The 277471-nt window shown below is 46.6% G+C and overlaps 4 protein-coding genes across 4 annotated transcripts in view; 1 reads left to right on the plus strand and 3 right to left on the minus strand.

Annotated features, from left to right (window-relative positions):
• The window catches only part of LOC129333887 (telomerase reverse transcriptase-like), a 212199-nt gene extending 113078 nt beyond the window's left edge, over positions 1 to 99121 (minus strand). Inside the window, exons 1-2 of the mRNA XM_054985828.1 lie at positions 98909 to 99121; positions 90051 to 90233 (exon numbers count right to left, since the gene is read on the minus strand). Coding sequence (XP_054841803.1) covers positions 90051 to 90233; positions 98909 to 99121 — 396 coding nt within the window. The remainder of the gene's footprint in view (positions 1 to 90050; positions 90234 to 98908) is intronic.
• A 26830-nt stretch (positions 99122 to 125951) lies between these two features.
• Positions 125952 to 165270, plus strand: TERT (telomerase reverse transcriptase). Its single transcript, XM_054985829.1, has 16 exons — positions 125952 to 126314; positions 127740 to 129549; positions 130374 to 130572; positions 132849 to 133038; positions 139939 to 140121; positions 141243 to 141404; positions 142504 to 142599; positions 144241 to 144326; positions 147601 to 147714; positions 151236 to 151307; positions 154407 to 154595; positions 155654 to 155780; positions 156339 to 156400; positions 158710 to 158834; positions 160448 to 160585; positions 164643 to 165270. The coding sequence occupies exons 1-16, from the start codon at positions 125952 to 125954 to the stop codon at positions 164744 to 164746; spliced, it is 4020 nt and encodes a 1339-aa protein (XP_054841804.1). The 3' UTR covers positions 164747 to 165270.
• A 4731-nt stretch (positions 165271 to 170001) lies between these two features.
• SLC6A18 (solute carrier family 6 member 18) lies at positions 170002 to 205162 on the minus strand. The gene is made up of 12 exons (XM_054985830.1): positions 205003 to 205162; positions 197850 to 197990; positions 194519 to 194656; positions 193562 to 193743; positions 190058 to 190166; positions 188055 to 188169; positions 185943 to 186071; positions 184107 to 184263; positions 182039 to 182243; positions 181300 to 181459; positions 172364 to 172526; positions 170002 to 170254 (listed from the first exon to the last, which is right to left on the minus strand). The coding sequence occupies exons 1-12, from the start codon at positions 205160 to 205162 to the stop codon at positions 170075 to 170077; spliced, it is 1839 nt and encodes a 612-aa protein (XP_054841805.1). The 3' UTR covers positions 170002 to 170074.
• A 2699-nt stretch (positions 205163 to 207861) lies between these two features.
• Positions 207862 to 240525, minus strand: SLC6A19 (solute carrier family 6 member 19). The gene is made up of 12 exons (XM_054984962.1): positions 240234 to 240525; positions 230705 to 230845; positions 227791 to 227928; positions 224576 to 224757; positions 222406 to 222516; positions 220161 to 220273; positions 218336 to 218464; positions 216893 to 217049; positions 215989 to 216193; positions 213481 to 213640; positions 211336 to 211498; positions 207862 to 208568 (listed from the first exon to the last, which is right to left on the minus strand). Exons 1-12 carry the CDS (start codon positions 240439 to 240441, stop codon positions 208359 to 208361), a joined length of 1917 nt encoding a protein of 638 aa, XP_054840937.1. The 5' UTR covers positions 240442 to 240525; the 3' UTR covers positions 207862 to 208358.
• Between the last annotated feature and the right edge of the window lie 36946 nt (positions 240526 to 277471).

The raw sequence follows: 277471 nt of genomic DNA on the forward strand, positions 1-277471 counted from the left end.
ACCTGTAAAATGCCCCCCCCCAACCCCAACCCCACAGTCCCTCATCCCATACAGAAAATCTCACAAAGCAGGAAAAAAGTTTTTCCAGTTACAAAGTTACTTTTGCATATTCCCCATTTCTGGAGAATGCTCATGCAAAGAGAGTTGCACCTTCGTTTGCCAGGGAGCTGGGTGGTATGGCACGGACTGGAAGTCCAATAGAGCCACGTTGCTGGAAGATTCAGGATGACTCTGACAGGGAACTTCACAGAGCTCATTTGCAAGGCTAAGGGGGGCGCTGACAACAACAAAGATGACTTTCCTCTCTACCAACATTGTGTCAGCAGAATCTCACTCATCTCAATTGTGACTCAAGAACTCGGATTGGCTCCAGCAAATCACACAAGATCGGGGCAAGAGAACCTTAGATACAAAGAAGTTCCTAGCAATGTCCTCAGGCATGATCTATCCTCAATTTGTTCCTCATGGTAACTGGGATTGCAGCCTGTACCTGTGGACTGTTGGGCCCAAATGAAGTGGACCCTTCCTTCTCCACGTGGGGACCCTATTTCTAGCCCCCCTAGGCCGTTTCCAGACAGCTCCCCGCTGCTCGGAAGAAGCTGGAAGATCACGAAAAAAACGCGGAAGATCGCGTTTTCTCCCATGAGATTTGTGCAATGTCACGTGACGTCACGCAAATCTTGTGCAAGAAAACGCGATCTTCCACGTTTTTTTTGCTATCTTCCGGCTTCTTCTGAGCAGCGGGGAGCCGTCTGGAAACAGCCCTAGTTGCACTTGCCCCTACATTGCATTCTAGATTGCCCTGAGCTTTCTCTTGGGGCCAGATCTAGGAGACCTTCCCCGGTGTCCCTGCAATTCAGGGGCATCCCAACATTCTGTTCTGAGAGCCCTGCTGAGAAGTGTTGGGGTGGGGTGAGCCAGGAGGGAGGCAGGTCTCTTCAGAGCTTCCCCAAAGTGAGCAGGGTCCACCAGCAAGGAGGACAGGCACCAGTTGCTCACCAGCCCCGCTGAAAGGGCCTGCGGAGACCAGCTCTGCTGTGGGAGAAAAGGGGCTCCATGCAGGGGCTCCATGCAGGGATGAGCAAAGTTCCAGGCTGTGACTTAGACTGAGGCAAAACCCCAGGAACAGCTCTGCTTTAAATCCATCCTTTCTTTCTGTCCCCAACCCCAAACCATGTTTGCTTCCTCCATTTATTTTCCAGATCATTCCTGGAGTGAGGAGACGCTCAGGACACCTCCTGGGTTTTCAATTTCCAAGTGGTGCCTGGAGATCTCCTGGAATTACAACTGATCTCCCGGCCACAATGATCAGCACCCCTAGAGGAAAGAGCCGCTTTGGAGGGTGGGCACTGTGGCTTTATACTCTGCTGAGGTCCCTCCCCTCCCCTGTACTCCACCCCACTGTGGCTTTATACTCTGCTGAGGTCCCTCCCCTCCCCTTACTCCACCTTCCTCAGGCGCCACCTCCAAATCTCTGGGAATTTCCCAATATGGACTTGGCCACCCCACCCCACCCCACGGGCCAGGTTTCAGGGGAATTTGCCTCAGAGGGTCACTCACTTGCTCCTCCACGCCTGGAAAGTCACAGGAATAAGAGGATTTGTTTCCCTTCGGATATCTCTGACCCTTCCTGCACACTGTGGCTCAAGCCTTACGCAGAGAGTTCCCCAGCCTATAGCTTAGGCACCCTCCAAGACTGGGCCAGGGAGGTGGCCTGAGCGGCCACGATTGATCACGAACGATCAAGCCAAAAGAGAGTGGATTCACAGACAGATCTGCATGAACCCTCAGCGATCGCCTGTTTCCCTCTGGGACAGTTTCTAGCACTGTACTGTTGATTCAGTGCTTGGTAAGCCACCCTTATGCTGATTGGCTGGGTGACTGCATCATAAAGCTACTCCTGTGGATTGGCCCTCCCTCCTCAACAGCCTAGGGGCAGGGCCTGTAAGCGTGGCTGATGGGGAGACCCGGCCAGTAAGTCATGCTGTAGAGTGGGGTGGCTGGTAATGAGCACATCACAAGGGCTATGTGGTCAGAAGGAGCATAGAGATGTCTTGTTCCGGTTGCCAGCCTCCAGGTGGTGGCCGTAGAACTCCCAGGATTACAGCTGATATCACAGAGATCAGTTTCCCTGGAGAAAATAGTTGCTTTGGAAGGTGGACTCAATTGCATGCAGTTTGGTGTAGTGGTTAAGAGTGTGGGACTCTAATCTGGAGAGCCGGGTTTGATGCCCCACTCCTCCAATTGAAGCCAGCTGGGTGGCCCAACCCCACAAAGAGGCAGCAAACAGCTCTTGATTCACAGGGGGCAAACAGGAAGTGCCCCACACAGCGCCACAAAATGACTGCCGCCAATGTTCCCTCTAAGCGGTGCAGCGTTGTGAGCCAGAAATCCAATTTGTGAGCAGCAACTTGCAAGTTGTGAGCGCACCTTTTCCAAAACCAGAACCCATTAGATTAAAAGACTTTTGATTTAGGTTGTCTGAGGCATTGGTATTGGGTGCCATCAATATGCTGATGACACCCACTTAGTCGTGTGGTTCTCAAAAGCTTATGCCTCAATAAAGTGGGTTAGTCTTAAAGATGCTACTGGACTCTTTACTATTTTGCAACTACAGACTAACACAGCTAACTCCTCTGGATCTACAGAGAAGAAGAATTGTGCCTCATCCAGCCCCACAATGCACTCACTGCCTGGCTATTCCCTTCTATGTTTTGTATAAAAAGGTGTTGTGAAGCATGCCTGCGAACGGCTCAGGCACCATTTCTTTCCACAGGCATCAGTGGATCGCCAGAGTTTTCTTTGCATTTTGGGCAACATCAGGCAGATGAGCTTCAGTAAGGGCTCCTCTTTGCCCACAAGCAAATCCTAAGCAGAATGTGGTGTGCAGGCATCCCTCCCTCCACCTCTGCTCTGTCTATTGGCATTTCCTGTCTCTTCTGTGGCCAGGTCTGCAGAAAGAAGAAGGAAGCCGGCTGAAGTTGCAGGGGGAGCACCTATTTAGCTTCCAGCTGAGAGCTGCTCATTGGAACAGCCTAGAACTGGCCTTTAGTCACCCTAGAGGCTTCGTGGCTTTCAAACTCTTTCCTCTTCTCTTTGTGAGTTCTGGTCATGGAATCTTTGAAATGAAACCAAGTCATAAAGCATAAAGTCAGCATTGAAGCCCTGCCTTCTCCTGGCTTGCCAGTCTGTTCTATTACACTGTACTGGAATGACCTGTTCTCCCTTGAAGTTATAAGCAGAATGCCATTGAGGTACAAGAATCCGGGTAAAACTGAGGCCGCAGCTCCCCACTCCCCATGGAGTAATTTAACTAGAGGGCAGCCTGTCGTACCAGCCCATGTAAAATGTCCAGATTCAGACCCTAGCTCTGCCATGCAAGTCTTTGTGGCCTGGATGCCCACCGTGGCTCCTCTTCCACACCCGGCAAGGGCCAGGGAAAGGCTTTGCGGGTGCTCACCATGGCTTGTCTTCCAGAGCCTGGCGAGGGGCCATGGAAACGCCGTGCGGGCACCTGCCATGGTGCCTCCTCCAGAGCCCAGCAAGGGGCTGGGGAAAGGCCACGTGGGCACCTGCCACAGCTCCTCCTCCAGAGCCCTCCTGGGAAAGGCTGTGCAGCCGCCTGCTGCGGCTCCTCCTCCAGCACCTGGCTAGGGGCCTTGGAAAGGCCATGTGGCTGCCTGCCACAGCTCCTCCTCCAGAGTCCGGCGACGGGCTGGGGAAAGTCTGCACGGGCGCCTGTCATGGTGCCTCCTCCAGAGCCTGGCGAGGGGCCGGGGAAAGGCCTCGCGGGTGCCTGCCATGGCTCAGCTGAGGCCCTGAGGGGCCGGGGAAAGGCTGCACGGGTGCCCACCGTGGCTTGTCTCCCAGAGCTTGGTGAGGGTCTCAACAACCAGGAGATCTGGGAGAATGGTGGACTAATTTAACGAGCTAATGGGAAGTCAGACAAGAGAATTTAAACAAAGCCAAAGAGGACTACAGAGAGGAAAACATTCTGAACAGTGAATACTACAACCAGGAGACTTTGTATACTCATATGGAAATTTTTGGGACTTTTCCCAGTAAAGTGATAAATGAAGTAACTGTAGAAGTGGATTTACCAAGAACTTAAGACAAACCCACCCAGTATTCCACTTTAGTCTTCAGAAAAAGCCACCCCCCCCAACAAATGGCCCCCAGAACGAGAAGCTTCTTGCCCCATTTTGGTGAATGGACAAGTGCACCATGAAATAGAAGATATTTTGGACTCTTATACTGAAACAAAATAAGCTGTACTACCTTGTGCATTGGAAATATTTTGCTGAATCTCACAAGGAATGGATGGAAAGTTCCCATATGAATGCTCCAAGACTCACTGCTAAATTCCATAAACTCTAACCCAACAAACCGGACCTTTGTTGAGGGTGGGCTCTCTTGGGAGGGGCAGTTATGTCATGTGTGGCGGAATGGGCGCTGGCTCTCAGTCCGAGCAACTGAGCCGCCGTCAATGGCCTGCTAGCCCCGCTATCCGCCTCCCACCGTCCCTGGTGGGCGTGGCTCACCCTCTTTGTCGCTGCCACCGCTCACTGAATTGTACAACGCCTGACTGAGGGGCAGTGAGACCCCTCGGGCTGACTTTCCCTACTGGGAAGTGAATTCCCTAATCTTTGGGTGGTCCCTGGAGAATTGGCAACCCACCAAGGTCTGGCCTGATCAGTTCTCCTGGGCTCCCTCCCTTCCTGTAGCGTGCCAAGTGGGGGAGCATACGTAGTCAGAGCACCACTAGGTCCTTTATATTCCAAAAAAGTATGATTTATTAACTATATACAGAGCACTATATACAAGCAGGTAAAGGCACAACACGTAAGGGTAGACCCCCCTGTTCAGAACTCATAGGGCAGAAAATCAAACTGAAGAGAACCGCCGTCTGCTTTCCCTACCACACTGTTCCCTACTCTACCTTAAGGGGGTGGGGGTCTCGGGGAAGGTTCATCTTTTACTCCCTTTCTGCTGCCTCCCAGGCCCTCCACATTTAGGGCCTGGGCAACCGGGTTTCACCCAGCAGCAGGAGCCTCTCCTTCTTCAACCAAGAAGGTGACTCCCTTTTACTCCCTTTCTGCTGCCTCCCAGGCCCTCCACATTTAGGGCCTGGGCAACCGGGTTTCACCCAGCAGCAGGAGCCTCTCCTTCTTCAACCAAGGTGACTCCCTTTTACTCCCTTTCTGCTGCCTCCCAGGCCCTCCACATTTAGGGCCTGGGCAACCGGGTTTCACCCAGCAGCAGGAGCCTCTCCTTCTTCAACCAAGAAGGTGACTCCCTTTTACTCCCTTTCTGCTGCCTCCCAGGCCCTCCACATTTAGGGCCTGGGCAACCGGGTTTCACCCAGCAGCAGGAGCCTCTCCTTCTTCAACCAAGAAGGTGACTCCCTTTTACTCCCTTTCTGCTGCCTCCCAGGCCCTCCACATTTAGGGCCTGGGCAACCAGGTTTCACCCAGCAGCAGGAGCCTCTCCTTCTTCAACCAAGAAGGTGACTCCCTTTTACTCCCTTTCTGCTGCCTCCCAGGCCCTCCACACTTAGGGCCTAGGCAACCGGGTTTCACCCAGCAGCAGGAGCCTCTCCTTCTTCAACCAAGAAGGTGACTCCCTTTCACTCCCTTTCTGCTGCCTCCCAGGCCCTCCACATTTAGGGCATGGGAAACCGGGTTTCACCCAGCAGCAGGAGCCTCTCCTTCTTCAACCAAGAAGGTGACTCCCTTTTACTCCCTTTCTGCTGCCTCCCAGGCCCTCCACATTTAGGGCCTAGGCAACCCGGTTTCACCCAGCAGCAGGAGCCTCTCCTTCTTCAACCAAGAAGGTGACTCCCTTTTACTCCCTTTCTGCTGCCTCCCAGGCCCTCCACATTTAGGGCATGGGAAACCGGGTTTCACCCAGCAGCAGGAGCCTCTCCTTCTTCAACCAAGAAGGTGACTCCCTTTTACTCCCTTTCTGCTGCCTCCCAGGCCCTCCACATTTAGGGCCTGGGCAACCGGGTTTCACCCAGCAGCAGGAGCCTCTCCTTCTTCAACCAAGAAGGCGCCTAACTGACTCTTTCCCCCTCAGGATCGGCTGAGTCTATCTATTCAGCCCCCACCCCTTATTTTTCCCGCACTTTCTCGGCCCGGGGCAGCTGGGAGTTGTAGTCCAGGAAGAAGGGCATCCCACACCAAGTCTCCTGCAGGCCCCTCCCTGGCCCCACGGCCCATCCACCCTCAGGGGGAACATTTCCTCCCCTTTCTTTAAAGACAGCTTAACTGCAACCAGCACTCATCTCATCCCTGGTAACCATTTCGTTACATCATGTACGCTCAGCATCCATGGCATTGTTACGTTCTGCATATCATGTTCAGGGTGTTATACACCTTCACAATACCTTTGTTGTTGTGTTTTACATCATGCCCTCATATAGAAGTCATGCCGATATTAATCACGACCGTTTATGTATGCCTGTACTGTTAATGCTACAACTCAGGGAGGAAAAGTAGCCTTTATCTCTAAAGAAGCATGCACTTTCAGTTTTGTCTGGCCTCGGACTAGAGATGCAGCTGCAGGCTGAGATGTATCTGCTTCACAGGCGAGAATAATTCCACTCTGTGCTTATATCTAGACGAAACTATTAGTGCAATCCTAAGCAAAGTTGCACCAGTCTAAGCCAACTGATTTCAGTGGGCTTAGAACGGAGTAACTCTTCTTAGGATTGCACATGTAACTTCTTTCTCATGTAACATTTGGGGTTTTCGCACCAAAATGCAAACTGCCCCAAAGGGAGGGAAGATGTTCCTGTATCAGTAACCCTATCGTTTTGAACACTCACTTCTGCCACCTTATGCCTTGGAGCGTACACCCGAACTGAACAGATCTCTGAATAAAGTTCTTCAGCCAATGCACTGGTGTGCTTGATGTGAGGGGCTTCGGGATCTGCCTGTCAAGGACTGCCACCCTAGGACTGCCAGGCCCCAAGCCAGGGGATTTGTAGGGCCTCTTTTCTAAAGAGCCACCTAGGCCTGAGGCCAACTCCCCATGGCGTGGCACTCAACTCCAAGTTAATTATGCTGTGCTTTTAATTTGTGAAGAAGTGGACTGCAGTGGTAACAGAAGCGTCTGAAATTAAACCTTCTCTAGGCAGTCCTGCATCGGGAGATCGCACAAATTAACACTCTGCGTGAGCTGAAGGACGAAAGAGAGGCCGGTGATTCTGAGGGGAAAATAGAGCCCCCGTTCTTGGAGGAGGCCGAAGAACCATCAGAGCTCCAAGGGTGGGGTAAGTCTTCCCAGAAAGAAGGAAGCTGGGCATCTGCCAGAGGAACAGGCTGGTGTAAGGCTTAGCAGGAAGGAAGGAAGGAAGGAAGGAAGGAAGGAAGGAAGAAGTCAGTAAACCAACCCCCAGCACGAACCTCTCAGGTCCTAGAAATGGAAAGTGAGAAATCAGAAAGATATCAGGAAAACGTAAAAGTTGTCTTGGGTCAGCTGAAACCATAAACATGGAAGAAAACCAGGTACCATAGTGGAAATACTCCTTTTGGTACTTTTATTTGTGATTTTAAAAGAGTTGTATGTGGAAACAGCTTTCAGAAATTCAGAAAATCCCCAAGGGAAACCAGGGTGCATATTGTTACATAAAAATAAATTGAACCTTCTACAGTGAAATCCTAAGCAGAGTTACTCCAGTCTAAACCCTTTGAAATCAACAGCAATCAGGAAATTCTGCGGCCCCAAAGAACAGGAAGCCACGTGTGCAGCACCCGTCTGCTGAGAAATCTTGTGACAATCCTGCCTCCGCGCACAGCAGCATGTTAGATTCTCCAGCCACCCCACCCCACCCCTTCCAGAGCCAACTGTGGGTTGTTTTGTTTTGCAAATCCACATGTGGTAAAAAGTGCCTTCTGCTTCTTTACCCAACATGTCCCAATATATTTATATCCATTTTAAAAATATTTTTAGGGTGACATATAATTAGTAAAACATCTGATACTGATTTTCTCTTAATGTTTGACTTGCAGTGAATTTTATACCTTTCATCCATAAATTCTGGAATGTTCTCTCTTCTCTGAAATTCTGAATCCATTTCAACATACACATTTTCACTTGTTCTGTTTCTGTAGCATATTGGACTAAAAGTTGATAGATTTGCCCCAACACATCAGTTAAATCTCATACATAAGTACTCATAGATCTCACTGCCACAAGCTGTGATGATTAGGGGCTTACATGGCTTGGAAAGGTCAGGGGACTAGATAAATTCCAGCAAGAAGGTCCATCAAGGGCTAATAACCAGGGTAGCTAAATGGAGCCTCCATGTTCCCAGGCAGCATACCTCCAAATGCCGCTGAGGGGTATGACAGGGGAAAGCTTTGGCCTCGATGCCCCTCTCGTGGGCATGAGGAAAGAAAGGCCTTCGCCCTCAGGCAGGGCCACGGGCAAGGCCAAGCCTCCATTCCCAAAACCCATCCCCGTCTCCTGTTTCCTAATCCCAACCCTGTAGATCTCCTCTCAAGATGATTAAGTGTGACATTTTGCATAGCCTCGCAGTCATATTAGGGTGCCAGAATCCGGCTCACTGGCTCTTCAACAAATAGCCTAGATGCATGGCTTTTGAGCCATCATTCCACTGCAGGTTTATACACAGACCCTGCTTTCGAAACAGTACAAGAACCAAATAGACCTGAGCCCAGGAACTTCTCCCGTCTCCAGAAGAAGCTGCCTGTGCAAGGCGCACGTTAGCTGGCCCATGAGGACATCCCCCTGCCCCCCAGGCTGTGTAGAGTGCTGATTGGCTGGCCTGATGAAGAATCCACAAGCCACTCCCCCTCGTGCTCCCCCATCTGGCTGGCTCAAGTATCAAAAGCAGCTTTGCGAAGGAGTCCTCACTTCCTTGATAGAACTCCCAGAATTCCTTGGTGGGAAGCCATGAAAGTTAGAACAGGTTCATTGGGTGGCCTCTCGTTTTTCCTCAGATCCAACCGGTGGAGGAAGAAACCAACACGGAGAAGGCCGAGGGGTCCTGCACTTGCTGCCCCAAGATCAAATTAATCTCCTCGGTGAGGCGCCTGAGGAGGAATACGACAGGACCAATACCAGAGAAGGACTCAAAAATTGGTTCCAGGCCCTCACCTAGAACGAGGCAGGATCAATTGCAGACCTGCCCCATCAAATGGACCCCTCCAACGGGCCAGGGAAATGCCAAACTTAGGCTTCATAGGACCCTCAAGCTTTGGGATGAGTTCAGAGGTTCTGCACATGCCAACCCAGCTCAACTTCCTGGTTCAGTTCAACCTGCCCTACCATGTCCTGTGCACCATGGCCATGATTGAATCTAGGGCCTTGAGCAACTTTATAGAGCTCCACTTCACCTAGAAACAATGGGTGCCCAGTCAGCCCAAACCAGTCCCCCCTCCATGGAGACCTTTGATGGTAGGCCTCTGAAGTCCAGCCTGGTGGACAGGTTCATTGAGTGACCTCTTTTTTTCCTCAGATTCACCACGGAGGAGGCTGAGGCTCCATCCACTTGCTATACTTTTAAAGAAACTACTTCTGTTAAAGTAAAATGTCTATCTTTTTCTAAAAAAAGAAACCCTTCTATCTGAAAGGTATCCCCATGAGCAAACTGTTCTGTCATTGTACCAAGCATGCTTAAGTCTCTCTTTACACGTTACTAAGGACCTAAGGATGCTCAAGTGAACCTCATTTCATGCCCATCCAACTTTCCATCCAACAGATGTCATCAGTGTGCCACGCAAGGGCCCAGGGCTCATTTTGAGGGGAAATGGCCATTTTCAGCCATTTTTGGCCCATTTCGGGGCCAAAACGGCCTGGATTGGGGCTGAAACAGCCTGGATTGGTTCGGTGCTGGGCAGGAGGACCCTCCCCTGCCCGGCACCAACCCAGCCCCAGCGGTTTCGGCCCCAATCCTGGCCGAAACAGGTAAAAAAAAGGTTTTTTCTGGCCATTTTAGGCCCATTTCAGGGCCAAATCAGATGAGATTGGGGCCAAAACAGCTGAGATAGAGTCGGTGCCAGGGCATGGCACCGACTCTATCCCAGCTGTTTTGGCATCTAAACGGGTCAAAATGGCCATTTTCGGCTATTCGAGGCCTGTTTTGCAGTCAAAACGTCACGGATCAGGTCAGTGCCAGGCAGGGAAACTTCCCCCACTCAGCACCAACATGGTCCCAGCTGTTTTGGCCCCAATCCGGGCTGAAATGTGCCCAAAACGGCCACTGTTAGCCCTTTGGAGTTGTTTTGGCCTGGATTGGAAGCTTCCTCCTCCCAGCACACACATAGTCACAGACGTTTTGGCCCTCATGCTGGCCAAACTAGGCCAAAAGTGGTGATTTGGGGGTCATTTTGGGGCCAAACGGGTCTAGATTGGGTTGGTGCTGGCAGGGGAAGCGTCCCCTGCCCTGCACCATCCTAGTCCTAGCCTTTTAGGCCACGTTTTGGGCTCAAATGGGCCCAAAAGGCTGGTTTTGGCACTTTGGGGCCCCTTTGGGCCCACATCTGGGGCAAAACAGCCTTGACTGGGTCAGTCCTGGGCAGGGGAGGGTTCCCCTGCTTGGCTCCGATCAGATTTGGTCGTTTTTGGCCCCAATCCTGGCCCAAAAGAGCCACTTTTGGCCATTTGGGCCATTTTCTGCTGGGATTGGGACCAGAACTGCCGAGATCTGGTTAGTGCCAGGTGGGGGAAAGCCTCTCCTGCTCAGCATTGATCTGGTCCTGGCTGTTTCAGCAGTGATCCAGGTCCAAACGGTGCCCAAATTGCCGTTATTGGCCATTTGGGGCCCTTTTTAGCTGGGATCAGGACCCAAATGACCAGGACTGGGTCAGTGCCTGGTGGGGGATCCTTGCCTTGCCCGGCACCAACCCAATCTAGGCTGTTTTGGGCCTGATCCAGGCCAAAACGTGTCCAAAATGGCCATTTTGGGCCTTTTGGCCTGGATTGGGGCCAAAACAGTCCTGATCAAGCCACTGCCAGGTGGGGGAACACTCCTCCATTTGGCAGCAGCCGAATCCTTGCCATTTTGGCCCAATCAAGGGGTGTGGCTTATGTTAATGAGTTATGCTAGTGAGTTACTACAGTTCTTTTTCTACGAAATGACGCCTGGGGAGAGGTGTTATTGATCTCCCAGTATTAAAGCACTACATTGGCACAAATCGGAAGAAGCCTAGCATTAAAGAGTCACGTGCATTGTGCTGAGGTACTACCAGTTCCTTGGCTCTCTCAATTTATACATTAAAAATAATTTTTTTTTCCCCAAGTGATCTTGAGGTAGGGAAAGGAAAAGGATGTGAACTGTACAACTCAATCTAAAGAAAGAAATTTGCATAAATCTGCTCTTGGGAGATCCACTTGGATTTCTTAAAGCAACAAGCCTTTAGTGTACTTTATCTGAAGGCGGCCACTCTTCCACGCGTACACAGTCAATTCAAGCTAACATGGATAAGTATCTGCTTCCGGACAAACAGACTGGCCCAAGAGATAGCGTCACGAGGCCTCCTGGTAGGGCAGGAGATTTGCTGCTGGAAATCTCTTCTGGAGTGTGAGGTTTCAGCATTATTCACGTATTCATTCTATTCCATTCATTCCTTCCTTTGATTTTTTTGTCTGCTCTCCCCATGGTGGGCTCAGAGCGGAGTAACAACCAGGTTAAAACACATTAAAACATACATAAAACAATGATAAAAGTCAAAACTAGAAGTTTCCTTTTTGAAATACACGAATCTAGAGGCTCCAAGAAAGCTGTATTCTTGTGGAAGATGAAGAAGGCACTCCAGCAAAAACATTGTAAAAGCATAATGTATCATCATACTGCATTTTGGTTGGTTGCTGTCAAATTAGAGGCTGACCACAAGAGGACCAAACCAAGAGGGAACCGCTTTCTAGCCACCCTTGTGTTGCTGTATCCATGTCCAATGACTAACTGTCTCGTGAGAGTTTTAACATCAAATATGATCTGGAAGGTACTTCACTTCTGAACTCTAGAATTATTGCTCCTGCCAAAGCTCTTTAGTCACCATGATTATTGCATTATGTGCAATCTACACATTAAAAAATACATTCTTTGCCCAAGGAAAGGATGGGAACTGTACAAAACATGCCGAAGGAGCAAATGTGCGTAACTCTGGTCTTAAGAGCTGAGAGTTAAGGAGATCCACTAGGTGTTGAAGACCCATCTTTTCAACTGCTGGAAATCTCTTTTCTGGAATGTGAGGTTTCGGCATCATTCACATATTCTGCACATAATTTCACAATCATCAGGACTAGAAGTTTGATTTTCATGAATGAGAGACTCCTAAAAAGTTGTGTTCTTGTGGAAGAAGAAGGAACTCCAACAAGAATATCCTAAAAGGCTTCCACACCAACTCATAATCAAGTGACCAAGTTCCATGCAGCTGTTTCTTCATTTAGACCCAGTGTGCTGTAGAGATTCGAGTGCTGGACTGGGATTGAAGTTGCTTTGAGTTCCCACCGGGTGGAGAGGAGGTGGCGTACACATGAAGTCATGAAACAATTACATTTGGTTCCTGCCTTTTCATTAACATCACCTAGATTTTGCAGTCTCCTTGAGGAAAAACTATCCCACTCTTGGCACCAAAGTTGTACACTCCCGACTCTGAATGCTGAACGGCCACCCATGAGTACTGTCAAATGGTTTGGGGTCAGGAAGGGAAACAGAGATCGAGCTCTCCCTCTGTGGAGGCCATTGTGCCTTCCTGGGTGGCAAATGCTCCTGGGCATGTGTGTGCATGAGATTTCCAGCTGAGCTAGATGCAGGACAGCAGAGGGGCATAAAGGGCTCCTCTGATATCCCCATCAGTGGTTGTGGGAAAATGCAGGCAGAGGAGCTCTCATCCGGGGCTGAGATGGTACACACCATTTCAACACCCAGTATTCTCCCCTTCAACAGGCAGTGGCCCCAAACTGCCCTATTCCAGTGTTGTGGGTTACCAGAGCAACAGCCACAAAGGGCTAGACGTTTCACTAGTGAAAAGTTCCAGAACCCACTGTGATGTGAGCTCAGAACCTTGCCCGGCTTCTTAGTTGGGACCTGCTTCTGCATTGAACATTCCGTCAAAATGGAGCGAGAACGGCGGGTAAGAATGATTTAGTCTCTCTTTCTACGGGGGCAGGGGGGCGCTGTATAACATAGCCATCGGCAGAAATGGAAGGCCAGAGAAATTTGGGAGGCTATCACATACCAAGCTCTTCATGGCCTTAGCCCCTTCATATCTACGGAGCACCTCTCTCCCTATATTCCTCCATGGCAGCTTTGCTCGTCTGAACAGGGCCTTCTGCAGCTGCTCACGGGCAAAATGAACAAGTACCCATACATGTGCGTTCCCTGTGACAGCTCCTGCCTTATGGAACAGCCTACCGGAAAGGATCCATGAGCCCCCTGCCTGCTAAAAGGGGATTTATTTTAGAGTACTCTGCGTGTCAATTCAACCCAATACCCTCACACAGCATTAAGACACCCAAAACAGTGGTCTATAAAGAAATATGGGTTTATTGTGTATAGAGTAAGCCCATGACACACATCACCTCTTTCAAGGCTGAAAGGTGTAAAGACCTGTCACATGAGAGAATCTCATATACCCTTAATGCCAGAAGTTTATAGCAGAATTGCTAATTGTTTACAGGATGAAAGATCAAAAGGCTAGTATAAACACCCTGTCAGAATGATGCAAAACGACGCATTTCCCATAAAACATGGTATCTGACAAGCTTGATTGACAAATGAATTATACAAACGTTTGAAAAGCTGGAGCCATATTTATGTTATGGTCTTGGGAAGAAGCTCATTCAAGGTTAAGATGTTTATACTTTGCTCAGTGACTCTTCTTGCTTACCTGAGACCTAGCGGACCTGCAGGTTATCTCAGAAGTAAGGGAGGAAGAATTTGACATCAGAGCAAGGCTATCTGACGTATTGTGTGTGCTTCATATGCGTTCAGCTTGGATGTAAGCAGACGACAAGATTTTATGGAAAGGGGTCTAAAAATCCTTTAACACCCACCCAGCAATGGCTAGATGTGGTTGGTACAGCTTGGCAGGATATGGAGAACTAACTATTTAGAATATTCCTCTGTCGCCTTTCCACCCAGTTCCGGGTCCCCAGGGTGGCGACTATGAAGACATTACCATATGTCAACAATTCATAGACATCAGAAACCTGGCAACACTAATACATACCTCAACATTGAAACACACCAACACGGAGGAGGGCGAATAAGAGTTCAGGAGGGAACATCAATGAAAACAGAGGCAGCGCCAAGACCACTCATTCCTGTCGTCTTGTCTCCTCTGACTGGCCAAAGCTCGCCAGGGTCTGGGGCAGAGAAAGGCATTCCCCAACACCTGCAATGCTTTTTGCCGGTGAGGTTGGGATAGACTGAATCTTCTGCCTGCAAAGGATGCACTCCGCTACTGAACTAGGGGAACTTCCAGAAAATATGAAGCATCCTTTTGCAGAGTCTAAGCCTTGGTCCGCCTAGCTTAGCTGAACACCTCTCCAGTCCGAGAAAGGCCTTTCTCAAGCCCGTCTGCCTGAGATTTTGGAAGCTGAGATTGAATTGGGGGGCCTCTGCATGCAAATCACTGAGCGCTGCTCCCAGTCAACCATCTGCTGTGACACCAGATCAGCTTTTCTGGTTGCCATTATTCTCTGTTGGCTGTGCAGGTTCTGTTGCAGAGAATATCTCTGCCAGCACTAGGGATCCTTCTAAGCAGAGAGGCTGTGGACTGAAATGGGGACTGTCTGTGCGTGCTGTGCCACTGAGGTGCGGTCCTCCATCCTCTAAGCAGACGATGGGCCAAACCAGCCTTGACTGCACATGGGGTGGGGGCCACATATCCTGCCTAAAATGACCCCGTGAGTTAATAGTAGAGATGAAAAGAAGGGGGGATATCCCGATTTGTGCCAGCTCCTTCCAAGTAGGGAGACTTGCACAGAGGTAACGGAGACAGCTCATGCTATTTGCTACTTAACAATATCAACTGCTGTATAGTCTGAGGCTTTCCTTTGTTTCCTCTTTTCTTTCCAGATTGGAGGCAAAATGGTTTCTTTCGAAACAGAAAGTGAATCGAGCTCATCGATGGTATAGATTATTCCGCTGTCGTGTAGCACGTGTATTGCCTCCTTTTTATAATGTTCTGAAGCGATCTGTGTTACGCGGCTCCCCTGACCCCTTCAGTGTTCGAGATGATTTTAGCTGCCACCAAAAGTTCTCACTTTAGAGTAACTTGAAATCAAGGGTGGCTTAGCGTCTCTCTGCACGTTACTAAGTACCTATGGATGCTCCATGCCGGATTGTCTGTGCAATCCTCAGTTCACATACAGGCTGTTCTTGCTCAATGCACATGAATGCTGCTTTCATGGGAGCCTGTTGGCGTGGCTGTATCCACAAGTGCTACCGGAGGGCAGAGCACCAATCCTGCTCTGTTTTTACTGCGAGAACAAGGACTGCAGGTTCCTTTGACTTGCCAGTTTGCATGAAAGTGTCAAGATCTGCATTTCAATGAATGGATGTGGGGGAAACGGGGATACTTTTAGCAGCTGAGGAGGAACTGATAACAAACACGTGAAGTGTGACTGTCCAATTGAGTGCATGGAAAGTTGGAGGGGGAGGTACGGGAAATGAGGTTTACTTGAGCATCCCTAGATACTTAGTAATGCGTAGAGAGATTCTGAATCATGTTTGGTAGAATGACAGTCTGTCCATGGGGATGCCTTTGAGTTAGAGGGGCTTCCTTTTTTCTAAAAAAGATAGAACTTTTACTTAAAGAGAAATAGAGTTTCTTTAAACATTTATATGCTTAGTGGTTTCAGGGAGCAGAAGGGTTTTATTCTAGCATGCCAGTTGCGACATAAACACAATCTAATATTTCTCAAGAGACTTAATCACAAATCATTTCCCACTCAGGCTAATGCCATCAACACAAAAGAACACACACTTCTCTCCACTTCCAGCCCCTCACAACTGCCTTTTCTCCCTGAGAACCACTCTAAAAAAACAGCTCACAACGCCCCGTAGGGCACAACTACCATCCCATCACAACACACTTCACTCACCCATCCAGCCCCCTGCTATCTCTATTGCTATTGTGAGTGGTCAGAAAGAAAAAGTTGATGGAATATCTAGCATAGGTTATATAATTATTTATTGCAAGTGAGCACTTTGATTCTACTTATATATTATACAGTTTATTATATAATCACTAAATCTCAATTTACATTTCTGCTAATTATTGATCACTGGAAGGTTTATTACCTTTTGTGTGTAGCAGATTCTTCTCTTACAGGCCTGCATTTTAAAGCAGAGCACACGTATGTTCAAAACCTGACCTTAATTTGCAAGACTAAAACACAAAATACACTGACACAGCAAACCATTACATCCACCTAGAGAGTTAAGGAGAAAGGCAAAGAAGGGGGCAGCTTGCTTCGTAGCTTCCATGCCGGCTCCTTGCACATAGGGACTCTTACACGGAGGTAATGGAGGTTGCGGCAGCCAGTACTTCCTATCAGCTCTTGGTCAGCTTGTCCTTTGTTTTCTGCTTGCCTTCAAGATCGCCCATTTTGACTCAGAGGAATCCATGTTGCCTCTTAAGACTCCATCAAGGCCAGGATCACCGGTCAGCGGAATGGAAGAATCCAGTTCATCGATGGTATATATCAATCTGTTTCCCAAATTAGCAGCCTCCTAATCAGTTGGGGGAAATTAGCTTAAAGGAGACAAAGTAAGAAACAGTATCTGGGATTCTCCACCAATGCTCCCAGGGATTTTTCCCTAAGAGAACGGTCAAAACACACCAGCCAGATGTTTAGCCGAAAAGGTTTTCCTAAAAGGAGAAATACAAGGGCAAACATAGAAGCACACAAAGAAGAGATGTAAGGCTAACTAAGAGGGAAACAGGGAGGAGAGGGGAGAGAATGATTTCGGAGGAGGCTATAATTACCAGTCTTGAAGATGGAGGTCTGTGGATGCAGCAGCAAAATGACCAGCGTTTCACAGAGAGAAGGCCCAAATGGATTTGGGGATGGATGGAACGCACACACCTGCACTAGTGACTTGGGACTCCAGATATAGGGCAAACCACTCCCTGGGGCAAGCTGACATCTTCGCCCCCAAAACAAAGACATGCAGTGCAATCCTAAGCAGAGTTATTCCCGTCTAAACCCATTGACTTCAATGGGTTTAGACTGGAGTAACTGTCATGTCTGTGCCTCATTCTTGCCATGGTTCGTATTGTGTTATGCTCATACCATACCATGCTTACAGAGTCACACTGCACCATCATTCATGTATCATATTGCTCTGTGTATCCATTCCTTCTTACACTTGTTATCTATCCATTCCAGGGGGGGAAAGAGCCTCTCGTCTTATCTCTGAGAAATATGCAGATAGCCAAGCAGCTTGACCTAGATCAGGGGTGGGGAAATTGCGGCCCGCGGGCCACATGCGGCCCACTAAAGAGTTTTTTGTGGCCTGCCAAGACAGCCCACTCTCGCGCTTTGCTCCGCGGAGCACGTGTGAATTCTGCTGGCGCTCAGACCCAGGTGCGCAGGCAGGCCGGGCCGGTGGGCTGGCGGGGCAGCCAATGGGCGTGGGTGGCGAGGTGGGGCTGGGCGGGCCGGGATCATGGAGTGGCGCAGGCAGTGGCAGTGGCAGGCGCTGCTGAGGCGCTGCTACGCAGAGGTGCTGCCCCTGAGTGGCCTTGTGTGGCGCCTGCAAGGTGGGGCGTGGGGCCAGCCGGAGCCGCTGGTGCAGGACTAGGACCCCCCGTTCTACCGCCGCCTGGTCAGCCAGTGTGCGGTGGGGCTGCCAGTTGGCTGTAAAGCGCCTCCGGAGCCGCTCTCTTTCCAGCAGGTAGGGGGGCTCGGCAGGGAAGGGCTCTCTGGGCAGTGCCGTGCAGTGGTTAGGATACGGGGCTGCGAAGGAGACGCTAGCTCGGGTGGCCGCTCGCCATGAGGGTGAACTGGGCTATCCTAAGCAGAGTTACCCCAGTCTAAGCCCCTTCAAATCAATTCTTTTTTTTTTTAATTTTTATTGGATTAGAAATATTTTAATATCCATTACAATCAATTTCCTTTAAATATTCCAATTCTAACCCCCTCCCTTTCCCCCCCTTTTGATGACTTCCAACAGTTTTCCAACCCCTTATCTATTTTCCCCTACTCATTTCAAACTTATTTCACCTATTAAACATATACTTTCACTCTCTTCTAAGCTTATCTATTATATCACAGTGCTATCTCTATTTCCCTTCCCATTTGACTTAACAACTAAATAATACATTTCTGGCATATATTCTTCAATAATCATTTTAGTAGCCTGTACTCTATCTTACTCATTCTGGTCTCGTCTATATGGGACAAACAATTTGTCCCTCGTTATACATAGCTTTAAGTACATTATAAACATTGCATACCTTCAATATAAGTCAATCAGTTTAACTTCATACTGTTTTAATTATCTAATTTCTCCATTATGCAACTCTATCAGAAAGAGTCAGTCACTTTAACCCATATATACACATTCAGCATAAGTCAATCAATTTGACCCATATTCTGTATGCTACTGTATATTTTCCCCTCCTTTCTTATATTCATTCATTTTAATTATATAAATTCTCCATTATACCATTATCTGCCAGCGATGAAATTAATTAGTTTCTGTCCTTATAGATCTTATAATAACACCACTATTACTTAATACTATATATAGTAGTCAAATAGAATAATTGCTTAGAAATTTTCAATTAACTCTCCCCCCCCCCCGGTATAATTTTCATGTAATTTTCAAACTGCCACAGTTCTCCTCCCACCTCCCATTTTTTCACCAAGTACTGTTTCAACTTCTCCCAATCCGTGTTAAACTGTCCTGGATCAAGGTCTCTCAATTTTCTTGTCATTTTATCCATCTCCGCCATGTACAGCAATTTGTAAATCCAGTCCTCAATAGTTGGCACTTCTTGTACTTTCCACTTTTGCGCGTACAAAAGTCTGGCCGCTGCTGTCATGTAAAATAACAATGTCCTGTATTGTGCTGGAATATCCTCCATTCCCAAGTTCAGTAGCAGGAGTTCTGGGTTCTTATTAACTTGAAATTGTAAAATCTCACTTATTACTCTTATTATTTCCCCCCAGTACTGCCTAGCTACCTCACAAGTCCACCACATGTGATACAAAGATCCCTCATGCTTTTTACATTTCCAGCATTTGTTAGACGTATTCAAATTCCCTAGCGCAATTTTCTTTGGTGTCAAATACCAACGATAAATCATTTTATAGACATTCTCTTTAATATTGGTGCATGTCGTGGTCTTCAACGTATTTTTCCACAAGTATTCCCACGCCTCCATTGTTATTTCTTTATTAAAGTTTATAGCCCACTTCACCATTTGCACTTTAACTGTCTCATCTACAGTGTACCATTTTAGCAACACCTTGTAGACCTTAGAGATTTCCTTTTTGTTTTCTTGTAAAATTACTTCCTCTAATTCCGAGTTCTCCATTCTTATCCCTCCCTTTGCACAGTCCGAGTTGTAAAGATCTCTAATCTGTCTATATTGAAACCAGTCATAATTCGAAGACAACTCTTCTTGCGTCTTTATTCTTAATTTAGAAAGGTCTGTTCGTGTTATTTCCTTGTATGTTAAACATTGTTGTTCATTGTCAACAGTTCTCGGGTCTATTACTTCATAAGGAACCACCCAAGAGGGAGTTCCTTCCTGTTGGTAATTTCTATACTTCTTCCAAATTGTGAAGAGGCTTCTACGGATGTAATGGTGCAAAAACATAGAGTCTGCTTTTACTTTTTCATACCACAGATATGCATGCCATCCAAATATTTTTTTATATCCCTCTAAGGCCAGTAATTTGCGATTTTTCAAAGTCATCCAATCTTTCAACCACACCAAGCAGATTGCATCATGGTAAAGTCTTAGATTGGGCAGTTGCATTCCACCTCTCTCTCTTGCGTCCTGTAATACTTTCATTTTCACCCGAGGCTTCCTGCCTGCCCAAACAAAATCCGATATTTTCCTCTGCCATTTTTCAAACTGCTTAGAATCCCGGATGATTGGTATTGTCTGTAACAAAAACATCACTCTTGGCAACACATTCATCTTGACTACTGCAATTCTTCCCAACCATGACAAATTCAATCTATTCCATTTAATCAAATCTCTATTTGAGTCCACAATTTCTCATAGTTATTCTTGAATAGGTCTATATTTTTTGCAGTCAGTTCAATTCCCAAGTATTTCACCTTACTTGTTACTTCACAATCTGTTATTTCCGTTAATAACTGTTGTTTTTGTTTAGTCATATTTTTACATAGTATCTTAGACTTCTTTTTATTTACATAAAAACCTGCCAAATCTCCAAATTCTTTGATTTTTTCTATTACCTTTGGCATATTCTCAATCGGATCTTCCACAATTAACATTATATCACCTGCAAATGCTCTGACCTTATAGGAAAAGTCTTTTATTTTTATTCCACGGATCGCATTATCTTCTCGAATCTGTATCATCAAAATTTCCAAAAATAAAATGAACAACAATGGAGACAACGGGCAACCTTGTCTTGTACCTTTGCCAATAGTCAGTTTTTTGGTCAACTCTTCATTCACCACAATTGCTGCACTCTGGTCTCTGTAGATTTCTTTCACTGCTCTTATGAATCTTTCTCCCATTTGCAGCTGTTCCATAGTGGCAAACATAAAGTCCCAGTTCAAATTGTCAAATGCTTTTTCAGCATCCACAAAGAAGAAACCAACCTCCTTGTCACAGCGCCTGTCATACTATTCAATAGCATTTATAACTGTCCTTAAATTGTCTCTGATTTGTCTATTCGGTAAAAAAACCAGCTTGTTCTTCTCCAATAACTTCGGATAACCATCCCTTTACTCTTTCTGCCAAGATCTTCGCAAAGATCTTATAGTCATTATTAAGTAAGGAAATTGGTCTATAATTTTTAACATTAGTCAAGTCTTGTCCTTCTTTGGGGATCAATGATATATTAGCTTCACTCCAAGTATCTGGAATTCTTTGATCTCTCAAAATACCATTGATCACTTCTTTTAGGAATGGTACCAGTTCATTGACCATTACCTTATAAAATTTAGCTGTAAGTCCATCAGGTCCTGGCGCCTTTCCCAGGTTTGTTGACTGAATTGCCTTTCTTATCTCTTCCTCTGTTACTTCACTATTCAATTTGTCTCCCCAATCTTCCGAAATTGCTGGAAGCTTCATTTTCCCCAAATATGACGCTATTGAGTCTTTATTCACTTCTTTTTTATTGTACAGTTTAGCGTAAAATTTATAAAAAGCTCTGCTAATAGCAGTCTGTTCCAAATATACTTTATTGTCCTCACATATTTTATTTATTGTCTTCTTCTCCTTTCTCTTCTTCAATTGCCATGCCAGGTATTTCCCAGGTTTGTTTGCACCTTCAAACGACTTTTGATTCATTCTCTTAAGGTTCCATTCCAGTTCTTTGTTATTCATTGCCGTCAACTGCTCTTGAAGGATTTTAATATCCTGATAAATTTTCTTTTTCCCTGGTCTTTTCTTTAAATATATTTCTTTGGCTTTTATTTTTTCCATAATCTCCTGTCTCTTCTCCTCTCTTTTTTTCCTGGCTCTTCCATTTAAGTCCATTAATATGCCTCTAATTACTGCTTTGTAGGTGTCCCATACCTTATTGGTTGGTACTTCTCGATTCATGTTGTACTGTATGAAGAACTTAGTTTCCCTTCTCAACATCTCCAGATTTTCTCCTTCTTGTAACAAGTCCTCATTTATTCTCCATCCTTTCCTCTTAGTTCTTTTCCCGAACTTCCACATAATTGGATTATGATCTGAGCCTACCATAGGCATTATTTCCACATCCTTAGTCCAAAGCACTAAGTCCTTTGAGGCCCAGATCATGTCAATTCGTGATAAAGTGGAGTGTCTTGCGGAGAAAAATGTATATTGTCTGCCTTTGGGATTCTGTATTCTCCATACATCTTCCAAAGTTTCCTGTTGCATTAACGCAAAAAAAGTCTTTGGTAATAGTCCTCTTTGCTTTTGTGCAGATGTTGATTTTTTATCCTGCTCCAAATTTGTGACTCCATTGAAGTCTCCTGCAAGAATTATCTGGTCATAAGAAAGTTTGTCTAATTGCTTCTTCAAGTCCTCAAAGAAGCTCTCTTTTGCACCATTAGGTGCATAAATTCCAATCACCAACACTTTCTTTAAATTCCATGTACATTCCACTGCTAAAAATCTGGCTTCCACATCTCTAATCACTAACTTTGGCTGTAGCTCCTCTTTCAAATATAATACCACTCCCCTTCTTTTCTTTGTTGAGGCCGCTACAAAATCATTGCCCAGTTTGCTCAATTTAAGATATTTTACATCCTGTTTTCTAATATGAGTCTCTTGTAAACAAACAATATCACATTTCTGTTTTAATAGCCGGTGGAAAATACTTTTTCTCTTATTGGGTGAATTAAGTCCATTCACATTCCACGATAAAACTTTACATTCCATATTCATGGCCTTGTTGTTGGTAAGTCCTTTTCATTGTCCCTCAAAAACTTTTCCATTTCAAATTCAGATCTGATGCGCTTTTTCACTCCTCCAAACTCAAATGACAATCCTTCCGGCAATTCCCATCTGTACCTTATTTTCATGTCCTTCAAAATTTGGACTAAGGCTTTGTATTTTTTCCGGTCAAGCAACACCGATCTGGGTAACTCCTTCATAATAATAACCGTCTTGCCATTAACCTCCAATGGGTCTTGAAATTGCTTACTTACAATCATTTCTCTTATATTTCTAGTCGTAAATTGCACAATCACATCTCTTGGTAGTTTCCTCTGGGTCGCAAATCTTGAATTTATGCGATACACCACATCTAGGATAGCCACAATTTCCTCCTCCTCCTTCCCCAGGTATTCAGCTAACACCTCAACAATTTGTTCTTGGGCTGTCTTTCCCTCTACCTCCAGCAAGCCACGAAACCTCAGCTGCTTCTCCATATACCTGCTCTCCGCAACAGCCATTCTTCCCCTCATCACCCTCATCTCCGTTCGTTGCGTATCTGAGAGATTCTCCACCGCCTTCTCCACTACATTAACTTTTTGTTGTGCTGCTTGCAAATCATTTTGTATTGTTTCCATTCCCTTCTTCACTTCTGCCAGTTCATTTTTTACTGTCTCCTTAACCTCTTTAACCTCTTTCACCAACTCCTGTTTTGTCTCTTTCAGTTCCTTTAACATTTCCATAAATTTTTTGTCCAAATTCTCTATAGCCGTTTGCCACTCTTTCTTCGACATCGTGGGGCTTGACTTACCTCGCTCCCACGAGTCTGCTCGTTTCCTTAACTCCGTGGCGCCTGGCTTAGTGTCCTTTTAGTTTAATTTGAATGTCCCGGTTTCATAAAGGAAAAAAAACGTTTAAAGAGTCCAAAATGTCGGGCGTCTTTTCTCTATGGTTTTTCTGTAGTTTTTGTAATCCAATATGGCTTCTGCTGAAGTCGGGACCCTTCCCTTTTCAAAAATGGCGATTCCCTTCTTCCTGTCTTCGGGTAAGGGCCGTCTCTCTCCAGCAGCTCTATCCCTGTTACGCACTTCCTGTTTCCCGACTCCCCACAGCAGCTCTCGCGATGGTAGAAACTTTCTCACAGCCTGTTATCTCCTTGCAGCCACAGGTATGGAAAACAATAGTCCAATTTCTTTAATAACTTCGTTTAGCTTAGTCCTTTTTCTAATCTATTTCTTGCCGAGTCTTCCCCTACTTATAATCAATCTGTTGCAGTTTAAAAGTCCACTTTAATACTTCATTGCTTTAAGTAATTCATCCCGTTTCAAGAGATAGTGATCTTTACCTTTTCAAACATCTTTCTGGGTTGTAATCACTGTTTCAATCTCAGAATCTCCTTCACCTTCTTTCCCCCTGTTGAAGCTTGGGCATGTAGCTCTTATGCCAGCCGCACTGGCTCCGGGACTGCCGCAGAGATTTAAGCCGACCTGTCTTAGGGTGGGACCTCAAGGGTCGGGAGAGAGTCCGTTGCGCAGGACCCCCCCCCTCACCTGAAATCAACGCGCCCTGAGGTGCTTGAGCATTCTATGCCTGTTCTCCGCCTGAGAACAGTTGACCGCGAGCTTATTTACCCCGCCGGCCGCTGAAACGGCAGCACGGTCAGCTCTGTACTTAGAGCTGCGTTAGACCTCCATGGATTCCAAACCGGAAGTCCCTTCAAATCAATTCTACTTTGGGTTGCCAGCTCCAGGTTGTGAAATTCCTGGAGATTTGGAGCGTGGAGCGTGGAGAGGGCAGGGTTTGGGGAGGGGAGGGACCTTAACAGGATGTAGTGCTAAGTGATCACACCCCAAATCAGCCATTATCTCCAGGGGAACTGATTTCTGAGGCCTGGAGATCAGTTGTAATTCCGGGAGATCTCCAGCCATCACCTGCAGGCTGGCAAACCACCTTGGGCCGGCCAGGAATGAAGAGGACCCTTGCAGCACCTTAAAGATGACCAAACTTCTTATTACAAGGGAGGAGAGCCCACTTCTTCCCATGCAGTTCTCTTTCAGCCTAGCCTACCTCTCAGGGCTGTTGTGAGGACAACAATGAAGTAGGGAAGAGCTGCGTAAAGTGGGGTGGAATCAAAATGAAGTTAATCATTTTTAATGTAAGTTGGTTCACTAATGAATGCAATCATTTTAAAAGGTGCAGCCCTTCGCTAACCTCCCCTCCCACAAAGTGGCCCCCGAGCCAAAACAATTGCCCACCCCTGACCTAGATGTACCAGTTAGTTTCCATTGTCTTTTCCTAATGCTGAGAACTCTGATTGTCTATTAGTCAACTAGACACTTCTGCCAAAGCTCTCTATGATTGAAGGCAGCTTTTGCACTGGAGATCCCAGTAAAGCCTAATCTACTGAAACCCAGTGTGTGGCTACTGAGGATGGGTTTGAGGGACCTACCTGGCAGAGGGTGACATTTTGGCAGAAGTTCTGTGACTCTGTGGACCCAGCCTCTGGAGCTACTTACCGACACCATGTCATTATATATTATATATAATGGTATATTATATATCACTAAATCCCAATTTACATTTCTGCTGAATCTCGATTTTTGATCATAGGGAGGTTTATTACCTTTTGTGTGTAGCAGTTCCTTCTCTTAGAGGCCTCATTTTAAAGCACAGCAAACGTATGTTCAAAACCTGACCTTAATTTGCAAGACTAAAACACAAAATACACTGACACAGCAGACCATTACGGCCACCTAGCGAGATAAGGAGAAAGGCAAAGAAGGGGGCAGCCTGCTTCGTAGCTTCCATGCCGGCTCCTTGCACATAGGGACTCTTACACGGGGGTAACGGAGGTTGCGGCAGCTCATACTCTTTACTTCCTATCAGCTCTTGGTCAGCTTGTCCTTTGTTTTCTGCTTGTCTTCAAGATTGCCCATTTTGACTCAGAGGAATCCATGTTGCCTCTTAAGACTCCATCAAGGCCAGGATCACCGATCAGCGGAATGGAAGTATCCAGTTCATCGACGGTATATATCAATCTGTTTCCCAAATTAGCAGCCTCCTAATCAGTTGGGGGAAATTAGCTTAAAGGAGACAAAGTTAGAAACAGTAACTGGGATTCTCCACCAATGCTCCCAGGGATTTTTCCCTAAGAGAACGGTCTAAACAAACCAGCCAGATGTTTAGCCGAAAAGGTTTTTCTAAAAGGAGAAATACAAGGGCAAACATAGAAGCACACAAAGAAGAGATGTAAGGCTAACTAAGAGGGAAACAGGGAGAAGAGGGGAGAGAATGATTTCGGAGGAGGCTATAATTACCAGTCTTGAAGATGGAGGTCTGTGGATGCAGCAGCAAAATGACCAGCGTTTCACAGAGAGATGGCCCAAATGGATTTGGGGATGGATGGGACGCACACACCTGCACTAGTGACTTGGGACTCCAGATATAGGGCAAACCACTCCCTGGACCAAGCTGACATCTTCGCCCCCAAAACAAAGACATGCAATGCAATCCCAAGCAGAGTTATTCCCGTCTAAACCCATTGACTTCAATGGGTTTAGACTGGAGTAACTGTCATGTCTGTGCCTCATCCTTGCCATGGTTGGTATTGTGTTATGCTCATACCATACCATGCTTACAGAGTCACACTGCACCATCATTCATGTATCATATTGCTCTGTGTATCCATTCCTTCTTACACTTGTTATCTATGCATCCCAGGGGGGGAAAGAGCCTCTCGTCTTATCTCTGAGAAATATGTAGCGAGCCAAGCAGCTTGACCTAGATGTACCAGTTAGTTTCCATTGTCTTTTCCTAATGCCGAGAACTCTGATTGTGTATTAGTCAACTAGACACTTCTGCCAAAGCTCTCTATGATCGAAGGCAGCTTTTGCACTGGAGATCCCAGTAAAGCCTAATCTACTGAAACCCAGTGTGTGGTTACTGAGGATGGGTTTGAGGGACCTACCTGGCAGAGGGTGACATTTTGGCAGAAGTCCTGCGACTCTTTGGACCCAGCCTCTGGAGCTACTTACCGACACCATGTCATTATATATTATATATAATGGTATATTATATATCACTAAAACCCAATTTACATTTCTGCTGAATCTCGATTTTTGATCATAGGGAGGTTTATTACCTTTTGTGTGTAGCAGTTTCTTCTCTTAGAGGCCTCATTTTAAAGCAGAGCAAACGTATGTTCAAAACCTGACCTTAATTTGCAAGACTAAAACACAAAATACACTGACACAGCAGACCATTACGGCCACCTAGCGAGATAAGGAGAAAGGCAAAGAAGGGGGCAGCCTGCTTCGTAGCTTCCGTGCCGGCTCCTTGCACATAGAGGCTCTTACACGGAGGTCACAGAGGTTGCGGCAGCTCATACTCTTTACTTCCTAATCCTATCAGCTCTTGGTCAGCTTGTCCTTTGTTTTCTGCTTGCCTTCAAGATTCCCCCTTTTGACACAGAGGAATCCATGTTGCCTCTTAAAACTAGATCAAGGCCAGGATCACCGGTCAGCAGAATGGAAGAATCCAGTTCATCAATGGTATATATCAATCTGTTTCCCAAATTAGCAGCCTCCTAATCAGTTGGGGGAAATTAGCTTAAAGGAGACAAAGTAAGGAACAGTATCTGGGATTCTCCACCAATGCTCCCAGGGATTTTTCCCGAAGGGAACAGTCAAAACACACCAGCCAGATGTTTAGCCGAAAAGGTTTTCCTAAAAGGAGAAATACAAGGGCAAACATAGAAGCACACAAAGAAGAGATGTAAGGCTAACTAAGAGGGAAACAGGGAGGAGAGGGGAGAGAATGATTTCGGAGGAGGCTATAATTACCAGTCTTGAAGATGGAGGTCTGTGGATGCAGCAGCAAAATGACCAGCGTTTCACAGAGAGAAGGCCCAAATGGATTTGGGGATGGATGGAACACACACATCTGCACTAGTGACTTGGGACTCCAGATATAGGGCAAACCACTCCCTGGGGCAAGCTGACATCTTCGCCCCCAAAACAAAGACATGCAGTGCAATCCTAAGCAGAGTTATTCCCGTCTATACCCATTGACTTCAATGGGTGTAGACTGGAGTAACTGTCATGTCTGTGCCTCATTCTTGCCATGGTTCGTATTGTGTTATGCTCATACCATACCATGCTTACAGAGTCACACTGCACCATCATTCATGTATCATATTGTTCTGTGTATCCATTCCTTCTTACACTTGTTATCTATCCATTCCAGGGGGGGGAAGAACCTCTCGTCTTATCTCTGAGAAATATGCAGATAGCCAAGCAGCTTGACCTAGATGTACCAGTTAGTTTCCATTGTCTTTTCCTAATGCTGAGAACTCTGATTGTGTATTAGTCAACTAGACACTTCTGCCAAAGCTCTCTATGATCGAAGGCAGCTTTTGCACTGGAGATCCCAGTAAAGCCTAATCTACTGAAATCCAGTGTGTGGCTCCTGAGGATGGGTTTGAGGGACGTACCTGGCAGAGGGTGACATTTTGGCAGAAGTTCTGCGACTCTTTGGACCCAGCCTCTGGAGCTACTTACCGACACCATGTCATAATATATTATATATAATGGTATATTATATATCACTAAAACCCAATTTACATTTCTGCTGAATCTCGACTTTTGATCATAGGGAGGTTTATTACCTTTTGTGTGTAGCAGTTTCTTCTCTTAGAGGCCTCATTTTAAAGCAGAGCAAACGTATGTTCAAAACCTGACCTTAATTTGCAAGACTAAAACACAAAATACACTGACACAGCAGACCATTACGGCCACCTAGCGAGTTAAGGAGAAAGGCAAAGAAGGGGGCAGCCTGCTTCGTAGCTTCCGTGCCGGCTCCTTGCACATAGGGACTCTTACACGGAGGTCACAGAGGTTGCGGCAGCTCATACTCTTTACTTCCTAATCCTATCAGCTCTTGGTCAGCTTGTCCTTTGTTTTCTGCTTGCCTTCAAGATTCCCCCTTTTGACACAGAGGAATCCATGTTGCCTCTTAAAACTCGATCAAGGCCAGGATCACCGGTCAGCGGAATGGAAGAATCCAGTTCATCAATGGTATATATCAATCTGTTTCCCAAATTAGCAGCCTCCTAATCAGTTGGGGGAAATTAGCTTAAAGGAGACAAAGTAAGAAACAGTATCTGGGATTCTCCACCAATGCTCCCAGGGATTTTTCCCGAAGGGAACGGTCAAAACACACCAGCCAGATGTTTGGCCGAAAAGGTTTTCCTAAAAGGAGAAATACAAGGGCAAACATAGAAGCACACAAAGAAGAGATGTAAGGCTAACTAAGAGGGAAACAGGGAGGAGAGGGGAGAGAATGATTCCGGAGGAGGCTATAATTACCAGTCTTGAAGATGGAGGTCTGTGGATGCAGCAGCAAAATGACCAGCGTTTCACAGAGAGAAGGCCCAAATGGATTTGGGGATGGATGGAACACACACACCTGCACTAGTGACTTGGGACTCCAGATATAGGGCAAACCACTCCCTGGGGCAAGCTGACATCTTCGCCCCCAAAACAAAGACATGCAGTGCAATCCTAAGCAGAGTTATTCCCGTCTAAACCCATTGACTTCAATGGCTGTAGACTGGAGTAACTGTCATGTCTGTGCCTCATTCTTGCCATGGTTCGTATTGTGTTATGCTTATACCATACCATGCTTACAGAGTCACACTGCACCATCATTCATGTATCATATTGTTCTGTGTATCCATTCCTTCTTACACTTGTTATCTATCCATTCCAGGGGGGGAAAGAACCTCTCGTCTTATCTCTGAGAAATATGCAGATAGCCAAGCAGCTTGACCTAGATGTACCAGTTAGTTTCCATTGTCTTTTCCTAATGCTGAGAACTCTGATTGTGTATTAGTCAACTAGACACTTCTGCCAAAGCTCTCTATGATCGAAGGCAGCTTTTGCACTGGAGATCCCAGTAAAGCCTAATCTACTGAAACCCAGTGTGTGGCTCCTGAGGATGGGTTTGAGGGACCTACCTGGCAGAGGGTGACATTTTGGCAGAAGTTCTGCGACTCTTTGGACCCAGCCTCTGGAGCTACTTACCGACACCATGTCATTATATATTATATATAATGGTATATTATATATCACTAAATCCCAATTTACATTTCTGCTGAATCTCGACTTTTGATCATAGGGAGGTTTATTACCTTTTGTGTGTAGCAGTTTCTTCTCTTAGAGGCCTCATTTTAAAGCAGAGCAAACGTATGTTCAAAACCTGACCTTAATTTGCAAGACTAAAACACAAAATACACTGACACAGCAGACCATTACGGCCACCTAGCGAGATAAGGAGAAAGGCAAAGAAGGGGGCAGCCTGCTTCGTAGCTTCCGTGCCGGCTCCTTGCACATAGAGGCTCTTACACGGAGGTCACAGAGGTTGCGGCAGCTCATACTCTTTACTTCCTAATCCTATCAGCTCTTGGTCAGCTTGTCCTTTGTTTTCTGCTTGCCTTCAAGATTCCCCCTTTTGACACAGAGGAATCCATGTTGCCTCTTAAGACTCCATTAAGGCCAGGATCACCGGTCAGCGGAATGGAAGAATCCAGTTCATCAATGGTATATATCAATCTGTTTCCCAAATTAGCAGCCTCCTAATCAGTTGGGGGAAATTAGCTTAAAGGAGACAAAGTAAGAAACAGTAACTGGGATTCTCCACCAATGCTCCCAGGGATTTTTCCCGAAGGGAACGGTCAAAACACACCAGCCAGATGTTTAGCCGAAAAGGTTTTCCTAAAAGGAGAAATACAAGGGCAAACATAGAAGCACACAAAGAAGAGATGTAAGGCTAACTAAGAGGGAAACAGGGAGGAGAGGGGAGAGAATGATTTCGGAGGAGGCTATAATTACCAATCTTGAAGATGGAGGTCTGTGGATGCAGCAGCAAAATGACCAGCGTTTCACAGAGAGAAGGCCCAAATGGATTTGGGGATGGATGGAACGCACACACCTGCACTAGTGACTTGGGACTCCAGATATAGGGCAAACCACTCCCTGGGGCAAGCTGACATCTTCGCCCCCAAAACAAAGACATGCAGTGCAATCCTAAGCAGAGTTATTCCCGTCTAAACCCATTGACTTCAATGGCTGTAGACTGGAGTAACTGTCATGTCTGTGCCTCATTCTTGCCATGGTTCGTATTGTGTTATGCTCATACCATACCATGCTTACAGAGTCACACTGCACCATCATTCATGTATCATATTGCTCTGTGTATCCATTCCTTCTTACACTTGTTATCTATCCATTCCAGGGGGGGAAAGAACCTCTAGTCTTATCTCTGAGAAATATGTAGCTAGCCAAGCAGCTTGACCTAGATCAGGGGTGGGCAAATTGCGGCCCGCGGGCCACATGCGGCCCACTAAAGAGTTTTTTGTGGCCCGCCAAGACAGCCCACTCTTGCACTTTGCTGCGGCCTGAAGTCTGGCCTGCCGGCTCTCCCTGGGAAACGCGGGCGGCGAGAGGCTTCCTCCGCGGAGCCCGTGTGAATGCCGCCGGCGCTCAGACCTAGGTGCGCAGGCAGGCCGGGCCGGCGGGCCGGCGGGGCAGCCAATGGGCATGGGTGGTGAGGTGGGGCTGGGCGGGCCGGGATCATGGAGTGGCGCGGGCAGTGGCAGTGGCGGGCGCTGCTGAGTCGCTGCTACGCAGAGGTGTTGCCCCTGGGTGGCCTCGTGCGGCGCCTGCAAGGTGGGGCGTGGGGCCAGCCGGAGCTGCAGGTGCAGGACTAGGACCCCCATTCTACCGCCGCCTGGTCAGCCGGTGTGCGGTGGGGCTGCCGGCTGGCTACAAAGCGCCTCCGGAGCAGCTCTCTTTCCAGCAGGTTCACTAGTGACTTGGGACTCCAGATATAGGGCAAACCACTCCCTGGGGCAAGCTGACATCTTCACCCCCAAAACAAAGAAATGCAGTACAATCCCAAGCAGAGTTATTCTAGTCTAAACCCATTGACTTCAATGGGTATCGACTGGAGTAACTGTCATGTCTGTGCCTCATCCATGCCATGTTTTGTTTTTTAATAGAAAATTTATTGAATGGGTTAACATATTACATAATACACAATACATACTAATTTACCCTTATAATTACAGTATATGCCCTCATCCCTTCCCCCTCACCCTTTTCCCTTTTTGACTTCCAACAGCACTAAAAACCCTTAATTTCTTATTGTTATCTCTAATTACTATGTAGTCCCTATTATCTAAGGTAAAGTTCCTGTTCATTCTCGTGGCTCATATTACTTAATAACTATCTAAAGTCCACAGTTGTCCTCTCACATCCCATTTATTTTCCACATAGTCCTTAAGCTTCTTCCAGTCAGTTAAAAATTCATTCGGATTCTGCTCTCTCAATTTCCTTGTCAATTTGTCCATTTCCGCCATATGCAACAGCTTTTGGATCCATTCCTCAACTTCTGGTATGTCTTCTTGTTTCCAGTATTGTGCAAACAAAATTCTTGCAGCAACAGTCATATAATATAACAGAGTTCTGTCCCTCATGTTAACTTCTTCCGTATTCAATCCTAGCAACAGCATTTCCGGGCTCTTTAACAAAATACATTTCAAAGGAGAAATACAAGCGCAAACATAGAGCCAAGCTACAAGTGACGTCTTACACATCTTGGACACTTGTCAGCTTCCCTCAAGTTTTTATGGGAAATGTAGGCATCCTGGTATTGCAGCTGTAATGGAGAGCCAAGCTGTAAAACCAGGACGCCTACATTTCCCATCAGAACTTGAGGGAAGCTGACAAGTGTCCAACCTGTGTAAGACATCACTTGTAGCTTGGCTCATTGAAGCACACAAAGAAGAGATTTAAGGCTAACTAAGAGGAAAACAGGGAGGAGAGGGGAGAGAATGATTTCGGAGAAGGCTATAATTATCAGTCTTGAAGATGGAGGTCTGTGGATGCAGCAGCAAAATGACCAGTGTTTCACAGAGAAGGCCCAAATGGATTTGGGGATGGATGGAACACACACACGTTCACTAGTTACTAGGGACTCCAGAAATAGGGCAAACCACTCCCTGGGGCAAGCTGACATCTTCGCCCCCAAAACAAAGACATGCAGTGCAATCCTAAACAGAGTTATTCCAGTCTAAACCCATTGACTTCAATGAGTTTAGACTGGAGTAACTGTCATGTCTGTGCCTCATCCATGCCATGGTTGGTATTGTGTTATGCTCATACCATACCATGCATACAGAGTCACACTGCACCATCATTCATGTATCATATTGCTCTGTGTATTCATTCCTTCTTACACTTGTTATCTATGCATTCCAGGGGGGGAAAGAGCCACACGTCTTATCTCTAACAAATATGCAGATAGCCAAGCAACTTGACCTTGATGTACCAGTTAGTTTCCATTGTCTTTTCCTAATGCTGAGATCTCTGATTGTGTATTAGTCAACTAGACACTTCTGCCAAAGCTCTCTATGATTGAAGGGTTTAGACTGGAGTAACTCTCATGTCTGTGCCTCATTCTTGCCATGGTTGGTATTGTGTTATGCTCATACCATACCATGCTTACAGAGTCACACTGCACCGTCATTCATGTATCATATTGCTCTGTGTATCCATTCCTTCTTACACTTGTTATCTATCCATTCCAGGGGGGGGAAAGAGCCTCTCGTCTTATCTCTGAGAAATATGTAGCTAGCCAAGCAGCTTGACCTAGATGTATCAGTTAGTTTACATTGTCTTTTCCTAATGCTGAGAACTCTGATTGTGTATTAGTCACCTAGTCACTTCTGCCAAAGCTCTCTATGATCGAAGGCAGCTTTTGCACTGGAGATCCCAGTAAAGCCTAATCTACTGAAACCCAGTGTTTGGTTACTGAGGATGGGTTTGAGGGACCTACCTGGCAGAGGGTGACATTTTGGCAGAAGTCCTGCGACTCTTTGGACCCACACGTCTTATCTCTAACAAATATGCAGATAGCCAAGCAGCTTGACCTTGATGTACCAGTTAGTTTCCATTGTCTTTTCCTACTGCTGAGATCTCTGATTGTTTATTAGTCAACTAGACACTTCTGCCAAAGTTCTCTGTGATTGAAGGCAGCTTTTGCACTGGAGATCCCAGGAAAGCCAAATCTACCGAAACCCAGTGTGTGGCTTCTGAGGATGGGTTTGAGGGACCTACCTGGCAGAGGGTGACATTTTGGCAGAAGTCCTGCTACTCTTTGGACCCAACCTCTGGAGCTATCTCCCGACACCATGTCATTACATATTATATATAATGGCATATTATATATCACTAAATCCCAATTTATATTTCTGCTAATTGAATCTCGATTATTTGTAAAGAATTTTTATTAGGTGAGAATATTAATATACAACTTTCAAATAACATCTCATTATCCTTTTCCCCCACCCTTTCCCTCCCCCCTTTTTCCAGGACTTCCAACAGCTTTCCAACCCTATAGCCTAATCTATTCCCAATCTGTCCCCTTTTTCTATAACTCATTATCTCATATTTACTTACTCTTTTATTCAACTAAGCCCTATCTATTAACTCCAGAATTATTGTTATAAACTTGAAATCTATTACTTTATATTAGCTCCACATATATTTAGATTTAAACTGACAATCAGATAAAATATCTTCTTTAATAATTCTAACAATATCTCTTAATTCTAAATCCACTTACATTTGGGCTAACAGTTAGCTAATACTTCACTTCATATGGTAAAGACTCTATCTCTTCTAATAGAAAAACCATTCTAATAATTTTCAAATTGCCATAGTTCTCCCTTCACGTCCCACTTCTTTTCTGAATATGTTTCCAATCTTCCCCAGTCCGTAAAGAATTCTGCTGGATTCTGATCTCTCAGCTTTCTTGTCATTTTGTCCATTTCCGCCATGTACAGCAATTTATGCATCCAATCTTCAATAGTTGGTATTTCTTGCACCTTCCATTTTTGCGCATATAAAAGTCTTGCTGCCGTCGTCATATAAAATAGCAGTGTTCGGTATTGAGTAGGAACATCTTCCATACTTAAGTTCAATAGCAATAGCTCTGGGTTCTTCTTTATTTGAATCTGCAATATCTCATTTATTACTTCCATAATATCTCCCTAGAACTGTCTGGCTATTTCACACGTCCACCACATATGATACAATGATCCTTCATGTTTTTTACATTTCTAGCATTTATCTGACATATTAGCATTTCCAAGCGCAATCTTCTTTGGCGTTAAATACCATCTATAGATCATTTTATAAACATTCTCTTTGATACTGGTACAAGTTGAAATCTTCAGTGTAGTTTTCCATAAATGTTCCCATGATTCCATTGTTATTTCTTTATGGCAATTAATTGCCCACTTCACCATCTGTACTTTGACCGTCTCATCCTCTGTATACCACTTCAAGAGTATTTTATAAATTTTAGATATCTTCTTTTTGCTTTCTTGTAGTATAATCTCTTTCAACTCTGTGTTTTCCCATTTAATTCCTTCTTTTGAACAATCCGAATTATAAAGATCTCTGATCTGTCTATATTGGAACCATCCGTAACAGGAAGATAACTCTTCCTCCCATTTAATTCTTATCATTTTTGTTCCATAATCAATATCTCTTTGTATGGTAAACATTGTTCTTCATTGTAGATAGCTCTCGGATCAATCACTTCAAACGGTACCACCCAGGAGGGGATGCCTTCACCCAGATATTTTTTATATTTTTTCCAGATCGTGAAGAGGCTCCTTCTGATATAGTGATGCAAAAACATAGAATCAGCTTTTATTTTATCCTGCCACAAGTAGGCATGCCATCCAAACAACTTCTTATAACCTTCCAATGTTAAGAGCTTGCGATCTTTCAGTGACATCCACTCTTTTAACCAAACTAGACATATTGCTTCATGGTATAATCTAATATTCGGCAACTGCAGTCCACCTCTTTCTTTAGCGTCACACAAGACTTTCATTTTTACTCGTGGTTTCTTGCCTGCCCACACAAAGTCAGAGGTCTTCCTCTGCCATTTTTCAAATTGTTTAGTGTCTCTAATGATTGGAATTGTTTGTAATAAAAACATGATCCGTGGTAACACATTCATCTTAACTGCCGCTATTCTTCCCAGCCATGACAGATTTAATTTGTTCCATTTAATCATGTCTCTATCAATCTGTTGCCATAGCTTTTCATAATTATTCTTAAATAAATCAATATTCTTCGCAGTTAGCTCAATTCCAAGATATTTAACTTTATGTGTTACTTCACAATCGATAATTTCCATTAATTCTTGCGGCTTTTGTTTAGTCATATTCTTACATAATATCTTTGATTTCTTCTTATTAACATAAAATCCAGCCAGATCTCCGAACTCTTTTATCTTATCAAGCAACTTTGGCATATTTTGTATTGGATCTTCCACTATAACCATCACATCATCTGCAAAAGCTCTAACCTTGTAGGTAAATTCTTTAATCCTTATGCCTCTTATAGCCTCATCTTCTCGTATTTGAATCAATAACAGTTCCAAAATCAAAATGAACAACAATGGAGATAATGGGCACCCCTGTCTTGTACCTTTTCTTATTTACATTTTTTTTGTTAGCTCATCATTTACTACAATTGCCGCACATTGGTCTCTATATATTGCTTTTACTGCTTGAATAAAGTCTTTTCCCATTTGCAACCTTTCCATTGTGGCAAACATAAAATTCCAGTTCAAATTGTCAAAAGCTTTTTCTGCATCCACAAAGAAGAAACCAACTTCCCTTTCACAGTGTTTATCATAGTATTCTATAGCATTTACTACAGTTCTCAAATTGTCTCTGATTTGCCTGTTTGGAAGGAACCCTGCTTGCTCTTCTGCAATAATCTTCTGCAATAATCTCAACTAACCAGTCCTTTCCCATCTCTCCACCAAGATTTTTGCAAAAATTTTGTAATCATTATTTAACAATGAAATAGGTCGATAATTCTTGACATTACTTAAATCTTGATTTTCTTTTGGAATCAATGATATATTGGCCTCATTCCAAGACTCTGGTATCTTTTGTCCTTTTAAAATTCCATTCATTACCTCTTTCAGAAAAGGTGCCAGTTCATTTTCCAATGATTTGTAGAATCTAGCCGTAATTCCAGCTGGACCTGGTGCCTTTCCTAACTTAGTTGACCGAATAGCCTCTTTTATTTCCATCTCCGTTATTTCTGCATTTAATTTTTCCTTCCATTTTTCTGATAATATTGGTAAGTTGATCTTATTCAGATATTGGTCAATAGTATCCAAATCCACTTCTTTTCTTTGATGCAACTTTGCATAATACTTAAAAAAGGCTCTACTTATGGCCAGTTGGTCTATTAACGTCTTGCCATCCTCTTGAATCTTAGTTATTACTTTTTTCTCCCTTTTCTTTTTCAATTGCCACGCTAAATATTTCCCAGGTTTATTCGTGCCTTCAAATGATTTTTGATTCAATTTTTTCAATTCCCACTCTAATTCTTTATTGTTCATTACTCTCAACTGTTCTTGCAGAATTTTTATTTCTTGATACAACCTCTTCTTCCCTGGTCTTTTCTTTAATTGTAACTCCTTGGCCTTTATCTTTTCCATAATTTCTTGCCTTTTTTCTTCTTTTCTCCTCTTGTCTCCTGCATTTAAATCCATTAAAGTTCCTCTGATTACTGCTTTGTAGGTATCCCAAACTTTGTGGGTCGAAACACCTTTATTTAAATTGTATTGTATAAAGAATTTGGTCTCTCTTTGTAGTAGCATTATATTGTCTTCTAATTGCAGCAGATCTTCATTTATCCTCCATCCTCGTCTTTTGGTGCCTTTCCCAAATTTCCACATTACTGGATTATGATCTGAGCCTACCTTGGGCATTACTTCCACATCTTTAGTCCATACCACCAGATCTTTAGAGGCCCAGATCATATCAATTCTTGATAATGTCGAGTGCTTCGCTGAGTAAAACGTGTATTGTTTTGTTTTAGGATTACTTCTTCTCCAAACATCCTCCAAATTTTCCTGATCTTTAATTCCAAAAAAGGATTTTGGCAAAAGTCTTCTTTTTTTATGAGCGCCTTTCGTTTTTTTATCATCGTCCAAATTTGTTACTCCATTAAAATCACCTGCCAGAATTATTTGAGCATATGTCAGTCCATCCAGTTGATTCTGTAGATCTTTAAAAAAGTTCTCTTTAGCGCCATTCGGTACATAAATCCCAATCAAAAGTATTTTCTTTGTATTCCAAATTATTTTCACTGCTATATATCTAGCTTCTGGATCATTTAAAATCACTTTCGGTTGCAGCTCATCTTTAATATATAAAACAACTCTTTTTTTCTGCTTTGTCGCTGCTACAAATTCTTTCCCCAATTTAGCAAATTTTAAATATTTCACATCCTGGTTCCTAATATGTGTCTCCTGCAAACAAATTATATTACAGTTTTGTTTAGATAGCCAGTGGAAAGTAGTTTTACGTTTCGAAGGTGAATTTAGTCCGTTTACGTTCCAAGATATAATTTTGCACTCCATAATCAAATTTTAGATCTTTTGGGTAAGTCTTTTTCATAGTCCTTTATGAACATTTCCATCTCCTGTCCAGATCTGAGTATTCTTCTAGTCTCACGAAACTCAAAGCTCAATCCTTCTGGTATTTCCCATCTATGTCTGATGTTCAATTCTTTCAGCATTTGTACTAGTTCTCTGTATTTCTTCCTCGCCAACAAAACCCCCCTAGGAAGCTCCTTCATTATTCTCACTCTTTTTCCATCTATTTCCAGAGGGTTTTGAAATTGCTTACTCACAATCTCTTCTCTTGTTCTTTTCGTTGTAAATTGGACTATTATATCCCTTGGTAGGTCTTTTTGTGCTGCATATTTTGAGTTGATTCTGTATGTCACATCCAGAAAGGCTGCCACTTCCTCCGGTTCCTTATTCAAAAATTCTGCTAGTACTTCTGAAATCTGCTCTTAGGTTGATTTCCCTTCCACTTCTGGGACTCCGCGAAATCTAAGTTGTTTTTCCATATGTTTACATTCCGCCACGGCCATTCTCTCTTTCAAACCCTTGGTTTCTATCTTGTGTGATACAGCCAACTTATCAGTTTCATCTTCCACTATTTTAACTTTCTGCTGTGTCGATTGTAGTTCTTTCTTGACCTCATCGATATTTTTAACCAGCTCCACCATCTCTGATTTAAAAGTCTCTTTGAGCTCCTTAATATCCTTCACAATCTCTTCACATGTGGTAAAAAGTGCCTTTTTTCCTTTATGCTGAGAACATGTCCCTATATATTTCATATCCATTTTTTCAATATCTTTTTGGGTTATATAACATCGGTGAAACTTCTTATACCAATTTTCTCTCAATGTTTGACTTGCAGTAAATTTTATACCTTTCATCCATAAATTCTGAAAGGTTATCTCTTCTCTGAAATTCTGAATCCATTTCATAGAATCATAGAGTTGGAAGGGGCCATACAGACCTTCTAGTCCAACCCCCTACCCATACACATTTCAACGTACACATTTTCACTGGTTCTGTTTCTGTAGCATATTGGAGTAAAAGTTTATAGATTTGCCCCAACATATAATCTTCCCATCAGTTAAATCTCATACATATGTACTCATAGGTCTCACAAGCTGTGATGGTCAGCAGCTTACATGGCTTGGAAAGGTCAGGGGACTAGATAAATTCCGGCAGGACGGTCCCATCAAGGGACCGATGTTCAGAGGCAGTTTACCTCCAAATGCAGCTGAGGAGAATGACAGAGGAAAGCTTTAGCCTCCATGTCCCTCTTGTGGGAGGCTCCTAGTTGGCCTTGTGGGAACATCTGGTTGGTCGTTGTGGGTAGAAGTTGCTGGACTACATAGTGTGATCTTCTGAGGTTCTTGGTTTCATTCAGTGGGCTTACTCCCAAGTACGTATGTGTAGGACCAATACTATAGGTCACTGGTAAGTGTCCCAGACATACAAACAACTTTTTCATACGGTGATGATAACAGTTTCCTCTGCAAGAGCTGTATTCTGTGCAACACCCAGTGAGAAAGAGGATTAGGTAACAATTTAAATAAATATCCCTTGTAAACTACTCAATATTTGGGATGGCGGAGGCCCATGGAGAACAGTATCCCTATTTCCATATTGTCTCCATCCCTTTTTCATGTACAGCTGCATCCTGTATGCAGTTGCTTGGTCAAGCTGCAGTGTAATTAAATGGTTGTTAAGAACAGCTCACAGCCAGGAATTTAAGCACGAGCCCCACCCAACACTCAGCATCTTGATGGTATTATGGTGGTATTACGGCTCACTGGCTCTTCAACAAATAGCATAGATGCATGGCTCTTGAGCCACGATTCTCCCATCTCCAGAAGAAGCTGCCTGTGCAAGGCGCACGTTAGCTGGCCCGTGAGGACATCCCCCTGCCCCCCAGGCTGTGTAGAGTGCTGATTGGCTGGCCTGATGCGGAATCCACAAGCCATTCCCCCTCGTGCTCCCCCATCTGGCTGGTTCAAGTATCAAAGGCAGCTTTGGGAAAGAGGCCACATTTCCTTGATAGAACTCCCAGAATTCCTTGGTGGGAAGCCATGAAAGTTAGAACAGGTTCATTGGGTGGCCTCTCTTTTTTCCTCAGATCCAACCGGTGGAGGAAGAGGCCGAGGATTCCTGCATGTGTTGCGCCAACATCAACTTCATCTCCTGGGTGCGGCGCCTGAGAAGGAACAAGACAGGACCGCTACCAGAGAAGGAGTCGATTCCTTCTCTGCGCCAGCGGTTTCTGCGATGGTTCCAGGCCCGCACCCAGAATAAAATCCAGCCCAGTGACCCAAGATAGCAGAACCCCCAAGAAAAGCTGTCCTTCTGCCTGTCCTTCAGCCACAAATTTCCAGTCGTGTGGGGAATACTTTGCTGCATAAACCTACAATCTCTGGAGCCAACAGTGAGGGGTGTTGCTGTCACCATAATGTCCAGCTCAGTAGGGTAAGTCAAATACTGTCTCAAAAAATCCTGAACTCCAGATAGTTTCTCTTTGGGCCTTGACATATCTCCTTAGGGCTGTGACAGGGCACAAATCCAAGATAGTGCATGGGCCAAGTATCACATCCGCCTCTTTTTGCTGTTTGTCCATTTTGGAGCGCTTGATCCGTAAAACCACCTGTTTCCCTTGGAATTTAACATTGGCTGCCATAAGGGCTAGGCCAGAGTAATCCTTAAGGGACGAAGGAACAAGTTCAGTGACTCTAAGAGCACCAAAAAATGCAATCAAAGAAGCCACGTGGAACAGTAGCTCCTCAAAAGGCGACTTACACACCGTGGGCCACATTGCCTTCAGACCCTGGAGAATGCCTGGGGAAATGGGCTGTCTCACAACCTTGGGGGTAGATGACTCACGAGACCAACCCTCCAGCATCTTCCGAATGCGGAAGTCCCCAGTGGCATCCACCAGACCACAGGCTTTGGAGGCAAAAGCCAAGGCAGCCAGTTGGCCCTGATATACCTGACACCATGTCCCTTACCTTTCTGGGCAACACGGAAACGCATCAAGTGCTCCACAGGGATGGGCCACAATTGGCGGAGACCTACCTCCAGCCTGAAACCAGCAAATTGTCACACTGCCCAATCATACACCCTTCTGGTACTAGGGGCAAGGGCTAACTAGATGGCCCTGAAGGCTTCAGATTCCCAATCCTCCACAGGTCTTGGGGCATCATGGTTGGCACCAAATCGGCCTCAAGGGCAAGCTGCCGAAACCGTTCCATCTGCAGACGAGACAGGGCATCTGCCACCTCATTGTTTACCCCAGGGACATGCCTGGCAGAAAACAATATATTAAGGTGCAAGCACCTCAATGTAAAGGCGCGGACCAGCTTCATCACCCTGGGCGATTTCGATGCGAGGGAGTTCACCATCTGAACCACTGCAAGTTATCGCACCAAAAGTGCACTGAGTGGTCGGCCAGCTCCCGCCCCCACAAGTAAACAGCCACTAGGATAGGGAAAAATTCAAGGAAAGTTAGGTCTCTGTTTAGACCTGCCTCCATCCAATTGGTGGGCCAGCGGGCAGCACACCAGCGCCCCCTGAAATAAACCCCAAATCCTGTGGAACCAGAAGCATCAGAGGAAACTTGCAGATCCCCTTCCAACAGCAGCTCCTGCCTCCAAAAGGAGACACCATTAAAACCACCCAGAAACTGGTGCCAAACCTCCAGATCTTCCCTCATACCAGCATATAGATACGTATCCTATGATGGGGAAGACGGAGGGATCCCATTGTTTCACAAAGGCGCCATAAAAAGGCTCTGTGCGGCGCTACCACCCTGCATGCAAAATTAAGGTGGCCAACAACCTGTTGCAGCTCCAATAGAGACACCTTATGACTCCCTACAAGGGTCTGCAAACGAGCCCTCAAGCCTTGGAGCTTTTCAGGTGGCAACCCGGAGGTTTGCCGTTCTGTGTCCAACTCTATACCTAGGAAGGGTCAGGACTGTCGCTGGGCCCTCTGTCTTTTCGTATGCAAGGGAGACCCCCAGCTCGTCTGCTAGGCGGATAAAATCCTCCAAACAATGAGCACATTGACCAGTCTGTGGGAGCCCAACCAGGAGAAAATAATCTAAATAGTGGGCGGTATCATGGCAGCACTGCCTCCGACGCAAAGCCCATTCTAAGAACGTACTAAAATGCTCAAAAACTGCACATGAGATGGAACACCCCATTGGGAGGGCCCTGTCCATTGACCCTCAAAGGCGAACCCCAGAATTTCAAATTTGTCTGGGTGAACTGGGAGACGAAATGCCAACTTAATGTCGCATTTAGCCATCTCCGCTCCCCGGTCACAATGCCTTACCACTTTGACCGCCTGGTCAAAGGACGTATAATGCACTGAACACAAATGCTCAGGTATCAGTCATTAACTGAACCACCCCTAGGATAAGACAAATGGTGAATAAGCCTGAATTCACCAGCTGCCTTCTTCGGTACCACCTCCAAGGGGGAAACCCTCAAGTGAGGAACGGGAGGGAAGGGGAAAGGACCCCAAACCCTACCCTCAGCACATTCCTTGGCTATCTTGGCCCTAACAACATCCTCCATACCCACTACTGATCATAGGTTGGGTGACATTAAAGCATTTCTTGGACCCTGAAATGGGATCCGAAAACCAAACAAAAAACCTTGTAATAAGAACTGGGCATCTGCCCGAACTAGGGTAATCAGCCAACATGGCTTCAAGTACCCTCACTTTTATTGGGCTGGGGCCCTTTCCCAGGGCCCTGTTGCCCACCTGGGCCTCCCCCTTGCTTTCCAAACGATTTTTGTCGCTTGCAGGCAGTAAAGGGATGGGGACCTCTGCAGCTTGGGCACTCATGGCCAAACCAGCAGTTCTTCCGGCTGCAGACACCTCGTGAGGTGAACTCAAAACAAAGCAGCCGGGGCTGAACCGACTGCCCCGCAGAGGTGCGGGAGCCAGAGGCACCTGCAAAGGAGCCATAAGTGCCTGAAGAGGATCGCTGCACAATGCGCCCGCTATCTGATCTGTCTCCAGTGTTGGATTTTGCTGGGGTCATAAGCTGTAGCCATAAGTGGTAATGTACCTGGTCCCACGGCAAAGCTGGACTGAGGGCAGCCCACATCCTGAATTCCTTGTCGTATTGCAGCCAAGCTGCACCGGCAAAGTCAGTATAGCCCCTGTCTATGATATCCATATACTGGAACAGGGGTGCTGCCCTCCAGTATTGGGCATGCACAATTACACCCACATAAATAAGGAATCCCAGTAGCCAATTGGCCCCGGTCCTATCAATCTTGCGGCGCTTAAGGCGCTCCTTGTCCCTCTCATCCAAATCCTCTTTATCCTTCTTCTCCAGATCCCTGAAAAGAAGGGTAAAGACGTCCACGTACTCTCCCCACAAGATTTTCTCCCTTGTCGTGGGGGTAAGGAGGGTTGAGCATGTTGAGGAACTCCATGGGGTAGTGGACCGCATCATCCATTTGCACTACTGAGTCCACAGATCTGTACTCCATTTCTGCCCTTCGAGGGACTTAAGTTGTGTTTCATTAATGACGGCAGCCTTGTCATTCTTGGGGGTCAGAATGGTACACTTGCACAGCCAGTCCATGGACTTCTTTGTGATAGTGGTGATATCAGGGTATATCGTGGCTGTTAGGTCTGCTGGGGTCGTCACTACTGGGCCCAGGCCTGCAGGGATGGGCACCTTTCCCTTGGACTCGGGATACTCTCCGTGTCCTATTTTTAGTAGGAGTTCAGAGAATTCCCAGGCAGACATCTTGCCTCTCAAGTGGGCCCTCATGTTCTTTCTTAGTGAGAGTTTCCTGATGAGGAGCCACAGATACGACGCCTTGACACACGCTGTAACCTCGTCAGCTTGAGTTCCCCTTGGGACTACTGGCAGAGTCTGCCAGAAGTCCCCAGCCAGCAGCACGGTGACTCTCTCACTGCCCCTGACATCTTTGAGGGTTATGCTCAGTGCCTCAAAACACCCCTTGTGTGCCATGGTGCTCTCATCCCAAACAATGAGCTTACAGTTCCGCAGCACTTGGGCCATGTTGCTTTGTTTTGAGATGCTGAACAGGGGTGTTTCTGCATGGATGAGGTTAAGAGGCAGCTCGAGGGTAGCGTAGGATTGTATGCCATGCCTGAGTGAGCCTTGACCTTCCATGGAAGTGAGCGCCTCTCTACTCATCTTCCAGGATTGCTTTGCTCATAGAGAGTCTCTGCCGCTCTCTGCACCTCGGGGTAATCTTGCTGGTACTTGGCCACTGCTACTTGGTGCACCGCAGGACTAGGATGTGCATATTTCTTTGCAGAATCTCCAAGTTGCTTCCTCCTTTTAGTGTTTGCATATTTTGCTTGATGCCTGCCAGGAGGCTTCTTGGGGGCAGTAAGAAGTGTGAGGTGGAGTTGGACTGAGGGAGAGGTGGGGTGCTGGGCACTTCGGCAGGTTCATGTGAGAAGTTCGCATTGAAACGGCCCCTAGAAAGGTCATGCACTGTCTCCTCATGAACATTTAAAAACGCAGTTGCCATACTGACTTTTATATAAAATCCCTATTCAGGAGTCTTGTACTGTCTTTCTTCAATTGTCTGCAGTTTCCTTGGCCTGATTTTTACCTCAGAAAATAAGAGTTCCATAGTTGACCAATCAGGGAGGGAGGGGTTGAGCAGGCAGGAGCTGTTTGGTGCCTAATTGTCAGGGTGATGGGGGGACTTCCAGATTTTTATGATAGGCCCACACCTCGAATGGCACCTTTGCCCTTCCTAACCAGTGTCATCAGGTGGTGAGCACCACTTTGATGGCAGCTGCCTCTTTGTCCCAACTGACCAGTGCCTCTCTGCCTCCAAAAATTTCTGGGAGACATAAGCACAAGGGTGCAGTTTTCCCTTCAAGCCCTCTTGCAAGCAAAATGCACCCAATGTCCCGGGAACCTGCTCCTACCTCTCCTCACACACCCCCAAATTTCAGAGACTGCACTTTTTTTGGGGGGGGGCATGTTATGGCCTCCCAAAGAAGGTGCCCCCATCCTCCTCCACTTTCACTATTCCCTATGGGGAAAAACAAAGGAGCTTTCTATATGGCTCGGGGTGGCATTTTACAGCCAAAATGCACCCTATGTTCCGGGGACCTGCTCCTACCTGTCCTACCATGCCCTTCCCAGGTTTCAGGGAGATTGCACTTTGGGGGACCATGTTATGGCCCCCCAAAAGGTGATTATCCCACCATACCATTTTATTTCTAATGTGGGGAAGACTCCCACACAGCAGAAACACATGGTTTGTGGCTGCCAATGGCTACAGCCACAGCATGGCTACACACTACACAGCCCCTCAGAACCAAACTCTCCCCCCCCCCCAAAAACTAACCACCCCTGTAGTAACTGCCCAACCACTCTCCGTTGGTTCCTTTGGTGGGAACATCTAGACTCCCACAGAAGGAACCCATGGAGTATGACATCCATGGCCACAGGCGTCATCCCCCTTTCAATCTACCCCTCCAGCAGCCCCACAGACCCAAAGACACCCCCCAAGTTCTCCACCACCCTCAGAGCAGGCTGGCCAGCCACTCCCCATTGTTCCCTATGATGGGAAATTTTAAACTGTCTTTCCCAGGTCAATTATGGATCGGTCAGGGGTGCCACAGTGGAGGGCACAGTCCTGAGAGCAAGCTCATCCCTGGGAAAGCACACCTGAACCACAAACATGCACCCCCAAGTTCCCCACCACCCCCAGAGTGGGCTGGCCAGCCCCTCCCCATTGTTCCCTATGATGGGAACTAACCTTCACACCAGGGAATAACACACATTGAATGAAGTAAAATTTTTTGTATTTTTTAGCTTTCAGTTGTAGCATTAAAAGGCACATGGCAGTAATGTCACATTACAACATTCTCCTAGACAGTAGTACCACAACTATCCTCACATTAGAGAATCACCAACACACACACACACACAATTACTCATGAAAAGATTTGATTTCTTGGCTTTACATTACACAGCACGGAAGGAACATCACATCACAACAGTCTCCTAGACAGTAGTACAACTATCCTCACATCAGAGAATCACCAACACAGAGAAGAACTTGCAAAAACACTTTATTTCTTGGAGTTCCTGGGCTTAGGGTGGGAGACAGCATACAACAACAGCAGCAGAACATTTACAACTCCCCCCCCAACATAACTATATTGACTCCAAGGAAGCCAAACTACAGTGTCACACATCCTTTCCACCCAAACCAAACTGAACTGGGGGAAACACTTGCAAGTTAGTTGAGCAGAACCATTGTCATTTCCTGCAGCTGGGCTCTCAGTTCAGCCAGTGGGGAACACCACAGAGCAGAACAGTACCTAGCCACAAGCACAACACAATGACATTTGCGGAGTATGGTTGCAGAGGTTCCCTCCCACCCCCTGCCAGCTTCAGGCTGAACTGGAAAACACTTGTGAGTTAGTGTTGGGATGTAGCCTTCATCATCAGCTGGCAGTGGCCCCCACCCACACCATCCCTACCTGCCCCACTCCTCCCCCACCCCTTCAACATGAACTTTAACAACTTTAACAAAAACAACATTAAAGAACATTAAAGAACATTCTCCCTCAGCACTGCAGCATAGCTAAGTTTGGCTCCTCTGAGTTTCTTGCTGGGAGTCCCTAACCTAACCAGTCCCTAGCTAACCTGTCTCTCCCTCCAGCGGCAATCAACATTTCTGGGGCCTGTTATCAATTATCAGAATAAATTTGAGCCCACAGGGTCTGTGACAGTAGTTTTAGATTTTTTTTCCTGGGGCGGGGGGGGGAGGACAAATTTCAGGGTGCATTCCCTTTGCCCCTGAGTTCCACCTTCCTCCTGCTAGATTTCCATCTACAGTTTAATGCAGGGAAGAGTGCGATTCCCCAGGTCCTAGACTCGCAGAGGATGCAGGCCACAAGGAGGGCTCACCTCAGTCACTCTGGAAGTCCAGTCCTGAGAAGTTGAAGAGCCAAGAGCTGACCTTCAGGAAGATCAACTGCTCAGCTCTCCGTGGTAGAAGGCGAGAGGGATGTGGGCTGACAATGTCACCCGCATAAGAAAAGACGCCCTCGCTCTCCACACTCGTCAGAGGGCGAGGAGCTGCTGCACCTTGAAGGAGAGGTCTGGCCAGACCGACTCCTTCTTGGCCTACCAGCTCAGCACATCAGTGGACAGCAACTCGCAGGGCTCCGCACGGTAGTCCCTGACCACTGCCTCCACCGACTCCTCTCTCACATGACTCAGGATCCCAGAGGGGCCAAGGGCCCACTGGAGCATCACCATCTCAACGGACATCCTGGCGGTGGCCGCAGGGGGAGCCTGCTCAGAAGGGGCATGAGAAGGACCTGCAGGGCTGGGCCCCTCGCCCATCCCCCCTGATGACAGGTGGCCCCTCTTGGCCTGCCTGCGCCTCACCTGCACACAGAGGGCATCTCTGGCTTGTGTGAGGTTCCTGTCCCGCTCGGCAAAAGTGCCCTTAATGAGCGGGTCACACATGGTTGCCACCATGTATGACTTCTTCTATGTGAGAGGCATGCACCTGGCAGCTATGGCCTGCTGTAGCCTTCTCACAAGCATGTACACACCACTGGAAGTATATCTGCACATGGTGTGTCTGGGTCCACAAAGGAGGCTAATGAGCTCTGGAGTGTGTGCACCAAAGGAATGACCAGACCCAGGGTCGCCGTGTCAGACGAGACCACTACAGTGAAGTCCTTGAAGGGCTTCAGGACCTCCACGGTCTGGGAGATTGTGAGCCAATCCTCCTGGCTGAACTCACCCACCTGACTCCTCATGAGAGGACTTCACACTGCATGAGAAGTGACCCGTGAGCCTCCGACATTTCTGCAGGAGACACTGGAGGTCACAAGTTGCAGGGCCCTGGGGTTCCGAGGAGGAGCCCGCCCCAAGCACAGCTTTCACCACTAGGTGAAGTTTGTGAGCCGCACAGTAAATGCACTCGTGGCTCACCTGCCATGCCACTGCCCACATGTTCTGGCTACCATCCATCACCATGCATCCCATGGTGATTGTGTCCTCGCCTCTCCAGCTATCCAAATCCCTCCTCAAGGTGGCCGCGATGTTCTCCACTTTGAGTGACATGTCGAAAACCTTGGTGTGGAGCAAGGCCTGCAGTAGCCAGCCCGGCGGTCTCCCATCTGTCCCTGCCTAACACTGGACACCTCACCCCCACCCTGAAGGTCTTCGGGTTGCCACCAGTGAGCAGTAAGCGAGAGGTATGCATGCTGCACACTAAGGCAGGTCCAGATGTCAGATGTGAAGTGCACCGTTCTCCCGGCAGTGCAGGACAACTGTGCCTTCACGTGGTCCCTGGCAGCCCTGAAAAACGAGGGTATCATGGTCCTGCTCAATATCGTGTGAGCTGGGATCATGTACCGGGGATAGGCATCACGGAGAAGCCTGGCGCACCGGATCGCCTTCTGGATCCCCCCTCTGGGCACACTAGCGTCCTGCGTACCAAGCATCTCCATCAGAGAGGCTTGGCGTCCCTGCCCTACAGGAACCCATGGGGGGAGAGCACCAGAGGAGCCTGCCTCCTTCTGGCTAGCTGGCAGCTGTGTGGTGCCACTTGAATTCCCCCCCCCCAAAGAAGCACCGCCTGGTGTTGCCTCTTCAGGTGGTTCCACATTGATCCATTGCCTGCAATGCTGGCACTGGGCAAACCGGGGGTCCTCCGTTCTCTGGAAGTGATCCCAGATATCGGAGATTATGGGGGGTCCATGCCGCACAGGGGAGGTGCTTATGGGCCCCCCCAGGAGACACCTCCTGTGAGGTGCCTGGGCCAGACACACCGTGTCCCACTGTCGGCTGGGCAGTTGGAGGTGGATGAGGCTGAAGGGGTACAGATGTGGGCTCTTCCACCGCAGTCTCTTCCTCTTCCTCCAGCACCCTCTCCTCCTGCACAGCTATTAGAGGCCTGCTACTGGCCTCAGAGAAAACGGGGGAGGACCGCCCAGCTGGGGGTTCCTCCTACAGTTCCTCCAACATCCTATGGGTCCCTGGGGTGAATGTGAGGGATGGAAAATTTACGTGCCCTACATCCATCCCAGGAGACACCATATGCTGCCCCTCCTCCAGCAGCTGGGTCTCAACCGCTGGAGAAGGGGGAACCTCAGCAGCAGGCCCCTGCCCAGTGTCAGCCCCTGCCTCAGACACCTGGGTTGGGGGTGGCTGTCCAGCAGCTCCCTCAGGAAAGAGGCCGTTGCGAACCCTCTTCTTGTCACTAGAAGCCAGGCTGGTGAATGGCAGCAGTGCAGGGTGGGGGGCTCCTCCACTCAGATGGGGGGATAGCTGCAGCACTCCCCCTCCCCTCCCCTTAAACCCTCTAGACTTATCACTGACCTTTCCCCCAGGGCCCTTCTCAGCTTTCCTATCAGCAATACTTTCCCCTCCTGGAGCGTATGCTAACTACCCGTTGTCCATTTTTTTAAAAAAAACAACCAAATTTACAATTTAGTTTTTCAAAACTTATCTACCTGTTTCTAAATCTATGTTTCTTGTGGCTCTGTTACTACTGGAAATGGTCAGTTAAATATCTTTTTTTAAAGGCCCTATTTATTTTGGGGAACCTAAACCTACACACCAAACAGCTAAATTCCTCTTCAGGAATCAAGCTGGCCCTAAACCCCAATATAAATGGAAGCCTATTATCACAATAAATGCACAGCCTGGCTCCAAGGGTCCCAGAGATAGGCAGTGAAACCCTAGATAGGGGACAACTAATGGGCAGCCTATTTATATGAACAGAACCTAACTCTAACTAATTATTTTCCTACAGAAGCTTATTTACTGGGAAAACTACCCTTGGTTCCCGATCAATTTAGTTCAAAGGGAAAATATTCAGCGAAGGCCTAGTAGCCTACAACTAGCCAACCTTCTAAAAACACTATTTAAACTTTGGGAAACCCAAAGTAGAACCAAACACAGCTAAACTAACAGCACTAACTTTAACACTTAAAAACTTTAATTCCCTCCACAACAATTGAAAAGAAGCCAGTAACTTTAAATTCCCTTCCCTTCCCCCCACCCAGACAAGCAAAAAACCACCACCTGCCCCCCAATAGAAAACCCAGTGAGTCAGTGACTGACTCTCTCACCAGTCCTGCAGTCCAGCGATGGTTGGTCAGGCAGGCAGAATCCTCTAGGTGAAGCAGGCTGCCGCCAAGCTGGAGAGGAGACAGAGAATCTCAACCACTACCAGCAAGCAAGTCTCTCTAGGCCAGGAACAGAATGGAAGTTGGTTAAGTTGGATAATTAGTAACTTTAACCTTTAATCCAACTGACCTTTAACCCCTCCCCCAACAACTTGACAAAATCAAGCCCTTAACCCTTTAAACTTTAAGCCCCCCCACCCCCTCAACAGCAACTGGAAAAATAAAAGGCCAAACTAAACTATAACCCTTAAAACAAGACCAGCCTACCGTCTCCAAACAAATGCCCCAGTCAGCAACCACTCAAAGCAAAAAAAAAGGCCCCCACACAAACACACACACACACACACACAGGAATCCACCCCCACAAAAATAATAAAGAGTAATTAAAAGTAAAAAGCTTCAAATTAAATTCCCTTCCCTTCCTCCCCAGAAACCCACCTCACCCTAAATAGAAAAGCCAGCGAGTCACTGACTGACTCTCCTACCAGTTTCCTGAAGTCCAGTGCTGAGTCAGTCAGATGATCCTCACAGCAGAAGTCCAAGACGGGCCACACCACAGAGACAGAGAGTAACAGCCAGGCAGGCACTCTCTCAGTCTCTCTCCAGGAAGTTTAGGAACACAATGGAAGCAGGCCCAGAGGCAAGCCTCTGATTTAAATCCCCTGCTGTATCTCCTTCCAGAGATCCACGGGCTGGAAGGAGAATGCAGCAGTGGGATTGGACACTCCTAACTCCCCCTCCCTTCCCTGATCCCCCTTCCTCCTTCCCCTTGTACTCCTAGTCTAGTCAATCACTCCTCCTAGCCTGTAAATTAGGCGGGAATCTCTGTCTTTGCTGGCTGCTTGCATTGCATTGCAAAGCAAAGTTTCCCGCCTTTTTTGGCTAGATGGGAGGGGTGAGAAGGAGGTAGTGAGTCACTCACTCCTTCTCCCCCCTCCCCTCTTCTAAGAAAGCACGGAAGCTTGAACTTCCTGCAGAACTTTGCTGACTGTTTGCATTTGCAAATAGCCAGCATGCTGGCCCTAATTCAGAAATACCGAATCTTTCCGAATCGGGCCCAATTTGGAGTTTTTTTCTGAATCTGATACCCAAAGCACATATCCCTACTGAGCACCTCCTGTACTACCTTCGCATGCAAGTCATAATTATCAGAATAAATCAGTGTGTCATCCAAATAAACCATCATTCCTTTGTACAGGTACTTATATAAAACTTTGTTAACCAGGTTAATGAATGCTCCAGGTGCCCCATAGAGTCCAAATGGCATCACTAAGTACTGAAACTGTCCCAGAGGGGTGTTGAAAGCTGTTTTCCATTCATGCCCTCCCAAACGTGCAATCTAAAGTAAGCATCCCTCAATCTCATTTTCGTAAAGATCTTCCCGTTCACCATCACCCCAGGCAAATCTCTGGTGAGGGGAAGAGGGTAGGCATTTGTCATGGAAACCCATCAAATCCTCTGTAATCCATGCACAACCACAAGCTTCCATGCTTTTTCTTGCAAAACAATACTGGGGCAGCATGGAGGGAGTTTGCGGGCCAAATTAAACCCCTTCCTAAGTTTTTATCAATGAACTTGCAAAGCTCTGCTCATTCAGCAGGGCTCGTGGAATACAGCTTCCCTTTGGGAAGGGTTTGCCTGGGGATCAGTTCCATAGCACAGTCTGTGGCTCTGCGAGTGGAGAGCTCATCAGTCTCCTCTTCTTCAAAGACCCGACTTGGATCTTGATACTCAGGGGTGATTTCTCCTGTTTCCTACCTCGTGAGACACACACAGATTCAGGCATGAGAGGAGGGGTGGCACTCCACTTCGGGTTCCACCTATGCTTTTGACAATCCTCTGCCGGGAAGCACAATTGACCTGTCTTCCACTGTATGTACAGGTCATGGTCATAGAGTTATCGGAGTCCTTGTACCTCAGGAAATTTTGTGGCACGGTTTACTATAAAAGTTACCTCCTCCCAGTGGCTCCCCATCCCCACCGGGGTCAGCTCAGTGTCATATGTGCAAGGGATTCCCTTCATGAATGTCCAGTCCATTTGCTCAAACCTGAGAGGCTGTGGCAGCTTCAGCAGGTCAAGTCCTATAATGTGCCTGGAGAGGGGGGGGGGAGAAATACAGTGAAATTCAAGGACACTTTCTTTCTATGGTTCTCCAGGCAGAGCATGAGAAGGGCAACAAAGCACTGATTTTCAAACTAAAAATTACAGTCTATACTGTGCCTGGGGGGGGGGATACAGTGATATTCAAGAATATCACCAACAAAGCAAGCAGACCCCCCCGCCCCTCTCCCCCAGATATTCTGTCACTCACTCCGCTACTTTGCAGGGTTCCGTTGCCGCTGGCCTCGACGGGCTTGCTTGCCCGGAGGCCGGCGAGTGCAGGCCTAAGCCCCACGCCTGGCTGCGTGGCCCACATGGGAGGGCGCAGGTGGCGGCCTCGATGGACTTGCTTGGTGGCGGCCTCGATGGGCTTCCTCGACCGGAGGACGGGGAGTGCAGGCCCGAGCGCCGCTGGCCACGACAGGCTTGCTCACCGGGAAGCCGGTGAGTGCAGGCCCGAGCACTGCGCCTGGCTAGGGAGGGCGCCATCTTTGGATGGCTCCATTGCCACCCGCCTCGATGGGCTTGCTTGCCTGGAGGCCGGCGAGTGTAGGCCCGAGCCCCGCACCTGGCTGCGTGGCCCACTTGGGAAGGCGCAGGTGGCGGCCTCGACGGGCTTGCTTCCTTGGAGAGCGGGAAGTGCAGGCCTGAGACCAGCGCCTGGCTGGGAAGTGCGCCGCCAGCAGCCTCAACGGGCTTGCTCACCCGGAGGCGGGTGAGTGCAGGCCCGAGCACCGCGCCTTGCTGGGGAGGGTGCCGTCTTTGGATGGCTCCGTTGCCGCCAGCCTCGATAGGCTTGCTTGCCAGGATGGCCGGCAAGTGCAGGCCTGAGCCCCATGCCTGGCTGCGTGGCCCACTTGGGAGGGCGCAGGGGCGGCCTCAACAGGCTTGCTTGACCGGAGGCCGGCAAGTGCAGGCCCGAGCCCCGCGCCTGGCTGCGTGGCCCACTTGGGAGGGCGCAGGGGGCGGCCTCGACAGGCTTGCTTGCTTGGAGAGTGGGAAGTGCAGGCCTGAGCCCCGCGCCTGGCTGGAGAGGGCGCCGCCAGCAGCCTCGACGGGCTTGCTCGCCCGGAGGCGGGTGAGTGCAGGCCCGAGCCCCGCGCCTTGCTGGGGAGGGTGCCGTCTTTGGATGGCTCTGTTGCCGCCAACCTCGATGGGCTTGCTTGCCCGGAGGCCGGCAAGTGCAGGCCTGAGCCCCATGCCTGGCTGCGTGGCCCACTTGGGAGGGCGCAGGTGGCGGCCTCGACGGGCTTGCTTGACCGGAGGCCGGTGAGTGCAGGCCCGAGCCCTGCGCCTGGCTGGGGAGGGCGCCGCCAGCAGCCTCGATGGGCTTCTTCGACCAGAGGACGGGGACTGCAGGCCCGAGCGCCGCTGGCCTTGACAGGCTTGCTCACCGGGAGGCCGGTGAGTGCAGGCCCGAGCACTGCGCCTTGCTAGGGAGAGCGCCATCTTTGGATGGCTCCGTTGCCACCCGCCTGGATGGGCTTGCTTGCCTGGAGGCCGGCGAGTGTAGGCCCGAGCCCCGCACCTGGCTGCGTGGCCCACTTGGGAGGGCGCAGGTGGCGGCCTCGACGGGCTTGCTTGCCTGGAGGCCGGCAAGTGCAGGCCTGAGACCCGCGCCTGGCTGGGGAGTGCGCCGCCAGCAGCCTCAACGGGCTTGCTCACCCGGAGGCGGGTGAGTGCAGGCCCGAGCACCGCGCCTTGCTGGGGAGGGTGCCGTCTTTAGATGGCTCCGTTGCTGCCAGCCTCAATGGGCTTGCTTGCCAGGATGGCCGGCAAGTGCAGGCCTGAGCCCCATGCCTGGCTGCGTGGTCCACTTGGGAGGGCGCAGGTGGCGGCCTCGACGGGCTTGCTTGACCGGAGGCCGGTGAGTGCAGGCCCGAGCCCTGTGTCTGGCTGGGGAGGGCGCCGCCAGCAGCCTCGACGGGCTTCCTCACCCGGAGGCCGGTGAGTGCTGGCCCATGCCCCGCGCCTGGCTGGGGAGGGCACTGTCTTTGGATGGCTCCGTTGCCGCCTGCCTTGATGGGCTTGCTTGCCCGGAGGCCGACGAGTACAGGCCCGAGCCCCGCGCCTGGCTGCGTGGCCCACTTGGGAGGGCGCAGGTGGCGGCCTCCACGGGCTTGCTTGACCGGAGGCCGGTGAGTGCAGGCCCGAGCCCTGTGTCTGGCTGGGGAGGGCACCGCCAGCAGCCTCGACGGGCTTCCTCACCCGGAGGCCGGTGAGTGCTGGCCCATGCCCCGCGCCTGGCTGGGGAGGGCACTGTCTTTGGATGGCTCCGTTGCCGCCTGCCTTGATGGGCTTGCTTGCCCGGAGGCCGACGAGTGCAGGCCCGAGCCCCGCGCCTGGCTGCGTGGCCCACTTGGGAGGGCGCAGGTGGCGGCCTCGACGGGCTTGCTTGCTCGGAGGCCGGCAAGTGCAGGCCTGAGACCCGCGCCTGGCTGGGGAGTGCGCCGCGAGCAGCCTCAACGGGCTTGCTCACCCGGAGGCGGGTGAGTGCAGGCCCGAGCACCGCGCCTTGCTGGGGAGGGTGCCGTCTTTGGATGGCTCCGTTGCCGCCAGCCTCGATAGGCTTGCTTGCCAGGATGGCCGGCAAGTGCAGGCCTGAGCCCCATGCCTGGCTGCGTGGCCCACTTGGGAGGGCGCAGGGGGCGGCCTCGACAGGCTTGCTTGACCGGAGGCCGGCAAGTGCAGGCCCGAGCCCCGCGCCTGGCTGCGTGGCCCACTTGGGAGGGCGCAGGGGGCGGCCTCGATAGGCTTGCTTGCTTGGAGAGTGGGAAGTGCAGGCCTGAGCCCCGCGCCTGGCTGGAGAGGGCGCCGCCAGCAGCCTCGACGGGCTTGCTCGCCCGGAGGCGGGTGAGTGCAGGCCCGAGCCCCGCGCCTTGCTGGGGAGGGTGCCGTCTTTGGATGGCTCTGTTGCCGCCAACCTCGATGGGCTTGCTTGCCCGGAGGCCGGCAAGTGCAGGCCTGAGCCCCATGCCTGGCTGCGTGGCTCACTTGGGAGGGCGCAGGTGGCGGCCTCGACGGGCTTGCTTGACCGGAGGCCGGTGAGTGCAGGCCCGAGCCCTGCGCCTGGCTGGGGAGGGCGCCGCCAGCAGCCTCGACGGGCTTCTTCGACCAGAGGACGGGGAGTGCAGGCCCGAGCGCCGCTGGCCTTGACAGGCTTGCTCACCGGGAGGCCGGTGAGTGCAGGCCCGAGCACTGCGCCTGGCTAGGGAGAGCGCCATCTTTGGATGGCTCGTTGCCACCCGCCTCGATGGGCTTGCTTGCCTGGAGGCCGGCGAGTGTAGGCCCGAGCCCCGCACCTGGCTGCGTGGCCCACTTGGGAGGGCGCAGGTAGCGGCCTCGACGGGCTTGCTTGACCGGAGGCCGGTGAGTGCAGGCCCGAGCCCTGTGTCTGGCTGGGGAGGGCGCCGCCAGCAGCCTCGACGGGCTTCCTCACCCGGAGGCCGGTGAGTGCTGGCCCATGCCCCGCGCCTGGCTGGGGAGGGCACTGTCTTTGGATGGCTCCGTTGCCGCCTGCCTTGATGGGCTTGCTTGCCCGGAGGCCGACGAGTGCAGGCTCGAGCCCCGCGCCTGGCTGCGTGGCCCACTTGGGAGGGCGCAGGTGGCGGCCTCGACGGGCTTGCTTGCTCGGAGGCCGGCAAGTGCAGGCCTGAGACCCGCGCCTGGCTGGGGAGTGCGCCGCCAGCAGCCTCAACGGGCTTGCTCACCCGGAGGCGGGTGAGTGCAGGCCCGAGCACCGCGCCTTGCTGGGGAGGGTGCCGTCTTTGGATGGCTCCGTTGCCGCCAGCCTCGATAGGCTTGCTTGCCAGGATGGCCGGCAAGTGCAGGCCTGAGCCCCATGCCTGGCTGCATGGCCCACTTGGGAGGGCGCAGGGGGCGGCCTCGACAGGCTTGCTTGACCGGAGGCCGGCAAGTGCAGGCCCGAGCCCCGCGCCTGGCTGCGTGGCCCACTTGGGAGGGAGCAGGGGGCGGCCTCGACAGGCTTGCTTGCTTGGAGAGTGGGAAGTGCAGGCCTGAGCCCCGCGCCTGGCTGGAGAGGGCGCCGCCAGCAGCCTCGACGGGCTTGCTCGCCCGGAGGCGGGTGAGTGCAGGCCCGAGCCCCGTGCCTTGCTGGGGAGGGTGCCGTCTTTGGATGGCTCTGTTGCCGCCAACCTCGATGGGCTTGCTTGCCCGGAGGCCGGCAAGTGCAGGCCTGAGCCCCATGCCTGGCTGCGTGGCCCACTTGGGAGGGCGCAGGTGGCGGCCTCGACGGGCTTGCTTGACCGGAGGCCGGTGAGTGCAGGCCCGAGCCCTGCGCCTGGCTGGGGAGGGCGCCGCCAGCAGCCTCGACGGGCTTCTTCGACCAGAGGACGGGGAGTGCAGGCCCGAGCGCCGCTGGCCTTGACAGGCTTGCTCACCGGGAGGCCGGTGAGTGCAGGCCCGAGCACTGCGCCTGGCTAGGGAGAGCGCCATCTTTGGATGGCTCCGTTGCCACCCGCCTGGATGGGCTTGCTTGCCTGGAGGCCGGCGAGTGTAGGCCCGAGCCCCGCACCTGGCTGCGTGGCCCACTTGGGAGGGCGCAGGTGGCGGCCTCGACGGGCTTGCTTGCCTGGAGGCCGGCAAGTGCAGGCCTGAGACCCGCGCCTGGCTGGGGAGTGCGCCGCCAGCAGCCTCAACGGGCTTGCTCACCCGGAGGCGGGTGAGTGCAGGCCCGAGCACCGCGCCTTGCTGGGGAGGGTGCCGTCTTTGGATGGCTCCGTTGCCGCCAGCCTCGATAGGCTTGCTTGCCAGGATGGCCGGCAAGTGCAGGCCTGAGCCCCATGCCTGGCTGCGTGGCCCACTTGGGAGGGCGCAGGGGGCGGCCTCGACAGGCTTGCTTGACCGGAGGCCGGTGAGTGCAGGCCCGAGCCCTGTGTCTGGCTGGGGAGGGCGCCGCCAGCAGCCTCGACGGGTTTCCTCATCCGGAGGCCGGTGAGGGCTGGCCCATGCCCCGCGCCTGGCTGGGGAGGGCACTGTCTTTGGATGGCTCCGTTGCCGCCTGCCTTGATGGGCTTGCTTGCCCGGAGGCCGACGAGTGCAGGCCCGAGCCCCGCGCCTGGCTGCGTGGCCCACTTGGGAGGGCGCAGGTGGCGGCCTCGACGGGCTTGCTTGCTCGGAGGCCGGCAAGGGCAGGCCTGAGACCAGCGCCTGGCTGGGGAGTGCGCCGCCAGCAGCCTCGACGGGCTTCCTCGCCCGGAGGCGGGTGAGTGCAGGTCCGAGCCCCGCGCCTTGTGGGGAGGGTGCCGTCGTTGGATGGCTCCGTTGCCACCAACCTCGATGGGCTTGCTTGCCCGGAGGCCGGCAAGTGCAGGCCTGAGCCCCATGCCTGGCTGCGTGGCCCACTTGGGAGGGCACAGGTGGCGGCCTCGACGGGCTTGCTTGACCGGAGGCCGGTGAGTGCAGGCCCGAGCCCCGCGCCTGGCTGGGGAGGGCGCCGCCAGCAGCCTCGACGGGCTTCCTCACCCGGAGGCCGGTGAGTGCTGGCCTGTGCCCCGCGCCTGGCTGGGGAGGGCACTGTCTTTGGATGGCTCCATTGCCGCCTGCCTCGATGGGCTTGCTTGCCCGGAGGCCGACGAGTGCAGGCCCGAGCCCCGTGCCTGGCTGCGTGGCCCACTTGGGAGGGCGCAGGTGGCGGCCTCGACGGGCTTGCTTGCTCGGAGGCCGGCAAGTGCAGGCCTGAGACCAGCGCCTGGCTGGGGAGTGCGCCGCCAGCAGCCTCGACGGGCTTCCTCGCCCGGAGGCGGGTGAGTGCAGGTCCGAGCCCCGCGCCTTGCTGGGGAGGGTGCCGTCTTTGGATGGCTCCGTTGCCACCAACCTCGATGGGCTTGCTTGCCCGGAGGCCAGCAAGTGCAGGCCTGAGCCCCATGCCTGGCTGCGTGGCCCACTTGGGAGGGCGCAGGTGGCGGCCTCGACGGGCTTGCTTGACCGGAGGCCCGTGAGTGCAGGCCCGAGCCCCGTATCTCGCTGGGGAGGGCGCCGCCAGCAGCCTCGACGGGCTTCCTCACCCGGAGGCCGGTGAGTGCTGGCCCATGCCCCGCGCCTGGCTGGGGAGGGCAGTGTCTTTGGATGGCTCCGTTGCCGCCTGCCTTGATGGGCTTGCTTGCCCGGAGGCCGACGAGTGCAGGCCTGAGCCCCGCGCCTGGCTGCGTGGCCCACTTGGGAGGGCGCAGGTGGCGGCCTCGACGGGCTTGCTTGCTCGGAGGCCGGCAAGTGCAGGCCTGAGACCGGCGCCTGGCTGGGGAGTGCGCCGCCAGCAGCCTCGACGGGCTTGCTCGCCCGGAGGCGGGTGAGTGCAGGTCCGAGCCCCGCGCCTTGCTGGGGAGGGTGCCGTCTTTGGATGGCTCCGTTGCCACCAACCTCGATGGGGGGAGGGCGCCGCCAGCAGCCTCAACGGGCTTCCTCGCCCAGAGGCCGGGGAGTGCTGGCCCGTGCCCCGTGCCTGGCTGGGGAGGGCACTGTCTTTGGATGGCTCCGTTGCCGCCTGCCTCGATGGGCTTGCTTGCCCGGAGGCCAACGAGTGCAGGCCCGATCCCCGCGCCTGGCTGCGTGGCCCACTTGGGAGGGCGCAGGGGGCGGCCTCGACGGGCTTGCTTCCTTGGAGAGCGGGAAGTGCAGGCCTGAGCCCTGCGCCTGGCTGGAGAGGGCGCCGCCAGCAGCCTCGACGGGCTTGCTTGCCCGTCGCCAGTCGAGGCTGGGGCTGACTCATGACAGCTTGCTTGCCCAGAGGCTGGCAAGTTCAGTCCCGAGCCCCGCGCCTGGCTGCGTGACCGGAGGGTGGGGAGTACAGTCTCGAGCGCCACACCTGGCTGAGGAGTGCAGAACTGAACACTACGCCTGGCTGCGCGGCCGGCTTTGGAGGGCACCGTTGCCACCAGAATCGATGGGCATGCTCGGCCGGAGGGCGGGGAGTGCAGTCCCGCGCCCCGTACCTGGCTGCATGGCCCACTTGAGAGGGCGCCACTGCCGGCCTCGATGGGCTTGCTTGTCCGGAGGCCGACGAGTGCAGGCCCGAGCGCCGCACATGCCTGGGGAGAGTGCTGCCGGTGGCCTTGACGGGCTTGCTTGCCCGGAGGCCGGCGAGTTCGGTCCCGAGCTCCATGCCTGGCTGCGTGGCTGGCTTTGGAGGGCTCCATTGCCGCTGGCCCCATGAGCTTGCTCGCTCGGAGGCCGGCGAGTGGAGGCCCAAGCCCTGCACCTGGTTGTGGGGCCGTTTTTGGTTAGCGCTGCCACTGGCCTTGATGGGCTTGCTTGCCCGGAGGCCGGCGAGTTTGGTTCCGAGCCCCATGCCTGCTTGCGCAGCTGGCTTTGGAGGGCTCCATTGCCGCCGGCCCCAATGGGCTTGCTCGCCCGGAGGCCAGCGAGTGCAGGCCCGAGCCCCGCACCTGGCTGCGGGGCCGGCTTTGGTTAGCGCTGCCACCGGCGTCGACGGGCTTGCTTGCCCGGGTGCCAGAGAGTGCAGGCCCCAGCCCCGTGTCTGGCTGCGCGTCTGGCTTGGGAGGGCGCTGCCACCGGCCTCGACGGGCTTGCTTGCCCAGACGCCGGAGAATGCAGGCCCGAACACCACGCCTGGCTGCGTGGCCGTAGGTAGGTAGGTGCTTTCTTGCTTACTCGCTCGCTCAGTTGCTGCCACAGTAGTGGCACTACTGCACCGGAGGAAAAGAAATCAAGTGGGCGGAGCCATCACCCACGTGATTTCTTTTCAGAGCTACCGGAACGGTGTTCCGGCGCTTTCTGGTCCCAACGGAGCCCTGATTATAACCCTGTGGTCGTCATACTTGTCTTAGAATTGGACATTCTTCCTGGAGCCTTTCTCCCCAGCACGTGTGTGATAAAGAAAAAAGGACTGTTCTCCTATTCAAGAGTTCTCCTATTCAAGCACAAGAGTTCATGTGCATGGTGGTATTTTGAATTATTGCAGCTGACATTGTTTAGCACTATTGCTATAGAGAATTATTTTTGAATGTTATTTATTCTTGAACAATATCATATCATAGTATTTTCAGGAATCGTCTGTTGAATATTTGCACTAGTATTTATGAATGCACTGAGTCACTTTAATAGATTTTAGAACCTAAGCCCTTGCCACTGGTCATTCAGGAATATACTATTACCTCTTGTAGAAAGGTGCACACCATCCCCTCTGTAGAGTTCTGCAAGCTCGGCCCGAATTTGTGGATGGGGCAAATGAATCCCCAACCCCCCGGTCATTGCCCTGTCATAGGGCTCTGTTGGCCTTCCGCCTAGCCCGTTCTACAGCCTTGTGGTCCAATTCATCCCGCCACACCCGGCGTGGAAGCATTGCAGATCAAAAAACCAGGCCACCAGCCCAATGCTCGCTAATGTCCCACAAGTCATCCCGCGCCTGCCATGGCAGGGCCACGCCCTTCATCAGACCTAGGTTGTTACCTCCCAAGTGAACAACCAGGATATGAGGCAGAGGGGCACCTCCCCTCGAACAACAGTGGCAGCAATCCAGACCAGCGCAGGCCTCTTCTGCCCTGCCATTTAACAGTGGTCCACTGGCTAAACAGTGATGTAAGTTATGCCATTGACTCAAACTTGAAAACCTTTATTTGCCATTCTCCACTGTAGGCAATATCGGAGTTCAGAGTTTTTTTGAGACAGTATTTGACTTACCCTCCTGATTGCAGCTTGTCTGCCCTTTGCTGTCCATCTGCACCCTTGGCTTCCTTGATACAGGCATCAGGCACGGAGACACCAGTTCTGATTGGTCTGCCACCAGCCTATCCTGACAATGCAGATGTCTTCAGCCTCAACAAAGCTGACATTGTTCCTCCACACTGGCCCTACAGTTGTGCCGTTGACCTGGTTCCAGAGGCACTCATCCCTGCTAGTTGGCTGGACTCGCAATCTAAACACATTTGTTTGAAAGAACTACAGGCAGAAGAGGAACACAGAAGCTACAGCTTGCTGAGCATGCCAACCCATGCTCCCTATCTCCTTCAAGCGGGGAGCAAAAGCAGTGCAGTGACAGCTTTTTAGGGGTTATGCTTTGAAGACCAACTCTTTTGGGTCCTGGGCTGAGTCCACCTCCTGAACTCTGTGGAATCCACAGAAGCAGCACAAGGCCGGCATAAGGGGACTGGGGATGCTGGCACTTCCCAACACAGAAAATCCTGGCTTCAGAGAGAAGAGGCACTCTAAAGCATTAAAGCCTAAGGAACTGTGGCTGGACAGCAACCCAATGTGTGATAGCTTCTGAGACCAGTCCACCTACATCAGCACCATCTGGGAACAGCAGAAATGTTGCAAAATTTCTCCCTGCAGCTTGGCATGCACCTGGAGTGGTTTCAGAAGTGCCTGTAAGACAATGAGACAGTCAGACCCGGAGCTGGAGACCTTCAGAGACTTCCTAGACAGCAACCTGGCCCAGGGGTTCATCCAGTGCTCAATCCCTCCCATAGCAGCCCCAGTTCTGTTTAGGAAGGAATCGGGGAACTCTCCTTGGGCAATAACTACCAGGTCTTGAATACAATCACAATCCACCCTGAGGTGGAAACCCCTGAGGGTGGAAGATCCGGTGTGGGTGTTGACTTGGTACCTCCAAAATAACTGGCTTTCCAAAAAAACTGGGTTATTGAGATACCGGCATATCGGCTGAGGCCTGGAAGAGCTCCAGTGCTGAAACAAGCAGTTAACACCTTGGCAATGACAACAAAGGGGCGGAATCAGAAGGCCAGAAAGCGAGGACCAGTGGGAGAATCCCTCAGTGGTTTTTCATGGGCCCGAACCTGCCACATTATTGGTGTCAGTCTTAGTCTTAGTGTTAGTCTTAGTGTTACTCTTAGTCTTAATTGGTTACTATAATAATAATAATTAATACAGTTATTGTTACTATTGTTGTTGTTACTATTGTTACTATTGTTATTGTTAGTTTTTGTTGTTTGTTGTTATTTTCACTATTCTTATTGTTGATGTTATTATTAAATCTGTTTTTTTCCATTCAAAATAGTATCCCACTTTTCTCAACAATTAGTACTCAATCGGAGCAGTCAACAAAACCAGTATTCTTATCTGGTATGTTTCTATTTGTCCGGCGACCAGGCCGGACTTGGGAACCCTCCCAGAGCCACACCCAGGACCCAGACTGGCAGCCCCACCATCTAGCCTTGCCACCCCTGACACTCTCCCAGCAAGGAGGAGACAGGCAGCAGCAAGGAGGAGACAGGCAGCAAAGGCACCCAAAGAGAACTGGAATGCCCAAGAAGGCCCAGGTGCTGACAAGCCCTCATCAGCAGGAGGCAGGCTAGATGGCCCAGGTGCTGACAAGCCCTCATCAGCAGGAGGCAGGCTAGATGGCCCAGGTGCTGACAAGCCCTCATCAGCAGGAGGCAGGCTAGATGGCCCAGGTGTTGACAAGCCCTCATCAGCAGGAAGCAGGCTAGATGGCCCAGGTGTTGACAAGCCCTCATCAGCAGGAGGCAGGCTAGATGGCCCAGGTGTTGACAAGCCCTCATCAGCAGGAGGCAGGCTAGATGGCCCAGGTGCTGACAAGCCCTCATCAGCAGGAGGCAGGCTAGATGGCCCAGGTGTTGACAAGCCCTCATCAGCAGGAGTGAGCACCACCCCGGCAGAAAGAGATACGTGAGGGGTGGGGCATGCCTGATCCTAACACTAATGTAAAAGTGAAAATGCTGCCCCCCCCCCGCCACAATTGCAGAGTCCAGGCATGAAGACTTGTTTTTCTTTCAAAATGCTGTATTTCAAAATGTAGCTTTGAATTGAATCTTCATTCTTCACACACACAGAGACACAGAGAGAGAGAAAGAGAGAAAGAGAGAGAGAGAGAGAGAGAGAGAGAGAGAGATTCAGTCAGGGCACTGAATAGCCTTCTTTCCCACACCCTAGTTTTATATAAAGGTAAAGGTAGTCCCCTACGTAAGCACTAAGTCTTTACTGACCCATGGGAGGATGTCGCATCACAACGCTTTCTTGTCAGACTTTTGTTATGGGGTGGTTTGCCATTGCCTTCCCCAGAAGAGCCCCATGGCGCAGAGCAGTAAGTGGCAGTACTGCCGCCCAAGCTCTGCTCGCAACCTGAGTTCGATCCTGGTGGAAGCCGGGTTCAAGTAACTGGCTCAAGGTTGACTCAGCCTTCCATCCTTCCGAGGTCTGTAAAATGAGCACCCCGTTTCCTGGGGGTAAAGGTTAGATGACTGGGGAAGGCAATGGCAAACCACCCTGTGAAAAGTCTGCCAAGAAAACGTCGTGATGCGACGTCCGCCTGTGGGTCAGTAATGACTCGGTGCTTGCACAGGGGACTACCTTTACTTTTTACCTTTTACCTAGTTTTATATGTGAAGAAATCTTTTTTTTTTTGGAATGAACATTTAACTTTGTGAGCTACCAAGCTGGAGTCTGAAGAGGTTTGCCCAGTCAACTGTGCTTTGTGCAAATCGTGTACTCTTAAGTATATGTATGCCCTTACCTAGAAAGCCCAGGTGAGCCTGATTAGTCATTGGATGGGAGACCTCCAGCGAAGACCAAGGTTGCAGAGGCAGGCAATGGCAAACCACCTCTGTTAGTCTCTTGCCACAGAAACCCTGCAAGGGTTCACCCTAAGTCAGCTATGACTTGAGGGCAGTCTCCACCACCAAGCATATGTACACCCTTTGAAGCCCCTTGACTTCAAATTCTGCTCAAGACTGCACTATTAGTCAAATTATTTAGGGGCTCAAGTTTGCTTGTTTCCAGACAGCATTGGCAATCACACGGACCTCCTGCAAATTTAAAATTGGACCTGACTTTGTTTTTTAATAGACATTTCTGGACTGGTGTTATTGTGCTGATCAAGAAATCTGGAGTCTCCTTTATTTCCTGCCATCTTTTTTACTGATGTTATCACACCCTGTCGTGGCACACTACACAAACTGAGAGGAATCTTTGCAAGTGACCCGAGCAGGTTAATTCCAAGAGCATGGTTTGTTCTCGAAAGATAGGTTATCTATTCAAATGACGAAGCAAGATTCCCCAGATGTTTTAATGGGTGTTTATTCAGTTTTTTAACATACACAGTGTTGCTAACCGTTGCACACCATTCACCAATTATTTTCTGAACTTTAAGTGTTTTTTTTTAAAAAAATGCATTCAAAGGACAATCAACCCCCTGAGAGCCAAGCCATGTAGCTTTGATGTCGGCTCTGAGGGATATTAATATGGATGAAGTCACAGCCATCTAGAGTCAGGGCTTTTTTTCAGGGGGAACGCGGGGGAACGGAGTTCCGGAACCTCTTGAAAATGGTCACATGGCTGGTGGCCCCGCCCCCTGATCTCCAGACAGAGGGGAGTTGAGATTACACTCCGCGCTGCTGGAGTGGCACGGAGGGCAATCTCAACTCCCCTCTGTCTGGAGATCACCAGCCATGTGACCATTTTCTCCGTGGGCAACCCACTGAGTTCCACCACCTCTTTTCCCAGAAAAGAAGCCCTGTCTAGAGTCATCATTGCCCTCTAATAAATGAACAAAAACGGCCCAGGAACCCTCCCCGCGGCCTGCCCCCCTCCCCCCGACACAGCCAGACTCAGATGCCAGTACTACCTTTGCAAATATACTTACTTTTGGGCTGTCTTGATATCGCGTGAGTTTTGACAAGCCTCTTGGAATCACATATAAGAGTCCCTCAGATGAACGTATCGGGATCTTTCTTGCCACCTTAAAAGCAAATGCTTGTATGAGTGTCATTTTCAAGTGTTTGTAACACGGGGGTCCTAATTCTTCGTCTGCCTGCTTCTCACCGTACTTCGAAAAGAGACTAGATGGGAATCCATCGTCCCAGTAACTCACAGGGTTACTGCTTCTCAGCTGACTTGTATTGCCAAATACAATTTCATTAGGCTGCATTGGTAAACACCACCAAACGAATCGGGGGTAAGTAGTTCATTCACAAAGCAACATTTTTCCCCTATCGGTACATTTCCCCCCATGAAAAGGTATATTCGAAGATATAAATGTATGGAATGATACAGCTACCCTGACCAAATGGCCCAGGCTAGCCTGCTCTTGTCACCTAGTAGTTACCACTGAAACCCTCCAAAATTGGGCTGGAAGAGCCTGATGGGTTACACCAACCTACTTTCCCGTTTCGACAATATCTTTTTCAAAGGCTCAAATCAATATATGAATCACTCCAACACCACCATATTCATTGCGATGTTGTCATCTGAAGATACTCCATATGGACGAGAACAGCTCTGAAACTCCATACAGATATGAACAGCTCTGAAGTCAATACAGTTTACAACTCTGAGGCTCTCACAGCCCACTTTTGGAGGGTGTCAGCTGGAACCACTAGGCCATGTTGTCATCTGAAGATACTCCACACAGATATTAACAGCTCTGAAATTGAATAAAAACTAAGTAAATACAGTTTACAACTCTGGAAATTGGAATTTATTACTCAAAGTGGATTTGATGGATTGGAATCTTGATGTATATTTATGAATATTTATGATTATTTACGAATATTTATAGGATATAGATGGATTGGATTTTAGATATTTATTGTAGAATATTTATCATAGCTGAGCACTGACACTTTTGTATGAATTAAAAATATATAAAAATTTACAACATATATTAAATATACAAAAAAAATTATATAGTGATAACCTCTCAAAAGATAAGCAGGCTCAGCCCTGGCTAGTAATTGGAGGGGAGACCATCAAGGGAGACCAGGGTTGCCACTTTGGTCTAGTGGTAAAGAGCGGCAGGACTCTAATCTGGAGAATTGGGTTTGATTCCCCAGTCCTTCACCTGAAGCCAAGCTGGGTGACCTTGGGTCAGTCACAGCTCTCTCGCAGCTCTCTCAGCCCCTCCCACTTCACAGGGTGATTGTTGTGGGGATAATAATGGCGTGCTTTGTAAATGTCTCTGAGCGGGTGTTAAATTGTCTTGTATATAAATCGAGTGTTATTATATAAATCATATATAAATAGAGTGTTATTATATAAATCGAATGTTATTTCTACTCAGAAGCAGGCAAAGACAAACCACCGCTGTTTGTCTCACACTTTGCAAACACCATGAGGAGTCACTGCTAAGTTGGCTGCAACTTGACAGCACTTTACACACACACACACATGCACTCACATGCACACACTGATATCGCCTGTTCAAATAGAGAAAAACAACCTAAGGTTTTTCATTGGGCTGTTTGCTGATCCAAAATGTTCCGAATGTAACTGTAGCCTTCTCAGATACTGGGAGGCTGTTTTCACACTGCTTACCGGCCATGGAACATTGCACCGAGCTCCTGGAACGATAGTGTCTTCCTGGTGCGATTTCACGTGATTCTCGTGCGAAATTGCACCAGGAAGATGCTGTCATTCTGGGAGCTTGGAATGATGCCACCTGCTCTGCTTCTAATACCAGCTGGCTGAAGGGGGCAGGCATTGCCACCTGCTCCACTCCTAATACCAGCTGGGTTAAGGTGGGAGTGGGCATTGCCACCTGCTCTGCTCCTATTACTGGCTGTGTTTAGGCAGGAGGTGGGCATTGTCACCTGCTCCACTCCTAATACTGGCTGGGTTAAGGTCGAGAGTGGACATATCTACCTGCTCTGCTCTTGATTCCAGTTGGGTGAAACTGAGGCATTGCCACCTGCTACTCTCCTAATATCAGCTGTGTTAAGGCAGAGAGTGGGCATTGCCACCTGCTCTGCTCCTGATCCCAGCTGGCTGAAGGGGGGGTATGGCCACCTGCTCTGCTCCTAGTATCAGTAGGGTTTGTGCAGTGGGAGGGCATTTCTACCCACAGGGGTAGGCATTGCCACCTGCTCCACTTCTTATACCAGTTGGCTGAAGGGAGGCAGACATTGCCACCTGCTTCGGTACTAATATCGAACAAAAGGAAGCTCCCTTAGCAACAGCCTGAGTAATCAAAGTGGAAACCCACAACTAGGGGATACAGTCAGTCAGGTTATGAAATTCAAGTGTACTAAAGTGGCACAGTGCAATAAATAAATAACAATACTTTTATAGGTATAGGAAATCACATAAAAATTTACAATAAACAGCTTAAAGTCGGCCAATTCAGAAATATTCAATGGTGCAATCCAGTTCATATCAGAGTTCACAGCAGAGACGAAACGTAGACAGCAAACCAGAGAAGCCGTGAGGACCCCTCGTCCCTGTTCAAGTTAAGTTCTTAATTAGATGTACTCTTCTCATTTTCTTTCAACAGGTGGAACAAGGAGATGGAACACTCTGCAGGACCGAGACCCGACAAGGAACCGGTCATCAACAACGCTTGTGTCCAGACTGCTTCGGGGGCCAACAGACCACGGCCAACTAAGAGAGGTGTGACGGACTGCTGCTGAAGTTTGTAACAATGGCAGCCGTGTTTTCAGAGATGTTTGGTGAGGAGGTCTGTTGGCCCCGATGCAGTCTGGAAACAAGCACAGTTCTCCATATTGGAGAAGTTTGACAGTCTGCTTTAAATTAACAGAGCTGAGACTTTTTCTTTCTTTTAACAGTAAATTAGGAGTCCTTTGTCATTTTGTCTTACACGTGCTCAAAATATTTCCTCAGCAAAAGAAAAAAGAGGTCAGAGATGATAATCTTGAGTGGAGAAAAACACCTGAGGGGAAAGAGTTAAATAGTCCCTTTTACCTCATGCCAGGTTTACCTTCCAAGGATGAGGTCTGGATAGGTAGATGAGGAGTCAGAATTATTTTTTAAGAAAAACAGTCATGAAACTCTAAGTAACATATAGTTCCACCTTTCAGGTCAGAAGAGGTAAGAGCACAATAAGAAAATGAACCTTAGTATGGGCAGAATCAACAGAGAAGCGTAAACTATAGTAATGTTTCGTAATTGAAAACAGTAAGGCTTGGCCAAGTAATGAAGTCTCGGAGGAAAAAGAAATAAGGAGGAAAAACAATGCCAGGTTTGAGGAGAACAGAAAAACGGGCACCATCAGGTTTCACCAGAAAGAAACCAGTTGAGAGGAATGGGGAAAGCCAGTCTGGCTCTGTGGACAGCTGAAGGTAGATTTTGCCTATTCATTTCCAGGGGTCCAAGTTTGACATGGAGGAGAACTGTGGCCTACACGAGGGCTGTTGAGTGGAGTTAACCCAGATTTTAGGCACACGTTGAGTAATTCGGCCGAGGCCGCAGGAAGCGTCCTATCTACAGCATGCACGCCCTAACTTTTGAACATCTCTCAGTTGCCAACATTGAAGGGGGCTGTACTCTAGCAAGGCCCAGCAGATAACGAGAGACAGACAGACACACATCATTCGTCTTTGAGGGTTATGCTCAGTGTCTCAAAACACCCCTTCCTCCTTTCTGCAAGGAGGCTTTTGGGGGGCAGTAAAAGGTGATGGCTGCAAGAGGTGTGGAGTTGGGCTGAGGGTGGGGTGGGGTGCTGGGCACTTTATGGGCAGGTTTAGGTGAGAGGTTCACATTGAAACGGCCCCTAGAAAGGTCGTGCACCCTCTCCTCACGAACATTTCAAAACTCCGTTGCCATACTGACTTTTATATAAAATCCCTATCCAGGGCTCTTGTACTGTCTTTCTTTCCCCCGATGTTTACCTCAGAACACAGAGTTCCCCAGCTGACCCGTCAGAGAGGGGGGGGGTGCAAGCAGGCAGGCCTCACAGTAGGGTTGCCAGGTCCAGGCTGGATGGAATGGGGTTGGGGGAGGGGAGGGGCCTCAGAATGGTACCGTACTGTAGAGTCCACTCTCCAAAGCAGCCATTTTCTCCAGGAGAACGGATCTCTGTCACCTGGAGATCAGTTGCAGTTCTGGGAGATCTCCAGCCACCACCTGGAGGCTGGCAACCCTACACCACAGGTAGACTGGCAACTCTAGTGAACTTTTAGTGGAAGATTGGGTGTGAATTTTACCTCAAGAGGACACATTCAATAACTCTCTTAACAACTCTTTAGAATGTGGGACCCTGAAAGCGAGCCCAGTCAGGGCAGAGTGGCCGAGTTGGCAGTTGGCAGGGGAGGAGCAGCCTGCTAGCCACACAGGGAAGCTGTAGCCCCATGGGGAAACACATTTGACCCCTTTTTACCCCCCTTAGGGGGTGAATTTCTTAACATCCCTTCTTAGTGAGCCCCTACATCACAAAAGGAACATACCCAAATTTCACCTTTCTAGGTCTAGGGGTTTGGGCTGGGTGTTGATGAGTCAGTCAGGACACTTGTCTTTATCTATATAGATTAGAGATATTTTTTTTTACCGTGCACTAGCATCCAGTCATCCGTTGAGAGTATAAAAGATAGACCAGAGTGTCATCGCACTTTAAAGGTTAACAATTTTTTTTATTCTAGCATCACATTTTGTCCACTAGAGCCCGGCTTTATTGGAGGCATGCAACCTCCCCCCCCCCTTTTTCCTTCCTCTCTTCCAGGCTGATGTCACTGGTGCTTATGATACCATTCCCCATAATAAGCTGGTAGGAGTGATTTTGCAGATCCTTGCGCCTGACAACAAGACTAGCTACTGTATTCGACGTTATGCGGTGATCATAAGGACAAGGAATGGACAGATCAGAAAATACTACCGGAGACATGTACGGCCAGCTCTGGTCTCTGTTGTATACTCAAGTTGTATACTCAAATAAGGTGGAAAGTTGCACACTCAAAATATGCCCTAGCTAAGGGGCCCTCGTCCTTTTGGAACATGTGGGCACCTTCAGAATTCAGATACAGAGTAATAAATGCAACCACGAAAAGGCTGCTGCTGCAAGAGGCTGTACTGGTGACAAAATGGCTGCCACAAGAGGCAGCCAATCGCGCCATGTCAGGAAGTGAGGTCATGGACAAATTTAGTACTAGGTCTTCCAACATTTGAGACAGAGGCGCTGTTTAAAAGCATGCCTTTTGGAATGAATATATTGTTTGAAAATATTTTCATGCATACACATATGTGACTGAGGGTAAGAACTTCTATTGTACTGGCTGTGGCTGCTGAAACAACTTTTTAAAATTCTGCACTGCCAGTCAGATCTCCAATAGCCAATCAGAAGCCCCATTGGGCAAAACCCCCACTTGGTCCTGCCCACTTTCTAAAACTACTTGGCAGGTGCCAGGAAAGGTGTTGCCGGCGCTGTGGTGCCCACGGGCAGAAGGGTGGCAGAAAACCCATCCTTCCTTTCCTTCCTCCATTTCCTCCCTGGAGGCAAGGAAGGGAGCTTTGCCTGTTGTGTGAGGTGGTCTGCTTGCGGGATGCCTAAGGTAAGGAGCTTTCTCCACTGCTGAGCAGGCAGCTGGAACTAGGGCACTCTGCTTAAGACTAGAGATGGGCACGAACAGCAATACAAACTAAAAAAAGCCACGAACAGCCCAATCAGCATGTGCATTGGGTGGAATTATACATGCGTTCACTATAACTTGTGAACGGAGCTATTGTGAAACTAACCAATTTTAAATCATGCCAGTAGGGAGACCGTATAGAACCGCAGTTGAACTGTATACACTGCATGCTTTTTTCCCTTTAAGATGGCTTCATCAGATGATGAGTGGTACATCAATTCTCTTTCCAGGTTGATTTAACTTCTCAAATGGAGCCTGTGAGTTTCCTGATGTATTGAGTATATCAGCATTGCCTATTTCCTAAACATCCAGATGTGTTTGGATTTTTTGGATCACACTTCTGCTTTGCCATAGATGGAAAATGTTCTTGATTTAGCTGTAACAGATGCTCCCCTCTTTTTAATTTAGAACATTTCTTTGAAGGAAAGACATTCCAACCTGTGTGAGTTTTCCCTGCAGTTGATCCATAATGGTATTCTAAAGATTAAGAACAGGTAAAGAATTTCTGTTCCCCTGCATCTTTTTTTTTTTTTACTTTTTTCTTTTACCTTTTGCAGCTTTTCCTGGACAAAAAAAAGGAGTGTGTGTGTGGGGGGGGACAATTCTCACAGGTGAATGGAATCACCCATGAGATGAATGAATGGAGCCAGTTCAATTCCTTGCCAAAAAAAAAAAATTCTTTTAAATATGGATCCCGGTAATTAATCAGGTTTTTTTCCATCTATGAATAACATTTTGTCCCTTTCTTTTCAAATTGGTTTTGTTGATTCCCTTTCCTGTTTAGTTTCCTAACCCTGGTCCCTTTTTTGGTTAAATGAATGGATGTCATCCGCAACTACTTGGGTCTAGGCTCAAAATGGTCTTTTGGGGTAATGAATTGCTGATAAGTTTTTTCAGAAATACCTCATGCCTCCTCTTAATTACTAGCCGGTATTCTGTCATTCCACTCAGCCATGTTTGGAGCTTGAAATGTGTCTGAGAGGACTAGCAGGATGCAGGATGCTGTTTTCTGAGAGCCAGGCTCCCTGGTTGGGAAACCCACCTTGCAATACTTAATTTACTTGGTTAATTTAAAATAACTAAAAGATACTTATGGGTGAGCCTGGAGCCACTTCCTTCTTATTGCTTCACAAATATTAGGGCTGACCTCGTTGCTGAAAACGAGATCTGGGGATGAAGCCTATCTCAATTTAAGCCCCCCTCCCCCATCCTGCCTAGAAATTTGAGAGATACCCACTTTTACTATATAGCATCAGAAGTACACTTGTGCTTTAATGACTTTTTATTTATAAACTTTTTACAACAATAACAATACTAAACGATAACAATACAACTATGCTCCAAACGTCAGTACAATACTAGTTATATGAGAAATAACTTAATTACAAATCCAAAATGGTTAATAGAAATAAAAATCAATATATTTCTTAGGCACAGTTGTCTCTTTAGAGGTATATTTTGTGATGTAGTTTGAAAAGGGGAGCCATCTCTCAATAAAGGATTGATAACTGGGATTTTCTGATGAGGCTGTTTGGTCAGTTATTTTGTCAGATATTAAGAGATCCCAAATTTTTAGCATCCACTGTCTAATAGTAGGAATTTTATCACTCTTCCAGTTTTGGGCTATTGCTGTCTTGGCTGCTGTTAACATTAATTACACTAGACCCATTCTCTGAGATGGTACAGTATTGTTCTTCCGAAGATACAAACAATATTGTTTCAAGTTTACGTTATATTGTTTTATCTATAATTGAGATGACTTTGTCACTTGTGCTTTAAAGAGGCCTCCGGTAGGGCTTTTCCTCTGTTGAAGTGGTTTCCATCTCTGAGGAATTGCTTCACCTATTTGAATTAAGTGGTCCGGCCACCATTTTGTGTCAGCAAAAAGCTTCCCGAAGCATGTGATCAGGCCAAATACCTTTGAGGTAGTTTGTTCTGTGCAGACTTCTGTTGAGAGACTATAGACTATATGCATGCTGCTGAGTTAATGGAAATCTTTCTCAGCTGCACAAAAAGCTAGGAAGTATGGTAGAATTATATTGCTTTTTGCTTTGATGTTTTTCTGCTGAAATTTTTGACTTTGGTTATAATTAAGAACATCAAGACCTGAAGAATAAAACATAATTTATGGCAGGCAAGAGAAGTTTAAAGCTTCAGTGGATATCCGAGGATACTCTTTTGAGATGCTCACAAGTACTTGTGTTTTCTAAGCTGTAAATTTATGGTCAGGATTGAAACTGACAAGGAGAAAAGATCAAAGTCTGTTTGAATGACCTCATTTGGCTCTCCACGAATGCTTCCTTTTCAGTCTGGTGTGCCGAATGCAGACAAACGAGGAATTTCATAATTCTCTGTGCAGTTATTTTTCTTGTAAATTCATAAACGAGAGGCTCAAACATGGTATAACATTGAGATGAGCTGTAGCAAACATGACCACACACTCTGCTTGTATATGCCCTTCCCTCAATCTGTGTAAGGACATCGGTCTACGGAGCCCAATAATGTCTGCCTGACTGCACATCTGAACAAAAACAAGAGTCCCCCATAATGATAGAATCACCAACAGTGTGACCACAATACACAAACCAATTGTGATTCAAAAACACTCTTGATGCAAATGGATAATCAACCCGTGGCTTCCAAAGTTTTTTATATCATCATAATCTACTGTAAAGTGACATGTGCAACAAACCAGAATAATGATAAATACGTAAGCAAAGTCATAAAACATTCAAAAGTTCTAGTCAAAAGTACTGAAAAATTTTCTGCAAAAAGAAAAATGGTAAAAAAATTTAACAACACTTTATGGACTACGACTTACCTGTATCCAAATGGACTTTGGATTGTTGATTATTTCAAACGTCTGATTTTGGACCTGTGTGCAGGGAGGATTCTTTGGGTGTACATCACCCTGATCAGTTTTGACTAGAACTTTTGGAAGCTGTGTGTTGGATTTAATTATCCATTTGGATGAAGAGTGTTTTTGAATCACAATTGGTTTGTGTATTATGGTCACACTGTTGGTGATTCTATCATTATGGGGGATTCTTGTTTTTGTTCAGATTTGCCGTCAGGCAGGGTGTTGTGGCCCAGTCTGGGCTCAGTGAGAGTGAGGACTCCTTGGGAGTCATTTCAGGCAAAGCCAGTCTGACTTCACATGACTTCCTTCTGGGAGACATGGAGGTTTTGGAGGAGGAGGAGGAGGACAAACCAAGAGAGGACCAGGGGTCCACTAGCCATACAGGTAATGCGGCTGTTCTCAGGGGATGTCTATCATTCTGCTAGCCCTTGCTCTCCCCATGATGACAAGAGGTATACCCATTTTTAAACTCCAATTCTTGTCTTAAGTGGAGAATCCTATCTTAAAGTTTAAAATCCTGTCTTAAAGCAGAGAAACTTTTTGCAGGCCTTGAGACCCAAGCTCGTCCAGAACAGGATTTGTATTCTTCTTTTCAGCCAAAGCCAGCATGGCAGGAGAACCCCTCCTCCTCGAGGACTTGGAGGAGGTGGAGGAGGAGGAGGAACTCCGAGAGGAGCCAGGGCCCGACAACTGGAGAGGTAATGCAGCTGTTCTCGGGGGATGTCTATCATTCTGCTCGCCCTTGCTCTCCCCGTGATGACAAGCGGTATACCCATTTTTAAAATCCAATTAGGTCTCTGTATGCAGCACATAGTTAAAAAGGATAATATGAATCAATTTTGCAAAGCGCTATATATATGAATCAAATCCCATACAGGCATACATGGTGATGTTTGTTAAAGGATTAACAGTGCAATCCCAAGCAGAGTTCTCTAGTATGAACTGACTGAAGTCAATGGCCTTGGGATCCAAGCTTGTCCAGAACTTGATTTGTTCTTTCTAGGGCTTTTTTTATGGGGAAAAGGTGGGGGAACTCTAACCCGGGGTTAACAAGACGAATGGACTGACGACAATCCCATTCATTTACAATTTCATATCCTTTTTACATAAATAACCTGAATGTCGGTCTGGATATTTCCAGAGGGTGAACCACAGGAGGGTGCCAGAGTTCTTGCTGCCCCCTGGCAGTGCACTCAGCTCTGCAGCTGCCTGAACTGGGGCCCAATTGGGCAACTTTGGGGTGCAGGAGCGCTCTAGGGATCTTCCTGCCCTCTCAGCAGTGCTTTCAGCTCCACAGCCTCCCAAATCGCAGCTGAACTGGGCTGCCATGGGCACAGGAGTGCGACAGAGCTCTTGTCGCCCCCCCCCCCGCTGCGCTCCTAGCCTTTGCAGTGGCACAATTCCATCAGAACTGGGGCCAAATTGGGCAGCTGCAGTGCGCAGGAGTGCTCCAGGGCCCTTTCTGCCCCAAGCAACGCACCCAGCTTCCAGAGCCGCCCAGTGTGGGCCATGGAGGTGACAGAGAGGCATGGCATCACTCTTCCAACCCCCTGCATCAAGGCCTTGCCAGACCTTTGTTGTTAGTTGTACCATATTTCCCCCAGTGTCTGATGGTTGTGCTGTGTAATTCTGAGTGTCATTCTTGGAAATCCTGCAGGTGAACAAAATGCCACCATCCCTGTGGAGGAAGTTATTAAAAAGTATTTTCGGAGGAAGAACCAACAGAGGCCGTCGTCACACGGGCATCTCTTCCGTTAAATTTACAGCATATAGCGTCCTACCTGTTATCGGCACAGTAACGTTTCTTTGGGTCACCTAACGACTCTTCGCGCCACCAGCTGTCCACACCGAAGCACTCTGTTCTGTTCTCTCTAACTGCACAGAAGCAGCTCCTCCCCCCCCCCTTTTTAAAAATTATTCCGGCGTTTAATTCCGCTATAACGGAATAACAGCATATAAACATTCCGTTAGAGCAAAACATTATGACCCTTTTGTTTTTCCAACTTTGAAATTATATAAATAGCCCTTTGCCTGCAGAAAACTCCCTGTCTGACGTGATCCCCATCGCTGAAGACTCTGCCAGGGCGATTGAGTCATTTTTACTTCAGCAGAAAGTTTGCATTGTGTTATGTCGTTATGGCGTTATAAGGACATAATAAAATTAAAAAAGGTGAGTCGCAAGAAGAAATGGATTCTGGGATTGAAGGGAGGGCATAGGACGTTGCGAGGCGAAATACATCGATGTGAGGCATTCACACTGAGGCAGAAAATAGCGCGACTATCAAGCACAAAGCAGAAGAGAGAAAATCGCTACAGTGTTGGAATAAGGTAGGTGTTTGCCGGGAAATAGCGCCATTTTAGCGCTAAATAAAAGCCCGTGTGACGATGGCCAGAGTCTCTCCAGGTATGAGGGTTGGAACAATCTGGCGTTGCCTCCTGACCACACTTCGCAGAGGCTGATTTCAGCAACTAAGTCCATATGCACAGATGTAACTCTTGCTTTAAAAACGGAGTGATGCGTTTCTCAATATTAAGAATAAGGGCTTCCCCCCTTTCAGTCAGGTAGGTTACTGTTCCTTGAGTGAAAAAATGTTCTCTTTTTTTCAAACGGATGCTTACAAACGTGAAAATCTTGAGCAATTGAGATTATTCATCTGTTTAAGCATTTGGGATGGCTGTGGATTGTTACACTCAGTGTCATCAAGTGGAGAAGCTTTTTGCAGGCCTTGAGACCGAAGCTCGTCCCGAACAGGATTTGTATTCTTCTTTTCAGCCAAAGCCAGCCTGTCATCCGAATTCCTCCTGATTGAAGACATCGAGGATCTGGAGGAAGAGGACCAAGGAAGAAAGGACCAAGGGTCCACTAAGTGGACAGGTAATGATGCCCCCTCAGCAGTGCTTTCATATAGAAATCATGCCGATATTAATCACTACCATTTATGTATGCCTGTACTGTTAATGCTGCAACTCAGGGAGGCAAGTAGCCTTTATCTCTAAAGAAGCATGCACTTTCAGTTTTGTCTGGCCTTGGACTAGAGACGCAGCTGCAGGCTGAGATGTATCTGCTTCACAGGTGAGAATAATTCCACTCTGTGCTTATATCTAGACGAAACTATTAGTGCAATCCTAAGCAAAGTTGCACCAGTCTAAGCCAACTGATTTCAGTGGGCTTAGAACGGAGTAACTCTTCTTAGGATTGCACTGTAAGTTCTTTCTCATGTAACATTTGGGGTTTTCGCACCGAAATGCAAACTGCCCCAAAGGGAGGGAAGATGTTCCTGTATCAGTAACCCTATTGTTTTGAACAATCACTTCTGCCACCTTATGCCTTGGAGCGTACACCCGAACTGAACAGATCTCTGAATAAAGTTCTTCAGCCAATGCACTGGTGTGCTTGATGTGAGGGGCTTGGGGATCTGCCTGTCAAGGACTGCCACCCTAGGACTGACAGGCCCCAAGCCAGGGAATTTGTAGGGCTTCTTTTTTAAAGAGACATCTAGGCCTGAGGCCAACTCCCCATGGCGTGGCACTCAACTCCAAGTTAATTATGCTGTGTTTTTATTTGTGAAGAAGTGGACTGCAGTGGTAACAGAAGCGTCTGAAATTAAACCTTCTCTAGGCAGTTCTGCATCGGCAGCAGACCGAAGAGGGAGATCGCACAAATTAACACTCTGCGTGAGCTGAAGGACGAAAGAGAGGCCGGTGATTCTGAGGGGAAAATAGAGCCCCCGTTCTTGGAGGAGGCCGAAGAACCATCAGAGCTCCAAGAGTGGGGTAAGTCTTCCCAGAAAGAAGGAAGCTGGGCATCTGCCAGAGGAACAGACTGGTGTAAGGCTTAGCAGGAAGGAAGGAAGGAAGGAAGAAGTCAGTAAACCAACCCCCAGCACGAACCTCTCAGGTCCTAGAAATGGAAAGTGAGAAATCAGAAAGATATCAGGAAAACGTAAAAGTTGTCTTGGGTCAGCTGAAACCATAAACATGGAAGAAAACCAGGTACCATAGTGGAAATACTCCTTTTGGTACTTTTATTTGTGATTTTAAAAGAGTTGTATGTGGAAACAGCTTTCAGAAATCCAAAAAATCCCAAAGGGAAACCAGGGTGCATATTGTTACATCAAAATAAATTAAACCTTCTACAGTGATATCCTAAGCTGAGTTACTCCAGTCTAAACCCTTTGAAATCAATAGCAAACAGGAAATTCTGTGAACTTAAAGAACAAGAAGCCACGTGTGCAGCACCCGTCTGCTGAGAAATCTTGTGACAATCCTGCCTCCTCGCACAGCAGCATGTTAGATTCTCCAGCCACCCCACCCCACCCCTTTCACAGCAAATTTTGGGTTGTTTTGTTTTGCAAATCCACATGTGGTAAAAAGTGCCTTCTGCTTCTTTACCCAACATGTCCCAATATATTTATATCCATTTTAAAAACATTTTTAGGGTGACATATGATCAGTAAAACATCTGATACCGATTTTCTCTTAATGTTTGACTTGCAGCGAATTTTATACCTTTCATCCATAAATTCAGGAATGTTCTCTCTTCTCTGAAATTCTGAATCCATTTCAACATACACATTTTCACTTGTTCTGTTTCTGTAGCATATTGGAGTAAAAGTTGAAAGATGTGCCCCAGCACATCAGTTAAATCTCATACGTAAGTACTCATAGATCTCACTGCCACAAGCTGTGATGATTAGGGGCTTACGTGGCTTGGAAAGGTCAGGGGACTAGATAAATTGCTGCAGGAAGGTCCATCAAGGGCGAATAACGAGGGTAGCTAAATGGAGCCTCCATGTTCACAATCAAAAAGAGTCCAGTAGCACCTTTAAGACTAACCAATTTTATTATAGCATAAGCTTTCGAGAATCAAGTTCTCTTGATCACAGGCAGCATACCTCCAAATGCCGCTGAGGGGTATGGCAGGGGAAAGCTTTGGCCTCGATGCCCCTCTCGTGGGCATGAGGAAAGAAAGGCCTTCGCCCTCAGGCAGGGCCACGGGCAAGGCCAATCCTCCATTTCCAAAACCCATCCCCGTCTCCCGTTTCCTAATCCCAACCCTGTAGATCTCCTCTCAAGATGATAAACTGTGACATTTTGCATAGCCTCGCGGTCATATTAGGGTGACCGAATCCGGCTCACTGGCTCTTCAACAAATAGCCTAGATGCATGGCTTTTGAGCCATCATTCCACTGCCGGTTTATACACAGACCCGGCTTTGGAAACAGTACAAGAACCAAATAGATCTGAGCCCAGGAACTTCTCCCATCTCCAGAAGAAGCTGCCTGTGCAAGGCGCACGTTAGCTGGCCCATGAGGACATCCCCCTGCCCCCCAGGCTGTGTAGAGTGCTGATTGGCTGGCCTGATGAAGAATCCACAAGCCACTCCCCCTCATGCTCCCCCATCTGGCTGGCTCAAGTATCAAAGGCAGCTTTGGGAAAGAGGCCACGTTTCCTTGATAGAACTCCCAGAATTCCTTGGTGGGAAGCCATGAAAGTTAGAACAGGTTCATTGGGTGGCCTCTCGTTTTTCCTCAGATCCAACTGGTGGAGGAAGAAACCACCACGGAGAAGGCCGAGGGTTCCTGCACTTGCTGCCCCAAGATCAAATTAATCTCCTCGGTGAGGCGCCTGAGGAGGAATAAGACGGGACCAATACCAGAGAAGGACTCAAAAATTGGTTCCAGGCCCTCACCTAGAAGAAGGCAGGATCAATTGCAGACCTGCCCCACCAAATGGACACCTCCAGCGGGCCAGGCAAATGTCAAACTTAGGCCCCATAGGACCCTCAAGCTTTGGGATGAATTCAGAGGTTCTGCACATGCCAACCCAGCTCAACTTCCTGGTTCAGTTCAACCTGCCCTACCATGTCCTGTGCACCATGGCCATGATTGAATCTGGGGCCTTGAGCAACTTTTTAGAGCTCCACTTCACCTAGAAACAATGGGTGCCCAGTCAGCCCAAACCAGTCCCCCCACCATGGAGACCTTTGATGGTAGGCCTCTGAAGTCCAGCCTGGTGGACAGGTTCATTGAGTGACCTCTTTTTTTCCTCAGATTCACCACGGAGGAGGCTGAGGCTCCATCCACTTGCTATACTTTTAAAGAAACTACTTCTGTTAAAGTAAAATATCTATCTTTTTCTAAAAAAAGAAGCCCTTCTATCTGAAAGGTATCCCCATGAGCAAACTGTTCTGTCATTGTACCAAGCATGCTTAAGTCTCTCTTTACATGTTACTAAGGACCTAGGGATGCTCAAGTGAACCTCATTTCATGCCCATCCAACTTTCCATCCAATAGATGTCATCAGTGTGCCACGCAAGGGCCCAGGGCTCATTTTGAGGGGGAATGGCCATTTTCAGCCATTTTGGGCCCATTTCGGGGCCAAAACGGCCTGGATTGGGGCTGAAACAGCCTGGATTGGTTCAGTGCCGGGCAGGAGGACCCTCCCGTGCCCGGCACCAACCCAGTCCCAGCGGTTTCAGCCCCAATCCTGGCCGAAACAGGTAAAAAAAAGGCTTTTTCTGGCAAAACAGCTGAGATAGAGTCGGTGCCAGGGCCTGGCACGGACTCTATCCCAGCTGTTTTGGCATCTAAACGGGTCAAAATGGCCATTTTTTTGCAGTCAAAACGGCACGGATCAGATCAGTGCCAGGCAGGGAAACTTCCCCCACTCAGCACCAACATGGTCCCAGCTATTTTGCCCCCAATCCGGGCTGAAATGTGCCCAAAACGGCCATTGTTGGCCCTTTGGGGTTGTTTTGGCCTGGATTGGGCCCATTTCGGCCAAGATCGGGGCCGAAAAGGCCCGGAGCAGGTTGGTGGCGGGTGGGGGAAGCTTCACCCTCCCAGCACATATATGGTCACAGACGTTTCGGCCCTCATGCTGGCCAAACTAGGCCAAAAGTGGTGATTTTGGGCCCATTTGGGGGCCAAACGGGTCTAGATTGGATTGGTGCTGGGCAGAGGAAGCGTCCCCTGCCCTGCACCATCCTAGTCCTGGCCTTTTAGGCCACGTTTTGGGCTCAAATGGGCCCAAAAGTCCAGTTTGGGGCCCATTTGCTCCCGCATCTGGCTGTCTCAAGTAGCAAAAGCAGCTTTGCGAAGGAGTCCACACTTCCTTGACAGAACTCCCAGAATTTCTTGGTGGGAAGCCATGAAAGTTAGAACAGGTTCATTGGGTGGCCTCTCTTTTTTCCTCAGATCCAACCGGTGGAGGAAGAAACCACCACGGAGAAGGCCGAGGGGTCCTGCACTTGTTGCCCCAAGATCAAATTAATCTCCTCGGTGAGGCGCCTGAGGAGGAATACGACAGGACCAATACCAGAGAAGGACTCAAAAAATGGTTCCAGGACCTCACCAAGAACGAGGTAGGATCAATTGCAGACCTGCCCCACGAAATGGACACCTCCAGCAGGCCAGAGAAATGCCAAATTTAGGTCCCATAGGACCCTCAAGCTTTGGGATGAGTTCAGAGGTTCTGCACATGCCAACCCAGCTGAACTTCCTGGTTCAGTTCAACCTGCCCTACCGTGTCCTGTGCACCATGGCCATGATTGATTCTGGGGCCTTGAGCAACTTTATAGAGCTCCACTTCACCTAGAAACAATGGGTGCCCAGTCAGCCCAAACCAGTCCCCCCACCATGGAGACCTTTGATGGTAGGCCTCTGAAGTCCAGCCCGGTGGACAGGTTCATTGAGTGACCTCTTTTTTTCCTCAGATGCACCACGGAGGAGGCTGAGGCTCCATCCACTTGCTGCCCCCAGATAAAATTTATCTCCTGGGTGAGGTGCCTGAGAAAGAATAGGACGGGACCAATACCATCAAAGGACTCAAAAATTTCTTCTCTGAGACAGCGGTTCCAGCAATGGTTTCGCCAAAGAATGCAGAGGCCTGCATTTTCAAGCAGAGCAAACATATGTTCAGACTCAGTGGAGTCTGTGTTGCCACTAAAAACTCCATCACGGCCAGGATCACCAGGTAGTGGCACGGAAGGATCCAGCTCAGAGAGGGTAAATATCAATCTGTTATCAATATCAATAAAATATCAATCAGGAGGTCTGGCAGAGGGGATGGGACACTAGAAGCCTTCCCACAGATTGCCCCCCTCCCCAAACCCCAGGAATACCAACTCTCTAATTCTTTTCCTTAATCCCGTTTCCGTTCATTGTCAAAGATGGCCGGGCAAGACAAATGGACCGACGACAATTCCATTCATTTACAATTTCATATCCTTTTTACATAAATAACCTGAATGTCGGTCTGGATATTTCCAGAGGGTGAACCACAGGAGGTTGCCAGAGTTCTTGCTGCCCCCTGGCAGTGCACTCAGCTCTGCAGCTGCCTGAACTGGGGCCCAATTGGGCAACTTTGGGGTGCAGGAGCGCTCTAGGGACCTTCCTGCCCTTTCAGCAGTGCTTTTAGCTCCACAGCCTCCCAAATCACAGCTGAACTGGGCTGCTGTGGGCACAGGAGTGCGCCAGAGCTCTTGTCGCCCCCCCCCAGCAGCGCTCCTAGCATTTGCAGTGGCACAATTCCATCAGAATTTGGGCCAAATTGGGCAGCTGCAGTGCACAGGAGTGCTCCAGGGCCCTTTCTGCCCCAAGCAGCGCACCCAGCTTCCAGAGCTGCCCAGTGTGGGCCATGGAGGTGGCAGAGAGGCACAGCATCGCCCTCCCAACACCCCACGTCAGGGCCTTGCCAGGCCTTTGTTGCTCGTTGTCCCATATTTCCCCCAGTGTCTGATGGTTGTGCTGTGTAATTCTGAGTGTCATTCTTGGAAATCCTGCAGGTCAAGAAAATGGCACCATCCCTCTGGAGGAAACTATTAAAATGGATATTCAGATGAAAAACAAATAAAGTGTCTCCAGGTATGAGGGTTGGAACAATCTGGCGTTGCCTCCTGACCACACTTCGCGGAGGCTGATTTCAGCAACTAAGTCCATATACTGCTGCTGAATCCAGATCCTCAGTCCAGGGATGGCCATTGCTTTCCATTTAATGTTGAGAGTCTTTGCTATTCCCTTTTATCTGGTGAACTGAAACCTTTCACAATATCTGTTTTCCATCAGGAAACAGGAAAGTCTTTAGCAATTAAGATTGTTCAACTCTTACGCATTTGGGATGGCTGGGGACGGACACATTCACTGTTATAAAGTGGAAAAACTGTTTGTAGGAGTTGAAACCAAACCTGGCCCAGAACACCATTTGTAGTCTTTTCACGCAAAGCCAGCCTGACTTCACATGACTTCTTTCTGGAAGACATGGAGGTTTTGGAGGAGGAGAAGGACAAACCAAGAGAGGACCAGGGGTCCACTAGCCATACAGGTAACATGGCTGTTCTCAGGGGATGTCTATCATTCTGCTAGCCCTTGCTCTTGGATTGTTCCAAACAGATGGTTCCAAATGCGAAAATCTTGAGCATTTGGGATGGCTGTGGATCTGAAGCAGGAACGAGCGGCCAGCGCTTCCGATGGGAAGGAAGAGCCTACACCTCTTGAAGAGGCTAAAGAAACCTCAAAGCTTCCAGGGAGTGGGGTGAGCCTTCAAAGGAAAGAAAGTAGCGGGGTGGATCATCAGAGGAGCTGCCATTGGCATGTACCTGAGCAGTTCACATAATGATGTTTGACATTATCTGTCACAGGCTGGGACAGCCCAAGCAGGGTGGTTCAAGTCCAAATCTTAAGGCCAAAGTCAAAGGGGAGTTCCAAGAGCAAAAGCCAAGTCAATCCAGTGGTCAGAGCACGAGATAAAGCCAGGAGTGAGTCCAGAGTCCAAGAGCAAGGTCAGGCACAGTCCAAGGTCAGGCACCGATAGTGTCAGGTCCAAAAGCAGGCACAGGCAAGGTTCACAGAGCACAGCATGGTTGCAGGCAATAGACACATGGGTTCCACACCCGGCAGCTCCTCCAGACTGGCTCTTATAGCCAGGCGTGGTTTTCAGCCAGCTGCTGGGGCTCCATCCTGATGCTACTCATCGTCACTCTCCAGCAGCTGCCGTTGGCACAAGAGTCGAGCACTGCGCCGTCTCTCCTGCAGTTCCAGTCTCTGGCGCTGCCTGCGGCGTTCCTTGGGCGTGGGTGAACCTGGGGTGGGGGGTGGAGGCTCTTGGCTGCGCTGCACCTGTAGAAGTCCCTGGCTGAGCTTCGCCTGTGGTGTTGGAGCTAGAGAATGCTGGTGCCTCAGCTGCTGGCTGCAAGCTCTGATCAGCCAGCAGCTGTTGCTCCTGATTGCTGGCTTCTGCTGAATCAGGGCTAGGGCTGGCTACACAGGGCTCCTCTTCTCCTGAGGAGTCCTGGCTGGCTACACGAGGCTCCTCTCCTCCAGAGGAGACCTCACTCTCAGACTGGGCCATGACATTATCTGGCAAAATTCCCAACAACATAGCCTGAGGTTTTATGGCAAAATCACTTTTTAATTAGAAATCTTCTGAATCTCAATAGGTATATCTTTCCAATTTGGGGTTTTTTTTGTATGTTCACCACATGTGGTAAAAAGTGCCACGTAAGCACAGGGGTGTAGTTTTCCCTTGGCATCAGCCGCTGACCTGGATAGCCCAGGTGAGCCTGATCTCATCAGATCTCAGAAGCTAAGCCGGGTCGGCCTTGGTCAGCAATTGGATGGGAGATCTTCAAGGGAGACAAGGGTTGTAGAGGCAGGCAATGGCAGACCACCTTGTTAGTCTCTTGCCAGTAAAAACCCTACCAGGAGTTGCCCTAAGTCAGCTATGAATGAGAGCACTCTCCTCCACCACATGGAAAGGGGGAGGTTTTCCCAGACTTTAGCTCAGTGTCTCCTACTTCAAAACCTTGCAAGGGCTGGAATTTTCATGGTTGGGTTTCCACACACAACTAAATCAGGGTGCAGGATGTTAAGAAAAGCTACAAGGAGGTTGGCAAGAGAGTCAGTCCCGGAGGTGCCAACGCCCACCTTTACCGTCAGCCTTCCCCAACTGTCAGGTGGCAGCCTTTTAAAAGAGCCATCTAAGACAGAGGCCAATTCCTCATCATGTGGTGCTCTATTCCAGGTTAGTTATTTCATTGTTTTTTAATTTGTGAAGAAGTGGACGGTGATGATCACAGAAATGTCTGAAAGTAAACCTCTGAGCACTTTGGCCCTGCAGCTGCAGCTGAATGAAGAGAAGGCCATCCAGGATCTGAAGCAGGAACGAGCGGCCAGCACTTCCAATGGGAAGGAAGAGCCTCCACCCCTGGAAGAGGCTAAAGAAACCTCCAAGCTTCCAGAGAGTGGGGTGAGCCTTCAAAGGAAAGAAAGCAGTGGGGTGGATCATCAGAGGAGCTGCCATCGGCATGTACCTGAGCAGTTCACATAATGATGTTTGACATCAGCGTGGAGCAGGATGCTGCCACATAGGATAACACTCTCTGTCCAGCAGTAGACCTAACCTGGCTGTTTAGGCCCCGATCCTGACAGTTTGGGGCCGAAATGGGGACAAAACGGGTACGAATCGGCTTGGAACGGGTTGCTGTAGGCAGCAGCCCGATCCTGGCCATGTTGGGCCCAATCCTGGCCATTTTGGGCCTTTGTTGGGCCAAAAATGGCTAAAAGGGACCCAGAAGCAACAGGATTGGGCCACAGCCGGGCAGGGTAGTATTCCCTGCCCAGCAGTGGCCTGATCCCAGCAAGGGGCCCCAAAGGACCAGAACCTGGCTGCTGATGTAACTAACTCTTGGTTTAAAAACAGAGTGATGCAATTCTCACTATTAAAAACAAGGGCTTTCCCCGCTTTCAGTCAGCTAACTTATAGTTCCTTGAGTAAAAAAATAATGTTCTCTTCTTTTCAAACGGATGGTTCCAAATGCGGAAATCTTGAGCAATTGAGATTGTTCAACTGTTTAAGCATTTGGGATGGCTGTGGATTGTTACATTCACTGTCTTAAAGTGGAGAAACTTCTTGCAGGCCTTGAGACCCAAGGTCGTCCAGAACAGGATTTGAATTCTTCTTTTCAGCCAAAGCCAGCGTGGCAGGAGAATCCCTCCTCCTCAAAGACCTGGAGGAGGTGGTGGTGGAGGAGGAGGAGGGACTTCGAGAGGAGGAGGGGCCTGAGAGAGGTAATGCGGCTGTTCTCGGAGGATGTCTATCATTCTGCTCGCCCTTGCTCTCCCTGTGATGACAAGCGGTATACCCATTTTTAAAATCCAATTAGGGCCCTCTATGCAGCATATAGTTAAAAAGGATAGTATGAATCAATTATGCAAAGCATATTTGTGATATTTGTTGAAGGATTAACAGTGCAATCCTAAGCAGAGTTCTCTAGTATGAACTGATTGAAGTCAATGGCCTTGGGATCCAAGCTTGTCCAGAACTCTTTTTTCTGGGGAAAGAGGTGGGGGAACTCTAACCCGGGGCAACTCCTGGGAGGAGATGGCTCACCTCTGTACATGCATGGGAGGGACTGCATGATGATGTCACTTCCAGGGACTGTGGCCGCCCTGGAAGCGCTTCTGTGCTCCATGGTGGGGGGCGGGGGGTTCGATCTGACATAGATAAGTCTAAATTCAGCCCGGATCAGCCCGTAGAAGATGTGGAGGAGGAGGAGGAACTCTGAGAGGAGCCAGGGCCCGATAACTGGAGAGGTAATGCTGCTGTTCTCGGGGGATGTCTATCATTCTGCTCGCCCTTGCTCTCCCCGTGATGACAAGAGGTATACCCATTTTTAAAATCCAATTTGGGCCCTCTATGCAGCACATAGTTAAAAAGGATAATATGAATCAGTTTTGCAATGGTCTATATATATGAATCAAATCCTATAAAGGCACAGAACTTGATTTGTTCTTTTTAGGGCTTTTTTTATGGGGAAAAGGTGGGGGAACTCCAACCCGGGGCAACAAGTCGAATGGACTGACAACAATCCCATTCATTTTCATTGGGCCCTTTCTGCCCCAAGCAGCGCACCCAGCTTCCAGAGCTGCCCAGTGTGGGCCATGGAGGTGGCAGAGAGGCACGGCATCGCTCTCCCAACCACCAGCATCAGGGCTTTGCCAGGTCAGTTTCCTACAATGGCCTTTGTTGCTCTTTGTCCCATATTTCCCCCAGTGTCTGATGGTTGTGCTGTGTAATTCTGAGTGTCATTCTTGGAAATCCTGCAGGTCAAGAAAATGCCTTCCCTGTGGAGGAAGCTCCTCAGGCTTTTCCGAGGAAACAACAATAAAGTCTCTCCAGGTATGAGGGTTGGAACAATCTGGCGTTGCCTCCTAACCACACTTCGTGGAGGCTGATTTCAGCAACTAAGTCCATATTCTTCTGCTGAATCCAGATCCTCAGTCCAGGGATGGCCATTACTTTCCATTTAATGACGAGAGTCTTTGCTATTCCCTTTTATCTGGTGAACTGAAACCTTTCACAATATCTGTTTTCCATCAATAAAAAACCCACAAGAGCTTCATAATGGTGAAAACAGTCGTCAACAGTTTGCAGCAGTGAAAAGAAGTGGTGGTACCAGATGAACTTCTTTCTGTTTCTGTCAGAACTTGCTTAGAAAAACATTCCTCCTAAATACCCCGCACAGAATATTATTAGGACAATATCCTCCATGTACTCTGCAAGTTTCCCCGAGACATTTATGAACGAAACAGGAATGCCAATTGTTTCCATTTTGTAATATTAACTCTCTTTCAGTACATGTCCTGGGCATAAGCCTGCAGCTCCCATGGATTCTTGATGGGCCCTTCCTTCCTTTCACTTTCTTCATTCGGATGGTTCTTATTATATAGCGGGTACGACAGTTCAAGTGATTTCCAGCCGCTCTCTTATTAACAGGGACGTCCCCACTCAAAGCACAGGCATCAAAACAGCAGTTATAGAACACTCAACTGCCCCTCCAGAACACGCCCACACTTAAACTCAACCAATAGCAAACACCCGGTATCCACAAACCCTATTTGCTAGTTCATTAGTCTGTAGGGGCATCCTGATTGGCCAGCTCAACAACACGGCCAATCGGAATGCAGCTGTACTGAACCTTGCTACTAAAGCCTTTTGCTTGAAGCTCCCATTACACTACCCCTCCAAACATGGAAGTCTTTAGCAATTAAGATTATTCAATTGTTTAAGCATTTGGGATGGCTGTGGATTGGCACATTCACTGTCATCAAGCAGAGAAACTGTTTGCAGGAGTTGAGACCAAAGCTCGTCCAGAACATGATTTGTATTCTTTTCACTCACAACCAGCCTGACTTCACATGACTTCCTTCCGTGTTTGGATGGGGAGGAGGAAAAACCAAGAGAGGACCAGGGGTCCAGTAACTGTACAGGTAATGCGGCTGTTCTCAGGGGATGTCTAACATTCTGCTAGCCCTTGCTCTCCCTGTGATGACAAGCGGTATACCCATTTTTTAAATCCAATTAGGGCCCTCTAGGCAGCACATGGTTAAAAAGGATAATATGGATCAGTTTTGCAAACAGTATATACAGGTATAAAATCTCATAAAGGCATAGATTGTGATATTTTTTGGAAGATTAACAGTGCAATCCTAAGAAGAGTTCTCTAATAGAAGCTGTTTGAAGTCAATGGACTTAGGCTGGGGATTCTCTGCTTAGGATTGCACGGTAAATTTGTTTAAGCACAGATGGAACCAAGTACAGTGTTTCTCCATATTAAAAATAAGGGCTTCCCCCCTTTCAGGCAGGTAGGTTATTGTTCCTTGAGTGAAAAAATAATGTTATCTTTTTTCAAACCTATGGTTACAAATGTGAAAATCTTTAGCAACTGAGATTGGTCAACTGTTTAAGCCTTTGGGATGGCTGTGGATTGGCACATTCACTGTCATCAAGCGGAGAAACTTTTTGCAGGCCTTGAGACCCAAGCTTTGACCAGAACAGGATTTGGATTCTTCTTTTCAGCCAAAGCCAGCCTGTCGTCAGACGCCCTCCTGATCGAAGACATCGAGGATCTGGAGGAGGAGGACCAAGGAAGAGTGCAGCAGGGGTCCACTAGCTGGCTACGTAATGCGGCTGCTCTCAGGGGATATCTATCGTCCTGCTAGCCATTGCTCTCCCTGTGATGACAAGAGGTAAACAAAGAAAAAAAAATCCCCTTATCCAATTAGCCCTTTTTTGAATCCAGTTAGGGCCCTGTAGGCAGCAAATGGTTAAAAATGATTATATAAATCAATTTTACAAACAGTATAGGTGTGTAAAAAAACCCATAAAGACTTGGATTGTGATATTTGTTGGAGGATTAACAGTGCAATTGGCATTGAGGCCAAGACTCCTGAATAGGGATTTTATATAAAAGTCAGTATGGCAACGGAGTTTTGAAATGTTCGTGAGGAGAGGGTGCACGACCTTTCTAGGGGCCGTTTCAGTGTGAACCTCTCACATAAACCTGCCCATAAAGTGCCCAGCACCCCACCCCACCCTCAGCCCAACTCCACACCTCTTGCAGCCATCACCTTTTACTGCCCCCCAAAAGCCTCCTCGCAGAAAGGAGGAAGGGGTGTTTTGAGACACTGCGCATCACCCTCAAAGATGAATGATGTGTCTGTCTGTCTCTCGTTATCTGCTGGGCCTTGCTAGAATACAGCCCCCTTCAATGCTGGCAACTGAGAGATGTTCAAAAATTACAGCGTGCATGCTGTAAATAGGACGCTTCCTGTGGCCTCGGCCGAATTAATCAATGTGTGCCTAAAATCTGGGTTAACTCCACTCAACAGCCTTCGTGTAGGCCACAGTTCTCCTCAATGTCAAACTTGGAACCATGGAAATGAATAGGCAAAATCGAACTTCAGCTATCCGATACGGGAAAACCACAGGGCCTGACTGGCTTTCCCCATTCCTCTCAACTGGTTTCTTTCTGGTGAAACCTGATGGTGCCCGTTTTTCTGTTCTCAAACCTGGCATTATTTTTCCTCCTTATTTCTTTTTCCTCTGAGACTTCATTACTTGGCCAAGCCTTACGGTTTTCATTTATGAAACGTTACTATAATTTACACTTTTCTGTTGATTCTGGCCATACTAAGGTTCATTTTCTTATCAGGCTCTCACCTCTTCTGACCTGAAAGGTGGAACTATATGTTCCTTAAAGTTTCATGACTATTTTTCTTTAAAAAATAATTCTAACTCTTCATCCACCTATCCAGACCTCATCCATGGAAGGGAAACCTGGCATGAGGTGAAAGGGACTATTTAACTCTTTCTCCTCAGGTGTTTTTCTCCACTCAAGATTATCATCTCTGACTTGTTTTTTCTTTTGCTGAGGAAATATTTTGAGCACTTGTAAGACAAAATGACAAAGGACTCCTAATTTACTTTTAAAAGAAAGAAAAAGTCTAAGCTCTGTTAATTTAAAGCAGACCATCAAACTTCTCCAATATGGCGTAGGGTTACATTGCAAGGACCAAGAAGTCCTAGTTTTAAACTTCGACCTGGCCAAGAAGCTGATTAGGTGACCTTGTCAGTTGTTCTCCTGGCTCCACCTACCTCCCCCTGGGGTAACTGTGAGGATAAACTTCAAGGAGGGGAGAACCACATAAGCTGCCCCAAGTGTCTAGAAGAAAGGACAGGGGATAAATGTGAGAGAAAAGTACCTTCACAAAATAGAATGCAGGCATCTGGGGACTTGGCTCCAAAATCTTCAGAACAAACTTTTTCCACACAGCATAGATATCATCTTTCCCAAAGACAGATGAACCAAGCAAGCTGGGATTCTTCATGTGTTCATACTTGAGCACGCTAAATAAGTTTTTAAGTTGCGTGTTGAAGTACTGAACCTGGGAAAACATTATTGTACAGAAAAGTTTTACACTGCAAACACACATCTGTGAAGACATTTGCAATTATAGAACAGTAAAGAGTCCAGTAGCACCTTTAAGCCTAACCAACTTTATTATAGCATAAGCTTTCGAGAATCACAGCTCTCTGCATCAGATGCATCTGACAAAGAGAACTGTGGTTCTTGAAAGCTTATACTACAATCGTTGGTTAGGCTTAAAGGTGCTGCTGGACTCTTTACTACTTTGCATCTACAGACTAACACGGCTAATTCCTTTGGAGCTATTGAAATTACAAGGGACACATTTTTAGAATTTTATGCTACTTGATAATGAAATAATAATTGTATACACACATCACAAGATAAAACATACACTGGATTCATGATTCATATACTTCCCAAGCTGTCAATCCTCTTTGTGTTGCAGAAGAGCAGGCATGGGACACACTAGTCTACTACGCACTTAATATAGTGAGAGAAACAGGAACTCTGTGTGCAGGCCCTATTCACGTGAACCCCACCCCACTCGAGGGTCAAGAAATGCACAAATGGAACCTCCATGCGGAGTGCTGTGTTACTTGCATGGGAGAAGAGAAGGGAGTAAGTACACCCTCTTCTCTACCACACACTGGCTTCCATCAAATGCATAACTCCCTGCCTACATATTGTTATAATAATATAAAGCACATTATACTAATCAATACTAACCTAATATATAGTAACGGCTTATATTCAAGGTGAACTTTTCAAGTTTTCATGAACTGCCTGTGCGTTTTTTTAGAGTGTTAGGTAACTAAAACAAGTGCTGTCAGACTATGGAATCCCTGTTATCTAGAGTTCGTCTCCCCCCTTCTGCAAGAAACTTAAAGTTTCTTGATTCCAAAAGGTTCATTGAAAGACAATGCTCAGACTTCCAGTTTGGGATCCATGGAGGTCTAACGCAGCTCAATGTGCTGAGCTGTCCGTGCTGCTGTTTGGAAGGCTGGAGGGGCGCAAACTGCCCACAGCCCCCTGTTCTCAGGTGGAGAACAGGCAAGTACGCTCAAGAACCTGAGGGCGCGTTGATCTTGGGTGTGAGGGGTGTTGTCATGGCCCAGTCTGAGAGTGAGGTCTCCTCTGGAGGAGAGGAACCTCGTGTAGCCAGCCAGGACTCCTCAGGAGAAGAAGAGTTCTGTGTAGCCAGCCCTAGCCCCGACTCAGCAGAAGCCGGCAATCAGGAGCAGCAGCTGCTGGCTGATCAAAGCTCACAGCTAGCAGCTGAGACACCAGCACCCTCTAGCCCCAATACCACAGGGGAAGCTCAGCGAGGAACTTCCACAGGGGAGGCTCAGTCAGGGACTGCCAGCACCACAGGGGAAGCCCAGCCAGGGGCTTCCACCCCCCCAGGCTCACCCATGCCTAGAGAGCGCCGCAGACAGCGCCAGATACTGGAACTGCAGGAGAGACGGCGCAGTGCTCGTCTCCTGAGCCAACGCCAGCTGCTGGAGAGCGACGATGGGTAGCATCAGGATGGAGCCCCAGCAGCTGGCTGAAAATCACGCCTGGGTATAAAAGCCAGTCAGGAGCAACTGCCAGGCGTGGACACAACATGTCCATTACCTGCAACCACTTCCTGGTACCTTGCATCTCACTCTTGCCTGCACCTTGCCTTGATACCCTCGTGCTCTGACCTATGGATTGGACTTGGCTTGGCTTTTTGGATCTTGGACACACCCCTGGCATTTACCTTGGGCTCTGACTACAGACTGGACTCGGCTTGTGACTCTTGAATACTCCTTGGCTTCGTGCTAGTACCTGGGCTACCAGCTTGGGCGGGCCCAGCCCATGACAGAGGTTCTACGCAACAAACCCCCACCCGCCCTTGAGGTCCCACCCGAAGAAAGGTTGCCACAATCTCTGCAGTGGCTCTGGAGTCAATTTTTTGGCATAAGACCTACATGCCCAAGCTTCAGCAAAGCAACAAGGGGAACCGATTTGATTAGATAACAGAAGCAGCGATTACAACCCAAGAAAAACATCTAAGAAGGTAAAGATTGCTATCTCTCAGTACAGGACAGATTACAATAAGAAATAAAGTGCTAAAGAGGATTTAAAAACTGCAAGAGATTGGTTATATAAAAGGGAAGATTCCGGCAAGACAAAATTTTAAAAAGTGACATTGTAAAATGAAGTTAGCGCGGAAAATCGATTATTGTTTACATACCTGCGGCGGGGAAGAGATAGTGGACTGTGAGAAAGTTCTAACATCGCGAGAACTGCTGTGAAACGCAAGGGAACAGGAAGTGCCTCAGAATCATAAAGAGGCTGGCGAGAAGCGGCTTTTCTTTAACAACGGAAGTAGAAGATCGCCATTTTGGAACAGGGCAAGGTTGTGGCTTCAATGAAAACGGAAGTAGGCCATCTTTGAAGAAGGTAAGGGCGATCGCTTCAATATGAAATCATAGAGAAAAAACGCCCGACATTTTGGACTGTGCAAAATAGCTTTTGACAAGAATAAACCGAATTTGGACTTTTAAAAGCAATAGAAAGTAATAAATTAGCACCACGGATCTAAGGAAAAGGGCAGACTCGTGGGAGAGAAGTAGAGCTAGCCCCACGATGTCGAAGAAGGAGTGGCAAGCTACGATGGAAAATTTGGATAAAAAAGTTTCAGAAGGAAATAAAGAGCTTAAAGATATGATGCAAGAGATGGAGAAAGATGGAAAAGTGGTGAGAATCATGAAAGAACTGCCCAGATCGGTGTTGTTGGAGCGGAAAAAATAGAGAGAGCTGGTCCAGATGTTAAAGGATTTGAAAATCAGATATAGATGGGAAATACCAGAAGGACTGGCATTCGAATTCAGTGGAGTAAGAAAAAACATCAGATCTGGACAGGAGATGGAAATTTTTATTAGGGAAAATGAAAAAGACTTACCAAAAAGTACAAGAATGTGATCATGGAGTGCAAAATCATATCTTGGAATGTAAATGGACTAAATTCACCTTGTAAACATAAGGCTATTTTCCACTGGCTTTTAAAACAAAAATGCAGTATAGTGTGTTTGCAAGAGACACATATTAAAAAGCAGGATGTAAAATATTTGAAACTTGCAAAACTTGGAAAGGAATTTGCAGCTGCCTCTAAAAAGAAGAAGAGGGGAGTTGTATTGTATATAAAAGAAGAGCTGCAGCCTACATTAGTGTTAAGTGATGCAGAAGCCAGATACCTAGTGGAAATAGCAGCGTTTGTAGTGAATGATGATCTGACTAAAAAATTGAAAATAAGTAAAGGTACAAAACAGGGTTGCCCTCTGTCTCCATTGTTGTTTATCTTGATCCTGGAAATATTGATGATCCAAATACGAGAGAATGATACAATTCGTGGTATAAAAATAAAGGAATTTTCCTACAAGGTCAGAGCATTTGCGGATGATATAATGTTAATAGTAGAAGATCCAACTGATAACATGCCAAAGGTAATAAAGAAAATAAAGGAATTTGGAGATTTGGCTGGATTTTATGTGAATAAAAAGAAGTCGAAGATATTATGCAAGAATATGACTAAACAGAAGCAACAAGAACTGATGGAAATAACGGACTGTGAGGTAACAAATAAAGTAAAATATCTTGGTATTGAATTAACTGCGAAAAATATAGATCTATTTAAGAACAATTATGAGAAATTGTGGATACAAATAGAGAGAGATTTGATAAAATGGAATAAACTGAACTTATCATGGTTGGGAAGAATTGCAGCAGTAAAGATGAATGTTCTACCACGTGTGATGTTTTTGTTGCAAACAATTCCAATTATCCGAGACTCCAAACAATTTGACAAATGGCAAAGGAAAATCTCAGATTTTGTGTGGGCAGGCAAGAAACCACGTGTGAAAATGAAAGTACTACAAGATGCGAAAGAAAGAGGTGGCTTGCAACTGCCCAATATAAGACTATATTATGAAGTAATATGTCTGACATGACTAAAGGATTGGATAACGTTGAAAAACCGTAAGCTGCTGGCCTTGGAGGGATATAAAAAAATATTTGGATGGCATGCGTACCTGTGGTACGATAAAGTAAAAGCAGACTCTATGTTTTTGCATCATTATATTCGAAGAAGCCTCTTCACAATCTGGAAGAAGTATAGGACTTACATGGAAGACGGAATTCCTTCATGGGTGGTACCGTATGAAGTAATAGATCAGAGAGCTATTGATAATGAAGAACAATGTCTAACTTACAAGGAGATAACACAAATACAATATTCAATGTTAAGAATAAAAACAGAAGAGCTATCTCCTTGTTATGGATGGTTTCAATACAGGCAGATCAGAGATCTTTACAAATCGGATTGTTTAAAAGGAGGAATAAGAATGGAAAATTCAGAATTAGAAGAAGTGATATTACAAGAAGGCAAGAAAGGAATTTCAAAGATTTATAAAATACTTCTAAAATGGCATACGGAGGATGAAACAGTGAAAGTACAGATGGTGAAGTGGGCAGTAAACTTTCATAAAGAGATAACAATGGAGGCCTGGGAGCATTTGTCGAAAAATACAATGAAGATTTCAACTTGTACGAACATTAAAGAGAATGTATATAAAATGATATACAGATGGTATCTAACACCAAAGAAAATTGCGCTAGGAAACACCAATATGTCAGATAAATGCTGGAAATATAAAAAACATGAAGGATCATTATACCATATGTGGTGGACTTGTGAAGTAGCCAAGCAATACTGGGGAGATATAATTGAAACAATTAATGAGGTGTTACAAACCCAAATCAATAAGAACCCAGAATTGTTGCTACTGAACTTGGGAATGGAATGCAGTATAGAACATTGTTATTTTACATGACTACATCAGCAAGACTTTTGTATGCACAGAAATGGAAAGTACAAGAAGTACCAAGTGTAGAAGACTGGATTTACAAATTGCTGTACATGGCAGAGATGGATAAAATGACAAGAAAACTTAAAGATCTGGATCCAGGACAATATATCGCAGATTGGGGGAAACTGAAACAATTTTTAGAAAAAAAATGGGATGTGAAAGGGGAACTGTGGCAGTTTGAGAATTATTAAATTGAGATATCATAAACGGAAGAGAGAAGTGACTTTACCACTAAGAGAAAATTTTAATTATTTTAATCTAAGCTAGGATTATAGCTAAGTATATTGTGTGTAGAATTTATAGTTAATCATTGAAAAGTAAGACTGAGATACTAGCAAATTTAATATAGTATATATAAGAGAATTTGAAATTGCTTAGAGTAAGAAATATTATATAGAATGGTAGAAGCATTTAAGATAAAATATGTTAAGTAACAAGAGGGGTTAAGGGTTGGAAAGCTGTTGGAAGTCAATAAGGAGAGGGGAAAGGGTGGGGATTAGATTAAATTAGATAGGATGGGAATGTTAACAACGAATGGAAATTATACTCACCAATAAAAAAAATTTTTTTTTAAAAGAAAGACAATGCTCAGGATACAAGTGACCATATTCCAAGGCCTAGAAAAAGTCTTGGCTGAATGAAGGCTTTGTAGAGAATGACACATAAACTGAAAGTAACAACACATCAAACACGTGTACTTGGCTGCGTACTCCCTCACAGGTTGGGACCCTTGACGGAGCGTTTGTAGTTCGGTATGGGCTTTTCTCCGTCCAGTGGATCCTCATAGTGAGCTCTCAGCGCATCTATAAAGTCTTGCAAGCTGGCTAGTTCAGAAGCCTCCGAATAATAAAGAGTCACATACCATTCTGCTGCAATGCCATCCATCCTGGACGCCAGGTGCCTAACCCGGCTCTCCTCACTTGGAAATAGATGGCCCCACTGATTGAAAAACTGGAGGGCTTACACAACGAAAATTCCCAGTTTGCGTGTATCCCCATCGAAAGTAGCTTCCAGCTTTATCCAACCCATAGGAAGCTCCGCTCCTCCCGGTTGGTCTGCCCCCAGCAGTAACTTCAGTGGTAGGCCCCTCAGCTGTGGCCCCGTCGGTAGATGCTGTAAGAACGGGGCTCTCCCACCAGGCTGTGGCCACCCGGGGCCTCCTGGCCGAGGCTGCAGATGCATCCTCCCTGGTGGCCCAGCTCCCCCTGGGACCACTTGTGGTCTAGGTGGTGGTGGCGCTGGGCCCTGTGGTGCAGGCCTAATTGAGGCGGCAGGTCCCTGCCCCCTTGGAGCACTACCCGTGACCGGTACTGGCGGGGGCCCTGGATCCCCTGGTGCGGGTCCCGCAGGCACTCCTCCCCCCTGTGCGACCGGGCCGGCAGACCGGGGGGTGGTGGCAAGGGGATGGGCGGCCCCGGAGGTGGTTGGGCCTGGACCTGTGGACGAGCTCTGGGTGCTGGCAAGGCAGGAAGTTGCTGGGGTCCCAGCTGGGTTTGATCTCTGGGATACGCTGTCCCAGGCACAGGTCCGATCGGGGCTGGCTGCATTGTACCCTCGCCAGTCTCTGCCTCGGTCTCCCCTTGCACCATCAAGCCTATAAGATACACGGCTTGGGCTAAATCCTCTTTCATTGCTTTCATCCTCACCATCCAACCGTTGATAGCAATCCTCCGCTTGATTACTTGGGGATCAGGCTCTCCCTCCTCTTCCAGGTCGGCTTACTCCGGCACCCACTCCTCCTCACGACCTGGCTGGAACAGGCTCTCCTCCCAGGCTCGTTGGTGCCGATCCGCCCTCTCGACAGCTTCCTCAGGCACTCCTGGTTGCCAGTCCTGGGGGCCCAGATCTGCTGCAGCCCCCTGCGCAGGGGCCCCCTCCATCTCCAAAGCACTGGCGACCCAGCCCTTCGCAATCCTGGTCACTGCAAGTATTCCATACTGCATCACTTGGGCTTGATTTTGTAACCGAGTCCAACGTGGATCCCCCTCTGGGGGTCCCGTGCCATTCTCCCAGGTTCCGACTGAACCCACATTGGTATAATCCCAACTCAAAATTTCAGCACGTGGAGTATTCCAATCCTGGAGACCGCTTGCCTCCTCCTGCAGATTCCACTCCACTAGGCGCCTGGCCTCCACATCCCAGCGGTACCATGGCTGGGAACTGGCCCGAGTAGCGCCTGCAGAAAGTGTAGACAAAAGACCCGTTTCCCAAACACGGCCTCTGGTGGCCCCCAGATCTGCCGACCCGGTGGCTCTACCTAGGTCAATCATAGAGCGGGTGAACATGGTGCCGGCATGCCTTTCCCTGGTATCCTGGGGTCTTGAACCCCACTGCCGGGGTGTTGGCAATGATGTCAGCTGGCTAACGCCTTGTCCCACACTGGTTTTAGGACAGGCACCCTCTCTGATCTCTCAGTCCTGATCGGTACCACCGACAGGCTGGTTAGGTAGCCCCGCACCCTCCGCTCCAGGAACAGGCGGGTCTGTCGGATCCGCTCCGGTATCCATCCTTCCCTGGTGAGGGGTCAGGGGAGTTAAAAGGGATTCTTAGCAAAATGTCAGACTATGGAATCCCTGTTATCTAGAGTTCGTCTCCCCCCTTCTGCAAGAAGCACAAAGTTTCTTGATTCCAAAAGGTTTATTGAAAGACAATGCTCAGCATACAAGTGACCATATTCCAAGGCCTAGAAAAAGTCTTGGCTGAACAAAGGCTTTGTTGAGAATGACAGATAAACTGAAAGTAACTACACATCAAACACTTGTTCCCAGCCTCCCCCCACAGCCCTGTCTGTTGGGACGATATGGACGTGGGAAGAGTTAGGCTTTAAGGACCTTGGCCGGAACAGGCAGATAAGAGCTCTTCTCTCCCATGGTTATATGCTGGCTGGAGTACACCTGGGCCTGGAGGGAGAAAAGACTAAACACTACAGATTATAGTATGCTAACGTGGCGTAACTCTGGTTAGAAGACTGGCAGGCAAATTGACATCCTGACAGGTGCGCTTTCAATTTTGACAGCTAATTAAAAATAGTGGACTCCATCTAGATTAATGTTTCTTTATCACAGACTGGACCAATAGTGATCTAGTATATTAAGTCTTCCTGTCATTTCTCACGGATTTGTGGCTTTGTTTTGCAAGTTAGCTATAACGTCATTTTTTGGCTAATTAGATACAATCAAAATTATGAATATTCAACAAAGCATTAAACTAGTCATAGTTTGCTTAGGCTATTACATGAAAAGATCTTAGATATTTGCATACGCTAACCTATAAAATACGCTAATCTAGATAATGAGTGAGAGTTCTGATTGGAAGAGATCTCATGAAGATTAGGTGAGATTCTTAACTTTGCAATGTAGGCTATGAAACTTTTAATGCATTTCATAAGAACTTTGATTATTTTTAAACTTAAGAGTTAGTTAGGAAATGTTAGCAAATTTAATTCTGATTGCCTTTCTGCGTTCTATTTATGTAGAACTTATATTAACGATCTTATATTTTTAATGACTTGCTTCATTACAAAAATAGAGCGTATTTTCAATAAAAGAAATAAACTCTAACAGGTGTCTAAAGTACTTTGATTCGAAGTGGCAAAGCAATAAAGAACTTTTTACAAATAAATGTACTGATATGCAAACGGTTCAAAGAACAATTTTGCTTGACAGGTCTTGAACTAATTGCTGAACTATGTCCAAGAGAAAAGAGAAATCTTTCCTTTGGAGTAGTGACAGCTTAGTTAAGAAACAGGCAAGAGAGCCTGTTACAATATCAGTGAATGGATTCAACAGAGAACCACCTTTTTGTCTCTGCTCTTCCTGCGCAAGTTTTCCGCTCCCACCACACTACTCAGCTTGACCACGGGGCGCAGTCCGTTCGTTTTGGGGATGAAGCGGAGCTTTGCTGCCAAGGGAACACACTTCTTCTTCTGCAGGGTTTCGATCTCCTCCTTTAACAAGGCACGCAGGCGCACTTTCGCAAGATGGCTCCTAGAAGAGAAGTCAATGTTCATTCCCTAAATCTTTACAAGGCAAGTTACGTCATTTCTTCATGTATATAAGCCAAGTTCAGTACTCATTCCAGAACAGAGCCACGGTTAAATAAATCTGTCTGCCTACCATCTCAATATTCTTCCTAACAGGGTTTCCTTTTCAGTTTTCTAATCAACAGGTAACAGTTGATTATATGTCATATATGTCTGGCACAATAGCTCAGTGAGTTGAATGCAGCTGAATGGGAAGATGATTTCCATACATGCCTGACTGCATATCTGCCATTAATGTATATTTGGGGGTTCTGTTCTGATAATTATAAACACTGTACTGATCATTTGAGAAAGTGCTAATTACTGAACTGAAATGTACCCAGGCGAAGGGGGTTATCTGTGAAAGGGATTTACTTTCACTTTCCTAGGTAGTATCCTTGATTGCAAGCTGCGGCCAGTGTGCAATATATCTTTTCAGAGACTGAAATGATTTCATCCTGTCCTATATCTTGTCTAAACTAATCATGTTCCTATGTAACTTTTGGGGTGTTTGCGCCAGAATGCCAATGGCCACCAAAGGCGAAAAGTTTCCCTACAATTAGCACTGCTCTTGTTTGAATAGCCACTTCTGCCAATGCATTTGTATAGTTAACCCGGACTGTACAGATCTCTAATAAAACTTCAACTAATGCATCTGAGTGCTTGCTGGGAGGGAACTAGGGATCTCCCTGCCAAGTACTGACAAATCCCAAATGACCCAAAATCCCGTAATGACCCAAAAAGAGATACGGGGTGCCAAATAGCTTTACTGCTCATGCACTAGGACAGTATTTAGAACAGAAAAACTCTCTCATTTAAGCTTTTGAAGGCCGAATTCCATCAGAACTGTAATGTACACCAAGGAGTTCAGTCACATTCATCTGCAAGCAGAACTGGAAACAAGATGCTCGGAGGTCCCTTCACAAGAGGTAAGTGTGCACGAGACAGCATGAAGGGAACAAATGTGAAAAGGAACTTGGGGACACCTTAGAAAAATAACAGAACAATGATGCAGGACTTAAATGGCCTTAAATCGGCATAATTCTGGGTGGGACTGCACTGTTTCGACAGCAAAGGCTACCATAAGGAGAAGTCTACTTCATCAGATGTGTTGCTCCCCAGCAATGGGCTCCAGCACACAAAAACTACGCACTGCCTTGTGGGGATACGAGGGACTGCCTTACAGTGGCTTGTCTCTTTTCTCCACGGTTGGGGACAGAGGGTGGCACTTGGGGAGAAATTGTCATCCCGCCACCCATTGGTGTGCGGTATCCCTCAGGGGGCAAGACTCTCCCCATTACTGTTTCATGTTTATATGTGCACCCCCACCCCCAGCTGGTGTGGAGTTTAGGACTTGGGTGTCATCAATATGCTGATGACACCCAACGATGTCTGATGATGGACGGCTGGCCCAACTCTGCCCCAGATGTCTTGGAGCATGCCTTTGAAGCTGTGGCTGGATGGTTGAAGCAGAGTCAGTTAAAAATAAATCCCACGAAGATGGAGGTCCTGCATGTGGGTCTGGGGGCCATGGGCACGGGACTCCGGCTCCCCACTCTTGATGGAGTACTACTTGCGCCGGTTTCGAGAGTTAGGAGCCTGGGGGTGATCCTGGATGCCTCCCTGACTATGGAGGCACAGGTCACAGCGGTAGCCTAGTCTTCATTTTTCTAAGACAGCCCCGGCAGCTTGTCCCCTCCCTATCGACCCATGACTTAACTGCAGTGATCCAAGCAACGGTCACCTCTAGATTAGACTACTGCAACTCGCTCTATGCAAGGCTTCCCCTGGGCCTGATCCAGAGGCTACAGCTGGTCCAAAATGCAGCTGTGCGAGTAATTGCAAGGGTCCTGGTTAGGGAACATATAACATATAATCTGGGCCGTTTCAGTCCCAATCCAGGCTGACACAGGCTCCAAATGGCCAAGATTCAGGTGGGTGGGGCCACCTGATATATGACCTCTTTGGTCTTCAGCCAATGCACTGGTGTGCTTGATGTGAGGGGCTTGGGGATCTGCCTGTCAAGGACTGCCATCCTAGGACTGCCAGGCCCCAAGCCAGGGAATTTGTAGGGCTTCTTTTTTTAAGAGCCATCTAAGCCTGAGGCCAACTCCCCATGGCGTGGCACTCAACTCCAAGTTAATTATGCTGTGCTTTTAATTTGTGAAGAAGTGGACTGCAGTGGTAACAGAAGCATCTGAAATTAAACCTTCTCTAGGCAGTTCTGCATCGGCAGCAGACCGAAGAGGGAGATCGCACAAATTAACACTCTGCGTGAGCTGAAGGACGAAAGAGAGGCCAGTGATTCTGAGGGGAAAATAGAGCCCCCGTTCTTGGAGGAGGCCGAAGAACCATCAGAGCTCCAAGGGTGGGGTAAGTCTTCCCAGAAAAGAAGGAAGCTGGGCATCTGCCAGAGGAACAGGCTGGTGTAAGGCTTAGCAGGAAGGAAGGAAGGAAGGAAGAAGTCAGTAAACCAACCCCCAGCACGAACCTCTCAGGTCCTAGAAATGGAAAGTGAGAAATCAGAAAGATATCAGGAAAACGTAAAAGTTGTCTTGGGTCAGCTGAAACCATAAACATGGAAGAAAACCAGGTACCATAGTGGAAATACTCCTTTTGGTACTTTTATTTGTGATTTTAAAAGAGTTGTATGTGGAAACAGCTTTCAGAAATTCAGAAAATCCCCAAGGGAAACCAGGGTGCATATTGTTACATCAAAATAAATTGAACCTTCTACAGTGAAATCCTAAACAGAGTTACTCCAGTCTAAACCCTTTGAAATCAACAGCAATAAGGAAATTCAGCGGCCTCAAAGAACAGGAAGCAACGTGTGCAGCACCCGTCTGCTGAGAAATCTTGTGACAATCCTGCCTCCTCGCACAGCAGCATGTTAGATTCTCCAGCCACCCCACCCCACCCCTTCCACAGCCAATTGTGGGTTGTTTTGTTTTGCAAATCCACATGTGGTAAAAAGTGCCTTCTGCTTCTTTACCCAACATGTCCCAATATATTTATATCCATTTTAAAAATATTTTTAGGGTGACATATGATCAGTAGAACATCTTATGCCGATGTTCTCTTAATGTTTGACTTGCAGTGAATTGTATACCTTTCATCCATAAATTATGGAATGTTCTCTCTTCTCTGAAATTCTAAATCCATTTCAACATACACATTTTCACTTGTTCTGTTTCTGTAGCATATTGGACTAAAAGTATATAGATGTGCCCCAACACATCAGTTAAAGCAGCTTTACGAAGGAGTCCTCACTTCCTTGATAGAACTCCCAGAATTCCTTGGTGGGAAGCCATGAAAGTTAGAACAGGTTCATTGGGTGGCCTCCCTTTTTTCCTCAGATCCAACTGGTGGAGGAAGAAACCACCACGGAGAAGGCCGAGGGGTCCTGCACTTGCTGCCCCAAGATCAAATTAATCTCCTCGGTGAGGCGCCTGAGGAGGAATAAGACGGGACCAATACCAGAGAAGGACTCAAAAATTGGTTCCAGGCCCTCACCTAGAACAAGGCAGGATCAATTGCAGACCTGCCCCACCAAATGGACACCTCCAGCGGGCCAGGCAAATGTCAAACTTAGGCCCCATAGGACCCTCAAGCTTTGGGATGAATTCAGAGGTTCTGCACAAGCCAACCCAGCTCAACTTCCTGGTTCAGTTCAACCTGCCCTACCATGTCCTGTGCACCATGGCCATGATTGAATCTGGGGCCTTGAGCAACTTTATAGAGCTCCACTTCACCTAGAAACAATGGGTGCCCAGTCAGCCCAAACCAGTCCCCCCACCATGGAGACCTTTGATGGTAGGCCTCTGAAGTCCAGCCCGGTGGACAGGTTCATTGAGTGACCTCTTTTTTCCCTCAGATTCACCACGGAGGAGGCTGAGGCTCCATCCACTTGCTGCCCCCAGATAAAATTTAGCTCCTGGGTGAGGTGCCTGAGAAAGAATAGGACGGGACCAATACCATCAAAGGACTCAAAAATTTCTTCTCTGAGACAGTGGTTCCTGCAATGGTTTCGCCAAAGAATGCAGAGGCCTGCATTTTCAAGCAGAGCAAACATATGTTCAGACTCAGAGGAGTCTGTGTTGCCACTAAAAACTCCATCACGGCCAGGATCACCAGCTAGTGGCCCGGAAGGATCCAGCTCAGAGAGGGTAAATATCAATCTGTTATCAATATCAATAAAATATCAATCAGGAGGTCTGCCAGAGGGGACGGGACACTAGAAGTCTTCCCTCTGATTGCCCCCCTCCCCAAACCCCAGGAATACCAACTCTCTAATTCTTTTCCTTAATCCTGTTTCCGTTCATTGTCAAAGATGGCCTGGCAAGACTAATGGACCGACGACAATTCCATTCATTTACAATTTCATATCCTTTTACATAAATAACCTGAATGTCGGTCTGGATATTTCCAGGGGGTGAACCACAGGAGGGTGCCAGAGTGCTTGCTGCCCCCTGGCTGTGCACTCAGCTCTGCAGCGGCCTGAACTGGGGCCCAATTGGGCAACTTTGGGGTGCAGGAGCGCTCTAGGGACCTTCCTGCCCTTTCAGCAGTGCTTTTAGCTCCACAGCCTCCCAAATCACAGCTGAACTGGGCTGCTGTGGGCACAGGAGTGCGCCAGAGCTCTTGTCGCCCCCCCCCCCAGCAGCGCTCCTAGCATTTGCAGTGGCACAATTCCATCAGAATTGGGGCCAAATTGGGCAGCTGCGGTGCCCAGGAGCGCTCCACGGCCCTTTCTGCCCCAAGCAGCGCACCCAGCTTCCAGAGCTGCCCAGTGTGGGCCATGGAGGTGGCAGAGAGGCATCGCTCTCCCAACCCCCCCCCCCCACATCAGGGCCTCGCCAGGTCAGTTTCCTACAATGGCCTTTGTTGCTAGTTGTCCCATATTTCCCCCAGTGTCTGATGGTTGTGCTGTGTAATTCTGAGTGTCATTCTTGGAAATCCTGCAGGTCAAGAAAATGGCACCATCCCTCTGGAGGAAACTATTAAAATGGATATTCAGATGAAAAACAAATAAGGTGTCTCCAGGTATGGGGGTTGGAACAATCTGGCGTTCCCTCCTGACCACAATTCGCGGAGGCTGATTTCAGCAACTAAGTCCATATTCTTCTGCTGAATCCAGATCCTCAGTCCAGGGATGGCCATTGCTTTCCATTTAATGTCGAGAGTCTTTGCTATTCCCTTTTATCTGGTGAACTGAAACCTTTCCCAATATCTGTTTTCCATCAAGAAACAGGAAAGTCTTTAGCAATTAAGATTGTTCAACTCTTACGCATTTGGGATGGCTGGGGACGGACACATTCACTGTTATAAAGTGGAGAAACTGTTTGTAGGAGTTGAAACCAAATCGCGTCCAGAACACGATTTGTAGTCTTTTCACGCAAAGCCAGCCTGACTTCACATGACTTCTTTCTGGAAGACATGGAGGTTTTGGAGGAGGAGGAGGAGGACAATCCAAGAGAGGACCAGGGGTCCACTAGCCATACAGGTAGTGCGGCTGTTCTCAGGGGATGTCTATCATTCTGCTAGCACTTGCTCTTGGATTGTTCCAAACGGATGGTTTGTCTAGCAGAGCCCCTTTAAGTCCATTGCCTGTATTGGTTCAGGCTTCTAAGTTTCCACAGGCCCAGTTCTCGCTGAGCATCCTGGGAGCAGAATGTCTGGCTCAGCTAATTAACTGCACCTGCAAGCTGTTGCCGAGAGAGGGGGCCTAATAAACAAGGGGGTCTTATCCCAGTTCCCGCCTAGCAACGCAGATTGGCTAGGAATCTGAGGGGGATGTTGGCTCCTCTCAGCCCTCAGAAGATGGCTCCAGGCTACTTTTCCATCAGCATGAGGGAGATTTTTGCTCTATGCCAGGCCTGACGACCAGACCTGCCTGGTGTAGTTTAAGGAGTATGTTAGTGAGTATAAGCCTCAAGTTTTCCTCAGAGAAATGCTAAGTCAGCTATAGTTACAATAGACAAGCTTTATTTGTTTTAAATGCCCTTTGCTTGTGCCTTAGTAGAGTGGTTCCTGCTACTTGCATACATTCTTCTGAAGTAATAAACACCTTTTATGTAAGCCTTGTGTCTGTGAGTGTCTGACCAAGTGTGTGCAGAGTCCCCCAGGTTGGAAAAGAACCCGGAGACTGGTGAGTCTCAACAGGAGGGGTAAGGGCTATTCTTCCCGGAGGCCTGCTAGGGGTTTGACTGGCTGTAAGCAGCACTTGAAACGGCAGGCGGGAGGTACCCCCTTGAACCCCTATCCCTGCATATAGTTCCAAACACGAAAATCTTGAGCAATTGAGATTGTTCAACTGTTTAAGCATTTGGGATGGCTGTGGATTGTTATATTCACTGTCTTAAAGTGGATAAACTTCTTGCAGGCCTTGAGACCCAAGCTCATCCAGAACAGGATTTGTATTCTTCTTTTCAGCCAAAGCCAGCATGGCAGGAGAACCCCTCCTCCTTGAAGACCTGGAGGAGGTGGTAGAGGAGGAGGAGGAGGAGGAAGTCGTAGAGGACCAGGGGCGCAACTACTGTAGAGGTAATGCGGCTGTTCTCAGGGGATCTCTATCATTCTGCTAGCCCTTGGTCTCCCCGTGATGACAAGAGGTAAACAAAGAAAAAATCCCCCTTACCCAATTAGCCATTTTTTGAATCCAGTTAGGGCCCTGTAGGCAGCAAATAGTTAAAAATGATAATATAAATTAATTTAATAAACTGTATAGATGTGTAAAAAAATCCATAGAGACTTGGACTGTAATATTTATTGCAGGATTAACACTGCAGTCCTAAAAAGAGTTACTCAAGTCTAAGCCCATTGAAGTCAATGGGCTTAGCCTGGGGCTACTCATAGAATCATAGAATCTTAGAGTTGGAAGGGGCCATACAGACCATCTAGTCCAACCCCCTGCCCAGTGCCACCTCAGCCTAAAGCATCTCTGACAAATATTCATCCGGCCTCTTCTTGAAAACTGTCAGTGAAGGGGAGCTCACCACCTCCTTAGGCAGCTGATTCCACCTTTGAACTATTCTGACCGTGAAAAAGTTTTTCCTAATATTCAGCTGGTACCTTTGTGCATGTAATTTAAGTCCATTGCTTCGCATCCTACCCTCGGCTGCCAACTGGAACAGCTCCTTGCCCTCCTGCACATGACAGCCTTTCAAATATTTAAAGAGAGCAATCATGTCCCCCCTCAACCTCCTCTTCTCCAAACTAAACATTCCCAAGGCCCTCAACCTTTCCTCGTAGGGCTCCGTCTCCAGACCCCTGATCATCCTCGTCGCTCTCCTCTGCACCCTCTCAATTTTCTCCACATCCTTTTTGAAGTGAGGCCTCCAGAACTGCACAGAATACTCCAGGTGCGGCCTGACCAAGGCAGTGTAGAGAAGGGCTATCACCTCCTGCGTTTTCAACTCTATGGCCCCTTTGATACAACCCAAGACTGAATTGGCCTTTTTTGCCACCGCATCACACTGAATGCTCATATTCAGTTTACAGTCCACTCTTACCCCAAGATCTCTTTCACATATACTACTGCCCAGAAGTGTATCCCCCATCCAGTATTTGTGCTTCCCATTTTTGTGGCCCAGATGTAATACTGTGCACTTGTCTTTGTTGAATTGCATCCTATTTACAGCTGCCCACTTCTCCAGTGTATTCAGGTCTTGTTGAATTTTAATTCTATCTTCTTGGGTGTTTGCTACTCCTCCCAATTTGGGATCATCAGCAAATTTAATGAGCAGCCCTTCCACTCCTTCATCCAGATCATTGATAAAAATAATGAAAAGTATCGGGCCCAAAACCGAGCCCTGCGGCACCCTACTGGACACCTCCCTCCAATCTGATGAAACACCGTTGAGTGCGGTCCTCTAACCAGTTCCCTATCCACCAAACTGTCCTATAATCCAGTCCACAGTCTTCCAGTTTGCCCATCAGAATGTCATGGGGGACCTTATGAAAAGCTTTACTGAAATCCAGACCAATCACGTCAACAGAGTTCCCTGCTCTGCTTAGGATTGCACTGTAAATTTGTTTAATCAAAGATGTAACTAATGTCTGGGCTTAAACAAGAGGTAAACATAAAGAAAAAATTCCCCTTACCCAGTTAGCCATTTTTTGAATCCAGTTAGGCAGGAACTGGTTAAAATGGTTAATAATGGCAATATAAATTAATTTAATAATCAGTATAGATGTGTAAAAACCCCCATAAAGACTTGGATTGTGATATTTGTTGGAGGATTAACAGTGCAATCCTAAACAGAATTACACCAGATCCAATCAACAAGATACTTGGTATAAAAGTAAATTTAAAGTGCAAAGTACAGTAAATATGTGCAAAACAACTAATATAAATATTATATCCTAAATATCATGAATAAATAATCATAAATAGCGACATCCAAGATACAATGCAAGAATCACACAATCCCCCAAAAGAGGGCTTCAAAAATCAATGATCGAAATCTTTTGTGGTTTATGTTACAGGCCACCAACGAGTGCCCCTATCAAGACGCTCCTGGTCTGCAGGTAAGTTAACAAGTTTAATGTAACTTGTGTCCAAAGTAGATGATGTTTTTTCTGTACTGCTGGTGAAAGATCCAGGAGAGTCCAAAGAATCATGCCCAGTCCTTGCTTTCAGCTGCCTCCATGTCCCACAAGACACCCCTCTCAAATGTTTCTATGTTCATCTCAGTGATATGCGGTACAAAAGTACATCTGGGTCTAAAATGCACTGGTGTAATTTCTGCCATAGGGGTGCTGCCAAAAAACTTCCTTAACTTTAACTGTTTGATCAGTCTAAACCAGTCATTGTGAGTCCTAAAGCGTTGTACCCAGGGGTTGGGACAAAATTCAGTCCTTTCTTAAGGATGTTGATTTCTGTGGCACTAATCTGCCTGCATGATACATTAAAGACTAAAACTTCCTCCTCTTTCGATATCAAGGCAAGTGGGATCTCTGCACAGGACCTAAAGCATTGCTGTTGTCATATGGCACTACTCTGTTCCTAAGGCTTCTGCCCTGTCAGATGCTTTGAGAGTCTGTAAATCAGAAGGAAATTCAACTGGTCTAGCCATTTTTCTTCTTTTTTGTGTGTGCTGATTATGGGGGTTGTCCCATCATTGATAGATCCTGCTGGAGGCATATTCCTTGCAATCCCCCTGATATTTGAGTTATCTGGTCCTACTCTTGAACTCCTTAATCTTTTCCTCTAGGTCTCTCATATTTAAAGTCAACTCGTCCCCCGTAATGGACTCCTTAAGGCTGCCCATAATGCATGTGCTCTTAAGTTAATTTCTCCACCTCCCACTTAGATGTTTCTATTAATAATTAATATTAATAATTAAAAGCAGGAGATGGAGAGAGCATTTATTAAGGCTGTCTACCCATCTAGATTTAAAGTCATCGTTATCCTCGAACATCCCGGGAGGATTGTTTGGCCCCCCAGCTGGAATGAAAAGGCAGACACAATATTTGGGTTCTAAAATTACAACCACCAACAGAAACTATGGCAAGGGCCTAACTAGTGGTACAGGTCACTCCTGGACCTCTGCCCTGACCTGTCTGGGCAAGACACCCACTGCCCCGGGTGCAAGCCATCCATCATATGGCTGGGACCTGGGGAGTAAGAGGTGGGAGTGCCCAACAGCCCAACGACATCACCCACCCAGCCGTCCTGGAAGAGAATAACAAGGGGGATGGCCGAAAAGGAGGGGTGGCGCAGTGAAGTGTTTGGCTACACAAACCTGAGCGCTGCGAGTGCCTCCAGGAGCAGCGCTCAGCAAAGGCACGATGTGGGCGGCGCTCTCGGCGGGGCCGGGCGAGTGAAACGCCCATCCCACCCTACACCCCTCCTGCCTTCCCACCCTCCCCAAACCACCCCTGCCCTTGCTACCTGCCATCCCTCTCCAGACCCCTCCTGCTGTTCCACTCTCCCCAAACCACCCCTGCCCTTGCTACCTGCCATCCCTCTCCAGACCCCTCCTGCCTTTCCACCCTCCCCAAACCCCTATTGTCTCCCTACCTGCTATCCCTCCCCAGACCACTCCTGCATCTCCACCCACTCCAAACCCCCATTGTCTCATTACCGGCCATCCCTCTCCAGACCCCTTCTGCGTCTCCACCCTCCCCAAAGCCCTTCCTACCTGCCATCCCGCCCCACACCCCTCCTGCCTTTCCATCCTCCCCAAACCCCCATTGCCTCCGTTCCTGCCATTCCTCTCCGCGCCCCACCTGCCTCTCAGCCCTCCCCAAACCCCTATTGCCTCCCTGCCTGCCATCCCTCCCCGGACCCCTCCACCTTCCCCAAACCCCATTGCCTCCCTACCTGCCATCCCACCCCACACCCATCCTGCCTTTCCACCCTCCCCAAACCCCCATTGCCTCCTTACCTGCCATTCCTCTCTGCACCCCACCTGCCTCTCAGCCCTCCCCAAACCCCTATTGCCTCCGTCTGCCATCCCTCCCCAGACCCCTCCACCTTCCCCAAACCCCATTGCCTCCCTACCTGCCATCCCTCCCCAGACCCCTCCAACTTCCCCAAACCCCATTGCCTCCCTGCCTGCCATCCCTCCCCAGACCCCTCCACCTTCCCCAAACCCCTATTGCCTCCCTGCCTGCCATCCCTCCCCAGACCCCTCCACCTTCCCCAAACCCCTATTGCCTCCCTACCTGCCATCCCTCCCCAGACCTCTCCTGCTTTTCATCTCTCCCCAGACTCCCCCTGCCCCCCAGCTGCTAGCCCTTCTTAACCACCTCCCCCCACCCAGCCCTCCCCAGCTTTCTAGAGCCCGTTGTATTTATTTGCACAACGGGCTCTGTTTCTAGTTTATAATAAATGTAAAAATTAGACTAATAGGCTACAACAGAAATTAGTAATACTAATGTTAAAATTAAAACATTGGGCAGTTTGTTTTGAATAAATTGTAATGTTCTGTTAAAATTTGAAGGAGAAAATCTATATTTATATAGTTCTTCAAAGTAATGTTTGATCTTCCCTCCTTTTCTTTTCTTCCTTCTCTTTTGGAATATTACATATATAAGGATTAAGATATTATACATCTAGAGTTTAATTTATCTATTTAGGATTAGAGTAATCTTAGTTTACTCATTTAATATGGACAACTGATGTGTAAGATTTATGACTGTGACCCAGTAGGTTTTGAGATTTCTTTTTTAAAATTTATTGGGTGAGTAATACATATATAAAACAAACATCAATTTAATACTCAATATCTTCCCAATTACAGCATCCCCCACCCACTCCCTCCCCCCTTTCTTAGTAGACTTCCAACAGTTTTCCAACCCAGTGTCCATTTCATCTATCCTAAATGTCAAACTTATTTAAAATATAATAATTCCCCTGATATCCCCACCTTATTTATCACACATATCTAATTGCAATAATGATCCCTCCTCCCTCCCTAAAATTTTTCTAATGACCATAATTCCCCTTTCACATCCCTTTTCTTTTCCAAGTAAGTTTTTAATTTTCCCCAATTTCCAAGACATTCTTCAGAGTCTTGTTCTTTCACTTTTTTCGTCAGCTTGTCCATTTCTATCATGTGCAGCATTTTTTGAATCCAATTTTCAATTGTTGGGATCTCCTGTTTCTTCCACAACTGTGCATATAACATCCTTGCCGTCGTTGTCATATAAAACATTAAAGTTCTATCCTGTGTCGCATATTTCTCCAAATTTAAACAGTAATATCAACTCCGGGTGCTTATTTACACTAAATTGCATTATTTCAGACATAACATCTATAATATTCCCCCAGAATTGTTTCGCTAAGTCACAAGTCCACCACATATGATAGAATGAACCTTCTTGTTTTCCACATTTCCAACATTTATCTGACATTTGGCTATTCCCATGGGCTAGTTTTTTAGGGGTTAAATACCTATACATCATTTTATATACATTCTCTCTAACATTCGTGCATGCTGATATTTTAATTGTATTTTTCCATAGGTGTTCCCATGCATCCATAGTAATGTCTCTATTACAATTTATAGCCCACTGTAGGTTTTGAGATTCCAATAGCTGTTGAAGTTAAAGAAGATTCTGAGGATTCATATTACGTTAATTGCAGGCAAATTATTGTGGATGGAGGGGGGGAATCTCATTTAGTATTTGGTTACTAATAGCAACTATTAAGTTGCTTAACATTTTTTTCTCGTTGGAATAATATTTTTGTTGACTATATTTTTACTGCTGTATAATATGTGTATTAATAACAGATGAAAAAATATAATTAACAATCCTTTAGCTTGTTAGTTTGGAATAGAGGGAGAGGGGTAATAGCATTCATTATATATCTAGTATGTACTTTATTATTATCTAATTTACTGTATTTCGTATAATCTCTCAGAACTATTCAATAATCTCGTAAGGTTCTATGTATTATTAACTGTTTTTTTCTGGGTTTAGTTTTTAATAAATAAAATTTAAATAAATAAATAAATAAAATGTGTGTCAGAATGAAAGCCACTGCCGCCTGTTTGAGGCATATTTATCCAATGATTTTGCCAGGGAAGCCACAAAACCAGCCTTCTCCAGACAGTAACATCTTCTGGTTCATGGAACCTCTTCCCACATTCCAAGTTTTTTACCCTGTGGAGCAACCAGGAACACCTCCTCCCAGTTCTCCATCTACCTCCCAGGAGGATTAGAGGTGAGTTTGAACTCTAAAAGAACAACAACGACAACAACAACCTTTGGTTTATATACCACCCTTCAGGACAACTTAATGCCCACTCAGAGCAGTTTACAAAGTATGTTCTTACTAGCAACAAAGCCTGTTGTGTTTAACAATACAATGGGCTCTAGCTGGGCCTTGTGAGGGCATGCAGCCCTGCACCAGCCTGACTTGGCCTCAAGCAGGTAGAAATCAGACTGGTACAGAGCACAGGAGCGCTCCAGGGCCCTACTGCATTCCTGCTCCTTGCACCGGTCTGATACGGCTTACTTTTTATACAGTAGGATATTTGTAGTCCACCTTTCTCACTGGGGCTCAAGGCAGATTACACAGTGTGGGTCAATACAGTCAATATCTAAGACCATTTCAATAAAACAGGTAATGTGTGTATCACATGCTCCAGGGCCCTTTCTGCCCCAAGCAGCGCACCCAGCTTCCAGAGCTGCCCAGTGTGGGCCATGGAGGTGGCAGAGAGGCATGGCATCGCTCTCCCAACCCCCCGCATCAGGGCCTCACCAGGTCAGTTTCCTACAATGGCCTTTGTTGCGCGTTGTCCCATATTTCCCCCAGTGTCTGATGGTTGTGCTGTGTAATTCTGAGTGTCATTCTTGGAAATCCTGCAGGTCAAGAAAATGCCTTCCCTGTGGAGGAAGCTCATAAGGCTTTTGGGAGGAAGGAGCAATAAAGTCTCTCCAGGTATGAGGGCTGGAACAATCTGGCGTTCCCTCCTGACCACACTTCGTGGAGGCTGATTTCAGCAACTAAGTCCATATACTGCTGCTGAATCCAGATCCTCAGTCCAGGGATGGCCGTTGCTTTCCATTTAATGTCGAGAGTCTTTGCTATTCTCTTTTATCTGGTGAATTGAAACTTTTCACAATATCTGTTTTCCATCAATAAAAAACCCACAAGAGCTTTCATAATAGTGAAAACAGTGGTCAGCAGTTTGCAGCAGTGAAAATAAGTGGTGGTACCAGATGAACTTCTTTCTGTTTCTGTCAGAACTTGCTTAGAAAAACATTCCTCCTAAATACCCCGCACAGAATATTATTAGGAAAATATCCTCCATGTACTCTGCAAGTTTCCCCGAGACATTTATGAACGAAGCAGGAATGCCAATTGTTTCCATTTTGTAATATTAACTCTCTTTCAATACATGTCCTGGGCATAAGCCTGCAGCTCCCATGGATTCTTGATGGGCCCTTCCTTCCTTTCACTTTCTTCATTCGGATGGTTCTTATTATATAGCGGGTACGACAGTTCAAGTGATTTCCAGCCGCTCTCTTAATAACAGGGACGTCCCCACTCAAAGCACAGGCATCAAAACAGCAGTTATAGAACACTCAACTGCCCCTCCAGAACACGCCCACACTGAAATTCAACCAATAGCAAACACCCGGTATCCAGAAACCCTATTCGCTAGTTCGTTAGTCTGTAGGGGAATCCTGATTGGCCAGTTCAACAACACGGCCAATCGGAATGCAGCTGTACGGAACCTTGCTACTAAAGCCTTTTGCTTGAAGCTCCCAGTACACCACACCTCCAAACATGGAAGTCTTTACCAATTGAGATTGTTCAACTGTTTAAGCGTTTGGGATGGCTGGGGACGGACACATTCACTGTGATCAAGTGGAGAAACTGTTTGCAGGAGTTGAGACCAAAGCTCGTCCAGAACACGATTTGTATTCTTTTCACGCACAGCCAGCCTAACTTCACATGACTTCCTTCTGGGAGACATGGAGGTTTTGGACGAGTGGGAGGACAAACCAAGAGAGGACCAGGGGTCCACTAACCGTACTGGTAATCTGGCTGTTCTCAGGGGATGTCTATCATTCTGCTAGCCCTTGCTCTCCCTGTGATGACAAGAGGTATACCCATTTTTAAAATCCAATTAGGGCTCTCGAGGCAGCACATGGTTAAAAAGGATAATATGGAGCAGTTTTGCAAACATTACATACAGGTATAAAACTGCATAAAGGCATAGATTGTGATATTTGTTGTAAGATTAACAGTGCAGTCCTAAGAAGAGTTCTCTAATATAAGCTGTTTGAAGTCAATGGGCTTAGGCTGGAGATACTCTGTTTAGGATTGCACTGTAAATTTGTTTAAACACAGATGTAACAGAGTGCTTCATTTCTCAATATTAAAAATAAGGGCTTCTCCCCTTTCAGGCAGGTAGGTTACTGTTCCTTGAGTGAAAAAAATAAAGTTCTCTTTTTTCAAACGGATTGTTCCAAACGTGAAAATCTTGAGCAATTGAGATTGTTCATCTGTTTAAGCGTTTGGGATGGCTGTGGATTGGCACATTCACTGTCATCAAGCGGAGAAACTTTTTGCAGGCCTTGAGACCCAAGCTTTGACCAGAACAGGATTTGGATTCTTCTTTTCAGCTACAGACAGCCTGACTTTACAAGACCTCCTTGTAGAAGACATTGAGGATGTGGAAGAGGAGGACAAACCAATCGTGGACCAGGGGTTCATTAACTGGAGAGGTAGTGATGCCCCCTCAGCAGTGCTTTCGGCTCCGTAGCCTCCCATATCACGGCTGAACCAGGCTGCCGCGGGCACAGGAGTGCGCCAGAGGTCTTGCCCCCCTTTGCAGCTCTCCTGGCCTCTGTAGTGGCTCGATTTCATCTGAATTGGGGCCAAATTGGGCAGCTGCAGTGCGCAGGAGTGCTCCAGGGCCCTTTCTGCCCCAAGCAGCGCACCCGGCTTCCAGAGCTGCCCAGTGTAGGCCATGGAGGTGGCAGAGAGGCATGGCATCGCTCTCCCAACCCCCTGCGTCAGGGCCTCGCCAAATCAGTTTCCTCCAGGTGGTGGCTGTAGAACTTCCTGAATTAGAGCTGATATCCAGACCACAGAGATCAGTTTCCCTGGACAAAATAGTTGTTTTGGAAGGTGGACTCTATAGCATACAGTTTGGTGTAGTGGTTAAGAGTGTGGGACTCTAATCTGGAGAGCTGGGTTTGATGGCCCACTCCTCCACTTGAAGCCAGCTGGGTGAATTTGGGCTAGTCACAGCTCTCGAGCTCTCTCAGCCCCACCCACCTCACAGAGTGATTATTGTTGTGGGGATAATAATGACATGCTTTGTAAACCGCTCTGAGCGGGCATTAGGTTGTCCTGAAGGGCGGTGTATAAATCGAATGTTGTTATTATTATTGAATGTTATTATACCGCACTGAGGTCCTTCTTCAAACTCTGCCCTCCCCAGGCTTCATCCCCCAAATCTCTAGGAATTTCCGAACCTGGAGCTGGCAAGCCTAGTGTTGCCAACCTCCAGGTGGTGGCTGGAGATCTCCCAGAATTACAGGTGCTCTCTAGGCCACAGAACTCAGTTTCCCTAGACAAAATGCCACAAATTGTGTTCATATCTGAAGAAGTGAGGTGTGACTCATGAAAGCTTTTATCCGACCATAAATTTTGTTAGTCTTATAGGTGCTACTGCACTCTTGCTCTTTTCTGCTGTTACAGACAGACTAACATGGCTACCCATCTTAACCCAGGCCAGAGAAAGTTGGTCCATAAACTACAAAAAGGCTGATTTCTTATAAGATGCCCGAATGGTCATGGCCTGAACTAAAAATATACAGAGAAAATAAGCAAACAAGCCGTGAAATTCAATCAAATTTGAAGCAATATTATAATCAATTTGAACAAAAGAAACAATGTATATACAGGGTAGATGATTACAGAGGGCAAAGCATCATATAAAATTAATTCAAATATAATTCAACAAGAATTCCTGTGCAATATTAAAGTGCTATGTGCCTAGAATTGACTAGAGGTCTATACAGTAATCACTAAAGTCCCAGTAGGTTTATAGTATAACGATGCAAGAAGGTCTTCAGTGCAATAAATTTCTTTTGGAGAAACGGTGTATATGATCTCATATGATAACGGTGAGAGGCGGCAGAGAAGAAATGATACACAACTGCGACGGGAAGCCAGCAATCTGCCCGTTTCATCTCTTCATCCTGGCAGTTGTTATATCACAGTCCAAGCATATAGACTTCCACTAGTCACTCAATATTCTTGCCTTTAGCATCTGCCTTCCATTTTGTCTGTAATCATCTACCCTGTATATACATTGTTTCTTTTGTTCAAATTGATTATAATATTGCTTCAAATTTGATTGAATTTCAATAGAAACATTCATTAGTTAGATTTCACGGCTTGTTTGCTTATTTTCTCTGAACTAAAAAGCAGCTGGTTCCTCCGAAGTCTTTTTCAAGCATAATAGCCGTGTAGTTAATAATCTATCACTGTAAAAGTTCATCTCTCACTGGTGTCTGAGATCTCATGTGGAGATCTCGTGTAATTACAATTGATCTCCACAAGATGGTTATCAGTTCCGCTGGAGAATATGGCTGCTTTGGCGGGTGTGCTGTATGGATTTATATCCTGCTGAGGGCCCTCAGACTCCACCTACTGGGGAGTTTGAGGTCCCTCAAACTCCATGCTCTACCCCAAATCTCCAGGAACCTCCCAGCCTGGAGTTAGCAACCATAGGTAGGCTGGGGTGGAGCGTACTCCCAGCCAATTAGTAGCCAATTCGTTTCATAGCAAGTGGGGTTTTTTTTTTTAGCTTTGTTCTCTGCAGTCCTTGGCAGGCCTCTCTTGCTTTCCTTCATCACTCGCCATTCTTTGGTATGTGGCGTCCCTCAGGGGGCGATTCTTTCCCCAATGCTATTTAACATCTATATGCGCCCCCTCGCCCGGTTAGCCCGTAGCTTTGGGCTGGGTTGTCACCAGTATGCGGACGGCACTCAGCTCTATCTGCTGATGGACGGCCAGTCTGATCTTGCTCTGGATTCCTTGGCCAAGGGTCTTGAGGCTGTGACGGGATGATTACATCAGAGTCGCCTGAAATGGAATCCCCTGAAGACGGAGGTTCTGTGTCTGGGTCGTGGGGCAATCGAGCTGGGGACCCGGATCTCAGCCCTCGACGGGGTACACAATTGAAACCTTCACCGACGGTGAGGAGCCTGGGTGTGACCTTGGATGCCACACTTTCAGTGGAGGCCCAGGTCACGACCGGTGCCAGGTCTGCCTTTTTTCATCTTTGAAAGGCCAGGCAACTGGCGCCCTATCTTTCTCCCCGGGACCTGGCCACAGTAATCCATGCAACGGTCACCTCCAGGCTAGACTACTGCAACTCCGTCTACGCTGGGCTGCCCTCGGGCCTGACCCAGAAGTTGCATTTCATTTGGAGCCAAAGACAGAGCATTCTGCCGGCATGAGGTAAATGCCGGGGGACCTGGTAACCCTATGACAAGTTGATGACTCTTCCAGAAATACTGGACATAAGGATTAAGATATTATACATCTAGAGTTTAATTTATCTATTTAGGATTAGAGTAATCTTAGTTTACTCATTTAATATGGACAACTGATGTGTAAGATTTATGACTGTGACCCAGTAGGTTTTGAGATTTCAATAACTGTTGAAGTTGAAGATTCTGAGGATTCATATTATATTAATTGCAGGCAAGTTATTGTGGATGGAGGGGGGGAATCTCATTTAGTATTTGGTTGCTAATAGCAACTGTTAAGTTCCTTATCTTTTTTTTCTCGGAATAATATTATGTTGACTATATTTTTACTGCTGCATAATATGTGTATTAATAACAGATGGAAAAAATATAATTAACAATCAGCTTGTTAGTTTGGAATAGAGAGGGGTAATAGCATTCATTATATACCTAGTATGTACTTTATTACTATCTAATTTGCTGTATTTTGTATAATCTCTCAGAACTATTCAATAATCTCGTAAGGTTCTATTTATTATTAACTGTTTTTTTCTGGGTTTAGTTTTTAATAAATAAAATTTAAATAAATAAATAAATAAAAGGTGTGTCAGAATGAAAGCCACTGCCACATGTTTGAGGATGTCTTCCAACAGAGGTGAGTTTGAACTCTAAAAGAACAACAACGACAACAACATTTGGTTTATATACCACCCTTCAGGACAACTTAATGCCCACTCAGAGCAGTTTACAAAGTATGTTCTTAGTAGCAACAAAGCCTGTTGTGTTTAACAACACAATGGGCTCTATCTGGGCCTTGTGAGGGCATGCAGCCCTGCACCAGCCTGACTTGGCCTCAAACAGGTAGAAATCAGACTGGTACAGAGCACAGGAGCGCTCCAGGGCCCCAACTGCGTTCCTGCGCCTTGCACCGGTCTGATACGGCTTACTTTTTATATAGTAGGATATTTGTAGTCCACCTTTCTCACTGGGACTCAAGGCAGATTACACAGTGTGGGTCAATACAGTCAATATCTAAGACCATTTCAATAAAACAGGTAATGTGTGTATCACATGCAAGTTTGGGCAGATTTAAAAACCCTGCAGAGATCTGCAAAAGAGCTGAAGAAATGCTGAAACAAAGCACCACTAATTCTATGGCTGATGCATTAAACCAAACAGGAACTACCCAGTAGGATCCTACTGAATGGCAATAGTAGCGAAGTCTTGGGCCCCACAATTTTTTATGAGTTTTGTGGCCCCTCCCGACCCCTTTCCCCAGAGCCCCTCTGCTTGACTCCATGCAAATCTCAAGCTCTGGCTGCCCCAGAGTCGGGGAGGGAAGCAGCCCCTTCGGCCTGGCCCTTCTGCTGCTGAGCTGTTATCGGGTCCCAGTACGGGGATGTACTAAGAGGAATGACTCCAGGATTCATGGGAGAGGCTTCAAGGCCCACTGGAGATAATGGGAGCAATAAATGCCAATGTACTTGCACCAACTCCATTGAAATACTTTGCAGCACAAAAAAAGGTAACAAAGAAAATGTGGAATGGATTTTCCATTAAGGTCTCTGGCCTCAGATGGACTATTCTGGGACTGGCATGACATCCCCTGGGAGCAGCAGAAGCATCCTGGGGCTGGCATGACAGACTCCAGCTTGTAATGTATTTCAATGGCGCCCATGCAAGCAAATTGGCATTTCTGGCTCCCATTCTCTCCAGTGGGCCTTCAAGGCTCTCCCATTATTTCCAGTGGGCAATCCTGTCATTCCTTTCAGTAAAATCCCCCCCCCATCCCCAGTTTGTGCAGTTCAAGGGGGGCTTTGGAGAAAAGAGCGGTAACTGGGCTCCACCTATAAGCGGACTGGACCCCTGCTGCGTGTGAGGGCAGGAGGGAAGCGTCACCTTGAAGGTTTGCCAGTCTTCAGGTGGTAGCTGGAGATCTCCCAGAATTACAGTGGCTCTCGAGGCCCTGGAGAGCTGTTTCCCTGGAGAAAATGGCTATTTTATAAGGCAGACTATGGCATTATGCTCTGCTGAGGTCCCTCTTCTCCCCAACGCCCCAAATCTCCAGGAATTTTCCAACCTGGAGCTGGCAACCTGTTGGCCTGCCGGAGCACCTGTGGGGTGCGGTGGGATTCTCATGCTGGATCCCCACCACGCTTGCTGGGAGAGGGGTGGCATGAGACTCCGTCTCCACTCCCAAGGCTGCGCTGCCCTCGCAGGGGGCACTGACGAATCCCAGGCCTGTTGCTTTCAGCCTCCCGTGAAGGCCCAGCGACCTGAATCGCTGTGAAGTTCCAGTCAGCCTCCTCGCTTGCAGGGGCAGCGCTTCCGCTTGCGAGGCTACTAGGCAAGGCGTGCTGCCAAGACGGGCTTTTTATCCCCGCAACTGCACCTGCGCGAGAATAAAATGTGCATCGTCAGAAACCCGCTTACTGAATTATGTAGTAAGGTGATCCCCACAACAAACACCCTGTGAGGTGGGTGGGGCTGAGAGAGCTCCTAGAAGCTGTGACTCACCCAAGGTCGCCCAGCTGGCTTCACGTGGAGGAGCGGGGAATCAAACCCGGTTGTCCAGATTAGTGTCCCGTGCTCTTAACCACTCCACCAAACTGATTAGAGATGTGGTAGAGAGATGGAAACCTTGCAAACAAAGCAGCTGAAAAGCAAAAGGTTATAAGCTCTGGGGGGAAACCACTGTATGAACCAGCTGCTCAACTGTATGAATCATCTAATATCATACAGTTTTCTGTATGAATCATATTATTATCATTGTTACTCTGATAACAGAATTGTTACAGAAAATGGGGGCAGGAATTGGGAGTCGGATATTTAAGGATGTGTATCAGATGCCAAGAAATGTTGAAATAAGGAGCAAGTATTTACAGGTAATACGTAGAATGATACAGAAATCCGATTATCTGAGATGTCTCAAAAACTGTCAAATCCCTGTTGGGAATGTCAAGCTGTTGGCTGTGTATGTAGAGAGACAGCCATATAGTTAAGGAATACTTTCACGGTGCTTACGAGTTCGTGTGTAGAATATCTGCTTATTAATGGAGCATGAAGCCATTGTTCTATTTGTTCCCGTTACCAAAAAAGCAACGGTACCTTCTAATGTAGCTAACTTCTTGTAACAGCTGGGGTGCTCCTGCACAGAATTAGACATTGCAACCTTTGCCTAAGAGAGAGAGATAGTTGCATAAGACACGAATATCATGTTAATGGAAAAGTTTTCAAGATTTCAACCTTGGCCGTTTCCAGATGGCCCCCCGCCTCGCGAAACGTCGCGCGTCGTTGTGCAGAAAACGCGAAATATCGCGTTTTCTCGCGCGAGTTTTGTGCGACGTCGCACAAAACTCGCGCGAGAAAACGCGATATTTCACGTTTTCTGCGCAACGACGCGCGACGACACGCGACGTTTCGCGAGGCGGGGGGCTGTCTGGAAACGGCCCTTGTGTTAACAAAGTGATTTGGAAAAGACGTTGCACAGGTCCTTCTTATTCAATGTTGCTCCTTATTGTTAAACCAGAGTATACAGAAGTCTAGATTCTGCTCGACACCAGAAACAATGGGGGGGGGGGGGGAAATAAGCATTCTTTTAAAAAAAGTTTTATTGAATTAATAAAGGGACATAAAATTGAATAACTGTGGCAAGAGAAAGAGATTTTAAAGAAACAGAAAACCTAAAAACTTTCCCCAAATCTCTACCAGCCTGTAAGGGAAAATGAAAAGGGGAGAACCAGACATACAAGCCTGGCCTCAACCTGGAAACGGGGAGGGATTCCTGGGTGGTGGCTGAGAAGCCTTGGAGCTTGGAGAGAGACCAGGCAGGGGGAGAAGATGCAGCCCAGCTAGTCTCAGGGAGAGTCCAGCAGTGAAGCCGGGGTCGCTGGAGGACCAGTGACCCCAGCTTCCCAACCAGTGACCCCAAACTGGGGCTGAGGGACAACTTTTTGCACCTTTCTGCCAGAAAAGAAGAGAGGAATGGATGTTGGCATCTGAATGGGAGATGATGATGTCTTCGGTCTTCCCAGAGTTGGGCGAGTTTGAAAGACATTCTGTTAAGACTGTAAAGGGGAGTTTTCCTGGTTTCCTGGCATCAAATATGGTCCTAAACCATACTGCCGCTACTCACTGGTTCTGGAAAGTTTCAGCCGTGCAGACATTAAAAATCCTAGCTTTCACATCAGTTCTACCCACAGTTCACATCATCAGTGCAGACATGTCCAAATGGAGTAAAGACTTTTATTCATTAGCCAAATCCATTCAATACTTGTGTTAAAAAAGGATAATTCTCCCGTCCCTCATTGGGGAGAAGTAATTCGTGAAAAAAGACAGGAAAATGGACAATAAAAAGCTTCTATGACCTGTGCATCCCAAAGGGAAGAGGAGCAGAAAGGAGTATTTAACTACAATCCCCATAAGTCTGTTCTTAAAGGCACAGACCTTGTTGATTTCTGTTGCCAATATAGAGGCATTTCTATTCTGCTGTAACAGCACAGGTCCCTTTGTAATGAGCTTTCTGAACTAAGCCTTCACTAGTCAAAAGAAAGATTTCTCTTTCTCTTGGACAGCTTTCAGCAATTAGTTTGAGATCTGTCAAACACCTAAGTTCTTTGAACGACCTGTTTATCAGTACCTTTGTTTATAGGGTGCGTTGTTGCTTTGCAACTTCTTATCAAAGCACACAGACACCTGTCTAGAGTTTCTTTCCTTTTGAGTAAGAGAGCAGGGATCTGAAGTAGGACCTCTGCTAGACCAGGTTGCAGGAGGAAGTGAGGATTCGAGAGGTCTTCATGCAGGAGACTCTATTTTCTTTTTTAAAAAACAGCAGAACCCTCAAATCTGCCCTCTCAGGCACTTCTCAACCACAGAAGTTGATGAGGTCCGAACCGTCTTCTTCGAGGCACTGTGTCCTCAGCCATAAACACACACACACACACACACCCCACCTCCATCCAAACCTCTGTCTGCATTTCCTCAGCATTGAATAGTGGGCAGTAAGGGAGCTGCCAGTAAGGGTTGTGGCTTCCAGGCCTCTCTTGAGTAAAGGTCAACCCACAAAAGCAAGGCTGGGGGCTGAGGTTTCCTAACTTCCCAGGCACCCAGGGATCCCAGTGGGCTGGCAGCAAGGGATCCCAGAGGGGCTGGGAGGGCAGCCAAGTACTGCCTTTGCTTCTGGGACAGCCCAGCTTTTCTTCTCCCTCGCAACCAAGGGGATGCTGCCGGTGACATCACCCTTCCCTTCTTCTGTCTGCAGAGGCCAGCAAATGGAAGAAGATGGCATCAGTGAAGAGTGAAGGCTCGTCTTCAGTGGCCCACGGGGAAGATGCCAGGAGGAGGACAGTGACCCGGGTGATGCCTGCCAACTCCGGGCAGGATGGCAGATAACTCCGCTTTGCAGCTCAGCAAGAGCAGGATGGCTCCATCAAGCCCCTCTGCAGGTTCACGGTGGTGAGTGAGGCATGCTAGCGGGCTACCTTGGGTCTTCCAGGAGTGGGGTCTGTGGTACCAGTTGGCCCAGAGGACCATGGGGGAAGTCCGACAATTGGTACCATTGCAACACTGTTGAGAGGTGCTGGCGGTAGCCCACAATTACCCTTGCACGGGGCACCAGGGTGCCAAGAATGCCACATCCCAGATCGCAGCTCACTTTTTCTGGTCCACCTTCGCTCCCAAGCATGGAGGCAAGGCAACACGTCGTCACAGCGCAGATGGCCCAAGAGGCCGATGGCAACAAGAGAATGAGAGCCCGCACTCTCCAAGCCGGTGACCATCTCCTGGCACGCTTGTGTGTGACGAACATCAGGGCATCGATGACGGCCATCCTCATCGCATCCTCACCACACCTCTCCTCAGTACTTCCCTGGACTGCCGGTTCCGGCGGTGGCTGCTCCAGACGCAGGCGGCTCAGGCTCCGTGACTTTCGAGGCTTTTTAAGGATAATAAGGCTTTAACAAACATTCCTCTAATTCTGAATTCTCTACTCGAAATCCTGTTACTCTTATGTCCTTGTCATATAAATCTTTTATTTGTCTATATCGAAGCCAATCATATTGAAAACCCAACTCTTCTTCCGATCTAATGTCATACCTATTCTGTTCTACTTTAAGAATTTCTTTATACGTCAACCAGTCCTCCCCCTTACGTCTCATAACCGGATTTATTACTTCCACCGGTATAATCCACATTGGTACTAAATAGGAATTTAGTAACATTGGTTACGTACTCTGTGTGCCCTCCAAGAGGCTGTGCCCTTGTTCCTCCTTTCTTGTTAGGCAAGCGCCCCTCTCCTGAGCAGAGCAAACAATTTCATCCATTCTGCCTGGGCCCTTTAGTACATTTAGAGTTGCCAACCTCCAGGGGAAGCTTGGAGTTTTCCTGAAATCATAACTGGGCTACAGAGATCACTTCCCCTGGAGGAAAAGGCAACTTCAAAGGTTGGTGTCTCTTACAGCCTCGCTGAGCTCCCTCCCCTCTCCAGACTCCACCCTGCCCAGGCTCCCCCACCCAATATCCTGAAATTTCCCAACCTCAAGTTGGCAACCCGGACAGCAAGCCTAGCGGCTACTCTGCGCTAATCCTGCGTCCCCAGGGATCAGCCTCAGAAGCGCTCCTCTTGCCCCGTGGTTCCTTCAGGGTTTCAGACTTCAAAAACAACACAGGGAAGAAGGCAGGGATGCCTCCTCCTCCTCCTCCTCCTCCTCTAGTGCACCATTTGGCCCTGCTGCACTTTTACTCTCTTCAGTGCCAACAGGCACCAGCAGCTGCAGTAGAGTTGCAAGCCCTGGTGGCAAACTTGTGCCTCTGTAACATCTAGTTAGGCTGTCAGGGCTTTATCAAGTGAGAACTTGACCCCTTTCACACTTACGGGTTAAAGCGCCATTTCTGAGCAGTCACCACTCACAATGGCTTCGGCTTGGCACCCGCTCTTTCCACTCTGCCACCCACAGTTTCAATTGGGCGTCTTCTTTTTCCTTTTAGACTGGCTTTGAAGTTTCGGGCGTTCAGGGCTTTGCAATAGACGTCACGCTTTTTAAAAACTTTGAGCAGGCCTAGAAACGTGGCAGTTCTGGAACCCGCCCCCTCCCCTTTTGCGCTTGGGCTGTCCCCTGCCCGCTGGAGAGGCAATTGGCGGCAGAGTTCTGCGGGGAAACATGGACCACTCTCCCTTTAAAAAAAAAAGCCAAGCCAGGAAAGGGTTAAAACGCTGCTGCGCTGAAGCCCTTTGGAAATGGCTGTGCAAAACCCCCTTGTTTTCACCTTGGCAGAAGATGTGAAAAGCAGCAGTGGAACCCTTTCCAGCCTTTTAAAGCCAGCAGAAATAGGAGTTGCAGCACTTTGCTAACTTTTTGGGGTGGGGGGAATAAAAGTGTGTGCTCATTCCACTGAGGGAGGGAGGAGGGAGCAGCCCTTCCAGCGCCGCTTCTTCCCTGTGGTTTCAGCCCCCTGCCCAATCTGGCTTCCTTTGGAGAAGTCAGATCAAAGGGTGTGGCTGGGGGGAGGGAGAGATCTTGGGGAGCTCCTAGAGGATCTGGGGACAGGTGGCTTAGGAAAGGAGGGAGGGAAGAGAGACACCCCCCCCCCGCTCACACACCGAGGTTTAGGGCAGCAGGAGGGGGAGAAAAGGCTGCGAGCTTCCGGCTTGCAGGCTCGCTGGGGGAGCGACGGGCCCGGCTCCAGCGCCGCTGTGGGGCGAGATCCCCCAGCAGACCGGTTCATTTCGTCTTTGGGCTTCCAGGAGTCACGCCTCACTTCTCCAGGCGTGGCTCACGAAAGCTCCTCCCCGCCACCAATGCTGTTAGTCTCAGAGGTGCCACTGAGCTCTTGCGCTTCGCTCTGGCCCGAATCCTGCCTTTCTTCATCGTATTCCCGCTCACTTCTCGGTCCGAACAATGAGAAATGGGCCAGGAAGGGCCTTTTAAAGAGCAACCCAATTCCCTGGGAATGAAGCGCAGGCGAAGAGCTGGGACTCTCGGGAGCTCCCGGCCGGGCCGGGAGATCTCGCCACACACTGCCGGGGCCCCCGGGTGGGTATGGGGGGGGCGGAAGAGGGGGAAAAAGAAGTGTTTGAAAACTGCTATGAAGGGAACCGTCCTGCATGGAAGCAGTTGTGATATTAGAGCTACTGTGGTCCCATGGCTTGTGTACACCGCTCGTAGTGCCACATCCCCAGACAGCTGGTCGCTCAGCAGGGGTTGTGCATGCCGCTAGGAAGCTGGCACCGTGGCGAAGAACAGGTAATGCCCTAATTTCCCCTGTGCAGATGCGGCCAGGAATATCTTCATCGATTGGTGTGCTGGCAGGCAAGAGGGACAGCTGGCTGGGCAGCCTTGCATGACTATTAGCGCACGAAAAGAGAGGGGGGGGGGGCTCGACTCTGACAAACCGGGGCTTAGAAACTGCCCTCTTTTGGTTTCCTTTTGTTGAGATTGGAGCGGTTTAAGCCCCCCTGAATATAACATTATAAATACGCAGGCAATGCTTAGGGAACAGCCTGCCATTCCAGGGAAACAGAGCGCACGAAAACGCTGAGTGACCATCTTTCTTCCTCTCCGTCCCCCGCCCCCCCCCCCCGCATTAAATCCCGTAATTAAATAAGAGCAGAATAACCCGGCGAGCTTGCTCTTCTCCCCAAACTGCGACCTCTCCGCCTTCCACGATAAAATCCAGTGTTTTGCAGGTTTTATGAGGGCCGGTCCGCTTCCCCTTCACTCTACAAGGGGGACTGATGAGCTTTTCAACGCTGACATTTGAAATGACACACAAACTATCCAGAGGGGAAACTACTTCGAGCTCCACCTGGTGGTTATTTAAGGAAGAGGCTTTCGGAAAGGCAAAGGATTGCGGAGACGGTGTGAGCATGTGCAAAATGGAGGAGCCGGGTGGGCTCCTGTCTCCCGTCTTGGAGGCGCGGGGAAGAAACTCGCGGACTCTTGAGCAGAGGGGCAGGCGCGGCGCGGCCGCTCCGGGCGAGGGGGCAGGGCGGGCGGGCGGCCTGGAGCGGCGCGGGCGGTGGCGGTGGCGGGCGCTGCTGCGGCGCTGCTACGCGGAGGTGCTGCCCCTGGGCGGCCTGGTGCGGCGCCTGCAAGGCGGGGCGCGGGGCCGGCCGGAGCCGCTGGTGCAGGACTGGGACCCCCCGTGCTACCGCCGCCTGGTCAGCCGGTGCGCGGTGGGGCTGCCTGCCGGCTGCCAAGCGCCCCCGGAGCAGCTCTCTTTCCAGCAGGTAGGGGGGCTCGGCAGGGAAGGGCTCTCCGGGCAGTGCCGTTCAGTGGTTAGGATGCGGGGCTGCGAAGGAGACGCCAGCGCGGGTGGCCGCTCGCCATGAGGGTGAACCGGGCGGTCCTAAGGAGAGGTACCCCAGTCTAAGCCCATTGAAGTCAATTCTTCTTTGCGTTGCCAGCTCCAGGTTGTGAAATTCCTGGAGATCTGGGGCGTGGAGAGGGCGGGGTTGGGGGAGGGGAGGGACCTTATCAGGATGTAGTGCCATAGAGCTCACGCCCCAAATCAGCCGTTTTCTCTGTTGCCTGGAGAGCAGTTGTAATTCCAGGAGATCTCCAGCCATCACCTGGAGGCTGGCAACCCACCTTGGGCAGGCCAGGAATGAAGAGTTGCCTTGCAGCACCTTAGAGATGACCAAACTTCTTATTACAAGGGAGGAGAGCCCACTTCTTCCCATGCAGTTCTCTTTCAGCCTAGCCTACCTCTCAGGGCTGTTGTGAGGACCACAGTCAAGTAGGGAAGATCTGTATGAAGTGGGGTGGAATCAAAATGAAGTGAATCATTTTTAATGTAAATTGGTTATTTTTAACAGGTTTGTGGACCGCTATTCATGGCCAGGGTTAAGAAACTGCTCTGCCCTTCAAAATCTGAGCGGGTGGTGCTTGCCTATTTTTTTCATGCCCGTAAGGACTCGAAGCTTGCTTTTAACGGTTCCCTTGGCCTTGTTTTTAGTGCTTTCATAGTGAGCTGCCCTGAGCAGGTTGTGGACAGGCGGCATAGCAGTTGTCTAAATAAAGTTCAAAGGAAGATGAAAGCTGGGATTTGCAGAGAATTGTTAGCCCACTAACACTTTGAGCCAAGCTACGAATGACGAATGAGGCTTGAGCGGCAAGTGAACAGACTCACGTGTATTCCTCCCTGTTCACTTGCGTGCCACTTGATCACATAGTGCACAGGGAGGAATACATGTGAGTCTGTTCACTTGCCTCTCAAGTGTCATTCATCACTTGTAGCTTGGCCCTTACTAAGCTGCTGGTTGGGTAGTGGAGGAGTGTGTGGTTCCCCCCCCCAACACACAGACCTTTTGAAGAACCACTGAGTCGGGGTCTGTGCCCATTTTCGCCGTTCTCACTGTTTCTTCCTGGCTCTCTTAAGGCTGAAAAGTCATGGTGGCTCGTGCTGCACACCTGCTGCCTGCTTGACGTTCCCAAGGTGCTCCCCTGTGCCTGGCGTGCAGCGTCTGAACTGAGGACCAAGCTAGACGTGATGAGTTACACTTGAATGGCAAGTGAAGAGACTCACATGTCTTCCTCCCTGTTCACTGGTGCTCCACTAGCTTGGCCCCGAGTCTTTTCCTCCAGTCTCGTTGTATGAGCAGCCCCCTTGTTGCTGATTCAGTGTCACTCTCGGTTCTGTTTTTTCTTTCTAGTTTTCTAGTCCACGTGATGTGGTCGAAAGGATCATCCAGAGGATTTGTGAAAAGAGCAAGAAGAACGTCCTGGCTTTTGGCTACGCCCTGTTGGATGAGACCAAACGCCCCTTGCCTGGCATGCCTGCCCTATGCCGCTATCTGCCTAACAGCACCACAGAAACCATTTGCCAGAGCGTCCTCTGGGAAACAGTCCTGAGTAGAGTTGGGGATGAGGTCATGATGTACCTGTTGGAGCACTGCGCCCTCTTCGTGCTGGTGCCTCCTAGCTGCTGCTACCAGATCTGTGGGCAGCCTATCTATGAGCTGACCTCAGGGACCTCAGTGCCCTCGCCCCTGTTCCTTAGACAGAGGTATTCTAGGCCAACCCACAATATTTTATCCGGGTACCTGCAAGGGAGGCGTTGGTCTCGTCAGCATTACCTAGGAAAGGCAAAATGGAGGAAACACACTTCTGGAAGACCGAGATGGGGCCCACAGGAAGGCTTGGATGGCGACACTTTGCATTCTCCTGGGGCTGCCCAGAACGCTACAAAGAGCAACCCAGTTACGATGACCAGTAACTGTCTAGCAAGTCAGCCAAGACCCAGCCAGCAGTCATCGTTTTCAACAATGTTATTAAAAAGGAAACGGAAGGATTGCAGTGAAATGAATGCAAAGAGAATGAAAATCACACCAGGGAATGAAGGGTTAGAAGAGCAAACGAGAGACCCGTATCCCACTGAGTGCAAAAATCAGTTGGGTGGAGATGGTGATAGTAACGCAGCTGGCGGGAGTACGAGGCCATGTTTGGCAGACCAGTTAATCCCCACGAAGTACATTCCTCAAAAACCTGATTATGGAGCACGTGATTATGGCGCACCTTTCGTGGTTCTGAGCGGCAAGACAGTAACGCAAGGTAGTAAGACAGAAACTCTTGCGAAATCCAGCACTGAAGCAAAGGTGGGAGCGGGCGTTCGTAGAGCATCTCCCATGCAGAAGGTAACGGTGAAAAATCATAATACAGAAAAATGCCTTACAAAGCACACATCAAATTCAGTTGGGGTGCCTTCTGACAAAATACGCCCAGCAGGAGAAATTAAGATGCGCGATCTCCTGTACTCTTGCCAGCCGCGGAAAGAGCGTTTACGTAAATGGTTTGTGCTGAATCGTTTAAAGCGGAACCGGGCAGGGGGACAACTGCTTGTGGAAGCAGTCTTCTTGAGCAGTCAGGCCCCGAAGCAGCCTCCTGATCCCAGGCCCCCGAGCAGCAACCGGAGGAAGAAGAGGCTTCCCAAACGCTACTGGCAGATGGGAGGCCTGTTCCAAGAGTTGCTGCAGAATCATGCCAGGTGCCCCTATCCTGCGGTGTTAAAAAGGAATTGCCCGGTTTGGGCTTTAGACCAAATTGGTGTAAGAAAGCCGGGTGAGAGCTTAGCTTGGACACGGAGGGCCAGCAGTGAAGATTGCCTCAGGGGCGCCTCGGGTGGCTTCAGTCCATCCCCCCAAACATCCGGCGTTTCAAGTAGAATCCGTGAAAACATCGAGTCTTGCCAAGAAAGCGAGGAGCCAGTCCCCGGCTGTGTCTCCAGGGCCGACGTCCTGGCACTCCTGAAGCAGAGCAGCAGCCACTGGCAAGTCTACACCTTCGTGCGGGAATGTCTTGAGAGAGTGGTCCCCGCAGCGCTTTGGGGCTCTAACCGCAACAAATGTCGCTTCTACAAAAATGTGAAAAAATTCATCTCCCTGGGGAAGCTGGCCACGTTCTCTTTGCGGGAGTTGATGTGGAAAATGAGGGTGAACGATTGTGCCTGGCTTCGCCTGACCAAAGGTATTGATGGATTAATCCGAAAGAATTAATTCAGTTTTCCTCTAAGTGGTGAGTTTGAAAGTTAGTCTCACCCACCATAGGATTTTCAGAGTCTCTAGCAGGCATCCGAGAACTTTTGAGACTCTGAGAGCTAGTTTGGTGTAGTGTTTAAGAACGGCGGGACTAATCTGGAGAACCAGGTTTGATTCGCCACTCCTCCACTTGAAGCCAACTGGGTAACCCTGGGTCAGTCACAGCTGTTCCAGAGCTCTCTCAACCCGACCTACCTCACAGGGTGATTGTTGTGGGGATAATAACATACTTTGTAAACTGCTCTGAGTGGGCATTAAGTTGTCCTGAAGGGTGGCATATAAATTGAATGTTGTTATAAAAGCTGTTGGAAATCTAGTTGGTCTTTAAAAGTTGCTCAGGTTGGGCCTGGATCTTGCTCTTCAACTACGGACTAGCACAGCTGCCCACTTGAAACTAGCAGGCATGTGAATTAGCCTTGCAAATCAATCCCCTGAAGCTGTGTGCCTGCAAGCACGTTATTAGCCTGAATCCCCTCCGGCTGGGGGAAGATGGGCCACTGGTATTACATCTGGGGAGTGAGGCCTGCCCCCCACCCCCAGCATCTTTCTGTAAAAACTCCTACTCTTCCAGGCTATAGGATTGGGGCCTTCCTGATAGGAGATTTCTGCATATGCAGCCACTTTTCCATTTTTACGCTAAGCTGCAACTGTAGACCTCCAGGTGTGGATGCTGCTTTCCCCTGTGCAGCCGTGCAGCTTTTGTGCCTGTTGTCCGGCTCTTGCTGTCATACTAAGCTTGTATCATCCTTGTAGGTAGTGGCCGCTCCATACCTGCCACGGAGCACCGTTTTCGTGAAGATCTCCTTTCCAGGTTCCTGTACTGGCTGATGGACTCCTATGTGGCAGAACTCCTCCGGTCTTTCTTCTATATCACAGAGACCATGTTCCAAAAGAACTTGCTCTTTTTCTACAGAAAAGCTATCTGGAGCAAGCTGCAGACCGTTGGAGTCAGGTATTTTGCACTTAGAAGGCTCTTTCTTTACTCTCTTTAAATTGAGATGCCTGCTTTCCTCACCCCGTTAGAATTCCAGAGGCTTTTCCACAGTACATAAAGTGTTTTCACTGACTCAAAGCACACCAATGGCATCAGATAAAGGTGGGGTAAAATCTGCTTTGCTTCCCTGAACTTTCAAAAGTTTTGTTTTCCAAGTATTAGAAGAGGAAGCTACTGATCGCGGAGTCTCTGGCCTGTATCTTATTAATGGTAGTTGTGGATTTTCCGGGCTGTATAGCCATGGTCTTGGCATTGTAGTTCCTGACAGCTACGAAGGTCATTTTGATCTTCCAACATCTTTTCCACACTGTGACACTGAGAGATCTCTGTCTTTTGGTGCTACACCTCTGAAGATGCCAGCCACAGCTGCTGGCGAAACGTCAGGAACTACAATGCCAAGACCACGGCTATACAGCCCGGAAAACCCACAACAACCATCATTCTCTGGCCGTGAAAGCCTTTGACAATATATTGTATCTTATTAAGTCTGAAACCTTTCCTCTGGCTCAGAGAGCCCTCACCTGACAGAAGGGTTCTTGCAAGAAGGCTCTTTGGGACGAAGGAAGCTTCGAACTTAATTGAACACAGAGGAAGATTGCAACTCAAGCCCACGTGTAAAGGGCAGGAAGATTGTGACACCTTCTTGTAGTAATTTCTTGCAGTAACTTGGAGGAAGCAATGACTCTTGTGGCTAATAGTAAGAGCTGGAATCTAAAGCAAGAATAAGCAGTTGGAAGGAGGCCAGGAACCTGTCCTACTCACGAGAAGCTTCTTCTAAACTCTCTCTAACAAGCTTTCATAGACAGTGGTGCCATTCTTGAACTTATCCAGGCAACTGTGAGGGCTAGAAACACATTTCTCCCTCCTCCCGCCCAGTCGCAAGTGGGAACGCAGTCTCTCCCATGTCAGCACTTTCAGCTGTAACAGTTGTAGGAATCCACCCCACAGCTACGAGATTCTTCAGTCTCTTTCCTGGAAGCCGTCAGGAATGTGGAAACTCACAATGCAATTTGTGCATGTCTCAGAGTAACAACTTTCAGAGATTATGAGTGGGAGCTGTAAAGCTAAAATACACTACAAAAAACAAAAACACAAAAGCTAAGGCAGGAAGGAGGGGTGACTGAGGGAGCATCAGACAAGAGAAAACACTCTCCACTCCCCCCCAGTGGAAATGGCCATCAGAAGAGGCAGGTGCGTCCATCTGGAGAGTGCGTACCAGAGTTTGGGTGCCATGACTGAGAAGGCCCTCCTGGGTTGCCACCCACCTAATCGCAGAAGGAGGGCCTTGGGAGATGACCATAGCTGTCGGGTAGGTTCATAAGGGAGAAAAACGTCTCCGCTTGTGGAATGGGTTGGTGCGTTCGACATGCGCTGTAGAACTGGCACTTCATATCCTGTCCAAATGGAGAGAATCGTTCCCTTCCGGCAGGCCAGCTGTTACTCTGCTGCTGCAGAAACAAAAGGGGGTCTTGTGGCACCTCCAAGACAAACAGATTTATTGTAGTATCAATTTTTGTGAGTTGGAGCCCATTGCTGTGGAGCAACACATCTGATGAAGTTGACTTCTCCTTATGGCAGCTTTTGCTGTGGTAACAGTGCTGTCCCACCCAGAATTACGCTGATCTAAGGCCATTTCAGTCCTGCATGGGATTGCATCATTGTTCTGTTATTCTTCTAAGGTGTCCCCAGGTTCCTTTTCACATTTGTTCCCTTCATGCTGTCTCGTGCACACTTACCTCTTGTGAAGGGGCCTCCGAGCATCTTGTTTCCAGTTCTGCATGCAGAAGAAGGTGACTGAACTCCTTGGTGTACATTACAGTTCTGACGAATTGGGCCTTCAAAAGCTTAAATGAGAGAGTTTTTGTGTTCTAAATACTGTCCTAGTGCGTGAGCAGTAAAGCTAGTTGGCACCCCGTATCTCTTTTGGGGTCATTATGTTCTGTGTTTACCAGATGTGGAAGGATTATGGAAGTCATCTTCCCATTCAGCTGCATTCAACTCACTGAGCTATTGTGCCAGACATGCATGACTTAAAGCGAGTCTCCACCATTACCTGTTGATTAGAAAACTGAAAAGGAAACCCTGTTAGGAAGAATATTGAGATGGTAGGCAGACAGGTTTATTTAACTGTGGCTCTGTTCTGGAATGAGTACTGAACTTGGCTTATATACATGAAGAAATGACGTAACTTGCCTTGTAAAGATTTAGGGAATGAACGTTGACTTCTCTTCTAGGAGCCATCTTGGGAAAGTGCGCCTGCGTGCCTTGTTAAAGGAGGAGATCGAATCCCTGCAGAAGAAGAAGTGTGTTCCCTTGGCAGCAAAGCTCCGCTTCATCCCCAAAACGAACGGACTGCGCCCCGTGGTCAAGCTGAGTAGTGTGGTGGGAGCGGAAAACTTCTGCAAGAAGAGCAGAGACAAAAAGGTGGTTCTCTGTTGAATCAGTTCACTGATATGTAGGCAGGGAGTTATGCATTGAACAGAAGCCAGTGTGTGGTGGAGAAGAGGGTGTACTCCCGTCTCTTCCCCCATGCAAGTAACGCACCACTCGGTGTGGAGGTTCCATTTGTGCATTTCTTGACCCTCGATGGGGATGGAGTTCATGTGAATAGGACCGAGTTCCTGTTTCTCTCACTATATTAAGTGCATAGTAGACTGGTGTGTTCCGTGTCTGCTCTTTTGCCACACAAAGAAGATTGACAGCTTGGGAAGTGTATGAGTCAAGCCATTTATTTGAGTGTATGTTTTATATTGTGACGTGGGAAAGTTATTGTTATGACTTGTTGTGACGTGGGAAAGTTATTGTTATGACTTTCCCCTCAGTTTCTTCTTTGCCGCCGACCGGTGAAGATCTAGCTGTCCGCTTTGTGAGGAAACTTTTCCTGTGAGGATCCTGTGAAGATCGAGGATGTCTGAGAAGTCGCTGTTCAAGCGCTGCTCCAACTGCTCCACTAAGATGACGAGGACGGACGGTCACTCTGTTTGCCTCGAGTGTCTGGGCGAGGGACACATCGTCGGGAAGTGTGAGCACTGCCAACGGTTCACCCCGAAGGCCAGGGCTGAGAGGGCGAATAGGCTGAACGCCTTGCTGTGGAGACGGGCTATGCGGGTTTCGGGGGCTCCCGGTACCCCGGAGGGGCCACCACCGGCTGGTGGGACGGGTGACACCCCCTCTGAGATGGGATCTCAAAAGGCCACGTCCGCTTCGTGTTCCCGCTCCCCGGATCGCCACAAAGCCCGGCAGTTAACCCCGGATCCGAAGGGGGCTGCGAGTTCCGCGTCGGGTCGCAAGCCCTTGGCGCCAACGTCGGATCCGACTCGGAAACGTCACCGTTCCAGATCCCCATCGCGGTCGGAACCGACCTTCACACCGGCTCCGAAGGTGCCGAGAGCGTCATCGGAACCGAACATCCCGGCTGGGTCGGTTCCCAAGCCGTCGGATCCGCCATCGGCTTCGACTCCATCGGTTCCGAAGCCTGCTGAGTCGGCGCGCACCGGCCTCGCTCCGAAGACGGGCGCTCGGTCGGATCCGAAGACATCGGATCCGATTGGCAGGGACCGAAGCTCGGATCCGGTCTCGGCCGACAAGGGCGGAAAAAAGTCCAAGAAGAAGTAGAAGCACAGTCAATCGGCTTCGGTCGAAACAGATGAGGTCCTCTGGGAGAGGCCTTTGACTCCGTCGCCGCACCTGTCGCCTCCACTGCACCACTCATCAGATGATGACGGTGACCTGCCCGACGCGCCACCTCCTGCCCAGCAGTGGCATGCGGGTGATTATGCGGAACGTGAGGACCGGCGTTACCACCTCCCGCGAGCTGCATTTGAAAGAGAAGGTTCCCTGTATGCCAGCTCTCCATCATTTGGCAGGGAGTATTGGGGTGACACTCGAAGTGAGTTCTCCCACTATGGTTCTCCCAGGCACGTTCCACCTTACTATCCTGCTGAACCCTACCAGGGCCCGAGTCCCAGTCCTCCATCTGATCTGTCTCCAGATGATATCATCATTGGGACCGGTCGTGTGTCACCTTCTGAGGACTACCGACTCTACTCTGAACAGATGGTCAGGATGGCTCGTTCTCTCGACATCGAGATATCGGCCGTAGATCCTAAGCCAAAGGACAAAATTCTTCAATATGTCCAGTCCGGGAACCCCCCAACTATTGCCTTCCCGTTCACTGAGGGCTTGGTGGAGATCATCCACGACATCTGTGAAAAGCCGGCCTCTGTGTACCCGATGTCCCGCAAGCTGGAGGCCCTGTACAAGACACGGGATGATGTTTGTGCATACCTCTTTGCACATCCGCCTCCCTCTTCCCTCATTACGGAGGAAATGCAGACCCGCCAACGCCAGGGATCCTATGCGGTGCCCATTGACAAGGAGAGCAGGAAGTTGGATTCTTTGGGCAAGAAGCTATACTCTTCGGCTGCCCTGACGCTGAAAATCTCCAACTATTCAGCCATCATGGGGGCGTATCAGATATTTCTTTGGAACCGCATGGCGGCCTTCCTGGAAAAACTCCCAGCAGACCAGAGAGTGTTGGCGAAGGTGATCCTCGATGAGGCCCTGAGGCTGTCTCGGCAACAAATAAATGCGGGCCGTGACACGGTTGACACCTCTGCGAGGGCATTGGCATCTTCCATCGTCCTCCGCCGACATTCGTGGCTCCGCACAACTGCGTTGCCGGTGGAGACACGCAATAAGGTGGAGAACCTGCCGTTTGAGGGGCAATCCCTGTTTTCTACCAAAACAGATGACTACCTGTCGCAAAAGTGCAAAGATCGTATTACAGCCCGTTCCTACGGCATTCTCCCGACCAGGCCATCCAGCCCTTCCCAGGGTTATCGTGGACAACAGCACCGGTACCAGCCGTATCCACGCTATGGTTCCTACCGGCCAGTCCAGCAGCCTGCAAGTTCCTTTCAGCGCCGGAGGCCTAGCTACCGCCCTCGTCGCGGTCCCCAAGCCCACGATGCCAAAGAGTCAGCAACGCAGCCAAAGCAGTTCTGACTAGAGCTCGAACAGTCTGTCGTGTTTGGGAACAGATTGGTTCAGTTTGCCTCTGCATGGGCGGAAATTACGTCCGATAGTTGGGTTCTTAAAATCGTTACAGTTGGATATAAAATTCAGTTTGATGTTTACCCAGTGTTGTCTCTTCCTGACCACTCAATACAATCCTCTTCTCATAACTTACAGGCTGAGGTTGTAGCACTGCTAGAGAAAGGGGCTGTGCGGGAGGTGCTCCCTCAGGACCCCCCCTTAGGCTTTTACTCCAGGATGTTCTTGGTAGACAAGAAAGATGGAGGGGTACGACCCATCTTAGACCTACGGGAACTGAATAAATTCGTTCTCGTCAAGAGGTTCAGGATGCTTACCTTGAACACGGTCCTCCAGTTAATGCCCGAGGACATGTGGTTCGCTGTCCTGGACCTCAAGGATGCATATTTTCATATTGCCATCCATCCTGATCATTGGAAGTACCTTAGGTTTCTATGTAACAATAAGGCCTACCATTACCAAGTGCTTCCCTTTGGTCTCTCAACAGCCCCACGAGTTTTTTCTAAGTGTATGGCTGTGGTAGTGGCTTATTTGAGGGAACGGGGTTGTACCATCTATCCCTACCTTGACGATTGGCTTCTAGCAGCTCCCTCTGCTGATGCGCTCCTGGCCCAGATTCATACAGTGATGCTCACCTGCTCCCGGTTAGGGCTTTTGGTTAATTTGCAAAAGTCTAACCTTACCCCGTCCAAGAGAATACTATTTATCGGTATGGAATTGGATGGTGACGTAAATAGAGGTTTTCTCCCCAGGGAGCGTGCATTAAGAATTGGCAGGATGGTGAAGCTTTTTTCCAAGTGCAGGTTCCAATCCGTGACAGCGATCCAGAGGCTACTGGGCCTCATGGCCTCTTCTACAGCTGTCACCCCTATGGCCCGGTTGCACATGCGACCTCTCCAGCTGTGGTTCCTGTCGGTTCATGATTTTGAACACGAGTCCCAGAATAAACGATATTCCATCCCCAGAGGGATTATCCGTGCCTTACGATGGTGGCTTGATGAGACTAACCTCCTTGGGGGTATTGCATTTGGGTCCATCCAAACCGAGATCACAATCTCGACTGATGCCTCCACGATAGGATGGGGAGCCCAGTGTGGAGCCCTTAGGGCACATGGGGTTTGGTCAGAGCAGGAACGGGAAGATCACATTAACCTGCTAGAATTGAGAGCGGTCCGTTATGCCCTTATCGCTTTCGCAGACACGCTGCAGCAGAAAGCAGTTCAGGTGCTCACAGACAATTGTACCACGATGTTCTACCTGAACAAGCAAGGGGGCACTACATCCAAGGCCCTCTGCGACGAGGCCGTTCGGATCTGGAACTGGGCCGTGGACAGAGGCGTGTTCATTCAGGCGGTCCATATTCCTGGCACCACCAATGTCATCGCAGACACTCTGAGTCGGATGCGATTCGACAGCTACGAATGGACCGTAGCAGACAGTTACCTGAACGCCATCTTTTTGGACTGGGGGTTCCCAGATGTAGACCTCTTTGCGGTAGAGGCCAACAGGAAGGCCCCGCAATTCTGCTCCAGGGGAGGGCTGGGTCACCGCTCCCTAGGGGACGCATTCCAGATACGCTGGACAAGGCACCTGTTTTATGCCTTCCCTCCGTTCCCACTGCTGTCTCGGGTCGTCAGCAAAATCCAGAGGGATGGGCCGCACTTAATTTTGGTGGCCCCCTTCTGGCCCAGACAAGCATGGTTCCAACATGTCATGCAGCTTTCGCAGGGGTCATATTATCGGTTCTCACTGAACCCGGACCTTCTGTCCGACAAAGGGGTTTGGTATCACGACCTACCAAAACTCAACCTCACTGCTTGGCACATTCGGGGACGGAGGGGATGTCTGACAGGGTAGCTGAAATTTTGCTGAATGCCCGTAGGGACACCACTCGCAGGTCATACGCAGCTAAATGGAAACGTTTTGAGGCCTGGGCTGCTGACAACGAAGTTAATGTTTGGGATTGCCAGTTGTCTTCTGTGTTTGAGTTCCTCCTGTCCCTAAAGGATGGGGGACTCTCTAATTCCTCTATTAAAGTTTATTTGGCTGCCATTTCAGCCTTCCACCCTAAAATAGATGGGAAGACGGTGTTCTCCCACAGTTTGTCAAAGTCTTTTTTGAAAGGGTTGTACAATATGTATCCACAGGTCAAAGAAATTGTTCCCCAATGGTCGCTACAAGTAGTATTGGCAGGGCTTATGACCTCACCCTTCGAACCGCTGGCCACCTGTGATTTAAAATGGTTATCCTGTAAAGTAGCCTTCCTAATTGCCATTACATCTGCCCGCAGGGTTAGCGAGCTTGCTGCCCTTAGGTGGGATCCTCCCTTTTTGAAGGTCCATCAGAATAAGGTGGTGCTGAGACCTGACCTTCGTTTTAGACCCAAGGTGTCCACTCAATTTCACACCTCGCAGGACATTGTCTTGCCTGTCTTTTTTCCTGACCCTTCCAGTAGCTCAGAAAGGGCCTTACATTCCTTGGATGTGAGAAGGGCTATTTTATTTTACCTACATCGTACGTCACAGTTTAGGAGTGCCAAACAACTGTTTGTGTGCTATTATGGGCCCAGGAAGGGAAAGGCTGCTACAGCCCAGTCAATTTCCCGTTGGGTCACTCAGACTGTTAGAGCCTGCTACTCCCATGCTAAGTTACCTTGCCCTTTGGAAGTAACAGCTCATTCCACCAGAGCGCAAGCTGCCTCTGCGGCCTTCCTTAGGGGCGTGCCCTTGCAAGACATCTGCAGGGCTGCAACGTGGTCGTCTTCTGACACGTTCGCTAAACATTACGCACTAGATGTGTGGGAAAGGAAAGAGGCTGCTGTTGGTAATGCTGTGCTTCAGTCTCTTTTTCGGTGAGAACACATGCCCGCCTCCTGGGTAAGTGGCTTGTGAGTCTCCCATGTGGGGCTGCACAGAAGACGGACAGTGAAAACAGAGTTGCGCTTACCGTAACTACTGTTCATTGACGTCTTCTGTGCAGACACACAACCCTCCCTCCTACCCCGCTGTGTTCTTCCAGATAATGTGAAGGCATTCGGCGGCAAAGGAGAAACTGAGGAGAAAGGGGGCGACGTCGCCCAATGTCGCTCGGGCGGGAAACGGCCGCGCATGCGCATTGGGTCGGACGTGCGCCCCCTAGTGGACGTTTGCTAGAAAGAAAAATCCGGTCGGCAGGCCTGCGCAGGCGCAGTCCCCATGTGTGTCTGCACAGAAGATGTCAATGAACAGTAGTTACGGTAAGCGCAACTCTGTTTTATGACCCTTACTTTCTCTTGGGTAGATTTTTCTTTTAATTTTTCCCTTAACACCCTCTGGGTAGATTGCTGCCACCAGGAATATTATATTCCAATATATTTTATTTAAGTTGTCCCTTTGGTAACGTGATTAAGCGTCAGGCTCCTTCGTGGTTCTATGTGGCCCTGAGGATAGGAATGGGATATAGCAATGGCAGCTACTCTTGGATATAACAAAACAAAATAAACTTTTATTTAGTCAAGAAGCGTATCGGTTTCATAAACGTAGTTCTCGGTTCTTAAAGTTACTTCCTATAAACTCATTCACCCAGATCTCTTCTAAGGCTTCACAGACAGCCTCTTTCTCTAACTCAATATTTCTCTCACAGAAATGCTTAAAACTCCTCAGGCAGCACACAGCCAGCCTCTCTTTCTCTGACTGAGTGTCCTTTCACAAACATGCTCAGTTCAGGTTCCACACAGGTTATATTTCTCTCATAAACACTTCAACATACTCAGGCAGCACACAGCTAGCCTGCTTTCTTCTGACTGAAAAACTTTTCTCTCTCTGCCCTCAAACTGCCTCTCCTCCGCCCACCCTTTCAGTCCTCAACCAGTCCTATCAGGCACTCATCCCTCTCTTTCACCCCCACTCTTCACCTATCTCACACCAAGCATTTAAAGATACATACACACATTTACTTGAAATCATTACAGTTATAAATATGTTTCCTGTCATTGCAATTGATCCAGAGGAGTTGGCCATGTTAGTCTGTAGTTACAAAATAGCAAAGAGTCCAGTAACACCTTTAAGCCTAACTAACTTTATTGTAGCATAAGCTTTTGAGAACCACAACTCTCTCTGTCATGCATCTGACGACGAGAGCTGTGGTTCTCGAAAGCTTATGCTACGAAGTTGGTTAGGCTTAAAGGTGCTACTGGACTCTCTACTATTCTGTAATTGCAAGTGTTTTTAACAGATGTGTGTTTGCAGTGTAAACTCCTTAAAACTTTTCTTTACAATAATGCTTCCTCAGGTTCAGTACTTCAACACGCAACTTAAAAACTTATTTAGCGTGCTCAAGTATGAACACATGAAGAATCCCAGCTTGCTTGGTTCATCTGTCTTTGGGAAAGATGATATCTATGCTGTGTGGAAGAAGTTTGTTCTGAAGATTTTGGAGTCAAGTCCCCAGATGCCTGCATTCTATTTTGTGAAGGTACTTTTCTCTCACATTTATCCCCTGTCCTTTCTTCTAGACACTTGGGGCAGCTTATGTGGTTCTCCCCTCCTTGAAGTTTATCGTCACAGTTACCCCAGGGGGAGGTAGGTGAAGCCAGGAGAACAACTGACAAGGTCACCTAATCAGCTTCTTGGCCAGGTCGAAGTTTAAAACTAGGACTTCTTGGTCCTTGTAACCCTACGCCATATTGGAAAAGTTTGATGGTCTGCTTTAAATTAACACAGCTGAGACTTTTTCTTTCTTTTAAAAGTAAATTAGGAGTCCTTTGTCATTTTGTCTTACAAGTGCTCAAAATATTTCCTCAGCAAAAGAAAAAACAGGTCGGAGATGATATTCTTGAGTGGAGAAAAACACCTGAGGAGAAAGAGTTAAATAGTCCCTTTCACCTCATGCCAGGTTTCCCTTCCATGGATGAGGTCTGGATAGGTGGATGAGGAGTCAGAATTATTTTTTTAAAGAAAATAGTCATGAAACTTTAAGTAACATATAGTTCCACCTTTCAGGTCAGAAGAGGTGAGAGCCCGATAAGAAAATGAACCGTAGTATGGGCAGAATCACCAGAAAAGCGTAAATTATAGTAATGTTTCGTAATTGAAAACAGTAAGGCTTGGCCAAGTAATGAAGTCTCAGAGGAAAAAGAAATAATGAGGAAAAATAATGCCACCGTTTGAGGAGAACAGAAAAACGGGCACCACCAGGTTTCACCAGAAAGAAACCAGTTGAGAGGAGCGGGGAAAGCCAGTCTGGCCCTGTGGTTTCCCCGGACCGGACAGCTGAAGTTTGATTTTGCCTATTCATTTCCAGGGTTCCAAGTTTGACATGGAGGAGAACTGTGGCCTATACAAGGGCTGTTGAGTGGAGTTAACCCAGATTTTAGGCACACGTTGATTAATTCTGCCAAGGCCACAGGAAGCGTCCTATCTACAGCATGCACGCCCTAACTTTTGAACGTCTCTCACTTGCCAACATTGAAGGGGACTGTATTCTAGCAAGGCCCAGCAGATACACTTTTTATTCTAGCATCACATTTTGTGAACTAGAGCCCAGCTTTATTGAAGACATGCAAAAAAATTTCCTTTTTCCTCCCTCTCTTCCAGGCTGATGTCACTGGCGCTTATGATACCATTCCCCATAATAAGCTGGTGGGAGTGATTTTGCAGATCCTTGCGCCTGACAACAAGACTAGCTACTGTATTCGACGTTATGCGGTGATCATAAGGACAAGGAATGGACAGATCAGAAAATACTACCGGAGACACGTACGGCCAGCTCTGGTCTCTGTTGTATACTCAAGTTGTATACTCAAATAAGGTGGAAAGTTGCACACTCAAAATATGCCCTAGCTAAGGGGCCCTCGTCCTTTTGGAACATGTGGGCACCTTCAGAATTCAGATACAGAGTAATAAATGCAAGCACAAAAAGGCTGCTGCTGCAAGAGGCTGTACTGGTGACAAAATGGCTGCCACAAGAGGCAGCCAGTCACGCCATGTCAGGAAGTGAGGTCATGGATAAATTTAGTACTAGCTCTTCCAACATTTGAGACAGAGGCGCTGTTTAAAAGCATGCCTTTTGGAATGAATATATTGTTTAAAAATATTTTCGTGCATACACATATATGACTGAGGGTAAGAACTTCTATTGTACTAGGGGTGGCTGCTGAAGCAACTTTTTAAAATTCTGCACTGCCAGTCAGATCTCCAACAGCCAATCAGAAGCCCCACTGGGCAAAACCCCCACTTGGCCCTGCCCACTTTCTGAAAGCACTTGGCAGGCGCCAGGAAAGGTGTTGGCGGCACTGTGGTGCCCACGAGCAGAGGGGTGGCAGAAAACCCGTCCTTCCTTTCCTTCCTCCATTTCCTCCCTGGAGGAAAGGAAGGGAGCTTTGCCCGTTGTGTCAGGTGGTCTGCTTGCGGGATGCCTAAGGTAAGGCGCTTTCTCCACTGCTGAGCAGGCAGCTGGAACGGGGCGCTCTGCTTAAGACTGCAGGTCCTCCCCACAGATGCTCTCCAGTGGAGAATCCAGCGAGTCAGCTAGGAAGCAGAATCTGTTTGGAGAGATTCCTTTAGTGATGCATTACTCTAGAAGCCGGCTTTGAGACAGGCGCGCTCCTTCCCGACCTGACCTCGCTATTCTGAACGCATGACGCTGCCCTTATGCTGGTCTATGGAGGTCAGAATAATCCGCTCTGGCTAGAGTGAAATGTTGCGAGAGGCGACTCATCACGTATTCAAAAGGAGGCAGCTGTCTAGCTTTGGTGGGTAACAGTTATTTTGGTGCTGGCAAGGGAATCAATGTTTAATCTGAATACATTTTATTTTAATGAGAATTTTTAGTATTTTAAGCTGAATACGTTCGCAGGTATCGACTGGGAAGGACTTCATACCAGATATGGAACTGTTTGTGCATCATCTTCAAGAGAGCACCTCGCTGCGAAACGCTGTAATAGTTGAACAGGTAAATGTTTAGGAACTCCTCCCTCCCACCCCTGCAGCTCTGTGGCTAGATGATTCATATTTGGGATTTATATTATGCTTGTTCAAACTGGGTTGCATCCCGTGGATCTGTTATTTTCCCCTTCCCTCTTTTCCTCTCACACAATATGCTCTTCAGGTGTTGAGGAGAGGGAATAGCTTCGTTCACATGTTACAGTGAACGCATCAGTTTGGTGTAGCGGTTAAGAGCATGGGACTCTAATTTGGAGAGCCAGGTTTGATTCCCCACTCCTTCGCTTGAAGCCAGCTGGGTGACCTTGAGCTAGTCACAGCTCTCTCAGGGCTCTCTCAGCCCCTCCCACCTCACAGGGTGTTTTGTTGTAGGGATAATAATAACATACTTCGTAAACCATTCTAAGTGGGTGTTAAGTCATCCTGAAGGGTGGTATATAAATAAAATGTTGTTGTTATTAACCTGCATGTATCTGCTTACACCTCTTTCAGTGAAATCCTAAGCAGAGTTACTCCAGTCTAAGCTCATTGAAATCAATAGGCTTAGACTGGAGTAACTCTGCTTAGGATTTCACAGTTGCATTCACTTTACAAACGAAACCTGGGACCAGTACCCGGATGGATTTCAGTCACACATTTAGTTGTACATGAACTCATGTTCAGTTGCAACGTGAGATTAAACACATGTATGAAGAACAATCAAGTGTATACTGTACACGGAAGCCTGGTGCACATGACTGCAGCGTGCATGCATTGAATGCATGGGGAGGAGCACGGGAGGGAATGTGCTGGCCCTACTTCTGTGCAGTCCCCTGGTCGTCTACAGGGGTGATCATGCAGAGGAAATTACCACTAAAACTCTCCCTGCGGTCAGTGATGCTGGCTTTGAAATGTCCCTGATCCCCCAGAGGGAGAATTCACATGGCCACTTCCTCCAGGCGCTCACCCATACGGACGACCAGGCAGTCATGCAGAGGCAAGGAGTGTGCTCACTCCCTCTCTCCCTCCCCATGCGTTCAGTGGATGCATGGGGTTGCCACGTGCATTAGGTGGAACTATACAAGCGTTCACTATAATTTGTGAACAGAGCTGTTGTGAAACTTACCAAGTTTACACTATGCCAGTAGGGAGACCGTATAGAGCCTCAGTTGAACAGTATGCACAGAATGTTTTTTTTCTTTTAAGAGAGCTTCCTCAGATGTCGCGTGGTGCATCGGTTCTCTTTCCGAGTTGATTTAAGTTCTCAAATGGAGCCTTTGTGTTTTCGGATATATTGGGGAGCTTGTCTTTGCAACTTCTCACCGCTAGAGGGTACTAAGACATCTTTCTCATCTGAGCTCATTCATAATGTTTTTAAAGTGGTTTTCCGTTCTTGTAGTGCCAACATCACTATTATTTTTTTAAGCCTGATGTTTGCCTGTGCTTGCATTTTTTGTTTGTTTGGGTTTTTTGTTTTTTAAGTGTGTGATCTTGAGAAAAGTACAGCCTTTGTGAATCTGTATTTTTGCCATTTTTATCTTGGTATATCAGCATTGCCTGTTTCCTAAACATCCAGATGTGTTTGGATTTTTTGGATCACACTTCTTCTTTGCCACAGAAGGGAAATGTTCTTGATTTAGCTGTAACAGATAATCCCCTCTTTTTAATTTAGAGCATTACTTTGAAGGAAAGACGTTCCAACCTGCGAGAGGTTTTCCTGCAGTTAATCCATAACAGTATTCTGAAGATTGAGAACAGGTAAAGAATTTCTGTTCCCCTGCATCACAGGGCTTTTCTTTTCCTTTTTGCAGCTTTTCCTGGACAAAAAAAGGAGGGGTGGGGGAGAGACGATTCTTGCAGGTGAATGGAATCACCCATGAGATGAATGAATGGGGCTAGTTAAATTCGTCAAAAACAAAAAATATCTTTCAAATATGGGTCCCTGTGATTAATCGTTTTTTTTCTGCTATGAATAACATTTTGTCGATGGTTGTTGTGGGTTTTCCGGGCTGTATTGCCGTGGTCTTGGCATTGCAGTTCCTGACGTTTCGCCAGCAGCTGTGGCTGGCATCTTCAGAGGTGTAGCACCAAAAGACAGAGATCTCTCAGTGTCACAGTGTGGAAAAGATGTAGGTCATTTTGTCCTTTGCTTTTCAACTGGTTTTGTTGATTCCTTTTCCTGTTTAGTTTCCTAACACTAGTCCCTCTTTTGGTTAAATGAATGGATGTCGTCCTCAACTACTTGGGTCTAGGCTCAAAATGATCTTTTTGGGTAACGAATTGCTGATAAGTGTTTTCAGAAATACCTCCTGTCTCCTCTTACTTACTAGTTTGTATTTTGTCACTCCACTCAACCATGTTTGAAGCATTAAATGTGGTTGAGTGGACTAGCAGGACTGTTTTTTGAGAGCCATACTCACCTTGTAATACTTAATTTACTTGGTTAATTTAAAATAACTAAAAGAATACTTGTGTGTGGGCCTGGAGCCACTCCCTTCTTATTACTTTCACAAACTTCCGAGCTGACCTCGTTGATGAAAACAAGATCTGGGGATTAAGCCTATCTCAATTTAAGCCCCCAGTCCTGCCTAGAAATTTGAGAAATACCCACTTTTACTATATAGCATCAGAAGTACACTTGTGCTTTAATAACTTTTTATTTATAAACTTTTTACAATAATAACAATACTAAACTATAAGAATACAACTATGCTCCAAACATCAGTACAATACTAGTTATATGAGAAATAACTTAATTACAAATCCAAAATGGTTAATAGAAATAAAAATCCATATATTTCTTAGGCACAGTTGTCTCTTTAGAGGTATATTTTGTGATGTAGTTTGAAAAGGGGAGCCATCTCTCAATAAAGGATTGATAAGTGGGATTTTCTGATGAGGCTGTTTGGTCAGTTATTTTGTCAGATATTAAGAGAGCCCAGATTTTTAGCATCCACTGTCTAATAGTAGGAATTTTATCACTCTTCCAGTTTTGGGCTATTGCTGTCTTGGCTGCTGTTGACATTAATTACACTAGACCCATTCTCTGAGATGGTACATTATTGTTCTTCCGAAGATACAAACAATATTGTTTCAAGTTTACGTTATATTGTGTTGCCTATTATTTTATCTATAATTGAGATGACTTTGTCACTTGTGCTTTAAAGAGGCCTCCGGTAGGGCTTTTCATCTGTTGAAGTGGTTTCCAGCTCTGAGGAATTGCTACACCTATTTGAATTAAGTGGTCCGGCCACCATTTTGTGTCAGCAAAAAGCTTCCCGAAGCATGTGATCAGGCCAAATACCTTTGAGGTAGTTTGTTCTGTGCAGACTTCTGTTGAGAGACTATATGCATGCTGCTGAGTTAATGGAAATCTTTCTCAGCTGCACAAAAAGCTAGGAAGTATGGCAGAATTATATTGCTTTTTGCTTTGAAGTTTTTCTGCTGCAATTGTTGACTTTGGTTATAATTAAGAACATCAAGACGTGAAGAATAAAACATAATTTATGGCAGGCAAGAGAAGTTTAAAGCTTCAGTGGATATCCGAGGATACAGGCTACCCTAGATAAATAATCATTGTTTGAGATGCTCACAAGCAGTTGTGTTTTCTAAGCTGTAAATTTATGGTCAGAATTGAAACTGACAGGGGGAAAAGATCAAAGTCTGTTTGAATGACCTCATTTGTTTCTCCATGAAGGCTTCCTTTTCAGTCTGGTGTGCCGAATGCAGACAAACGAGGAGTTTCATAACTCTCTGTGCAGTTATTTTTATTGTAAATTCATGAACTATTTGAGAAGCTCAAACATGGTATTGCATTGAGATGAGCTGTAGCAAACATGACCACACACTCTGTTTGTATATGTTCCCTCCATCTGTGTAAGGACATCGGTCTACAGAGCCTAATAATGTCTGCCTGACTGCAAATCTGAACAAAAACAAGAATCCCCCATAATGATAGAATCACCAACAGTGTGACCACAATACACAAACCAATTGTGATTCAGAAACACTCTTGATACAAATGGATAATTAAATCCAACAGTTCCATCATAAAGTGGCATGTGCAACAAACCAGATAAATGATATATTCATAATCAGACATAAGTATTCAAAAGTTCTAGTCAAAAGTACTGAAAGGTTTTCTGCAAAAAGAATTTTTTAAAAAAGTTTTAACAACACTTTATGAACTATGACTTACCTGTATACAATGGACTTTTGATTGTTGATTATTTCAACTTTCTGATTTTGGACATGTGGGAAGGGTGAATTCTTTGCGTGTACATCACCGTGATCAAGTTTGACTAGAATTTTTGGAAGCTGTGGGTTGGATTTAATTATCCATTTGTGTCAAGAGTGTTTTTGAATCACAATTGGTTTGTTTATTGTGGTCACCCTGTTGGTGATTATATCATTATGAGGGATTCTTGTTTTTGTTTAGATCTGGCTATGGTAACAGGCTCTCTTTCTGTCCAGACTGCAAATCTGGACAGCCATCTCCTTCACACTGTGATTTTGAGCATCCAGAGGGAAGAAAATACTGAAACTAGATAAACCTCAAGTGGCAATGCATGCAGTCATATGGATTTGAGATGGTGCGATCATTCCCATTTGAACGCCGGCATCTCAAAATAAGAAAATATCTACGGGGCCAAGATAAAGGAGCAGTTCTCCATCGTTTGCAAGCTGTCATTGGAGAAAACATATCGGGGTGGATCTTAATTGTGTTTTTTCTATTGGCAGAAGATGTTTCTGGCAGCAGAAAAAGAGAGTCCTGTGCTGCTGATTTCCCCTTCTCCTACAGGTTGCTTTTTCCCTCCTGTGCTATTCCCGAGTGTTCCTCATGATTTTGGGCACACAGAAGGGGGGAAGAGGTAGAAAATTAGCTTCTGCAAGTGCTTCTCTTTTCTCACCAGATGGCCTCCTTTCTGTACTGTTTAAATGCCTTGTAATTGGGACAAAAGCAAAGCTTCCGTTATTCCTTCTATTGCTTCCGAGTTGTGATGATAAACATCTGTTTTCTGATATTTCCCAGGTACTATGTCCAGTGCTGTGGAATCCCCCAGGGCTCCATTTTGTCAACTTTGTTTTGCAATCTGTGCTACGGAGACATGGAAAACAAGCTACTGTGTGGCGTGCAGGAAGATGGGTAGGGCAACTGTCTTACTTGAGCTCTCTCTAGCAGTCCAAGCTGAAATCCAGGCTCCCACAGTCCCGAGGCTCCATAGATATTTGTCTTCTGCTATTTCACCCTTCCCTAGAAAGACTGCAACACCTAAAATAAATAATCCCAGCCAAAGGTGGAGAGGAGATCCAGCATAAGAAGATAGGCTGGTAGAGCTGAAATGCAAAGCATACTTTAGCTGCTGCCAAAACCAAATTTTGAATTTGCTTAAAACAGTCGTGGCTGTTAGCTGAGGAATCCTGAGAACTGTATTGCTTTTAAAGTGCCTAGGAATCTCTAATGAAGAATCCCTACCACGAGCAGTTGATAAAGATGGTCGCCAGTGGTAACCATCAGTTTAATCCAAGTGACCACTCCTCTCCTGCATGCCCAATGAAGTAAGAGAATTTTGTATTGCTGAAAACCCAGGGAGGCTACCAAGCTTGAGAGTGAATCCCAACCCACTGTTGTGTGCCCTTGGAGCAGCTAGCTCCAAAACTCAGCACAAAGTGAGAAACCAACTCCTTCCTTGAGTCCTCTGAGCAAGTCCAGATGACTTCAGAGAGGGGAAGAGCCAACTAGGCATGTGCGATTCGGGAATCCAATTTGGAAAAAATGCCTGAATCGGACCCAATCCGTAAAGATTCGGGATTTGGAAATCTCAAATCAAAGCTTCAGGGCTGAGTTTAAAGGGCCCCGCTGCTGCTTGCAAAGGAATTACGGTATTTCCGCATTTTTTTCAGGATGCATACCCCTAGAGCCAACAGTGGTAAAAAAAATAATAATAGCGGGCTGTTAAACTGAGCCAGTATGCATGGATGCCCAGTCCGTACACAAACACATACTTACTTCATGGTCACAGAACTAGAATTCCCAGCACTGGTTCAAGGAGGCTGTGATGTGCAAAGCAGAGAATTTTGATACCCTGTTGTTTTTGTTTACTTATTTTTACTTTTATTTATACCCCACCTTTCTCGCTGAGACTCAAGGCGGATCACACAGTATAAAGAGTGTAATGAGACAACATGAGACATCCTCTAAATAATACAGTAAGACTAGGATTAACGAAGTTGAGAAAAAATGCAAAAAAAAAAAGGTATCAGATATGATGCATCATAAACAACGCAGAGAACAGAATCGGCAAGCGGAAAACCATGCAGTGAGAACAGGATAAAACATAGAATAAATGTTGGAGTAGACTACAGTCCTGTTCCTTTTATTTAAAAAAGTGTCCTCCTGAAAAATTCCATTATACTACAGCCATACTATAATTATAATAAAAAATATAATAACATATGATTCTTAATCAGTTCTCCCATCCAGATGGTATTTAGAGTTGGATCCATTTTTAGCAGCAGAATTGCGTCATGTTCCTTCGAGGCAGTTCTTTGGGCACGAGCATGTTTTGTTGGGGATCTTTCCCGTGGTTTGCTTGGTACTTCTGTTTCCAAAGCTTTGAGGAGCATGCTTCAGCACTCTCTGTACATTCTTTTCCAGAAAGGAAACATGGGATAACGTCCTCTTCCTATGTTGTATTGGGGGGGCCTGCCTGTGTTGATGATTACTGTAGAATCTCAAGACCAGAAATAGAAAGAATCCCTCTCTGATTGCAGGACTCTGCCCTAACACGCGCCTTCTGTTTTCTGTGATTCCTCACATATTTTATTGCACGTTTCAGGACTGCCCTTCAGCCTCTTCACTTTTTCTTTAGGGAATTGGGGAAAAGAACACTCTTTAGGAGAGCTAACAGTTCCTTATGTGAAATCCCTCAAGTGCAGATTTGTGTTCTTTTCTTTTAGTCCTGACAGATTTCCTAGGGGTTAGACACCATCCCACAGGATATTTCCCTCCGTCACAATACGATTTTGTGCCGACCTTACAGCGTTGGGGTTCTGAGCAAAAAATTAAAAAGAGAAAGAGAATTGGATTTAAGAGGGATAAGATCTGGGCCTGAATTGCCTGGGTTCACAACTGAAGTAAAACTGACAGGCAAGAAATGCTCTGTTTTTAAATATAAACGGGAATGAAAAACACAACACACTAGTTATGGCAAATGTTAACCAGGAGTTGTGGGATGTTATGCTTTACACAGAACATGTCCCAGGAAGAAAATACTTTCAGGCAAGTTTATAACATACCCACACAACACTGCTACCATTTAGTTACGTACCAGGCCCTGCAAAACCCTGCTGGTTATACTGTAACACTTCAGAACGCTCAATTCCCTCAACAAGGAAACTTAAACCAAAAATCTGATATCCTCTGAGAATCTGTCTTCACACCCGTATTAGACTAACACTCAAAGCCAAACTGCACAATCTGAGAGCCAAACTACAACGCCTTACACAGGTTGGACACTTGTCAGCTTCCCTCAAGTTTTGATGGGAAATGTAGGCGCCCTGGTTTTACAGCTTGGCTCTCCATTACAGCTGCAAGATCAGGATGCCTACATTTCCCATCAAAACTTGAGGGAAGCTGACAAGTGTCCAACCTGTGTAAGACGTCACTTGTAGTTTGGCTCTCAGTCTTCAAATCCTGACAAACAGCCTCCCACTGTCAGATCTTAACTTTTCCCAGTACAGCTCCTACCTGTCAGTGTGTGATGTTATGAGTTCTTTTCTGTGATGATGGATGTTTGTATATTATACTGAGCAAGCTACCGAAGCAAGAGATAGGGAAAATAATATTCTGCAGTTGTCCTTGGATCACCTTTTATATAAAACGAGAGTCAATCTTGCTGCCAGTAGGCAGCAAAGAAAAACCATCTTCCCCAAGTTGATCCTTTCTAAAAACATGAAATGTTCTGTTATTCACACACTGCCTGGTAAATTCTTGGACAGTTAGTCTTGTCACATAATATTAAACAAAATGGAATGCTGCAGGCTTATTGATCTAGACCGTTTTAGTAATAAAAAACATAATCACTAATTTTAAAAATAGTGGCAAGTCCAGCAGCACCTTTAAGACTAACCAACTTCATTGTACCATAAGCTTTTGAGAACCACTGATCTCTTTGTCAGCTTATGCTACAATCAATTTGGTTAGTCTTAAAGGTGCTACTGGACTCTTTACTATTTTGCAACTACAGACTAACATGGCTAACTCCTCTGGATCTAATTTTAAAAAGTATATGTTTGATTTCACAACAATTTATACTGAATTCACTTTTGACAATCAAGATTCTGAAGATGGGTTGGATCCTGCAAATCTATTCTGCTGGTGCAGGCGTTTTGCTCTGCTGGATGGAACCTTCTCCAGTGCAAGGCCCCTTTCCAACATCAGGGGAAGGCTCTTTCCACCAAAGGAAAGCACTTCCACTCGTGGAACAGCTCTGTGGGATCTGACCTAGTGTGAGTTCCGTTGCTTACTTAGGGCAGGGGTACTACTCTATGATTTCATTGTAGCAATAGAGAGAAAGAAGTATGAAGGCTGAAATTCTATACACGTTGCACTAATGAAAAAATAAAATCTTCTCAAAGAAAAGTTTAACATTTTTTATATTCCAGAGTGCTGATGCGTTTAACAGATGACTTTTTGCTTGTGACACCACACTTGGCAAAAGCCAAAGCCTTTTTGAGGTATGTCCAGTGCATTAAATGGGTGACTAATTCAGAGATGTGCTTGTATTGTATTATTTTTCAGGGAAAACAATTCCACTTCTAAAGATTCATTGTTTCATTAAAATTAATGAAAATGATTGGATGCCATTCCCAACATACTATTAGGAAGTTTGCCAGTTTCAGAGTTGTAATTAGTGTTTTAAAGTGGTTATCACTAGGGCCTGAACGAGAGAGTATTTGTATTATTTTATTATTTACTAGCTTGATACCCATGCTTCATTATGGTATTTAACTACTTTAAATCCAGTTATAATACTTACGGGTATAATATTTTTTGGTTTGTTTGTGTGGGGTTTTTTTTTTTTTTTTTTTTGCAACCCTAGTGAACTTTGAAGGGAAGATTGGGAGGGGCATTTGATCTCTGGACACATTCAGTGACTCCCAATAGCAACTGCATACTGTTTAGAATGTCGGGGGCGAGGACCAATCAGGCCACATATGCAAATGACCTCTGTGTTCCAACTGTCTGGGAAGGGGGATGAGGTGTGGAATGTTGTCAGCCCCAATCAGCTCGCATATGCAAATGACCTTGAAACGCTGGCCCAATGAGGGAAGAGTGGCCAAACTGGCAGTGGGTGGGAGCGCAAGCAGGCAGCAGTCTGCCAGCCAAACAGGGAAACTGTATCTTTGGGAAAACACATTTCACCCCTTTTAACCCCCTTAGGGGGTGAATTTCTTAAAATCCCTTCTTAGTGGGTGTTTATATCATGAAAGGAATGTTCTCACCCAATTTCATGTTTCTTGGTCCAGGGGTTTGGGCTGAGTGTTGATGAGTCAGTCAGGACACTTGTCTTTATATAGAGAGATGATTTTCAACATTTATATCCCACCTTCTGCCTAATCAGAATGTTTTATTGATTTCTAAACAACATGAAAGGGGGAAGGATAGATAAAACTGCAAATATGTATAATCATATATTAAAAAATTGTCTGTGCGGATCAAATTAAAACGAAAGCCAACATTCTTTTTTATTTGTCTCCTGTTGTGTGGTGGAAGGGATATTGTAATCAGCAATCCGATATGGAATTGGCAAGTAATGCAAGTGAGAAAGTGCTCCCGTGACCCGGTGCACTAAAGTTAAATTCTGTTGAAATAGATGAGTGAACATCCATGTCTACGGCGTAACGTCCAGGATTCTTGGGGGTTGCTAAAACGAGTGTTAACAGTCTTCAGTGCCATTTGTTTCTGTCTAAATTTAGGCAATGTAAGTGAAGTAAAGTACATGCCAGATTGGCTCGGATCCTGCAGAGCATTTCTATGGACAGACCGATTGCTGCCCACGGAACGCAGCTTTCTCACCTCTTCCGCCCACTCAGAAGATCCCTGAAATGTTGTTCCGACTTCCTCGGGCTTCCCCAGTCCCCCAAGAGCAGCATGTGCTGCTGCAGCAGGAAGAAGTCATGTTCAGTGGGTGGAACCCCTTCTGCCCATGGAAACGCTCTGCCAAATCCAAAGATCTTCAATTTTTTCCAAGAACTGTTCCATTAAAAATAGTTTCCACATAAAGCCTTTGAGTTTGTCTGAATATATCATTTAAACTACGCTTGATTTTTTTTGTTTTTTCCCCTAATCAAATATGTTGTTATCAGGACATAAAATTAGCACAAAATACTTTTTAGATTTGTTTACTAAATATACAGTCAAAATTAACAAGCTCAATTAGGTCACCCTCTGTTACAATCGAGAGAGGACTTCCTCTTCTCTCCTGGTCCCTCGTTTTCCCCCGGTAGGCTGCCACCACCCAAACTGAACAGGCTTGACTCTGCAGCAGCTGTTTGGGAAGCGCCTGAGCCTCTGAGCATGTATAGATTTCTAGTGAATGGCTGGAGCAGAAAGCCCATAGGTGAAGGCACATCACAGCTTACTTGACTTGAGAAAGAGCTTTTTTGGTGTACAGAAAAGTAGAAATTAGAGAGAAAGAGAGAGCATGCAGTATATAGGAAGGTACCATAAGCTAGATTTGCACCTAATACAGAAGAAATAAAAGGCAAGGGTCTAATTTGTAACAGAGCCAGCTTGGTGTAGTGGTTAAGAGCAGCAGGACTCTAATTTGGAGAGCTGAGTTTGATTCCCCGCTCCTCCGCTTGAAGCCAGCTGGGTGACCTGGGGTCAGTCACAGCTTCTAGGAGCTCTCTCAGCCCCACCCACCTCACAGGGTGATTGTCGCGAGGAATAATAATAACATACTTTGTAAACCGCTCTTAGTGGGCATTAAGTTGTCTTGAAAGGTGGTATATAAATTGAATGTTGTTGTTATTATTAACGGTACCTTGAGCACTGCCAAACAGACATGTACATCCCCTACTGGGACCCTAGTAGGGTAGGAGCAGGCTCATTTTGAGGGGGAACGTGCGGGAATGCAGTTCCGGCAGTTCCCCAAAGAGGTCACATGTCAGGTGGCCCCGCCCACCTGACAGCCATTTGGGCCTGGGTTGGGGCCGAAACAGCCCGGATCGGGCCTCTGATGGTTTGTGGATCACTCTCCTGTTCAGCAGCGGCCTGATCCTGACCATTTTGGGCCCCTTTTTTGCCATTTTGGGCCCAATTTCGGCCCTGAATGGCCAGGATTGGGTCCAAAACAGCCAGAATCGGTGATGTCAGGGGGTGTGGCATACGCAAATCAGTTATGCTAATGACACATTTCCGGTGATGGCAAGGGGCGTGGCATATGATGATGGGTAATGCTAATGAGTTCCTCCAGCTCTTTTTCTACGAAATGACCCCTGGGTAGGAGAGAGAGATACACCAGCCTCTAGCACCTTCTCAGCTCCATCCCCAGAACAGCAATCAACTTCTTCTCTCCCAGGATAACAGTTTTTTTTAATCAGTTAAATTTTACTCTAGTCAAGTTTATTCAAGTTTAACAGCCTATAGGTCATACACTACAAAACAAAATTTAAGAAGCGTAATGAAAAATCACAGAGGAAAAGAACAATAGTCCAGTAGCACCTATAAAACTGACAAAATTAGTGAGCCACAGCTCACTTCACATCAGAGGAAAAAGTTTCCTGCGCTGTGCCAATAATATTTCCACGCTTGTGTTTCTTTTCGTCCAGGGCTTTGGCCACAGGTATTCCTGAGTATGGCTTCACCATAAATCCGGCGAAGACCATCGTGAATTTTCCTCTGGATGAGGATATGCCAGGCTATGCGGAGTTCAAGCAGTTACCCGCTCACAGTATCATCCCGTGGTGTGGCTTATTAATCGATACTCAGACCCTTGAAGTTTATTGTGATTACTCCAGGTAAGTGGGAGCAGTCGGTAGCATTAGCTGATGTGTCATTTCAGGAAGAAATGATCCAGGGGAGTTAGCCGTGTTAGTCTGTAGTTGCAAAATAGTGAAGAGTCCAGTAGCATCTTTAAGAATAACCAACTTTATTGTAGCACAAGCTTTCGAGCGCCACAGCTCTCTTCGTCATCTGACAAAGAGAGCTGTGGTTCTCGAAAGCTTATGCTACAAAAAAGTTGGTTAGTCTTAAAGGTGCTGCTGGACTTTTTACTATTTTGTAAAGGGAGATGTGCTTTTCTGAGACCTGCTTGGAATAGAATGAATGAAAGAAAATATTAATTTACAAGTTACTTAGAGTAACTTGGTAGCTCTATGCTTTATTCAGTGGTAAATAATGGGACTTTTTCACTCCAGGAGGCAAGGTTTTGGTAATAGACTAATTCATCAATTAAAAGGAGAGTTGATTAGCTAACTAAATAGTCTCTATTTGGCTGATGGTCCCAATTAATACGTACTGCCAGAATCAGCCTGATGAGAACAGGTGGAGTTTGTCCTATGGACATTTTTCTAGAGGAGTTAGTTCTTTCCCTGCCTTCTCCTTCCCCCATCAGTCTCCTGTGACCCCCAGAAAGGCATTGCTATGTGTAGGGAGACCCTTGCTAACCAAAAGCGGTGCAGGACAGAGAGCTCCAGCGAGGAAGGGAATCGGGCAACTCCAGGGTCCCTAAAGTTACCAGTTGATTTTTATTTTCGTCCTAATGTCATCAGCATTGTATTTCTTCTTTACTTACGTGAGGCTGTTTAATGTAGTTGATGTTCTAAATAGATTGAAGGCATGCTACTGTGGACACAGTGAAGGACTTTGTGATTGCCTAGAGTTGGTCTGATGTGGTTTTTGACATTCAGAACTCTTTCATCGAGCAAAAAACAAGATCTGCCAAAGACACGGTTGATGGTCAGGAAACTTGTCGAGAACAGGCTCTTCTTGTAGTAAGGGAAGTCTGCCTGAACAAGATGGCTGCCTGAATCGACGGCTGCTGAAGTTCTCCCTTCTGCCTCTCTGCCCACTGCAGTTATGCCGGCACGTCTATCAGGGCCAGCCTTGCCTTCAACTGTAGCAGCAACGCTGGAGTGAGCATGAGGAATAAGCTCCTTGCCGTCCTGCAGCTGAAATGCCACCACTTATTTTTAGATTTACAGGTAAGGGCGTGCAAAACACCTGTTGTCAGTCTGAAGAGAAGCTCTTCAGGCAAAGCATTTCAGACATGATGTCAAAATTAAGCATGTCAATTGGGTCATCGTTGTGTCTTCTGTGCAGTCTAACATGAAAACTGCGCATGCGCGGGCCGGCCTGTGCATGCACAGATCTCATAGGTGCCAGCACAGAAGAACACTCCAACAACAGTTACAGATAGGTGCAACCCTGTTTCCCCACTGGATGCTACATTGCCTGCAGGCAATTCCCTTGGTGACCAAAGCAAGGAGAGCAGTATTGCTTTGGCCTCCACCTCCTGTGGCAGCCCTTTGGGGGTAGCTATCACCATCCCCTCACAAAATTTCAAAGATGTCTGCAGCTCACAAAGGTTGAAGAGCTATGATTTAGAGTACCAAAGTACTATTGCAGTGAAAGCTGATGTTTTGTATCTATGTCCCTGCCCTGCAAAACACCCACAACTCTTTAGTGTGATTGCAGGGGGTTTTGCACATTTATTTAGTTGAAGAAACTGTCAAAATAATGTGAGCCTTTTTTTTAATTAGATCAACAGTCTTAGGACGGTCTGTATCAACGTTTACAAGATATTTCTGCTGCAAGCGTACAGGTAAGTCTCATATGCAGTGACTTCCAAAGCTTCAGTACTTAGAAGTACCACTAGAAGGCACTGTGGGTCAGAGAATGAGGACGTTCCACATCCCAACATTGCCGCCTTGATGTGTGTCAAAACGGCCTTTTAAAGGTGCGTCTTCTAAATGCTGATCGGTGTTAGGAGCATCTTGTCCCTAAACTGAGCCTCCTGAGAGGAGAATATGAAAGTATTAAGGATGGACCTGCCGTGCCAATAAATGTTAACCTCAGACTAACACGGCTAACTCCTCTGCATCTATGACTTATGGCCAAGCACAGTGTTGATACCTTTCAGTTTTACTCCAGGCTTGATCCAAACACAGCTTGTGGCCACCTCCTGAGCACCCTCGTGGAGCCGAACTAGAAGGTTTTATCAGAGGGAATTTTACCCAGGGTCGGCAGCATTCTCAGGCCAGATCTGGTGCTGTGAAGCTTCCAGTTAAATGTACTGCACCCTGGGACGGGGGTCACATCTGTCCCTTGTTCCCGTGGCCTTTCCTATCCCTCTCCTTTCCTCCTCGCTGGTGGCTTCTCCCCTTTCGAAAATGCGTCATTCATTAACCAGGTTTTATTCCGGAACACTCTGTCTGAATAAAATCTGTCAGAACTTTGACCTGCATTCTTTCTGCTTTGCCCTGAGGGATTAGATTTCCCATCTTCCCTTTCTGAAGGACTGATAATCTTTTAATGACTTTATAAGTGAAGGAATTTCTCTTCCTGCTCGGGTTATTCGCCTTTCTTCCCCCATCCCACCCACTGCCAGCGTCCACTTATCTTATAGAACAGACACTTTGGTCAAGGCCACACCGATCCGATTTATGGCATAATCAGAATGTGTCAAAAGAGGAGGTGAGTTCTCATCATCTCTGGCTGTGCTGTTGAGAAGAAAAGGATGTTCCCCAAAGGTGGATGAGGGCCAGATTCTGCAGGGAGTTCGGCTGGTGGAGCTGCTGTGCTTTGGCAGGAAGATGCATGGCTGTCTTAGCATCAGAGGAAGGCTTCTTCCACCAGTAGAAATGTCGCGGAATGGATATATGGGATCCAGTGTATTCAGACAACATATTAAGCCAACATTGTACCAGGGTTGTTGTGGGTTTTCCGGGCTGTATTGCCGTGGTCTTGGCATTGTAGTTCCTGACGTTTCGCCAGCAACTGTGGCTGGCATCTTCAGAGGTGTAGCACCAAAAGACAGAGATCTCTCAGTGTCACAGTGTGGACACTGAGAGATCTGTGACACTGAGAGATCTCTGTCTTTTGGTGCTACACCTCTGAAGATGCCAGCCACAGTTGCTGGCGAAACGTCAGGAACTACAATGCCAAGACCACGGCAATACAGCCCGGAAAACCCCCAACAACCATCGTTCTCCGGCCGTGAAAGCCTTCGACAATACATTGTACCAGGGCTTTTATTCTGGGGAAAGAGGTGGTGGAAGTCAGGACTGCACAATGACGGCACTTTGGGTCAGCTGTAACAAGGGGGGAGTTGTTTAAAATTTAAATTGCCCTTGGTGAAAATGGTCACATGGTTGGTGGCCCCGCCCCCTGATCTCCAGACAGGGGGGAGTTGAGATTGCCCTCCACGTCGCTCGGCGGTGCGGAGGGCAATCTAAACTCCCCTCTGTCTGGAGATCAGGGGGCGGGGCCACCAACCATGTGACCATTTTCAAGAGCTGCCGGAACTCCGTTCCACTGCGTTCCCGCTGAAAAAAAGCCCTGCATTGTACCCAAACCCAGCTTGTTGCTAGGCTCAGGTGCATGCCTGTCTCCTTATCCTTTCTCCTTGTGTTGACACTGGATGGCTTAATCTTCCGGCTTTAGGGGGTGGGGCAGGTTACAGTGCCATCCTAAGCACCGTTGCATCCTTTTAAGCCCATTAGCTTCAGTGGACATGGAAGGGTGTAACTCTGTTTAGGATTGCACTGTTAAGTCTAGTTAAACCAAGCACCTGCATTTCGGATGTTGTTTTAAACCAGGATTCCTTCATTGCGAGAAGAAAAAGGGGAGGGGGACATTGTTAAGGCCAGCAACAAGCCAAGCCGGTATACGAGGTCAGCTTAACATGATGCCGTAATGCAGCCAGGGACGGTAAGTCGAGGTGAAAGTGAAACATTGCAGTGTCCAGAGCAGGCAGTGGCAAACCACCTCTGTTAGTCCCTTGCCATAAAAACCCCAGCAGGGGTCGCCATAAGTCAGCTGTGACTTGACAGCACACTCCACCACCAATCAGGGGTCTAAGATTGCATCTCTGTTGCGTTGGACTTCTTTCATTTTTGTTTCCTATTTTAGGTTTCATGCCTGTGTTCTCCAGCTTCCCTTTAACCAACAAATTAAAAATAACCCCCGTTTCTTCCTGAGAGTCATTGCTGATACTGCTTCATGCTGCTTCTCAATCTTGAAAGCCAAAAATGCAGGTAGGTGTGAAAAATGTCTTGAAAACATAAGCCAAAATCCACCTAGAGGCATAATTATGGCATTCATGTTTTTTCCCTGATCCATGTGTCTTGCTTTCCTACCATTCCGCTGATAATTGAGATCCATTTTATCATGCTGCCTCTCCACAAGAAGAAAGTTCTGGAAGAAGTATGTACGCGCTTGGTGGACATTTTTGGACCGTAGCATTACAACACAATTGTGATGGGCCCTTGGGGGAACATGATCTTTTTATGTATAAACATAGCACATGGAACATTGACAGCTGGATTTTGTACATATTTATTCACCACTTATTTCAGCAGAGCATGCCCCTCTCCCCCCCCCAAACAATGCAGTCCTAAACATGAATACTCAAAAGCAGGTGTTTAGGATTGCAACACAAGTGTGTATCAGATTTCAGTCCAAGTATTGCTGTCCGAACATGGATTCCCGGGACAAGCAGAGTGTATGTATTTTCTAGTTTTCCAAAATTATTCCAATCAATTAACAGGTTTTCCAAGTTTTTGGACATTCCTCTCTAATGCTATGGGCTGGTTTCATTCATTCAGTCATTTCTCCCATTTTTCATTTGAGTTTTCCCAGGAGTTAGCTGTTTATGTTTCAGTAGCTGGGAATAGATTGTTACTGACTCCATGTCTTTTCTCTTTCCAACCCATCTCAGAAAGAAGGAGAAGGCTTTATTTATTTCATTTGTGTTCTGCTTTTCTCCCCAAGGGGACTCCGAAGTGGCTTACATCGTTCTCCTGTCTTCCATTTTATCCTCAAAACAACCCTGTGAGGCTGAGAGTGGGTGGCTGGTCCAAGATCACCCAGCAAGCTTCCATGGCGGAGTGGTGATTTCTCCGAAATCCTAATCTGAAATTCTAACCACTATACTACACTGTCTTTTTATGAGGTGGCTGCTGTTGAACAGTAGCAAGCAGCCAGCCCCGAGCAAGTCCTGCAAACTGCAAGGCAGGGCTTTTTTTCAGCTGGAACGTGGTGGAACGGAGTTCCGGAACGTCTTGAAAATGGTCACATGGCTGGTGGCCCCGCCCCCTGATCTCCAGACAGAGGGGAGTTTAGATTGCCTTCCACGCCGCTGAGTGGTGCGGAGGGCAATCTAAACTCCCCTCTGTCTGGAGATCAGGGGGCGGGGCCACCAGCCATGTGACCATTTTCTCCGAGGTCAACCCACTGAGTTCCACCACCTGTTTTCCCAGGAAAAAAGCTCTGCTGCAAGGTATCAAGTTGCACAGTGGTTGCTGCCAGGCTTGGGCCCAATAAGTCCTCCTTTATGGGCCAAAACAGCCCTGGAAAGGGCCCCTCCCCCTGCCTTTTACTGATAGAAATCAAGGCTTGAAAGCAGGCAACACGGTTGTGGTTGCTAGGCAACCACCACAGAGGCCATTCATTTCTTAAAGCTACAGCGGCTTTGCTTTTTTAGAAAAAATTTTAGATGTTAGAGTTTTTATGCAAACCTGGGGTGTTTTTTTAAATATTTGTAGGAAGATCTGTCTTGTCCATGGATTTAAACATCTACAGATTTGGCTGTGCTGAAAATTCGATATATTGATATTTCAACTTTAATATCAATTTCTTTCTCCCACAGGGATTCCTTTTTCTACGACGGGTCCATCAGCACCACTTACTTGTGAAGCGACTCAGTGGCTCTGCTATCATGCCTTCAGTGTCAAGCTGGGAAGTCACACAGTAATTTACAAATGTCTTCTAATGCCCCTCAGGCAGTGTAAGTTCTTCTAAACTATAACTTCAGGCTTCTGCCTATACTCTTTCCTCCCCGTAGGCCCATGGAGAAACAGGGCAAACAGTGTGCAGTGTGGAGTTCAAATATCGTGACCCATACAAACCCTAGATGAGTGCGATGGGGAATTTTAAACCAGCACTCTTAGCCTAGTGTAGATTTCCCCACTTCACTACTAGTCTAAGAAAACAACTTAAGGCATAAACTTGGGAATCATGGGGGGAAAGGTTTATTCACAGTAAGCCTTGATGCAATCAGGGTTTGGTATCTGCATGCATCCAGAGAAGGATTTTATACCTTTTGATCACCATGGTAAAAATTGCATACATTTCATAATGTTTCATATAGTTCTGTAAACAAACAAGTCAGAAGTTCGTGATCTTCTGGATGGTGGAGATTAACAGGTCGCAGTCAGCAGTTAAAAGAACACAGTAAAAATAACATTTCTGGCTGGCACTATTAATTTCAAAACACAACTGGGAAAGAATCCTCAAGGCTGGGACTGAATATCTCCGGATTTAAACAAGTTTTAACTTTCAGCGTATAGTGGAAATAACTTACTGTGCCCTTTTCATGGCCACCATTGTAGAATGTCATGATAATTACTCAAGAAACAGAAAATACAAAACATAGGGTATAAAGAAGAAGTTTCGCACACTTTGAGCAGCCCTGATCAATGAGTTTGAATTGAAGGAGGGGGCTACCCCAAAATCCCCTAACAGAGTGCGGTCACGAAATTTTAAAAGCATCCATTCCACCTCATCCAAATATGCTGTGGAGGTGGCCTAACAGACCCACGCAAAAGACAGTCTGATTAAAAAGTGTATAAAAATTGTCATTTTCAGTCCATAAAAGCATTGATGAAATTACAACGCAGCAAGGAAGCCACCAGTAACAGAAAACTACAAGAAAACCACCACGTTAAAGGAGGATGTCAAAAACAAGCTGGCACTCTAGGAGCACAGGGCCTTCCTCCAAACCCTAATTCGTCTCTAAGTCACAGACCAGTTGCTGCACGTGACAAATGGAGACCCAGATGAGGTTGTGTATCTCCATGTGGAACAGCTTGCGCCTCCAGACAACTTAGCAGGGCCTTGCAGTGTAGGTTGGCATGAGGGTGCTTTGCACATGGAAGATTTTTCCCATGCTGGATAGGAACGCTGTAAGAACTTCTTCCTGCGCTTCTTTTCTTCTTTGTAAAAGTGTGTGTGGGGGGGTGTCATTTGCATTCGATTGGGATTTTCTCCAACCCCGGAACTGAATGAAGCGTTTTTTTTCCGATCGTAGAAGGCTCACACTACCAAAAAAGAGCAACATTCAAGTCCTAGAACACTTTCAAGACCAACAAGGTCTCCAGCTTTCCAGAGTCAAAGCTCTGATGCATCTGAAGAAGGGAGCTTTGACTCTTGAAAGCTGGAGACCTTGTTGGTCTTTAAGATGATGCTGGACTTGAATGCTGCTCTTCTTCTGCAGACCAACGCAGCTACCTGCCTGAAACAACTGAGAAAAAAAGAGACTGTAGCAGTAGAAAAGAGCAAGAGTCCAGTAGCACCTGTAAGACTAACAACATTTTTAGGAGGGTATGAGCTTTCGTGAATCACAGCTCACTTCACTCACGAAATCTATTACCCCACCACCAATTTTGTTAGTCTTACAGGTGCTACTGGACTTCTGCTCTTTTCTGCTGCTGCAGACAAACTAACACGGCCACCCATCTTGATCTAAAAAGAGACTTTTAATTTAATTTTATTTTCCAACGAATGATACGAAGTTGTTCTCAAAAGTCACTCCTCAAAATCAACGGGTTGGATCCAGGCTGAACTTGCCCGTGCAGCTTAATGGAACCTCCCTGCCCCCTCCCTGCCTCTGCAGCCCACGGATCTCCCTGGAATGCTGCCCCTGGGGGATCGGGGACCCCGAGGAATGCCGTGGCAGGTATCTGCAGTGGGAACTGGTGGGATTTGCCCATTTATTCCGGAACTAGCCGGATGTTTTCTTTACTAAAATGAACACGTGAAGTTGCCTTATACTGGGCTGGATCCAGCCAGCTTTTTCACTAAACCTTGCCCAGCTCCCTTCTTTACTGCATCCTCCATCGCATAATGGCTTTTGCTCATGTAGGTCCCATGATACTGAGAGCCAAGCTACAAGTGACGCCTGACACAGGTTGGACACTTGTCAGCTTCCCTCAAGTCTTGATGGGAAATGTAGGCGTCCTGGTTTTACAGCTTGGCTCTCCATAACAGCTGCAAGACCAGGATGTGCCTACATTTCCCATCAGAACTTGAGGGAAGCTGACAAGTGTCCAACCTGTGCCAGGCGTCACTTGTAGCTTGGCTCTGAGCATAGCCTTTGCGCTTGCCAAAGAGGACTCCTTTCCCCGTTTTTCACCAATGCAAAAGCTGGATGGAGTCAACCCCTTGAGTCAGACCATTGATCCACCCGAGTCACTGTTGTCTGCTCTTGACTAGCAGCAGCGCTCCAATTCCTCAGGCCCAACATCGACAGCTTGACCCCACGAAGCTCTCTGGATACGTTGGCTGTTCTGCGTAGAGTTGCTGGGGATTGAACTCTGAACCTTCCGCGTGCAAAGCGGGTCTCTGACAAGGAGCTGCAGATGCTTTTGAGATGATAGGGGACTTGGGCCGTGGAGGAAGTATTGATGGAAGCCAGAAACTGACTCACCTGAAATAGGTATAGTGACAGTGCGTTAAGGGTGTGTAGGTTTTATGACAGGAGGTTAATGCTGCCTCTAGTTAAAACCCAGGCAGTTCAGATCAAGGCACATTCTGCCTGCACAGTTGCCAACATTCTTTTTGCAATAAAACATCCATTGAATATACAGGCAGGGCTTTTTTTCAGCGGGAACGCGGTGGAACAGAGTTCCAGCACCTCTTAAAAATGGTCACATGGCTGGTGGCCCTGCCCCCTGATCTCCAGGCAGAGGGGAGTTGAGATTGCCCTCCGCACCGAGCGGCGCGGAGGGCAATCTTAACTCCCCTCTGTCTGGAGATCAGGGGGCGGGGCCACCAGCCATGTGACCATTTTCACCGAGGGCAATTTAAACTGTAAAAAACTCCCCCCTTGTTCCAGCTGACCCAAAGTGACGTCATTGTGCAGTCACCTCTTTTCCGAGAGAAAAAGCCCTGAGACCGGTAGTTCTAGAAGGTGTTGAACTAACAACAGTCTTGCAGATCTCAGCTCTTATCATTCTGTGTTCTGATTCCACGCACTTAATGCACAAGAAATAAAAGTATATTGCTTTCTTTCTTAGTAGACTGTATGACACAGCAACTAATTTTTTAGAAGTGAGAGCTATGGAGGTGGGAACTGGCTACATTACCTTTATTTCCTGAAACGGGTTTGTTCCGCAGTTCAGCTGATTTGTTAAACTAGAATACTATTCTCAGGAAAAGGATCCTCGCCTCCAAGACTTAGAATGCTGCAGCTGTGCCTTGACTGACTCATTTGAATGGCGAGAAAGAGCTGTAAGCCAAGATCTGTCGCTACAGTAGCAGGAACTGGCTTTGATGTCATCTCTTCTTGCTCCTGAATGCCTCGCACAACCCACACCACACCAAGAGGCTTCTCCGTGGAATCCTCCTGCCCTCTTTTGAAAGCACTTAGGGCTAAACTAGTCAAGACAGGCCTCCCCACGTTTGGTCTGGGGACGCCCTTCCATTGGAAAGAGTGAGTTCCCACCTGGGAACGCCTTTAAATTATGCAACAGGAGCCCGATTCTGGTTGGGACCTTTGCAATCAGGGTGGAGGAGATCCTGCCTTCCCCTCAGGCCATTTTTCTCCCTCAAAATGGTGCTGCAGAGTGTTAATTTGCCTCAGGTGGGAACTTTAAAATGGCAACGTGTCCCTGGGGCAAACTTGGGGATGCCAGTCTCAGGCATCCTTGACTTTGACCCTAAGTACTTGATTCCTGAAAGAAGACTGCGGTTTTATTTTGCCCTCTTGGCTCTCTCTCAAGCTTGGCATGTATGTTCTCAATACACATTTGTCTGACAAGTGAATGACTACACTGTCTTCGTAGGTAAAATACGGTTGCTCCAGAAAATTCCAGAAGCTACCATGCAGCTGCTCCAGAAAGTAACAGATCCATCACTCTGTGAAGATTTTAAAGCCATCCTGGATTAACTGATAAACCCATCTTGAACATCACCTTCCATTTTAAAGTTGGATAAAAGGTCCACACAGGTGTTCTCTTGACCTTGTCTACAGAATAACAGAATATAAATGTTGGTTTTAAATTGTTGTTCTGTGTTCCTCAGAGGGTGAAACTTTAAACCGTTGTAGTATTTCTTTAAAAAAAATCAGATGTGATGAAGCAAGCTGGATCCGGACTGTTAAAAGAAGAAGAAAACTTCTAGTCCTAGACCGTGTAAGCTGTGAAATGTGTTTCCCTGGGGCATATTTTGTTTTGTTGTGGCAAATAAATCATGAAAGCAAACACTTCTGTGCTAAAAATTCACAAGCCTATCTTCCGGCGTGCATTGGTTCATCTCTGTAGAAGTATTGGTGTATGTCACTTCGATTAAAAGTGAAGCCCACCTTTGAGCTCAGAAATCTGTAAGTAAGAGAAGAAACTCAGATTTGACACATGGAAGTTTTGCTGCTGCTAAGTATGGTAATCAAATCACTCGTGTATTGTAAAAAAGCTACTGAATATTTCTAATAAAGAGAGTTTTGTTAGAAAGTATATAACTTCCTAAAGTTGGGATATTCCTTGAAGTTTTCCCAATGTTCTCAAGAAATTTGGTTAGAGTGAGAAATTAGAAAGCGCCTTGTCAGACCATCCCTGCCACACACACAACATATGACAAGCATGGGATAACATTCTAAGTAGGCCTCTGTGGGGGATTATTTCAGGAATTCAGTGTATTCAGTCAGTACCTCAAGATTGTGAAGTTCTTGTGTTCATTAACAGAACCAACAGACAAAACGGCCAGTCACAGGATTGTACAAAGAAACGTATTCTCTTCCAGGCCTGTTTCCTCATAGTAAAGTAGGAAGTGTATGCAGTACAAACATGTCCTAAGACTACTTCAGAGATTGTATACATGTTCTTGCTATACCTCTCCAAATTGAAAGTTATAGTGCCCGTTTCAGGGTGGTATGTCTGAGAAAGGAGTATGTGTTTATTGCCATGGATTGATGTTGGACATGAAGCCAGCATCCCAACTAAGGATCTCCACAAGTAAGGGTATTTTCACATATTCCAACCCCCCAGAAGTCCCATTTCTGGTATCACATATCCCCCAAGAGCACCGTTTCAGAGGGTGTTTTGGGCTGCCATGGGAAGGAGGCCCCATGAGACTACATTATGAGATCTTGTTAACCAACATTGGTACCTTTCACACTCGTACTTGACAGCGTATCCGTACCTGTTTCACGCCCCATGTGTGCAGAGGTTTCACACTTGCAAGCTAGTCATGGGATGCAGTGCCGCTCTTAGTCCACGATATCCCCGACTTTTCCCCCAGTAGACATACCGTGATTTTAATTTTGATGCCACTGCCAACTCGCAGCTGACCCGATTAATACCAGTGTGAACACTTTTGTCCCCTTTTTCCTTCTCTCCCCTTTTTCCTTTTCCTCAGGAGCTGTTTGTGCTGTGCGGATCTGATCACATTCAGTCTCCTCAGCTCCCCGACCTCTTTGTCCACCCCCCCCTTTTTTTAAACGTTTCAGCGTTTGGTGGCAGTGCAGCAGAGCGTCCCCAGCCTGCCCAGCTGGCTGGCAGCAGGGAACTGGGCACCCGCCTGGCCTCGCCTGAGCAGGGAAAGCAGAGCGCAGAGTGAGAGAGGGGCAGGCAAGTCTGGGGTTGTGGGGTGCAAGTGTGCACACTTGCCCTCTGTGCCCCGGTGCCTCCGTCCGAATGACGTGCCTGAAAAGCTCGGGCTGGGCTTAGCAGAGAGACCTGGCCGGGGGGGGGGGGCTTCAGCTGTGCAGCACACAAGACGTGAGGTCTGGGGCTGAGCCGACTTTAATCTTTTCTCAGCTGCCTCTTGCCCTTGCCAAATCCTGGCGAGTGTGAACTGGGGATTATCTGGCCTGAAGCAAAGGAGGGGAAGGCTGGGAATGAGCAAGGGGCACAGGGGACTCTCCCTCCGGCAAGGCCTCCACTCAGTCTCTCCTCTCCTCTGGCTCCTTGCACCCCCCCCCTCCGCTCCTGCATCCTGCTGCCGCGGCTTCCTCCTCACATTTGAGCTGTTTGCTTCCCTACACTGCCCTCTCCTTTTCCTTGAGCCGATTAGTCTGTGTGGATCTAATAAAACCCACCCTCCTCAGCACCCCATCCACTTTTTCTGTAATTTTTTATTTGTATTAAGGACAGTAACGTTTTAGCGTTGTGCCTCTTTTTTTTTAAAATCAATGGATAGGAAGAAATGCTCTTACGTTACTGCTGTTTGGGGAAAAGATGCCACGGGAAATCACCACCAGTAGATAACGCTTTCTGGCTTCGCAAAGAACCGCCCCTGTTCATTTGAACATTGGACACATTTCTTTTTTTTATTTTTAATCCTCAATATAAATGATAATGATGGCCCTAAAAATGGTGTTTGAACAAGCATGGGGAGTCTACATTTTCTCCAAAAAGATCACCCCACCCCACCCATTCAGGTTTCATGTGATTGCGTGAGGCTAATGGTGGCTGGAAAATTTGCTGGGCAGGGACAATCGGCTCTCAACACCCCTCGGCGCTATTTTTAAACGTGAAAAGTTAGGTGCGAAAATGGCTGCACAGAGATGCAATATTGACGTGCATAGGGAGGGGTGGGTTTCACGTTACAACGCATGTGCAAAACTTTTTTATTTAAAGGGTGATGTGAATTCCAAAGCCTGCAACAAAACTGAGGCTTGAAAGTGAGAGAGACAAAATGCAGGATGTCAATTCAAAACTTCGACAATGTAAAACGCCTGGGTGCTGAGCCAGATCTGTTGCGATCGTGGCGACTCCTCGGAAATGGCATGTTAACCTGTGAGTGTGAAAGGTGCCATTGCCAAGCACCAGGGAGAGAGACAGGAAGAAAGGAAGGTAATTCTGAAGGGTGGAGGAGCAAAAAAAAAGGAAAATGGAAAGATGAAGACAAGGAAGAGGGACAAAAATGGCGGGAGGGAATGGCCAGCGGGTTAAATAGAAAATGGTAGGTAGGTGAGAAGGAAAAAGAAAGCTGCTTGGGGCGGGGGGAGCTGAAGGGAGAGAGGAAAGGTAGGTAGGGGAGGAACTGCGAGTGCTGATGGGGGAGGAAAGTGGAAAAGCAAGAGGGTGTAGAGAAATGAGACACACACTGGTACTTCACTCTTACCTAAAATGTGACATAGAGATGCATGTTTTGTATTGTTATCTTAAATCTCCTTTTAAACTATATATAAAAAGTATGGCCAATATTTTTATATTCAGCTGCCTAATTTTATAATCTTTGGTGTTGGAAACCAAATAGTTCATCTTCAACCCCATAGATTTGTCCTGAAGACTGTAACGTTTTGTTATTTGCCTGTGCAGTGTGATGGAGCCAACCCTCTTACTAAATAGCTCATCCCCAGGAACAGATCTTCGCCAAGGGTTTTCCATTATTCAGTTTAGCCCGAGAGTTTATTTGCTTTTTCTCAGCCTCAAACAATTTGCGTGAGAGCGCTGTTTTAAAACAGGCACTCGAGCATAAGGATTTGAGATACGGCCAGAGGTGGCTTATTGCTGACATTTTAAAAAATCCATCAGGAAAATTGCTGTACCCGTGACCCCTGCTTTGGTTGACAACACAGGGAGCTCATTCACTGTGCTAATTAGGGGGTAAAGGTGGAGAACTCTCAGCTAGTCCAGGTTTATTGTATCTTTCTTGGTAATGGGTTGGATCCAGTGGTGCAGGAGAGGGAAAAGAAATGAGCACAGATCTGCTTCCATCAGCAGTAACGCAAAGGCAACTGCCACATGTAGTACTTCACTGATTCTCATGTATATTTCACATAAGCACAGCCAGGGCTTTTTTTCAGCTGGAACGCAGTGGAACGGAGTTCCGGAACCTCTTGAAAATGGTCACATGGCTGGCGGCCCCGCCCCCTGATCTCCAGACAGAGGGGAGTTCAGATTGCCCTCTGCACTGTGGTGTGGAGGGCAATCTCAACTCCCCTCTGTCTGGAGATCAGGGGGCGGGGCCACCGGCCATGTGACCATTTTCTCCGAGAGCAACCCACTGAGTTCCACCACCTCTTTTCCCAGAAAAAAAAGCCCTGAGCACAGCGAATGGTTTCCTTTACATTTCAGTTGTTTTATTCCATGCAAATGAATCAGAAGTGCATTTTCATGACTCAGAAGAGCAATTTTAAAAATGTACAAATGCAGTCCTTTCCCGGGTCATCCTTCTGGGGGCCCTTTTGAAACCAGGCTATTTGCACCTGCTACAAACCGCTTCCTACCAAAGCTGATCGAAAACCGTGTCCAGGCCTTGGGTATTAACCCTCATAATCTGAAAGAACAAGAGCCCTCAGCAGTTCTTTCCTCGATTTTAGGTAGTCTTGAGTAATCTGGACTACAGAAGTACTATGATAAGGGCACGTAGAGTATGCTCACTGATATACTTGGGCCTAACATTGCCGCAATCTCTTCCAACTTACTTTGATTTCCTGACAGTTCCACGTTATCGAGGATTATTTATGTTAGCCAGATTGAAAGCCATCCCATCGGGAGAGTTGCTGGGATGTTTAAATAGGGGTCCCTATTCTGAGCAACTCTGCCAATGCGGCTCTGGCCAAATAGACACTCTTCAACGTTGTCTATTTGAACACAGTATTCTAAACGTGGCAAGAGACAGCTGGATCAAGCCCTTTATCCAGGACCCAGGAAGTATAGAGGATAATTTAAGGCTTCTTTGAGCAGGGGTGGATTTTAGTACTACTTTAGCAGCAGCCAAATTTCTCTCCCAATCAGTTAAGGAAAAAACTTACTAAATTTTTAATACTATACAGATTACATATTAACAATTTTGCCTTTTAATTCTAATTCCAGTGTAGTGTGGCACTGCTCAGAGCTGAATAGGCTGCATGATCAGTATCATTAAAGTAAAGTTAAAAAAAAAAAGTAAACCAGAAGTTGTGCCAAAGCGATTTCCTTAAAAAATCCTCACAAGTAAGAACCCGGTTAAAAAAAAATACCGTGTGCTACATCTTGCTCACTTGTAATGCTGTGCCAAATCATGCAAGCAGACTGCAAAGCTGGTGGTTGGCACTTCCACTGGCACAATGACTGTTGCGCAGGTGGCGATGTTCTGTGGGATTCAACCCAGGGACTTCTCTACAGGGTGTGCGTTCGCTCAAAAACGCTGGTCTGAAAGGGGATCGTGGTCAGCTGAAGAATGAGAAGAAAGGGCTTCTCCGTACTGGTCTGTGTTTATTTCTACAAACTCTGCACAGGTTTTACAGGGGAGAGATGGAGTTACCCTTCACAGCAGTTCGGGCACAGCAGGGTCAGTCTCCTGGGGTGCTGCCGCGAGCATGCGATGTGGATGGTTGCTGCTTTAGACCATTTCTCCCGAGATGGTAAAGGGCTACCCCAGGGATGAATACGCACGGAAGGCTTGAAAGCAGAACACAGATGGCCAAGACCCAGGTGGGATACGCCTTCTGTTCTTTTGCAGGAAACCCTCCCTGTGGGGGGGAAACAAAAGGAAGTCACACTCTTCACACTCTTCTATGCAAGCAGCAAGGGAAAGTGTAATGGTTTTCGAAACGGAAGAGAGAGCTTCGGGTAGTGTGTAATTTGCAGACAAGCTATGGTCACAAATGTGCTCTTCTTTTTACACAAAATGTCACACCCTCACACACTAGATGGGGCGCCCTGGCCGCTTTTCTATCTCGACTGGAGGTACCCGGTCATAGGAGGGCATTTTCACATGCATGGCATCAAGCCCTCCTCTCTGAAGGTTTGGGTATAAGACAGGTTGTGTGTCCTTGTGGTATAGGGGAAATTGAAACTATAGAACATGTTTTATTACATTGCCCCCATTATCAGGAAATTCGCATTAAGCTTGTTTCCCTCATAGGGCCAAGCTAGAAGTGACGAATGACACTTGAACGGCAAGTGAACAGACTCACATGTATTCCTCCCTCCCGCCATCGAGAGGAGCACAAGTGAACAGGGAGGAATACAAGTGAGGGCCAAGCCAGAAGTAATGAATTACACTTGAATGGCAAGTGAACAGACTCGTGTGTATTCCTCCCTGTTCACTTGCTCTCCACTTGCACTCCACTCGATAGTGATCGAGTAGAGTGCAAGTGGAGAGCTGGTGAACAGGGAGGAATACACGGGAGTCTGTTCACTTGCCATTCAAGTGTAATTCATCACTTGTAGCTTGGCCCTTTGTCTGTTCACTTGCCGTTCAAGTGTCATTCATCACTTGTAGCTTGGCCCATAATCCTAGTAGCAGCATTTAGCTTGAGTCACCAGTTCAGGATTCCCATGGTTTTCTTTCTGGGATAAGTCTGGAATTTTGTGTATGATTTTGGACTACATGAAGTTCATAATTCTCTAACGTTTGCAACGGTTACAACCGTGAGGTCCTTCCTAGTTGCCCTGCATTCCCCCTAGGGTTGTCAACTTCCAGGTGGGGTCTGGAGATCTCCCAGAATTATAGCTGATCTCCACACTACAGAGAGAGCTCCTCTGACAGCCAGTTTGGTGTAGTGGCTAAGAGCAGCAGGACTCTAATCTGGAGAACTGAGTTTGATTCCCCACTCCTCTGCTTGAGGCCAGCTGGGTGATCTTGGGTCAGTCATAGCTCTTTCAGAGCTCTCTCAGCCCCACCCACCTCATAGAGTGACTGTCATGAGGATAATAATGACGCACTTTGTAAACTTCTCTGAGTGGGCGTTAAATTGTCCTGAAGGGCGGTATATAAATCAAATATTAGTATGGCTGCTTTAGAGGGATGACTGTGTAGCATTATGCCCCACTGAGCTCCTTCCCCAGGATCTGCCTCCAAATCTTCAGGAATTGTGCAGTTTAGCAATCCTACCTCCAGTCCATACACCCACTTTTCCAGCTGGGGAAACTGAAGCAAAAGGCCGGAAGAAAACAGAGTCTCTCCCCTTTCTCTGCGATGCTTGCAATGCTACTAGTACCCCAGGGACACTAGTTTTCCCAGGATGTCTGATGTCCTTTTTTTCAGAGCACCTTAGCTGAGATATGCCCCAGGGTTTTTGCCAGCAGGGACATTATCACAGGTATCTCTCCACTGATGGAGTAGAAGTTACGGCTGCCAAGGAAGAGCTTTGGGGTGTGGAACACGGCTTGACAGAGAATTCTCCAGATTTACTTGTAATTTTCAGTCGATTCCAAACAGTGCTTGAGGGAGTTCAAGCCTCATTCGTTGCAAGACAAAGAAAAGAACAGAACGACCGATTTCTTTTTAAGCACGAAGAAGCAAACAAATTGGTTGTTGGGGGTTTTCCGGGCTGTCTTGCCGTGGTCTTGGCATTGTAGTTCCTGACGTTTCGCCAGCAGCTGTGGCTGGCATCTTCAGAGGTGTAGCACCAAAAGACTTTGCTACACCTCTGAAGATGCCAGCCACAGCTGCTGGCGAAACGTCAGGAACTACAATGCCAAGACCACGGCAAGACAGCCCGGAAAACCCCCAACAACCATCGTTCTCCGGCCGTGAAAGCCTTCGACAATACAAGCAAACAAATTACTTCAATTACTTTATCAAGTAATTATCAATTACTTATCACGGAATTACTTCTGGAGAAATCACATACATAGTTAGGGTTCCATGCTCCATAGCCTGGTTGCCTCTGTGTCTGAAAAGCTAAATAGGCCACAAAGACGGTTAGCATTAGCAGAGGGCTGATGATCCGCCATGTCACTCGCCAGTAAAAATTTGGTTCCCGTCCGGTCATCCATTTCACATTGCTGCTGAACCTGTGATCCAAGTTAGTTATTGTTATCAACTGAGCTAAGGAAAAATGAAACTTTATTCAATGCAAAAACAAATCAACTTTTTTTCTGGTTCAGTCTCCAAACTAATTAAAATAGGTGTGTTCACTAATTATTGCAGTAAATGTGTGGCTTGCATGAATGACTTGAGAATGCTGTATTGAATTTCAATATTGTGTTGCATATTCAGAGGGCATATCATTAAGTGATGCCACTGATGTGGCATGTAAACAAGTGTAAACTGGCCCAGTGTTCCACTCACACTACCATACTGAAAAGTTTTGTTGCTTCAGCTGGTGGTTTTTGAGATAAGAACAAGTAGAGAGCCAGTTTGGTGTAGTGGTTAAGAGCGGCAGGACTCTAATCTGGACAGCCAGGTTTGATCAGGGCCGTATTATTCATAAGGCTGAATAGGCTGAAGCCTAGGGGCCGTGCAGGGACTAGGGGCCTGTCAATTTTTACACCCCCATATAAATTATAATTAGTTGATTCTCGTATATAACCTCTATTAATAAGATAATTAACTGCCTTATTGAAGTGAAAGAAATTGCCTCTTATATTAAAACAATTATCCATAAATTATATTTTTAATAAATAATACAAATTTTATTCATTTCAAAATATTACCGTATTGAACCATTATACCCCAAAAATGTAAAATAAAAATATTTTTAAAATAGTGAATAGAATTCTTCAGGAGACCCTCAAAATGGATATAGGACTATGTACTGTGGTCTAGTACCCTACCGTACCAAGGTCAGGCTGTCAACTGTAGTGGGGTGAAAGATTGAAGTGCCGAAGGGGGCCTGAAATACTTGAAAGCCTAGGGGCCTGGCCATGGGTTAATACAGCCTTGGGTTTGATTCCCTACTCCTCCACTTGAAGCCAGCTGGGTGACCTTGGGTCAGTCACAGCTCTCTCAGTCCCACCTACCTCACAGGGTGTCTGTTGTGGGGAGAGGAAGGAAAGGTAAGACGCTCCAAGACTCCTTCGGGTAATGAAGGGTGGGGTATAAAACCCACTATTCTTAAATTAAAGAGTTACTCTTTCATGAGCACATTCTACAGAGATGTTCTCTTGACCTCTCGTGAATAATACCTATTGTGCTTCAAGTCTCAGGCCTAGTTCTTCCTGAAGAGATGAATGAGTATGGGCCCTATCACTTCAGACTGCAGGTGGGCAGAGATAGAACTGGTTTTCAGATCCAGGGCTTTTTTTCAGCTGGAACATGGTGGAACGGAGTTCCGGCACCTCTTGAAAATGGTCACATGGCCGGTGGCCCCACCCCCTGATCTCCAGACAGAGGGGGGTTTAGATTGCCCTCCACGCCGCTCAGCGGTGCGGAGGGCAATCTAAACTCCTCTCTGTCTGGAGATCAGGGGGTGGGGCCACAGGCCATGTAAACATTTTTGGCAAGGGTGATTTAAACTTTAAAAAACTCCCCCCCCTTGTTCCAGCTGACCCAAAGTGACATCATTGTGCAGTTCTGAGTTCCACCACCTGTTTTCCCAGAAAAAAAGCCCTGTTCGGATCTATGTGAAATGAGTTTTCTGTACGGACGAACGTTTAATAGTGAGAGACAATTCACCCTTAATTGCAAGTTTACGGAGAACAAAGACCCTTCTTGGCCCAGTGAATATCCAAGTCACACCATTCTGTAAACCCTCTATCATCTTGACAGTTACTATCAAGTCTTTTATCTTGATAGTAACTCCTTGATAGTACCTCCTCAGCACATTACAATATGGATTCGGACTTCCGGTTTGGGATTCATGGAGGTCTAACGCAGCTCCATTTGTGGAGCTGACCGGATTGCCGTTTTAACCGGCCGGAGGGGTGAAAATAACCCGCGGCCGACTGCTCTCAGGCGGAGAGCAGGCAAAGAACGCTCAAGACCCTAGGGTGAGCTAGATCTCGGACGAGGGGGGGCTCTACACAAGGAGTCTCCCCCCCGATCCTTGAGGTCCCACCTTGCGACGGGTCGGCTATAATCTCTGCGGCAATTTTGGGGCCAATTCGGCTGGCATAAGACCTACATACCCAAGCTTCGATCGGGGAGGGAAGTCGAGAGGAGAATTTAAGATCGAAACAGCGATTACAACCCGAGAAAGTTGAAGAGAAGGTAAAGATCGCTATCTCTTGAAACGGGACAGATTGACAAAAACAGAGAGGAAAGAAAGTAGATTTTTAAACTGCAACAGACTAGTGAAAAGGAGGTGAAGACTCGGCAGGAGTTGTACTTTAAAAGAGACTAAGTTTAAAGAAGTTATTACAAAAATCGGACTATTGTTTTGAATACCTGTGGTTTTGGAGCTGTGGGAAAAAGACACCATCGCGAGACCTGCTGTGGGAAGACGGGAGACAGGAAGTGCGTAACAACAATAGAGTGGCTGGAGGGAAGCGGCCCTTGCCAAAGGACAGGAAGTGGGGAATCGCCATCTTTGAAAGTGGAAGGGTCGTGGCTTCAGCGGAAGAGGAAGTAGGCCATCTTGGATTACAATAACATAGAGAAACCATAGAGAAAAGACGCCCGACATTTTGGATATAAAAAATTAATTTTGGCAAAGATTGAGACATTTAAAAAAAAAAGGAAAACGTTTAATTATACGCCACGGAGCTGAGGAAGAGAGCAGATTCGTGGGAGCGAGCTAAAGCAAGCCCCACGATGTCGAAAAAAGAGTGGCAATCGGCAATAGAAAATTTGGACAAAAAACTTATAGACATGATGAAAGAACTTAAGGACACGAAATTGGAACTTATTAAAGAGGTCAAGGAAGTTACACAGACAGTAAAGTCGGAGCTGTCAGAAGTGAAAAAAGGCGTGGAAACGATCAGCAGTGAATTACAAGGAACGCAGCAGAGAGTTAAAACAGTAGAAGACGCGATGGAGAATTTAATAGACACGCAACAAACAGAGATGAGGCTGGTGAAGGGGAGGATGTCAGTTGCAGAAACTAAACACATGGAGAAGCAGCTTCGTTTTCGTGGTCTGCCAGAAGTGGAAGGGAAGTCAGCGCAAGAACAGATGACTGAGGTGTTGGCTGATTACCTGGGGAAGGAGGAGGAGGAAATTGTGGCTATCCTAGATGTGGCGTATCGTGTGAATTCGAGAATTGCAACCCAGAGGAAACTACCAAGGGATGTGATTGTGCAGTTTACAACTAGAAATATGAAAGAGAGGATTGTGACAAAACAATTTCAAGATCCATTGGAGATTGATGGCAAGACGATTATTATAATGAAGGAACTGCCCAGATCAGTGTTACTGGACAGGAAAAAATATAGAGTGCTAATTCAGACTTTGAAGGACATGAATATCAGATACAGATGGGAGTTACCGGAAGGAGTGTCCTTTGAGTTTGGAGGGGCAAAAAAACGCATCAGATCTGAGCGGGAGATGGAGAGATTTATCAAGGACAATGAAAAAGATTTACCAACAAAACCATGAATATGGAGTGTAAAGTATTATCTTGGAATGTAAATGGACTAAACTCACCGAATAAGAGAAAAAATATTTTTCATTGGCTATTAAAACAAAAATGTGATATTGTTTGTTTGCAGGAGACCCATATTAGAAAACAGGATGTAAAATATTTAAAATCTGGAAAATTGGGCAAAGAATTTGTAGCGGCTTCCAACAAGAAAAAAAGAGGAGTGGTGTTGTATATAAAAGAGGAGCTGCAGCCAAAACTTGTTATGAGAGATGTGGAAGCTAGATTTGTAGCAGTGGAATGTAATTGGAACTTAAAGAGAGTGTTGGTAGTCGGACTTTATGCACCTAACGGTGCAAAGGAAAGCTTCTTTGAGGACTTAAGGAAGCACCTAGACGATCTTGTATATGACCAGATAATTCTTGCTGGAGATTTCAATGGAGTGACAGATTTGGAACGAGACAAAAAGACTACAAAAGCACAAAAGAAAAGAGGACTATTGCCAAAGCTTTTTTTTGAGTTGATTCAACAAGAGACTCTCGAAGACGTATGGAGGAGAGAGTATCCTAAAACCAGACAGTTTACTTTTTATTCTGCAAGGCATCTTACATTATCAAGAATTGATATGATCTGGGCCTCAAAGGACTTAGCGTTATGGACTAAGGAGGTAGAAATAATGCCGATGGTAGGCTCAGATCACAACCCAATTATGTGGAAATTTGGAAAAAGGAGAAAAAGGAAAGCCTGGAGAATAAATGAGGACTTGTTACAGGAAAGTGAGAATATGGAAACATTGAGAAGAGAGACTAAGTTTTTTATACAATACAACGTGAATAAAGAAGTACCAACCAGTAAAGTTTGGGACGCGTACAAGGCGGTTGTAAGGGGCATACTAATGGACTTAAATGGCAGAGCAAGGAAAAAGAAAGAGGAGAAGAGACAAGAGATTGAGGAGAAAATAAAGGCCAAAGAAGCACAGTTAAAAAAGAGACCAGGGAAAAAGAAAATACATCAGGAAATCAAAATTCTTCAAGAACAGTTAACAGCAATGAGTAATAAAGAATTGGAGTGGAACCTTAAAAGACTGAATCAAAAAGCCTTTGAGGGTGCTAATAAACCTGGGAAATATTTGGCATGGCAATTGAAGAAGAAAAGGGAAAAGAAAATAATAAATAAAATCTGTGAAGAAAATAAAACGTACCTGGAGCAGACTACCATTAGTAGAGCCTTCTATAAATTCTATGCGAAGCTGTATAATAAAAAAGAAGTAACCAAAGAATCAATAGCATCATATTTGGAGAAAACTAAACTTCCAGAGATTTCGGAAGCTTGGAGAAACAAGTTGAACAGTGAAGTAACTGATGAAGAAATAAGTAAGGCAATACAATCCGCAAATCTAGGAAAGGCGCCAGGGCCAGATGGACTTACGGCTAAATTTTATAAGACAATGGCCAACGAACTGGCACCATTCCTAAAAGAGGTGATGAACGGAGTTTTCAGGGATCAAAGAATTCCAGACACTTGGAGCGAAGCGAATATATCATTGATCCCAAAAGAGGGCCAAGATCTGACTAACGTGAAAAATTACAGGCCTATATCATTACTTAACAATGATTACAAAATTTTTGCGAAGATATTGGCGGAGAGACTGAAGGGGTGGCTCTCGGAAGTCATAGAGGAAGAACAAGCAGGCTTTTTGCCGGACAGACAAATAAGAGACAATTTAAGGACAGTGATCAATGCTATTGAATACTATGACAAGCGTTGTGATAAAGAGGTTGGTTTCTTCTTTGTAGACGCTGAAAAAGCGTTTGACAATTTAAACTGGGACTTTTTGTTTGCCACTATGGAAAAGCTACAATTGGGAGAAAGATTCATCAGAGCAATTAAAGAAATTTATAGAGACCAGACTGCAGCAATTGTAGTGAATGATGAATTGACCAAGAAATTGACGATTAGTAAAGGAACAAGACAAGGTTGCCCGTTATCTCCATTGTTGTTCATTTTAGTATTGGAGATTCTGATGATACAAATACGACAAGATGAGGAAATACGAGGAATAAAAATAAAGGACTATTCATACAAGGTTAGAGCATTTGCAGATGACATAATGTTAATTGTAGAAGATCCATTGGAGAACATGCCAAAAGTGATAGATAAGATCAAGGAGTTTGGTGATTTGGCAGGTTTCTTCATTAACAAAAAGAAGTCAAAGATACTATGTAAAAACATGACTAAGCAGAAACAACAATTGTTAATGGAAACAATGGACTGTGAAGTAACTAGTAAAGTGAAATATTTGGGAGTTGAGCTGACTGCAAAAAATATAGATTTGTTCAAGAATAATTATGAAAAATTATGGACTCAGATTGAGAGAGACTTGATCAAGTGGAATAGACTGAATTTGTCATGGTTGGGCAGGATTGCAGCAGTTAAGATGAACGTGTTACCAAGAGTAATGTTTTTGTTACAGACAATACCAATCATCAGAGACTCTAAACAATTTGAAAAATGGCAGAGGAAAATATCAGATTTTGTTTGGGCAGGCAAGAAGCCTCGAGTGAAAGTAAAAGTTCTACAAGATGCAAAGGAGAGAGGCGGAATGCAACTGCCCAATCTGAGACTTTACCATGATGCAATCTGCCTAGTTTGGCTAAAAGACTGGATGACATTAAAGAATAAGAAACTATTAGCCCTAGAGGGATATAAAAAAATTTTTGGATGGCACGCATACCTATGGCATGACAAAGTAAAGGTCAACTCGATGTTCCTGCATCATTTTGTAAGGAGAAGTCTATATACAATCTGGAAGAAGTACAGAACTTACTTACAAGAAGGAACCCCCTTGTGGGTGGTTCCATATGAGGTGATAGATCCGAGAGCTGTGGATAATGAACAACAATGTTTAACGTACAAAGAAATAACTAAGATTGAAGTATCTAAACTTAGAATAAAGACGCAAGAGGAACTATCACCTAACTATGATTGGTTTCAGTATAGACAGATTAGAGACTTATACAACTCGGACTTTGCAAAAGGGGGCATACGAACAGAGAACTCGGAACTAGAGCAGACCCTTCTTAAAGAAGACAAGAAAAGAATATCCAAGGTATATCAAGTACTGTTGAAATGGTATACTGAGGATGAGATAGTTAAAACACAGATGGTGAAATGGGCTATAAACTTTAATAAAGAAATAACAATGGAGGCATGGGAATACTTGTGGAAAACTACAATGAAGACAACGACATGTATTAATATTAAAGAGAACATTTTCAAAATGATCTATCGTTGGTACATGACACCAAAGAAGATTGCGCTAGGGAATTTGAATACATCTAACAAATGCTGGAAATGTAAGAAACATGAGGGCTCCCTCTATCATATGTGGTGGTCGTGTGAGGTAGCTAGGCAGTTCTGGGGGGAAATAATAAGAGAAATGAGTGAAATTTTACAGTTTCAAATAAATAAGAACCCAGAACTCCTGCTGCTAAACTTGGGAATGGAGGGAATTCCAGCCCATCATAGGACGATGATATTTTATATGACTGCAGCAGCTAGACTTTTGTATGCGCAGAAATGGAAAGTACAAGAAGTGCCAACTATTGAAGATTGGATCTACAAATTGCTGTACATGGCTGAAATGGACAAGATGACAAGAAAACTGAGAGATCTGGACTCAGGGCAGTTTAACACAGACTGGGAGAAGCTGAAACAATATCTGGAGAAGAAATGGGAGGTGGGAGGAAAACTGTGGCAGTTTGAGAACTACTGAAGTATAATAAAAGTATAAAAGAGAGGGGTGACTTTACCGGGGGAGGAAGAGAAATGTGAATTTATAAGCAGTTAGATTAATTGATCGAGATATATATAGATATGTAAAGATCAAGTGATAGAATACTGATAGAGAATAATTAATGATAAGGTTTAAACATGAGGATTGAGTAACTAACAATATTTTCTTTCTCTGATAAGATTTATATGCACCAAACTGAATGCATAGAAGAGTTAAATTGATTGATTATGTGATAAGTTAGATAGAATTACCATAAAAAGATGAAATGAGTAATATATAGAGAATAAATCAAATTGTTTGATTTAAATGTGGGAAATTTTTATGGTTTACGATGTATAGGTTTATGATATATAGAAATATTCAAAACTGGAAAATGGGATAAATTGGTTATCTAAAGACGTACGGTTTGGGTGTATAATAAGTAAAGGAGTTAAAGATGTACTGCTTAATATAATGTATATTTGTTGTAGACAGATGAATTTTATAGAAGTAAGGGAAAAGGGACAGAGGGTGGGAAAGCTGTTGGAAGTCAACAAAAGGGGGGGAAAGGGAGGGGGTTAGAAACGAAAAATTAGGGGAAAATTGAATGTAATGTAAAAATAATAATGCTCTAACCCAATAAAAATTTTTCAAAAAAAAAACAATATGGATTCGGACAATTCCTTGTTTCTCTCTATGAATGATTTTTGCCTCGCTGTTCTCCGATAGACTCAAAATGGCTTGCAAACATGAAAAACAGTAGAATAAATGAAAAGTCATATTCCCATGAGCAATAAAGCATCCTCTTTAAAAATCGTGCTGTTTGTACTTGCAGGCCCAAATGTGAGTGTTGCACTTACTCAAATTTACCAAGCAGTTATAAATATCAGGGCTTTTTTTTTCTGGGAAAAGAGGTGGTGGAACTCAGTGAGTTGTCCTCGGAAAAAATGCTCACATGGCCAGTGGCCCCGCCCCCTGATCTCCAGACAGAGGGGAGTTGAGATTGCCCTCCGTGCCGCCGAGCAGCGCAGAGGGCAATCTAAACTCCCCTCTGTCTGGAGATCAGGGGGAGGGGCCACCGGCCATGTGGCCATTTTCAAGAGGTTCCGGAACTCCATTCCACCACGTTCCTGCTGAAAAAAAGCCCTGATATTAATAAGGTTGCCAGATCCCCAGGATCCATACCGGGGGTGTCTTACTATGTGCCTGCTCTGGAGCCTTCGTTGTTGCTCTGTGAATGATATCATTCCTGGTGTAACAGCGAAGTTTTAAGGAAAATACTTCCATGCAGAGGCCTTCCCTTTGTCGTGCCAGGAATGACATTCCTGGAGCAGCAACGAAGGCTTTAGAGTGCACGGGAGCGTGCTCCAGAGCTCCCACGCCCCTTCCCCGCCAGCCAGGTAAGAGGTGGCATGGAGCAGAGGCTGGGAGCTGAGAACCCTAATATGTGAACAGCTTTGAAAACATTAAAACATGGCATAAATGCTTAATAATAATAGGCACAGGACTCAACATTTGGCAATCCAGTTGTATGTGAACGAGCTCAAATCACCTTTTAATTCCATAAACATATGCCACCGCCATTACTTCAAAGAATGCAATGATTAAGAGAGGTAAAGATCCCGCATAGCTGTCAAAGACCTCCAGCCAGTAGCTCCCTGATCTCAGAGTAAAGCACAAAGCTGTTAAAAAGGCGGCCAGGCAGATTATACCTAGAGAAGGAATGGTTTATTGATGTTAACAATTAGGAAACGAAAGAGATATCAGACAGACAGACAGAGATATATTTGTAATCTATATGTTTCTATTGTATTCTTAATTTTGCATCACATCATGCCAGAAAAGGAAGCAGGATGCGGTGGGAATTTGAAATTAGTTCTCATTCATCTGTGTATTTGGTTGGGGCCTGAAGTATATTGGCTTTTTCAGCCAATTATCTGAAGTTTAAAAAAATCTTATCGGTGAAAGACTACCTAATCGGCAATCCCCTTTTCACTCCTGGCTTTGCAGTATTTGTTACCCTTGAAGTTTCTTCGTAGCCAAGTGACAGTAACAATTCCTTCAGCCTGTTCCCATTTTCCCTTCCCGACCTTCCAGTCACACCTCCTCAAAAGCCCAGTTTTCCGCTCTCCTCTTGCCAGGCACCACCTCTCTCAATCCCACCACTTCTGAGTCTTCAAGACTGTCAGTAATATTATCGACACAGAAATGTTTTTAAATGTTCTCCTTTTGCTTTTCCTCCTCCCTCCCCCTCCCTCCACAGGAAAAGTTTGAGAGAAGAGTGTCCATACCAGACAGAGCCTCCTTGGGTATGGATCGGGCCACAATGGGAAGCTCTAAGAGAGGAGTCATGATGCTTTCGACATTTCCGAACATGGAAGACAGACCCAGGCTGAAGAGCATGGTGAAAAAGAGGACGGCCCAGGCCTGTGACCCCGGCATCTGAACAATGGCTTCCGTGAACATAATGAAGGCCAAGCCCGTTCCGGAAGCACTCTGCAAAATTCACCAATAAAGCAGGCTGTGATTTTTTAAAAAATCCACCAGGCGGGATTTGAAACAACACCTTGTTGCTGTGCAGACGATTGGTTAAAACTGGCCCACTAAATCCGGACAGAAAAAATACAGCTTAAGCAGTTGTTGGGAAAGAAACTGAGAGCAGAACTACAAGTGACGCCTGACACAGGTTGGACACTAGTCAGCTTCCCTCAAGTTTTGATGGGAAATGTCGGCGTCCTGGTCTTGCAGCTTGGCTCTCCGACTGCTGTCCAATGGACTTTTCAACTGTCACTTGTCCAACATTCCGCCAAGCTGCCTACATTTCCCGCCAAAACTTGAGGAAAGCTGGCAAGTGTCCAATCTGTGCCTTTTGTCACTTGTGGTTCTGCTCAGAGATGATGCTGACAGCAGAGAGGTAAGCAAGAGAGACAGAGGTTAGATTAAAAAAGGGGACTGGGATGTATAAGGCCGGTTGTTGGGAACATGATGCGCTTAAAAAGCCTCAAGAACCATTTTTCAAGAGTGACTGTATAGACCTAAGATCCTTTCTGGGAGAGTACATTGGTTTTCCTTGGCTAACAGTTTACACATACCAATCCATAAAAGCAATATAACCAACCCTTGGAGCAGAAAGGAGCAGAGGCAGCCTTGGTTCCAATCATCTTCTTCTAAAAACTACATAAATTACATTTTCCCTGTAAAGAAAGACTGTGGTGCAGTGGTTTGCGTGTCGGACTAGGTCTGGGTTCAAATCCCCGCTCTGCCATAAAGCTTGCTAGGTGAACTTTGGGCCAGTCACACACTCTCAGCATCACCTATCTCACAGGGATGTTGTGAGGATAAATGAGAAACAGAACCATGCATGTTGCCCTGAGCTCCTTGGAGGAAACATGGGATAAAAATGTACTTGATAAAGAGACGACAATACTGCCAAGAAAGATTTTTGAAATGTCTGACAGGAAGGGAAGTACATATTCAATTACTCTCTCGTGTTTAAAAAAAAAGTTCTGCACATGAAAAGCTGGTATAAAAGTAGCCCCTCTTCTCATCAATACATTCAGAACATTTTTTACAAATCTCATCCCATCCTTGTGCTTCCCGAATGACCAGCTCAGGATCCAAAAGTGCCATGCAAATGAGTTCCCCTTCTCTACATCTAAGACAACTTTTGGTCACACGGCAAACAGTTTTGAAAACTTTGAAGGATATTTCAATAGCTTGCAGTTTTGCCAATAATACCTCTGAGCCTGCCCAGTCCCTTGAGGATTCCTAAAGACGTGCTAAATGTGCATTTCTCGTTAAAATGTAAACTTAGGCTGTTTTCACACTGCTTACTGGCAATGGAACATCACGCCGAGCTCCCGCAACAATAATGTCTTCCTGGTGCAATTTCATGCAAGAACTACAGTTCTTGTGCGAAATTACGCCAGGAAGACGTCGTTGTTGTGCGATGTTCCGTGGCCGGTAAGCAGTGTGAAAACAGCCATACAGAGAGCTCTCTAAAAGGAGAACATAAGAACATAGGAAGAGCCCTGATGGATCAGAACAGTGATCCATCTAATCCGGCATCCTATTTCACACAGTGGCCAACCAGTTGCCCTGGGTCTCACAAAGGGCTGCCCACCCCCTGCTGGGGGCAAGGGATCCCCTGACTTCAGCCCCTTCTCCCTGCCAGGAAGCTGGCAACCCTAATTTGGAGGTTTATTCCAGCAGTAGAGGTTACCTCCAGTCACCATGGCTAGTAGCCGTTGATCAACCTCTCCTCCATGATTGAAGCAGTGGAGAAAGCACTTGAGAGCTACCAAGCTGATCTATACCATTCTTTCAAGAAAGGATTGTTTTGTAAAGCGAATCTAATACCTGATCAAGGAATTCTTGAAGGTCACACTTTTTCAGCACGAGGCCAGCTATTTTGTGTGGCGATGTTGTATTCAAGGCCTCAAGCCAAATTGTATAGTTGTCTCTTGTGATACTTTCTTCCTCCAGATCAAATGCGTTAATAAGGCCTATAATATTCCTGTCAGGGAAGCCAGGAATCCCTCTGAGTTATTTGCTCTGCTAGAAAAACCCTTTCATAAAGAAACAACATTTCCTGGAAAAGAGAAACAACAACTCTCCTAACAGCATTCTGTCCATTTTGCTTTTCAAACCAACTCTGACTGATTTGGATTCCTGGGCCAAGCCTGGCAACCAGCAACAGGACTGGGGGCAGGAAGATAGGGGCATGTGACCCGGAAATAACAGGGTAGCTCTAAGAATTGCTGGAAACTCTATGGTTTTATCATAGAGTCTCTGGTGATTCTGTAAGGAAATAGTCCTGTTTGGCCAGTGTGTGTATGAATTGGGCGTAAGTGTTGCCATTGTGTGAGAGGATGTGTTTTGCAGCACAGCTGTGGTTGCTGCCGCTGCCAAGATTGTGGCAAGGCTGAACATTCCAGCCAGTGAAGCTTAGCTGACCCAGCTGCAGTTCCCAAGAGAAGACAGCATGTGCTTGTGGTTATGGTGTGTTGGCTTGGTATAACTGCAGAACACCCAACCTCACACGCAATTGCGGGGCACTGATTAGTCAGCGAGATCTCCCCAGGTTGCTAAGCAATTAAGAAAAACTTGGATGTCTTATTTTGCTTTTGTTCTCAGCCTTTTTCGGGGATCTCTTAGAGGCCCTTATGGGTTTTCTCAGTTATGGGTGCCTTCTCACCCTTGGACTGCTGCTTAGATCTGATGCAAGAAACCTTGATGCCAAGAATGCTGAGTTACACCTACAAGTTACTATCATAGCTTAGAATGGCCAAAGACTCCGCTTTGTCTAGTGTTAGGCTTACTTACATCTTTATTGTTTTATCTGTCTTTTTAAGCACTTGCCAAAATATAGCTTTATGCAGGGCTTTTTTTCAGCGGGAATGCAGTGGAATGGACTTCCGGCACCTCTTAAAAATGGTCACATGGCCGGTGGCCCCGCCCCTTGATCTCCAGACAGAGGGGAGTTGAGATTGCCCTCCGCGCCGCCGAGCGGCACGGAGGGCAATCTAAACTCCCCTCTGTCCGGAGATCAGGGGGCGGGGCCACCGGCCATGTGACCATTTTTGCCGAGGGCAATTTAAACTTTTTAAAACTCCTCCCTTGTTCCAGCTGACCCAAAGTGACATCATTGTGCGGTCTTGAGTTCCACCACTGAGTTCCACCACCTCTTTTCCCAGAAAAACATTCCCTGGCTTTATGCACTTTTATAATAAACAAAATATCCTTTATGATTGTGTGGCATTTCTTTGATCTTTAGCTTCAGTCTAAACCAGTACACAGACTGGTTTGGACAAGCTACCTTTGTAACTTTTGCAGAGAGTCAGCAGAGGTGAGTCTCAGGTAACATCTAGTAAGACTCGAGGCTTGTTGTGTGATGCTCTATATACATTATTTAGAAATTTGTGAAGAACAACAAACTGAATTAAGAACAGAGCAATATTTTCAATTGTTTCTAATGCCAGGTAAAGTCTGTTCATTTTGTTTCACATTCCCTCACTGATTCTCATTCATGTGTTTTGTTTTAATTATATGAAATTGTTATTATGTATTTATATGTGTTATTAACCTTGTTTTAATTTTTTTGTTTATTTTTCACTGCCTTGGGGAACCTAAGTTGGGTGGAAAGGCAGCTTTAAACTAAGTGAGTGGGTAAGTAAATAAACATACAAGGCTTACCTGTCCAAGCAGTCCCAGTAGCCAACTGTGGCCTTAAACCCCAAAACTGAAAAAACAGGGATTGAAGCGTACAGAGAAGTCATACTATTCACCGCCGCTATGGTGACAGCATCCTTTTCACAGTCATTTCTGGAAGGGGAAAACCCACATACAAATTGATGTAAGTTCTACAAAGCATGGCCTTCATAACAAGAAATGTACCGAGACAGTGTGGTGTAGCGCTTAGAGTGCTGGGTTAGGAGACCAGGTTCTGTTCCCCACTACTTATCCTTCTTTATCTGTTAAGCCAACTGGCTGCAGACGTTTAATAGTTACGCAGAAAAAGGATTTGAGCATATCGTTTTAGGTGGGTAGCCGTGCTGGTCTGCAATAGAACAATTTGCCATATAGAGTATCCATCCAAAAGGCTACATTTGCGGAAATCCCCTTTTCTACTTGGGTTGTTAACTGCCTGGAGAAAAATGGCCTGTCCTTTAATAGGGTATTTACCAGGTGATGTTATTGACCTCCACATCATAAAATGCTTCGGCAGTCCATTTCCACACATTAAATATGGATGAAAGGGACAGGGCATTTTTCTCCAGGTCTGTTGGCAACTTTGCCTTCTATACAGCTAGGCATGTTCCAGCAGCTGTGTCTTCCTTCCCCTCTATCAACAATTACTACAAAGAATAATATTTTGGCCTGCTTTAAATGTACGTGGAAGTTTTTTGCCATCTTTGGGGCATGGAGCAGGGTTCACTGGGGTGTGTGGGGGGGGGAGAGGTATTTGTAAATTTCCTGCATTGTGCAGGGGATTGGACTAGATGACCCTGGAGATCCCTTCCAACTCTCTAATTCTAAGATTCTATGGTTTGGTGACATGTTCAAACCAGATTGCTGACACCTGTGTATGCCAGACTGGCACAATTATACATCACACTTATACATCACAGTGCAATCCTAAGCAGAGTTGTGACTTTCTAAACTCATTGACATCAATGGAATTAGAAGGATGGAATTCTGCATAGGATTGCCTTGCTAGTCATTGGCCGTCGTCACACGGCCATTTATTCCGTCAGTTTTGCACCAAATAGCGTCTTCGTTGCTGTCAGCATCAGAATGGGTTCACCCATCACATCACATATGCTTGCGCTTCCAGTTGTTCAGGCAGAAGCGCTCTCTGACATCAAGTTGAAGTGTCTCCAGACATGGGGAAAAAATAAAGTCCCCCCCCTTTTTTTAAAAAATCCGTATATTTTTGCTATTTCGAAATATCAGCATTGTGCTAGTCCAACCCCAAACTCAAGCGTGATAGGCAGCCGAGTTTTCCCACCCATAAACTGGTCGAGCCAATTTTTTTTTTCCAAATTAGAACAACCAAATGCCTTCGGGCATTTATTCTAGCATTACAGAAGATCACAATAGCACAATAAGGCTTATTTAAAAAAAATAATAATAATTAGGTGCACGATAGCCAATCGCGAAAGGGCTTCTGGGAGTGAGGGGAGGGAAAATCAACTGAAAATGTAGGAAGGATGAGCGGGGAAGTGAGCGCTTTGGCGTTGCGAAGCGTTCAGAGACGATCCTGGGCATTCACATGGAAGCAGATGAGATTGAGAAAATGAATAGCGACCCGTTTGGGAAGGAGAATGACAATCTTGCAACTGGAATGGAATAAGGTGGGCATTCAGCGGGAGATGTCGCTATTTTGGCGCGAAATTTATGGCCATGGGACGACAGCCATTGATTCCTGTACTTTCAACAGTTCTGTAGAAGATGGAAGTCAGAAGTTCCCCTGACACACCACCGACCATCACCTTTTTCTATAGTTGTCAAGTCTCTCGCCCTTGAGTTTCTTCCCATCTTGCTTTTTAAAAGAGCAGCTATACAAGTCGCCACAGAAGGTGAGGAAGCTGGCTGGCCACGGCCTCCCCCCACTGCACCCCAGAAGGTCCCCACCCTCTTAAACCAACATGCAAGGAAACACACAGCTGCTTTTCCCTGGTCCAAGATGGGATGATTGAGTCAGAGCCCATCCTACAGATGGGAAGGAAGCATCAAAGGCAGGCACTGAAAGCCATCTCATTGCTGCGTTTTATGATCTGCAGCCTGAAGCTGGGTTCTACCTACTTGGCTGAATTGTAGCTTGAGAACGCAATGTGGCCCCCAAATGCCAAAGACAGAGAGAAGAAGATCTGGGTGGCCGCGTCCAGCCACACACGTGGATTTTTGAGGATGTTCAGCTGTCAACCAAAAAAAAAGAAGAAGAAGGCAGGGATGTTGTCAGTCTTTAAAAAAAACAGCCAGAGGGAGCATTCACGGTTCAGAATTGACAGGCATTGGAAGAGTTAAGCACTCCCTCCCACCTGCTGATTTTCTTTACTTCTTCTGTCTCCTACCTACCTGTGCAAAAGACTTACTAGGCATGCATGGATTGGGAGTCCTGTGTTTTCTTTGCAATACGTAGCTCCACCTTGTCTAGCTCTAGGTAAAATTTGATCCACAGCTTCAACTTTCCCTGAATTCTAGAAGATGTTTCTATACCGTACCCTTCATGACTTCTGGAGGTTATTCTTGATTCTTTGGGAGAGCACCACTCCCTGACAAAGGGCCAAGCTAGAAGTGACGAATGCAAAAATCCCATTCTGAAGGGACACTCTTCACTCTCCCCTGAAGGGTGGAACTTGGTTGCAGCCATGATCAAGGTTCTCAGAGTTGCTTGTCCCCTGTGTTCTTTGTTCTGCTGCTCTTTAAACTTTCAAAGGTCTATCCTTCCATCTTCCTGGGCTCTGCCTTTCTTCCTGGGGCCTCACCAGCCAGCTACTCCTCTGGTGGCTACCTGATCCTGCTGTTGATAGCTATTCAAGTCAGGCTTCTCCCAGTGTGCCTCAAAAGGTCTTACCCTGGGCTTTTTTTCTAGGAAAGGAGGTGGTGGAACTCAGTGGGTTGCCCTCGGAGAAAATGGTCACATGGGTGGTGGCCCCGCCCCCTGATCTCCAGACAGAGGGGAGTTGAGATTGCTGAGCGGCGCGGAGGGCAATCTCAACTCCCCTCTGTCTGGAGATCAGGGGGCGGGGCCACCACCCATGTGACCATTTTCAAGAGGTTCCGGAACTCCATTCCACCACGTTCCTGCTGAAAAAAAGCCCTGGTCTTACCAGAATTTTATAAATGGAAATATGTATACACATTTTATTTGTGAAGCTCATGCTTACAGGTACCATGCAGGGAAGTCTAAATTTGCATCAAGGCTTTGGGGATCCCCATTCTCTGCCCCCTATCAAAGTCCTCAACTAGCCATCCCAAAACTCAGAGAGGTCTTATCCAGTCTGTCATCCTTAGGGGCTCTGTGGATCCCAGCCAATATTAACTGGTAAAGGAATTCAATATATCAGAGTGTTAAATAGTGGGTGCTACAGGTTCAGACATCACATAATTCAACAGCTCTTTATTTAGCAGGAACACAGAACACAGACAGACTGAACAGAAGCCCTCAATATATTTGCAGCAGCTCCACCCCAAGAATAACTGATAGCCAATGAGAACACATACTTTACAATACCATCATTTGCATGAACTATATACAATGTATGAAGTAGGCAGGCCACTGATTGGTCTTTATTATAGAGGACCGATTGGCTGCTGCCTTGAAAACATAACCAGTGATATTGAAGGGATTATGGACCAATGAGAATTGCAGGCATTGGGAGCCTTGGCTGAACCTTAAGCTCAACACAGTATAGTGCATTGCAATCAATACAGTAAATACCTTAGAGGCCTCGCTCGGCCAATTCAGCCCAGTACACAACACCCCTCCCCCCTTAGTTTGGAACACCCTGTTGTTTGCAGATAGGCTGGGGAAGGTGAGCCAGAATACATTAGAGGCCCTGAGTCCAATACATAACAGAGCCAAGCTACAAGTGACAAATGACACTTGAACGGCAAGTGAACAGATTCACGTGTATTCCTCCCTATTCACTACATAATCAAGTGGAGTGCAAGTGAACAGGGAGGAATACACGTGTATCTGTTCACTTGCCGTTCAAGTGTCATTCGTCACTTGTAGCTTGGCCCTCAGATGGAGCACTAAGAAAATGATTGCTTGTTAAATATTTTTTTTAAAATACTTGCATTAGGAGTGAAGAGATAGATTAACCCTTCAATGGCTCCTGGAAGAGTCAGTCCATAAATAAGGAATATCGTCAGAACGATATAAGGAAAAATGGCCGTGACATATATTGCCTAGGAAGATGGGGAGAATTGGGAAAAAAGGATCAGAGATAAGCACAAAAGTAACATGAAATTTGACAGCCAGTATGGTAATAGTGGTTAGAGTGTTGACTAGGATATGGAAACCTCAGGTTTGAATTCTCACGTTGCCACAGGAGCGCACTGGGTGACCATGTGCCAATTACTGTCCCTCAGCTTAACGTACCTCACAGAGTTGTTGTGAGGATGAAATGGATGTTGTAAGCTGCCTTGGTTCAGCTCTGGAGGCAAAAGTGGAATATACATTTCTAAATAAATAAATAAAACAGTCACGGTTCCCCTCAGCTATATTATCTATACTTTAGCCAGATTTATACCAATTAGTTAGCATTAAAAAGTGGAATATAGATTTATAAATAAATACATTAAAATGTTGGTATTTCCCCCTGACTATATTATCCACAGGTTTATACAGAGTAGCATAAAAAAGTACAGAAAAATCCAACACATTTTATGGATCCATTGTTTTGATGGAGTTATTCTGAATTCAGCTAGACAGATTGATACCATTTTCCTCCCATTGACCCGGATCGATACAAAGGCCTGGCCTCCTAAAAAGTAGCTGCGTTGGGTTGGTTCATCCATGCTTGAAAAACTGGCAGCTGAACATGTGAACTGGACTCTATTTGAAAGTATGATGTGTTTGAGGAGACATAAGGTGTGGTTCACACATGCAAACAACCACTATAATGTTGCCGTCTTCAAGACAGAAACGTCCACTGTAATGATTTGAAGTGTGTGTGTTTCTTTAAATGCTTGGTGTGTGACAGAAGAAGAATGGGGTGGGGGGTTAAAGAGAGGGATGAGTGAGTGAGGTGCTTGGTTGACGATGGAGAGTATGGATGGAGTTGAGAAGTGTGAGTGGAGTGAAATCTGATTGGACAGTAGCTGTACTCTAGGGGCGGAGTAAAGTACAGGGTTTTTTAGTTATTGACTGGAGGAAAAAATATTCATTTTGGGCCAAGCAGGCAATCTGTGTGGAAGCCTGAAAGGATTCTCATTCTAGTTCAGTCAGGCAATCTGCGTGAAGCCTGAACTGTGTGTTTCCGAGAGAAAATATGCATTCTGTTTAACAAGGCAATCCTAAAGAGAGTTACTCCAGTCTAAGCCCACTTATTTCAATGGGCTTAGACTGCAGTAACTCTGGTTAGGAAGGATTGTGCTGTAAGTCAGGCAAACTGTGTGTGCGCCTGAGAGAGAACATCTGTGTATATCTGAGTGAGAGATTGATCTATCTAAATCAGGCAAGGCCTGAATGAATCTAAGTCTGTGTGGAGTTTATTCTCTTAAAGAAGACCTGTGTAGAAAATTACTTTGTGTGACTGAGCCTATGTAAGGAAACTTTTAAGAACATATAACTATCTTTGAAACCACCACACTTAAAGAAATAGTGTGAAACCAATATGCTTCATGTAATAATAAAGGCTCATTTTGGTTTTTTGTTCACCCCAGAGTATATGAGATTTCTATATATCCCAGCCTTAACTCAGGGCCACATAGTCCCTCAAAGGAGCCTAATGTTTGGACATATTATTCAGGAGGAAATTAAATTAACTAGTTTGGAATTGAGTTCCTGGTGGCAGCATTACCTATCCAGAGGGTGAAATAATAAGAGGGTTTTAAGGCACCAAATTGAACTACATGAAAGAAAAGGAGACATGACATCCACGTGTGAACTAGTCCTTTGTCCCAGAAAGAAAAGTTACAGAAGGCAAGGACTAACAGATTCATTGTTGAATAGGAGTATAACTCCTATCTGGTTATACTCACATCAAATGTTCACCAAAGGTGGAGTGAGGCCATGGCACAGTGTTAGAGTATCTGTTTTGCATGTAGAAGATCCCAAGTTCAATCTTTGGCATCTCCAGTTGAAAAGATCAAGTAGGAAGTGATGTGAAAGACCTGAGACTGGAGAGCTACTGCCAGTCTGAGCAGATAATACTGACCTTGGAAGACCAACCGCCTGACTAGGTCTGATTCCAGACGGCCCTCCCCATTGCGAAACGTTACGCGTCATCACACGTCGTCACGCAGAAAACGCGAAATATCGCGTTTTCTCGCGCGAGTTTTGTGCGACGTCACGCGAAACTCGCGCAAGAAAACGCGATATTTCACGTTTTCTGCACGACAACGCACAATGACGTGCAACATTTCGCAATGGGGAGGGCCGTCTGGAATCGGCCTAGGTATAAGCAGTTATGTGTGTTCAACCTCAAAATGTAAAACTGATGAGGTACAATACATAAAACACTGAGAGTTTGGTCTATCCCATATATGTTGTCCAATACTGAGTCAACCCATGGGTCTGTGTAACCCAGAATTGACACCGTGATCAGCAGTGTGGCTCTCCAATGTTTTCTCCAGCTCTGCTATTTAAGATCCTTTTAATCAAAGTTCATACCTGGAACCTTCTGCATACAAAACTATTGTTCACTGGGGACTAGGAACCCAGAGGAGACTGGGCACTCTCAATTCACTGGCTGATGTGTAAGTACTGTGTAGTTTGCAGTTGTGCGATTCCCAATGGCGGTGGAGGAGAGAAACCCTCAAGTCAGAGTTGACTTATGGCAACCCCTGGAGGGGGTTTTCATGACAAGAGACTAACAGAGGTGGTTTGCCATTGCCTGACTCTGCAACCCTCATCTTCGTTGGAGGTCTCCCATCCAATTACTAACCAAGGCTGACCCTGCTTAGCTTCTGAGATCTGATGATATAAGGCTCACCTGGGCTATCCAGGTCAGGACACAATTCCCACTAAAGTGCCCTTCATAAGTGTACCATTCAACAAATTACTCTTCAGTGCTAGTTGACCTTGGCTCTCTGTATTGGGAATGCAGCTTCTGATCTTAAATTAACACAGTTGCCTTACTCCAAGAAGGCAGATGTGTTCTGGTGAAGAGGCACAGCAATACACTCATCAAGTCCCCCAACTGAATTCAATACAGATACACCCACTACCCAGAAGAGCAAGCAGCAGCATGCAATGAAGTGTACCTAGAACTGGAACGGAGTCTTTATAAGTGCATACTCTTGAAACTAGCAGCTCCCTTTGCTAACTATAACTGCAGAGATATATTGCTCACCCGTGCCTGGGCTGTATCATTTCAAATTACAGATGAGGCCTCCATGACAAACTGTAACAAATTTCTTGCATATAGATAATTACATTTCAGGGAGAAGCATTCTCCCATAATACCTACAATATGCCTAAACTTCTATGTGCTGATCTTTTTGATCTGGTGGTTCATTCAGTTTCCTGATCGCCTACCTGCAGTCTTAAGTGATACAGCCCAGCCATAGGTTTACCTCCTGTGGGCAAGAATCAGCCCGTGAAACATGCCCTGTATCAATTCCTGCCCCCCCCTCACCTTTCCAGTTGATTCAATCCCACGAATTGTACAGATAAACACAATAATCCAGCAAATGGCAGAGCATAAAACAAGCCACCATTGTATGGAGCCATTCTCTGTGATATCTGATGTTACATTCAGCGTTTGCCTGTACCAGAAATAATTCACGGCATCGCTTTTATGACATTCTTCAATGAATCCTGAAACAAGAAGCAAAGTAGGCATTACCAAACTAACAGGCGACATATCTTTTAAGATCCTTCCATTATACCAACAGAATAACATCAAGTTAAGGATTTTTCATATTGTGGGCGTGGTTCCGAGAGAAAATTCATCACTGCAGTCAAACCACATGGTACAGTCTTCCTGGACTGTACCACTTCAGCCTGCAGGTGATGGCTTATTTTTTTGAATTTTTTTTTTAACTCTCCCTGCCTATACACAGTATAATACATCAGGGTTGAACTTGAACCTTTCTCCCTCAGTTTGTACATTTAGAGAATTGTCTTTGTTTTGCTTTCTTATGTGAGGAGGGAATTTTAAACAAATACAATTCGGTCTGCCTCCTGGATCTCCTATTTGCTCCATGAAGGAAAAATTCTGATGGTGCCAGAGTGCTTCCTCCGTGGGAACTGGGGGCAGGGGCTGCGGTCTGAAAAATGGCTCCGCGCTAAAAGTGTAATGGGAAGAGCGTTGCCAGTTCATCTCCCCCTTCCAGCCATCCATGCTGTGGCTTAAATTTCCTCCCCAGCCCTGCTTTCTAGGGATTTTGGAGACCCAATTTGGCGCACAGTCTGCGACCATCAGAGTTCGGCCCTGATCACCAATTTATATCGGCTAAGCAGCCTATCAGGTGCAGGGGCCTAGCAATGTCCGTTTCCTCCCTTCTCCCAATATGAGTCTTTATTTCAGCCTGTATAAAACATTTCATGTGAAGGAGTAACAAATTACCGCAGGCAGACCGTTTGAACCCACCTGTTCTGTTGTAGTTTATTGGGCAGCGACTCCAAGGTAAGGGTTCTTGGAACGAATTCATGAAATACCACAGCACCCAGGCCAAAATAGTATTATAATAGAGACTGACTAAGAATGACACCATCAGAGAAGCAAAACCTGTAAAATACATAAGGGCACAGCAATGGCATGAACAATAGCACCGAAGTTGTAGTATGATATACAGACTCTAAGAGCTTGTGATACACAGGAGAAGATCAAGTAACTAGGGCCGATTCCACACTACCTTAGCTCCCGCTTTTCTTGTGCAATGATTGCTCCATCTGTTATTGCGCATTCTTCGCTTGTTTGTCCACATCACCCTTTGAATAGCGCTTCTCCTGCGCAATCCGTTGATCACATCCCCTTTCAAAAAGACGGGTAAAGGGGCGGGAAAAACCCGAACGGCTCCGCGGGGTTTTTTTTTTTAAAAAAAGGACAAATTGACGCTATATCGACGAGTAAGCATCCTGGTTCAATGGTACAACGACACCATTAAGATAATATATTTTAAAAAATCACCCGAGACACTTACGATGAGCGCTCGGAACATCACAGCCTGCATGCTGGTTGAAATCATCCGGGAATGGGTGAGCAGTCATGATCACCTACAGCAGCATCCCACAGCAGAGCTTCATTTTGTCTTTGGAAAATTGAAATCTGTGCCTAACTTGTCGGCACAGTCCGTGTCGGGGCGTAACATGAGCCATGATTTCAGTATCATGTGGATGCCCCCCCCCAATATATAAATTGAATTAACATATGAAATTGTTCCTCTGATATTTGAGGTCTGCCTGCTTTTTTAAAATGAGATTAATATGATGAGATGTCGACACGGTACTCTTATTTTTTTAAAAAAGGGGTGGGGACAAAGGCGGAGAATTACTCCTTAATTGGGAGGCGGGTCAAGAGAGGCTTGGAATTCAACGGAGGGCAGTTATTCATCAAAAGATAACCCGCGGCGAAAGTGCAATGGGCTGTGGCGACGCCATGGCGAATTAATGACGGCTTTGGAGACGATGCATGTGAACAGATGAAGGAATGGTGCTGCAGAAGTGAAAAACTGCCGCAAGAACAACGGTAGTATGGATTCGGCCTATATCTCTACATGAAAAACTATCACAGTCTTTTGAGTATGGTGATCGTACAAATCAGCCCTTAGTATAAACCAGTGGTTTTCAACCTTTCCAGACCTTTCCAGACCTGGGATCCCATTGAACTACAAATATATGAGAGGTAGTCAAGTGGCATATGCAGGAAGTGATGTGATAGGAAGTCATGTGACAGGAAGGAGGCATCAGAAGGGGATCACCAAGAGAGCCAAGGACAGGAAACGCAAGCCAATACCTGGTGATGTAACATAGTGAGGAACATGCTAAGAGTCATGGATTGCCATGGAGGAACATTCTCCAAATGTGATTGCACCTCACCATGCTGCCTCTCGTCTCAATGTGTGTGTGTGAGCTTAAAGATAGATAGGAGGTATGAATGATGCCCTTGCTGTCTGCACGTGCGCACTAGCAGCAGGTCCTTCCACAGGGCAAGAGAAAAATGGTGGCTGTATAAGGACTTGCAGTCCAGCAGGAAGGGCTCCATAATCCACCTGAGAATCCCAACCGCACTTTATGCCACTGGTATAAACAAAGTGCTTAGTCAAGCAATGGTCATAAATGTTTGGAAATCTGCATTGACCTTTAAAAAAAAACGAGTCCCATTGAGGTTATTCTTCCTTTACTTTGGACACATCAGTAGTCGCTGTGAGAGTGGAAATTACACACCACAAAGTGAACCACACCCTAGAAGTGATTGTTTGCATAAGCAGAAAGAGAAGATTTATGTCATCTGATTTCAGTGCAAATATAATACTTTCCAAGGTAGTCGGTCACACATTTGGACCTGGGTTGTATCTATTGTTGGATGACGCATCATTCAGCGATGAAGTGCAAGTGTAAATGTCATATGACATCATATATACCACAACACTTTTTTATCAACTCGCTTCAGACACTGGGTTGGATCTTGAGGGCCACCTTCTCCCATATGAACCTACCTGTCCACTCCAGGCATCTACAGAGGACTTGCTTTGGGTGTCCCTCCATCTGAGGCAAGATGCAGGACAACCCAAGAAAGAACCTTCTCGTTCGGGGCACCGAAACTTTGGAACTCCCTCCCCAAAAGAGTTAGTCTGTCTTCTTCTATAGTTATCTTCTGCCAATGGGTGAAGACTTTTTTGCTTCATTTGGTGTTCCCCTATGGTTATTTGCCTTTGGCCCTTATTGTGTTATGTGTGTTTATGTTTTTACTGAACTCTTTAAATATTTTATACTTTTAAAATGCTGTTTTAATGTCTTGATGTTTTAATGTTGAAATGTTTTGATGTTCACCACCTTGGGGACCTTGTTTGGGTGGAAAGGTGGCATAGAAATATATTAAATAAATAAATAAAAATAACAACCATGAGCAGAGTTCTTCAAAGAGCAGAGGTTTCCCACTTGCTCTCTCCCCTGCATCCCTCCCCAAAGCCATTCCCGATGGTCATGGCACACTGAAATGCCATGGGATGTTGTCTGGAAATCTACAGAAATCAAAGGTATAAGCAGAAGTTCTTTCCACTACTTGTAGAAGGGGCTTCTCACCCAGTGCTTTCCACTAGGGTCAAGTTCACACATTATATCCATGTCCTGCACAACAGGGATAGGGTAATCACATATAGCCAGGGCTTTTTTCTGGGAAAAGAGGTGGTGGAACTCAGTGGGTTCCCAGCACACGGGGCAACTCCTAGCAGGAGGTGGTGCCCCTGGTACCACATGCGTGCACGCAAAGAGCACGCACGCTCCCAGGACTGCACAATGACACCACTTTGGGTCAGCTGGAACAAGGGGGTTGTTTTTAAAAGTTTATATCACCCTCGGCAAAAATGGTCACATGGCCAGTGGCCCCACCCCCTGATCTCCAGACAGAGGGGAGTTTAGATTGCCCTCCGCGCTGCAGCGTGGAGGGCAATTTAAACTCCCCTCTGTCTGGAGATCAGGGGGCGGGGCCACCGCCCATGTGACCATTTTCAAGAGGTGCCGGAATTCCATTCCACCGTGTTCCTGCTGAAAAAAAGCCCTGCATATAGCACAGGTAATTCAGTCCTCACAGGTCTGGATCAAATTATGAGAAATGATTTATTTGTGTGAACCAGCTTTTAGGCACCTTCCAAGAAGGACCAATAGCTTCTCAGAGACCACCCAGTCCAGTCGCATTTCCAGGAATGAGCAACATTTAGCACAGTTCATGGTTACTACTCCAGGCAGCTGCAGAAACCTACCCACTCCTCCCAAGTAAGGAGAGATAGTACTCCAGGCTCCAATGCTCCCTTTCCTCAAGCACTGTCCTACAGCCAGTTCTAGATGAAACAATGGGATTCCTTCAAACACAAGTGCAATGAAATATGGAACCAGGAACGCCCCTAGGAAACAAAAGTCAAACACAATGATCTGTTAGCATTTAACATCCTAAAACTGATAGGACCCCTTAATTTGTTTTTAAAGGAACAGGTTTACCTAGAGTTCTTTATATGTTACAAACAGGACTAAGGACACCAGTATTAACTGTTATGGTTCCCAGTTAGCAGTGAAAGGGCCAAGCCAAGAACTATTAGAATCATAGAATCATAGATTGGAATGACCCTCCAGGGTCATCTAATACAACCCCCTGCACAATGTAGGAAATTCACAACTACCTCCCCACTCTACACACACACACACACATGCAGTGACCCCTGCTCCATGCCCAGAAGATGGCGAAACCCGTCAGAATTCCTAGCTAAACTGGCCTGGGGAAAATTGCTTCGTGACCCCCAAACTGGCAATCGCCCTTACCCTGGGCATGTAAGAAGGGGCCACAAGAACTAAGCACTGATGTAACCCTTCCAGCCCTCCCTCTCATGATCTGCCTGGGTTCACAGAATCAGCATTGCTGGCCATCTAACCTCTGCTTAAAAACCTCCAAAGGAGGAGAGCCTACCACCTTCCAAGGAAGCCTGTTCCATTCAGGGACCGCTCTAACTGTCAGGAAGTTCTTCCTCATGTTTAGCTGAAAACTCTTTTGATTTAATTTCAGCCCATTGGTTCTGGACCAACCTTTTGGGGCATTAGAAAACAATTCTGTGCCATCCTCTACATAACATCCTCTATTAGTAACATCACCATGGAGAATCTACAACAGCTCTACGTACTTCAAACTACTATTTCCCAAATTGGCAGATTATTTTCGGTGCATACTTATTAGCGATCTGCTAAAACAAAATTAAAAGTAGAGATTACCGGTGATCTTTCTTCTTATCAATCCCATTGTGGCATTGCTTGGGATTTGCATGATTATGTGCAAGACGATGTCCAAGCATGAACTAAAAAGCCTAACAGGGTGAATGGCAGGGAGCAAATATCCTGCACAAATGTAGAAGGTGGTCAAGATGACAAATAACTATACCTTTTAAGAATTAGGAATGGTATAATAAGATGTTTCAATTGAAATGGGCAACGTGTGTGGAATCAGTTGTAGATGATCACTAGAGATTCCATTTCCATGAGCTGGACTGTAACTTGTTTGTTTATCATGGATATGGTATATGGCTATGGTACTGGGGTGGTTTTTTATTTTCTAAAAAATAAAATTTAAAAAACCATGATGTGGCTGTCACTCTATTCAAGTTGCATTAGAGATGGCAATGTCTCATAAATCAGCACCAATCCCATTGCAAATAAAATCTGAAAACATCACAAGATGGTTTGGTTTGACAAGATAAAGCGTGCAATATCTCCTGGAAGGGAAGGTGAGGAATCTGGTTTCCAGCAATCTTTTTTTATCATATGCTATGCTACTTCATTACCTGAGAAAGGATGAAACTGTGGGGCCTTTTCTACCGATTGTTTGGCTTTCTCTGCTTTGTAAAGGGCACCAATCTGCTGAGCAAAAGGGCTTTCTAAAACCTAAGTTAATCGGCTTTAAGTTTATCCTCTGAAGGCAGTTAGCAAGGGTCAGATATAATGATCACTGTTCACGTTACTGACAGAAATGATTACAGCATGCTATTATCAGGACCGAACCTCTCTAGAGAGAGACTTTTCCACAATGGCTAATGCATATATTTTAAACTCATTTGTCAGAATCAATGCAGGCTTTTTTTTTTAAAAGCTTTTATGATCATGGTTGCCTAGAAGCCTGTTTGTTTGATTCTCAAAAAATAAAACTCTATCTCCATTTAGGCAGTCAGTAAATAACTGAATTCACTCAGGCAATAAATCCTGGTAGTAAAACTGATCAATCAGTAACAATAGAGGACGATAACAATCCAAGGAAGACCTAAACGAAAGCTGTGCGCAAGAGACAGCAGGCAGAAGCAAGGAAAGCGTTTTCGATGCCGGTTACTCAGTAACGCTAATCAGCTCTGAATTAAAATTAGAGAGTTGAAGTGAGGCTCTGGTTACCAGCAAAACTAAGCGAGGCCATGTCTCTACTTTTTACTTCCTGGAAGCAGCACTGACTGATGGTGACCCCAATAAAGGGCTTTCAAGGAAAGTGAGAAGCAAAGGTGGTTTGCCATTGCCTTCCTCTATATAGTCTGCCTTGGTGGTCCCCCATCCAAGAACCAAACCTGCTTAGCTTCTGAGCCCTGACAAGATCGGGTTATACCATGTCACCTTCCCTCTGAAAAGCAATTGGGGGAGTGATTTTACTCTGAGTAGCAGAGAAGGGGCTTCAACCTTCCCTGCCGCTCCATTTTTGACAGCAAAAATGGCTGCAAGGGAAGACTAGCCCTTTTCACACTGCTTACCTGCTCCCGGAACGGTTCGAAATATTGCGCAAAAACGCGGAAGATAGCGTCTTCTTTTGTGTGCGATTTCGCACAAAACTCTCGCAAGAAGACGCTATCTTCCGCGGTTTTTGCGCGATATTTCGCAACATTCCGGGAGCAGGTAAGCAGTGTGAAAAGGGCCACTGTCTCCCCTCCGGTTGGGATCATAAGTTCTCAGTCACATGATCCCAAGACACATGGTACCAGCAGTGGGACAAATGCCACCCCCTCTGGCTCTTTTTGTTACCCAAATCTGTGCAGGATGACAAGATGAAGCCCTTTCTCATGCCATGCCAACATGCAGACCAAAATCCCCCCCTCTCAGTTGCTTTTAAGGTGAGACACCTCTTGAACATCTAACAGAGACATTTTGTGCATGGAATATTTACTCCTTGTCTGGCTCTGTAGTGTTTTGGATGTTTTTCTGATATACGCATAGCATTCAATATCTTCAGAGGTATCTGTCAGTCCCTGGCAGGTAAAGCCCTCAAGTCCATCCACAGTGAACACACGTTGGTTCCAGCAGAATCAGCTTTATTAGGATCTATGCAGTTCAGGTCCGTTCTCCATCACGGAGCTTGGCAGAAGTGACAATTCAAAACAAGTAGTCTATGTTATAGTTGACTTTTCCCACGCTCCAAATGACAGTTAGGTTTTGGCACACAAGCTTACAAGAGTTCTGTGAGAACCTATTCAGTTATGACTTTGCATTAGGTACGCAATGCCTAATTCCCAGCATCTGGGAACAGGAGTGAAAACTGGCATCTAGACACACCAAGGTCACAGCTAGCCGAGACGTGCATATTTATCTAAGATAACAAGAGAGGGCCTTTCTGGGACCTAAGGAAGTAACGTCTGCAATATGGTTACAGAGGATCAGAGAGAGTTACACAGCAATTCAGTAACAAAGCAGTATAGCTGAAGCTTCAGCATATTGTGGCACAAGCATTATAACAAACAGACAATCATGGCCTAGCTATACACAGACATGACAGTATCCCAACACTATTGTGAGGTTTGCCCGAGTTAAACGGATGCTGGTTTCTCGTGACTTTTTCTTAAATGCAAGAATATCTGACTCTTGCGAAGATGTTATCGTTTGCCTTTCATCCAACCGCCCTAGACCCTCTCCGTGCATGTGATGTTTGGTCTGTTGGTTGGATTATCAAGGTTCAGTTCTCCAGCAGGCTCAGGAACGGTGTGTGTTTGTGTGTGTATCTGTGTGTATGGCCAGGGCTTTTTTTCTGGGAAAAGAAGTGGTGGAACTCAGTGGTGGAACTCAGGAGCGCACAATGGGTCACTTTGGGTCAGCTGGAACAGGGGGGGCGGTTAAAGTTTAAATCGCCCTCGGAGAAAATGGTTACATGGCCAGTGGACCACTCCCCTGATCTCCAGACAGAGGGGAGTTCAGATTGCCCTCTGCGCTGCTCAGCGGTGTGGAGGGCAATCTAAACCCCCCTCTGTCCGGAGATCAGGGGGTGGGGCCACCAGCCATGTGACCATTTTCAAGAGGTTCCAGAACTCCGTTCCACCACGTTCCAGCTGAAAAAAAAAGCCCTGAGGCAGCTCCCGGGCTCTGCAGCCTGCTGCAGCTTCTTCTACTCCAGTGATGGCTGTTTGTTTGTTTGTTTGTTTGTTTGTTTGTTTGTTTGTTTGTTTGTTTGTTTGTTTGTTTGTTTGTTTGTTTGTTTGTTTGTTTGTTTGTTTGTTTGTTTGTTTGTTTGTTTGTTTGTTTGTTTGTTTGTTTGTAGTCCTCCTTTCTCACTGAGACTCAAGGTGGATTACACAGTGTGAGATTAGTACAGTCAATATCAAGGACATTTCCATAAACAATGCCATAGGGTAAATAAAGACAAGTTTACAAAGACATTGCTGCATTAGCAAGTATCCAATACAGAGTTGAAGAAATGCTGGAATAGAATATAAGCAATTCTGGGACTGACATTAGACAACATGAAGCACAGGTCGCTCATAGGAGTACATATTTAAAACAGATAGTATGTAAGGCAACATAGTGGTGAAGTCTATAGTCCTCCCTAACTCATTAGCAAAGCATCTGGGACCCCCTCCCTACAACACAGCCCTCCTATCTGAGTAAAAAGCCATTTTTGAATAATTCAGTTTTGTATTGTTTGCAGAAAGCCAGGAGAGTGGGGGCTCTCCTGACCTCCTCTGGCAGACCATTCCACAGGATAGGGGCCACCACAGAGAAAGCCTGTGTACGGGATGCTGTCGATTTCATCCATGGTTCATGGAAGCCTTCCCCACACTTGTTGTAGACTTTCACTTCCCCAGCAGTGACTGTTGGTGATTGGCTGCTTTGGCAATTTGTGTACACTGTGGTCAGCATTTTCACAGGACCTTTCTTCCAATCAGAACTCTTTTTCCAATGGGGATGGGGGCAGGCTGTGCAAACAATTTATGTCCGAGAGGAATCCAAGCCCAGTGCAGAGATGCCTAATGAACTGAGCAATAACAGGCCAAAATAAATCAAGATGGGTAACCGTGTTAGTCTGTTCATAGCAGTAGAAAAGAGTAAGAGTCCAGTAGCACTTATAAGACTAACAAAATTGGTGGTAGGGTATGAGCTTTCGTGAGCCACAGCTCACTTCTTCAGAAGTGAGGTATCTGTTCTTCAGGTATCTGAATAAATGAGCTGTGGCTCATGAAAGCTCACACCCCACTACCAATTTTGTTAGTCTTATAGGTGCTACTGGACTGTTGTTCTTTTCTACTGGCCAAAATGGATGAGCTTTCACTTCTGAAAAGATCAGGAGCAAGGCGAGGGGGCAAAAAGGGACTGGATTTGGTCAGGGAACCTCAACCTGATTCACATCACGCATCTTTATCAATAAAGAACATTCTTTCGTTTCATAAAGCAACAAGCCTCATGCGGACTTTACGTTGAGGAGGCCTCCCCTCCACTTGCGCACAGTCATCTCAAACTAACAAGGAGTGGGAGAAAATTAATGCATGTGTGAATCATGAGCAATGGCGTCATCTCACCAAGTTCCTAAAAAAAAATCCTGCCTTCCATGGGAATTTTCTATGGTGTTAATACTGAAATCTATGGAAGGACTAGAAGCATTCTTCTAAAAAAATCAGTTAGGGAATACCATTGAGAAAAGAAGTTCTCTAGATGAAAAGATAATTCATTGATAATTCCTTGCTGCAGGGTCATAACCGGCATAGTGTATTTCTAAGCAGGGCTTCAAAACAATAGAAGGAGAATTGCTGACTAGGAAGTATTGGTAATGGCAGAAACCTTGATGAATTATTGAGATCTGCTCAGAGGTCTATCTAAGTACGATGAACATTTCTCTCCTCAAATTTGTTTAGGGTGATAGCGATCTTGAAAAAAAATCCACTGTGGGAGAAACATACATTGGATGAGTTGCATGGGTCAAGCGGATAGAGTTTGGAAGTTGCAAGTTTTCAGCATACCAGCTTCCATTGACTGTTTTTAACCAGGCATCTTCTTATTCTGAAATGAATTTCATCCTTAATTCGGGCCATGTGCAATGTTAGAGGTGTGTGGACACCGTACATACAGGTCTCATCCTGGTTATGGCTTTTCCTTAATTGTACAGTGTTCAATAAACTATTGAGAATGATGTAGCTAAGTATCCTTAGATCAGCATGAATTGCAGTCTTATAAGACTCAGAGCCAAGCTACAAGTAATGAATGACATTTGAGCGGCAAGTGAACAGATTCACGTGTGTTCCTCCCTGTTCACTTGCGCTCCACTTGATCAAGTGGAGCGCAAGTGGAGCGCAAGTGAACAGGGAGGAATACATGTGAATCTGTTCACTTGACGCTCAAGTGTCATTCATCACTTGTAGCTTGGCCCTAAGATCATGCTTGGGGCCTGGAGACCTTTTCACAGGCTACACAGCTTAGCACTTCCATGATTTACATGCTTACTAAATGTAACCGCTCTCCTGTGGTGGTGGGGGGAACAGTACAGCTAGTTTTTAAAATAGCTTGACCCCCCCCCCATGTCATGCTTTACAGCTTCCTGTTATTTTTAACTTTATTCTTAATTACTTGGCTAAAATCCCAGAAGGGGAGATTTGTGATGGTTTAGAAGATTTAGGGAGATCAGCTCCAAAAAAATCAATTTCACTTTTTCAATGAGTGCTGAACTAAATGGCGGGTTCCATCTTTTAGTGATGAGGCATGAAAAGTTCAAGTAAAAAGAAGGTAACTGGGAATATGTTAAATGAGCCTGGAAAGGAGAAACTGGGGAGGGACCATAGCTGAGCAGTAGAGGATATGTTTGGCGTGCAGAAGGTAGCAAGTTCAATCCACAACACCTCCAGTTCAAAGGATCAGGTAGCCGGAGGATGTGAAAGACCTCTGCCTGAGACCCTAGTTAGACTCTGCCAGTCCGAGTCAACATCAACAATACTGACCTTGATAGATCAATGATCCAACTCCGTACAAGACCGTTTCATGTGGTCAACTGACACACCTGGGGAAAATGTGCTTTCATACAATCCAAACACCTGAATGGAAGAACTGCGTTCCTTTAAGAATATGAGAGCCATGAATTTTTGTTTAGCCCAAACATATAATCAATCGCAAAATAAATATCCCATTATAGCCCTGAGTTTCTCTTACCTCCTCCATAGGTTTGGCACAAGTATGGAAAACGCCAGACATTCCCAAGCCCTACAGCAAATCCAACGCAGCTTAAAATATATTGTAATTTATTATCCCACTTTGGTCTGCTATCATCTTCCCGGATTTGGGGAAGGTCTACTGAAGGTGCTTTCGACATCTTCACAACCTCTTTTTTCACTTCGCTACCAACCACTCGAACACTTGAAGCTCAGGCAAGTTATAGCAGAACTGGCTTGGGAATTCTGAACAGGGGGAGGAACTTTTCACACCCCGACGTCACACTCAAGAGCATATTCATATGAACAACACACCCAAGCGTTACGAATGTTCCATATACGAAAGTAGCTACCTTCTTGAAGCTCCTTTTCCAATGCCCGTTGTACATTTTTCTAATTTTCAGCAACTGTGTTAATTGATAATGAATAATTAACCTTTATGTGTATTACCAGTAAGCATCCATTACCTTTCAATAACTTAATAACCTGGTGGGCAGCTTTGCAGATCAGCTCATTCAAGCTGAAAAAAAAATGGGATGCTAGAATAGCTTCAAAATCTAATATTTACATGGGGGCAAGAAGATTGGTCTTTATTTAAAGAATATGTTTGCATTTTTAAGTGTTATATTGACGGAGCATGAGATTTTGTAGGATGATAATATCTACATCAACTGAAGGGGTCAGGGTGTGGATAAAGGAAGCTTAGTCTTACAGGGGCAAAGTAATTCTTTGTGTGTTCTGAATCTAAACAGAAAAATGTCCAATGCAAAGAAATAAGAGCGAGAAAGCTATGTTGAAATGAATCCAGAGTTTGCAGAAGTAACTCAGCACTCTTCGGCTGTTAATGAGTTGTTACTAAGTCAACAGCTTTGAAATTAGTGTGAAACGATCGAAAACGGCTTCCTGACTTTCTTTCAGCACTTGGAGTTAATATAACTCAATCATGTACCATTGAGACTATGTCTGCACTCTGTGAATTGGAGAATTGTTAGGTCAGTAACATTCCCACCAGGTCAATTGTTCTAAATCAGGCTTCCTACTTCGATCAAAGATGCTGGATTTTCAAAATGCTTGAGAGTGTTTTATATCTTTTCAGCCTGAATATATTTATTGTATGAATGACTGCCCTTGTACCCAGTTTTTCCTGTTTATTATTATTATTAATTTTATTTGTGTCCCACCTCTCTACCTACATTCTCAGGTGGGTATATGTGGAGTTATTACATTTAAGTCTCACAACAGATGTATGAAGGTAGGATGGACTGAGCAACAGGGCCCTCCCTGTTACTACAACAAACAGAGCAGTTTGCTCGCAATTTGAAAGCCGAAAGGACATTTCTAGAATTCCCACAACTGGGGAAAAAAGAAAACATTCTCCTCGAGGCGGAGCAAGGATTTTAAACCCAGAATTTCCCTATCCCTTTCCATAAAACCACACTGACTCTCCCATTTGTTTTTAACCGGTGCAGCGTGACCTTAGCGGGACTCATGCATGTGCTTTAAGAACTAGAGTTAATACAGCATACGACTTGCTCATCTGTTAGGCATGCAGGTGGTCCAGGTGTAAGTCCCAGCATCTCCACTGAAAAGCATCAAGAAAAAGGAGATGTGAATGATCTCTTCTCCTTGGTGGCATTAAGCATAAGTTACAGTTACATGCAGGGCTTTTTTTCTGGGAAAAGAGGTGGTGGAACTCAGTGGGTTGCCCTCAGAGAAAATAGTCACATGGCTGGTGGCCCCTCCCCCTGATCTCCAGACAGAGGGGGGTTGAGATTGCCCTCCGTGCCGCTCAGCGGTGCGGAGGGCAATCTCAACCCCCCTCTGACTGGAGATCAGGGGGCGGGGCCACCAGCCATGTGACCATTTTCAAGAGGTTCCGGAACTCCGTTCCCCCGTGTTCCCCCTGAAAAAAAGCCCTGGTTACATGTGTAACTATACTAACTATGGCTAACAGCAACCAGATTATTTCATCATCATGGCTTCAAATCCCACTTCATGTTTTCAGATTGTGACTTATAAGGCAACTGTGGTTAGTACCTGTTGTGGAGAAACGTCCTTTTGCTTTGTGGAGTTAACTTTCTATGGGCTGCAGAGGGGAGGGGCCAGTTCTGGAGTGGAATGTGATTGGAGGGAGAGTCAGTCAGTGGGAGTTGGAAGTTGACAGTTGGTGGCTGGAGAGTTGAGGGAGAGATGGCTCTGAGGGGAGAGGTAGATCTAATGTAACCCCAGATGTCAAAGGATCGGGCTTGCCCTACGCAACATCTAATTAGGGCATGAGGGAGATAGAGTAGGGGGTTTCTGTTTCTGTTTTATTATTTCTTCCGTTCACTGTATATTTGCCTATGTATAGTTAGCAGTTCAATAAATGAGTTTTGGAATTGATGACGGAGGAAAGCTCTTCTGTTCCACATAGTCCCCCAACCACTTGGGCCCACTAGCAGAAGAGGGAGGTTAGGAGGCTGTCCTGCCTAACCAGGACCCCATAAAGGGACAGTGGTGGCAGCAACTACCCGGAGACAGGAAAGGGAGACAGCCCCTTCAGGTGCCTGGCCAGAGGCAGAAAGGGAGGGGTAGACAGAGCGGGGTCTACCAGTGAGAGGAAAGGCCCCGTCTTGCCACACCTGTAATTCTAAAACCATGGTTAACACTGACCAGGGAAGGGAGATGGAGATAGCACGCACCTCCAAGGCTGATTCCCGGTGTGCAAAAAGCCAGCATTAGCCCACTGCAACAGCCTACCAAGCACCCTTCTCCATTGTTGAATTTACTACAACAAGCAGAGCAGTTTGCTCGCAATTTGAAAGCCGAAAGGACATTGCTAGAATTCCCACAAGCAGGGGAAAAAGAAAAACAGTGCATGTTTCTTTGTTAGAAATAGAATTTGTTTTAATAACATAATATTTGAAAATAGAATGGAGCATACTTTTGTGCAACATAGTGGCACACATAGAAGGGTGGCGGGGAGAGTATCACCACCAGTGTATGTCATCACCAAACTTGCAGCTGCATGAACTGTCTGCTGATCCCGCAACTGCTAAAGAGAAATTCCAGAGGGGCAGCCAAGGTAGTCGGCTAACAGGGAAAAAAATTAAAAAACCCGCAGGAGTCTCTTATGACACTTTAAAAATCTGACTTCTTGTCTCATTAGCTTTCGAGTGGACTTTAATCCATAAAAGCTTCTGCCCCAGCAAACATAGTAGCCTTCAAGGTTCTACAAAACTCACTCCCTTTAAGTTCCACCACGTTTAATTTCACGTGCTCCCAGATAAGTGTGCACTTTATTGCAGACAGAGAGACATCCATTTTTCTCTCTCTCAGCCATACAAGTCTTTTCCTGTCCCTTCCCAGGAACTTTAATTACAACGTATTCCTCAGCTCCCCGTTTACGGATGCTTCCGATACGGCATTGACCAGATCCTGCCGGTCATCCTGCCTCTTCATGCAGTTTCGAATGGCTTTGTAGATGGCAAATCCAGGAATCATCAAGCTTGGCACACCTGCCAGAAGTACGATGATGGCATACACCCAGTCAGGATATGTCGTTACCCTTGACTTGGGGAACAGATCCTGTGGGAAGAAAGAAACACACCTCCAGCACCAAAAAGGGGCAACGAAGATGGAAATCAAAGAATCCAAACATTAAATACCGATAAAGCAGCCATTTTCCAGTTGTATTGCAGGGAGCAATGGCGTTCTTTGCTTACTGCTGTTAAAGTTAGTGGAGACACCAGAGCAATTCTGTGCAGTTACTCCAGTCTAAGGGCCAAACTTGAGGTTTGGTAGCCATCAGTCCAATCGGTCCAATCCATGTCCACTGATGCCACTTTAAAGAAGATTTTGACTAGTATGGGGGGAACCAGATGATCGCACCCACACGCACCCAATGGCCATGGGGAGGCCTATTTCAGGACTCCAAAAGGCAAGGTTGGCCTCTGTAAGAGACTAGATGTTGGACCAGGGTCTGATTCAGCAAGGCTGTCCTCACGTTCTTAAGCCTGAGCTCACACAATTTCCCTTCCCTCCATCCCTTGCCACAAACTCAAGAATTTCCACATTTCCAATAAACTATAGTTAGCCATTTTTTCTCCTAACTGAAGGGAATTACACAGTTTACTCTCTTGCCCACAAATCACAATTACAAATTAAGCCCATGGTGGCTAATTTCCAGGCTGTATGTGTATGTGAATGCAGCCATGTTCTCAAGGCGGTTGAAGAAGAGCCCAAGTTCAGGCTGTTCAGAGAGCTTGTGAGGGCAGGCGCAGAAGGAGAGCAGCTTTTTATTGGTCACCTAATACAGCATGAAGCACCCAACCATGGAACAGCGAAGGAGAAAGTTAAAAACATGTCACCTTAGCCAGTTATTATGGAGCGGACAACAGCTTCCAGCAAATTGTTTTGCAAAGCTCCTTCCAGGATGACTCATTGTAAAGTAACAGGAGTGGCTTATCTATGCCCTATGAACTTGGAATTTCAGCACTGGCATCCTTAACAGTCCATAACCATTAACTTTCTCAACGCACTAGTACTAGTGCCCCGAACTCTATTTAAATACATTTTATAGGGCTGGGTCCTATGTTGAAGTGAACACAGAAGTCTGTGCTGGGTATAGAATTTTTAAAATTGTAGTAGAGTATAGACATGCCTTTAAAAGGGTATAAGTATCCAGCGGTTCCTTCCAACTAGTAACTGCATTCAAATTTATTTATTTAGATTTATTTATACCCCACTTCCCTCCCCAATGGGGTCCCAACATGGCTTCTGATGTTCTTTCCTCCTCCATTTTATTCTCACAACAACCCTGCGAGGTAAGTTAGGCCAAGGCTCCATCTACACGTGACAATTGTTGATTAGGGAACAACCTGACAACTTTATATCCACATGTGCAATGGGAGTTTTGTGCCTCCCAGACTCACCCCCAGGGCTTTTTTTCAGGGGGAATGCGGGGGAATGGAGTTCTGGAACCTCTTGAAAATGGTCACATGGCTGGTGGCCCCGCCCTCTGATCTCCAGACAGAGGGGAGTTGAGATTGCCTTCCACGCCACCAAGCAGCGCGGAGGGCAATCTCAGCTCCCCTCTGTCTGGAGATCAGGGGGCGGGGCCACCAGCCATGTGACCATTTTCTCTGAGGGCAACCCACTGAGTTCCACCATCTCTTTCCCCAGAAAAAAAGCCCTGCTCACCCCAGCTCTTTTCATTTGTGACCACAGCACACACAGAGAAGCGGCTTTAGCCTCCCCAGTGCTGTTTTCACCCGCACAAACCAACCCATGGTGCTGCTATTGGCTCTGCTGGGACACTTCCCTGTAGTCAGGTACATAAGGTGATCTTTTTAAACTTCTTGGAGGCACAAAACTCCCAGTTCACATGTGATATAAAGTATTCCTGTTGTTTCCCAACAAACACAAAAACCATCCTCTGTAGGTGGAGCCAAAGAAGAGCGACTGTCCCAAGGTCACGCAGCAAATTTCCATGGCAGAGTGGAGGGCAGAACCTGGCTCCCCCCAGTTCCCTCTCCAGCACTCTAACTTCCCTGGGGACAAAATTTTGTGTTGCTTAAATGGTGAGAGCCAGTTCGGTGTAGTGGTTAAGAGCGGCAGGATTCTAATCTGGAGAACCAGGTTTGATTCCTCACTCCTCCTCTTGAAGCCAGCTGGGTGACCTTGGTTCAGTCACAGTTCTCCCAGAGCTCTCAGTGAAGATAACAACAACAACATCAACAACAACACGTCGTAAACTGCTCTGCGTGGGCTTTAAGTTGTCCTGAAGGACACTATATAAATTGAATGTTATTATTATTATAACCAGGGCTTTTTTCTGGGAAAAGAGGTGGTGGAACTCAGTGGGTTGCCCTTGGAGAAAATGGTCACATGGCTGGTGGCCCCGCCCCCTGATCTCCAGACAGAGGGGGGGTTAGATTGTCCTCCGCGCCGCTGAGTGGCACGGAGGGCAATCTCAACTCCCCTCTGTCTGGAGATCAGGGGGCGGGGCCACCAGCCATGTGACCATTTTCAAGAGGTTCTGGAACTCCGTTCCACTGCGTTCCCCCTGAAAAAAAGCCCTGATTATAACATTATGACAAAGAGAACTGTGGCTCTCAAAAGCTTATGCTACAGTATAGTTGGTTAGTCTTAAAGGTCCTACTGGACTCTTTACTATATCATCATCATCATCATCATCATCATCATTATTATTATTCCGCAAGCAGTCCCTCCTCTGCACCCCCAAAAAGACTTCCAATGGCAGTTTGGACAAGAAGAGTCTTGGCTAGTTGAGTATGAGGGAGCAGAAGTTTTTTAAAAACTGAAGTATGCCTTTTTGACCACGTGTACTTACGTATGTGGGATCCCAGGTGATGTATTCTAGTTTCTGGCTCACTTTCACCACAAAATAAAACAAGAAGATAACCAACATGATGAGGGGACTGATGAATCTCCAGGTGGCCTGCCAGAAAATGTTGGGCTTGTGTCCAATCATGAACTCGATATCCTTGTTGAATCTAGAAACAAAGAGAAAAGAAAGCCGTGGAGAGGATCTTTGTTGCAAACAGAGTCAAGGCTGGTTCACGTGAGCAGATTAATCCTCTCATGATGGCTACCGCCTGAATGAACTATCGCCTTGTGTGAATGATCATCATGGCCACAGCGCACAGAACTTTTAGATATCATGGCATGGCCTCCAAAGCCTTTCCAAAGCATCACTTCTCCCGCACAGCTGCCAGCACTAAACTATGCCTCACACAAACCCATGTGACCCAGTCCTGAATGCGTGTCAAGATCAGTCCCTGTGCCGTATTGTCAAACACTTCCCGAAAAGCCAGCCACACAAATGCATGAAAATGGGAGCAAGCACATCAATAGAAATCACCCGGTTCCAAGCCAGATTTTAAAAGAGAGAGATGCTTGTATTGCCATTCAGACAATCAACTGACTCTTATGTTGAAAGTGACACAGGGGAAGGGGGAGATGGGGGACACCCATCTAGCGATGCCGTGGCTGAAAGCCAAACTACAGGTGTTGCTGGAGTTGTGCGACTGAAACGCCGAGTGTGTAATTGGGCCCAAAAAAGTAGCCAAGAGGGGCTTGCTCTGGACTGGGCTGCTGCAGTGGGGAAGAGTACGCTTGAGTTCTTCTCTCTCTCCTGTGTGCTGCTCTTCTCATCAAAAAGGGCTCCTCTGAGCTGCTTTAGGCCCAGCAGTGAGGAAAGAAAGGTCCAGTATAGGGACTGGTCACGCAATGCAGCATCACACAAAATGAAGCTGTCTAGTCTTCGAGTTGGGGGCTGCTGTCCCTTTCATGAGCTGGTCATTGCTGATCCACACACACACCCCATGAATACATTCAGGCTGCCAGGTTCCCACGAGTAGAGATGGGCACGATCCGCATTACGACCGAAAAAAACCCACGATAATGGCAATCGCGCGATCATGAATCGGCGGATCGTGATCGTCCACGGCCAACGATCCAGCGGTCGGGAGAGGCCTGGATCGAGGCATCTGGGTTCGGATCGGGGATCCAGACACTCAGGCGCCAGCAATCTATTCCCCTGGCAACGGAGCCAGGGGAATGCCTGAGCTCTGTTTGCCCTCCTTCTGTCGCCCTGGAAACCCGAATGGAAACCCAGCTTTCCGTGATCAACAGGGCTTCCTTCCAACCACGGAGCAGCAAAGCAGTCACCAGTTGGGAGAAGACACCCAGGGGAGGGAGGGGGAAGGGGTGTTCTGTAGCCATGGACACTCCAATCTCATCCCTGCAAACCCTGATAGGCAGCTCTGATGGCCAAACACAGATGGCCAAACACAAACACAGATGCCGCTGGCATCACCCACCGTTCCTGTATCGCTGGGAACAGCAGGGCGACCCTCCGCTTTTGCCTCCACGATCCACGATCCACAGATCGGGAACGGGAGATGCTCGGTGTGGATCGTTAGTTCGGGATCATCGCCGGCGCCGATCCATGATCAGCTGGATTGCTAATTTTTTTTGGATCGTGCCCATCTCTACCCACAAGTGGAATAATCTTGGGCGGCAAGAGAAAAATGGCAGAAAAATGGGGGGCAATGCGCTGACATCATTCCCTGTGTGCTTGGAAGTGATCTCAACGCATCATCGGGGACACTCTAGCATTTGAAGGATTATCAAATGCCTTTTCAGCATCTAAAAACATAAATGCCACTGTGTATCTCTCCTTCTCCACAAATTCCGTTGCATCTTCTACAAATCTAACGTTATCCATGTCTGACTTAAATATTTTTAATTTGGCACAGATATAAGGTGGAGATGGTGCTAGTGTGTGTGTTTTGCAATTGCAGAAAACCACTAGTTTGTTTCAGTACCGAAACAAGAAGGATTTTACACAGAAATCAATAAAAGGCGCTTTTTTTGTAATTCAGCAGATTGAATTTGCAAGCCACATCAGTTGCAGTTAATAAAACTCGAATGCAGAGATGCCTTCAAGTTGTGAGCCATTTCCGTTTCTTACCTGTCTATTCCATATATGTAGACAACAGAAAACATCTCGCAGAAAGCAATGATCAGCAAAGGAATGGACCCCGCAAAATTATCAAAGAGCGCCAGCCAGTAGTTTCCCGACCTCAGCACAAAAATAATGGCAATCAAAAAAGACGCTACACAGATCAGACCTAGAAACAAAAAGCACATCAGGATTGTGTTATTTCAGAGAAAATATAAAGCAGGAAGTAGTGGTGGAGAGCGCCCTCAAGTCATAGCTGACTTATGGCAACCCCTAGTGGGGTTTACATGGCAAAAGACTATCAGAGATGGTTTGCCATTGCCTGCCTCTGCAACCCTGGTTTTTCATTGGAGGTCTCCCATCCAATGACTAAGGCCGACCCTGCTTAGCTTCTGAGATCTGACGAGATCAGGCTCACCTGGGCTATCCAGGTCAAGGTAAAACAGGAAGTACCTAGTAAGAAATTTTGGCAAGAGGTGAAACTCTTCACATGTGCTAGTCATGAACGGTCGCTATGAACGAAGAATGCCAAGATAATGAGGGGGCTGCTTTTCAGTTCCATAACAATTATGGAACAAGTTATGGAACTCAGGGTTCTATAACAAGTTATACAAGTGATTAAAACATGGAATTCACTGCCAGAGGATGTAGTGATGGCCACAGACATAGACCGCTTTAAAAGAGAATTAGACAGATTTATAGAGAGTAGAAAAGAGCAAGAATCCAGTAGCACTTATTATAAGACTAACCAATTTTGTGGTAGGGTATGAGCTTTCGTGAGTCACAGCTCACTTCTTCAGATACTTCACTTCTTGTATCTGAAGACGTGAGCTGTGACTTATGAAAGCTATACCCTAACACAGGTTTTGTTAATCTTATAGGTGCTACTGGACTCTTGCTCTTTATTTTCTTAAGTTATGTCTGGAGTAGAGTTCCAATTTAACCACCACCCCCTTGCAAAACTGGCACAGGGCCAAATTAAGAATGTTTACAGTTAAAATAATAACATTCGATTTATATATCGCCCTTCATGACAACTTAATGCCCACTCAGAGCAGTTTACAGAGCATGTCATTATTATCCCCACAACAAAACACCCTGTGAGGTGGGTGGGGCTGAGAGAGCTCCTAGAAGCTGTGAATAGCCCAAGGTCACCCAGCTGGCTTCAAGTGGAGGAGTGGGGAATCAAACCCGGCTCTCCAGATTAGAGTCCCACGCTCTTAACCACTACACCAAACTGTCTCTCTCTTATGGAGGTGGTGCTGTTGAAATGTACAAGTTTCACTTTCTGATGAACAAAAAAAAAGCTTGGCTGTGGTCCTCAGCTTTTGACTATCTCCTCCCTTGACCAGGAGTTGGCCGGATGTTCTTTATTGGGTGGTATCCCACCTCAGGGTGAAAGAAGTTCCTCCAGCCTAAGGAAACTTCTTCCAACTTAAGTGGATAATCCTCCAATGGAGACAGACTCCTTAGGCTTGGGGAGGCTTCAACTGCTGCTTGGTGGAGCGGAAGGACACGGGCCACCGACAGCACAGAACCAACCGAGCTGCAGCAGTGCCGATCTGCCCGGCCTGCTGGCCTCATGAACCAAAACGGATGTGGTGAAGATCACAAAAGTGACAACCATGATGATCACTGCACCAACTGGAGTTTCCAAGTCAACTTAGAGGGAAGCCCTCTGTACAGTGCATTACAGTAGTCAAGTCTCGATATTATCATGGCATGGATCCAAGAAGCCAGATCAGCCATGTCTAGCTAGGGAGCCGTTTTCCAGGCTAAACTGAGTTTGTAGAAAGCATTTTTTTTGCAGCTGCTCTAACTTGTTTTTCTAGCAGTAGCGCTGGATCCAGTATAACCTCAAGCTCTTAACTGAGTCTGCAACAGTCAGACGAACTCCATCAAAAGTGGGGAGTATGATGTGCTTCAAGATCTCTGCCTTCCCGACCTGCATCACTTCCCTCTTGTCTGGGTTCAGTTTCAATTTGTCTGCTTTCAGCCATTTGACGACAGCTGTTAGGCAGCGACCCAAGATCTCTACTGCATCCCACGGTGATTTGGATAGCGAGATATAGAGCTGGGTGTCATCTACATATTACTGGCATCCAATTCCATAGCTACAAATACTTTGACCAATTGCTTGTTTTTGTCTACCATCTTGAAAACTCCACTTGATATGGAAAAAAGGTAATACATACGGTTGGATACAACCATCTCTTTCACCCAATCTCATCTTATTTCCTTCCGGCTACAGCTCCCATCTCACATGGGTTTTGTCCGTATCGGTCCCATGATATACAGCACAGCTTTTTTCTGATAGTCAAAGGCCCCTCCGCCCTTTTTCACCAGTGAAAAAGTTGGTGGGATCCATCCTATCATTTAACATTATTTTAATAATAATCAATCCCATCACCGATAGATCACCATCATCAATAGATCACATCACCTTTGATACCCATTTTACCATCCTGTTCCTATCCCCAACCGAACACCCTACCTCCATTATACTGTTCCACTGACCTGTAACAAGTTCTTTAGGCCATTTTTTGGGGATCACATTGAGATCTTGCAGGGGTACAAGAACACCTTCTATGTTCCCAAACATAGATGATAAACCTAAGCAGAACAGCATGATAAAGAAGAGGATGGACCACAGAGGGGAGACGGGCATTTTGGTGATGGCTTCGGTGAAGACAATAAAAGCCAAGCCAGTTCCTTCGACACCCTGCAGAAGATAACAACCACTGTAATATACAATATATTGAGCATTTTAAAATGCACTTCTTCCCCTACCCCTCCTAGGCCCCTGACCCATAGGACCTCCAATTAGACCAAAGACAGTCAACTTACATCAATGGGTTGTATCACTTAGCTTCCATGTTAATATTAACTATAGTGGAAGATTGTGCTGATATAATCAGGGCTTTTTTTCTGGGAAAGAGGTGGTGGAACTCAGTGGGCTGCCCTCGGAGAAAATGGTCACATGGCTGGTGGCCCCGCCCCCTGATCTCCAGACAGAGGGGAGCTTAGATTGCCCTCTGCGGAGGGCAATCTCAGCTCCCCTCTGTCTGGAGATCAGGGGGCGGGGCCACCAACCATGTGACCATTTTCAAGAGGTTCCAGAACTCCGTTCCCACGCGTTCCAGCTGAAAAAAAGCCCTGGGTATAATGCATAAATTTGGTTAAGGCAGGGAGGGAAATATTTGGGATTCGGCACTAAGAGGGAAGAAGCTGAGCAATGCCAGTGTAGAACGTTGTTTCTGTTAAGCACAGGTCACACACATTACATCCGATCCGCCTAAGAACCCAGCACTGCCTTTACGGGAGAGTCACACAGCAGCCTCCACCAACTCCTCTTGCTCATAAACAGCAGCATCTGACCCACAGAATTCTATTAGATGTTCCATCCGCATTGTTGCCTTACATCAGAAAGAAACGTGTTCAGGTCGCAAGTCTGAAATTTAAGGGTTTCAAACGTTGCTGAATCTGTCGCGTTACACCAAATTTGTGCAGCTATGAAGTTTTCTTCGGTGACGTTACCTTCTGGCAAATCAAATGCATTTGTCAGGGTGAGGATATTCCTGCAAAGGGGAAAAAAGAAAAAATATTCAGCAAGCACGCACTCCTACAGGCCTCTTAAGTTTTATGTATTATTGTTACAATGAGGCACGCACCATGTCTTCCCTTTTGCGCAAGTGACTCACGAGGTCCAAATCCGAGGAGTAGATCGGAGCATGGAGCATAGATCGGGCCATCAAACCTGTTAACTAGGAGAAGTCATAGATGGGGGGAGACCAACTGGACCACCCAGAACCAGGCGAAAGAGCTGCCTTAAGAACAGGAGAGGGGCACAACTTGCTCCACAGGGTGGACTCTGTAGGGAATAGACTGCCCCAGACCACTAAGAAATCGAGGCTCTCTGGACACGGCTGCTGTGCTTCGCCAGTGTCACCTATCACCAGGCACGGTGATCGGTCAACGGGAACAATGCAGAAACCACAATGTGGTGCCCTTTAGCCAGCTACATTCTAACAATTTCAGCGCAGCTTGTCCTAAAAAGCTGAAGAAGACGGTCTCTGCCTTCTTCATTTCTAAGTCCCCAAGGGCCAAGCTAGAAGTGACGAATTACACTTGAATGGCAAGTGAACAGACTCACGCGCAGGGCTTTTTTTTCAGCTGGAACGCAGAGGAATGGAGTTCTGGAACCTCTTGAAAATGGTCACATGGCTGGTGGCCCCGCCCCCTGCTCTCCAGACAGAGGGGAGTTGAGATTGCCCTCCGCGCCGCCGAGCGGCACGGAGGGCAATCTCAACTCCCCTCTGTCTGGCGATCAGGGGGCAGGGCCTCCAGCATGTGATAATTTTCTCCGAGGGCAATCCACTGAGTTCCACCACCTCTTTTCCCAGAAAAAAGCCCTGCTTACGTGTATTCCTCCCTGTTCACTTGCGCTCCACTTGTACTATCAGTGATCGAGTGGAGCGCAAGTGAACAGGAAGGAATACACATGAGTCTGTTCACTTGCCATTCAAGTGTCATTCGTCACTTCTAGCTTGGCCCCAAGTCTGATCAAGCATGTGATGAAGCTATGCTGCTGTTCTTTCAATAAGACAGTGGCCTTCTACCACATACTGAGGCAAAGGTACTAGGGACTGAAGACTCGTTGCTGGACCCAAGAATCTCCCTGCTTCCCCAGACAAAAAAGAGATGGTTGCCATTGTCAGCTCAGATTGTGGTGTTCGCCCATTAGAGCAGAGATCGGAATGATCCCATGAATCCTTAGAACAATAACTATTTATGTGATCTGGTGGGAGGGGGGTTTACATTCATGATAAAAAAATAATTAAAAATTAAGGGGAAAACGACTTACTGGCTAACGCAATCATCGTATCTCTCTGTTGCTCTGAACCCAATGATTGAGTAAATGACGGTGGCAGAATAAATGGAGGTGAAGCCATTGATGACGGAAATAATCAGAGCATCCTTCTCGCAATTATTGCTGCAAACCAAAACATTGAAACAAGTGAATTTCAAAGATGTCCACTTTGGTATCTTAAAACTTTCTTCCTAAACATAAATTTGCACAAGAACATGCGTATGGTGGCACCTTGAGATTAGTTCTGAAAATTCCTGGGTAGCATCAGCCAGGGTTTTTTTTCAGGGGGAATGCAGGGGAACGGAGTTCCAGAACCTCTTGAAAATGGTCACATGGCTGGTGGCCCCGCCCCCTGATCTCCAGACAGAGGGGAGTTGAGATTGCCCTCCGTGCCGCTGGAGCGGCGCGGAGGTCAATCTCAACTCCCCTCTGTCTGGAGATCAGGGGGTGGGGCCACCGGCCATGTGACCATTTTCTCCGAGGGCAACCCACTGAGTTCCACCACCTCTTTTCCCAGAAAAAAAGGCCTGGCATCAGCAATGACTCCTGTTGAAGTGCAATCATTCTTTCATGACAAAATGGCTTTACAGGTAGTCAAGAGGGCTTTTCTAGGCCTCCCTTTTTAGCTACTTTGGTTTGCTCTTCACCAAGCCAGTTCCAGATGTGGGGGGGCCCTGTGCAAGGAATGCCCCGGGCTCTCCCTTCTCTGCCTATCACCAGGCCGTCCTCTCACGCCTCCCTTCCCGTCCACTGACCCACATGCATGCACATCCTTCCCCCACCCTCTTATGAGCCCTCTCACCACCTACACTCACAGATGCCTTCACACATGCCTGTTTCCTCCCAATGCTGGGCAGTGCATAAGGCTGGAAGCACGGATGGCGCAGTGCTTGCAAGCAAGCGGGCGGGGGAACGATGGGTGGGCAGCACCTGTTCAGTGGTAGTGGGCCCTGCCAGAAGCCTGGCACCTGGCACTTGCCCCACCTCAGGCTACGCTGACGCTGGCCCTGCTCTTCCCATTTCCATGTTAGTCTTTTGCAACAAAAATAAACAGGTCCTGTGCCGCTTTAAAGAAGCACATTTCTTCAGGTTCTAGCCTGCAAACGCTTAAGCTGGAACGGAATTTCATTAGGCCACTATACCCCTGTCAATTGCTTTCTTTTGCTGAAGAAATATTAAGACACTCTAACGGGAGATGTACTTAACAACAACGAAGCCTTTATTGGCATATCTCAGGTTATCAATACAGGCAGTAAACAAATATAATGGTAACAGGGGTGATTTGAGTGAAAGCAGTAGGACGTTTTTCAACCGATCCTTGATTACCAGACTTAAAAACAGGGTTTCCTCCTCAGTTATTTCAGATGACGAATCATTCAGGAGACAGAACACCATTAAGGCCTCCGACTGACCCAGCATATTAAGTAAAATTGGGTCTAAAAGTTTAGAATGTGTATCAGCATACTGGAAACAATGGAGCAGGATACGAGGAACTGACTCAACGGAATTTGAATTACAAGCACAAAGTCATGCAGAATATGTGATCTTATTCTATCTGCCATAGGTGACTGCAGAAGGGATAGCGTTGCACCTAGCAAGTGCAAACACTCTGCACATTTGTGGAGTATAAGAGGCAGATAGGTAAGGAGCCAGTTGGCCAGTAATTAAAGGGATTTCAAAATCCAGAGGACAGCAGGATTCTGTTATTGTTGTTAAGAACTGGAGATGTCATTTGGTTTATGGGGGGTTATTGGTAAGACATTTATTATCGCAATCCGTAAAATGGTGTACTAAAATTGAGTTTGTAACAGAAACTTACTGAACTGAATTATAACTAGAGAACGAGATGAGGCCACCAAAGGCAAGGGAAAACGAATAGAAGACTTGAGCCCCGGCATCTAGCCAGGTGACGGGGTTCGCCAGTTCAGTAACCTGGATAATAGAGGCGGAAAGATGTGAATCGAGGTAAGTTAACAGGTTAATAAAAGCAAATCAACACAGCAGCTGTAACTCTCAGCAGGGCACGTTGTTTACTGAAGTTGTTCACCTGGAACAGTGTGACTGCTTAAATTGGTGGTGCTCCAGAAAGCTTTCTGTATATTGTGGATCAGAAACAGACCAAAAAAAGGCACATTTATTTCTCGAAGAGAACAGACCTAATGACGTAGCTACTATCAAGAAAAGACTGAAGTGCAGGAGAAGGTTTGGGTGCAGCCTATGAGACGGCAACAGCACAGTAATACACGCTTCTTGCTTTCCAGTTTGAGTTGGAAACTCCATTCATCTCTGCCTCATCTGCTTGTTTGGCAGGATTGGCAGACAAAAAAAGGCACAATATAGTGGCTGCAGCCTGCCAAAATTAGCAATGCACGCTAATCCAAAGGCAGTCCAAAGACATTACCAGGCATTACTGACACTTAAGGGGAAGAGCGTAAGACAGGGTTACTTCGCCCAAGGTCCGTCCTACCTGTTTGAGTGGAAATACACGTGAGTTACCCGAGAATGCTCAAGTGCAGGATTTTATGTGTGGTCCTCAGTTCTCATGCAGGCTGTTCTTGCTCAGCACCATGTGAACGCCGCTTTCATGGGAGCTCCCTTTGAGTGATTGCATCTGCGAGTGAGTCCGGAGGGCAAAGCACCAATTCAGCTCTGCTTTCGCTGCGAGAACAAGTACTGTAGGCTCCTTTGACTTGCCAATTGGCATTTCTTTAAGATGTGAGGAAGTGTCACGATCTGCATTTCAATGAATGGAGGTGGGAGCTGGGGGAAACTGGGATATTTTTAGCAGTTGAGGAGGAACTGATATGGAATGGGTGAATGTATCCACACGGAGAAAACTGAAGTGTGACTAGGAAAGTGAGCGCATGGAAAGTTGGAGCGGGGATACGTGAAATGAGGTTCACTTGAGCGTCCCTAGGTACCTCGTAATGTGTATTTCCACCCCTAGTCGCATTGACGACACAGCCAAAGTTCAGTCGGGAAGCACTTATACAGAACATCTGCAGGGCATGACGGGCACTGTCTGGGAAGGCAGCCAAGGCAAGGGGAGAGGCAGGCAGAAGCTCAGTTCAATGAACACCTGAAACTGCCTCATACACAATCAAGCCATTGGTTCACTCAGTCCAACATTATGCACTCCAACAGGCAGCACACTGCTCTGGTTTCAAGTGTTTCTTAAGCTTGCCCCCCAAGATCCTTGTTTTTTAACTAGTGGGTATCAGTAACAGGCCCCTGACCTGGATAGCCCGGGGCAGCATGATTTCATCAGCTCTCAGAAGCTAAGCAGGGTCAGCCTCAGTCCGTAATTGGATGGGAGACCTCCAAGGAAGACCAGGATTGCAGAGGCAGGCAAAGGCAAACCACCTCTGTTAGTCTCTTGCCTTGAAAACTGCAGTAGGGGGAGGTCACCATACATCGGCTATGACTTGACGGCAGGGGTTCATTTCATCAGTAGCAGGACTTTTAGCACACAGGCAACACGATCTACTGTTGCACTGGGCAGCTCCAATGGGGCTTATTATGAAAACGGCACTGCTGAAACTGAAGAGCCCAAGCTGATTTTGAGGGTTTGTTTGGTTCCTTTGGGCCACCTGACTGCTCACAGAGTCGCCCAGTAATCACCAGGAGGTTTGGGGGCAGGGAACCATAGCATTTCTGGTAATTCCTAGAACTACCACTCTTACTTCCAAGTTTTCCCTGGAAGTGATAATATTGCATTAACGACGCCAGTGCGTTTTTAAAATTCCTCCCCCCCCCCCGGCAACAGGAGCTTGGGGCTGGGGTTGGCAGGCCAACTGCCGAAAGAGCAGCAGTCATTTGTGTCACTTAAGCCATCTGCATGGGGGAGCGGAAGGGACACGACACTCTACCACCACGAGAACACCTCGGGTCACATATGAACCAGGGCCCTCTTTCAAACCCTAAAATCTTTAATCATGATGGGCTTAAGGATTCTCAGAAGGGAAACAGAATAAACCCGGTTGGAATATTTCCTCTGTTATAAATATCGCAAACATCCCATTCGCTGTTTCAGTGAATAACAAAATAATCCAACTGACACTTACATTTGGTGTAAAGAGATATTGAATTCCACTGACTGATCCTTTTAGCGTCAAGCCCCGGATCAGGAAAATAGTGAGCACGACATAAGGAAGGGTGGACGTTACGTACACTGCCTGGAAAAAGAACGCATACATCTGAACAACTGTGCCAAGCACATGCCTCTCTTTGTATCCGTATTTCTCCTTTTCTTTCTTTAGTAGAAATTTACCATGCTGTCGTAAGCAGAGTCATACCCTTCTACATCCATTGACGTCAATGGTCTCTGAAATTATGTAGCTCTGCCTAGGATGCTGTTGTTAGTTAGTCAGCTCCTCCAGGCACCAGGCCATCAATTTGGTCTCTGTAATTCAATGTATAGTGCAATCCTTTCTCTAATGAGTGGTCTAAGCCCAACTGAAACTAATGGAATCAGGTTGGAATAACTCTGCATACGGCCGCACTCTTAAAACAACAATCATATAAAGCATGGGATAAACAGTTTTTAAATAGTGCTTTGGAGTATTCACATATCCCCAGTAATTTTCACAAACGACCTTTAACTAGGCCATTCTTCTCATGTTGCAGACTTCGTTCTTGCCAAGGTGGGGTGGAACCTGCTTCTTTAGCGTCTGGTCCAACACTAGACAGATAGTGAATGATCCTTCCCACACCACTGTCACATCTCTCAGGAAGTTGACAACATTCACATTAGAGATTCTGCTAATTTCACCACAAACACATTCAACTGTCAAACTCATATTCAAATGGGGTTGTCCGCTGTCAACTGTCATATTTAAATGCGGTTGCTGACTCCAGGTTTGGGGGTAAAGTCTGGGGAGGGGAGGATTTGGGGAGGGACCTCAGCAGGGTATAATATGTTGGCTGATTCCGCACACGTAGGATAATGCACTTTCAATGCACTTTATCAATCGTTTGAGGTGGATTTTTTGTTCCGCACACAAAAAAATCCATTCCAAATGATCTATAAAGAGGATTGGAAGGGCATTATCCAACGTGTGCGGAATCACTCGTTATCTCCAGGGCAACTGATCTCTGCAGTCTGGAAATAAGTTGTAAATCTGGGAGATTTCCAGGCCCCACATGGAGACTGGCAGCCCTACATTCAAAGGTAGATCCAACGTGAGCTGATCCCTAGGCCTGTTTGCTTTGGGCTGAGCAGCCACGGATGCCTGCCAAACTAGTTTGCATTGGGTTTGCCAAAAACTGTGCATTCATAAAGACTCTGCCAATTCAAACCAGTTGGGGGTTATTAGCACACTCAGGATTACTCAGACAAACTCCAAAGGGTAGGATTTTATTGAAACAGCTTTAATTGCTGAAGCTTTATAGGATTTGTGAGAGATTTAATTGTCTCTTTAAACAATTACCTGCTGAGTGGAGCAACGATGCAGCAAGGATGGGGGATTGTGGAACTCTATCAGGCTGTGTGAGAATGTGCATGCGCAAAGACCCAACTGCGCTGGACTGCACGGTTAGTAACGACTACAGCAAAACAACCTGCTGAACACCCATGAACAGATCAACAAACAGTTGAACTGAAAAACCAGGGCCGTTTTCACACTATTTGCCTGCTCCTGGAATGTTGCGAAACATCGTGCAAAAAACACGGAAGATAGCATCTTCTCGTGAGAGTTTTGCGCGATGTCGCGCAAAACTCTCACGAGAAGACGCTATCTTCCACGTTTTTTGCGTGATGTTTTGCAACGTTCCGGGAGCAGGTAAGTAGTGTGAAAACAGCCCAGGTCTCTGTAACCAGCAAACACGACATGAACCGAACCGGAGGGTGTTCAAACATTTTAAATGTCAGAGGCACCGAACTACTCCATTCACTTTATCCACACAGTTCCTCCATCTACAACAATTCAGGCCTCTGCCGATGTATTATCTTAATTTGGAGGGGGGGGGTTATTAGCAATACGTACAACCAAGCTCCCTACTGTCCTGTGGTCTTCAGTATTCCTCAAGGTTCACAGAGGACACCAGGGCAGACCTGACCATTTAAGTTTGGGGAAATTCCGAACAGGTTGTTCCCTAGTGGGCTGCTAGTGACCATGAGCAAGTGGAGTCAAACCCTGGGAGCTACACCAGTGCCGAGAACTTTGCAGGAACAATTCCAAACCTCTAGAAGGACGACAAGAGAAGCCGTCCTTCTCCCCCCATGAAAACAAGTACCTTTCCTGTTGTTTCAATGCCTCTGATTGTGCACACATACAGCACTGCCCAGGCACACAGTAAACACAACAGAAGCCACCACTGGACAGTTCCAGAATCATCGATGGAACTGGTGATGTTTAAAGTCTGCCGGTACCAAAAATAATCAACGGAAGAGCTCTTGGCACATTCTTCTACATAACCTGAAACCAAAGAGATAATCTTGTTAAGCCACAGCACAATTCAGGAGGAAACTTCTCTATACAAGCCCATTGATATAGTTTCCAATCATTTCCCAGTTAACTTGTACAGGAGAGCTTCCGTCCTCTCGCATGGTGATGTCATTGCCCAACAGCGGCTCCCCATTCTGAAGGGAAAGCTTTAGCAGCTTTCAGTGGGCAAAGATAGCTCTCTTACACTTGAAATATGGTATGAAAGGATTTGGGAAAGTTACATTATATCTCAAATCACTCAAAATTGTTTTTTTTTTATGGGAGATTCTGTACTTTCTAAATTTAACCATATGCAAACTTATTGGGATCCAGTTATTGCTTATTTTAGAACCAATAACATTATACCAAATCGTTCTGATTATAAGATATGGATGTCCACTTAAATAAGTTTATTCTATCCCCTATAAATATTGGATTTTGAAATTTGTTTAAGTTGGTATTAGATAAGGACGTATATCGAAACTATTAGTACTCTATTGTGTAACTACTTTATTTTCTGTTTTGGAGTACTTCAGGTTGAATTTTGGTCTATTGAGTTATAAGCTTGCTTCACAATCTATTGGTCTTGTTGTTGTTGTTATTGTTATTATCCAAAATTTATAATAAAAAAAAAGATAGCTCTCTCACCAGACCTTGATGTAGCAAGGAATGTACAGTTTGGGAATCACAGCTCTAAGAGGGGGATTACATGAGCTAAAAATACCTTCTGACTCATCAAATGATATAAGGACACAGCCTAAGGGCAAAATTCTGCTGAGGAATTTTATTGAGTCTTGCAAAAGCTTTGACAAAGAAATACCCGATGACTCAGAACAGCAATAAATAATGTGCACACACATTTCAGTTCACTTACTACATGCAATTAAGAGAACAGAGAACAAGAAGTATCTGAAGAACACTTCTTTTTACAGAAGGTAGAGACTGTTCTCTACAGGATTATGTCGCACCCGTTACATTACATCCGTACCGGGGGGGGACATACACTGAAGTAATTCAATAGATGCATTTGTAACCTAGGCCGTTTCCAGACGGCCCCCCGCCTCGCGAAACGTCGCGTGTCGTCGCGCGTCGTTGCGCAGAAAACGCGAAATACCGCGTTTTCTCGCGCGAGTTTTGTGCGACGTCACGCAAAACTCGCGCGAGAAAACGCGGTATTTCGCGTTTTCTGCGCGACGACGCGCAACGACGTGCGATGTTTCGCGAGGCGGGGGGCCGTCTGGAAACGACCCTACACTTATATATGTGAGGAAAATATACCCAGATCACAGCACCTTTCTGTATTTTGAGCAGACAGAATACAGCCAGACTTCTAAGAGTCATTCTAGAAAAATACCAGAATACTCCATTTCAAGTTTCAGTATAAGAGTTGCAGACAAACTGAAAGGTCCACTCTTAAAAATTCATCTTCAACAGAAGTGTATTTTAAAAGATCTTGTAGGGGTTACTTTTGATTCTTCCTAAATGACTGAGAGCAACATTACCAATGGCCAAGTTCAGAGAATACACAGGCCCATTTCAGTATCTGTAATATAGAAAAGAGTCCAGTAGCACCTTTAAGACTAACCGACTTTAGCATCAGCTTTCGAGAATCACAGTTCTCTTTGTCAGATGAAAACTGTGGTTCTCGAAAGCTTATGCTACAGTAACGTTGGTTAGTCTTAAAGGTGCTACTGGACTCTTTTCTATTTTGCTACTACAGACTAGCACGGCGAACTCCTCACTATTTGTAATAGGAGTTAATCAAAGCACAATTCTATGCAGAGTTACTCGTCTAGGACCATAGATTTCAACGGGCTTTGATTGAAGCGATGGACTGTGCTGCCAGGGCAAAGCTCCAAATGAGCCAGCAAGAAATCGAAATGCCTCCTGTCTAATGCTACCAACTCCAGTTTGGGAAATTCCTGGAGATTTGGGGGAGGCGTCTGGGGAAAGCAGGGTTGGGGGAGGGGAGGGACCTCAGTGGGGTATAATGCCACAGAGTCCACCTTCCGAAGCAGCCATTTTCTCCAGGGGAAATAATCTGTGTAATTGGGAGATGAGTTGTAATTCCAGGAGATTTGTAGGCCCCACCAGGATGTTGGCCACCCTACTCCCATCACAACTAGCCTGAAACATTAAGGAAGATGAGGCTCTCTATTGTCTCTAAATGGTGCCATTGGGAAAGGCAGGTGGTGTCCCCTGAGGTATATCTTAGCTCACTGTGGCAAACCAACTATGAAGATTTCATCCCCTTGCATTCACTTGGAGAATCATCGACATGTGAAAGGAACCCTTATTATCTTGGACGAAGGCAACAACAGAGTCTAAATATCAACGTCTATTTTAATTGCAAGTTTAGGTCGTTTCTAGACGTAGACATTTTTTAAATGTAGTTGGCTAGGTCTAGAGGTGCTGTACACAACCAAAGGCAAATGTTCTGATTTGAAATAGTGTTTGTTAGTCTCCAAAATTTCAAAAAAAATTAGGAATTGTATAGCAAGGAAAAGGGTGATAACGGTACTACTACCAGGGCTTTTTTTCAGCTGGAACGCGGTGGAACGGAGTTCCAGAACCTCTTGAAAATGGTCACATGGCCGGTGGCCCCACCCCCTGATCTCCAGACAGAGGGAGTTTAGATTGCCCTCCATGCCACCAAGCGGAGCAGAGGGCAATGTCAACTCCCCTCTGTCTGGAGATCAGGGGGCGGGGCCACTGGCCATGTGACCATTTTTGACAAGGGCAATTTAAACTTGTAAAAACTCCCCCCCCCCTTGTTCCAGCTGACCCAAAGTGATGTCATTGTGCGGTCCTGAGTTCCACCACTGAGTTCCACCACCTCTTTTCCCAGAAAAAAAGCCCTGACTACTACCACTAGTACCAGGGGCATACTGTCTAAAATTGCCTTTTAAGAAATTCTGATTTTTTGTCTTCTGATTTAAAAAAAGAAATGTTCTTTGGTGAAAGATGCCATGCCATTTTGCTAAGATCCTTGCAAGACAGCTCCACTGCTGCCATGATGCATACCTGCCCTGTCGGGAAGCAATGGGCAATTGCTCCAGGGCAAGGGCTCTTGGAAAGAGTTGAAGAAATACCACATCACCCAGGCAATGATCGTATTGTAGTATAAACCGACAAGAAAGGAGACCATTAATGCTGTTACACCTAGAGGAAGAGGAAAAGAAAGACTTTAGGCCACTCTGTTACATAGAATACATAGGCCAATTTCACTGTAATAGGAGCAGGGCTTTTTTTCAGCTGGAACGCGGTGGAATGGAGTTCCGGAACCTCTTGAAAATGGTCACATGGCTGGTGGCCCCGCCCCCTGCACGGAGGGCAATCTAAATTCTCCTCTGTCTGGAGATCAGGGGGCGGGGCCACCAGCCATGTGACCATTTACTCTGAGGGCAACCCACTGAGTTCCACTACCTCTTTTCCCAGAAAAAAAAGCCCTGAATAGGAGTTAATCATTGATAACTGGCAACACAGCTCCTACACAAACACCCCTACGGCCCAAATTGATATAGTCCTTGGGGACAGGGGATAGGCTGGGGACCAGATTTGTCTCCTCTCCAGTTACCCAGCATAACAACGTTGGAAAGTGTTCCAGCATAAAATGAGTCCCTCGTACACGTAAAGAGAAACTTTTCTCCCTTCCCCACAATCTCAGAATACTACGTCAGTTTATGAAACTGACTGGTGGTAAATTCTAAAGGAAGTTCCACTTCACACAATGCAGTAGTCAACTTGTAGGACTCGCTGCTCCAAAATGTGGTGACGGTCACCGGATTAGATGGATTTAAAATGGGGCAGGAAGATTTAATGGAGGCTGGGTCTATCGTTGGCTGATGGCCATGATAGCTGACTGGGGCCTTCAAGTTCAGAGGGAAAATGTTTCTGATCGTCAGATGCTTGGAGAGCAGTTAATAGGAGGGCCCCAGTTATGAACTTGTCTGCGACAACTGACTGTTAGAAACAAGATGCTGGGCTAGACAGACCATTGATATAACCCATCATCGATAATCTATGCTCTTATCTAAATTAGAGAGTCAGCAGGAAAGATTCAGGCTAGCCATTTCTAATATATTGGTTGGTTGGTTGGTTGGTTGGTTGGTTGGTTGGTTTTTTACACTGGGCATGTTCTAGCCATCACATGCAGGCTGAACTTGTATTTGTATTAAATTAAAATTTTGAGAGCCAGTGTGCTATAGTAGCTAGAGTGATGGACTAGGATCTGAGTGACCCAGGTTTGATTCCCCGCTCTGCCATGGAAAATTGCTGGATGACTTGGGGCCATTCACATGCTTTCAGCCTAACCTCCCTCACAGGGTTGTTGTGAGGAAAAAATGGAGGAGAGAAGAATAACGTAAACCGTTTTGGTTCCTCACTGGGGAGAAAGGTGGGATATAGATGAAATTTATACATATTTAAATGATAAAATTAACTGGGCTTAAGAAGACAAACTGGAAGAGAATTTTAAATGTTAGTTAAGTCAGGGAGGTATAACATTTGTTTATAAAATTAAGCACAGGTCAGCGAAAGTGGACAGAGAGAACATTTGCTCCCTCTCCCATAACACCCTCAGGCTCAGGGGCACCCAATGAGGCCGATGGGCAATACATTCAGGATAGACAAAAAGAAGTACTTTTTCGCTCAATGAACAATGAAATTGTGGGGATTCGCATCCAGTGGATCCAATGATGGCCAGAAGTATGGATGGCCTGGAAACAGGATTAGACAGATTCATGGAGAAAGAGGAGGGGTCCATTGTGGGCTACTAGCCATGGTGGCTCTAGGGAACCTCCACATTCAACCTCTTAATACCAGTGTTAGGAGGCAACATCAGGGAAAGACTTTGGCCTCTGTACCGTTTGTAGGCCTTCTGGGTTAGCTGGGTGACCATTGTGTGAAAGAGGATACAAGACCAAATGGACCACTGCTCAGAGCCAGCAGTGCTCCTCTTATGTTCTTAAACATGCACTACAAAAATGTACAGTGCATCATTACTTTCACTGGGAAGTCCCTTTAAATAGTCAAGCATCAAATACTGATGGAGCCAGTGCTTCAAATATTTCTTCTGCTGCTGCTAGTGTGGGTTGAGAGTTTAAGGAAAAGACCTACAGTGCAATCCCAAGTGGAGTCAATGGGCTTAGAAATCTGTAAGTCTACTTAGCTCATTCTATCTATCTATCTATCTATCTATCTATCTATCTATCTATCTATCTATCTATCTATCTATCTATCTATCTATCTATCTATCTATCTATCTATCTATCTATCTATCTATCTATCTATCTATCTATCTATCTATCATCTATCTATCTATCTATCTATCTATCTATCTATCTATCTATCTATCTATCTATCTATCTATCTATCTATCTATCTATCTATCTATCTATGGTTTTTTTTCAGCAGGAACATGGTGGAACGGAATTCTGGCACCTCTTGAAAATGGTCACATGGGTGGTGGACCCGCCCCCTGATCTCCAGACAGAGGGGAGTTGAGATTGCCCTCCGCGCTGCTAAGCAGCGCGGAGGTCAATCTCAACTCCCCTCTGTCTGGAGATCAGGGGACAGGGCCACCAGCCATGTGACCATTTTCTCCGAGGGCAACCCATTGAGTTCCACCACCTCTTTTCCCAGAAAAAAGCCCATCTATCTATCTATCTATCTATCTATCTATCTATCTATCTATCTATCTATCTATCTATCTATCTATCTATCTATCTATCTATCTATCTATCTATCTATCTATCTGTCTGTCTATCTATCTGTCTATCTGTCTGTCTGTCTGTCTGTCTGTCTGTCTGTCTGTCTGTCTGTCTGTCTGTCTGTCTGTCTGTCTGTCTGTCTGTCTGTCTGTCTGTCAAGTCCAAAACACAGATATGTTCCTGGATGGAGTAGCCGCTGTTGGGCCACTGTTGGTTTTCCAACTTACCAACTCCCTTCAGGCAAGGATGGATAGAACTCCAGACTCCCACACTGCCTTTTCGTAGCCTTTGACCAATGGCAAACTCAAGGTGAAGCAACGGAACGCCTTCCAGGACAAGCAAAATGAGGAAAGGGATCATAAAAGCTCCTGTGAGGGGGAACGGGTAAATTCAAAATTAACATATTTTATATAATAGAAAACTGGAATGATAGTGGCAAGCAAAGCAGAAGAGAAGGTCTGAAAGCAATTATAGCGAATTCTGTTCTGAGTGCCAAAAACTCTGATTTTTTAAAAAAGGATCAAAATAAAAGCACACCATTCCAGTCAGCAACTGAATGTGAAGCAGAGGTCCCCAAAGTAGGGCCTGTCAACACCTTTCCTGGGACCCGCCAAGTGTTTTCAGAAAGCGGATGGCACCAGACGGGACCTTTGTCCATCAGGGCTGTTGATTGGCCATTGAGGATCTGATTGGTTGTGCAGATTTTTGAAAACATTGGTCCGGCAGCAGTTGCCACCACAATACAAACATCTTCGCTGTGGGCCAAACTACAGGTGACAAATGACACTTGAACGGCAAGTGTATGCCTCCTTGTTCACTTGCCCTCCACTTGCGCTCCACTCGATCCACTTGCCGTTCAAGTGTCTTTCATCACTTTTAGCTTGGCCCTGTGTGACTGAAAATAAGCTGTGTGTATGCAAAAAAGAGTATTTTAAAAGAATACAGTATTTATTCAAATACAAGACTATTTTTTTCCTCAGGTATGCCATCCAAAAAAGAGGGGGTAATCTTAAATTCGCATACAAGTTACAGTTATGTCCAATAACAAAGCCCTTTTTGTGTATAATATTTTTAGATTTCACATTTAGGGTCATCTTCCTTTCAAGTAAATACAGGTATGTTCATTTTAAAAAAGCATCAAAATCCAATTTGGTGTAAGGGTTAAGAGCAGCAGGACTCTAATCTGGAGAACCAGGTTTGATTCCCCACTCCTCCGCTTGAAGCCAGCTGGGTGACCTTGGGTCAGTCATAGCTCTCTCAGAGCTCTCTCAGTCTCACCTACCTCACAGGGAGATTGCCGTGGGGATAATAATAACACACTTTGTAAACTGATCTGAGTGGGCATTAAGTTGTCCTGAAGGGTGGTATATAAATTGAATGTAATTATTATTATTATCCTGTTAAACAGAACTCCTGCCTGAACTCTGGAAGATTTATTGCTAGAGTTATGCATAGCCCTGATGTTTTGTAGTTGGCTCCACCTCCTATAGCAGCCATTTTGTGGCTGGCTCTGCCTACTGACGCAGCCATTTTGAGATTGTGCCCACCACCTTGTGTCAGAATTCCAAAGGTGCCCAAACCCTCCCCTCCTCCCAAAACAGCACCCATGACATGACAGTAGGATTGCCAGCCTCCAGGTAGTGGCTGGAGATCTCCCAGAATTACAACTGGTCTCCAGGCCACAGAGACCAGTTCACCTGGAGAAAATGGCTACTTTGGGGGGTGGACGCTATGGAATTATGCCATGCCAAGGTCCTTTGTCTCCCCAAACCCCACTTTCTCCAGGTTTCACCCCCCAGATCTCCAGGAATTTCCAACTTGGAGCTGGCAACCCTACATGACAGACAGCCTCTATTCAAAGTGTGCGGCAAGCAAGCAAGGACATACTCCAGCAAGGCATTTATCCTTAGCGGAGGACAGTAAGAACAGCATCCACTACACTTTAAAAGCCAGATTCATGTTTGTACTGTCTGGCAGCGTATATATGATCAAGGTCTCAGAGGACAGCTGATCCTATAGGGCCAGTACTTAAAAGGCTCTGACCTTTCCTGCGAGAGTCAGCAAGAAACTTCCTTATTGATTAACAACTTCTGGACAGAAGCCAGCTGAACGGAGGCCTGGAAAAACTTTCAGAGTTGCTCAAAAAAACAGAAAAAGAGCAGTACTGCACAAAGGCTCAACTTTTCAGTGGAAAAGTTATGTTGGCTATTCTTGTCTATGGACACAGAGTGACCAACCCTGTCCCCCCAAACAGAAAACTTGTTCCATTTTAAGTATAAAATAATTATTGTATTAGAATGGTACCTCCATGGTGCTGCTCAGTCAGAGTTCCTAGAGCTGAACTGTTGGGACCCAGTAACCAATATGTTTTCTGGCTAGTACTCTGAGGTGATCTTAAAACTTGGAGACTGAGATGGCACTGTAGGGTTGCCAGCTCTGAGTTGGGAAATTTCTGGAGATTTTGGAGGTGGAGTTTGAAGAGGGCGGGGTTTGGGGAGGGGAGGGAGCTCAGGAGGGTATAATGCCATAGAGACCATCTTTCAAGGCAGCCATTTTCTCTACGGGAACTGATTTCTATCAACTGGATGTCAATTGCAAATCTGGGTGATCTCCAGCCACTGCCTGGAGGGTGGCAACTAGGGTTGCCATTCCCCCCCCCCACAGTGGAGGTAGGGGATCCCCCGCTCCTACCCTCCACCCCCTGCTATCACTCACGTGGACGGTGGGGGACATTGTGCCACCCCAAGAGTGCTCTCATTCTTTGCAGTGGGCGGATTTGGGCCCTAAATGAAGCACACACACTCCTGGGCTGGCACACTGATGTCACTTCCTGGAAGTGACATTATCGCGCAGGCCTGGGAACACACCCACGTGCTTTGTGTGTGTGTGTATGTGTGAAGAGGACAAGTAAGTTGTGTGCCAGGTCCCCCACTCACACCGAGAGGGTAAGGGGACCTGGCAACCCTAGGTGGAAACAACCCCATGAGCTCCCACCCCTTAAAAAACAGGTTTTTTCCTTCTAGTAATGAACTTGTTGTTTTGTTAAGCTATAAGTCCACTTTTGCTAAGCTGTAAATTCTGGGACTGAGGAAGCTGTGAGGATCTTCTGGCCCCTCTTCCATAGCTTGCCCTTCCACTCAACTGCTCCTACCACTGGAGGGCCCACTAGGCCTCAGGGACCAGGAGCCTTGTCCTTTTTGGCGCTGATCTCTGCTCTTACCTCTCTGAGCACAATCAGCCACCCTACGCTTGGCCTGCTTCTGGCCTATCGTTAAATAACTGGCAGGGTGCCATGCTCTCTTGGCCTTTGCCACTCTGCTCAAATGACCTGGGGATGACCCCGATTGAGAAGTTCAATGGGTAGGGGCTCATGTATAGGGTTGCCAGGACAAGTGGGAGAGTGGGGAGGGCAGGGACATGGGGAAGGGTGCATGACATTGCCACTTGCCACCATTACTATGTCTCTTGTGGGTACGATCTGGTAGTAACAATGGGTGGTTCTAGGAATCACTGCACCTCTATGGTAAAATGCTACCATTTTCTATAGTTTCTAGTGTTTTGGGGTTTTACTCAGAACTAGCTCAGAGGCCAGAACCTTTTTTTAAAATTTATTTTTCTCCCACCATTGCTCTGAGCAGTGGTGGCAACTGCCAGGTGATTGCCCACCACAAACAGGCACATGGTAAAACTACTTGTGTACTCATGTCAACTCCAGGTTGGGAGTCTGAGGAGATGTGATGGGTGGAGCTTGGGGAGAGGAGGGACCTCAGGGCAATATATTTTTTTAAAGTTTTATTTTATGTTATTTATAATCCACCTTCCTCATTGAAACTCAAGGTAGATCACACAGTGTAAGTCAATGGGATGGGACACCCAATAAGGACGTATTTATATCATACCCAAAGAGCAAAACAATGCAGGTCTACTCAGAAGTAAGCCCATTTTTATTCCATAAAAATGCCAAGGGAAATCTTTTTAGGATTGCAACCATATACACAATTCTGTTCTCCTATTCATTTACACTTGGAAGCCTCAGAAGAGAGTTCACCCTTCACGGCAGCCATTTTCTCCAGAACAACAGATTTGCGTTGCTTGGAGATTAGTTGTAATTCAGGGAGGACTCCAGGCTCCAAGTGGAGCCTGACAACCCGATGAGAGGGTATTCTTGGCTGTTGTCTCTAAACTGTGGAACTTCCTTCCCCAGGAGTCTTCATTGGTGCCATCATTGCAGATACTTCCAGCTTCGCTTGAAGACATATTTGTTCCAGTTCCAGGCAGTTTCTGAGGGAATTTGTTTTGTGCCTGAAGACTTAAAATGTGGTTTTTCCTATGTTTGGCTTCTGCTTTTAACCATTTCTTTAAATTATATTGGCATTTCACGAGTTGCCTTGGACCATATTGAATGGAAAGGCAGAGTATAAAAATTTGTGAAAAAACATATAGTTATCTCTCATGTGCCTTTTTTGATTTGGAGGTAGAGAGCAATGTCTTGTGTTTTGAAGTACTGCTGTTTCGGAGGTCAGAATGAGGATTGTATTAAGGTGCTTTTTTAATGAAGCGTTGCGTTTTTGTTATTTGCAAGCTGCTTCATAATTTTGAAAAAGTGGAGCATTATTTGTTTAATTGAGAACAGCGTCATCAATGTGTGAAATTGTCGTTTTTCTGGAAGGCGAAACCAGGCAGAAGAGAGCCTTGCTTTTTGACACACTAGAATGAACCTCAGGGGGACCTCTTGCACAACACAAGTATCTTTTACTAGTATTTCGTTGTGTAAGGTCATTAAGCTTGCCGGTACTGTTAACAATTAATACTTTAAGTTTAGAAATCTGCTTGTTCCAAGCGACAAAGCATGGGTGAGTTTCAGTCACACCTTTCCTAAGATGACCACATCTGAAATGTAGAACATACAAAATCACTTACTCTTCATCCCTTTAAAAGTGAAGAGAAAAACTTACGCGTGTAAGCATGGATCTCTGTGAGAATGCTGGGCTGTCCGTATGGTGTCAAGCTGATGATTTATAAACAGTAGATCAGGCCTTTTGGCAGGGTGGAGAATCGGAGGGTATATTAACCAAGAGATTTAGTGGAACATGGACTTTGACCAAGCAAATGGAATGGCGTATATTTTCAGGAAACTTTGGGATACAACTGGGGCATAGTGGTTCTTTTAAAAAGTAAGTGGTGATGGTGGATTGATAATGAGACAGTCTTACTCAGCATAGCAAAGCAGTTGGGAATTTCAAAACTGCACATGGGGTTGGATCCCATCTCAGTTCCATGCACAGAAGTACAAATCCCCTCCCTCCCTGTCCTGCAACAGCTCAAATTGCTCCCTGAAACATTGCTTCTTGGGGACAGGGGATCTGGGCCGTTTCCACACGGCTCCCTGCTGCTCGTAACAACCCGGACGATCGCGTTTTCTCGCGCGAGATTTGCGCGACATCAGGTCGCGCAAATCTCACGCGAGAAAACGCGATCTTCCAGGTTGTTACGAGCAGCGGGGATCCGTGTGGAAACGGCCCTGGTATTTCTGGAACTTGGTAGAAAAGATGAAGCCATGCCTCCTTAACTCCGTAGCAAAGGCCAAGCACCACATGCCTGTGGATTTACAGCACCGATGGAAACCAATTTCAAGCCTGGCTGCCCTTTCCCTGGGTCATTCTGTGCAATTGTGAGCATAAATTCAAAATGTTATTTTTTTTTCTTTAAGACCCTCCCTTTTAATATTATAAAGATGTGAGAAGAATCATGCCGTGCAAATTCTTGCCATTGAAATAAAACGGCCACCATCGTGACATGGGAAACTAATATTGTTTGATCCCAGTTAGGCTGAATTAGATTTAAGCAGCCAGGACACAATACAAGATCCCTTTAACCTCACCTGGGTCAAAAAGGAATGGCTGTTTAGGGACAAGCAAAGGGGTGGGGTGAACGACGAGTGCTTCCCTGCCTTGCTTGTCAGGCCACTTTATTCTGTAAGCAGGATCAAGAGACAATTTCAGGCTGTGTACGTGGGGAATCCAATGTTTGATAGCATATGAAGAATTTCCGTACAGCACTGAAATATAGAGGAATTTAAGCTGAAGCCTTTTTCACAATGGGCTAGTTTTTCTATACACAGGGAATTGCCAGGCTGGGGAGCACTCTTAAAAGAACATGTAGTCACCTGCATCCGAGAAAACGTAGCACTTGACTCTACACATTGCATAAATTGGTCCTTGTTCACATCTAGAAAAGCTTGTCATAAACAGTACAGAATACAATGTTTTATTAAACATCCACAGAGAACATGAGTTACTGTGGAATTCCTTGCTTCTCCCTATGACAAGATCACAGATTGTGAGTGACCAGAAACTCGTATGAACGGCTTGCCACTATAACCAGGGCTTTTTTGCAGCTGGAACACAGTGGAACAGAGTTCCGGAACCTCTTGAAAATGGTCACATGGCTGGTGGCCCCGCCCCCTGATCTCCAGACAGAGGGGAGTTGAGAGTGCCCTCTGTCTGGAGATCAGGGGGCGGGGCCACCAGCCATGTGACCATTTTCTCCGAGGGCAACCCACTGAGTTCCACCACCTCTTTTCCCAGAAAAAAAGCCCTAACTATAACTATTCTATTACTGCTGTTCCTGGGTAGCTACTGTGGCCCCTACTGTGTATTGTTTGAGAAACTATTACAGGTACCAATCCTTGGTACGCGGGTGCCTGGTTGCAGGAGGGGGGGGGAACGCACCAACACTGTGCCAGCATGCTGACATTAACTTCCAGTAATAAATAAAAAAAGTGACGTCATGGGCGCTTTAGAAGTTACAAAACCCCTGTGGGTTTACCATAGAGTTTTTGTGAATCCTAGAGCATCTAATGACGGCATTTTTGGGTTTTACAGAAAATGACATCAGTATGCTGGCACACCTGGCCTCACCCCAATTTCTCCCAGAGGTTACCAGTTGCAGTTTGGTAACCCTAATTCCAATTATCAATGCCTCTTCTAGGGCAGTATTTTCCTTATTTGATAATTGGTGGTGGAGAATGCCCTCAAGTGATAGCTGACTTATGGCAACCCCTGGCAGAGTTTTCATGGCAAGAGATTAACAGAGGTGGTTTGCCAGTACCTGCCTCTGCAACCTCGGCCTTCATTGGAGGGTCTCCCATCCAATTACTAACCAAGACTGACCCTGCTTAGCAGCTGAGATCTGATAAGATCAGGCTCACCTGGGCTATCCAGGTCAGGGTATTTTGGTAGTTACTATTTATTTATAGTCAACGTTGTTAAGAATCATGGCTAAGGCAGGCTGCAGTAAAGTTCAGATCATTTGCAACTAGTTACATGCAGCATCCAGGAGCCATTTGGGAGTGTATCTTCACCAGCACCCCAAATCATACGCAGACATTTCGTCTGGACCCAGATGCACTGCAGGTACTATTGTGTATTGTCTGAGTACACCAGAGTACACATCTTCCTTGCTGAGTAGGGATAATTATCCCAAATTAGAGGGTTGGGGGGGGGGAGGCAGATCTTTGCATGCAGAAATAGTGTCCACAGATCCCTACATACAACTATTTTCATCTGCCGTCAGTCCTGGGCAGTTTGACCCCCAAGTCCCTCACAGCAAGCACTCAGGTGCATTGGTTGAAGAAGACTTTATTAGAGATCTATTCCGTACAAGGCACTATGGCACAGGTATTGGCAGAAGTGATTATTCAAACTTGGCCACTTGTTATTATAGAGAAACGTCCCGCCCTTTAGGGTCCATTGGTATTCTGGGGCGAACCCCCAGGAGTTACATGGGAACTGAGAAGTTTAGACTAGACATGTTACAGAATGATTCATAGCAGTCTCTGAGGACAAGATACAAACACTCCGTGCTCCCAGCCGGCTTCAAGGAAACTTGCTGTAAAAGTGAAAGAACCCCCCACCCCCACCCCACCACCAGCAGGGTACATCTGTGAATACATTTGGATACCTTTTACACTCTCTCAGATGAACAATACAGAATACAGAATACAATTCATGCACAGAGCAAAACATATTAATGGCAGGTATGCAGGAGGCATACCTGACATCTGCACAGACATTGTACCTATGGTGATTGATAGCAGAGAACTAGCATGGTATAGTGGTTAGAGTGTTGGGCTAGGATCTGGGATATCTCAGCTCAAATCCCCACTTTGCCATGGAAGTTTGCTGGGTGACCATGGGTTGGTCATAAATTCTCAGCTGAGCCTACCTCACAGGATTACCGTAAGGATAAAATAGAGGAGAGGAGAATGCTGTAAGCCACTTTTGGTTCTCACTGGGGAGGAAAGTATGGTATAAATGAAATATATAAAATAAATAAATAAAATCCTGGATTCCGTTCCACATCCCCAAACAGGTGGTCCATATTTTCTGAGCTGACTTCACCAATCAACCATTAGGGAACACACATACAGACCTAGTAGAAGGATTACCATGTGCATAGTGCTGGATATTATTTTTTTTAATGCCTTGCACATCTGCGCATGTTCAAATTGCATCACAGCAAAATAATGTTGAAGAACTCCACTACTGCATATAGATCACTCTTGCTGGTCATGATAAATGGGTTAAGCACAAATGAGAATAAGACAACGCATACCAATTCATGGATTTAAGCAAATTCCAACTGAAATTGTATGTGTCACATCTTAGATGCCAGCCCTAAATGACACAGCCCACAAAAAGAAAGCCGGAAAGGCTGAAGATAGTCACAGCCCAAGCTGAAGTACTTGAAAACAGAAGTTAAGTAAGGATGCAACAGATGGGAGACTCAGACCAAAGCATACGGTATGAATTTTGAAAAACACGTTTATATGAAGCCGCCTTATAGTGAATCAGACCCTTGGTCCATCAAGTTCAGTCTTGTCTGGTCAGGCTGTCAGTGGCTTTCCACGGTAACAGGCAGAGATCTTTCACATCACTTACCAGTTGGTCCTTTTTAATGGAGATGCCAGAGATTGAATTTGGGACTTTCTGCATGCCAAAAAGAAGCTCTTCCATGAGCCACAGCCCCTCCCTTCAACTACAAATGGAGATATTTTTTCCAAAGAAAGCCACCTTACATGCATATTTTAGGAACACTAAAGAGGAATCATGTTAAGTAATCTCCAGTTTGGAAAGAATGCCCCAGGTTATAATACAGTGCAAAGTAGGAACAACATATCGCTTTTGGACCAATTTCTGTAACGTGACATCTTGAAGTTAGAAAGATCTTTTCATTGGACTTAACATTTTAAAGCAAGTTGATTCAGTAAAATGTGCGAAGCCATATTTTGCAGTTCATATTAAATGCAACATATATGCCAAGAATGCTGTGCCAGATTGTTCAATTTCTTAATTAATCCTATTCTTTAAAAAAAAAAAACCTGTTCTTTCAGATATTTGCAATTAAGAAGTTAATACTGTTTGGTTTTCTTTTAACTGTTAGACATGATGTATACATGGAAACCCAAATACTTTTCGCTTGCCGGTGATCTTGCGAAACTACCCAAAAGTAGAACTCTAGATTTGTGTCTCAATATCTATTGCCACAATCCAGTTTACTCTTATATTTGCAAAAGCCATATAAAAATATATTAATTATAGCTATACAGCACAATCCGACATATATCTATCAGTCTCCTGAAAAATTAATCAAATTCCTTAGGTCCTTGCCGTACTTTGCTTTTTAGATTGTTGTTACTGAAAGAGATGGGGGGGCTTCTGCAATACACAAGCATTTGAGCAGTCAGAGACGTACCTCCTCCATGGCTCTGGCAGAGATAAGGAAATCGCCATACGTTGCCCAGGCCTACGCAGAATCCGATGCACGTGAGCATATACTGTGCTTTGTTATCCCATTTGGGTCTTGTGTCTGCCTCTTTGGTCTCAATGGTTTCCAGTTCCTCATGGGAAGGGATTCTAAGGTCCAAGTCACGGTTCGGAAACTGGCATTGCAGTTTTACCATGGCGACTGTCTGCCTTTGGGTTGGATACTCAGGAGTAGGCAGCTGGTTGTGGGGCTGTTGACTAAAAGGAATCCTCAACCGTTGGCTTCAGCTCTTTATAGTGAACCTTTGACACTCAACTTGACGATGCTGACTCGGGGCAGAAAAGGTGAGTCAGCGAAACAACCGATTGACCAAGTCAGCTCTGAGACTTATTAATGCCTTATCTGTCAAAGCCCCAACAGAACAAGACAATTGCTTGGCATATCAAAATGATCAGCAGAAGTTATGGCAATTCCAAGGGCAATTAGCTGCAAGGTACATACAGCAGGCTGTTTAAATAGTCCCCGCCACGCCTCTCTGCTAGCCCGCAATAACACAAGACAGAGAAGAGACAATGACCAGAGCGGAATCAAAGCTCAAAGGCAGGTTCCTGTAATTACTCTTAGAATCAGGTTTTTTTCCCCTGTGCTATTTACCATGTGTACATCTTCCCTGAACTCTTGATTTGTAACTCTTAATTAAAGTTTGATGCCTTACTAAAAGTTGTGAAATGGATTAAGTGAAAAAGATTGATCAAAAAGGTCCCTTGGACTTTATAGTCTCCTGATATAATCAGAAGGCTTGTCTTTACTATTCACCTTATTGCATTTATATTCTGGGCAATAAAGCACTACAACGGTACCAAGAAAATAAGCTTTGATCCTCAACACACTTTGAACTCCAGAATTAAAGAGAAGTCCAGTGGCACCTGAAAGAGGAACTCAGTTTATTCCAATGTAAGCTTTCTTGATTCAGAATGCATGAAGAGTACATCCACAGAAGATGCATTTGAACTTGAACAATTTGTTGTTTTAAGTGTAAATGTATCCGTTACAGATGTGCGCTTCATACATCTGATGAAGTGAGCTCTGACTCATGATAGCTTTATTCCTAATTGGAATAAATTGGGTTCCTCTTTCAAGTGCCTCTAGACTTCTGTTTACTTTTGCAGCAACAGACTATTGAGGCTACCCTTCTGGGATTATTTTGAACTCCAGTTTCATTCCAGGGAACAATTAGTTTAAAAATAACTTAGGCCATGCCGGCTTTGCTCACCCCTCAATAAAAACTATTTTCTGTCTCACGTCACATCTGTTTCTCAAACTCTACATTATTAAGTTACGGCAGGGCAACTACTGCTCAGATTACAGAAGGAGTAGCTAAGACGCTGTATTAATCAGGGATCCAGAGGAGTCAGCCGTGTTAGTCCGCAGTAGCAAAATAGCAAAGAGTCCAGCAGCACCTTTAAGACTAACCAACTTTATTGTAGCATAAGCTTTCGAGAGCCACAGCTCTCATCAGATGCATCGATGCATCTGATGAAGAGAGCTGTGGCTCTCCAAAGCTTATGCTATAATAAAGTTGCATCTGACAAAGACAGCTGTAGCTCTCAAAAGCTTATGCTACAATAAAGTTGCATCTTATGAAGAGAGCTGTGGCTCTCGAAAGCTTATGCTACAATAAAGTTGATTAGTCTTAAAGGTGCTACTGGACTCTTTGCTATTTTGTATTAGTTAGGGACTAGTTTTGTGATCTGTTTGAGCAATTAGACTGCATTAACTTCTGGACAGAAGTTTAAGCAACCTGTGTAAGACAGGATCTATCCAATGGGTAAGCAAACCCAACTGCCCTGACCTAGATAGCCCAGGTGAGCCTGATTTTGTCAGATCTCAGAAGCTAAGCAGGGTCGACGTCGGTTAGTAATTGAATGGGAGACCTCCAACGAAGACCAAGGTTGCAGAGGCAGGCAATGGCAAACCACCTCTGTTAGTCTCTTGCCATGAAAACCCCAGCAGGGGTCGCCATAAATCAGCTGTGACCTGAGGGCACTCTCCACCACACTTATTAATGAAGCAATTCTTCCCTCGAGAAAGAACATATATTGGGAATGAAAGAAGTATTTCTTTATATAGATCATGAGTGCTGTTTTTTCCTCTCATTTGAAACACTTCCTTTTCAGTTCATAGCAGAAGCAACATCTGAACTGGGAACCCAGTCGAGTTCAGTGGGGCCCTAGTCACATATTACAATGAACATACATCTGTTTGTAAGAGTCAACACATGTTCACTTTACAAATGTAGACAGGGTCCAATACCTGTATAAACGTGGGGTTTAAATCACCCATTCAGCTGTGCATGCATTGAATGTAACATGAGAATTATTCGTTACATGTATAAAGGAAAATCCACTGCACGTACATTCTCTGTAATTGGTGAACAGGACTTCTCTAACACTGCAACCCTAAGCAGAGATACACCAATCTAAGTCTATTGCCTTCAATGGATTTGGAAAGGTGTAACCCAGAGTAGCACGGTACTGTAGCCAACGGATTGTAATTAAATCAAGAGTTTTCAGCTAAACATTAAGAAGAATGTCCTGACAGAGCGGTCCCCCAGTGGAACAGGCTTCCTCAGGAGGTGGTGGGCTCTTCTTCGGAAGTTTTTAAGCCGAGGCTGGATGGCCATCTGACAGCAATGGTGATTCTGTGAACCTAGGCAGATCATGAGAGGGAGGGCAGGAAGGGCTACATCAGTGCTTCGTTCTCATGTTCTCCTCTTACATGCCCAGGGTAATGCTGATCGCCACTTTGAGATCAGGAAGCAATTTTCCTCAGGCCAGTTTGGCTAGAGATCCTGATGGAGTTTTGCCATCTTCCGGGCATGGAGTAAGGGTCACTAGGTGTGCGGAGGGGGGAGAGGTATTTGTGAATTTCCAGCATTGTGCAGGGGGTTGGACTAGATGACCCTCGAGGTCCCTTCCAACCCTATGATTCTGATTCTGTGTAACACCAGCTCTTCAACAGTCAGTAAGGTCATTTCTTATTTTTAAAAAATAATACCTGTGCCTTAGAAATGTTTAGACCAACTTTACATTAATCCTGTATTAGAAGCCCTGCCTCCGCTTAGTCTGATAAATTATAGCATGTGTGAATGACACACACATTTTTTTTGCAAAGCATTCCTATCAGGAAAACCTGGCCCTGTTCCAAGAAAACAGTAAAGTCTTTCCTTATTATGCAACTGCAATTCTCCCTCCCCTGTTTTAGCATGTATAAGGAGCCACATACACTTCCAGGGCTGCCCGCTTCTTTATTTAATCACATCTCCTCTCATCCTCTTCTCAAAGCAGCTCACAGTAATGGGAGTAACACAATCAAAATAAAAACAAACACAACTCAGTCACTGTAAGCATCCCAGAACAGCAGCACCAAACAAGTAAATCACCTGACTCCCAAAGAGGTCCGTCAGTGGCTATTAGCCACAGGAGATAGATGGTATTCTCTTTGTGGGGAGGTGGTGCTCTGTTGTCTTGATGCTGGAAGGAAGGCAGTGGGAGGGCTTCTGGTGTCCTGGCCTCACTGACAGTCCTTTAGATGGCACTGGATTTCTAGCCACTGTGTGTGACAGAATGTTGGACTGGATGGGCCACTGGCCTGATCCAACATGGCTTTGCTTATGTTCTTATGTTCTTACCCTCCTGAATAAATACTGCCTTTTGTGAAGATTCCATTGGTATGATAGCAGGACCCCGATATCCCTTTTTTCAAAGAATAGTCTGATGTCACACAGGGTTACCAACTCTGGGTTAGGAAACTCCTGGAGATTTGGGGATATAGCCTGGGAAGGGGAGGGACCTCAGCAGAGTATAATGCCACGGAGCCCACCCTCATAAGCAGGCATTTTCTCTGATCTCTCATTTGGAGATAGTTGTCATTCCAGAACTGAAGACCCTGTCTAGAGGTTCATGTACCTAAAAAGGCCACCATGGGTAAATGTATACATAAAGATAGGATAACAATCCCCCCACTGGAAAACAATAATTCACATATTATCAATATAGACATAGTTAATAATTTATAAAGTGCAAAAGTTCTTAGGTGTGGCTTAATTGATAACCATTCATAAATAACAATAAATACTATACATCATGTCATCATCCCCTCTCACTGGATGGCCCTCTGGCATCCCAGGCAGAGTTTTTTAACATCGCCTTCTACCAGGGCCATTCAGCCGGAGGTGCCAGGACCTTCTGCGTGCCAAGCAATTACTCTGCCATTGAGCCACAGTCCCAGTCAACAAGAAGTGTGTGGTCCTCCATGAATCTTTAAACAGATGAAGAAATACGGTTCAACGGCTGGATGTTAAAATCCTCAGAATCAGAAATCATCTCCCCCACTTTTAAATCTATGATACCAATCTCCACAATTAGCAACTTCACACCAGGAAGACAATTTTCTAAGAGATGAATAGTTCGAGGGAATGTAAAGGCACTTGATGTACTAGAGGTCACTCAGAACTTCAACCATCTATTTGAACCTTACAGGCTGAAAAACATGAGTCAACACATGCATTAGGAATCACAAAAGTTTGTTTATTCATTCCAATAAAATATTACAGCCTCTTAAAAGGAAGCATTAGATACTCACTTTTAAAACAAATTATACATTTGAACAAAAACTCTAAAATGAGTCATTTAAACAATTTCTTAAATATTTAAATATTTAAGAAAGCAAACGCCAAACGTTCACGCACATGAATTTCATGTCTCTTCTGCCATGTGCCGTGCCATCTTTTCCCATTTTGCACTTCTGCTGGTCATTTCTTTCCATTGTACATCACCATCAGCAAGACTTCCCATGCACCATCTCTTCTGGACAGATCGTATGGTCTCATTTTGCACCCATATTTACACATTAAGGAAAAACCACACCAACAGTGCCTAATATAAATCTTTTGTTTAGTATGTGGTGGGAAACAATCTACTCTGTCTTATGGAATGTGTAAGAAAGTAAGCCCAGGGAATTGAGAACCAGCTACAAAATGGAAGGAGGCTCTGGGGATCTCCTCTTAGAGTCTTTTCAAGCAAGGTATAAAGATCAAGATTACAAAAAACTGAAACAAGTATAGAATATTAGATGTGATACAGAATGCAGATACAATGCCAAAAAAAAAGATATCACAGGAAACAATGCCATGACAAAATCAAAAAGAGTCCAGTAGCACCTTTAAGACTAACCAACTTTATTGTAGCATAAGCTTTCAAGAATCACAGTTCTCTTCATCAGATGCAAGACAGAGAATACGTGCAGCAAACAGATAATGTGTGCTATATATAGACAACATAGTCTCTCTCCCTTTATGCAGCATTTTCCTGAACTGTTCTTATAGGAAAGCCCTATTACCTCCCGAACAGCCCTGTTTAATCTAGTTTGCGGAATAACAGAAGTGTAAGCCTTCATGACCTCCTGGTAGGGGCCACAATAGAGAACACCCGTGTATGGGCAGGTGTCAATCTTGCAGGGTGCCACCTGCCGAAGGCCCTGCTCCATTGAGGAGCATAAGAGGCAATCCTGCAGATCTGAGGCTCTGAGGCCACGCAGTGCTTCACATGTGATAGGCAGCACCTTGAACTGAACTCAGTAACTGATGAGCACCCAGCTTTAGAGGGGAGTTGTTTCCAGCCAACAACCTGTATTTCCTTCCGCAGGCAAGGCTGGCATGTGCCAAGAGTCAAGGGGCAACCAGAACAGGGGCATCCAATCCCACTGCGACTGTGGGCCCTTTGGGGATTTTGAGAAAGAGGAGGGGGCACCTTCACAAAATGGCTGCCACAAGGCCTGAGGCCAGTCACCTGCATGGCTCTGGGCCTTGCAGGAAAGCTGAGAGCACTTTCCCCAGAACCAGAAAATCTTAGTAAACCTTCAACCCAAGAGAGGGCAGCAGGCTGTGGGACCCTCCCCTCCCAACTCATTGAGGGACTTGCCTCATCGCCACCCGCCCATGTCAGACCAGGGACCTCTGCACAGCTTCTGATCCCAGGGTGATGGGGGGTGGGGGTGGGGTGGCAGGGAGTTCCAGCGGTTCTGGCGGGAGCAGCGCTGGTCCCATCACTTTCAGTTGGAGAATGAACAGAGAGAAGGCTGGACATTCACTTCGGTCTCGTTGGGCTGGCGCAGCAACAGCCGCCTCAGCCATTCACCCCCCCCCCCGCCCCCTCTTTCCCTTCAGCGCCCCTTCCTCTCCCAGGCACACCGGCTCGCCTTCCCCTAGCTCGCCCTCCAGAAGACCAGGGGAGCCGCCTGAGTTCCCTCCCCAGGAACGTGCTGGGGGGTGGCGGGTGGCGGACTCTGCTGTTTTTGCAGAATGGAAAAGGAATTGAACATTGGGGGGGGGGGGCGCAAGAGGGAGTCCCGGGGGGGGTCAGCTCTCTCTGCCCCCCCCCCCGGCGCTTCCCACTCAGCGGGTCCCAACCGGGCCCTTTGGCGATGCACTGGGGACAGCGGAGCACCCCCCCCCCTCCCCAGGCAGCGGGTCTCGCCATCTCCGCCTGTAACTCCTTCGCCGCCGAGGGGGCGAGGAAGGGGGGTGGTCTCTCTGGACTCACGTCCGGCGGTGCTATCGCCGACCAGCGCGGCCGCCTGCCTTGCCCGGGGCTGATTTCTGCTCTGATCCGCTGCACGAGGCCGTTGCACCTTTGCATCCTGGCGCCCTTCCTTGCAGCCCCCTATCACCTCCGGAGCGGGAACTAAAGGCTCCCCATTCCGGGAGCTTTGGTCAGTCTCAAAAGCTCTTACCCTGGGAAATCGTGCGGGGGTTGAAGGAGCTACTGGGCTTGAGCCCTGCCGGTCCATTGCAGACCAACGACCCCACCCCCGCGGGGCTCCCGGGATCCGCCCCGCCAGGCCAGCTTGCACGGGCAGGAGGGGAGGGAGCGGGGGGGGGCTGCAAGCCCCTGCAACTTCCAGGCAGGGCCGGGCCGGCTCCTTCTTGGTGGCCCCGGCCAGCGCCACCTGCGGAGCTCAGCGCCTTCCTCGCTTGCCTGGGGCTCCGATTGCATTCTGCTTGTAGCTGAGAGCCTAAGAAGAAAAGCGCAGCCAACGACCATCAAGGGACCCCTCCTCACCCGCAGGACTCTGGACCTTGCAGGAAAGCTGAGAGCAGCAGCAGCTGTCCCCCCCCCCCCCACCTCGAGAACCAGAAAAACTTAGTAAACACTGAACCGGCCTCCTCAGCCTACTGTTGAATCTATTCCCCTCAACCTTTGCTTCTTCTATGGGAGGAGGAGGTAGGGTTAGGAAATTTCTGGAGATCTGGGGTGGGGGACCTCAGTGGGGTATAAAGTGCCCCATCAAAGCAGCCATCTTCTCTAGGGGAACTAATATCTGCAGTCTGGAGATGAGTCGCAATTCCAGGGGATCTCCAGCCCCCACCTGGAGGATGGCAACCCAAGAGAGGACAGGAGCCTGTGCCCCCCCCCAACCCATCCAGGGGCTTCCCTTATATCCGCCCATCCGTGTGAGGCAGAACATTTGAAGAGGGGCTGTATGGATTTCCGGATATGAGTGTGGAAAATGGGATGGCTAAATAGAAGGCCAATAAATGAATTTGAAAAGAAATGGGGGAATTATTTTGTTTATAAAGAATAAAATAAATAAGATGTTGCAGTTTTATAAAGTAGAATAAAATCACATACTGATTTATTGCATACAGCTTATAAGACCCTATAGCCTAACAAGGGGAGAAAGGTATGAATATATAATTAAATATTTAATTGCTAAAATAGTTTGTAGATTTGGAAACATTGATAAAGTTAGGGACAAGGAGGATTGCTATATTAATTAGTTATATAAAGAGTTAAGATGAAATTGTGCAGCAATAATGGAGTGAGGATTATATATTGATACATTGTCAAATATTGAACATAAAGCCATGGTAAGATGGAAATGGGCAAATATTAATGACGAGGTAGATCGCATGATGTATTTAGGTTAGGAAGGTAAATGTGAAAATAGTCGCTGGAATAGTATATGTATTCTTTATTTTACTATTGATTAACTCTGAATAAGATATGTTTTGAGTACTCTGTATTTTAATAACTTTTGTAGTGCAAAATCTTACCCCTCTTTTGACCCTGTATCTCCCCTTTTTCTGTACCCCTTCTATTTTGAAAATATTAAAAATAAAAAAAATAAAATGGGATGGCCGCTGCCCATCCAGATATTGCGCTGCACTTCATCTTAACATTTTTTTAAAAAACCTTTTTATTAACTTTAAAAACAACAGACAATGCATAAACAAGAAAACAAATCACACAATGTTAAAGTCAACTATAATACAAGAAAAAACAGATGGCTTATAATATACTACCAGTTTTCAAATATAATATTAACAAAGAAATAATAAGATTCAGTTAGAGAACTGCAATACATCTCAGCAGAGAGCGAGGTTCTTTACACTTTGTATGAAACCTAACATATTGCTCAGAAACGGAGAGAAACGATAAATCTTTTGGAGGGTGTATATAATCTTAACATTAAAGAACATAACATTCTCTTCCGTCTGAGCTGTGGATGGCTGCTGTTCATGGTGGAATAACAGCTGCAATTTGCTTGGAAAAGGTGGTCAACCGTTTTTACCCTCCCCTGCCCTCTTCCACAACAGCCTCCCCGAAAGAGGTCTGGGGTCTCTACCCTCCTGGCTTTTCGACCAGCCCCAAGCCAGAGCTGTTCCAGAGAACTTTGGGGGGCAGCCGGAGTCTGGGCAAAGGAGGAATGCCATTCTGGTGGGGGCAGAACTTGTTTTTAGACCTTTTTAAATTTCTTTATATCTGTTCGAATTTTATGAAATTGTTATATTGCTGCCTTGGGTCCCGGGGAGGCTCGGAGGAACTCAGGTATACAGATAGTTTAAATAAATAAATAAATACACTCATCCCACAATCCTGGTTGTTCATACTTTTGTGGGACAGTGGCATTTACATTTTAAAGAAATAATGTATTTTGGTGCCTGAAGAGAGGAAAAATCCAAACAGTGGTAAGAAGGAATGATTATAAACACTGTAAGATTCTGCAGTTTGAGCCTCTCACCCATTACTGGCACCCAAAGTGCCAACGGAGGCAGCAACTTCACTGTGCCACGTTGTTACCCAAATGGGGGGGGGTCTCCTTGTGAGTTGAGGGAATTAACATACAAGGAGATGCAGTGAGAGCGGGTAACTGCAGGATCTCCACCAATGTATACCAGGATTGTTCCCTTAGAGGACTCTCTAATAGGCAGGCAGATGTTCAATAGGAACAGTTTTTATTAGAGAAGCAGTAAAAGAGCAATGGCACACAAACACACACTGGTAAAAATGTTCACGGGGCACACCTGTGGCCCATCAACAGACTTGGCCTGGAGGGGAGTGCTGGAAGCCAGCTGGAATTGTGTCCACATCATGCACCTGAGGAGAGTGTCCCCCTCCCCCCCGCATTTTCCTGACCTGAAAAACTCCCAGGAGTTGCTATTTGTCCCGCTGGCGAAACTTGCCTTTAGCACTTCAGCACCCAATGGGGCAGTTAGCGGATTTCCAGGGCCATTCCAGCTCAGCAAAATGCACAAAGGTTGTGATCCAAATCGGCCCCCTACGTCGAGTTCCCAGCATACAGCTGCAAGTGCACAGCTGACCAAAAGACCTCAGGACAGTCTCCTATCTGCGCAGGGACTTCTGTCACATGCCAATCAGCACTAAGAAGATGCCAGCCACAAGGCCCACGAGGCCACAATCCAGTCTTGCCTATCTGGGTTGGGGGATTCCTGGAGATTTGGGGGTGGAGCCTGGGGAGGGCAGCTCGGTTAATATAAGGCGACCATGTTTTTTACCAAGCATGTGGTGGAAATCCTTTAGATCATTATTGGCAACTCTCCTCTGGATGGATCCTGCCATGGCCTCCTCCAAGGGGGGGGGGTGCAGTTTGCAGTCTTTTATTTCCGCACAGTTGCAGAAAAGCATGAGTTAATCCCAGATGTGGATAAAAGACAAAACTGTCCTAGATTCCCAGGGTGTAGCTGAGCCCCAAGTCAGACCCCTGGTTCATTTGGCTCAGAATCGTCCCCTCTGACTGATTCTCCAGGATCTCAGGTATAGAAAAATAGGGAGTGCTGTGTACAGTCTGGGAGACCCAGGTTCGAATCTCCACTCTGCCACATGGGAGCTTTCCAGGTGGTCTTGGGCCAGCCACACCCTGCCAGCCTCGTCTGCTTTAGAAGGTTGCTGTGAGGATGAAAGGGAGGGGAGGAGTCCAGGGTAAGCTGCTTTGGGACCTCTTTGGGGGGGGGGGGAGGTGGGATACATAGGAAGTGAGTCAATAAATGATTATCGTACCCGACCCCTCCTACCTGCAGTCCTTTAACTGGAGGTTGGTCAGGGGACCGCCTGCATATAAAATATATGCTCTTCCACATATAGTTTCCTATGGACAGACCCAATCTATGGGGAACGTCTCCCATGCAAGCTTAATTGAAAGAGCAGAAGCCATGCCAGTGCATAGTCGTTGCCCACGCCGAAGAGGCGGTGCGACTGCCGAACGTGCCTGTGGAGCTCTGCATGGGTTGCCTGCCCATGCCCTCAGCACCCCACGCAGGAATTGAGGAGAGGGCGTTTGCACTGTTCAACAGGAAAGCATGCTGCCTCGTGAGAAAAAGAGACCCCTGTCCATCCTCCCTGCTAAACTGGGGGCAGCTGTGCCGAAAACATGGGGCAGACCTAGCCCCCATCCTTGTTCAACTCACCGTATCTCAGAACAAAATGGATGCCCCTGAGTGGCAGGAACACGGGGGAACGTTTCCCAAATCTTCCCCCCACCCCAAGAAACGGCAGGGCAATCTAGAATACAAGAAAGTTGGAGGCGCATCTTCATGGGTGTGTGTGTGTGTGTGTGTGAAGGGTGGCTAGAAACAAAAAATCCTCTCCTGTGCTACTGAGGGATGGCCTCTCCTTTGCAAAACAAAATACGCTGTAAGAATGGTGGGCATTTGCCAGTTGTGGGGGCCCTGGCAAACAGTCTTTAGAAGAAAACCCATCACACCCTTTCCCATCGAACCACTCATGGCTGTGCTGTAGCATTCCAAAAGCGATGCTGAGTGAAATAAGGAGAATCTGTCTTTCTTGCAGAGAATCTGGGGAGTGTTTAGCAGAAAGAAGGCCTGCAGTGCGCAAGAACACACACAGGGGAAGAAGAAGCTGCCTTTTTTGCAGAGAATACGGGCAGCATTTTCCAGAAAAAAGGCCTGGGATGTGCAAGAAGGTGTGTGGGTTGGAACACTCTGGGCCTTGCCTCCTGCCTGGAATTAGAGCCCTTCAGATTGCACTTTCAAGGGGTTATTTCAATAATTGTCCCATATCCTATAGATTCCAAATCCCAAGATCATTTACGGCCTCTGACTACCATTTGATTTTCAGAATCTGTCTTCTCTCCCCCCCCCCTTTAATCCAGTGGATTGAAACATCACATTAAAAAAGCACATTAAAAAAAAAAGAGACAGCAAAAGGCTAAGAAATTAGCCATGATCCCAAATGACCAGTGCCATCCTAAGCAGAGTTAAACTGGTGTCACTCTGTTGTTTTCAATGGGTTTATACTGGTGAAACTCTGCACAGGATTGCAAGGTCAATAAGATGAAAAAGTTATAGGGGATAGTAGAAGTAAATGATCCTTCTATCGGATAGCCAAGAGCTCTCCCTCCAGTAAAAAACCCCAATGGGTCTAGTCACCACTTGACCAATTCTGCCAACTTACAGGAATCCTTAGATCTGAACAAACATCTGGATTGCTAAAAAGGGGGTACTCCTCTCCAAACATTAAAAGTGGCATTTATGGATGGGCAGAACTTGCAAAATAAACTCCAAGAGCTCAGGTGCCGTACTGGTTGCAGTCCAAGATGACAGTCAGAACAATGCAGAGCTGGAGGCCCCCTACAATCCAGGTACTGAGAATGTCCTCAGGACTCCGGCATGAGTCTGCCAGCCTAGAAAGCTGTTGTGGTGGGGGGCACCATGGTGTCACCCACTCACACGCTTGCATCTTCCCTTGCCTCTCTGTTGGCAGAGTGCCTAAACAACAATAGACACGCAAACACATTAAAGAGCAGAGAAAGCTTTATTCAGGAACTAACATACTTGAAAGTAAAGACATAAATAGACTCCTAGCTATCTAGGTGGCCGAGAGAGAGAAATTGTGTTTCAGAGTTTCTGAAAAGAAGCAAGATATTGCCCCTGGAGCAGCATTCTGGAGACAAGGAAATTACACTCATTAGACGGAAAGGTGCGGACTTCACATTGTTTTTCAAATAATGGGAAGTCAGCTCCTCCTTGCCACCTCCTGCAAGGTCTTCTTCTCTTCTTTTGTACACCAGATACTGCTTTCTTTAAATCCTTCCCCCTTTGCTTTGATGACTGCTCTCTCTCTTTCTTTGGGTTTCAGAGATCAGGAAGAGGATTCTATTTTGGGAGATAGTTCCAAAAGGAGACGGGGCCCATAGGTGGTCTTCCGCAGCGCCCACGGCCTCCCTTCCCCAAACAACTGCTCTTCTTCTGCAGGATATGTTCAGAGGGATATTAAAAGACATGGGTTTTGAAGGTAGTTCTCTCTCAATGACCACACAAGGCCTCCTGGAATCCATCGCGGAGAGTCCATTTGACAGCCACCCAACAGGTCTAGCCGAAAGGGATTCCATCTCAAGAACCCTCAGTTGTCTGGCTGGCACGATAGCCCCAAAGCTGCTTTAAAAAATGTATTGTGGTCCTAACCTGATAGAATCTCACCTCAGCCTTCACTATGAGGACCTGCCTACAGCACAGGAAAGACATGAAATGGCTCTTGAGGGGAAACATTACCATCACCCCTGCAGGCCTGGAACCCAGTCGTGTTTCTAACGGCAAAGAAGACGGTCAAGAAGATTGCAAGAATGACTCTAGGCCCACTGAAGGCGTTTGCTGCACCTAGCCAAGTGCATCTCTTAATCTTTGAGCTGCGGGCCAGAACGAAAGCTGCTGTGGCACATGTGAAGCAGATTTATGTGGTAATTTTGCCTCAGAGGATACAGTAGTATGAAAGAGCCAACTGGATTGCTTCGTCCAAGATGATTATACTTGGTTATACTGAAGATATAATCAAAAGAATCCTGAGCTCTGCCCAGATGCCGTTGGCTCAGGAAGGATTCCTCACAAGTACAGAGAGCTCATGGCTCCACCAGATTAACTACACACATACACGAGGGTTTCTCTCCATCAAAAGCCAGTGGCCAGGAGGAAAAACCAACAGGGATAAAGACGAGAAAACCAGGTCCTCGGGAACAGTCATCTGCTCAGACGATGAGAGAATAGAACCAGCTGGAACTTTCAGCTCTGTCTCCCAGAAGTGGCCAGTCTTGGTCAGAGAAGAGATTCAGGACCAAGCAACATCTGACAATTTAGACACACAATCCCAAGAGAGAAGCAGGCGTTTTTCTGCACAACTCCTAGAGGGAATAGAACAAAAGGCAACTCTGGCTAAGGCCTTGGAACCGATCACAGAAAACTTTCAGGGAGAGAAACACCCGCAGATCATCAAACAGGTGCAAAATCTCTTATGTGCAACTTCCCGATATACTTGTACCATCAGATTTGAAGATCCTTTTCAACCAACCCCTCCTTCCCTGAGCTTCCTGAGACCTAACACCACAGGACATGCTCTGTTCAGAAGCCTGCCTGCCATCTCTGTTGCAGATGCTGAGCATCTGAAGAAAGAACTGCTGAAAGGGATTTTACAGAATGTAGCATGCGCTGTTCTAGCTGATGCTGAGTGCACCATAAGCAGAGAGCCAATCATAGAGCTGGAGAGGTCTCTGGAACTGGGAACCTCCAATGGGTGCCTTCAGCTCATCACTCAAGGCAACGACCTGGGAAGCCACAGCCTTCCATCCAACCCGGTGAATGACCTGGTGCGAACATTCTTTACAAAATTGGAAGCCTTTCTTCTGGCCAAAATAGACTCTCAGCCATCAGAGAGTTTTGCCACCGAGCTCCTGATATCTTTACTCTAGAGGAATACTCAGAGAAATTTGCCCATAAATTTGTGCAGTGCATCAAAGAGCGATTAGATGAGCAAATACAGATCACTGCCAATCTTCCAATTCTTTTTCAAAAGTCAGTTTGCTAATCTTACGGTATTTTCTTTCAGCCCCTATGAGAACTGATCTGAAATGCAAGATCATTGCATGCAACAAGCATGCACTTCTTCGGAAAAGCCCAAGTTACATAACACATCTTCAGAACAGAACTCATCATCACACCGCAACAATCACTGTGAACGAAATCTACCAAACCGTTAACTTAGATGTGGAAAATGTCCTGGCTTCATTTGGTGAAACATCTGGAATGGGGCCGTTCCAAATGCCAAGAGCAGTAACTGACACATGGAGACTTCTTGACCAAGCCCTTGAGGAAAGCCACGTGGTGCTGCGTGCAGGTGATGGGATCGAAGATGTTCTTGCCTGCCTCAGTTCTGCTCTTGCAGACCACCCAGACATCGTTCCGTCATCAAACGCAGTCTGTGTTTCGTGACATCATGTGAAAGACAGGGGCCCCTCTTGGGCAGACAAAGGAACGAGCAGACAAGGCACGGCTAAAAGACCGCAATGTGGAGTGTGAAGAGATCCTTGGTGAAGAAATGAAGGAGGTTGCAAAAAAGCTGTTTCACCAGGTTCTTAACAGGCTGATGTCATTTGCTCATGAGAAATGGGAATCTGAAGCTTTGCTGGCCAGAGGCTCTCTTCCCAGCCCACAGATGGAAAGAGCCCATACTACCCTTGGACAGTGTACAGAAAACTTCCTTGTAGCCATTCTGGAACAAATCCACAAAGGTCTGGAAGACGAGATACTCCCGTCCCATTTTCAAGAACAGGCCTCTGCAAAGGGAGCTGCGAAGGCTCTCCGTGAGATCATGTTGAGCCAAGGAGAACGTCTCTTCCAGCATGCTTGGCCAACAACTCATGAGGACCACCCCCCCAAGGACATGGCTTCCAAGCCTTCCTTCCACTAAAGGAGAGTCTCAGGGTGCATGCTGACTCATGCCATGCTACTTCTGCAGCCAAATTTGACCTAGAAATGGCTAAAATGTTGTCAAATGTCCAGTATTTCCTAATGAGTCAACTGTCAGTTGGAAATACCAGGTTTGGTTTCCTTTCTCATTCTAATTTCCATAGCTTGACATTTTATTATCGATCTGTGGGCCACCTTGATGGCTATTTTAGCAGAAAGGTGGGATAAAAAGCAAATACACACTAAAATGAGTATTGCAGTTTGGGAAACTAGTTTAGAGGTCATTTAAGCTAAATAATAATGGGTGGGACTTCATAGATTCCACAAGCATGCAGGAGAACAGGATGTTGGGTTAGGAGGTCACCTTCTTGAGAACTTCAGCTTTAGTTCTAAAATGCTCTAGCTATTTTGGCTAGAAAAGCGTAAGAATGACCAGAGCCATCAGAATGCATTTGGTCACCCAAAGCTCCCTCCCATTGCTCTCCTGACCTAGTTCTAAGGTAGTGAGCTGCGGAGATGCTCTGTAGCCCATCTTGCACCCATTCAGTAGTGGCACAAGTGCAGGGGTAACTTGGGAAGCAAGTCTGACATGGGGCATTCCTTGTGAAATCTCAGAAGCAGAGAAGATGGAAGACAACCAAAGTGAGGACAGTGAATGTTGGTGTGGCTCAAAAGAAGAGACAAAGGAGGAAGGTCATGTAACATGGACCATCCAACTGTTAACACAGAAGAAGAGGGATGCAGAGCTCCTACAGTAAAGAGACAGGTTAGTAAGAAAGAGACTCCTTTATTTGGATGCTCCTCCTACTCAAAACCCGGGTGGTGTCTGGAGAGCTCCCAGAATTACAACTGGTCTCCAGGCTATAGAGATCAGTTCCCCAAAATAAAACGACTGCCTTGGAGGGTAGATCCTATGGCATTATATCCTGCTGAGGTCCCATCCCTCCCCAAACATCCCAGTTTTCCCCCTGACCCCCCCCCCCAAAACACATGATCCTAGCCCGTTTTGTTACTAAGTGGGACTGAAACATTTTGGAAAGAGCCAGAATCTCCCAAGCCCCTTTCCAGAACTACATCATGGGTGGGGGACTCCAGTCTCCAAACAGCATGGCTGGGAAAATATTCAGCTGGGCTAAAGAACGTCTATACATCTAAACACCTATGCCAATGATTCTAGGGCACACCCACTGTGGAAATGGCTTGTGATGTTCTTAAAACTCAATTAAATGGAGGCCTGTTCCAGGTATGATTGAGCCCTGACACCTCTTCTTATAAGAAGTACTCCTCAGAGCATCAGTAGTGGTAGCTAAGAAATGGCCTTTCTCAGGTGCTGGCAAAAATTTATCCGGATACTTCCTTTGCCGCCAATGGCAGCCCCTCACATATGGACCAGCAACCTCCACCAGATACAGAATATGGTCATCTATCTTTCCAGTCATGTATTCTGATCCTGCCCTCCCTCCAAGGAGCGATGGGCAGAATGCATGCTTCTTCCCCAGATGTGTTATATACCTTACAGCAACCTTGTGAGGTAGGGTAGGCTGAAGAGAACGAGAGCTGCTCTGTCACCCAGTGACTTTCGTGGGAATCTGGGATGCCTAAGTCCTACTTATGAAAAGAACACTTGACAAGTTTCTGAGAGGGGGGGGGGTCCAAAACAGGGATTGGCTTTAACCCCCTTTTCTGTGTTTCTTGAGATCTGGCCGGGCTGCTCCTGCATTTGCAGCATTAACTATCAATATTATCATCATAGTCATTAATGGGGATGTCAAGTTACACTTCTGAAGGGTTGTGTTCTTGTGTGTGTGCTGTAACTTTGGGCAGACATAACTTCCAAAGAGGCTGCTTCTTACAACAAAAGAGCTTCGAGGACATCTGTCCCTACTGGACATCAGCCTGTCAGGGTCCTTAAAAGGACGAAGCCTTTGTCAGGAAGTAAGCTAGCAGCCAAGTGCTCTCCCATTAGTAAAAAGCAAGGAGCTTGTCAAGTATTGATCGGAGGGCACAAGCTGGAAATTCCCCGCAAAGAAAACCCCTAAGCTGGGGGTTGAGCCCATTGATTTCTTAACCCACCCCCTTCCTGAACTGACTCTCATCTCTTCTCAATATCCCATCCCCACTAGAGCACGTACAACCTGGTTTTCTTTCTTTCATTTCAGTTTCACAATATTTATTCATTCATTTATACCCTTCTCACCTTCATTTACCCTCACAACACCGTGAGGTAAGTTAGGCTGAGGATGTATGGCTGGCCCCAGGCCACGCAGCAAGCTTCTCCTTGGGAGAGGTGGTTCTTGTCTGAAACTCTAACCACCACACTATGTTGTCTCCCTGCATACCCAAGGATCCCCAAGAGCACAGAGGGGTCTGTAGGTAGCTGCCTTTGTTAATCAAATTCGGTTAATCAAACAACAAACAAGCAAGCAAGGTGCCTTTGCAACAATAGATGGGTGAAAGCAAAATAAACCAAAGGCCCTAGCGTGACTGAACTCCCTGTCCCTCTGTCTGCCACCCTACCTGGATGAGGGCCTCTCCCCCTAGCAGAAACCTCCCCTGCCCTGCTCCCTGGGAGAAAGAAGAACCCAGGCGTTTTCCTTCCCAGACTTATATAGCACTAGCCCCCCCACCCCGTGTTCTGATTAGCCAAAAAGGGTGCCAAACCAGCCCAGGGGCTCCTGGGAATTGTAGGCCGGCCTACTCCCACACTAACAGGCTTCTGATGCCTTGCTAGGCCTTCCTGGCACAGCCAGATCATGACACCGCCCCCCCACACACACACACCAGACCAAATCATGGGGTCCAGCCATCCGTGTCCCCATTGGTGCGGTCTGCAACCAGGGATCTGGGCTGTGCTCTGCCAACCTTTAAATCAACATTAACATTTTACATCAACGGTGATTACAGTTAAACCACATCAAATGGCTCATCCTTGCAGGCCCTCCTGGACAAGGCATCTGCAACCTCGTTCCCAGATCCTGCAATGCGCTCCACCCTGAAGTCAAAGTCCTGCAGGGCCAGGCTCCACCGCAGGAGTTTTGGATTGGTTAATTTGGCAGTCTGAAGCCTCTGTAGGGGAGAGTGATCTGTCTGAAGCCAGAAATGTCGGCCCCATAAGCATGACCTGAATTTCCCCAAGGCACAAACAATAGCATAACACTCTTTCTCAGGGATTCCCCAGCCAGCTTCCCGCTCCTTAGACAGTAAGGGAGAGTAGGTGAGCTCTTCAACCCCGCCATCACTGGGAAGTCCCACGCACATGTCCTCAGGACTCCCAAACTCCTCTGCCAGCTCTGGGATAAGATGGCAAGCGATAACTTCCCGAGAATGATAGGGCTCAAGGAGTTTGCATGATAAACCCGGGGAAGAAGGTCTGTGTCGGGTGACTGGACTACATATTTCACCTCCCCCAGGCGGCCCTTGATCTGGCAAGGCCCCTCCCAGGAAGCGTCCATTTTATTGCTCTTTATAGGTTTCAGCACCATAACTAAGTCACCAGCTTGGTAAACCCGCTCCCTGGCCTTTTTATCAAACCAGGTTTTCTGTCTACAGTGGGTTACTTGCAGCTGGTTATGGGCTAGTGTTAAAGCTTCCTTTAGGCAGCTCTGAAGCTTGTCCACAAAGTCCAAAACATTTGTCTCTGGGGAAGGTAGGGAACCCTCCCAGAGGTGTTTCACCAATTCCAAAGGTCCACGGGCTTCCCTTCCATAGACCAGTTCAAACGGGGAGAATCCCAAGCTGGGGTGTGGAACCGCCCGGTAGGCAAAAAGGAGCTGAGGCAAAGCCAAGTCCCAGTTGTTGGAATGGGCGGTTACAAACATCTTAATCATCTTCCGGAGGGTCCCATTGAACCTCTCCACCAACCCATTTGATTGGTGATGATAGGGGAGAGTCACTAAGTGCTGAACCCCGTGGCTGTGCCACAGCTTCTCCATCACCCCCGAAAGAAAACTGGTCCCAGCGTCTGTGAGAACCTCTAGGGGCCAACCCACCCTTGCAAATATTTCTGCTAAGGCTTGGCAAACAGCGTTGGCATCGATACTGCTAAGAGCCACAGCTTCTGGCCAGCAAGCTGCAAAGTCTACAAAGTCCCCCTCGGGGTTTTATTCGGCAAGGGCCCCACCACATCAACAGCCACTCTCTCAAAAGAGGTGCCAATCACAGGTAGAGGCTGAAGTGGGGCTTTACCCTTATCCAGGGCCCTCCCCACAGTCTGGCCTACCTTGCAGGACTGGACAAACCTGGCAATGTCCTTGCTCATCCCCTCCCAATAAAACTGCTGTCTTCACCGGTCTTTGGTTCTTTTTACTCCCGAATGGCTGCCGGGGTGATCATAGGCGAGGCTCATGAGTCAGAGGCGATGTTGGACCGGTACCACCAACTGACGACGTGGCTTCCAGCCACTCTGGTCACCTGGTCGAAGAGACTCACGGTACAGCAGGCCTCTGTCCATCACGAACCGGGATCGGGTGACTGCACTGAGGGGAAGATCCTCCCTTGCCTGTTCACGGGCGTCCTTGAGATTTGTGTCTTCCTCTTGCTCCTTCTGGAAAGCAGCTCAGGTCACTGGAGGAGACGCTACCTCTTTAGGTGTTGCCACAACATCTGGAGGAGTCACTGGTGCAGATTCAGTTGGCTCCAGCTTCTTAGTCTGGCTGCGGGTTAACACCCCTACATAGTCTCCGGCACATCTGCAAAGTCTTTCAGAAACTGTGTGTACACATCTCCCTCTTGGTCAGCCTCAGGTTCTGCCGACTGTAGTTCATGTTCTTTTGGTTCCTGGAGCACATGCTCTGCTAAGTCTTCTCCCACAAACATGGCCACTGGGGTATAATCGTGCACAGCAACTTTCCAAAGTCCATGCCAACCTTCATAGATAATCGGTACCTGGGCAACTGGCAGCACAATACCTTCTGCTTCGTGCAGGTGCCTTACCTTCCTTTCTTCTCCTGGGAGGAGGTACTTGGGATCGATAAGAGAGTGATGCACAGTAGTCAGGAGAGAAGCGGTATCTTGCCAAGCAGCAACTTCACAGCCAGCCACCATGACCTCCTTCCAGTGGTGCTGGGGAATATACTCTGGATCAAATGCAGGCGAAGGAGTCTGAGGCCTCTCTGGGACCATGTGGTGCATGTCAGTCCCAACCTTGGGGCACTTATTCCAAAAGTGGCCCAACTGGTTGCACATAAAGCACCGTGGCACCTTCTTCTCCACCGTGGGCGACTTCCCATCAGTACTTGGGAAAACAGGTTGCTGCTGCTGGAACGGCTGACCTTTTTCTTCTGGCTGCTTTCTTGACCGGGGTGGGGACTTAGAAGACTCCCTCTTATGCCAGTCCCAATGAATGCTGTACCTCTGCCCTCTGTAGGCTTCAGCCAGTCGCTCCACCCACTGGCCTGCTTCTTGAAGGGTAGAAGGACTCTTGTCCACAATCGGGCACCGAATGTGCTCAGGAAGAAGATTCAGGAACCGGTCAATGCACCTCAGAGCCTTGACATCAGCCAGCATCTTGGCTTCTGCAACTTCCACCCACAAGTCAAAGGCTTTTCCCAGTCTGTGTATTAACTGTTGGTAGGACTCTTTACCTTCAAGCCTGATCTCTCTGAAGCGCTTCTGAGCCCCTTCCTTGGCGAATCCCACTCTCTCTCTCACTCTTTGCTTGAACAGCTTGTAATCTGTTCTCTCTTCGCCTTCCATCTGGCCAGACACTGAAGCCAGGGCACCACTCAAGTGCGGTCTCAGCTTTTCTATATACTGCTCTGGGGGGACCTTGTAGTCAATGCAGTCTTGTTCAAAATTCTGCAGGAAGGCCTCGATGTCCTCTCCTTCCTTGTACAAGGGGCACTTCCGATGGTCCTCTTTCACGGGGACATCTGGAGGAGGCAGACCGTTTTCGAGCTTAGCCATCTCAAGCTCATGCCTCATTCTCTCTTTTTCATTCTCAAGCTTCATTTTCTCTTTTTCCAGCTCTAAGCGAGCTTGGTTCTCTTTCTCTTCTTTCACAAGCTTCATTTTCTCTAGCTCAAGGTCTGCCTGTTTAAGTTGCAGTTGGAGATGCAAGACCTCTGTTAATCCCACACCTCTTCACTCGGAGAATCCATTGTTCTGGCTGTCTCTCCCTTCTCAGATATCGGCCCAGCAGCCCTTGTTTGGGTCTTGCTTCTAGGAACAGGTGCATCCTCTGATTTTGTCTTCCCAGTTCGGAGGAACATGCACTACCTATTCTAGCCTCACTATCTGGTTGACCTGACAGCTAAAACATAAACAAAACCCCTTTTTACCACACCTTTGGTCTTGCAAGCACCTTCAGCAAATGTGGCTTCCTTAAGCCAAAAGCAAAAAAAAAAAGGGTTGGTTTTTTTTTGTCAAAGCCAAATGTCACTCTGCCTTACCAGGGTCCAAAATTAGTCCATCCCACTGCTACCACCATGCCTCAAGTGGGGTGAGCCACTTTACGCTGCCACCACTCTGGGATTTAGGGTCCTTTCAGAAGACCCAGAGTACCCTCCCAACCCGTCTGACCTCTGTAGCTTGGCCAATAAATAGGCCTGAGGACCCAGCAGAGTAACAACAAACAAAAGGATTTATTTACAAATAGGTCAGTTAATCAAACACCAAACAAACAAACAAGGTGCATTAGCAACCATAGATGGGTGAAAGCAAAATAAACCAAAGGCCCTAGCGCGACTGAACTCCCTGTCCCTCTGTCTGCCAGGCCTGCCTTCTCACCCTCCCTGGATGAGGGCCTCTCTCCCCCTAGCAGAAACCTCCCCTGGCCTGCTCCCTGGGAGAAAGAAGAACCCAGGCTTTTTTCCATCCCAGACTTATATACCACCAGCCCCGTGTTCTGATTGGCCCAAAAAGGGCGCCAAAATAGCCCCGGGGCTCTTGGGAATTGTAGGCAGGCCTACTCCCACTGCTAACAGGCCTCTGAGGCCTTACTAGGCCTTCCTGGCACAGCCAGATCATGACACCCACAGAGGGGCCAAATCAGGTTACTATCAGATCACGGAATAATCATTTTGAAGCATTTGCAAACTTCAAGAGCCCCCACAACAATTCCCTTGTGCAACCTTTCAGCAACTTGTCACATTAAGCAGATAATTATTCCCATGATGGGAACAGAGGGTGATGGAACTGGAAATTTCCACATTTTAGGGGAATGAATCTTTGGGTCATGCGCCTCAAGCATCTTCTGCATCGTTCATTCATTCATTCATTCTCATTCAGCTAACAGAATTCCTACAGAAACATGCGGACAGAAGTTAAAATTGGTGTAGGGTTTATAAGTATGTGTATCAGGTGCCAAATACTGCTGAAATTAGAAGGAACTGTGTGAGGTGCCCTTAAGTGACGGCTGACTTTACAGTGACATCATAGGGTTTTCAAGGCAAGAGATTAATAGAGATGGATCACTATTGCCTGTCTTCCTTGGTGGTCTCCCATCCCATCTTCCTTGGTAGTCTCCAAGGGCCAACTCCATTTACCTTCTAAGATCTAACAAGGGCCGATTCCACACGGCTTACCGGAACGTTGCGGGACGTTGCGGAACATGCCGGCAAAAACGCAAAAGATCGCGTTTTCTCGCACGAGTTTTGCACGATGGCGCGCAAAACTTGTGCGAGAAAACGCGATCTTCTGCGTTTTTGCCGGCATGTTCCGCAACGTTCCAGCTTCAGGTAAGCCGTAAGGAATCGGCCAAGATCAGGCTAGACTGGGCCATCCATGTCAGGGCCTGGATGGAATAATCTATTTACGAGTATTATACGGTGATCAGATTATCTGAGGTACCTCAGGAAATGTCATATCCCTGTTGGGAATATCAAGTGGGCGTTGATTGCCTATGTGATAGGACTGCCATGTGCTCAAAGATCATTGGCGTTGTGCTCAGTCATGAGGTCATGTGTAGAATATTTTTAATATCAATGGAGCATGAAGCCATTATTCTATTTGTTCATTGACAATACAGAAAGCTTAGCAAAGCATTATTATGCCTCTTCTCCTTTTCCATTCTGAGGCTTGGGCCGTCGTCACACGGGCAACTCTTCCGTTAAATTTATAGCATATAGCGTCCTACCTGTTATCGGCACAGTAACGTTTCTTTGGGTCACCTAACGGCTCTTCGCGCCACCAGCTGTCCACACCGAAGCACTCTGTTCTGTTCTCTCTAACCGCGCAGAAGCAGCTCCTCCCCCCTTTTTTTATTATTCTGGCGTTTAATTCCGCTATAACGGAATAACAGCATATAAACATTCCGTAAGAGCAAAACATTATGACCCTTTTGTTTTTCCAACTTTGAAATTCTATAAATAGCCCTTTGCCCACAGAAAACTCCCTGTCTGACATGATCCCCATCGCTGAAGACTCTGTCATGGCGATTGAGTTTGCATTGTGTTATGTCGTTATGGCGTTATAAGGACATAATAAAATAAAAAAAAGAGGAGTCGCAGGAAGAAATGGATTCTGGGATTGAAGGGAGGGCATAGGACGTTGCGAGGTGAAATACATCGATGTGAGGCATTCACACTGAGGCACAAAATAGCGTGACTATTAAGCAGAAAGCAGAAGAGAGAAAATCGCTACAGTGTTGGAATAAGGTGGGTGTTTGCCGGGAAATAGCGCCATTTTAGCGCTAAATAAAAGCCCGTGTGACGACGGCCTTGCTTCAGACTCCACCACAACTGCTCTACTCTTCCATGACTTGTTTCTGTCTGTCAGTTATTTCCCCTCTGCAAAATGGCCATAGGACGACAAAGCTGAAGTTGGTTCGCAGCTCCTTATTTGCAGTTCCTAGTTCCTTTTTCACAAATCCAAACACAAATATTGGGGGAAATGGAAAGCTCTGCAACCCACAGTAAAGTTAGAATATATAACATACCCCACTGTTCTCAGGGGGAACTGTCCTCTAAGTGGATCTAAATGACCTCCTACTAAAATGCCCAGTTAACTCTTTTGAAGCTTCAGAGCACAGCCTCATCTGCACTCAGGGTCAAGCTACAAGTGATGGAAGTCTCTGGAGTTAAACCTGTGTCTGCTCACTCCATTTTCAATTGAGCTGTATTTTTTTTAACACAGAGCTACGAGGCCCCCTCCAGAACAGGCGCACAGCAGGGCAGCCCTAGTTAAGTGCACTTGCTAACCAGGCTGTGCACTCAAACTTTTAATGGTAGGATGACGCTCTGGCCTATGACTCCATGATTTAGATAGAGACTAGGATAGGGGAGAGTGTTATGTGTGCACGTTTAGGATTTCAGTTGTCATTTCCTAAAAATGCACTGGAAAGGAAACCAAAGGAAGGTACTTCTGCAGACAGCCCTGTGCATTACAAAAAGACATGGACTGGACCAAGTAGGAGTTCTTTCCACCAGAACCAGTGTTCGAATCGTGTCCAGTCCGTGCTTTTTGTAGGTGACATTCTCTGGAATGGAGGGCTGTGTGGTTTGGAGTGATCCAAAGATTGCTTTGGGGTTCAGTTCCCACCTCACCCCCTTTTGCAGGTGCATTTCTCTTGAAGGGGACCCAGTTGAAACAACTGGCACAGAAGCCTGGCTTTGGCACCGGAAGCATCATAGCTTTACTATTCACGCACCGTGCTTGTGCCCAGGGTGCCTCCCGGTGGTGGGCAAACATCAGGCAGCTTGCAACCTTCCGCTGATCGCCAGGCAATTGGGAGGCTGCCCCCAACTAGCAGGTACCAGGGATCACTACTGGCACTGAAAATCTGATCATATTTTTAAAAATGCTGCAGTGGCTGTTGCCATTGCAGCGTTGCCTTTATTCTCTCTCCCTTCTCTTTCTTTGTGTATTATTAACAATTACTCTTCTTCTTCCCCACACTTGGGCTTCTTCTGTGTACGTGTCTTGCTCCACCTCCCGCAGCAGCCATTTTGTGCTTGGCTCCACCTCCCATGGTAACCATTTTATGGCTGCACTACCACCTCATGTCAAGATTCCAAAGATGTATTTCCTGCATTATGTGAGAACTGAAGGAATTAGTGACTGCCTCTGGTTCCACACGAACACACATGAGCTGCCTTATACAGACTCAGAGCCTTGCTCCATCAGGGTCATTACTGTACACTCAGACCAGCAACAGCCCTCCAGCGTCCCAGGCAGGGGACTTTAACATCGCCTTCTATCGGGGCCATTCAGCCGGAGGTGCCGGGACCTTCTGCGTGCCAAGCAATTACTCTGCCATTGAGCCACAGTCCCAGCCTTTTAGACACAGTCACAACAAGAAGTGTGTGGTCCTCCATGAATCTTTAAACAGATGAGGAAATACGGTTCAGCGGCTGGAAGTTAAAATCCTCCGAATCAGAAATCATCTCCCCCACTTTTAAATCTATGATACCAATCTCCACAATTAGCAACTTCACACCAGGAAGACAATTTTCTAAGAGATGAATAGTTCGAGGGAATGTAAAGGCACTTGATGTACTAGAGGTCACTCAGGAGAACTTCAACAATCTATTTTAACCTTTCAGGCTGAAAAACATGAGTCAACACATGCGTTAGGAATCACAAAGGCTTATTTATTCATTCCAATAGAATATTACAGCCTCTTAAAAAGAAGCATTAAATGGTTACTGTTAAGAATTTACACATTTGAACAAACTCTAAAATGAGTCATTTAACCAAACTCTTAAATATTAAAGAAAGCAAACTCCAAACATATGCCCTCACAAGGGAGTTTAAAATTTAATTAAAATTTTAATTTAAATTTAATTTTAAAAGGTGAATTCTTCAAAACAGTAACAAAAAACCCCAAACAACGAGTGTAGCTTTAAGATACACGTATGTGTTTCCGCAGATGTTAATGCCTCAAGAGGGTTGACTGGTTCCACTAAATATGCGCTGCAGAAGCGGTGGAAAGAGAGTGCTGATGGAGGGGAGGAAAAGAGATACTGTAATTGGAACACTGCTCAGCAAAGAAGAATTGCAACATGGACTTTCCAGGAAGGAGGCAACTTTTGTTTTATAGCATGTCAGAACATTTCTACCACAGTGGTGCTTCCAAAGAGCATCTGCTGTCCATCTTCCCTCCCACTCTGCCATAACATGCACAAAGAAAAACATTCTAGCTCTCCTTTAGAGACCTGGGAAATGTACACATCTGCCCGCTACATGCATACACGTTCTGTACCTCTAATACTATGCAGTTTTAGAAACCTCACCGGCATGTTTACTTTATTTTTAAAAGCTATTTTTAAAAACACCTTTACATTTTAATTACTAAATGTACTGGCCATGGAGTAAAAAAAAAAAAATTGCAAATGGTATAATGAAAAAAATTAAAAGACAAACTCTACAGGGGCACTATATCTGGGAATGCAACATATGAAAACAGCTATGCTAAGAAGCAATATAAAATGTCCAAGGTCTTATTCTGACCACTCCAATTAGTCTCAATTTAAATTCTCCCTGGACATTTTAGTTTAAAGGAAGGGGGGTGAGATTTCATTCAGTGAACTGATCAGACCTATTGAATAGTGTTTTGACATTTTTCTTATCCTAGCTGTTTTTATGTCTATACTCCTGCTAAATTTCCAACTAGGTTTGATCCATGCTTCCTTCATAATCTATAAAACCTCTTGAAATATTATTTAGGTCTCAAACCACCATACTAAGCAATTGGTACACAGCATATTTCAAGTACAGGTATAAGTGCTATGTCTCCCAACTGTCCATCATCTACAAAGGTCATGTGACTGGACCATGGTCCAGAATCTTATCTTTATGCTATCGAACAGGAATAGCCAACCGGCACCCTGCCAGACTCACTGGGCCTTTGCAGCTCTACCTAACTTCAGTCAATGTATGGCAAAGGAAAAGAAAAAGTGTTTTCAAGTTGCAAGAAGTACAGCTTTTCAACACTTTGCATCTCTCTTGCACATACGTACTACATCTGTCTTTAAGTGTATGTAATGCTATGCTTGACCCATTAAGTGCCTTACTACTTGTTGGCTGTCAACCTTATGCTTTTAGCATCAGGGAGCAGTAAAGTGTTGCCCTACAAAAAGAGACCAAACTATCATCTTTGGTATAGAACAGAAGAGAGTGAGGCCAGTGGGGACAGATGGGGTCATAATGCTCATCGTCTTCCCTGAACCCCAGGCCCTGCCACACACCCAGGGCTGCCCCGAGCACTAGGCAAACCTCAGTGATCGCCAAGGGCGCTGGATTAAGAGGGATGCCTAGAAGGCCACGACTGACTTGAATGGAAACTTGGCATAAAATGGCTTCTAGAATCTCTGTCTCTGTGGACTCTGGATGGAACACGGTAGGCTTTTAAAGAGCTCGTTTATTTTATTTTCACACTGTTCATTTTGAATGCCCAATAACTAAAACGTTCATTCCAGCCTTCTCACTTTTCTGTCTACTGAACTGGGAAACAGAACATGCCAAATTCATAGCTTAGGGCACCCAGAAACCTGGCGTTGGACCTGCACGGGCTACTCCCTGCCACAATGGCAAAACTGCACGTCCTCAGCTTGCAGAAGCAGAACCTGCACTTTTAACATTTACACAAACTGAAGAGAGGGCAACTAAGTGTGTGCATGTGGGGCGGGGGGGGGCAGTGTTGTTGGGAAAAAATATTTGCTTTTAGAGCTTTTGTAAGTACCACTTTAAATACTGCTGTATACCTGTAATGCACATATCATTAATTTAATATCCTGATGGGTTCCAGGGATCAAATTAAGCTCTAATATTAAATCCCTTTCTGGAGCCAGTGGACACTCTATCGGCTTCTGCCGGGAAGTCTAGATGCTCTAATGCTATTACCATACCTTTTCAATAACTCTAAAAAGCCTCTCTTTTTGAGTTCTGCATGTTCCTCTGCTCCCTGTGGTACGCCCGGCGCTCGCCCTTCCTGTTGTCTGTGGTCTGAATTTTCTGCCGTTTCATATTCCACATGCTTCCCTATGAATAAATAAGAAGCAGAAAATTCACATGATGAAAGAGAACAGTTACTCTTGACTGCATTCAGAAAGCGATGCTCATCAGTCAGTGGCCCTTGGTCTTTCAGGTTAGCTGGTGTTCCGTTTAGGACGCATATTACTCCCATCTTGCAGCAGCTGCGCTGGCTCCCCGTGGAGTTCCGGATAAAATTCAAGGTGTTGGTTTTGACCTTTAAAGCCCTTAGCAGACAGGGACAGGCATACCTACGGGACCTCCTCTCACCATATGGGCCCTGGAGATTGTGGAGATCAGCCAATAAAATCTACTGGTGGTCCCGGGCCCCAGGGAGGCTAAACTGGCCTCAACCAGAGCCAGGGCATTTTCGGTCCTGGCTCCAGCCTGGTGGAACTCTCTATCAGAGGATACACAGCCCCACCAGGATCTTCTATCGTTCCAGTGGGCCTGCAAGGCTGAGATGTTCTGCTAGGCATATGGTTGAGGCCAGTCCAATAGTCATCTGGAAAGCCTCCCAACCGGCCTCCTGTCAGGGGGGCTGTGTGATCATCTGGCCCCCCATATGAGTTACAGCTTGACTGAAAGACCTGCCCCCCCTCCTTTTTGCGCACCCCTTTGTGTATTATTGGCAGGAATGGGGTGTAAGGTCACTGTCAGGGGGTGGTGTTAACAGGAATTCTGTGGTTTTATTGAAGTTTTAAAATTATGTTTTACGGTTGTAACCTGCCCTGAACCCGCTTGCAGGGAGGGTGGGATAGAAGTTTAATAAATAAATAAATATATGAAAGGTACTAATAAATTTGGGGAAGACTTTAGAACATTTATAGTCATCCCATTTCTAATCTGCCCTTCTTCCAAGGAGCTCACACTGGCACACGAGGATTAGCACACTGATCCTGACGAAAATCTTATGGAGCAGATTAAGCCAAGAGACTTGAACTGTGACTTGCCCAGGGCCACCCCGCAAACTGCATGGATCAGAAGGGCTTTTAACCCAGGTGTTTTCATTCTGAGCCCAATTTAACCACTACGTCACACTGCTTTCATTTATAACTTGTACGGCAGCAGTTTATAATGCATCTTATTCCCAAGAGATAGTCATGATTCCCCTTTTCGAGTTTATAAAATTGAGGCTAGGAGGCAAAGACTTGACCAGGAACCACCAATGGGAACCAAATTCCTGTCTGAGCGAGGATCTGAAATGGAGTTAAACTAGATCAACGCTAAGTTAATTCACATGGCACAGCTGAACCACAGCTTGCATATGCCTCCCTTAGAGCAAAGGCACAGTACATCTTAAACAAGTTCACCACAGGGGATCGCCGCAATAGTACAGTTGTCAGTGCCTGGTGGAAACTCTTGGTAAAAGCACTCCAGGGGCTTGATCAGATCAGCACTATGGCATGGAAGGAGGAGGCGCTCCTTCCTCCCCCCTTGTACCATTTTCATGAGCCAAAACAGACTAGGGGGCATTATTTGCTCCACTGGGGGTGCCTGCACATATAGCCCCCAGCCACAGTTCCAGATGGTTTTAGCTCCAGAAACTGGCACGGGGAAAGACAGGAGCCCCTCCACCTGCCATGCCACAGCCCCAGTTGGAATCAGGTCCCTTTTACATGGAGCTCCAACTGCAGTATGGCTACAAGCCCCGTAGCGAACTTGTGTAAAACAATGTGTAGTTTGGCCCTCAGGTTTGTACCACCTCCTCCCCCCCTTTTCCAAGCCTGGATTCCTTTCTTCTCTTCCTGCATCTCAGCAAACCGTGGTTTGCCATTGCCTGCAAAGGCAGGGAAGGATCCCAACTAAATTTTCCACTATCAGAAAGAGGACGGGCTTTATTTACCACTCCTGCTCCAGATCTTTGATGTATGCCTCAAGGTCTCATTTACTTCGTGGGCTTGGTGGAGGGGAGAATTCCCCTCTCCCCTAGGACAGTATTTTGGAAAGAACAATGGATTGCCACTGGAGGGTGGGGCAAGGAGGCATGAAAGTTGTGGTCCATTGAGGAAAGTGCCTTATGCTAGCAGAAAATTTACTCTCTCTTTGGGAGCCAGAACTACAAAACATGGATTGATTGTGAGATGCTCAAGTGAACCTCATTTCATGTGTTCCCCCCTCCCTCCAACTTTCCAGGCACTCGCTCACACAGCCACACTTCAATTTGCTCCCTGTGAGTACATTCACACATTTCATATCAGCTCCTCCTCAACTGCTAAAAGAATCCCCGTTTCCTCACATCCATTCATTCAAATGCAGATCTTTTTTTTATATTTTTTTTTTATTTTTCATAACTACAAAACACTACACAGCACTACACAAGACTATCACAAGGAAAGGGGAGAGGGAAGGGACAAAGGGGGGTGGAAAAAGAAAAAGGGGGGGGAATGAACTACAAACACTAAACACTACACTTCAATGTTTTCCCTTCATACTGTCATAATACAAAAATAGCTCCATAGGATAATGATGGAGTGGTTAATCATACAGAGAATAAACATTTCAAATTCTGATTAAACTTTCCTCCCCCTTCTAGGTCCCGGACGCAATTCTCTCTGTGCAACCGCTGTTGCAGTGCTCTCCTCCTCCTCCCCCCCCTCTGGCTTCTCTTTTTCTTCGTTCTCGGTGCAGCAGAGTTCTGGGTTTTTATTCTCAAAATCCTTTAGTTGATCTTCTGATAGTATCTTATAGGCCTGATCTTTATATCTAAACCATATTCCTTCCGGGAATAACCATTTGTACTTTATTCCATGGTCCCTCAGAAGAGCTGCAAACTTTTTATACTTAAAACGCCTTTTCCGGACTAGAAATGGAACGTCCTTCAAAATCTTGACTTTCAAACCCATAAAGTCCAAATCCGCATTGTATGAGTTATATAGGATGGTGTCCCGAATCTTTTTAAATGAAAAGTCAATAATGATCTCACGAGGCAACTGTCGCTTTGTTGCATATTTTGAAGAAGCCCGACGGACCTCCAAAATGGCGCTTTTAACCTCTTCTTTAGTCATCCTTGCGGGTATCGCCAATAGTTCCGAGACCACCTCCCACAGATCCTCTTTTTCCTCCTCTTTCACGTTTTGGAGACGCAAAATTGTCTGCGTTCGTTCCATCTGTAGCCCGATCAGCTGGTTCTCAACCAACTTCAGCTCCTTTTTTGTAGCCTTCACAAGTGACGCACTTTCCAGAGCAGACTTCTCTGCCCCCCCCCGCTGTTTCCTTAATGGTTTTCACTTCGCTTTCAATTAAGCCCACCCTTTGATCAGTTTCGTTCAGCTTGTCAACAAAGGGTTTTATGGCTTCCACCACCGCCCTGCGCACCAACTCTTCGAGCGACTCTCCCTTCAAGGTAGCCGAGATTGACTTACCGAGAGCGGGACTTTGCTTCTTTGCTGCCATTTGGGGGGGGGGGGGCGCCAACAAAATTCTGGAACTCAGCGAAGGGGAAGAACGTGTCTTCTTCAGATCAACCTCTCCTTCACGAACGCTTGTAGAACAGAAGGGATTCGCTTGTTTACAGGCTTCCGCCTGTTTCTTTTATTTGCCGTTTCTCGTTGCCCGGCGGCACTCGAGGCGCCGCGCACGTCTGCCGGCCTCCATAGGGACAAACGGGCAATTCCCCCCCCCGCATTGATTTCGGGGAGTTCTTCCCGCAGCGTCCCGGACCCTGGCTCCCTCCCTGGGAGTCCTGGGGGCTAATCCTTGCGGATCAGCCGCCCGGTCAGGGTGCCCGGTCGTTTCCTCCCGGACCAGCCGAGAGGAGCGTCCGGCATGGCTGAGAAAACGAAACCGAATCCATTCAAATGCAGATCTTGACACTTTCTCATACCGTAGAGAAATGCAAATTGGCACTTCAGAGGAGCCTACAGTACTTGTTCTTGCAGCAAAAACAAAGCTGAATTGGTGCTTTGCTCTTCAGAATCACTTGCAGATGCAGCCACACAAAGGAAGCAGCATTCACATGCACTGAGCCAGAACAGCCTGCACATGAATTGACTACTACACATACAATCCTGCACTTGAGCATCCCTAGGTACTTAATAACATGTAGAGAGATTCAGAGAATTGCAGGCATGGAAGAGGAGGGGGAAAGGAGGAGGGAAATTATGTTTAACCAACTCTTGTCGTAAGATCACAATGTTTAGGGTGATCATTTCATACTTACCCAAGGTCATATTGTCATAACCACTGTTAACAATGGTAGCACGACAGTACTGACGCTGTATTTCTTCCAGCTGATCCTAGAGGGCACGTTAAAAAAAAAAATCAGTATTTTAACTTTTTCCTCCAATACTGTTAAATTGTTCTACTACTTTTATTCTCCTGATTTTTCCCCTACAGCTTGCATTTTACAGATGTAATTGTTAGCTAAGCATGACTGAGGCTGGTACAAAAAGGATACAATTGGGGAATTTGCACGGGGGGGGGGGCGGAAGGAGCACATGATCCCAGAGTCTGGCCCCAGGGTTTCACTTTCACTGCCCTTTACTGTGTGTGGTCTTGGAAGTCAACTCTGGTGAGCGTAGGAAGAGAAACATGTGCGATGCAGCAGAAGGGCATGGGATCAAGTTCAGAAAAACAGAGAGAAACAAATAACCCAGATATGGGATTTGAGCACCTGGGTGGGAATACTGCTGATTACCCTGAACGGGAAGAAACCCATTTACGGCGCCTGCAGGAAAGGTGGGATGCCAAGGTGATAAAATATGCACTAAACAGTGTTGGTATTCCAGAGGGATGGCTACGGCTAGGCAGCAAGACTCATGCTTGGAGAAGCACTGCTGGAAGTGAATGAAAGGAAGTCTTGACAGAGTCTGAGGCATGATGGTCTCAGATTGATCACTTCCACTTCTACAATAGGCAGCCATGGACATAGGAAAGCTTCTGCTGAATTAAAAAGCATTTCATTTGAAAAAGGTTCATTTAAACACCTCTATCCTATGAGCCAAGCTACAAGTGACGCCTTACATAGGTTGGACACTTGTCAGCTTCCCTCAAGTTTTGATGGGAAATGTAGGCATCCTGGTTTTACAGCTTGGCTCTCCATTACAGCTGCAAGACCAGGATGCCTACATTTCCCATCAAAACTTGAGGGAAGCTGACAAGTGTCCAACCTGTGTCAGGCATCACTTGTAGATGGCTAACCCATGGAGGAGGATCTGGGTTTTTTAAAAGTTCTGCTACAATCAGGTGAATTGTCAGTACAAGATATCTACACTAGTGGATGATTTTTTTACTAATAGTGAAATCCTAAGAAGAGTTACTCTAGTCTAAGCTCATATGACACACTCATTTGTATCCTGAGGGCCACTGAGTCCCCTCTTTCTAACATTTCTCAGGGGGAAGTTTTTAGAAAGACATTTCTCCTGGGCAGCTGGTAACTTCAGCTATCCAAGTTTCAAATGAAAAGTTTAATTTGTAAATATAATCTGGGTCTAAAAAAGGTAAAGATAGTCTCCTGTGCAACCACCGAGTCTTTACTGACCATTGCATCATGACGTTTTCTTGGCAGACTTTGTTACTTGTTGGTTTGCCATTGCCTTCCCCAGTCATCTACACTTGAGCTTGGGCTGCAGTGCTGCAGCTTACCACTCTGCGCCACGGGGCTCCTGGGTCAACTGTTTCTGGAACTGCTTTTTATTTGGATGGGGAATTAGCTTAGCAGTCCAGAACTAAATTTAGCGCGGATCTAACCAATGTATACCAAGGTCCTTTTTCCAGAGACTCACGTGACAAAGAGGCAGACTACAATTATTCAATCAATAAGGTGTATTTTCTAATAGTGTGGCGTATGCCTGAACTTACACACACATACAAGATTACATACAAGAGCTAAGAAATACAGAGTAGGAAAATTAGAGACGGATGCATGAGCAGGAGCCCCACGATTACAAGGGCATACTTACAATCCTGAGGCGGAGCAGAGATCTTAGCAGCGAGGGGGTCTAATGCCAGCACTAGGACCATGGGTAGAAAGGCAGCAAGGAAGTTAGGATAGGAATGGCGCGCACACCATGTGGGCTAGGAGGCCAGTTTATATACTTTCAAATTACCCAGGGGCTGATGCCCCGTCCAGTGGTTCTCACGACTTAAATCAAAGGATTTGGGGCTATCAGAATAGCCTTGATTGGACACTGTTTGAAGTCTGATTGATATATCATGACACCTTTTGGGAGAGGGGACGGGGGGAAGGAAGGGGATCCGGGCAGTTTGCACATTAACAGCGCTCATTCTGGTGCCATCAAGTCCGGCGTGCGGAGGCTGCTTTGATGTGCGCTCGTTGATTGCTCTGGCTGACTGGCACTCAATCTTCATTCTGGAAAGGCGTTAAGATATGCAGAGGAGAGCGGAATTCTCTCACTGTGTACATGGTCAGCTCGCTTCTTCGAAATGGCTTCCCAAAGCAGGCAGTTCCTCTGGGTCTCCTGGCTGCCTGGAGACATGATTGCCGGTTGGGCACGGATAAGGCTTACTAGCAGGCTGCCTGGCAGTGATGGCAAGCTTGGTAACCAGCCCGTGGGAGGCTCCCAGCGGGAGCTGGCCAGGGGGCGCCTGGTCATGCTCGCGGAAGGTTTCCCCTGACTGGCACCCGGCTGCTAGCAGCGTGGCTGGGGCCCAGGGTGAGGCAAGCTCTCATGGCAGGTGAGGGAGCAGCGTTTAAGACACAGTCCGTGGTTGGCAACAGGGCAGCATCACACAGGAGAGTCCAGATATAAGCTTGAGCAGGGCAGTGCCAGGCAAGGGTCCTGAATGCATTTGTCTAGGAAACTGACACAGTCTGTTGCAGCATCAGATATGAAACTGACACGCGTATTGGAGGCACACGTGCAAGGTAATCTTTTAGTGTAGAACTCAAACACAGTTCATGGCTGGCCTTAGGGCGGGGGGGGGGGGCTGCTCAGTAACACTACTGTTAAATAAATTACAATGGGTACCTCTGTTGCATGAATCATATCTTTTTGAAGTCTTACTCTTCCAACTTGTGGTCCACTTTCACCATAAATACAGGTTGCATTTCTAGCCTTGTTTCTAAATCAATAATAAATACATAATCAAATATGTATCTCCTTTGTACGCTGCAAAACAGTTACTGAAAATAATAAAAAACCACAGGGAAAATATAAACATTCATTTGGATTAGTTCCTCATTTGGATATCTGGCTAATAACTTAAAGCAGAAAAAACCATAAAGAATATTTTTCCCCTGCAATATTTTTTTTAATTTTAAATTTTTTTACACAACACTTCATTAAAAATCCATTAAATGCCTCCCTGAGAGAAGAGGCTGTCGCCCCGGTCTTGAAACAGGCAGTGATGCATCCACTCCTAACCTATTTTTAAAAGCATTTACAGTTTTGTCTTATGTTCTCCTTAATTTTCTGTTGTATTTAGTGATTTCAATTGCTTTGTTGCTTTTCTTTTTTCTGTATCTAATTTTAAGTTATTTCACTTCTTTTAGCTGTATTGCTTTGCATATTGTTTTGGTTCTATGTTCGCCCTCAACATTTTTATAAGGTGATAGATAAATGCAGTATAATAATAAAATAGCCTTCTTTTATTGCCTTTTTAAGTTGATTTCTTTAAAATGTCACTAGACAACCAAGTCCTTTTTAAAAATAAAAGTTAAATCCTTGCTCTGTTGTGCAACTCCATCTTGTTTGTTTCCTCTTAAGACTACTATGGTTTTTAGAAGGTAAAATGATGCTCTAACTGTGCATGACTAACATTTGTTTAAATATCCCCTCATGTGGTAAGTAGCTGATATTTATCACATTGAACCAATACTGACTTTTCAAAGGGTTCCTATGGTAGGTAAATGTCAGCTGAAATGAAATCACCACCATACAGAATTGGTTTAATCATATCACCATTTCTCCACGTTTTAAAAAAATATGGTTTTATTCCCGTTGTAACTGGGAGAAAGACATCTGAGTTTGCCTATACCCAGGGGTCATTTTGTAGAAAAAGAGCTGGAGGAACTCATTAGCATAACTCATTAGCATATGCCATGCCCCTTGACATCACCAGAAGTGTGTCATTAGCATAACTGATGTGCATATGCCACGCCCCCTGACATCACTTATCCTGGCTGTTTTGGACCCAATCCTGGCCATTCAGGGCCGAAATTGGGCCCAAAATAGCAAAAAGGGGCTGAAAATGGCCAAAAAGGGGCCCAAAATGGTCAGGATCAGGTTGCTGCTGAGCGTGAGAGTGATCCACCACCCATCAGGGGCCTGATCTGGGCCGTTTCGGCCCCGATTCAGGCTGAAACGGGCCCAAATGGCCGAGAGTCAGGTGGGCGGGGCCACCTGACATGCAACCTCTTTGGGGAACTATCGGAACTGCATTCCTGCACATTCCCCCTCAAAATGAGCCCTGCCTATACCATCAGCTCTCTACAAAGTTAAGCTTTCAAAAGAATGCCTATTTTATACATTGATATGTATAGAAGAAGTCTGTGTATGTACATGTACATGTACACACACACACACACACACACACACACACACGGTTATACAACCATACTCACGCATATACATGTGTGCAGTCATGTCACAAACAACTTATGGTGACTCCATCAAAGGTCTTTCAAGTTAAGTGAGAAGCAGAGGTGGTTTGCCATTGCCTTCCTCTGCAGAGTCTTCATTGGTTGTTCCTCTTTCAAGTACTGACCTTGCTAAATTTCCAAAATCTGATGATCTTGGGCTATGCTGTGCCATTCCACCACCCAAGGTATATGTACCCACACATTATTTAACAACTCAGAAAGTTGTTTAGAAGGGCATTTCGGATTGAATCACTGACCTGTCCACAAAGAGCTGGCCATGGGAAATTTCTGCTGCACTTTCTTGCCTTCTCCACTTCCTCACTCTTTCTGTGTCCACGCTTGCACTCAATTCGCTTCTATCATCAACCTTCAAGGATATGGCAAACTGTCAGCTTCATTTCTTTATTTAGAAAGTACCTTTATTATCTTGCTGCCACAAGTTATTATGGACTGGGGCATCAGCACTCCCTCGGCAAAGAAGCTGAAGACCCTGAGGAGGGAGAGAATGGGGCTCTAGAATCACCCCCAAAAGCAGCATCTGGGGCACCTCCAGGAACCCCCTGTAATGTCCAGGAGGAGCTGCCTTGCTCCTTAAGTTCTGAACTAGGATTGCCAACTATGATTGGAAAATTCTTGGAGATTTGGGGGTACAGCCTGGGGAGGGCAAAGGTTGAGAAGGGGAGGGTATAATAGTTCACTCTCCAAAGCAGCCATTTC

Source organism: Eublepharis macularius, chromosome 7 (assembly GCF_028583425.1).
Source record: "Eublepharis macularius isolate TG4126 chromosome 7, MPM_Emac_v1.0, whole genome shotgun sequence".
Taxonomy (NCBI): Eukaryota; Metazoa; Chordata; class Lepidosauria; order Squamata; family Eublepharidae; genus Eublepharis; species Eublepharis macularius.

Coding starts and splice junctions, on each gene's coding strand:
- TERT (XM_054985829.1), top strand. CDS start 125,952: ATGTGCAAAATGGAGGAGCCGGGTGGGCTCCTGTCTCCCGTCTTGGAG. Junction 130,573..132,848: donor CTGCAGACCGTTGGAGTCAG/GTATTTTGCACT, acceptor CTTCTCTTCTAG/GAGCCATCTTGGGAAAGTGC. Junction 156,401..158,709: donor TTTCTGCTGCAAGCGTACAG/GTAAGTCTCATA, acceptor TTCCTATTTTAG/GTTTCATGCCTGTGTTCTCC.
- SLC6A18 (XM_054985830.1), bottom strand. CDS start 205,162: ATGTCGAAAGCACCTTCAGTAGACCTTCCCCAAATCCGGGAAGATGAT. Junction 197,991..205,002: donor GTGCCAAACCTATGGAGGAG/GTAAGAGAAACT, acceptor TTTGTTTCCTAG/GGGCGTTCCTGGTTCCATAT. Junction 186,072..188,054: donor TCAAGCTACAATTCAGCCAA/GTAGGTAGAACC, acceptor TTCCCCTTCCAG/AAATGACTGTGAAAAGGATG.
- SLC6A19 (XM_054984962.1), bottom strand. CDS start 240,441: ATGGTAAAACTGCAATGCCAGTTTCCGAACCGTGACTTGGACCTTAGA. Junction 230,846..240,233: donor CTGCCAGAGCCATGGAGGAG/GTACGTCTCTGA, acceptor TCCCCCTCACAG/GAGCTTTTATGATCCCTTTC. Junction 211,499..213,480: donor TACATATATGGAATAGACAG/GTAAGAAACGGA, acceptor CTTTGTTTCTAG/ATTCAACAAGGATATCGAGT.